General features: G+C 52.4%; 1 protein-coding gene, 7 long non-coding RNA genes and 1 pseudogene across 8 annotated transcripts; 5 read left to right on the top strand and 4 right to left on the bottom strand.

Annotated features, from left to right (window-relative positions):
* Positions 1-3,268: 3,268 nt before the first annotated feature.
* SNTG2 (syntrophin gamma 2) lies at positions 3,269-188,081 on the bottom strand. Its single transcript, XM_045447897.1, has 18 exons — positions 187,922-188,081; positions 137,167-137,304; positions 128,984-129,040; positions 128,838-128,895; positions 114,182-114,225; positions 114,036-114,077; positions 104,425-104,512; positions 97,502-97,593; positions 73,065-73,192; positions 58,836-58,965; positions 57,040-57,078; positions 51,505-51,621; positions 43,807-43,878; positions 33,131-33,331; positions 23,180-23,272; positions 21,020-21,130; positions 4,622-4,768; positions 3,269-4,382 (listed from the first exon to the last, which is right to left on the bottom strand). Exons 1-17 carry the CDS (start codon positions 187,991-187,993, stop codon positions 4,634-4,636), a joined length of 1,617 nt encoding a protein of 538 aa, XP_045303853.1. The 5' UTR covers positions 187,994-188,081; the 3' UTR covers positions 3,269-4,382; positions 4,622-4,633.
* Positions 13,085-30,765, top strand: LOC123581700. Its single transcript, XR_006703948.1, has 3 exons — positions 13,085-15,500; positions 29,540-29,545; positions 30,755-30,765. It is a non-coding gene; the product is annotated as an uncharacterized LOC123581700 (long non-coding RNA).
* Positions 15,399-17,246, bottom strand: LOC123581699 (annotated as a pseudogene).
* On the top strand, positions 186,414-195,537 carry LOC123581701. The gene is made up of 3 exons (XR_006703949.1): positions 186,414-187,303; positions 191,822-191,908; positions 195,001-195,537. It is a non-coding gene; the product is annotated as an uncharacterized LOC123581701 (long non-coding RNA).
* A 1,760-nt stretch (positions 195,538-197,297) lies between these two features.
* Positions 197,298-197,927, bottom strand: LOC123579804. The gene is made up of 2 exons (XR_006702968.1): positions 197,837-197,927; positions 197,298-197,464 (listed from the first exon to the last, which is right to left on the bottom strand). It is a non-coding gene; the product is annotated as an uncharacterized LOC123579804 (long non-coding RNA).
* Positions 197,928-213,847: 15,920 nt separating this feature from the next.
* On the top strand, positions 213,848-219,658 carry LOC123581704. Its single transcript, XR_006703951.1, has 3 exons — positions 213,848-213,884; positions 214,954-214,955; positions 219,546-219,658. It is a non-coding gene; the product is annotated as an uncharacterized LOC123581704 (long non-coding RNA).
* Positions 219,659-221,267: 1,609 nt separating this feature from the next.
* LOC123581703 lies at positions 221,268-223,640 on the top strand. The gene is made up of 2 exons (XR_006703950.1): positions 221,268-221,365; positions 223,204-223,640. It is a non-coding gene; the product is annotated as an uncharacterized LOC123581703 (long non-coding RNA).
* Positions 223,641-225,569: 1,929 nt separating this feature from the next.
* On the top strand, positions 225,570-235,827 carry LOC123579805. Its single transcript, XR_006702969.1, has 3 exons — positions 225,570-225,928; positions 226,909-226,986; positions 235,558-235,827. It is a non-coding gene; the product is annotated as an uncharacterized LOC123579805 (long non-coding RNA).
* A 34,613-nt stretch (positions 235,828-270,440) lies between these two features.
* On the bottom strand, positions 270,441-273,249 carry LOC123579806. Its single transcript, XR_006702970.1, has 2 exons — positions 271,827-273,249; positions 270,441-270,932 (listed from the first exon to the last, which is right to left on the bottom strand). It is a non-coding gene; the product is annotated as an uncharacterized LOC123579806 (long non-coding RNA).
* Positions 273,250-287,663: the final 14,414 nt, after the last annotated feature.

Raw genomic sequence — 287,663 nt, forward strand, 5'->3', positions numbered from 1 at the left:
CTTGGATCTCCTTGGATTTACAGGGTGGGCTCTTCCTCAGGACGTAAGTCGGCTAGGTAGTGTCTTCTGAACCGTACACTGTGTCCTTTTGCCCCCCGGCTGAGGCCTGCTGAGAGCTTTACAGAGTTTTTGCTGTGCATTTCACTATTTCTGCTTGCGACTTAGCCGTGCTCTTCCCGTGTGGCTGTGCGTCCGTGCCCGGCGGTCAACCCGCGGAGCTTGCTGCGGCCAGGACCCGCCGGACGCGCAGAACCTGCACCCGTGGCAGCCTCCACGTCCTTCCGGGGTTTTGACACACACGGAAAACGCTTTTCCTCGGCGACGCCGTGCTGGCTGTCCCTGACCACGGCCGTGTCTGCGTCACGTGTGTGCAGGTGCACACGCCCACCAGGCGCGCCGTTTCGCGGGTAGGGGCGGGCGGACAGCGGCGGGCAGCTGTGCAAATGCGCCCCCGCCTGGCGGGGTTACGGAGTCCTCCCTCCTCCCTGTAGGCTGGTACTCGGGCTGCGGGGTCAGGCTGCTCCCGTCCGCACGCGGGAGGACACGGCGGCAAATTCTCCACTCGGGACCAAGCCTTGCTTGTTGTGAAGGCAGGACGGGGCCGGGCTCTCCGTCCTGGACCAGGTGTTCCAAACCGCAAGGCCCCGCGGTGACCCCCGCAGGTGCCCCGCAGCATCCGAGAGGCGCCGTGGCGGGATTGTATTCGTGCTACGGGGACGCCCGCGTGTGCACCGCATAAGGGACAGACTCGTCCAATCATGTGATTACACCCGAAACTAGTGTAACATCGTGTGTCAGCTGCACCCCGCTTAAAAAGTAGATAATAGATACATAAATAATTAGCCTGTGAAACCATGAGGGTTAGTTGAATAAATCAGTTTTACTTCCAAACAAACCCAAAAAAGTCCTGTTGGAATTGGGGAGGGATGGGTTAGGAACTGTCTTTGCCTGTTCTGTTGCTCCAAACTCTGGAAAAAACAAGATGATAATAATTGGTATAATCTCCAGTCTTACCCCTCCCCTATTTTTGTGCCTCTGGACAGACGACATCAGATGGCCACAGTCACTGAGTGGGAGGGAAGGGATTTACCCATGGCAGTCACCACAGGCACCAGGAAACGAGAGGTTTTACCGTCAGCTCCCACAAATCGTCCACAGGGACAGAACAATACACCAGGACCTTGTTGAGTGTTTAGGGTTCCACAGACACTCCTGTGATATGCTGAGCATCCTGAAGGCAGAAAACAGTCATGAAAGCTCACCGGCAGGTGGAGAGTACAAGTATTAGGTCCTGGGGGGGGGGGTGCCAGGAAGTTGCTGGTTATGACAAGGCCTCTGCTGGTTGGACCCCCAGGTCCACACACACACACACACAGCTCAACGAATATGGGAAGAGGTTCTCCGGCACTTGCCTGTGTCTGGAGGGATCCAAATGCAGCTGGATCCTTTCCTTACGTGGAAATGTCGTTTGAGGTCATGAAAATACAGACCACGAGGTGAGAAAAATAAAGTTTGTGTGAACCATGTAAAATTGTTCCTGACGCTCAAACCTGCTCACGGTCCTTCCTAGGACACCCGCCTCGGCATCCAGCTCCCTGGTCCCCACCAAGCGCCGCTGGCTCCTGTCACTTCTCAGCTGTGCCCCCCCCCCTCCCACCTTCTCCACCACGTGCAGGTGTCTTTGCTTCTCCTCTGGTGTTAGCGGGTCACTTTTCCTGCCAGCTCAGAGCCCGCCGGGCCTGTGAGAGCAGTCTGGGCACGAGACCCGAACCCCAGTCACAGACCAACGCGGTGCGTCCTCTGAGACACCGGTGATGATGTATTTGTCATTTCATTTCCTTGCCTTCAGGATGACGGACATTTCCTCCTCCTCCTCCACCCAAGACTTAATAAACCTTCAAGATGAATGTTCAGCTAGCAGGGTCACTAACGGGATGCACCTACTCAACAGCGTCCTGCCAGATGCCCACGTGTGGATTGTAAATTAGGTCAGGATCCACGGCATGGATTGAGATACTTTCCAAGAGGACGTGTTTCCACTTTGACTACAGTACTTCGTCACCGGGCAAGTTTTCTGCTGTTACTGTTGAAATGGGATAGAAAAATGTACAAAAATGGAACAAAGGGAAAACAGGCCACATTTAGAAGATACCGGTTACTACTCTCCAGGGACAGGCAAAGACAAAGTACGACCATCCTCTTGGGGTTCCACAGGCCCTGGGCTGAAGCGTGTCTCACCAGTTCCACGGAATCCGTGCCGGGGGGCTCAGCCTGGGGATCCCAGGGCCTCGGCTCACCCAGCCCCACAAATAGCCCGGCCTTCGACCTGGGCTGAGGCCTGTTCCCTCACCTTCATGGTGAGAACGAAGTCAGACCTGTACCAGGTAGGGAGCGAGTTGAAAGGGGTCGTGTGTGTGCGGCCCTCAGCATGGTCTCCAGCACCAATGACTTTGCACATGAGATCAGCAGATGATTCCCACTGTTAATTAGGATGGTTACTGACAATTAGGAATTACTGATAATTCCTAATTAGAATGCAAAACTGATATTTTAAGGTTAGCTGCACATCCCAAATGAAAATAAAATAATTTCTGACCCAGCACCCTGACAGTCTGGCGTGAGGAGCAGGCCCCGCCTTTGACGAGTCCTGTTTCCAAACCAAAGCAATAATTGTCGTTCCACCCCCACCCCCACCCCCCACTGGTCCACAGGGGCCTGAGCAGCCTGACCCGTGTGGCCACGTGAGGGCGGGGACGACTCCCGTGGCCACTGGGCAGGTGCACAGAAATGCAAAGGGAAAGACAAGTGGGCACATGGCCACTGCTCATTTCAGAAAAAAAAAAGACTTGCTGTTTTTTAATTTTTAAAAAGTTGTGCATATTTTCAAAGAATTGTATATTTATACAAATATAAAAATAAACTTTAGCATCAAATCTTCTTGGGAAAATATTAATCGTTCATTGTTATCCAGTAAAGGTACATTTTTTAAATCTCTGGTTTTAATGAAAATAAACAAAAAAAAAATCCTCACAATTTCTTCACTCTGGTGAAGAATACCTTCTAGTTTTGAGTGAGCTTAGACTCTTTGGCTCCGGCGAGGAAATGGAGAACCCTTAAATGTGGAGGCTGGCATGCCCCCACGGAGGAGACGCCGCAGAGGGCTGTAACTTGGTCTTCAGGTGGAAATGTTACTCCTGCTGCCGCGAATGTGGACATTGATGGGAAGTGTGACGTAAAGCAAGGGAACAGACGTCTGCAGAGAAAATTGTTGCCTCGTGCTCTGTGAACACCATTCTCCGGAGTATTATTTAAAATTCACCTTAAACAGTCTGCTGCTATTAGTTTTCCACAGAGGCCCTTGCAATGTAAACGGGAATTCTAGATATAATACCTATGATACACATACTATGTACAGAGATCTTCTAGAAGGGAGATGCATTTCAAACACCTAAATATTAGTATGTGTTTAATATATGATTATAAATATTTGATGTATATTACAAACCAAAACGGTTCTTCTTCCAAAACACCGACCGACGGCAGGTGGGTGGGCTGCAGGGAACTGACGTAGCCGCTCAGGTCCACACCCGCGGGGCCATGGGGCTGTCAGCACTGCACACCTGCTTTCCTGCAGCGGCAGGAAACATCTACCTGTTTTCCCAGAACTGTTTTCCGGAACTTTACAGCCCGGTGGTTTATGTGCTTCCTGTCCTCACAGCCATGAGAAACGAGGCTGTGACCTGGACTTCGAGTACAGGCTGCCTCCCTAAAAGAAGATTCAAGGGTTCATGAAGTTGCTTTCAATGACAAAACTAGAAAGCGGACCTTCTTAGAAGTGGTAAGCAGTACCAAAACCAAGGAAACCATGATAAAGGCTATATTTCACAGGTTAGGAAGGTCGTTTAAATTAGCATTTAAGTGATGCATTATGTAATTACACAGTTTATGAAAAGGTAGTATTGAAATTAATTTCCTTTCTCGCATACTTCTCATTTCTCACATCACACCCTTACTCAGCCCTCTTTGACAAAAAGGGAAAACAAGACCCTTCCCTGTCTGAGGACCGTAAAGCAGGGGATTCTCAGGATTTTCTCACATTTTATGAAAATACAATCTAGAGGATAGTGATGTGGGAGGCAGAGGGCGCGGGGCAGAGCCCACCGTGGCCTGACTCAGAGACTGGCCCACGAGGTGCATCATCTCCCGGGACGCGGACGTGTGTGAACGCAGCTCCACCCAGCAGCGCCCTGGCCTCTCAGATCTAAGAAGTGTGATGCGTCTCTGGAAACTAGTGACACGTTTTATTGGTATCACAACTAGAGGCTCATTATAAAATCACACAGAGTTGTAATATTTGCAGGAAAGAGTCATTTCTTAAGAAAATAATTTAGGGGTGCCTGGGTGGCGCAGTCGGTTAGGCGTCCGACTTCAGCCAGGTCACGATCTCGCGGTCCGTGAGTTCGAGCCCCGCGTCGGGCTCTGGGCTGATGGCTCAGAGCCTGGAGCCTGTTTCCGATTCTGTGTCTCCCTCTCTCTCTGCCCCTCCCCCGTTCATGCTCTGTCTCTCTCTGTCCCCAAAAAAATGAATAAACGTTGAAAAAAAAATTTTTAAAAAAAGAAAATAATTTAATGCTCAGCGCTCAGCAGAAGCACTTTTCCTCGCGAAGCTCTGGCCGTCCATGAACGCGGGGTCCACTGAGGCCACCTTTGCTGCTAGGAAGGCGTGAACACAGTGCAGGACGGCTGTCAGGTCCGGGAATTCGAGTTCCTGGAAGAAGAATAAGAAGATAAAATGAAACGCTGTGAGTCTTAGAAAAGCACATTACAAAAACATGTAACAGATTCTACGCTTTTTGAGCTCCCAGAAAATCACTCAAGTACAAACACACATGGAATAAGGATGGACCGAGGTCACAGCAGACACCTGCAGTCTCACGGGACACAAACAGGAAGACACTAGTTTTGCAGGGACCCCTGACAGATCAGGCTGACGGCTTCATTTTCTTGCATCTCAAACAGGTGATGCCCCTTCTGGGTGCCGCCCGGACCCCGTCTGCATCAGGTCGTGGGCTCCTGACTGGGTGGAGCGACTTCACTCAGGCCCCACCAACGCCTGGCCCGGTTGGTGCTTAGGCAAAGTTGTGACGGGGTCTCAGCATAGCAGGGCTCCTGGTGCTCAGAATTCGGTAGGACTGACCACAGTGCGTGACCACCGTGGTGTGTGTGTGCATGCCTGTGCATGCATATGTTATGTGTGCACACATGTGTATGCCTGTGCGTGTGCAACCATTCGTGGAAGGAACCGCCAGCAGCGGGTGAGCAGAGCGCGTGGGGCTCCCGGGCACAGGCGGGACCGTGGCTCACCCTCAGGCTGTCACCAGCCCAACAGGAGAAAGAGGAAATGATGCCCAAGGGGCAGGTTTCCTACAGAGACAGAGGTGCCCATCAGGTAAGAAAATAAAAGTAAAAACACTCAAAATCCTGGGTCCCTCCGTCCCCATGCAGACGATCCCAGATGCACTTGAAACAAAAAGGAGTCACAGACGGCCTTCCCTGTTCCTGAAAGCCCCACCCAGGTGCCCATGACCCTCCAGTGCGCTCGTCAGCCACGGACCCGCACGAGTGAGCTGCCACGGGGTCATCAGTGTCCTAACATTGCTGATGGTGACATGTGTGTCCTCTCTGGCTGCCCTCCCCACTCCCATTCTACCCGTGGAGAGAAAGCTTTAAATGCATTATTCTGGGGCGCCTGGGTGGCTCAGTTGGTTAAGCGGCCGACTTCGGCTCAGGTCATGATCTCACGGTCCATGAGTTCGAGCCCCGCGTCGGGCTCTGTGCTGACAGCTCAGAGCCTGGAGCCTGTTTTCAGATTCTGTGTCTCCCTCTCTCTGACCCTCCCCCGTTCATGCTCTGTGTCTCTCTCTCTCAAAAATAAACGTTAAAAATTAAAAAAAAAAATAAAATAAATGCATTATTCTGACTTTTTTCTCTCCTACTTTGGCACAATAAAGTTCCAAAATAATTGAAAACATCAAAATCCCTTTTAAGATGCTTGCTACCCGATTGACAGCTTAACTAAGTCTTGTCTACACCCCCTGTGCTCTACACTGTGGACACGGCCTCAGGAGGAGCCATGTCACTGTCCAGGATGACAGGCTGGCTCGTCTATTCCACAGACCCACTCCTTTCCGCACCTCTGAAGACAGGATCTCTGAGATGCACGGAGGGCATCTGCAGGAAGGTGAATCCCGCCCAGAGGGGCACCTGCCCACAGATGGGCCGATGAGGTCCCTGTGCTCGGAGCCACCGATTCCGGGTACAGGAACCAGAAGGGCCCCTTTTCTCTGTTCCACTTTGGATTAAGTTCCTTCTTTACAGGCAAATGAATCTTTACCTTGACAGCCGCATGACTGATTACTGCTTACTTTCACCTTTTCTGAGTAATGACCAGCAAGGTGTCTTAGTGGTCGAGGTGCACCCTCCTGCGACAGCGTCCTAACACTTACGTGTTCCTGAGGAATCACCTCACTCCACAGCCCTCGCGTCACCACAGGATCTAGAAGCTGCCTGGACCTCATGGCAGACCTCACCCCAAGCCAGCCTGCCAGTGGTGCCCACACCTTGGGACTCAGTCATGGTGGTCTTCCCGGAGGAGAGGAACTAACGAGTCTCTCGCTAGAAGGAACACGAGGTTCTTGCAAATCTCACACAAACCTAATGCAATTTCTGCATTTACAAGTCATAATTACCGAGCTTCCTGAAGGGACATTTCAAAAGAAGAGCTGCCACGTCCACGCGATATGCCTCAAGGTCTTGGTTTAACATCTGCAAATTGGAAACTGCTTTTCAAGTTCCCAGAAGACTTGTCTGGAAGTGCACGGTGCCGAAACAAGGAGCCGGGCACCTCCAGCACGAAGGCCCGCTGAGGGCGACATCGATACTTTCTGGCCCCACGTGTCGAAGGCACACACAGAATCTCTGCTCACACCAGTAAATTCCACACAAAACCACAGTCGACAGGGTCGAAATCCAGGAGCCAATTTAAAGCCTCCACTCTAGGTTTTCCAGATACTGAGTAAGCAGGCGCCCCGTGAACCTGCAGCCAGAGACCCAGCTACCTCTGGCTGGTGTCCTATCCACGTGCCACCAGCAAGGCTGTCCGGTGACACTCATCGACCTGAGCAGTCGTGTGTGGAGTTCTGACCTCATGCCCGCCAGGCAGTGAAGGCCCAGCATGCACAGCCGCCACGGAAAGCCACCCACAGACAGCTGCCACAGAGAACCACCATGGAGAGCCCCCGACGGAGGAACCCCTCCCCCCCAGCCACCAGGGAGAACCCTCCACAGAGAATCCCACTCCCCCCCCCCCCCACGGACAGCTCCCCACGGAGAGCCGCCCACGGACAGCCGCCACAGAGAACCACCACGGAGAGCCCCCGGTGGAGGAACCCCTCCCCCCCAGCTGCCAGGGAGAACCCTCCACAGAGAACCCCCCCCCCCCCACGGAGAGCCGCCCACACTGGGGGAGAAGTGGAAGCGTGACAGTATGCACAGAGCAGCGCCTCCCCAAGCTGTGTGATGGTGACAGGTGCTAAGGAGGCGCGGGTCACTGGGGGGGTCGCTGTGCCCCCGAGTCCACCAGGTCATGTCCCTCGGAGTGCCATGCTGTGTGCTTTGTCTCTCGGATCTGCCTGACTTAGGATGGGGCATCGTGGAGGCCCCCTCAGCTGAGCAGATGAAGGAAATGGGGTCTGTCCCCAACGGAGCATGTGCAGCCTTAAAAGGAAGGAACTTCTCCCACCTGCTTCAACAGGGATTAAGGACATGAGGTTGAGAGGAACGAGCCGGTCACAGAGAACACACCCTGTGTGATTCCCCTACACGAGGCGCCTGAAGTCACTGACACGGAGGGCGGACTGAGTGCTCGGTGAGGGCGCAGAAGGAAGGCCCTCCCCAGCGGCTGCAGTGCCCGTGACACAGTCCCGGCCGTGCGGACCCTCAAGCCTGTCCTTCAGGCATGTTCTGTCCTCCTGCACCGTCAGTCACTCCCGCTCACGTCCTGCAGCACCGTCCGGTGCAAATCGTGTGCATCTTATGGACAAGATTGGTGAGGTCCCGAGAGCCAGGCCGCACGCGCCTGGGGATGGACCCGCCTGCACTCGGCCCGTCCGCCGGCCCCCAGCACCTCGCCCACGCCTCTTTCTTCGGTGGCATGTTTGTCCCAATGACCTAGATCTTTAGAAACCGTTGTTAAATATTTCACGGTGGCCGAAATAATGATTTGGACTACGACTCACAGCTTACATGATCATCAACTTTTGAGTGTTTTAATACCTAGAACTTCTCCTTAGTGAAGTAAAACTTCTTAGGGAGCCATGTGTGAATCCCAGGTGTGAATCATGAGGTCGCCCGGAGCTGAGACAACTCTTCTTCCTCAGTCCTTGCTCCGGGCCTGCGGCATCGATCGCAGAGTGACGCGTCCAATCGGTGTACAGATGTCAGAATCACCTGCGCGTAGCCAGTAAACCTCCTCCAGTAGAAATCATCACATCACTGTCCGTATTTCCATCTCGGTGCACAGATCAGTGGCATTTGTCAGAAAGCGTCTGAGGCGACGGACGTCCCTTCCAAAGCCCAGCGGCCAGCGTCAGGTGACCTCTTTCCCTAATAGCCATCGGAGACCCCGTGCAAGGGGACAGTTGACCGTCCACCACCATCTAAGAGGACGGTTTGCACTCGGCCACAGCGATCCACACGCAGGTGGCACTTCCACGGGAGCCTCAGCCTGTCCCTTCCCCACGAAGGCAACACAGAGGCTACGGGGCTAGTGAGCAAAGCCACACGGGAACGGATGCTGGCAGAACACAGGATGAACATCTGGGATAACAGACGCGCCGTGTAATCATCCTGAGACGCACACAGGTGGGACTGGAGACAAGACGGAGTCGTGAGGAACAGCCCGGCCCCGGAGCTGGGCAGGTGTGGAACCGCACACGGGGTGTGATGGGGAGACGTTGCACCACACCCTCGGGACAGAGATCACCACCTGTGGGAAGGACGGGGTGGGGCACGAGCCCTGCTCCCAGGGGAGGGGCGACAGGGTGACGGGCCCGCCCGGCAGACAGGGCAGACACCACAGAGTCCTAGGTGAGGGGTCACCCGGCAGAGCGTGGGAAAACCAAGATCCCAAACATCCGAGGGGGGCAGGTTAGGTCTGGAAAGAGGGAGTCGCACGGAGGCCGTGATTCCCTGGGATGGCAGAGGCCGGGGAGGGGACGGTCCAGCCCGTCCACTGTCGGGTCACGCGGAGACCTGTTCGAAGTGCCCCCCTGACACACGCACCCACCTTCCAACCCTGCTGGGAATCTCCCCGGGCCGACCGCTCCCGTTCTCTGTTGGGTCCCCCCCCTTCCTCGAGGAAAGCGCTCCCCGTGACCTTTGCTGCGTCCTCTGTGACTCCCCTCCTGACGCTGCCGCCTCACGCCGGGAAGCCTGATTCTCTGGCTCATATTTGAAGCCACTTTTTCCTCTTCGGCAAACAGCAGAATGATGACTTCCTAAGTTTTATTTATGTGAAAGCTCGGCACTGTTACCTTGCCAGGATGTTGAGAACGTCTGAGTCTCCCAACAGCTCTGAGTGTGTCTGTCCCCCAGGGACACGTACTGGAAGGCCGAGCGTCTGCTGCGGGAAGGCTGTTTGCACGAGTGTGGTCTCGAGCCTGCAGCAAGTCCGCAGGGGCTCACACGTGCCAAGGGGGGTTGCCAGGCTGTGAAGGGCACCTCCTTTTCTCTGCTGTTAGAAATGCTTTATTTGGAAATTCCCGTGTTCTGACAAGGACACATACCCTCTTAGGCATAAACAGAGTGAATTTCCCACAGAGCTGGTAAAGGTTTTCCCTGTGAAATTAATATAGAAAACTCAAATAGAAATAAGTGTATTAGATGGGGCGCCTGGGCGGCTCAGTGGGTTAAGCGTCTGACTTCGGCTCGGGTCATGATCTCACAGTTTGTGAGTCTGAGCCCCACGTCAGGCTCTGTGCTGACAGCTGGGAGCCTGGAGCCTGCTTTCATTCTGTGTGTGTCTCTCTCTCTGCCCCTCCCCTGCTCCCACTCTGTCTCTCGCTCGCTCACTCAAAAATAAACATTTAAAAAATTAAAAAAAAAATAAATAAATACAGAAACCAAGAGGCCTCATCCTGGGCAGCCAGTGAGTCTGACCTCTGTCCCTTAATGGACTGGGGACAGTTATGGAGGGGGACATGGGCCCAGGCTATGGGCTTGTGTCACTTGCCCACAGCAGTTGGTGGGCTGGCTGGTTCTTGGGTCCTATTCTGTCATTCACAGGCTGAGGCCGGTTCTTTCTTGAACTCAGGATGTGCAGGCTCTGTGTTTAGACCGCTGACCAGACACACGGGCAACTAGTGCTCACCGCTCCACACGGCCGGGTGTCCACACGGTGACGAACACGGAGGAGGCACCGTGGACGGAGGAGATGGTCTCTGAGGCGGGGCTGCCCGGGTCCTGGCTTTCATTCCACAACCAGTCGTCTGTGATCCTCAGCAAGTGCCCTGCCGGCGACCCCGGCACTGGCACCCGGGCCTCGGTGGGGATGCCCCTGTGCAGGTGCGCAGGTGAATAACGGCGCACGGCACCTGCTGTCATCGTGGACACACGAAGGTTCGCTAGCGAAGACCCAACGAGACAGCTCGGTGCACAGACGCTACGTGAAGTCTGTTTCTGTTCAACTACAACAAGCACCCATCCACCCATTAAATTCTTTTTTCACTTTTTGAGAGAGATCATGAGTAGGGGTGAGAGAAGAGGGAGACGGAGAGAGAGAGAGAATCCCAAGCAGGCTCCACACTCAGCACAGAGCCCCACATGGCGCTCGAACCCACGAAGTGTGAGATCATGACCTGAGCTGAAATCAACAGACGCTCAACCGACTGAGCCCCCAGGCGCCCTGGCACCTTTTAAAGAAAGCCTGTGCTCCTTCTGGGTGGGCACCGTCCGTAGCCCAGCCCCGTGAGGGCGGCCAGGGCACCAACGTCCACGTGAACAGGCGGTGAGGGCCGGACGGTGTCCTCTGGAGGCTCAGAAGAGGGACTTGCCAGCCCAGGCCTGGGCCAGGCTGAATGACACCGCACTGTTTGTGTTTCAGGCAGAACCGATGGGTGCAGCTCATCCTTAAAAACCACATTTGTCCCACTTAAGTTACATTCCTGCTACCTGAGCTGGTGGCCTTCAGCGCACTGGCTTCTGTGTTCCGTGTCCTCACGCCCAGGCCCGGGCGGCCACACCGACCTTTGCCCTCAAGCCCCATCCCTGGCCCCCTGCTCCTGCACACGCTCCCTCTCATTCCTTCCTTTCCTGTTTCCTGAAGGGTCCGCCACCTGCTGGCACAGCTCTGTGCTTGGGGACAGCGGCTATAGAACCCCTTTTTGCACCTTTACAGTTTCTGGTGGAGGTGATGCAGCCTCAGAAGTGAGTGAGCCTCCTATCACGACAGAAGCTCATCGACGCCTCGGCACAGACCCCTGGAGCAGGAAGGGGTGAACCCGATCCAGCTGGACGCTGTGTGGCCTTCAGCAGATCCCTGTCTGTGCAGAATTTCCTGACTTGCCCCACCTGCACACCGGGTCTGTCCTCCACCCACCCCCTGCCCTGCACATGGCAAACCCTGAGACAAGAGACCAATGGAGAAGGTCCCCACGCAAGGCACGGCATCTGCCCTCTGCAGCAACTTCCCGTCTTCCCCAGGAGCGGGCGGGCCGTCACCGGGAGACAGCGCTGTCCTCTGTTGAGCGGGGACAGGGACAGGAGGCTCCTGTTCTTGCAGGCGGTGGTGTGCTGATGCCCACCTTCCCGTGGGCCACAGTGCCCTGGCTCTCAGGGCCGCTTGGCGTGGGGTCCCCGCCACCGTCGTTGGCAGCAGCCGATGGCAGTGTGTCGTGGGAGCTGGGCTCCGGGGGCGCTGGCCTCTGCTCAGTGCCCGCACCACCTGTCACGGCCCAACCCTCTGGGTGTCACCAGCATGCTCCTGTGCAGAACCCGCTGGTGGGGAAGCAGGACCTGTGAGAAGCCCATCCTCCAGCCCCAGAAACTCAGGGCAGCTCGGGCAGATCAAATTCCTGTCCCCGGGGACTGGCTCCTTTCGTGTGAGATGAACACGGAAAGTCTGAGTTTGAAGGCAAGTTGATCTCTTTCACTTTATTTTTTACACCAAGGTCTTGCAAAGGAAGTGTCTGGAAATCCCAAAGGCAGCCGTGGGTTCCCATAAGGTGATGGGGCAGCCCTGTCAGCGGCTCACGGCACTGGTAACGCCACGGCTGTTAGAAATCCACTCAGACTCTTCCTTCGGGAGAGAGGAGCCACCAGGGGTCACTGAGCCCCTTCTAAGAAAGCCCGTGGGCTCCCGTGGTGTCGTCACTGTGGGTTGATGCAGCTCGCTGAGCAGGTGGGGTGCAGCTCTGTATTCGTGGCCTCCTCTTGTTCCCACCAGTTTAAAAATCAGAAACCAAAAATAACCTACTCCTCGCGATGTGCAGATTCTCTTACCTCTGGGACGTGAGCAGCCTGTGCTCGAGCGGAAGGCAGGCTGCCCGGAGGCCTCGAGCTGCCATGAGGACAGCACACAACCAGCTGTGAACCCCGGCACACGCTTGCAGGCTGAGTCAGGAACTGGAGCTGCCCAGGGAACCGCCACGCAGGAGCCTGCCCACGGGAGCCGTCCCACGGAGCCACTCCACGGGAGCCGCCCCATGAGAGCCTTCCCACGGGAGCCACCCCACGAGAACCTTCCCACGGGAGCCGCCCCACGGGAGCCACCCCACGGGAGCCACCCCACGAGAACCTTCCCACGGGAGCCACCCCACGAGAGCCGCCCCACGGGAGCCGTCCCACGGGAGCCGTCCCACGGAAGCCGCCCCATGGGAGCCGTCCCACGAGAACCTTCCCACGGGAGCCACCCCACGAGAGCCGCCCCACGGGAGCTGTCCCACGGGAGCCGTCCCACGGAAGCCGCCCCACGGGAGCCACCCCACGAGAGCCGCCCCACGGGAGCCGTCCCACGGGAGCCGTCCCACGGAGCCACTCCACGGGAGCCGCCCCACGAGAGCCTTCCCACGGGAGCTGCCACTCTGGAGCCACCATGAAGTGTGGACTTGGAAGCTTAACACTCGGTTGCTGGGCAACAAGAAAACGGACACACTGGATTCATCAAAATGGAAACCTTCTGGCATCAAAGGACATTTTCACGGGAGTACAAGGTGAAGACAGCCTACAGATGGGAGAGAACACCCGTAAGTCGTGTTTCTGATGCGGGGTTAACACCCAGCATGTGTGGAGACAGAACTCGCTCAGCGCAACCAGAGAGAGACACACGGCTCTCCCAAAAGATGGGAAAGGACTTGAACTGACGTCTCCCCAGAGAAGGTGCACGAGTGGCCAACAACCTCAGAAACGATGCTGGACTCCACTAGGCATCGGGGACATTCACATAAAAACCAGAGGAGACCCCGCCTCACACCCACGAGGGGGCTGTGATTTCACAAAACAGAAAATAACAGACGGGCGAGGGTGGGGAGGACACAGAGCTCTCGTGCGCTGGTGGGAAGTCAGCCCGGCGGCCCCCGGGACACGCCCAGCACCGCTGAGCACACGCTTGTGCCCCAGCGCTCGCAGCAGCTGGAAGGCGGAACCAGCCACGTGTCTGTGGACGGGGGCTGAACACAACCTGGTGTGTCCACACAACAGGACACTGCTCATCTGTCCCACGTGGATGGACCCTGCACACATGGCACTAAGGGAAGGAGGCCAGACACGAAGCCACTTCTGCGTGGTGCTCGGGACACATCCACGCAGACAGAAGGTAGACTCGGGGTGGGGGGTGAGGGATGGGACCCTCCCCTCCCGTGTTTACTGGAAACAGGGCTTCCGTGGGGCATCATGGGAAGTGCTGGGGACAGGCGGAGGGGACGGCCGTGCACACGTTTCATTCTATCGTGTAGAAGCTGAGTGACGTGAGCTTCGCATTAAGCACCCCGGGCCTCAGTTTCCCCATGTCCACAGCCACGATGACATCCTCCCTCCACAGAGAAAGTGGCAGAGAGAACGCCCACTCTCTCAAGTCTCCTTGAAAAGATCATGTACAAGGAGCGCCTGGCTGCCTCAGTCGGGGGGAGCATGTGACTTTGATCTTGCGGTTGTGAGTTGAAGCCCCACGTTGGGTATAGAGATTACTTTGAAAAAAAGGACATGCACATCAGCAAAGCTTCCAGAAACCGCTAACTGCAGGGAGCATTCGTTAATGGACAGCCAGATGCTTGTGTGGGTGACGACCCACAGATGGAACCAGGCTTCCCAATGCCAGGAACCCAGGTCCGGTGTTGTTATGGCCATTGGAATGGCACCTACAGTTACGTAACCTCTCTAAGGAAAGGGCCGTCACCATGGCGCAGCCATAATCAAGAAGAGGGAGTCTAATGGGACAGAAAGTTCTTAGGAAACAGTAACTCTGTGACGCTGGCACCCTCCGCCATGGGCTTGGGAGCACGAGCCGTGCAGCACTGTGTGTTACATAGTTGTCCGTCCCTAGTCCCGAATATCTCATTCACCCCAGGTCCCGACATTAGCGGAGATCTGTGCTCCAGCAAGAGGCCCGTGGACATGGCTGATGCTGGACCCAGGTCTTCCAAATGGAGTCGACAGGGAGGCTACCGCTTCCCTGGAGGAGGAGCTGACGACCACGGGGTCAGACTGAGGCCAGCGGACGAGAAGCCGGGGTGGCTTCATGGGGGTCAGGCTGGGACCGGTCTTAAGCCTGGAGACAGCGGGACCGTGGCTGGCACACCCTACTTGTCCCATGTGGGGGAGCGAGCGTTTCGCGGATCGTGGAGGTGCCCTGGTGGCTGTGGGCCAGCTGGCTGCGCTCCACGGGCAGGTTCGCCATAGCCTTTCTTCTGGAAATGGGAGTGCGATGATGTCCCAGCTGGAAGGATGGCAGGTGAGCTGGAGAGTCCCGTGCTCCTCACTGAGCTGCCGCAGCCACAGGCTGGGGCGCCAGGAGCCTTCCAGGAGCAGGTGTCCAACACTGTGCTGGGGGTCCTGCAATGACCCCAGACCTACCGACCTCACGGAGCCCCCCCACAGCTGGGCTCGCAGGGGCAGAGTGCCAGCGGCACATGACCGCCGTCTCTGCCCTGGTGACGTCCTCTCCACAGCACTGGGCCTGAGGGATGGGGCACGGCTCCCTGCACCGCTCAGAGATTCGGTTCAACTGCATCTTCCGTCAGTGTGAACACTAGCTCTGGACACGTGGCCCCCAACGGGCTCAAAACCAAGACAAGGACGTCACCTGGGCCCCTGAAGGCTACTTCATTTTTTTTTTTTTTTTGCTCTTTGAAATTTAAAGAAAAAATTTATTGAAGATCTGAAAAACAATTCCTAAAAGATTGCCTTTTCCAGAAAACTGTAGCTGCACAACGCATTGCGTCTATCATGTTAACACGTGCATTAGACACAAATACAAAACCATGAAACAGGCCACCATTCTTCAGCAATCGGAGCAAAGGGACGATGCCTAAGGAACAGCATGGACGGCCTGCAGGATGGGCTCTTTAAGCACCTAAAAACGGAGCACAGACAGATGAGCGTGTTCAGGTATATACACCGAATTGAACCTTTGGCACTAGGAGTCAGAGCAGTTTGTCGTACGGCATTAACACGTATTATAAAATTGCATGGTGTCAAAGGGATAGAACCAGCAGCATTCGAAAGCAGCTTTGTTGTCTAGGCAATGAAACACGACAGTATGTCTCTCATTGTCCATCACCGAATACGTTGGTAGTGACTTTGAAGTGAAAAAAAAAAAGGAAAAAAGGGGCTATAACCCCTTTTATTTTCTCTGTTTACGATCAAACAGAGAGCAAACACCAATTCTCTTGTACACTAACGTTTGCAAAGTACATCATTTGTATAAGAGGAGGACCGAACAAAAATGTGTTTACAGAAATCCAAACAGAGTGTCAGCGTCTCGCCTCACACAGCCTTCCGATGGTACTCGGGGTGGGGGGTGGGGGGCGACTTCACAATCGCTAGCACTAAACAAGGTTGCAGAATTCTTTGCCAGGTATTTTAGGAAATCATGAAGAGAATTCAGCAACAATGCGAGACTCTTGTCATCCAGAGGCGTAGAGGCCAACACGGCTGCAGTTCGTACAAACCACCTCGGTGGATGCGGTGCCCTGTGCACCTGGGACGTGGGCGCGTCCGCGTGGCCTGCGAGCATCTCCGCGTACTGCGGCCTCTCGAATTTGTAGAGCCGCTGAGTCCCCAGCATCACATTGAGGTACTCCTTTGTCCCGGCCACCACCTCGTTCACAGCGGACTCCTTATTACCTGTGTTTCCTCGAGGTTTCTTGTCATTTGCATAATCCTCTGGAATGGAATCCACGTTCTTCTTGGCAGGAAGATAAAAGCCCTTTTTGCCGGGGAATTAAGTCCCAACCGTCCACAAGCCGTGGTTTCAGTTCTTCGGGAATCTTTACTTTCACTTCAACTCTGTTCACTCTCGGTTGAGAACGAGGAAACCATTCTCTACCTACCAGTCTCTACCGAGTGGTAGGATCCACTCGGGCCCTTTTCTCGCGAGGAGGCTGAGGTGTCTCCATTTCCAGGTGTTCTCTGTTTCTCCTTTTTGGTTTTCGCTTCAACGCTTTTCTGCTGCAGGCCGGCCATCTTCTTCCCCGGGGCAGTGCCTCGTGTCCCCTCTGCACACCACTCCCGTTCTCGCGGTTTCTGCCGACTGGAGTCCACGTGTCTGGGTGCTCCGCTGTCTGGAACCCGCTCGTCCCAGTTTGTATTCCAACCATCGTAACGTATAAAGCATGTCGCTGGTCTGTCCTTTGTGGCGCCCTTCATGCACTTTGCCTCACGGAGAAGAGGCCCGTGAACACAGCACTCGCTCGCCCTCCTGGAACTTGGGCTCCTGTCTTGGCGCCGCTTGTAAGCGGTTCGCCCCCGCCTCCCCCTTCTCCCACCGCCTACTCTCTACCCCACCCAGCTCCGCGTCGGACGCACCGTCAGGCACCACCAGCTCCACATCCCGGGCCCGACCTGCCAGCGCCCGCTGACCTCACGCGCAGCCGAAGGCAACTTCAATTCTGGGATGAGCCACTCAGCAGGCTGATGGGGCAGCAAAGGGGTTGGGGGGGGGGAGAGATTGGGAGAGAGAGGGGGAGTAGGGAAGGGAGGAGACAGGGACTTAGGGGGAGAGAGGGTGCAGGGGAGACAGGGAGGGACAAAGGAAGAGAGGGGGAGGTTGGGAGAGCGAGGGGGCGTGGGGGGAAGAGACAGAGAGTAGGTGAGCCTGCTGTCGCTCGAGCGTCCCCGTCCCTGAGAACAGGTTGTGGAAGACAAGAGCACAGACGTTCTGGAAGGGGCTGCGGGCACAGGTACCTCGGCTTGGCTCGGGCGCCTCCCGCTCACGCCGTCACGTGGAACACCCCGTGGCCCGTCCACGTGCCTCCCTCCCTCCGTTGTCCACTCTCCACTCCACCGGGTCGGCTGTATGGACGACAAATGCCGTGGCACCAACACTCTTGGCCACGGAGCTCAGCAGCCACGCTTCAGTTTCAGAAACGCAACCTCCTTTACTCGCTCTCAGACGCCTCAAGTACACCTGCGTCCACGTCCGCCCTCGTCTTTCCTTCTGGGGCATGTTTGGCCCACACCCTGAGGCCGGGGAGGAGGCGTCACCACAGGGCTCCTCCCGAGGACGCACCTACCGTCCGTGGAGCCGTGCCCTGCCTTCGGCGGCCAGAGGCCCGGGTCCGTGTGTGTGGACAGGTGGCTCGGGCTCCTGAGTCTTTTACTTTAGGGATAATTCGAGCACCTTCCTCGTTGGAAACTGGTAACAGTTTCTGTGAGTGTCTCTGGAGGCTCCGTCAACACCGATTTGCTCCTTCTTCGTTAACTTACTAATTTAGAACACGATTAAATGCCGGTTAAAAAGCTCACGTCCAGCTGCTTCTGGCGGCTCAGCCGAGAAGCAGATGTGGAATCACAGAGACGCGCCAGGCGCACTGGCGGCCACCAGGGCGAGGTCGGGACGAAGGAACCAGGGTAGGGGGGCACTGTGTCCCCTGTGGCACGCTCCTGACTTGGGCCTAACCCGCAGCCCATTCGCGGAACGCGGCCTCGGAGCCGACAGGAGACGAGTTCCTTCACCTCGGCTTTTCCGGGAGAAGGAGGCAGGAAGAGGACAGGCAAACCTCGTCGTCAGAAAGCGGTGGGATGCCAGCTTTGGAGCCGCGGGAGCATCATGGAGTCCGGCACCTGCACGCAGGGGTGCAGAGTGCTCGCCGTGCCCGCAGCCCTGCGCCCCTCCGGTTCTCATGGCGTGCTGGCTGGGGGGTCCAGAGACATTTTCAATGACTAATAAGGGAAAATTCATTCCTCAGTTATCACTCCCTTAACCAGAAAATTCGGTTAAGACGAACATAATTTTCTGGGAGGCAATTACCCGTTCCTGACTTGGAAGAAAATGCACACAGTGTTCACACCCAGTATTTGCAAAAGCAAAAATAAATAAATTCCATTCAGAGGTTAGTCCCCAGGGCTCTTTGTTTAAACAGAGCCTCGACCCTGAGAACTCTCCTGAGATCCAGATTCCCCGTCCGGTCTTTCCAACCTTTTCTGTGCCTCATGGCCTATAATACATGTGGAGTGTCAGCTCAAAGGGGGTTTGTCGACAACCTCTGTGCCCCCGTCCTGCTACGGGAGGCCCTCTGCTCCGCTCCGCTCTCACTCAGTCGTCACCCGCACAGACCACACACGGCCCTGCCAGGGCCCCAAGCAACGTGCCCATGGGCTCCCTATGTCACCTGCCCTCGTCTCTGCCCTGCTGCCCCGGAGGGAGGCTCGGGGAGGCCGTCAGCAGCTTCGGAGTCTGCGAAGGGGCAGGTCAGGTGGAGATGTGCTCAGTTGGGTTTGCTGGGACTTTTCTATGTGTCTCCCTCTCATCTCTGAGTGCAGGTGGGTTTTCGGATTTCCAACTGTATTGTTATCATGAAGGCAGCCCTGCAAACCGTCCAAGCTCCCAGCCTTTCAGAGCGTGTGTCCGCCCCTGTGACCCACCACCTCCTAGGTCTCTCTGTCCCCGTGGGAGGAAAATGAAACGTGTCCAGCCTGTACACGTGCCGCCAAGATACTGGGATGAACGCTTGCCCCAAAGTCATGTGCCACATCTCACACTGTCTGGTTCAGATTTCCCAGCTCCTCCCATCATTAACACAGACGACCAAAAGTTCACTAAACGGTAACACATGAGAACAGATGCGTTTTGATCTGTCGAGAGCTGGCACCCGCCAAAAGCATACTCTGACATCACGTATGCGGTTGGGTGTTACGAAGGCACGAGCCCACGTCAGCAGGTACTCCAGCAGACGCTGCTAGAACACCCACCGTGTGAAATCTGCTGCAGACTGGCTTCCCGAGGCATCGCCCACACTCCCACGGAACGCACTGGGTTAGGAGGTTTGCGGGATTTAAGCAGGAAATGTTGCTCGTTCCTCCTCTGCCCCCCAAAGGCCAATATATCAATCATCCAGAGGAAGTGGTAACGTGACCCATGGTCAATATATCAGTGCAGATAAAATGCCAAACACAAACGTAAAATTATCTCAAGTCCCCCCGCTCTCGGGATCCCTTCTCTGCTGGTGGCCAGAGTACCCCGGATTCAGTACCCCTCCCTCGCAGCCACCTCCTGTGTCTGTCCTAGATCGGCCGTCCCCTCCACTGCCCTGTCACACACCTCATGACCCACGTGCCTAGACAGCATTTGCATTCAGGCTGTGATTTTATCACTCCCCAAAGATAAAAATGTCAACAGATTCTGACAATTTCAGTTTCACTTAAAAAGTAGACACAGATGGGGCGCCTGGGTGGCTCAGTCGGTTAAGCGGCCGACTTCGGCTCAGGTCATGATCTTGCGGTCCGTGAGTTTGAGCCCCGCGTCGGGCTCTGTGCTGACCGCTCAGAGCCTGGAGCCTGTTTCGGATTCTGTGTCTCCCTCTCTCTGACCCTCCCCTGTTCATGCTCTGTCTCTCCCTGTCTCAAAAATAAATAAAACGTTAAAAAAAAATTAAAAAAAAAATAAGTAGACACAGACCATTATTTCATTCAACTCAACAAAAAGATGTTAGAAACTGACTTTTGGATTTAGCTGTGTCCCGTGTGGTGCGTCCTAATTTCAGCAGAAAACAAGGCAAACTGTTGGATCTGTTTCCAAACAACATGTGCTCGTGGGTCCCATATTTTTGTCTTTTTCTTCCTTCTTCTATAGCGCATCAGACTGACACTTTGGTTTGTCTCTAGTTCCATTAAAACTGGGTGACAACACGTGTACATTAAACACGGAAAAACCCATCCTTTGTGGACAGTAAGCTGACCGCTCAGCGTGATGAGTCTGGAGGTTGTGTCCGAGCACCTGTTAATTGAGTGCAGTCTGGTCATCATCTGAATTGTGCGTAATGCTGTTTGTAAAGCTCTTCCTTCCAATTTGGCCGCTCCTATTTGTTTGTTTGTTTATTGTTAGTTGAGAGAGAGCACGAGCAGGGGAGAGGGGAGGAGGGAGAGAATGTTAAGCAGCTCTCCTGCTCAATGCAGAGCCTGAGTCGGGGCTCGATCCCACGACCCTGGGATCATGACTTGAGCAGAAATCAAGAGTCAGGTGCCCAACCGTCTAAGCCACCCAGGCGCCCCTCATGTATTTTTAAATATTGATTCCCTACTGACATTTATAAGGAACTTATAATTTTCAGTAGGATGAATTCACATGGTTCAGGGATCACAACCCCAAGACAGAAGTGTCTCTGAGAGACACAGACCACGGGCTGTAGTGATGTCCTGGCCACCTGGGCTTGGAGGCAGTGGCACATGGGACTGACGTGTTCATCCTCTGACCTCTGAGGTTTCACGTGGCACGTGGCCGGGTGGCAGCACAAACAAGGTTCCCTACCTTCACCTCTATTTGTTTGGTGTCTGGATGCTGGAACAGCAGCTTTACGCGAGCGTTTCCGTCATCCGAAGATCCCTTAAGCTGAGAAAATTTAAATCTCCAGAGCACATTCTGAAAAGGAATGAAATTCATCAGTTATTTAGAAACGGGAGCTCATTTATTTAATTCATATTTAGTCATACGTTAAATACTCTATGTATATAGATGCAGACATTCGCTTAATTTTCTTATCGGCCCTGAGCATGTGATAACTTACCAGAATCCTTCAGTCTGTGCACGGACCGCCTCTGTCCGTGCACTGGGCTCCAGGCGTCCACGGCCACACTCCCCACCCGCCACCCCGACTTTCTCCTTCCTGCACTCCGGCGGCCGGCATCTTATGGTCAATGCTCCTTTCTCTGCCTATAAGACTTAAAAATCCATTCAGAGGCCACTTGTTGCTGCACAGCATGAGACACGGTCAGGAGCACAGATGGTGAAAACCTTCGATCCCGTGGACATGTTCCCACCTGGGGCTATGTGCAAATCACTCCCCATTCGTTTCTCTGGAACCAACAAGAAGAAGGTGGATGGTCACCTGTTACGACTGTTTGCTAAGGTTCTCCAGACATGAGACGTGCTTTGTAAGTTCTTGTTGTTTAATAGAAGAAAAAGTCTGCAGCTAATAAAGACCCCGTGCCTGGCTCCTCTGACCGATGGACAGACAGACGGATGGCGAGCTCAAGGGCTCCTACTAGGGGGGGGCCGTCCCCCAAGATGACACACCCACACGCAGCCAGAGAGGGGTACGCGGGGCCTCGACGGGGCAGAGGGACGACTCGAAACTGCTCTTCAGGTGAGAGCTGCCAAGTCTCGGCTCTGATCTCCTGGAACCCAGGATTTCGTGGAGCATGAGGCCAGAAAGACGAGTTCACAGCGGGGCTGACGGCTCCTCCTTGCTGCAGGCCAGCTGCTAAGTGGCTCATAGCGAGGACACGAGCACGGAGGTCACGCAGACCTGGCTGAAGGCCGAGCAGCGGCACCTGTACCACGGAGCCTGTCCACAGAGCCTGTCCACGGAGGTGTGTCCACAGAGCTCTGTGCACAGAGCCTGTCCACGGAGATCTGTGCACAGAGCCTGTCCACGGAGATCTGTGCACAGAGCCTGTCCACGGAGGTCTGTGCACGGCCTCACTGTGGCCTTGACGGTGGATGGAGCACACAGAATCCTTTTTGCATTCAGTGTTCCTGCAAATGGAGACTGCTGCTGTTCTAAGCACCAGGACCCCTGTTGTCAAAGCTCCACCCAGCCTCCCGTGCTCCTGCGAGGAGGGCGACAGTGAGGTTCCGGCCGGGAGCCCCCCACTTAGATCACAGCTCCCGCTCTGCACCCCTGACTGTTGTCAGCCATCCTGGGCATCGCGGGCGTTTACAGCATCTGTGATCTCTGCCCACTAGAGGCTGGCAGAAACTCCCCTTCAAGTCATGACAACAAGAGACGCCCCCAGACATTTCCAGACGTCCTTGAGGACAAGCCCACCCCCGTGGGAGCTGCGAGGGGCTCCTGAAGGGGCTGCAGGGATTAATTCGTAGATGAGAGTATTCAAAGGTTTTAGAGCACAGGTCTGGAAACACACCCTTGAGAACGTTCTGGAGATGAGGTGTCCCTGGCTCAGGGCCGACCCACTGCAGGCCACGGGCCAGGCACAGACAGTGCTGGTCCAGCCGATGCTCTCCCAGCCCTGCGCTCTGAACGTGCAGCTTGGACTTTAAAATATTGTAAATGTTGTGTCCGGAAATAATTGGCTAAGGTGACGACTCAGGCCTGTCAGAGGTGCTGGTGGAAACAGCTGCTCAGGATGTGGGTTTACATCCAGGATGAGGGAAACCAGCCATAGCTGTGCATCTGGGGAACCAGCACCCGATGAGCCCAGCAGTAACAGGGGCCATACTCGCACCAGAATGTTCCGGTTTTACTCCAGGCGGTAGTTAGTGTTCCCTCAGTGCGGAGGAGGGGGGTCTTTCCCTGGAGCAGGACCCGGGAAACCCAGCCCCTGATGGTGCGGGTGCTGTTGCGGGCACCGTGTAGCCAGGGCTCCTGTGAGGGCACAACCCCGACGCCCGTGCCTCTGACCGTAACAGCGTCGCCCCGGCCCCCGGCAGCGCCTGCTGACCCCTTACCTTCGTCTTGCTGTCAGAGCAGGTGAATCCCAGCGCGAAATCCACCGTGAAACACAGCATTTCTCCTTGCCAGCTGCACGTGTATGTTTTGGACTAGAAAAGAGCATTAGTTTCAGGAAAACGGTCTTTAGCAATGGAGTTTAACATCAGTCAGCGAGCCGCAAAACCCCCACGATCAGAAACGACTGTTGTAAAAGTGCCGACGATCTGCACAGGCAGTGCTTTCTGTTCCTCGTCTACAGGCAAACATTTCCACGTGCGTGGGACTCCACGTCATACCTGCCTTCCCCAGAGGATTCTCAGGAGCGCTGTGCTCCGGGAAGCCCCGGATGCAGCTCAAGCCATGAACCCCCACGGCCATCGGCGCAGCCCACGCCGGCACCCGCCAAGTTACTCTGCCCGACAGGGAGGTGGCACTGGCCAGACGCTCTCGGCACCCACCGCCCCAGCAGGTGGCAGCAACCTGACCCTTGGTGAGGGACAGGCCCAGCTGGACGGAAAGTGCTCCCGGACACTAGACGTGGGCTCCACACACCCTTCCCGCCAGCCCAAGCGCACCCACCAGCAGCACGAAGTGGTCACTGGCACATTTCTGGGTTTGAACACACACGGACAACCATCACGTATGCAACGCTTACGTGACACAGCGGTAAGCCTGATTGAAATCACATGCTAGTATCAGGATAATGGTCACCAGACCTTCCTAGAAAGTTTGTAAATGTATCAAATGAGCTTAATTGTGAGGTCACTGGTGAATACGGTACAGAGACTATCCAACCAAACGAGTAACACTTCAAGAGGAAAGCTCGATTTTAGCATGAATTCAGAGGAGGCATGGTGTGGTCCCACCTGACTGCCCTGACGCTCTGTCTGGCGAGGGGAGCGAAGACGCCTGAGGAGAGGCCAGTCCCCTCCAGGTCACTTGTGGAAATGTTGAGCATTTAGGGAAAATCAACATAAGCTACACAACTGGGTTGACCGTTTCAACCTAAATCTGACCAAAACCATAGCAGGTAAACTGAAATTCCAATAAGCTTCCTGCGCACGACGAAAACAATCTGAAACTTAATTGTGCAATTAAACTGGTGCTTCTGGTAACGAACCAGTAACTACCTTTTGATGACCCCATAAATCTATCTCACCTAAGTGCTACTTAACATTCGCTCGGTTTTCTCTCGGGTCCTCTGGGCTTATTGTCTTCAGGAGACATAAGTCCTATCTGTCCTACTCCACGTGGTGTCACAAAACCCTCACTGATGTGTTTCATTTTGAATACCACAAGCTTGAGATTTCTTAAAAATGTATCTGGAAGATTGATTTAAGCATTTAAGGAAATTACGTGGTGCATATTTCAACGTCAAGTGCTTTACAAACATCAATTAATTACACGTCACAGCACCATTCCAAGACACGAAATAGCAATCATGTCAGAAAGAAGAAAATCAGTAAGAAAGTTAAGTGACTTACTCAAGGTTACTTCTCAGTCTCCTACAAATTCAAAAAGTATTAAAAGGGCAGCAAATCTCTCTCAGGTGCGTGCACACGCACACTGGCGAGGACTGGTGAAAACGCCTCTGTAACTTCACGCCACCTGTGATGCCCAGAAAACCTACGTCACAGCTGCCCGTCCAGCAAGAAGGGACGTTCGGGACTGGCCGGGCCCGGCCACCCCGTGGAGGAAGGCACCTTTCTGGGCCTCAGTTTCCCCGGATGAAAACATCTAAGGAAGTATGTGGCACGTGGGGGACGCCCCACCGGCAGAGTGAATACAAGAACACAGACGTGGTTGCAGGAAACCACAAGCCACACCCAGACACTTGGGAACAACCGAACAGCCCACACGAGACTTCCTGTGCCTCATTTATGTGAAGAGTCCTAAATCCCTCCCTGGACTCGTTTGCTCTTGCTTTGGACAAAACCCTCACGCGACCTGGACTTGTTCCGGGGCCACAGCGCGCTGGAAGAGGCAGCCGGCCCGCGGGTCCTATGCGCAGGTCTACGCGGACCAGACGCAGCAGCAACACGGAAGCCACGAAGCCCTGGGGACGGAGGGACCGACGGCCCTAATGCGAGCGGCTCAAGCAGGTGGGCCCTGTGGGCCGGGGACGATGTGCCTCGGGACGCACCCCAGGTGAGGCAGGCGGACGCCTGAGTATTGTGCCCGGCTGCCAGAAGCTGAGGTCATTTGAATGTTCTGATGAACTGGGCGGAGAGGACATTTCGGAATTTACCCGCCAAAAAGTAATTCCGGATTTGGCTGGAACTAAAGGGACATCTGAGTATCTAAAAAATGTGCTGGTTAATGACATTCGATAAGTGAAATCGTGATTTTGATAAAATCACCTGTAAATTAAATTCGTGTCGCCAAGTGTCAGAGGGTGTTACTAGTTGGAAACCACTTCACCCCCTTCCGAACGGGTCGGCCTGGAAGGGGCCCCTCGTGCGGCCAGTGCTGTCGGGCCCCACCTGCTCCCAGCTTGCCTGGGGCTGCGCCCGCTTCTCCGAGGACAGCTCCTACCCGGGCCCTCCCCACCGCGCGGCCCTGACCGCCACACAAACGCCCGCCATCGCGGAGCTGTCCACAGCCACCTTTCCTTCTTTTCCCGGAAAGGCTGGCTCGCCGTGGAGCCTGGAGTGTGAGGGGCTCGCAGACGGGGAGACCCACGTCCCATCCACGTGGCACAGGTGACAGTGTAAACGGGAAACCTAGAAAGCTTTTAGAGGAAGACACGGGACGGAACCGCCCTGACCTGGAACGAAACCCGGAGATCTTAGAAACGACACCAAGAACAAGCCAGGAAAGAAGAAATCTTGAATCGGACCTCATCAGAACGAGAACTCTGCCCTGCGACCCACACGAAACGTACTCTTCTCTCGTCAGGCGGAGTGCCTCCCACGTTGCTGGGTGTGCCCGACATTCGTGGACAGCCCTGACATCCCACGTATCTAACAGTCCCACGTTGATGCACAGGCGGGTTGTTTGAGGATTTGGACAGCAGCTGCCACCAAGGCTTCTGTGCACAACAAGGCAAGGAGTGGGATGTCTCCGTCTTAGGGTGGCTGTGCATTTAATGCAGGGACTGGCCAGACTGGTCACGTCGCTTTACATCACCGCCAGCCACGTGCCAGACTTTCCATCCCTCCACGTCCTCACCTACGTGTGGTATCCGTCCTTGGGCGTTTAAATTTCAGTCCTGCCAACAGGTGTGCAATTTGCACTCTCCTCCCAACGACTCTGAACGTATTCTCACGTGATGGTTTCCGGTCTGCACATCTTCTCTCATGGACTGTGTACTCAAATGTTTTGCCCAAATTTTGTTGGTTTGGTTGTTTTCCTCATTATTGAGCTTCGAGATCTCTTTATATATTATGGCTACAAGCCCTTTGTGAGATCTACGCCTTGCAAGTATTTCCTCCCACATTTTGGCATCTTTTTCACGTTTCCTGGCACTTGTCTTTCAAATAATACCGTTTTTTTATTTTGATGAAGTCCAAATTATCATTGTTTTCCTTTTATGTGGATTGTGGTTTTGGTTTTATTACTGAGAAACATTTGCATCACTAAGGGTCAGAAAGATTTTACCTACTATTTTCTTCTAGAAGTTTTAGTTTTGCATTTATACTTCTATGACCCATTTTTTTAAAATATGAAATTTATTGTCAAATTGGTTTCCATATAACACCCAATGCTCATCCCAACAGGTGCCCTCCTCGATGCCCACCCCCACCCTCTCCTCCTTCCCACCCCCCATCAACCCTCAGTTTATTCTCAGTTTTTAAGACTCTCTTATAGTTTGCCTCCCTCCCCAACTTTTTTTTCCCCTTCTCCTCCCCCATTGACCCATTTTTTAAAATGTTTATTTATTTTTGACAGAGAGAGACAGAGCCTGAGTAGGGGAGGGGCAGAGAGCGACACACACACAGAATCCAAAGCAGGCTCCAGGCTCCGAGCTGTCAGCACAGAGCCCGACGCGGGGCTCGAACTCATGGACCGCAGGATCATGACCTGAGCCGAAGTCGGACGCTCAACCGAGTGAGCCACCCAGGCGCCCCTGTCTATGACCCATTTTGAGTCTATGTTCATAGATGGTGTGGGGTACGGATTAAAGTCCATTTTTTTGCATAAATACCCAATTGTTCCAGCAGAACTTGTCCGAGACTTCCATCCTCCCCTGAAGGGCCGTTCCGTGCCAGAGGACACGGTCTATGTCTGTGTAGGTCTACCTCTGGATTCTGGATTCTGCCGGTCTTTGTGGCAACCGCATACGGTCGCGATGGCCCCAGCTTCTCCAGCTTTGGGATCAGGCAGTGTTGGTCCCTGGGTTTTGCCGTTCCTTTTCCAGTTACCTAAGACATCTTCTGTCCCTCCATTCCCAACATGAAGTTTAGAACCATCTTGTCAGAGTCCACATACGAGGCTGCTGGGACAGCACCTGGAGTCTCCTCGACGGATTGGCGGCAGGGTCACTGACCTTTTGGCATCATTGTGACTTCTGGGCCGTGCACGAGTCTAGGTCTCCACTTACGTGGGTTTCCTCTAACTTCTCTCTGAGCCACGCTTTGCAGTTTTGTTACAAGTCTTTTATGTGTTTCAGATTTGTCCACATTTCCTATTTTTGATGCTGTTACAAGTATTTTTTGTTGTCTGCTCCTTATATCAGGAAACGAAATGGATGTTTATATATTGACCTTGGATCTTGCAACTTTTTCTTGTAGCTGAACTCCCTTCTCTTGTAGATTCTACCTGAGTTTCTAGTAGGAATGTCATGAAATCTGTGGGTAAAGACAGTTTTACTCTTTCCCTTCCAACCTGGTGTCTCTTATTCCTCTTTCTGGCTGAGGCCCTGGCTACTGCCTTCGGTAAATATCAATACAAGTGATGACAGGGGACAGCTTTGCCTATGCTCAGTCTTCGGGGACACAGTCTCTGGCCACTAAGCAGGATGTCACCTGTGGGCACTTCTGTGCCTTCCTAGCAGGTTAAGGAAAGTTTCTTCCATTTCTAGTTTGCCGAGTTTGTTAGATCAGATACGAAGTTGGATTTTATCAAATATTTCCCTGGGTCTGTTGAAATGATGATAGGATTTTTCTCTTTTAAATTGTTAGCCTGATAGATTAATTTGATTGATTTTATTAAAAAAAATTTTTTTTAATGTTTATTTTTTAGACAGAGACAGAGCATGAACGGGGGAGGGTCAGAGAGAGAGGAAGACACAGAATCCGAAGCAGGCTCTAGGCTCTGAGCCGTCAGCACAGAGCCCGATGCGGGGCTCGAACTCACAGACCACGAGATCATGACCTGAGCTGAAGTCGGATACTTAACCCACTGAGCCACCTAGGTGCCCCTAATTTGATTGATTTTAGACATAAAACCAATGGTATTTTCCTAGGATAATTTTTTCTTAACTTGACGTATTATTCCTGTTATAGAAGAAGTTACTGGATTTTATTAGGTAAAACTGTGTTTAGAATATTTATCTACACTCGTAAAGGACAATGGTCCATAGCTGTGTTTACTTTGTACAACCTTGTTCAACACTGGCCGTGGGGTGATGCTGGGCTCATGGGAGCTTGAAAGCATTGCCTCCTACTTCCAATTTTCTGGGTTAGTTTGTGTGATTAGTTTTTCCTTTTTTTAATGTTTAGTACAACTCATCAACGACTCCATTTGGGACTGGAATTTCCTTTGTGGGGAAGGACTTAGCAAAAACTCCACTTTTAAACCACAAATGGTATCTTTTGGGTAACTCGTCTCCCCTTGAGGGAGGCTTGGTGGTTTGTGTCTTTACAAGGATTGTGTCCATTCTGAGTTGTCAGATTTGTGTTAATTTTTAGAAATTGTTTATGTAATGTTCCCTGACTGTGTCTTTAAATATCTGGGTAGTGACATTTTGTCCCTCATTCTTAATGCTTTTCCTTTTCATCAATCTGGCAAGACTTTCATTAATTTTTTGATCTTATAGAATCAAATTTTAGTTTCACTGATTTTCTGTTTTTCTTTGGTTTTCTGTCTAGTTCACTGATTTCTACTCCGACTTATATTTCTTTGCTTACTTTGGGTCAGACTGCCTGTTGTTTCTTTCCAGTTCCTTAGAAGAGGTTCGTTCTCTGGCTTCAGCGGCTGCTCGAGGCCACAGGACGTCGGACCGTAGCGTGACCCACGCTGCCCTGAGGTTGGCCCGGGCTCCGGCCACGTCTCCCGTCAAGGCAGACAGGAGAACAAGTGTGTGTGCACATGCGTGTGAGTGCAAGAATGCTGTCTGGAGATTCTTTTCCAGCAAAAAAGGACAAATCATCGGCCGAGTGACATTCAGCTAACAAGCGGCAAAAGTTAACTCAGTTGTTTTTTGTCTGGTAGAGTCGGAAGTCGCCAACGTCCGGCGGGATGAGCCACCCGAGGGCCGGTTTAGGAGGCTGCGATACCGCCCCCCCCGCCGAGCAGGTTTTCCATCTACCCAGCAGGGGCGTCTGGAAGCACCCGCATTACAGCGTCTGCGTTCGGTGGGTTTCCCGAGGGCTCTGTGGACTGTCCCAACAACCCCGACTTCCCTCGTTAATAAAGGAACTAAATGACATCTTTGGGCATGTGTTCACCTTACGTTTCCTTGAGAGTCATGACCTCAGCTTTACACGGTCTGCGTTTACTGGAGACGGACAGGCTGCAGGTGCGGAGGCTGGTGGGAGGGGCACCCGCTCTCGAGGGTTCGCAGAGTGTGGACGCCGGCCACACGCCCCGTCTGAGCATCGTCCTGGCCCAACAAGACAAGCAGCACAGTTACCTGTTGTGGAACCAAAATCTGTGAACGGAAAGCACACCCCGCTGCTCTGGCAGGTGTCCCACGACCAGCAGGGGAGACGGTCTAAGCAGACACGGGGACCTCAAAGCTCAGCCGGTGGGGCCGGCAAGCCCTGGTTTGTCTGTAGGACGGCGAGGGTCTCGGTGCCTCGTCCTGTGAGCTCAGAAGCAGCCCACCCGATGCAGATACTCAGACCGCAGGCTGCTGCGAGGACACAGATCCCGTTTCGTTTTTCTTAAACTCCAACAGGATGTGGCTGGTATAGTTAAAATTTAGGTACACTGATGTGGACAAAACGCACAGCACTTTGCACGTCACCCAGCACCACGCGCACCCGATGCTGAGATAGGAGCAAACGTTGTTTGAAGAGTGGACGGCGGGACCGTGGACCGCGGCGGGACCACGGCACGGGGACAGGACAGTGGGACAGTCGCGGCGGGACCCCGGCCTGCAGGCGACACGGCATGTACAGCCAGAGGACTTCCGTCTGGTGCCTGAGGGCACCTGTGGAGGTCTGTGACACAGGTGTCACTCGAAACGACTTTAGTTAAACGTGTTGAGCTGGAGACGGGCAGGGGTTGTAAACTCCCGCTGGCACACCCCCGATTTGGAGGATTTCTCTGTGGGGTGCTGACCCCGCCGAGGTGCCCTGAGACGCTGCTGTGAGGAAACGGGCCACCAGTTCAAGTCCAGAACTTTCTTCCTGACGTCCTTATGGGGAAGCAGGGATGCGGTGACAGCCGGGGGGATGAAGCTCGCAGCCTGCCGCACACGGGAGGAGAACACGTCACAAACGTGTAAACCTTCTCGAGGTTCGAAGGCGGGGCCTCGGGAGGGGCGGAGTCCAAGCCAGGAACAGGAGAGACGCTGAATCAGGCAGAAATGGACGGGGCTGCGGAGGGGCCACTGAGCCCTTCCGAACGTGAGTCTTCTCATCAGTGAGAGAAAGAACACAGAAAACAGGGTCGCGTCTCAGATTTACTTTAAAAGATTAACACAAGGTACAAACTGCACACGGCCTGGCACGGAGGCACGTTAAGATTAGTATAACTCCCAGGGGTGCCTGGGTGGCTCAGTTGGTTAAGTGTCTGACTTCAGCTCAGGTCATGATCTTGCGGTTTGTGGGTTCAAGCCCCCCGTCGGGCTCTGTGCTGACAGCTCGGAGCCTGGAGCTGCTTCGGATTCTGTGTCTCCCTCTCTCTCTGCTCCTCCCCCGCTCGTGCTCTGCCTCTCTCTCTCAAAAATAAATAAACATTAAAAAAACCTTAAAAACAAATTAGTGTAATTCCCAGAGTGGCTCTCGTGTGCACACTATAATCGTTAATTTGCAGAGGAAGTGAAGGAGTTTAGGGAAATATTTTGCCCAAGTTCACGGAGGAAGAAACTGGCCACACATTCCAGAGCACGTCTGCCGTCCTTCCCGCCTCCGAGTCCAGAAAACTGAGAAATCGGAACAGAGTCCCCGGCACTGGATGCCACACCAGGGGGCAGGAATCGCGCAGGATCCTGCTTCGGAAAGTGGGCGTTGACGATTCAGACTGGGCAGGTCTTGGGGGAACTTCCTGTCCTGTACACGGAGACCCCACCACACAAGCCGACCCCTCACACCAGACGGTCACCGTCGCGGCCACGCTCGTCCTCGCCTGCCCACGGAAGACCCTCGCCATCTCAATCCTGGATTGTGGAGAGGCTCCCCGGAACCCACCGGCACGCTGCCCTCCCGTCCTGATCCAGACCCGGCGTCCTCCCTTCTCCCCGCTGCCCCGCCAGCCCGTCTCTGGCTCTCCCCTCTCCCTACTTGCCCAAATACCGAGGACTCAGCAAGGGGAGCCGCCACCCCCTCCGGAGGGACTTCCCGACCATGCAAGCACGGGTGTCCCGTCCCCACTCTGGACCCAGGGGAGAAAGTCTGTTCTTTAAGGAGAGGCACCGTAATCCACCCAGGACGGTTTGGACCCTCGATCTGTTCCGACCGGCAGGGGCGAGACCGGCCTGCAGCCTCGCGGCCACGGGGCATCAGGGTGCGTCTCCTGGGGTGCCCGTCCGCAACGCCTCCTTCCCCCACACACTGGGATGTCCCCCTGCCTGCAGCACAGCTGGGGACACTGGAAACCAGCCGCCCGGCACACGCGGTGACGCAGAATGCCGTCTTCTTCCCACTTTCTGGGGCTGCAAGTGTGGTCACGAGGCGTGTCCCTCAAGCTCCCATTTCTCCGCTGTGTTCAGGGCTCAGGGCTGTGAACAGTTGCCGGATGGGCCAATGAGTCCCCGCGACAGGGGAGTCAGTGTTCAGTGCCTCAGGACCCTTGCATCACCTGCCTGCTGGGGTCATGGAGCCGGCGCCTCTGGCACGTGGCCGCTGGGCGCAACGGAACCACATCCGGGGGCTGCCCAGCCGGAGAGGGGGGTCCAGGGGAAGCCGTGACGTGTGTTTCTAGGAACATCTGAGTGTGACGTCGCCATGCAGACTGGCAGGTCGCAGTGACGCCCAGTCAGGGACCCCCAGGCCCGAGCAGCCGCTGGAGAGTCAAAGCCACGCGGGGCCTTCCATTGAGAACGCGCGCTCCCAGACGAGGCGTGATCTCCTCTGCACCAGGGCCGACGACACGGGGCTGGAGGTGGCCGCATGGTTGGCAGGAAGTCCCCTCCCTGACATCGCCGCGTGGACCTTCTGCCCGTGAGGGGTCCCACCGTTAACGACGCCGGGGGTCATGACCCCTGCCTGCTCACGCATTTGACAGACGCACGTTTCTGTACCCTGCCGACAAGGGCAGAAGCTCAGTCACGTGAACCACGTCATATTCTCCCTTGGGTCCTGACGGCAGGGGCAAGGCCACCGGGTGCCTCGTCCGTGACAAACGCCCGGGGGACTTCACCGCAAATGAGCCACCTGCGCCGTCTGCTGGGAGCAGCCTGTGGGCAGCGTGGCTCGTCAGGGGCGTGGACGTGGAAAGCCCGTGGCTCTCTGCAGACGTGAAATGCGCCCCCTCGCGCTCTCCCGTGGCGACCCGTCACCTGCCACGGACGCTGACCTGGTGGCTCAGGTCAGAACGCTCAGCTTTCAAAGATTCGTTTTCGTCTGGAACGGCGGCGCACCTGAGGGCAAGGTCGCGCCCCACCCGAGTTCTCCCGCGGGAGGGTGGGAGGTGCTTACCCTGCTTCTCTGAACTTCCTTGAAAGTGGCCCTCTGGAAAGACCTCTCCCAGGCGGCCAGCTCGCTCCCCAGGTCCACGCTGAAGACGCGACTCTGGCCGTGGCCGACCAGGACGCTGAAGCTGAACGGCCGCTGGGGCGCGAAGCCGGGAGGACCCAGGTGACAGTCTTCGTGGAGCCAGCCGTCGTCCGCCAGCCAGAGCTGGAAAACAGAACGCGTCAGGGCGTTAGTGCGGGAGGGGGTCCCGGCCGAGGGCAGAGGCCCCACGGCCACCAGATGGGGACACGGAGCCACTGCGGACCCGGCCACACGGGGAGCCCCCGTTCAGGGCAGGGCCGTCCTCCCACGTGGCAGCTGTCGAAATGAGCCCAAAACAGATTTAGGTAAATTCCACCCAAAGCGGCTTCCACTTAAAATAGCGGTAACCACAGCGTCTGCTTCAGCGTCTCACTGGAAGGTCAGGTCACGGGACCCGGGCGCCCCGGTCTGGCATGAACACGGCCCTAACCAGGCCCCTCGCCGCCGGGTTGCGGGGCATCACCAGCTCTTCTGTCCTGGGCAAAAGGACCCCTGCTCAGAACCCCCCCAAGGCACCGCAGGACCCCCAGCCGTCCAAGGCGTACTTGTATCATCCCAGGGTCCTGGCCACACCGAACCAATGTCCAGAAACATCCTGAGAGCAAAGGTTAAGGCAGAGGAGCCCTGCATGCCGTGGGCTCTGCACACAGACATCGGGTGTGTGCACTTCCTTCCCGAGTCGGTGGGGGACGCAGCCAAGGAGAGGGTGACTCTGGGCCTCACTGGTCTCGGGTCAGCACAGCCCAGGACTGGACGCTCAGGGGACGCAGCGCTGCACGCAGCAGGCAGCACCCGGCGAGTCTCCCCTCCCTCTGTGTGCTGGCCTGCACACACACCTCTTCTGCTCTCCACACGCTCACACGTACTCGCACACGCCCCTCTTCCCGCCCACACACACACGCACACATGTACGTAAGCATGCACCTTCCTCTACTCACAGCGTGCTCCGGCCTGCACCCGCCCCTCATCCCTCTCTCCACACGCACACATACCTGCACACACACGTGCACACATAAGGCACACCTGCATCTGCACACACACGCGCACCCGCACTGCCCAGGCACTGATCGTCCACGTGGACTGTGCCTGAACCACCTTGTCCAGCGAAGGGGACGGAGGGCAGACTCCTTGCCAAGGGACCCCGCTGTTCACCGTGGCTCAGGTGTGCAGGTAAGAGACTACGGATGTGTGCAGGCGGCTCGTGGGTTCTGGGGGCTCCTGATTCACCTCCGGCCTCGGGACGTCTCTGCAGGATTCGCCTGTGCGCCCTCTCCCTGCTGTTGGTCCTCAGCGGTGTTTGCACCTGCACATGGTCAGATTCCTCCTGCCTCACGGGCGGGTGCACATGTGTGTGCGTGCCTGTGCACGTGCGGGTGTGCTGTGTGTTCCTAGCCCTAAACGAACCCTGGGCACAGAGATGCGCCCTGATTTCGGACCCCCCCCCAGATCTTTCACTTCAGCCTGGGATACACAGAAACCGTTCAACAGATGAGACTGCCCGTCATAAACCACGAGTACGTCCTTGTCACCGACACAACGTCTCAGAAATCGGGTCTGCAAGTACTGAACTTAACTGTCTAGACCGCCGACCTAAGGAGACGGCTCGGGAAGCGTCTGTGTGGGCGATGCCGCCAGTGGGACGGCCAATCGCGCTCTCCTGTCCCTGGTTACACCGGGATCTCGTATTTCCGTAGGAGGAAAACAGGACTTTCTCTGCCAAGGGTTAGCTGTCCACCTCTGAGGCTGTTTTGGGCTTTAAGACGCAGGCACAGGAGGGGGTCAGACGCTTAGAGTGGCAGCACAGAGAAAGCACAGGCCACCAGCATCCCCGTGCCTGTTAGGTCCTCACGCGTTTGCACAAAAGCACGTTGTGATTGAGGCGCTGCTGAGCGGAGAGACGGGGTCTGAGCTAACACGCGGCTGGCGGGCTTCCGACAGTCGGGGCCAGTCCTGGAGCAGGAGCGGACCCCCTGCCGGCCCCGTAAGCATGCAGAACCCCGCACGTCCCCTTTTCTGACAACGAAACAAAAAGAGCACATTTAAAAATTACCTGGAGTTTTCCCACTCCTGTGTGTTTACTCTATGTACTTATTTGCACATTTATAATTATTGTATCAATGCAGAGAACGTGAAAGGCAAATAGTTCTGCTAGGGCTACTCTGTATGCCGCCTGTGGGTTTTATCCCCTCCAAATGCAGTGTCTGCACACGTACCTCTGCACGTAGTGGGGTTTTTAATAGACTACTTAAATAGACAGTTTTAAGAGACTACTTAAAATACATGATGTTAGGTTTCTAAGTATTGCTCAGTGATATTGTTATAATTCTCCAAATGGCCACTACCTTAAGGAGCAGAATTTAGATTTTCACCTACATGGTGATGTGACTCTTGAATTACTTATTTAGATCAGTTGTGAGGAGCAAGGTCACTTTTCAAGGAGTAGCGCGTTTGCCACTCAAACCAGTGAGCAGAGCCCTGCCCTCTACGGACAAATACGAGCAAATACAGATCGCTCTGGGAGCAGCCTGGGAAGTCCCAGGGAAGAACACGGAAGGATTTCAGGGATGACATTACTTCCTGAAGCACAGAAAACAACATTAATGTCAGTGACCTTAGTGGTCCGTATGGAGCTCATTTCCACAGACATTTCTTGTGGCTCCCGTGTGAGACGATAACTCAGTCAACAGGGCTCGGAAATGAGCCACCAGGGTGGGAGGTGAGTGGCTCCCCCCTCCCCGGCTGCACCCAACTTCTGGGCCTGGGCCTCCCCGCTGCGCAGCATCTGCATTAGAACACCTGGTTTTAAGCCCGTCGGAGCTGCAAATCCCGTTAAGGGTCAGCTCCCTGCCCCCTCCCCCCACCCCCCAGGACCTGGACGTGTCCCAAGGAACACAAACATCCAGGAACGCTGTGCCCCTGCAGGGTGTCAGGACTACTCCAAGTTGCAGAACTCGTCCTACCGTGAAGACAGACAGCTCACTTTGACTCTGGGTCACACAGTGGCCTAGGCTCCCGCTCCCGACCCCACCCCAGCCCTCAGAGACCCCCCCGGCCCTTTGCAGCAAAGCCCTGGAGCCAACCACCCCCCCGCCCCCCCCCCCCCCCCCCGTGCAGGGTCCTCCCTGATGCAGGTGCAAGTTCTCGGCTCAAGGGAGGGGCTTCCAGACATTCACAGAGGACAGGAGCCCCTTCCCTGGGGTCCTAGCTGCCTGGCGGGTCGCTGGAGAGCAGGCTGAAAATTCTTACTGCGGACTCTAGACAGATTCCAGGGACTCCAAGGGTCCCAAGGAGTGGAACAAAATAGGATTTAAGATGACCCTGGGCCGGGAACTTACTAGCCACCCTGTGCTTATGGGCTCTGAGCCCGAAGATAAGGAGGATTCGCTCCCCGTACGAGAGGATTAACTCCGATGTAAACGGGGGACTTAGCAAGGCCCCGGGTAAGCCGGGTAGATGCTGCTATCTAGATCCTCTGCCAAACGTGAGTTAACTTAAATTTTAACCGAAAAATTTCAGGTTGGGTATTCTTCCATTGGAGGACACATCCCCCTCCTCTCCCGCCAGACTCCCCAGAGTCGATTGGCGTTTCTGTTTGCCGCTGTCTCCGAGCCGCGTACAACCTACATGTGCAATCAAAGCCCATGGATGCAATTTTCTCATCTATTTCTGATGGGAGTTGAAATAGAGAATACGTAATTTAAGAATCGGAAAAAGTAGGGGCGCCTGGGGGCTCAGTCGGTTGAGCATCCAGCTGCGGCTCAGGTCACAATCTCATGGTCTGTGAGTTCGAGTCCCGCGTCGGGCTCTGTGCTGACAGCTCACAGCCTGGAGCTGCTTCGGATTCTGTGTCTCCCTCTCTCTCTGCCCCTCCCACACTCGTGTTATGTCTCTCTCTCTCTCTCAAAAATGAATAAACTTAAAAAAAAAAAGAACCGGAAAAAGTAATTTCTCAGAAGAAAGTCAGAGAAACAAACCTACAACAACAGGATTCATTCCTGGATGGAATACTAATGGCCGTACTTGGAAACGGTCGTTCTGACACAAATCATTAACAACTGTTGCTGATGGTGCCAGTTCTTCTGATATCGTACATTTATTTCAACCTTTGAAAAGCGAATTAAATGCTTATAAATAAGTTTAGATTTATATGTGCACAATGATCATCCACAACTAAAGGTGTGTACCAAAGGGGGTATCCTTTTGTAGAATCGCCATTTAGGACATCCAAATAAGACATTCGACTGACAGAATACGATCTCCTTTTTAAAGAAGTTCAATGCTACAAAGTTATCCTTATTATTATTATTTGCCCCATATGGGATTAATATATGTGCTGTGGCTGTTCTCGTGACTAATGTAATGGTTTGCTAATCATTTCACAACATGTTTACTGGTCTTCCTGGAAGAAATGCTGGATAAAAACAGAAACGGCTGCACAGTTATTAACGAAGCACGTCTGTACAAAATGACGGTCTTTGAAACACATCCCGACACCAAAGGAGCACCTCAGACGCGGGAAAGCCGTGTAAAAGCCAGAATGTGACAATGTGGAACTTTTGTAAAATAAAGGGAAAAGCCATAACATTTTCCTCTACAATTATCTTGTGGAGTATCGATGAATGAAAATCTACGCGTATAAATTGTCACGAGAATCACTTCAACATAATGGTTCCTTCTACCACTGTGATAATAGTATTATGGGGACGTATTTCCCTCGTAGGTGTTATTATTACGTGCAGCTTAAAATTCCAGATCTAAATTTAAAATTATTTTTGAGGACATTTTCCATTTAAGGAGGCATATCAAAATTTAAAACATTAAATTTTCTTTCAAAACTTCTAACTTTTGACTAATGACTCCTGGGGGTCAAATTCTCAGACAAAACACATGAAAAACGGCACTGCATATATTTTTAATTTCCGCTTTCGTACAGACTTCCTACTTTGCCGTGTGCACTCCTGCGTGAGAAAGACACAGGAGCGTCCCAGGCTGGGGCACAGCGCTCCCCTGTACCGGGACTCAGACACGGCTTCCTCCCCTTGTGGAGAGGCTCGGACGGACCTCAAGGCTGTGCCTCCTACCCCTGACCTGGGCCTCATCTGCCACGACGTCAAAGCTCTCCATCCATCTGGGCTGTTTTGCTGCTGGAAGAAATTAGTCCTTGACGGAAACGTCCCCAGAATGAAGGGAAGCCCCCAGCTGGTAGGACACGTCTCCCAGACTCGTGCCGCAGATGATGTGGTCAAGGCTTAGCTGTTGGCCTCTTTAGGGGACGTCTGGAGACAGCTTCCCTCCAAGTGTATGTAACTCACTTCTGATACCTCACTGAAGCCCAGGGTTGACCAGCCGCCCCCACCCCCAGCAACAAGCATGGTCTGGCCAAGTACAGTCTGCTCCCCGCCACGCTGTGGCCAGTACCGTAGTGTGGGCCTCACGTGGTCTCTTCCTACGTGTGTATACCTACATACCATATAGAGGATGTGTATCACACGTCATCTGTGTCATATGTGTTTAGTGACCCACTTCTCACCAACAGAATATGGTGGAAATGGCTGTCTCTGGTGGAGACGGCGGCCTCTGGCCAACTCAGCAAGGAGCCGAGCCCCCCCCCAGTCCAGCATCTTCCAGCAACCGAATTCCACTGACCTCCACTAGTGGGCCTGCAAGGAGACCTTCCGCAGAGTGCGGTTCAGCTGGGGCCATAGACCTTAGGCTGAAATCTGACTCCTCTCGTGACCAGCTGTGGGACGGATGACTCCTGAGACAATGTGTGTTGTTTTACACGCCCAGATCACACTCACAGGTCTCTGACTTCACATTTCAGTGCGTGACTTACTAATGGAGCAAATGAGTTTCAACTACTGTGGAGAGGAGAGTGGAAAGGAAGGAAGAAACGGGCACCTGAGCGGCTCAGGAGGCTGAGCGTCTGACTCCTGATTTTGGCTCAGGTCATGATCTCACAGGTCGTGGGATCGAGCCCCGCGTTGGGCTCTGTGCTGACAGTGCGGAGCCTGCTTGGGATTCTCTCTCTCCCTCTCTCTGCCTCTCCCCTCCTCGCTCTCTCTCTCTCTCTCTCTCAAAATAAATAAGTAAACATTAAAAAAAAAAAAAAGGTAGGGGCGCCTGGGTGGCGCAGTCGGTTAAGCGTCCGACTTCAGCCAGGTCACGATCTCGCGGTCCGTGAGTTCGAGCCCCGCATCGGGCTCTGGGCTGATGGCTCAGAGCCTGGAGCCTGTTTCCGATTCTGTGTCTCCCTCTCTCTCTGCCCCTCCCCCGTTCATGCTCTGTCTCTCTCTCCCAAAAATAAATAAACGTTAAAAAAAAAAAAAAAGGTATAATTAACGTACAATTACGATCCCTACTGGCATTATTAACAACAACTAATATTCTCATGGTTTTGTAAAGGTCGTTGATACAACCAGGCCTCTCATCACTAAGGTTCTATCCAATGACACAGAGGAATTCATTAGTGTTGTAAATGATACTTACTGACAAGGAGGTGTCAAAGCACAAATGCTGCACACACGACACGAGACTTAGCACCGCAGAATGTTAGCACCACATGTTAGCACCGCAGAAACTTCCAGAATGAACACAGGTGTCTGGGCCACATCTCAAATAAAATGAAACCATTCGCTCTGCTTTAAAGCTCCCTCCGGGTGATTTCCCCATAAGACAAGGCTGAGAATCACCGGCAGGTGCATCCCTGGCCCTGTGGTGTGGGAGAATCACGGCCCCCCGGGGATGCAGAGGGCAGGAGGGGACCTCAAACATGCCCTAAAAAGGCCGTGTTCGGTGAGCACTTCCTTATGGCCGGGGCGTTTGGTCATCACACAATTAACACAACCCTGCAGAGGGTCACAAAATATAGACAACAACAGGTTATTATCACCCCATTTTACAGATGAGGAAACTGAGGCATAAAGAAACAAAGTAAAATTTCAGGTGGTAGAGTCAGCCCCGTCTGCATCAAGAGCACGTGCTTCACACACAACAGCAGACCCTCTGTGGCACATTCACTGGGTGCATTTATTTCCTGCCTGTGCACTGTGGGTCAGCCAGACGTCAGCAGGTCCGGGACAGCTGGCCGAGGGCACCGCCTCCCGTGTCTCCTCCCCTGTGATGGGTGGTGACGGCCCTGGCTTCTCACCCAGCAGGGGCAGGAGGCCAGAGACAAGCCTCCCCCCCCAGCCTGGGCACAAGTCACAGCTGGGAGCACCCCTGGGCCCAAAGCAGGTGCCTCCGGGTCACCGGGATGGGGTGGGACTGACCTCTTCCCGCCTGGCGGAGTCCCCTGAGCCGCTCAGTGACCAGGTTTTGCATTTCAGGTTCCACTTCCCAACCTCTGTATCATTCAGTGTGACCTGAGGTCTGCTAAAAGCCCATCCGTGAGACACCCGTGTCTCCTGGCTGGTGTTGCCTGGTGCAATCCCCGCTCAAATCCCCGGTTGTCTTCTTCTCCGACATGTCAACGTGTGACAACTGCGAGCAAGCAGGAGTCGCACAGAGCGCTCCCGGGAAACCCCGACCTCATGAGTCCCAGATGAGGTGTCAGCCCAGGAGAAGCGGAAAACTTGTTTCGTGGCAATGGATTCGCTACTTTGGAACTGGGTGATTCTGAAAGCTTGGGATGGATGTTATTGGTAAAACTTTGCCCTTTCTTAGCCAGTGAATACTTTCCCTCTAATAGATGTGGGATATTTGATCAGTCATTCTGGCTTGGGCCAGACTTTGAAAAGAAAAGCTGGGAAGCTGGGGTTTGTATCTGACCTGTTAAAAACAATGGCAATGACAATAATATACCAAAGATCCTGGAACATATTACTGTAAGTGGCAGTGACTAAAACACTCTCTCCCCAGTATGTGTGCACATACACACTTGTGCACACTCTATCGATCCACCAGTCCACCCACCCATCCACCCACCCACCAATCCACCAATCCATCCAACCATGCATCCTTCCTTCCTTCCTTCCATCCATCCACCCACTCACCAACTCATCCATCCATCCATCCATCCATCCATCCACCAACTCATTCATCCATCCATCCATCCGTGCATCCATGAATCCATCCATCCTTCCTTCCTTCCTTCCTTCCTTCCTTCCTTCCTTCCTTCCTTCCTTCCTTCCTATCCATCCACCCACCCAACTCATCCATCCTTCCTTCCTTCCTTCCTTCCATCCATCCACCCACCAACTCATCCATCCATCCATGCATCCATTCCATGAATCCTTCCTTCCTTCCTTCCTTCCTTCCTTCCTTCCTTCCTATCCATCCATCCACCCACCCAACTCATCCTTCCTTCCTTCCTTCCTTCCATCCATCCACCCACCAACTCATCCATCCATCCATGCATCCATGAATCCTTCCTTCCTTCCTTCCTTCCTTCCTTCCTTCCTTCCTTCCTTCCTTCCTTCCTTCCTATCCATCCATCCACCCAACTCATCCATCCTTCCTTCCTTCCTTCCTTCCTTCCTTCCTTCCTTCCATCCATCCACCCACCAACTCATCCATCCATCCATGCATCCATGAATCCTTCCTTCCTTCCTTCCTTCCTTCCTTCCTATCCATCCATCCACCCACCAACTCATCCATCCATCCATGCATCCATTCCATGAATCCTTCCTTCCTTCCTTCCTTCCTTCCTTCCTATCCATCCATCCACCCACCAACTCATCCTTCCTTCCTTCCTTCCTTCCATCCATCCACCCACCAACTCATCCATCCATCCATGCATCAATGAATCCTTCCTTCCTTCCTTCCTTCCTTCCTTCCTATCCATCCATCCACCCACCCAACTCATCCATCCTTCCTTCCTTCCTTCCTTCCTTCCATCCATCCATCTACCCACCCACCAACTCATCCATCCATCCATCCATCCATCCATCCATCCACCAACTCATTCATCCATCCATCCATCCGTGCATCCATGCATCCATGAATCCTTCCTTCCTTCCTTCCATCCACCCACCAACTCATCCATCCATCCATGCGTCCATGAATCAATCCTTCCTTCCTTCCTTCCTTCCTTCCTTCCTTCCTTCCTTCCTTCCTTCCTATCCATCCATCCACCCACCCAACTCATCCATCCTTCCTTCCTTCCTTCCTTCCATCCATCCATCCACCCACCAACTCATCCATCCATCCATCCATCCATCCGTGCATCCATGAATCCTTCCTTCCTTCCTTCCTTCCTATCCATCCATCCACCCACCCAACTCATCCATCCTTCCTTCCTTCCTTCCTTCCATCCATCCATCCACCCACCAACTCATTCATCCATCCATCCATCCGTGCATCCATGAATCCATCCTTCCTTCCTTCCTTCCTTCCTTCCTTCCTTCCTTCCTTCCTTCCTTCCTTCCTTCCTATCCATCCACCCACCCAACTCATCCATCCTTCCTTCCTTCCTTCCTTCCATCCATCCACCCACCAACTCATCCATCCATCCATGCATCCATTCCATGAATCCTTCCTTCCTTCCTTCCTTCCTATCCATCCATCCATCCACCCACCCAACTCATCCATCCTTCCTTCCTTCCTTCCTTCCATCCATCCATCCACCCACCAACTCATCCATCCATCCATCCATCCATCCGTGCATCCATGAATCCTTCCTTCCTTCCTTCCTTCCTTCCTTCCTTCCTTCCTTCCTATCCATCCATCCACCCACCCAACTCATCCATCCTTCCTTCCTTCCTTCCTTCCATCCATCCATCCACCCACCAACTCATTCATCCATCCATCCATCCGTGCATCCATGAATCCATCCTTCCTTCCTTCCTTCCTTCCTTCCTTCCTTCCTTCCTTCCTTCCTATCCATCCACCCACCCAACTCATCCATCCTTCCTTCCTTCCTTCCTTCCATCCATCCACCCACCAACTCATCCATCCATCCATGCATCCATGAATCCTTCCTTCCTTCCTTCCTTCCTTCCTTCCTATCCATCCATCCACCCACCCAACTCATCCATCCTTCCTTCCTTCCTTCCTTCCATCCATCCATCTACCCACCCACCAACTCATCCATCCATCCACCCATCCATCCATCCACCAACTCATTCATCCATCCATCCATCCGTGCATCCATGCATCCATGAATCCTTCCTTCCTTCCTTCTATCCACCCACCAACTCATCCATCCATCCATGCGTCCATGAATCAATCCTTCCTTCCTTCCTTCCTTCCTTCCTTCCTTCCTTCCTTCCTTCCTTCCTATCCATCCATCCACCCACCCAACTCATCCATCCTTCCTTCCTTCCTTCCTTCCATCCATCCATCCACCCACCAACTCATCCATCCATCCATGCATCCATGAATCCTTCCTTCCTTCCTATCCATCCACCCACCCAACTCATCCATCCTTCCTTCCTTCGATCCATCCATCTACCCACCCACCAACTCATCCATCCATCCATCCATCCATCCATCCATCCATCCATTCATCTGCGTGAACAGCAGGATGGCAAGTTTCAGGATGGGGAAATGTTATGAATACAGAAGATTTTCAGGTTATCTTACTATCTCAATGGACTCTTAAACCCAAAGGCACATCTTACTTCCATGAGCGCATCTCACGTGCAAAGGATACCTACCTTGTGAAGTTTAAATAGTACCTCACAGAGGTTGTAGGTTTTTTCTGCCCGTACCCAGTCTAATGTGCTTACCTGCAAGACATATAAGATATACACATAAATCATAAGCATTCTCTTGTTTAAAAAAAGGCAACTATGTGAGGTAATGGATGTGCTCATTAGCTCAGCTGTGGGAATCATTCACATGTGCACATACATCAAACCATCATGTTGTTCACTTTAACTATTTACAATTTTATTTGGTAATTATACCTCATAAAGCTGGGAAGAAGTTTAAAGTAGACACAAAAACAAGCATGCTTGTTGGGTTACTTTCAGTTGGATAAATTTAAACATTTACAGCAATGGAGTCAACGTGTCTTTACCTTAATTAAATTCTACGCCATGAGTAGGGCAGTAGGACACCAAACCTCACCTGTGGCAGGGGATTTGACAGAGAACTTGTGCTCACAGCACAAGTTGGTAACGTAGGGGCTCATCTATTACACTCACTTGGGTACAGTTTTAGAATTCATTCTGGACGCCTCATACATTAAGTTATGGACCAATTTTCGGTCCCATCTAGGGAGCCTACGGAGAGGGTGGCTAGTTTGTGTGTGACAGTGTGCTGCATGTCCAGTCTTGAGACTTAGGATAAGCTCACTAGTCTGCTCCGTTCCAGAAATGGATACAAATTTATTGACTTACAATTTAATCGAACATGTTTTTGATTGGCCTGATTGCATTTCACAACCATTTTAGCAATAATAACGGAGACATCGTCCAACTTTTGAATGGTGTTCTATGGACTGCAATTCATGTTCACTTCCATGCTGTACGTGAAAATATTTCGTGTAGAAAAATCTGAAATACTCAACACTGTAACAAATTCTGACTGTGATTGCTTACCCGGTGGCTACCTTGCAGCCACCAAACACACAAATAAGAATGAAAATACTCAGAGGTTCACCATGTCTTTGAAATGAAAGTACATGATGTACGTAGTTGGTGACCTTCTTGAAATTGTTCCGCCAAATAAATACTGGGACGTAATCAGGCATTTCGAGCCCATCACCTGAGAATGTTTCACCGAATAGTTAATGATGTGAAATTACACTGGCATGTTGCCACTCCATACTAACTGATCCAGAGGTAAGTCAGTCATTGCTCCTGTGATTAACAAAACACGAAAATGGTAAAATATAAAGGTGGGAAGGTCAATCACAGTCATAATTGGAAGGTAATTTGGGGGCAAAGTAGAGCATTTAGGCTGCAGCAATGAAGGCAGACACAGTTTTTGATTTTTCCAGTTATAACAATGCTGCCTATTTTTGGAGAACTGTAAAAAAGAAAAAAATGACATTATTCAGAACGTCCTTCCTTAGTAGTTCCCTGTTGCTGTGAATAGGCATGGCTACGCACACTCGTTCAGCGCGCGTGTTGGCCGTTGTCAAGCTTTGCTACGTGAACCCTTCTCTGGCTCAGCCAAAGCACAAACACAAAGTACTCCTAAGCTTCCGCTTGACGTAAATTATCTCCAGAGTATTCGTGATGCCCGTCAGGGCTGCCTCCACCTTCTATTTTATTAGTCACGACTCTAGAAGCTTTCTGGGCTGCACCAACCCAACACTAAAGCCAACAAAGCTCCCAGGCAGGGGCCATCTAGGACGTGGCTGTCCCCAAGAAAACCAAGATGGGTGGCATCTACGTGTATTTGTATAATTAGAAGGGAAATAGAAAGTTCAGCCTTGGAGGTCTGTAGGACAGCGGTGAGTGATGGATGAAATCTCAGAAGTGGACATTCCTAGAGTTGTGAACTAACCCTGAATGCAGACAGGTGTCACCTTCGAAGCAGGTTCCTGGCCCCATGGGGGTGATTCAGACTTAGCCAGTGTGGGAAGGGGCTCAGAGATCCTGATTTTACATTTGAGTAAATTTACTACTGAGGCCATGTGAACCAGCAGCCTTGCCATCACCTGGGAACCTCAGGACCCACCACAGACTGGTCAGATCAGAAGCTTGTCTCAAAAATACGTCCAGGTGGGGCACCTGGGGGGGCTCGGCTGGTTGAGGGTCCAACTCGTGGTTTCAGCTCAGGCCATGATCCCAGGGTTGAGGGACCGAGCCCCACGTCCGGCTCCACGCCGAGCATGGAACGTTCTTGAGATTCTCTCTCTCCTGCTCTCTCTGCCCATCCGCACCGTTGGTGTGGGCTTGTTGTCTCTCAAAATAAATAAATAAACTTAAAAAAATATGTGCAGGAGATGACCCTGTTGTGATGATGTCTTAAGAAAATAATCCAAGGGTTACAAGCCTAACCCCTTTTAAAAGGAAAGGCAGACAGACAGGCGGTGGGGACCGGAGCAGACGCCTATTCAGTCAGAACCCCTTGCTTTGCGAACCAGATGCTCCACGACGTAACCTGCTGATTTCGGAGGCCCTCAGGTGGACGGACCCAGCTGAAGGATCTTCCCTGCCTCTCAGGAGGGGCAAGACCCTCTGATAGGAAAGGGAGGGATGTGGAGTGACACTCGGAGCCGTCACCGTGCCGGCCTGTCTCCGGAGAAATACTTCCCTGGACGGGAATGAGATGTGACCCCCTGATCCTGACGCTCCTTCCTGGCGACTCAGAAATCAAGAAAGGGAAAAATGATCCACGCTGAAATCTCAGCGTCTCCAGCCAGCAGGCAACAAAATGGAACTAACCAGCCTTTGAACGCGAAAGAAAAGCGTGAAGGTCCGTAACCCCAGGCCACTGACGCTTTTCCCGAGTCCTGAGAGTTGACAGTTTGTTTCCTCCGGCCACATCTGACTCGGAATGTAGCAGAAACTTTAGGCTGTAAATGCAATATCTTGGTGTCCTTTAATCTTGTTGGGGAACACCTACCGGGTAGCCCCAGAGGGGACACAGAATAATTCTGTATCAGACACATTCTTCAATCTACAAACCTTCAAATGAGTTCTTTCTTTCCAGGTAGAAATTTTTAAATGATAGAATACATTTGCCTAATTGACATTCTTAAACTTGCTTCTACTATTCCCTGCATATTCGTAAGGAACTGCCACATAATTTATACGTTACTGCTGTACGATGCTGTAAAACTGACTTCATGACTGTTATTAACACATTTTAATGATTTTTGAAAACACGTTGTTCACGTTTTCTCAGATGCCAATTTGCAAGTCAGAAATAACCCGCTGGCTGGAAGGAGAGCACAGTGATGAGAACAATCCCGGCTTTCGTCGGCCCGTGTGAACACCTAGGAGGGCCTGAGGCCGGGCCAGCCCCCACCCCTGGGCTCTGCCTCCTCCGGGCAGGACCTTGAGCCGGAAACCGCGGACGCCCCCTCCGCGCCTCTCTTCCACGTTCTGCCCTCCTTTTCCCTCCTCTGCTTCAACATCATCCCTTTGGCTCCACCTGACGGAGCTCAGAAGCCGTCCTTGAACACGGGACTTTCTCACGGGACAGCGACAGCGACTGGTGGGGGACACCTGCGAATTTACCTCCCCTGGACTCTGCTCTCCCAAGAGGGTCCTCGTTTACCGAGTCGGAGAGATCGTCTCTCTCCTGTGCCCCCGTCCCCCCTCTGCTCAGTGTCCGTGCGGAACACGGCGGTGCTCACTGCGCTGCCTGCGGGGCCGGGGCGGGAAACCGGCCCGGAGGCGTGTGGGGCGTGACCAGTGGTCGACTCGTGTCTTCTGTCACCAGAGCTGCAAACGTAACATGGGGGGGTGCTACAGACTTGGGCAAAGTAGACCCTGTGATCGGCTGCAGGGTACGAGCCCCGGCCGGACCGAAATACCTGCCAACAGCGAGGTCAGATTCCCTTGCCATTTTCTGGGTACTGCTCTTACAGCGAGACTCGCCGAGTACCAATACCAAAGTCCACCCGTTCACTTTAAATGCTCCGGCGTCTTCAAACACGTGTACGAACACGTAGGTGCGGTCTCTCGGGGCTCACAGTGACCCTGCGGGGGGGAGGGGGGCGGCGGCTGCCGTCTGCTGTCCCTGTCCCCAAAGCGAGCAGACTATCGAATGAAGGGGGAACAACACACCTCGTCCCACAGCCAGTGATTATAATGCACAACTTACTCTACCAAACCACTCTTTCCCCGGGGTTTTTCAGACTGAAACTTCTTCCTTGTCTTATAAAGTCTTCCGAGTCCCCATTTAAAAATGTGCTTTTGTTATTTTGGATAATGCATGAAAACGGTTTGTTTAAACAAGCATAATACCATTAAGTGATGGGAGAGTTTGATTTCTTTTCTATTTAAAAAGTAAACATGTTTCTGCTTGTGCACAAGGACCTTGGAAGTCCCTGCTCCGGTGTAACAAGTGAGAACCTCAACAGACTCTTCGCAGATCCGTGAGAGCCACAGGGGAGGACACAGGGCGCACCACGGCCCCGAGACAGGTCAGGAGGTGCGGAGTCCACGGCGGGCACCAGGGCGGGCGGGAAAATCTGGCCTGTCATTAGCGAGCTGCTGAGAGTTAAAAACTGCAGGGCAACCCAGTCACAGGGTGGGGGAGACCCCCAACAGTGTGAGATTTACCTGCAGGAGCTCGACCAGGTTCCCACAGAAAACACCGGGGAAAGTCCCTTCAGAGACGTTTGAAATGTCCCAGCGCCCAGCTCTGCACAGGCCTGCCCTCGGGGAGGCTGGTCAGTCAGACCGGAACCTGGTGGGGTTTCATCAGAGCCTCCCTGCCCAGGGGAAGGGACATCCCAAGTCCAGTCCCCCACCCACCCTGCCCCACAGAAGGGGGTAGATAAACCAGAGAACGTTGGGGAGGCTCAGAGTCCAGGGGCTCAGACTCACGAGGGACGGAGACATCATCACAGGACCTCATATCCCGGCCATTTTTACCCGGAACATCGTGTCTGTTAAGAAATTAACTTCCGTGAGAACTCCGCCTAGCCATTCCCAGGACGTTACTTTGTGGATGCAGACGTTCTAACCTTCAGATGCATATGGAGGCAAAGCATCCCGACAGGCAGCCTGATATTGAGGGAGAAAGGTTGGAAAACTGACACCAACCGACTTCAAGACTTACTACAAAGCTACAGCGTTCACCGCAGGTGGTTTAGAGCCACACAGATCAATGGATCAGACAGAGCTCCTAATCACATATAGTCACTGATGGTTCACAAGGGAGCAAAGAAAACAGAACAGAGCCTAGACCGTCTTTCATCAAGTGACTGGGGAACAAGGGGACATCCGTGTGCAAAATAATCAATCTCGACCCAGACCTTACATGCCTGACGAAAAGCTCAGAATCAGTCAGAATCAAAATGCAAAATGTAAGACTCCTAAAACATAACATCGGGGACACCGAGGTGACCTTGGGGGTGATGATGACCTTTTCGATCCAACACCACAGACGGGATCCATGAAGGGAACAACCAATGAGCTGGACTCCATTAAGGTTAAAAACACTGCTCTGAGAAAGACAAAGAGAGAGAGAGGGCGAGCCACAGACTGGGAGGAAATGTTTGCCAAAGACACATCCAAGAAAGGACTGTTACCCAAAAAATACAAAGAACTCTTAAAACTCAACAGTTAGCGAACCTGAGTAAAAAAATAGGCCGAAGACCTCAACAGATGCCTCCCCAGCGAAGAGACAAAGGCAGCAGATGCCTCACTCGTCGTCCGCGAAACGCAAGTTAAAACCACACGGGGCCCCACCGCACACCCGTGAGAATGGCCACAATCCGGAACCCCGACAACGGCAGGTGCTGGCGAGGACGTGGGGCAGGAACGCCCCCTCATGGCAGGTGGCAGGCGACGCAGAATGGTGCGGCCCCTTCGGAAGACAGCGTGGAGCCTCCTCACAAAACTAAACACCAGACGGTCCAGCGATCACACTCCTTGGAATTCCGTCAAAGGAGGTGAGGACTTGCGTCCACGTGGAAACCCGCACGTGGATGTTCACAGCAGCTTTATTCGCAACTGCTAAGCTCGGAAGTAACCAAGACGCCCTTCAGTAGGTGACGGATAAACAAACTGTGGTCCAGCCAGACAACGGAATCTCATTCTGCGCTAAAAATACATGAGCTACAAGCCACGAAAAGACAAGGAGGAATCTCAGATGTTACTGAGTGAGGGAAGCCAACGCGAAAAGGCCGCGCACTATGGTTCCAACTACAGGACAACCTGGATAAGGGGAACCCACGGAGACAGTAAATGATCGGTGGTTTTGGGCCACAGGACGGGTGGGGGTTGGGCACAGAGGATGTTCAGGACAGCGAAACCACTCTGTAGGATGCTGTAATGGTGGACGCGCATCACTGCACCCTTGTCCAAACCCAGAGAATGGATGTTTAGCAACAAATGTTAAAAAACATTAGCACATTTGTTCTGAGTAGAATTCTATGATTGTTTTTTTTTTTTTTTTAACTCAGAAAACCCTTCGGCCTCAGTAAATTCACAGCATTGTTGGTTTATCAAAACACGTGCAGCTACACCCAAGCCGGTGTCCTGGGGGGGGGTCCTGGGACAGGAAGAGCGTCAGTGGACAGGCTGGTGAGGACAGCAGTGTCTGGTTTAGTGACCAGGAGGGACCACTGTCCAGTTTCACTTTCAGCAAAGGGTCCACAGTCCCATTTGGTGCCAACCTTTGGGGAAACTGGGACCCACAACTCTCCATACCACATATGCGACTTTAGGTAAATCTAAAATTATTCCCAATTAAAAAGCTTACTAAAAAAACTATATTCATTAGTGCAAACTTGCATTATTGTCTCGATGCCTGGAGGTAAAATGTGATTCTGCCCTTTCATTATTCTTTATTTTTTTAAAACCACTTTCTTGGGATATGATCGCCATCCAACAAGAACACAAATTTAACGTGCGCGGCCCGATGCGTTTGGAGGTGGGGCTCCACCCATGACACTGTCTTCCCACCACGCACCCCGTCCCCCAGACAAACACTGGGTGCTGGCGGGAACGTGCAGAAAGGGAGCCGCGTGCACTGTCGGTGAATGTGAGCTGGCAGGGCCACCACTGACAACAGTGCGGAGGGTCCTCAAAGCGTCAAACCTGGAGGTACCACGTGATTCGGTATTTGTGCAAAGGAGATGAAATCCGGGCGTCCGCACACTCAAACTTCCATCCAGTGCTATTCGCAACAGCCGCATGTGGACACAATTCAAGGTCCGTCGCCCGGTGGGCAGAGAAAGAGTGCGGTGTGTGTGCACAATGGGACACGGCCCAGCCTTAAGAGGAAGGAAACCTGTTATTTACTTTCAACGGCAGAAAGTTCCATCGACACCGCACACAGCGCATCCCAAGTTCTGGACGCCTGAACCTCCCAGGTCCTGTGGTTCCTGGTCCTGATGCCCACAGAAGCTGCTTTGACTGATACCCGAGGCAGAGCACACGTTATGTACCTGGTTCGCTCAGGGAGAAAGGCGTCGTCGGTGCTAATTTGAAAACAAAATTGCAAACTATGGCATTTAGCGTCAGGTTTCTACGAGGGGCCCTGCTGAATCAGGCTGTTTGGTTATTTTCACAAAACCTGGGGGATGTGAAGGAAAGAGGAACTTTTAAAGTTTCATGACCTGTTCTGTTTCGTCTCTGGGTTCTCCGACCACGTAACGGACGGGCTCTGTGCCCCCACCCTCCGGGAGGGGCCGCCCTGGCCTCCCGCGAACACTGGATCCCATCGCTGCTTCTCATCAGCAACCCCTTGCCCGCGGAGTGTCAAGGCGTCCTTACCGGAGCGGTGCTGAAAACATACAGCAAAGAGCCTTTCAGGGCCAAGAACTTGGATCTGAAGGTCTCACGGGAGCTGGTGCCTTCGAGTCTCTCCCTGACCCAGCCCATGTGCACAACCTGCAAAAGAAAGCCCGTGTCATTAAAGCAAAGCCTTCGCAGCGGGCACGGTCGCAGGGCTGGAAGCGGCAGAGACGGGCACGCCCAGAACCAGCAGGTGTCCTAACCCTGACCAAGCAGACGGATGTGAAAGGGGGTGTCCCGGGACAGCCCGGGGCTCTGCACCTGCCGGGCTCCGTGTGCACGTCTGGGCACCACCGGGCCCCTCGCCTGTGGCAGAGTCGTGCCTTCCACGCATCCTGAAAAACACAGTATTACATCACATCCTCTCAGGGGCTAGGATTTCGGATTCGTCCATGAGTTTGCACAGAGCTGGCGCACGTGGGAAAGGTGACTGTTTCTTTAGGTTCCACTTCCTGACGAGAGTGAAGAGAAGACAACAATATTTGACTCCTACGACTGGCATTTTGTGTGCAAGCTGTAACAAATCAGAACAGGATCCAAAAAGCTTACGGAAGCAGCGATATAACCTAAGTGTTCAGTGCATGAACACAAACTGATGTTAAGCTGAAGTCCCTGCATCTTACCCCAAATTTTGATGTGACACATATTTTGTAGTCATTTCATTTTAATTTCCTCCTTTTGCCATGTTTCCAAAATAAGTGTTTAAAGCAGCTTCACGTGTAAGTAAAACGAAGAGTGAATTACCACAGACATGCCAGGAAACCTTACGAAATAAAACCGTCCTACGAGCCGCTTCAAGGCGGTGCCCTGGGGCTCACTGGGGCGCCCAGCCCGGGCTCAGGTAGGTCCTCTCCGCTTCTGCGGTTTCCGTGACAAATTCCTGACAGCTTTCACTCTTACGGCCGGTGAAAGACGTCCTAGGTCAAGATGCCAGATGAAGTTTTACAAAAAGAAATGTTTAAAAACTAGATCGTTAATCTGAGACATCTATAAATTGCATGTGAACTTAATAAAACTCTGTATGTAATTTAATTCCGCCTCGATTAATTAGCAAAGAAATAAGTTACAGCTTAGCTATTATTAGAAACGTCGCCTGTTTTATGAATCTTTTTTGGGTATCTGTAGTTCATAAATAATTTCAAGGGTAGCTAATATTATCTTTTACATTATGAATTTTCTAATGGCTTATTATGTGTTCCAAGAAACGTATATTATAATTTTAGGAACACCTACCTGATTATGTCACTGTAAATTACATTAAGAGGACATAACCGTTCATTATAATAAATGAGCACATTTTCATTTATCTCTTCTGATTCCATTTCTATAGGAAAGCCTTTTTTTTCACTTGACTGAGTCAAGATAATTAGGTACGTGTTCGTGAGACGATGCCGTAGGGTTGGCCCTTTACACAGAAAATGCCCACATTATCTGAGATACTTAGGTTTCTTTTGGGTTTGATGAGCCAGGCATCCACATTTCCCTTTACTTCAGGTTTTCTAGAAAAAATGTAGTTTGGAAATGTACAGAACTGCTTGTTGTTTTAGCAGGGAGCACGTGTTCGGGTTCGCCCGGGACCATTTTAAATGTACATGTGTTGTTTTCAGGCTGGCCGGCATCCCGGAAGGACCCGCCTCTGTTTGGAGGGCAAGATCTACAGCTATCTTACTCGCTGAACGTGAGTCTAGAATCATCTGTACTGGGTTTTCTGTATGATCTGCCAATTCTGTCTTGTAGTTGTTTTTGCAAATTGCAGCAATTCCCAAATACGTTTACTTTTAAAAGTATTTAATCAAATAGTATGTTTTTTCTACATACCAAAACCAGGAATTAACGGTTCAGAATGAAAAAAAGCATGCCTTCTCGTTCCTAAGGGCCCAACATCACAAATCTAAACTCCTATAATACATACAAAACGTTTAGTTTTTGGAGCACATGTGAGATAATCTGTACCCAAAGCACACTGAGACAAGGCAGGGGTAGCTCTTCAGAAAGTCCACACAGTAAAGCTCGTCTCTAATATTTCCTTCCAAATGAACTAATTTGAGCCCCCGAGGGGAAAAAGAGTTCAGAGGCGCCTGGATGGCAGGCCAAGGTCTCCCAGTTTGTGGGTTCAAGCCCCGCGTCGGGCTCTGTGCTGACAGCTCGGAGCCTGGAGCTGGCTTCAGGGTCTGTGTCTCCCTCTCTCTGCCCCTCCCCCACTCGTGCTCGCTCTCTCTCTCTCTCTCTCTCTCTCTCTCTCTCAAAAATAAACAAACATTAAAAAAAGTTCAAAGTAATAAGGAAATTTTGAGGTTGGAAAAAGTCTTTAGATTTCCCATTACCGCTTGCTTATCTTATGGGAGAGAAAACTGTGGCTGAGACATTAATTTGGCTGAATTATGTCACCAGTGAAGGGATTACTTGGGATTAGAACCCAGGTGTTAGGGACACTGGTATCACAGTGGCATGGCTTAGCGTGTGACAACATCCTGCTAAGACCAAGCAGAGCAAGATTACCCCACTGCCTCGAGGTCCCTGAGCCGTAACTACCTAGCGCTCTCAGCATCGGGAGTTCTGCTCCTCGGATGGCTTGAAGTTGCCCTGAACACTGGTTCCTGATTTTCTGCTGCGACTCCCGATTTTCAGAGCGAAACACAGCGTGTTCTGAATCCCAGACCCGAGCTCTTCCTCACGTGCCAGGAGACACAGGTACATCCTGAAAGGCCAGTGTGTTCCTCCAAGCGCGGTAAGTTCAAGCCCCGTCAAAGCCACACACCGCGCATGCCCACGTGTGCACAGCCCTGACTGCAGTGACCTGCCAGCAGGGTCCCGGGGAGGGTCCCCACCGAACGACTGAAAAGCTGAGTTCTGGGTCACCACCCGGACCATCCCTCTCCCCTGTGGTCTCGAGAGAGTCTCTGATTTACCATAAAAACAATTCCACAGACATTTTGCTAATTGTGAGATCCAATTTCCCAACGGTAAATTATTCCAGGAGAGAGCAGAACCGATTGGTCGGTTCCCCCTCCCCCCTCAGCCTGGAGAAGACACGCTTTACGTGTGGACTGTGGAGCTCTGCCCTCAGTGGAAGAGTCCACAAGAGCCGCCACGTTAGAAACACAGCGCAGACTGAGAAAACGGTATTTTCTGTACAGGACTACGAAATGAATCCTGTATGAGTTTGAAGGCATCTATGGAACTATCACCCATTAACAGCTCACCGCCCTCCTTCAGCTCCCTAAGGCAAAACAGATGGTCGTGTATTCAGAAAAATGTTACAAGAAAAAGAAGGTACATTTAGAGCAGCTTTCCTTAGAGTTTCGTTTCTTTCCTTCTTTCTTTCTTTCTTCCTTTCTTTCTTTCCTTTCTTTCTTTCTCTTCCTTCCTTCCTCTTTCTTTTTCTTTCTTTTTCTTTCTTTCTTTCTTTCTTTCTTTCTCTCTTTCTTTCTTTCTTTCTTTCTCTTCCTTCCTTCCTTCCTCTCTTTCTTTTTCTTTCTCTCTCTTTCTTTCTTCCTTTCCTTCTTTCTTTCTTTCTTTCTTTCTTTCTTTCCTTTTCTTTCTTTCTTTCTTTCTTCCTTTCTTTCTTTCCTTTCTTTCTTTCTTTCTTTCTTTCTTTCTTTCTTCCTTTCTTTCTTTCCTTTCTTTCTTTTTCTCTTCCTTCCTTCCTTCCTCTCTTTCTTTCTTTCTTCCTTTCTTTCTTTCTTTCTTTCTCTCTCTTTCTTTCTTTCCTTTCTTTCTTTCTTTCTCTTCCTTCCTTCCTCTCTTTCTTTTTCTTTCTCTCTCTTTCTTTCTTTCTTTCTTTCCTTCTTTCCTTTTCTTTCTTTCTTTCTTCCTTTCCTTCTTTCTTTCTTTCTTTCTTTCCTTTTCTTTCTTTCTTTCTTCCTTTCTTTCTTTCCTTTCTTTCTTTCTTTCTCTTCCTTCCTTCCTTCCTCTCTTTCTTTCTTTCTTCCTTTCTTTCTTTCTCTCTCTTTCTTTCTTTCCTTTCTTTCTTTCTTTCTCTTCCTTCCTTCCTCTCTTTCTTTTTCTTTCTCTCTCTTTCTTTCTTTCTTTCTTTCTTTCCTTCTTTCCTTTTCTTTCTTTCTTTCTTCCTTTCCTTCTTTCTTTCTTTCTTTCTTTCTTTCCTTTTCTTTCTTTCTTTCTTTCTTCCTTTCTTTCTTTCCTTTCTTTCTTTCTTTCTTCCTTTCTTTCTTTCTCTTCCTTCCTTCCTCTCTTTCTTTTTCTTTCTCTCTCTTTCTTTCTTTCTTTCCTTCTTTCTTTCTTTCTTTCCTTTTCTTTCTTTCTTTCTTCCTTTCTTTCCTTTCTTTCCTTTCTTTCTTTCTTTCTCTTCCTTCCTTCCTTCCTTCCTCTCTTTCTTTCTTTCTTTCTTTCTTCCTTTCTTTCTTTTCTTTCTTTCTTTCTTTCTTTCTTTCTTTCTTTCTTTCTTTCTTTCTTTCTTTCTCTTCCTTCCTTCCTTCCTTCCTCTCTTCCTTCCTCTCTTTCTTTCTCTCTCTCTCTCTCTCTCTCTCTCTTTCTTTCTTTCTTGTTTATTTTTGAGAGATAGACAGAGTGCGAGCAGGGGAGGGGCAGAGACAGGGAGACAGAATCGGAAGCAGGCTCCAGGCTCTGAGCTGTCAGCACAGCGCCCGACGCAGGACTCAAACCCATGAACTGCGAGGTCATGACCTGAGCCGAAGTCGGACGCTCAACCGACTGGGCCACCCAGGTGCCCCTAGAGTTTCTTTTCTAATTACAAAACGCGCACTCGTGGATTGACTCAGACCCAGGCCTAACTGTCCCTCTCGCGCAGCAAACGCGGACGAGTGCCCCCACCCTGCGCCCACGCCTGATCGCGAGCGCCATCTAGGGCGTGTGTGGGCGCTACTTAAAGCAAACTGAGCTCACTCTTCTCGGTTTTCTGCACCTCAAACCTGCGAGAGGCAAATCGGAAAACTGATGGGCAGTGAATAAAAAGTCTGCCCTTACACGACGGCTTCAACTGTGACGGCACCTGGCGCTCAAACCAGTTGAGCGTGATGGGTCACTCGCGGTGCTCGCAGACCGAGCGAGGGAGGGCCCTGAGTCGGGGGGCAGCACCCAGCCCTGGAAGGAAGGAGGTGTTGACTCCCCACGACGCGGCCCTGCGGGCGAGCCGGCGCCCCAGGAGCGCTGTTCCCACACACCTGCTGTAATTCCTGCTGGCCAGAGGCCGCCCCGGGCAAGGCCCTCCAAGTGAGGACGTTCTCTAGGAGAATCACACCGTGCTCAGATCACGCAGGGAAAACCCTCTCGGCTTGAATACTCACAGTGACACAGCTGTTTAATCGCACTTCCTCAGAGCACGTGCCGACAGCTCGGTTATAACGTGGCACCGGGGACCAGAAGCCCCTCCGAAGCTGTTTCCGCTAAAACTGAGCAGTTTGGTGGAGCTGATACTGGGGGGAGGACCCCTGACTTCGGTCTGCCCGTCCTCCCCAGATTTCCAAATCAAGCTCCAAATCCAGAAGCTACTGTAGAGACTTGTTATAGGATCAACATGAAAAACACAAGCCCTACCTGGTCACGAGGAGAACAGCCCTCATTCACCATTTTCATCTGTGAAGAGAGGGGAGTGAGAAGTCACTATGACAAGAAGATTAACGCCATCATTTCCTCACCTGTCGAACTGGCAACTGAAATTAACTAGCCGCGGGAAGGGTCCTTGGGAACAAGTTTCTTTTACGATGTATTTCTAACCTAAAAACCAGACTACGTACAAATGTGTAGCAGCAGTTCCCACAACGGAAAAAAAAAAAACAATATTAGCAAAAAACAATAGTAGCAAAAAACAAAACTAGCAAAAAACAAAACTAGCAAAAAACAAAACTCGCAAAAAACAAAACTCGCAAAAAACAATACTCGCAAAAAACAATACTCGCAAAAAACAAAACTCGCAAAAAACAATACTCGCAAAAAACAATACTCGCAAAAAACAAAACTCGCAAAAAACAAAACTCGCAAAAAACAAAACTCGCAAAAAACAGTATTAGCATACTAAAGCTGTTCTTTTCCAAATAGCAGCATCTTGTGTGAGTGAAGCTATGGGACCACAGATACTTGAATTTCAATACCTGAAAAAAGTGGGGAAGACACTTTCTGCTCTAACGATCGTAGGGTTTCACGTCACACACATTCTCCCCCACCCCCCCAGGAATCCCGCAAGGTGGTACTATCTCCAAACTTTACCGGTGAGGAAGTGGAGATCCCGGATAATAGCACACACGCTCGGAATGTGACTTCAGGTCCCCATTTCCGGCTTCCTCCCCTCTGCTCTGCCTACCGGCTGGGATGTGAAAAACTCACCCAGAACTGAGGGACACTCACGGTCACATGCACGCCTGCAAATACCAATCTACCACGAGCTGTCTGCTTTCTCCTTTCTTTTTATCCGTCCAGATACCTTTGGAATTCAAAATGTCAAGCCTGAAAACTAAGGGCTTACAGAGCCTCCTTATCTGACTGGAGAAAGAAGCCATGAGGTCTGCAGAATGGAAATCGAACACATCGCTCCTTCCCGAGTCTCCCAATGTGCTCGGTCAACCTGTCCAGTAGCTTCAGAACAAGGCAGTCTGTGTGGACGAAGAGGGGCGGCGGGGGCCGGGGGGGGGGGCGCTGTGCACGTGTTGCTGCAGTGTCAGCCCCAGCGCTGGCCCCACTGGCCCTCCACCTGCTCGCTCCAGCACAGAAGCTGGCCTCAGGATGCAAACGCAGCCACTGGGCAAGTCAAGGCCACGTCTGACCAGGAGTGAGTCCTTCCGTGAGTGTCCACAGCTCTGGCCACCAGCCCACTGCCAGCACACCGTGGTTCCCGGGGGAACTTACTACTTAGTTGGACTTAACTCCCAGCCCATTTTGTTTTACTTTTAATTTTTTAATTTCGCATTGACTTTGAACATCAAACAGATCGCTCGAGGAGACGGCACTGTCTCCTGGACACTTTCTCTGAATATTTGGGACCTAATCTTTCTGGCTGGATATGCCTCTTGTTTTCATAAAGTTAAAGTACACGTGAAATTATGTCACGTGAGTACATCTGTGTCTGTGCAGGAGAGGAGTTGAGAGAGGAAGGTCCTCTCAGGGAGGGAAACGGCCCCTGGGCATCCAAACGTCTGACCTGGTCCAGACTCTCCTGCCAGGAGGCATCTGGACAACTTAACACGACCTGGTTATGGTCAGAGATGTGGTATGTTGGAAAAAAGTACATTTCCTTGTTTAATCTTGTAACCCACTATTTTAGTGTTAATCATAAATTAAAAGATCTCTATTTCTGTGGATTAAACACAAAAGCACTAAGTCACGGGAGGTGTGCTCACGCTCTCCAGTGTCAGGTCACTGATGGTCGCGGACACCGCCCTCAGCCAGTCGGCGCTCTCCCGGGCCGTGTGGAACTGCAGGACTCCCGTGCGGATGCCATCCACAGCCAGCACCTGGAACGCGCCAGACCTGCAGGGAGGGGAGAGTCACGCCGTGCACACCAGGCAGACAGTGTCGCCCACGGCGCCTCCGGCCCGGCCGAGGGCCACACGCGGAGACACGTGACGGTGCCCTGACGTGACCAACCTGCTCCAGTTTGTAAGTTCACCAAAATTAAGTTCAGAACTTTGAGACCCATCACTAACAGACCATTTCTGCATCAATAGGAAACATGAGAGTCGTTCGTGGAGGACGCAACTCCTGCTCTTTTAGGAATTTGGGAGTTCTCGTTTTACAGAATCCTTAGTAAAGTTCGTCCAGAGACCATCCATTGTGGTATTTGAGGCTCAAGACACGATGATGGCGGTGCCATTGCTACTCGACGTGGACGGCCTCTTATGACACACATCGAGTGACGCTGTGAGGGCTGAGCCCCGATCCTGCAGGACTGGAGTCCTTATGGGAAGAGACGCCAGAGCCCCCTCCCCACCCTTGAGGACACAGCAAGAAGACGGCCGTCTAGAAGACAAGAAGAGGCTGTGATGCACCCGACGTGGACATCTGGCCTCCGGAACGTGAGGATGTGAATGTGTGTTGTCTACGCGGCCCAGTGAGTGCTTGGCTGTGCAGCTCCACTGGACTAATGGAACTCGTACGAAAGGTAATGTCATCGACACTTCTGATCACGTCTCCTTAAGAAAACCATGTATATCAGGGCACCTGGGGGGCTCAGTCGGTCGAGCGGCCGACTTCGGCTCAGGTCATGATCTCACGGTCCGTGGGTTCCAGCCCTGCATCGAGCTCTGTGCCTACAGCTTGGAGCCTGAAGCCTGCTTCCGATTCTGTGTCTCCTCCTCTCTCTGCCCCTCCCATGCCCATGCTCTGTCTCTGTCTCCCAAAAATTAACAAACGTTGAAAAAAATTAAAGAAACAGACATGCGATGACTGTAGCACATCACAGGAGAAAACCAACAAAGGGACAGACGCTGTGGAAGAGCCAGTGAATCTAGTGGAGTTAACGATATGAGAACTGATAGTGGACTTGAGCTGGGTGGGTGGGCAGAGTCCCCCCAACCCACAGACCAGGCGGAAGAAAGAAGGGAGAAACCTGCCAGGGGCTCTGAGAAGCAAGAGACGCTGGGGCGGGGGCACCAGCAGGAGGGAGACTGAGGGCAGAGAAAACGTTCCCAGGTTCTCTGGGGACGGCCCGTCAGCACCCCGGGGACCTGGGGACGGCCGGTCAGCACACCCGGGACCTGGGGACGGCCGGTCAGCACACCCGGGACCTGGGACGGCCCGTCAGCACACCCGCCAAGGCCCAGGGGTGCAATCTGGATGCAGACTCACACCCCCAGGGACGGACACCTTGGGTCAACGATGCGGGGAATCCCAGCCGAGGGGCACGTAGTAAAACAGCTCATTCCTCACAAGGAGGCCGCCAGCTATCAGCTGACCTGTTGCAGAGGTGGGGGCACAGGGGCACAGGGGCAGGAGGGCAGGGGGGCAGGGGGCAGGCACAGCGCATCCCCAGCGCTCAAAGCCAGAGTGTCGGCCGAGCACCGTGTTGCCAGCCCACAGCCACCTCTCCACGCGGACGGAATACGGGTGTTCCCGGTGAAGGAAGCAGAGAAGCTGCTCCTGAAACCCCTGGGAAGTGCTGACGAGACTGTTAGGCTGAGAGCAGGCAGTTCCTGCCCGTGACGTGGATCCACGGGAACACAGACCAGTGCGGTGTCGACAGAATCACAAGACAGGATACATCTTTTTTCCTCCTTTCTTTGCTTGTGTTTTTCTTTTTTTAAAGCAGGCTTCATACCCAACGTGGGGCTCGAACTCGCGACTGAGAGGCACGCGCTCCACGGACTGAGCCAGCCAGGCGCCCATTTCCTCCTTATTATAAACAGTGTAGAAGCCGTTGTAGAAAACGCCATGTCTCTGACATACTGCTGGCCCCACAACGGGGAAACGTACATACCACGGGCTCGTATCTGTAACACACGTGATCCGTGGGTCACGTACGTGCTCGCGACAGGGCAGAGGACGTGCAATGCGCTAAGGAGTTGGTAACAAGGGTGAATTAATTAGTCAGCAAATTAGTGTTTACATGTGACGTATGTACGAGATTACTCGTGGCTCTGGGGTTCAGCATATGCCCCTTTGCTAATCAGAATCCGGCCCTGCTGTGTCCTTTTAACCCCAGGGACACACGGACCGCACCTGCAGAGCTCTCTCTGCCCCTCCCCGCGTCCGGGACCAGGGGAGCGTCCTCAGTCTGACACAGCCCTCCACGGGTTAGGGTTAGGGCTAGGGTCAGGACCTCCAGCCTCCGACATCTGTCCCCCTTCCCCACGTGATGGGCTTCAAAACGCCGACCATGCGACAGAACACAAGCGTGGGAGAAGAAGCCGTAAGCAAGGTTATTGCAAACCCAGTTTCCCTGCAAAGAGCATCACTCAGAAACTCACCTTCAAAGAAAGCAACCCAGATTGAAGATTATACAGACGCCGACGTTAATGCCGATGACACATACACAGTAATAACGTTTGATCAGGACGTTCACACTGGCTAATCGTTAGGAAAGCAGTATGAATGACAGATTCCCACTCATTTCTTCCAGATGGACTCTGAGGGTTCACTGTGTCAGCATCTCGCGTGAACTGTGTTCGGGCTGGTGTACAAGGTCCCTCCCAGTGCACAGGAGGAGCCCGACCACGCAGCCCTGGAGTCAGAGCATCTGCTCACTCGGCCTTTTTGGGATTCTGTCCAATGGTCAAGGTCGTCGTCAGAGCTAAAGATCAGCGTACCCACCGCTCGGGGCCCAGCACACTCTGTGACAGCCCTGCGTCACGTTTTGAGAATCCGCAGAAAAGCTACACCTGAGCTCCCACAGGGGGAGCAAAGCCTCATCCAAACACCGTTTCAGCAGGCAGTCGAGGCCCGGCGATGCCCAGGCTTCCTGAAAGCCTCTCCTGCCCCTGGACAGGAGCCCCGGAGGAGAAGCGGGCTGCACACACACAGCTTGAGGCCCCCACGCTTTGGAGCTGAGGGACAGGGTGTGTGTTTATTCTGCTCGTGATGGGCATTCACCAAACAAAGCGAGAAGAAACTGTGCGTACGTCTGTTTGAAAAGTTTGCGCTCGCAAACAGCCTTTCGAGACTGTCTCTGTAGCCTGCACGTCCCTTTTTAGTGGAAGGCAGAGGAAGATTCTCTCCCTCCTCTCCCCATCGGGCAGCGGCATTCCTCAGTACCACGTTACGTGGGGGCCCGGGGCGCCAGTCTGAATCCAGGCACTGTTCTCCCCAGGGTGGTTATTCTAAGGCACCACTCCTACGAGAGGCAGGGACGACGAAAGCTGACAAAACCAGCTTCTCCCTTGTGGTGCTGAACAGAGCAAGCTGGCGTCCTCCTCTGTCACCTCCTGTCACCTTCCCGAGACCAGGCCTGTGTCCGCCCGGCCCCTGGCCCCGCGGCGGTGTGAGCGGCACGGTGCCCCACACGGGCTGAGCACCTGCACGGGGTCCCCCCTAAAGGAGGAGCAGAGATAGAACAGAACCACAAGGATCCTACGGTCGCTCACCACCGTCTCCTTGCTCGACTCTCGTGTCTGCTCGCTGCCTGCCTGTGCCTCCCACCAGACGCCGAGCTCCGTGAGCACTCACGCCGGGGTTCGTTTGTCTCCCACCTCCAGCACCTACGGGAGCACCTACAGTGTGATCGAGAACATCTGCTGCCTGAGCACATGCAGCCCGACGCGTGAGGCGAGCTGCGCCCAACCCCCTGCCCACTGCGTGGGTGCCAGAGGACCGATCCGATGGATCGTGGCGGCTTCCACACCCGCGACCCCAGCCCCCAGTCGGGTGGCGGCTTCCACACCCCCAAACAGGTGTGCTGATGGGCTGCGGGGCCGCTCTGTGTGGACCAGACTCGGCAGGTGCTAGCGTGGCCTGGCAGACGCAGGCACGTAATTACTACAGTTATCATTTCTTCTGGAAAATCCGCCAGGAGAGCCAGTGACACGGCACCGGGTGACTTGTGCTTCTTTTGCGCATCTGTTCCCTGGGACGTCACCCCCTTTGTAGGAGGACGACACTCCGGGGCGTGAACGGTTCACACTCAGCATTAGCCGGGGCAGTGAGGGGACCGGAAGGTGACCATTTCCTCAGGTCTGGCTTTGCGCCAGCACCGTGCGGCCCGACTCACGCTCTTCGTGTAACGCACGTCTCCTCTCAGCGACCTTGTAGAACAGGGTTACCGTTTCGGCTTCCCAGAGTGGCGTCGAGAGACCACGTCACCCGCCCAGCTCACAAGGTTGGAGACCGGATTTCAGCACCACCCGGCTCCCTCCAGGTCTGTGCTCCGCACAGGGAGCCACGCTCCCTCCGGGAACCAAGTTACCGTCCACGGTTTAGTCCACAAACACAAGGAGCTGCATCTTGGGTTTCTGTCCTGCTTCGCCATTACCCGTGCCTAAGGAAGCCCGCTGCTTCGTCTGGGCCACCCAAGTCGTCAGGAACAGTGGCCAACGGTCACCGAACCCGCCTGGCACCCACCTCGCTGCCACCCACCGTCCACCGAGCCCCGGCCCCCGCACGACCTCTCCTGTGTAAATGTCCCCTGCACCCTCCGGCCACCGCCCCCGAAGACGTGCAATCCGAGCGTCAGCTCGATTCGGCACACTGACCGCGACACCCCCCGGACCACGTGCACGTGGAACTCACGCGCCTTGTTTCCTCCTTCCGCTTCAGAAAGTAAACCCTCGTGACTCAAACTTACACCTGGGTCACAGAGCCTGGCACGCATCGGGCAGTGACGATTACCCAAAATATCCCACGGATCGTGGATAGAAAATCGCGTTTTCTGACTGTGGACAGAGAGGCCACAGGCGGTGGGCACCTCACACCAGGAGCTGAGGAATCTCCCGCCTCTTGTGTCCTCGGCCCTAACACAGGGCAGGACCGAGCTGTCACGTGACCAAACCTGTGCGTTTGTTCGATTAAAAACCGGGCAGAGGACCCGAACGGACATCTCGCCGATGACGACATCCAGACGCCAACGGACACATGAGATGCTCGCCATCGCGCATCATCAAACCACAAGGACACGTCACCTCACACCTGTCAGAGCGGCCAACGTGAACAACTCAGGAAACAACAGGTGTCGGTGAGGACGCGGAGAAAGGGGAGCCCTCGTGCACTGCTGGTGGGGGCGCCCCCGTGCAGCTGCTCTGGGAACGGTGTGGAGGCCCCTCGACAAGTTGCAAGTAGAACCACCCTCCGACCCCGGAGCCACGCGTGTCAGTATTTGTCAAAAGAAGGTGAAATCGCCGATCCCAAGACGTACACGCACCCTCACGTTCACAACAGCCAAGACGTAGAAACCACCTCAGTGTCCATCCACCGGTGAACGGATAAAGGAGACGTGGTGCATCGGGGGCGCCCAGGGGGCTCAGTCGGTTAAGTGTCTGACCCTCGATCTCGGCACAGGTCATGATCTCACACTCCGTGAGTTCGAGCCCCACGTCGGGCTCTGCGCTGACAGCGAGGGGCCTGCTTGGGATTCTCTCTCATCCTCTCTCTGCCACTTTCCTGCTTGCACTCTCTCTTTCAAAAAAGATAAGAAACATTTAGGGGTGCCTGGGTGGCGCAGTCGGTTAAGCGTCCGACTTCAGCCAGGTCACGATCTCGCGGTCCGTGAGTTCGAGCCCCGCGTCGGGCTCTGGGCTGATGGCTCGGAGCCTGGAGCCTGTTTCCGATTCTGTGTCTCCCTCTCTCTCTGCCCCTCCCCCGTTCATGCTCTGTCTCTCTCTGTCCCAAAAATAAATAAACGTTGAAAAAAAAAATTTTAAAGTTTTTAGAAAGGAAGCTGTGATACACGTATACAGTGGAACATTACTCAGTCGTAAAAAATAACGAGATCTTGCCATTTGCAGCAACATGGATGGACCTTGAGAGTACAACATTCGGTGAAATAAGTCGGACAGAGAAAGACAAGTGCCAGCTGATCCCTCTCATACGTGGAACCCGAAAAACGAAACAAGTGAAAAACCAAAACCAAATGGAAACAGACTCCTGGATACAGAAGACAATCTAGTGGTCACCTGAGTGAGGGTGGGGGATGGGCAAAGCAGGCGAGGGGGACGGGGGGGGGGTACGGACTTCCAGCTCTACGCAGTGAGTGACACAGAGGACAGCCACGCCCCAATGACACCGCATGGGGGCATGTGGTACCTGGACTTGTGGGGATCACTTGCAACCTACAAAGACATGAGATCCCTTCGATCCGGCCTGAAACGGAAAGGATATCGCGTGTCCCCTACCCTGCAGTGAAAATCATCTTACGGTTTACTGCCAAAAAGGAAGCAGGGAGGCCCCCAAGCAGCCCAGGTCCCGGAAAGGTCAGCTGGCAGCACAGAATGCAGCTGGTAGGTCTGTAGGGCGCCCGCGAGTGTGGGGGCGCCCGGGAGCACAGGGTTTCTCTGCACGCCCGGGGCGGCTCCGCCGAGCGCCATGAGCATCGATGCTGTGCCTGAAACCCTGGCCCCCACGTACTTATCTGCAACATGACCTCTGTCTCCACAGCAAGTCTAGGCCAGCGTACCGGAGTCACAGGCCGTGACAGCTCCCGGTCCCCCCCACACCTGCATTTTCTGAATTTCCCAGAGTCAGTATTTGTAGCTGTGCGTATCCACGGGGGTGTGTGCACACGCGTGCACAGGTGTGTGTGTCAGAGATGCCCCAGCGGCTCCGATCCTCACCCCCGGCACAGGCTCCGCGTCCTTGCTGGCGGCCCTCCGCCCTCCAAGTGCTCACGAACCCTCTCCCCTCCCTAGGAGGCGTCGCCATCCTTCCTAGGTTTCGGACGCAGGACCCTTAAAGTTCCAATCTGATGGTTGTCACACTGAATATACACACTTGCACACACACAGCAGGGTCCCCAGAGCAGCACGCGGCACCGAGTCGTGTCAAGACACGCTTCCCGGGCAAAACTCCGTCACGGAGATTCGACATCTCGGGTCCTCAGGGACGGGGCAGGAAGGGACTGGGGCCGCAGGCAGAGGGGCAGGACCCTCCCTGGGCCCCGAGAGCTCCTGGAGGCCGTCTGGAGTCTCAGCCAGCGACTCCTGATGCACGGCACACATGGGACGCAGAGGCGCTACTGTGGAAGTGAGCCCCGGGCATGAAGGACGGCCCGGGTCCGGGACAAGGGAACGCCGAGGCTGTTCCCCGAAAGTGACTCGGCAAACCCACACCAAGCGTGCGGGTGACGGGGAGGCTGGCCCGGAGGGACTCCACTGACCCTGAACGTGGCCTCCCTGCCCGTCGCGAGGTCTACAGCGAACGTTCCCCAGACGGGCTCATTTCTGGCGGTCGTCGACTTTCCGCTCTGTCTGGCGTTTGTCAGCGAAGTGTTCGCAGTAACTTCTTGGTCCACAAATTGTGTCCCCAAAGTGCCTTTTGTCAACGATTTCCGGCTGACAGCATGTTAGTTGATTTTATGGAAGTCACCAAAGTGCATTGAAAAGACTCTCAAGAGGGTGTAAAACATACAGCATCTCACGCTGTCTCCGCTTCTCAGACGGGCCAGGGACGCGTAATAAATCTTACGTTCTTTCAACGGGCGTATGGGTTATTTTCACAATCCCATGTAAGTCTTTCAAGTTAAATAAGTAACAAAGTTTAGAGGCCAAAGAGATACCTCGTGTGCTATATTGACACAACGAATGGTAAAGACAGCTCCCTAACACTGTTTCTGACCTTGCGATCAGCCCTGTGCACGACAGTTCGTAAACCGTAAACCGCTCTGGTTTAGACTCACTGTGACCCCACGCAGAGGGTCCCCTTGGTGTCACCACCTGGAGACGAGGAGACGGAGGCCTGTGTAGATCGATCAACGTACCCAAGGTCACGAGGCCAGAAACTGGAAAGGCACACACACGCACATGCACACGCGTGCACACGTACGCACAGAACCCAGTCTCTGCTTCTGCAACCTCGGCTCTTACGACAGCACGCTGCCTGGCGGGGATCACAAGGGCATCTCCCTTGCGTCAGAACCACGCAGACCGCCGTCGTCACCACTCGGCGCCCCTGCTTCCCGTGCCTGCCTGCATCTTGCGCGTGCACTTGTTTGGTACAACCGGATGTGCTGGACGGTCCAGACGGGCCGTGGCCACCCCGTGTGGCCACCCCGTGCGCTCTCTCCTGGGACGGGGACACTGCTGGAAGGCAGCGAGCATGCTGGGGCAGCCACAGAGCTTGAGGACCTGCAGTGGTTCTGTCACCTTCCGCGCAGGAACGCGTGGGCCCCGGGCAGGGGTCCGTGCGCCCTGCGAATGCCGCCTGAGGGCCCCTGTCACCTTCTCACAGACTGGCAGACATGTGGCATCAGAGAGCATTTTGGGACACCTTCGGTCTCGGGGAGAAAATGGCCTCTGGGTAAGAGCAGGGCGGGACTGGCGGAGACAGGAGGTGCCCGTGGTGCCGTGGTCCTGGGAGGCAGGGTCCGTGTGGCGCACCCAGGCTTGCCCGCGAGGCCGAGGCAGGAATGGAAACCCAGATAGACCTGATTCGCTGGGTTTGTCCTCAAAAGTGATTAGAAAGCTGTTCGGATAAGTCAAGAGCAGGGTCCCCTTTTGTTCCTGGGGTCAGGGCCCAACCGGTGAGTGAACGTGGGAGGCCTGCCCGGAGCCACGTGGGAGCCTGTGGACCCCCTGCCGAGGGCGATGCAGATCCTCTGGGCACCGGGAGAGCGTTAGGTTGTCCAGGGCACAGCGCCCCTCAGTGGTGTGGAGACCCTGTCACTCCAGTTCCTGTATTTCCCTGTAAGGACGGGACCTTGATAAGTGAGGGCACAGGCACGGGACTAAGCACCCCTGCTCTGCGTGCAGCACTGGGGCGGCCGGGTGGGGGGGGGGTTCTGTTCTGGCTGAGGGACCCGTGCAGTGGGTGGGAAGCAGGCACGTGTGTCTCCAGCCACCCTTTCTTCCCACTTTAAGACCCCTCCTGATTGTTTTCATGTCCAGCTCTGGGTGCCTGTTCACCTCCCCCCCCCAACCCGGGCGCATCCTGCTTGGAAGGACGACGACGTGCATGTGGGGACCCGCAGGCGGGGTGCTCGTGACCCTCAGAGTGCCGGGAGGTGCCACTCGGGGAAACCGCCACTGGATCCGCGAAGACAGACACGGGGCGCTTCCGCGTCGGCACATACCGCGGGGGAGCGGCCCCCCAGGATCACAGCCACGGAGCAAGTCCCGGCCACTGGCTCTGTTTACATTGGGTACGGCTCAGGGTTCGAATCTCCAGGAGGGCACGGCCCGCCGTCCCTGGCCGGGGAGGCTGTCCAGCTTCGCGCTACACGTTTGATCAACGGGCAGTGTCTGTTCTACGCCAACCCCAGCCCACGCCAGGAACGGCCACTGGTCAGGTTAGCAGGGTGGGTCACGAGGTGGGGGCGACTCTCCGTGGTTTCCACAGGCTTGTGCAGGCCACCCAGACCTGACCAGAGCTGACCACTGACGCAGGGGTCCCTGCTCCCCGAGGGACGGCCGAGACCCCGCCTTCCAGCCATGACGCGAAGCTCGTCCCAGGGCCAGCGTGGAGGGGGCAGCACGTCCACGCATGGTGAGGCCGCGGTCTGTGCTTTGGAAGAGCGCACACAGAAAGCACGGCAGGCTTGTGTGGGCGTTAAGGCCGGTAATCACGGACCAGGAACACAGAACGAAGAGCACGGAATTCGCCGCTCGTGCAGGGACCTCACTTCCCTCTTAGGCAGGCGTCGGCTCTGAGGCAGGCTCGTCACCCAGGCCGGGCCAGTGACACACGGAATCATCGGGCGGAAGCCCGGGCCGGCGCCGCATCAGGACCCCCGCTCTCCGGCGGCCGGGCTCGCCCGGCCGTCCCAGCAGGTCTGAGGCTCAGAAACACGGTTTGCCCTTGTGATCCCCGCCAGGCAGCGTGCTGTCGTAAGAGCCGAGGTTGCAGAAGCAGAGACTGGGTTCTGTGCGTACGTGTGCACGCGTGTGCATGTGCGTGTGTGTGTGTGTGTGTGTGCCTTTCCAGTTTCTGGCCTCGTGACCTTGGGTACGTTGATCGATCTACACAGGCCTCCGTCTCCTCGTCTCCAGGTGGTGACACCAAGGGGACCCTCTGCGTGGGGTCACAGTGAGTCTAAACCAGAGCGGTTTACAGTTTACGAACTGTCGTGCACAGGGCTGATCGCAAGGTCAGAAGCAGTGTTAGGGAGCTATCTTTACCATTCTGAGCAGGTCTGAGGCTCAGAAACACCGGCTCCCAGACCTCCGCATACCTGGACCAGCTCCAAGTCTGTAGGGACGCTTCCAGAATGGCATCGTTCTCTTTCGACAGATATGAGCACCCTAACTTTCTACCCCTAAAATGAAACTTCCAGAACCCTTACGGCCAGAGTGCTGGGATGGAGACCAGAGCCCTGGCTGTGAGCACTGCCAGCCGGCCTGCGGGGCACCGGGCTCCCTGTGGGCCCCACGGAGGCAGTCAGCACAAGGGTTCTTCACGATCCCCCCTGAGCAGAGACACGGACGCGCCGTCCAATGACGAACCTGACCGTGACGATGCCTCTCCCAGGACACGTCTGGCCCGCTCCTTCCCACTGTCCCCTGCCAACTTCCTAGATAAAAATTACGCCAAGTGATGAGCACAGGAGCCCGACGCAGATCAGACCCCGAGTTCCCGACCGTCCTCTGACCGCCGACTCCATCCACATCCTTTACAAGCTGCTCCCCTCACTGAGACGCCACGGCCCCCGGGACGCGGGACATGGTCTCCCAGCTCTGCTCGGCCACACCAGGCCCACAGGCGCCACGAGGCTGCACCCGCACGATTCCCAACCACAGAAAATCTGCTACAGAGGAGTCCATTCCTGGCACGAAACCAACCTTGCAATAGAAATCAGAGTATTCAGCGGGATAATCCTGACAGCCCCTGTCGCTTCTCAAAATGTTCCCGTCTGCAAACCATCTGGCTCCCGACGTGCTCTTTCTTCTTCCTTTTTAAAGGTTTATTCACTTATTTTCTGGGGGGAGGGAAGGGCAGAGAGAGGGAAAGAGTCCCCAGCAGGCTCCACACTGTCAGCACAGAGCCCGACCTGGACCTTGAACCCACAAACTCTGAGATCATGACCTGACTCAAGAGTCGGACGCTTAACCGACTGACCCCCCCCCCCCCGGGTGCCCTACTCTCGACGAAAGAACACACACCCTGCGCTCTGGCTTCTAACGTAAGGTTGTCTCCCAGAAGACAAATGCAATCGCTGCAGTGATAAGACACAATTCCACTCTTACTTTCAGAGACTCAACAGAAGTGAGGCAAAAGGGGCCAAAGTTACAGTTCCGCTCCTTCCTCCTCCTCCCTCCCCACCCCTCCTTCCTCGCTTCCAAGTTTCAGAAACAACTCTGTACTATCTTTTTCTTGGTCGTTTTTTAATGTTAATTTATCTTTGAGACAGAGACAGAGCATGAGCAGGGGAGGGGCAGAGAGAGAGGGAGACACAGAATCCGAAGCAGGCTCCAGGCTCCGAGCCGTCAGCGCAGCGCCTGACGCGGGGCTCGAACTCACGGACCGCGAGATCCTGACCTGAGCCGAAGTCAGACGCTCAACCGACTGAGCCACCCAGGCGCCCCGTCCATACTGTCTTCGAGGCCAGCATTAAACCAGAGGCATGGAGAGGCTAGTCTGAGCAGGACCACGGAGGTCTGTGCCCTGCAACCGAGTCCAGCTGTGCCCAGTGCCTGGGGACAGATTCAGACTGCCTGACGCTCTTGGTGACATCTCTCAAACCGTGATTTTCTTCCTTCAGGTCAGGCATTCCTCTTCTGCAGAACTTAGGAATTCTGTAATCTCACAAGCCTGCAGGATACTTGAGAGCTCCTTTAAACCTACAGCGTTAGTTTACGTTACCTGCGCGAGACCTCAGGAGGCAGTGAGGTATTAACATCTTTCCCCACCTACTTGTTTAAACGCACGCCTCGCTGGGTGAAGCCACGGGGCCCTGGAAAGGCAAAGGGACACCGGCAATATGTCGATTCCAGGACCCTTCCAGACCCAGGACTCTTCCCCACGCGCCATGCGCCTCCCCAGCGGTCTGGCGGCTTGTCCGAGGAGAGCAAGGCTTTCCAGGGCGTATCCAGGCCATCTCCGGAAGCCTCCTGGGATGAGCCTGGACACTCTGCATGCACAGTTCCCTTGGTCCTAAAGGCGTCCTCTCTGCCCTTACTTCCAAACCCTGGCACACACACCTCGACTCAAACCCGGGTCCTGGAATCCCAAACCGGCGTCCTTTTGAAGGGACCGGGTAAAGCACAACCAAGCATGGACTGAGCCAATCGTGGGTTTAGAGGACGCGCCCCTGAGACGTCTCCGGACACGCACGTGCTGCCCGGGTGACATGGGGCCTTCAACCGACACGTTTTTGTCTCCGGAAGAGTTGAGGGCTGTCCGTGGGCTGGCGGCTCTGCGGCCTTTCCCCCGGGACAGGAGACAGGGCGGCACCGAGGCGGCAGCGGGAGCCCTCCCGAACCGCGTGTCGTCCATAGGCACAACGTGCTCATCCCAGCGGGCGCCTGCCGGAGGCCCGATGGGTTCGGCTCTCCCGTCGCCAGGAGCACCCGCTTGAACACCCCAGGCAGCAGAGCGGCTGGCAGAACCCAGTCAGGCGGTAGCGTTTTGTCACGCACCCCGCGGACGACACAGGGCACGGCCGCGGCCTGTGGGAAACGAGAGTGCTGGCCTTCCAACCAGAGGCTGGTCCGGGCCGCCCCTTCGTCCCGCGAGACAGCAGGTGCCTGAAGACGTCCGGTGGCCCTGGTTTTCCCAGAGCCTCTTATTCAAACAGGGGGATGGGCAGAGACATACACACACACACACACACACACACACACACACACACACACACTTTAAGAGGGATCTGTGGCCACGACTGCTGTTAGGCCTACACATGGCTGTTTACCGAGGGGCCTACCTCGGCCTGCCTGCCTACCCACCTACTCCTCTCTCTCTCTCCCTCTACCTACCTACCTTCCCACCTTACTGTCCGCCTACCTACCTACCTACCTACCCACATATCCACCCATGTCTTCCCACCTCCCTAACTTCTCAGGTCTACTGACCTTTTCCAAACGGCCACACATGTAAAACTTAGACTCAGAGCTGGCGTGCACGCGATGGTGTCAAAAGTGCCCTCTCACGGACGTGCACATTGACTGTGAGAGGCCACGCAAGTAATGTCACTTGATACCGAAAATGAAACGGTAGCCGTTCGTCAAAAGCGTCATCAGACAGACTCCCTCCTTCACCGAGGGGCCAGAGAAGAGAACCTTGGACTCCTCTCTCCCCCACCCACACACGAGCACGCACGAGGGCACACACTCACAGGCAGGTGCGGACACGCACGTGGGCCCGCACGTTTTGTCAAAGATAGTGCTCAGTTTGCAAACAGCAAACTCCTCCCTGGCTGACAGGCCACGGCTCACACAGGTGTCTGCACACCCGTCGTACAACCGAGAGGCAATTCACCACCACCGTGCCGTCCCTGCCACGGTGGTTAGCCACAGAGGACACGCTATGCCTGGGAAGAGAGCAAAACGCGGAGTCCGCAGAAACAGTTACGGAGCCACAACCTTCACACGTAAATCTTTGAAATGGATTAATTAACCGAGCTCGGAGACAAGGAGTCTTACTGGACACGGATGCAGGTGTAACCCCTCATTTTATGAACAGCGACAACGAGGCCCACAGACTTTAAATGACTTCTCTGGAATCGTCTGCAACTTGGACACGAATGCACTCTTACTTCCTGTCTAATTCTACCGACACTTACACACGAACGTACGGTTTTTCCAGTGATCAACGATTCAGAAGAACTAACACGAATCACCTCACCACGGGAGGCCTGTTGCCAACAACAAATCCATTACTGCTCTGATTACGGTTTCTTTTCAGTGCCTACCTTTCCTCTGACTTGTTACTTATTTATTTCGCAAATGCTCGCTCTACCAGAAGACATCACACACGCTTGCCTCATGACACAGACGCTCTGGGGCAGGCGGTGGCTGGGGGGTGTGCCAGCGTCCCGCTTTCCGACGGCGGTCACACACCTGCATTTTCCTGTTCCAGCCTTGCACCTGGAGATTCGGGCCATGGACAGAGGAACGGACAGCGTGTCCAGCCAGCGCTTCTCATACTGTGGCGCGTCAGCTGCGGGCGAGGAAGGCGATGGTGAATCCTGTGCACGATAAGCAAGAAGCAACAGTCACAGAGTCAGTCAGCACCGAATGCAGGGACAGCCACCAGCATCCTGTCCCCTAAAATTCAAAGGAAATACATTTCAACTGTTTAAAAAGCATGGGACAATTTTCCGAAAGATCTGGAAAGAAGTAAGTGCCCTCCCATGTGAATTTAAACTAATTCTCTCTTTTGTCAACAAAACGCTGCACAGAAGAAAGGTCAAAGGGGAAGCTTCGGGGAGAGAGACTGCCGTGGGAAGGGGCGAGTCCAGGAGGCCGAGGGGCTGCGGCCACGCCCACGTCAAACGTCGCAGTGGGGCGCCTCCGGGTCCGGAGGCAGAAGGTACACACGCACAGAGGCCGGGTCAGGGGCCACGCTGACTGTCCGGTGGGCGCGAGCAGTCCCTCCTCCGTGGAGCCTGCAGACCACAGGCAGGTGCGTGGGAAACGCGGAACCCACGCAAACGGGCTCATGACCCGACCCCGCGCTGCCGGGTCCGCAGGCGGCAGGATCGGAAGTGGGCTCCAGGCAAGAGGACCCCCAAGTTCCCGTCTGGGTTCTGAGGGAGGGGCCGGTAGCAGCCTGACCCATCCTCCCGTGGAGCCCGCGGCCCGGCATGGAGACGGCAGCCCCGGGCAGGGGTGAGGGCATCCGGCCAGCACGCAGGCTCCCGAGCGCACAGCAGCCCCTGACTCAGCACCACCGGCTCAAAGGGCAAAGAGCCAATTCCCCGAGTTCCCTGCTGTCCAGGTTCCTGTAAGAAATGACAGCTGCGTGGGGGTACCTGGGGGGCTCAGTCGGTGGAGCATCCGACTTCGGCTCAGGTCATGATCTCATGCTCTGTGGGTTCGAGCCCCACGTCGGGCTCTGTGCTGACAGCTTGGAGCCTGGAGCTTCGGATTCTGTGTCTCCCTCTCTCTCTGCCCCTCCCCCGCCCACTCTCTGTCTCTCTCTCTCAAAACCGAATAAACGTTAAAGAGAAAAAAGAAAAAGAAAGCAAGCAGAGCTGCTCAATCCTTCTAGCTTGCAGGAGCAAGGGGCCGCGTTCCCACGGCGGACCCGAGACGCCGCGGGCTGCGCCAGTCAGCGCCTCACAACCCGCACAGGTAAGGCAGGAGTCACGCGCCCACTGCAGGCGACACAAAACATGCCCTCCCCCGCTTGCTCTGTGACGCGGCCCAAAGCTGCCGAAGAGCTAAAGCGGAAAAGGCCGTCGTGAAACACCGACGTGCAACTGACTGAGTCCCGGGACCTTTCCTGTCCGCTGCCGCAGCGACCGCGAGACGGATTCTGAACGGGTGGGAACCTCGGGAGCTGCTGGGGGCGGCTGGAGGCGCAGCGTCGGGCAGGTGCGTCAGGGGCGGGCGGCGGGCGGCCCCTCTGCGGGGGCCCCCGTGGGGAGGCCCTCACGGACCCTCCCCAGGGCAATCTCTTCCCTCTGGTTCCCCGACGTGCCACACGATGGAGACGTCTCAGAAACGCCAGGAAAACCAAGTACTTGTGATACAAGACACGGAAACCGTTTGGAAATGAGTGAGAGAAGATGAAGTAACACGCGTCCCGGTGTCTTGCCACGCACGGGCACGGAGAGCCACACGTGGCACACGGCATACCAGCGTGCTGGCTCTCTTCAGGCGTGCACGCACACGTGTCCACACGGAAGCACGAAAACACCACCTTCACGGTGGAGACACGACCACACCCTACACAACTGGGAAATTCAAAGCTGTAAAAAGAGGGAAAAAATTCGGTCCAAACCTCATCACACACTTGGTACATTTCCTGAGGACCTTCTTCCTATTCTCTTTCTGAAACTTAGTTAGAGCCATACTGCCAATAATCGCGATCGAGGGCACGGAAGAGAACGTTTATGGGTCACAGTTGACACAAAGCGGGACTCACCCACAGACCTCGCGCTCGGAGGCAGAGCACCTTCTGGTTAATAGGAACCCGGGTCCTTGAGGGTGGTTATGCTTTGTTCTATTTATCCCTTGTGTAGGGAGAGCTTCTCTTGCTCTAACTCCCTTGGAATGAAGTCTGTATCTAAATATAATTTAGCAGTTATCAGCTCTTGCTCGAGGGGAACACGGCGTTCGCACGCTTTACAGGATTACCTAAGATGCCTGAGGCCTTGTCTGAAGAGCGGCCTACAGGCTGGCCCGAGACCCTGATGGCCTAGCGGGAACAGGCAACGGCCGTGAGGGGTAAGGACGATTCTGCAGGAACGAGTGTCAGCAGGGGCGGCCCTGAGCGGCGACCCTAGTTCGCCGAGCGCGTGAGCAGGAGCCGAGAGCGAGGGGGAGCAGACCCCCGTTCTCTGCTGCGCCGACCCCACTAATGGGGGTCTCCATCTCTGCTGTATGCCGAAATACGTCTTTAAGGCATTTTTTAACTTTATTAATTTATTTTGAGGGGCGGGGGGGAGAGAATCCCGAGCAGGCTCTGTGCTGTCAGGGCAGAGCTCGATGCGGGGCTCGAACTCATGAACCATGAGATCACAACCTGGGCCGAAATCACGAGTCCAACACTTAACCAACTGAGACACCCAGGTGCCCCTAAGTCATTTTTTTAAAAGAAAAAAAAATATTAGTCATCGTAATACTTTGAATAAGAGATTTGAAAGCAACTTTTCAGGTATTGCTGTCTTCTTCCTACTTTGGATAATTGTGGACTTTGCAACTCCTTTTATTTTTACTGAGCAATCTTGAGGCATGAACCACCTACAACATGTACTCATGTAGGAGCACAGTTTGATGAGCTTTGACAAACAGATACACCCCGTGCCAGAACCTGAATCACGACACAGGCTAATTCTGCCCCATCCACACCCACACAAACCTTGTCCCCACAGAGTTCCCTGTGGCAGTCTGTAGGCAATTCCTGCCCTCCAGCCATGTCAGTCTGACAGAAGTCAGATCAGCTAGATTAGTTTTGACTCTTAGAACTTCTACAAAGAGGACCACACAGGAAGTATATGCACAAGGCTCCATTCAGCAGGAAGTCTGTGAGATGTATCGGCAGAGGATTCGTTTTCATCAGTGAGTAGTATTCTACTGTTTGCGTATACCTGCATTTCTCACCCACTCACCTGCTAAAGGAGATCTGGGCTCCTTCCCGTTGGAGGATATTATCAACACATTTGCTGGTTATCAGTTAAGTCTGCACTTTGGATGTTGTGCCCGCTTGCGCTGCTGGGGCAAACATCACTTGCTCATGATGTGGTACCCTTTGGGTTTTTTCACAGGTTGTTGACCATTTTTGCACCAGCATTCGTGAGGGTTGTTGTCTGCAACGTTCGTTACTTATAATGCCATCGAAAGGTTCCGGTACCCGTATTATCCTGGCCTCACACAATTAGTGGGATACATTCCATCTTCCTCTATTTCCTGAAAAACTGTGGAGGTCACATGTTATTTCTTTGACAGAATTCACCAATTACAGAATAGTTGAGTTTACAGTCCTAAATAGCCTATCACAGCCCTGCATGTGATCTTGGTGAACGTTCCATATTCACCCTGTAAGCTTGGGGTGTGGTTCCCTATAAAAGGCAGTTAGGTTCCAGTTGGTTCATAAGGTTGATTGTGTCCTTTATGTCCTTACTGATGTTCTGTCTACACGTCATATCAACTTCTGCATAAAGAGTATTAAAATCTCCATAGATGATGAGAGGCTTGTCTAATTCTCATTTCTGCCAGGTTTTGGTGTATGTATTCGGAAGCTCTATTACTGGGTGTGTGCCATACTTAAGACCAGAATGTCTTCCTGATGAAATGATTCTTTAATCGTAACGAAACACTTCTCTTTGTTTTTTGGACACTCCTTATCTCGAAGACTACTTTGTTAGACGTTAACAAAGCCACCTTTTTTGGTTACTGTTTATAAGATACATATTCTCTACTCTTTTAATCTCTACCCATCTGCATCTTTACATTTAAACAATACTTCCCATGGTAAGCAGACTTGGGTCTAATTCAGTCTGATAATTTCTGTTTCAAATGGAACGTTTAGTTCGTTTACATTTAATATAATTCTCGTGTCACGGGGTTTAGTTATACATTGCTAATTTGTTATTTGTTCCTCTTGGGTTTTCTCCCAGTTCATTGAACATACTCTTTTAGGGGTTAATTTTTTTCATTATTCTTTTTTATCTCCTCATTGGCTATAGGGATCATAATACACACTCTTAATTTATCAGTGTTTACTCTGAGTCAGTGCCGCATCACTTCAAACCTTGTATCTGACACACCCTCCTTCCCATGCCTTCCTTTCACCAGTGCCAGGATCTCACAGCAGAGCATCTCAATGTGCTTGGCCCCCACCCTTGGTGCTATTTTTGCTGTCTCTTACGTCCACATACATCACCACCTCCACTTTACTGTGCTATCATTCTGTCCTCTGAACTATCTAACTTCAAAGGAACTTCAGACAAGGAAGCACAGCCATCTTCACACGCACACTCCTCCTGTGGTGCTCCCCGTATATGCACGTCTCCCACTGGCATCCTGTCCTTTCATCTGGAAGACCACCTCTTAGGATTTCCTGTAGTGCAGCCCCCCTGGTGGCATTTTCTTAGTTTAGATTTACTTTAAAAAGTCTGTAAGTGCTGATGCGTAGGGGCGCTTGTACCCCAATGTTTATAGCAGCACTTTCAACAATAGCCAAATTATGGAAAGCACCTAAATGTCCATCAGCTGACGAATGGATAAAGAAACTGTGGTTTATATACACGATGGAATACTACGTGGCAATGAGAAAGAATGAAATGTGGCCTTTTGTAGCAACGTGGATGGAACTGGAGAGTGTGATGCTAAGTGAAATAAGTCATACAGAGGACAGACTCCATATGTTTTCACTCCTATGTGGATCCTGAGAAACTTAACAGAAGACCATGGGGGAGGGGAAGAAAAAAAAAAGAGGTTAGAGAGGGAGGGAGCCAAAACATAAGAGACTCTTATTAAAAACTGAGAACAAACTGAGGGTTGATGGGGGGCGGGAGGGAGGGGAGGGTGGGTGAGGGGCATTGAGGAGGCACCTTTTGGGATGAGCACTGGGTGTTGTATGGAAACCAGTTTGACAATAAATTTCATATTTAAAAAAATAAAAAATAAAAAAATTTTAAAAAGTCTGTATCCCTTCATTTTTAAAGAATATTATCCCATGCATGTAAAATTCTTAATAAACACTCATTTACATCATTGTACCCGGGTAAGTTATGTCTTTTTAAAATATGGCTGCTGCCTGAATTTCCTCTTTCGGTTTTCGACAGTTTGATTGGAATAGTTTTCTTTGTGTGCGTCGGGCTTACGATCATCCCCATCCTCATTCTGGGACTCGTCCACCTGATGTGTCCCACACATCACTGGGGCTCATTTGTCAGTCTGTCTCTGTTCTTGAGATGGGCAATTTTCCATTTGTCTCCTGGTCTCTCGAGCGGTCCTACTGCCATCTTCTATCCATGGGAAGACGAACTAGTAGGCATTGGATTCTAATTATTATGCTTCCAGTTCTACGGTTACCATTTGTTCATTTTCTGAAGTTTCAGATTCTTCACTGAGAGTCCCCATCTGTTCAGTCATTACGACCGTATTTTCCTCTAAGGCCTTAAACATATTTGAAAGTGCTGCGTTAAGATCTTTGTCTGCTAAATTCCGTATTTTCACACGGGGTCTATTTCTACTGCTTGCGTGTTTTCTTAGCTTCATGTCACTCGTTATTGTTTGCGTCACTAGTAGTTTCTGGCTGCAGACCAGACGTTATCAACGACACAAGGTAGTGACTGGACTATGTTTTCTTCCAGGGCATTTCTGTTCAGCAGGCAGATCACTTACCGTAATCACCTTAAACGTAGGGAGTTTTAAACTATGTTGGGGTGGGTTTGCAGAAGCCAAAGTGTTTACTAAACCCCTGTAACTTGAAGGGATTCAGCCTCCAGTGCTGTCCCGTCCACACTTGTTTCCAAGGGTTGGTTTTAGAGACTCTGTTATGGCAGCTTTATGGTTGCCTCTGTGCCTGAGGCGCAGCCCTTCTGAATTCGCAGCTGCACATCCAGTTCAGTTTCTCCGGTTCGGCCGGGATGGAGCCGCAGTGTTACCAGCACGGCTAGACCTCTGGCATCTTTGCTTGTTGTGCCCTCAGCGCCTTGACTGGGGGGCACGGGGTAGTCTTTCCCTGCGCACTGGTATCCTGGCATTCGGCCAAGGACTTGTGCAAAACCTACGCAGACGCGCTTCCAGCTCCCAACGCCACCTCCTTCCGGGGACCCTGCTGCCCCGCCCCACGGCTTCTAGCTGATCCAGAAGCCCTGCGTCCTTGTCCTTGTCTCCTCGGTGCGCCAGGACCACATGCTGTGTGTGAGTTGCACTGTCACCTTGTGGTGTCCCCTCCGTCACGGCTCGCGGTCTTATATGGCCGGCTGCCCAGCACCTGAAAACAAGCACCTTGCATCTACTATTTAGGGCAGAGGTTAGCACTGCGGGAGACGTGCTGTGCGGGCTTCTTCAAGTGCACTTGGTTCTTCCTGTGCTCACGGATCTTCTCAGAGCCCGTGCTGGACGGGAGGTCTGTGCCAACAGCTGCTTTGTCTTGTTTCACACATCCGCTGTCTCGTGCAAGGACTTGAAAACGTCACTGTGCATACAAATCATAAAGGGAGTTTGTAAGAGATAAATTCTCAGGCCCCCTTCTTTGAGATTCGTGTCGTACAGGTGCTTAGATATGGCTTTGGAATCTCCGTTACTTTGACACTGCACACGCTTTGACACGTGTCACGAAACACCACTCGCGTGTATCAGGACCAGGCCACGCAAGATGTTGTAGTACCCAAGCACTGTGTCTGTTTCTAGGGAGAAGTGTGTTTAAAAACGTCCATGTTTGTAGGCTGATTAAGCATCATTCAGTGCATAACCTAAATGTAATTTTTAAAACAGAAATATTAACTGTAATTTTAAAATGATTTCAATCTGGGGCGCCTGGGTGGCTCAGTCAGATGAGCGTCTGACTTCGGCTCAGGTCACGATCTCACAGCTCATGTGTTCGAGTTCCGTGTCGGGCTCTGTGCTGACAGCTCAGAGCCTGGAGCCTGCTTCGGATTCTGTGTCCCTCTCTCTCTCTCTGCCCCTCCCCTGCTCACACTCTGTCACTCTCTCTCCCTCCCTCAAAAATAAACGTTTTAAAAAAAATAAATAAGTAAAATGATTTCAATTAAATAATTAAAATGATTGTCGATATTTTCGTACCAGAGCAGAGTGCTGTATAATTCATGCCTGCTCATGGGCTATCTGATGCAGCTCAGAGCCCCCACCGGGGGCTCACAGGTTAGAGTCCATAGCAACCAGGTTCTTTCCACGTGTATTTCCATGAAATTAACTAGTAAGTCACTAGAATGGACGACAAGTGTTTGGTGGCTTTATTGAAGTTCTGGATTTTGGATATTCTGACCTAACATGGAGCTGATGACTATGAGGCAGCCGTTCACTGGAGGTTCCTGAGAAGGCGGTATACTAAATTTGTTATGCAGACCACAGACCAAAGACTCCAAATCCAAACCTTTATTTTACGTGGCTCTTTAGAATATGCTTCTCTGTGGCGGACTGCAATGCCTCGGTGTTATCCTTAGAGAAGCTCCAAGATGGGACTTGGATTTCTTTCTAGTTTTGATGAATAAAGTAAAGGTAATTTTTAAACCTAGGAAAGACTCAAATGCTAGCAAGCAGCTGAATATTCACCACTTAGTGTTCAATTAATGGCAAGTGCGCTGCACAGCAGACAAAGATGCCTGTGGGTCACAAGTTCATAATTTCGACCTTGAGACATCCTGCTGGAGGTACGGGCCCGTTTTTAAATCTAATTTCAGACTGCGACACAACACAACCGTACTTTGGTATTGCACACAGTAACAGGAAGACCAACAGGAACACCAACACCGTGTGGTGCCTTGGGGGAGAGGTGGCCGAAGCTGGACGCCCCGTCGCCATGACTTGGTCTGGGAACCCTGCGGGACCTTCACAACCTAGAGGCAATTTAAGAAGATGGGTTTCTGTGAGAAGTCCCAGTTACCCCTACACTTAAAATCTGTGAAATGGACGTGACATTCACGGCCTCATGTGGTCACTGGGTGAAGCCCCTCGGGGTTGCCAAGGGTATCTGAGCCACATCCAGAAAGCCAAGGGCAGGTGGGGTGCACCTGGAGGGGACAGTCCCCTCCCTCGGCCTCCTGCCCTCCCCGTACCTCCCTGAAGAGACAGACTTTGAAAATACTCCTTGCCTTAGTAAAATACTATGACCTTGTGTCATAAAATTAGTGCTTTTAGAAGTGAAATCAATTAGAACAAAATGTACGTAAGACTTTTACAAACACTTCTTTTCTTGCAGAAAACAAGACACATGTCACCTATATACCCCTAAATAACGAAAAAAAAAAAAAAAACAAAACCCAGAAACCTCACATCCTCCGAACACACTGTGTTTCCCCTACGAGGAAGACCCCACGGCGGGTATGAAGCCCGGATACCAGCGCGGAATTTAAATCTGAACACTTAACAGTTAAGAACCTTGAGACACCACTTTCTCAGCATCAGAGATTCAGCGAGGGGAGGCGAGCCGAGTGGCGGAAAAGCCAGACTGAACTGTCACCTCTGAGTTCCCGGCAGGGCTCTGAGGGAGGTTCTTAAAGGAAAGAATGTTTCCATAATCGCGTAATTAACTCTGCTGTCAGCATGTAATTTAAGGTGAGTACGCGACGTGTCTGATGACGAACTATTTTGACTGCAGCGTCACGGGCCCTTCTCAACGCTGTTCACGCCCGATGCTCTCGTCTTTCTTACTTTAAAAACCCGTAATCACGTTGGCACAGGGCGGGCCTGACACTCATCTCAGGGACAGGCTTGGTGACTCTGCTCTGTCTCTAGAGTCATGTTTCCTTCAGCTTTCGTGTGGTGACTTTGCTTCCAGAACTCTTCTCTTTGCGGGCTGGCCTCCGTAGTGTGCTACCTCCCAGGCCACCCTCGTGCACTCGCATGCACACGCGCACCCACATACACCCACACCCACGCCTCCCCACACACGCACCCCGGCATGCACACCCACGCTTGCACGCCTGCCTGTACACGCCCACACGCACGCACACATGCACCCACGTACACCCACATGCACGTCCACACACACCCAGACCCACCCGTGCACACCGCACACGGGCTTGGGGGTTGGTTCAGGGCGCAGTGACACCGTCAGCACCACCCCAGGGCACATGGCCAGGCAGCGGCTCAGCGTGGGGTGGGGGCGGGGTGGCCCAAGAAGCGACACCAGGATGGCCGCCAGGCCAGGACGGACCCCTCCACGTCCCCACGGGCAGCCGGTGGGGGGGCGGCACGGCTCCTGGGGAGGGCACGTCCCAGCACTGACCTGAGGGCTCCGGGCCCTGACCACCCAGCACCCAGCTGCCCCTGCGGGAGACACCCCCGACCAGCCGCCTCGCCCCCCGGGGCCGGAGCAGGTCCACCTGGCGCCTGCCTTTGGGCACCAAATGTGGCCGCACCCTCCGAATCACAAAACGAACAAGATGAACACGTATTTACTGTAACACATTTTAAAACAGCAGGAAAAGTATCTTTTGCTCTTTTCACACGGAAGAATCCAGAGCTGAAGCAGGCTGTGCGAAGGGACCTGGGCCCATGCAAGGTCCACTCCATCCAGAACCACCCATTTACTACGTTACAGAAATTATGGGTCAGCGCCCCTGTGGGCATTTATGGGCATACCTGTCGGGCCAGCGCCCCTACGCGCGTTTATGGTCATACCTGTCGGGTCAGTGCCCCTGTGCGTGTTCACGGCCACATCCGTCGGGTCAGAGCCCATGCGGGCGTTAATGGCCACATCTGTCTGGTCAGCGTTCCTACGGGCGTTTATGGCCACATCCATCTCTAAAAATCAAGTATTTCCTAATTTTTCATCTGCACGTCATTGAATGTCCTCGGAATGGCACAGAATGTTAACGTCTGTGGAGCGAAGGGAATGTGTTTTGTGCAGGATATTCTTCCTTTGGGGCCCTCTGTCCTGCGGTTTGCCCTGAGCTAGTCCGGAACTGCAGCCAGGATGGCGTGGACACGGCCGCCACGGCCAGAGAAGCTGTCGCCGAGGTGCCCGTGGTGAGGAGGAAATGCACCTGTTAGAGGCCCGATGGCCTCTGTCATTTACTCGTCCCCCAAACCGACATTTTACTAGAAACTGTGGATCCTGCCTTTTCTACACAAGACACACCTTGCTGAGTCATTTTGCGCTTTTGACCTAAGAGCAAACGCAGTGCGTGAGACTGGAAACAGAAATACTGAACATGAATCAGTTAACGTAAGAGCGGTAATTCACCATTCCACATTTTCACTACAGAAGACTAGTTTTTAGCTATTGCTTATACAAAACTATAAAATTAAAATAGCCTAACATTATTAAATGTAATTTTAGTAGAAATCTATCCAGACACAAGATTTCACAGAAACATCAGGTGCGGGAGGGCCCCAGGAAGCACTGGCCGCAGGGTTAGGGTGAGATATGTCCACGCCCGGTCTGTGGGTCTCTCGTGCCTTCCCAGAGGCCACAGGGACCACCCACGGAGGCCTGGACCCCCTGCCACCTTCACCAGGGAGCAGCCGCTGGCGCCCTCGACCTGACGGCCACCTTGCCCCCTCGGCAGACCCCTCACGTCCTCACCCCAGTGACGCCAGGGGGTCCCGGACATCCACAAGATGTGCAGCAGGTGTCACAGGGTGGAAGGACACGGGCTCCAGCTTCCCCGTGACAGGTGCCTACTCCTCCCATGGCCACCGTGACCCCTCTGGTCTCTTCCTCTCCTCTCTAGGTCCCTGGGCACCAAAGCATGGGGGGATGCAGACCACAGCCGTGGCTGTTTTGCGTACAGCCGCCCCAGGGCCAGCCCGTGAGATGTCACCAGATACAGGCCGGGGGCTCAGAGACGGTGTGCTGCAGGCAAAGCCAGGTTTCTGGCGGTCAGGTCGCACCACTTCCCGAACCCAAGCTCAGACCCACCCTGGCACCCATCACCACACACGCCCAAGTCCCAGCTTGGGAGGAAGAACTCGTCAGTTAGAAGTTCCTAGTAGACGCTTCCAGTGTCTGAATTTAAGTCAGTACATTTGCCAACAAATCTGTCACATTTGCACACTCAATGAAAGTCTGGAAGAGATCCACGTGGCATAACGCTGCATGTTCTGATGTCCGTCCACGGTCTCAGGTCCTGTGTCTGAACACAACTGCCTGCAAAGCCAGAACGTGGCGACGGGCCAATCCAGACCAGAACGATGCTTTAACGCAGAACCAGGAGGCCCGGATCTCCAGCACCTGTGCTTCTGAACGTCACCGTCCCCTCTCAGCCGGGCACCCGACGCTGGCTGCCTCACGCCATCCTGGGCTCGTCCGGCCACCAGTTCTGCTCTCTGGCTCAGCTCAGCCTTTCATTTAAGTAGTTGCATGCATTGTATAAACGTATACACTTGGCGTGTACAACACATTACGAACAAAGAGTAACAAATCTTGTGTTACCGTAAGTATGGCGATCACATACACATGCGTATCTTACACAAATATACCCCCTTAATGAGAAACGCCGTCTAACCCAAACACAGACTGGCTCCAACCCTGCTATTTATTTTTGCTACTCAGCGATGGCAGCCTTGGGGGACCAGAAGGGTGACGTGGACACCACAGCACTGACCCGGAAACACAGGGGCCACGCTCAGTTAGTGCTGAATACAACGAGACGACGAGGCCTGTTTTCCCATAAAATCCGGGTCGACGCCCACTTCAGCCTCTGCTTACCGTGAATTTTCTCAGTGGCTGACTTTCCGTGGATGTGGAACTGTGGCCTCAGCCGAGCTCATCTCTGTAACATTCCGCATGCCAGTTTGGGGGGGTGCACCCTCATCAGTCCTTTCAAGTTTTTGTTTAACACCCAGAAGCTTGGAAAGGAGACTTCGTTCTTGCACAGCGCGATCAGTGAGTCGGTTAACAGCCTTGCTCGAATCCCCGCGAAGCACACGCACGGTGCGGTCAGGTTTCCACTGACGTCCCCTCAGAACAGTGAGTCTTCTCTCCGGGGCGAAAGAGAAGGGCCGTGGGCCCTGGGCAGCAGGGGCCTCTCAAAGCATTTTGTTTCCTAATTTTCTTTAAATCGACCCGGGGGCATCTGGGGGGCTCGGTCAGTTCAGCATTGGACTCTTGACTTCGGTTCTGGTCATGATCTCACGGTTCCTGGGATCGAGCCCCACGTCAGGTTCTCTGCTGACAACATGGAACCTCCTTGGGATTCTCTCTCCCTCTCTCTCTGCCGCTCCCCCACTCACGCGCACATGCTCTCTCTCTCAATCTCTCTCTCAAAATAAACAAACTGTAAAAAATAACAAATAGACAAGAATTAAGACAGTTTCTTAACAGCGTCAGCTTTTACTGACTTCCTGTTTTCATTTCCTCTGGGAACACGGTGTGTCAAGATGACCGGAGCCCGAGGCTGCACACACCGGGCCGGCCACCTGCACCTGCCCCCCGCCCCCTGCCCCCTGTCCCTCTGCCACGCCCCTGTACACTGAGCGAAACTGCAGCGAATGGAGCAAGGAACTCACTGTGGCTGGTTGGCGAGGCGGCCAAGTAGACGAGGCCACCGAGGCCTCTCCAGAACCAGCCGCACGCGAGCCTCAGGAAACTGTCTCAGCAAATACAGCCCCACACAAGCTGTTTCTGCAGCTTCCGCAGGGTGCATCCTGCTGAAACAGGAGTTCTCCGTGTTGTCTACAAGGAGCGAGTCTTACAGGCTAACTAGACATCCAATATTAACTATTATTGACGGGAAAGTCTTCTAATGTCTTTGTCCACAGCTGGATTTAGACATACGTCTCAGGAATGAACAGCATGGTCTCAGCGTTTCATACGAGAAATGTAAATAATTTTCTATTTAAATTTGATGTATTTTGAGTGGAAATGTTTAGTCTATTATTTTCAAATATTTTGTGTAGGCTATCTACAGTACTTATGGTGCATAAATTTTTTGATGTTACGACAATACAATTATTAAAAGCAAATGAACTTTTGTGACAACAGATTATTGTCATATTTTTCAAATTGAAATCACTATTATCACAATAAGATTAAAAATCTCTTAAGAAACGTGAATAATGGAGACAAAATAGGACATGACTGTTCTTAGACTCTTCACAGGCAGTTGTAAATCAGGCCCGTTCAGAAGCCAGTGGGGTTACCTAGAGATTTCATGTCTGTGGTGATGACTCTGGTCCTTTGTGGTCTTTGCCACGTTCCACTCATAGAGTCCCCCTTAGGACCTCCTGCAGGGCCGGATTAGTGGTCACAAACACCTTCAGTTTTGTTTGGGAAAGTCTTTATCTTTCCTTCTACTCTGAATGACGGCCTTGCTGAACAAAGGATTCTTGGCTGCATATTTTTCCTGTTCAGCACATTGACTATTTTCTGCCAATCCCTTCCGGCCTGCCAAGGTTCAGTGGACAGGTCTGCTCCTACCCTTATGTGTCTACCCTTATAGGTTAAGGCATGTTTGCCCCTTGCTGATTTCAGAACTGTCCTTTTATCTTTGAATTCTGTCAGTTTTACTATGATATGTCATGGTGTTGACCTGTTTTTATTGATTTTAAACAGAGTTCTCTGTGCCTCTTGGACTTGGATGCCTGTTTCTTTCCCCAGATTAAGGATCACTCTGAATATAAATGGACTAAATGCTCCAATCAAAAGACACAGGGTATCAGAATGGATAAAAAAAACAGGATCCATCTATACACTGTCTACAAGAGACTCACTCTAGACCTGCAGATTGAAAGTGAGGGGATAGAGAACCATCTATCATGCTCCTGGAAGTCAAAAGAAAGCCGGAGTAGCCATACTTCTATCAGACACACTAGATGTAAAACAAAGACTGTAACAAGAGATGAAGAAGGGCATTATATCATAATTAAGGGGTCCATGCAAATGTGGAGGCACCCAAATAGAAATTAAGTTAATCACAAACATAAGCAAACTTTTAGATAATACTGTAATTGTAGGAGACTTTAATACCCCACTTACAACAATGGACAGATCATCTAGGCAGAAAATCAATAAGGAAACCACGGCTCTGAATAAGACATTGGACCAGATGGACCTAACATATATTCAGAACATTTCATCTTAAAGCAGCAGAATACACATTCTTCTCCAGTGCACATGGAGCATTCTCCACAATAGATCACATACTGGGTCACAAAACAGCCCACAACAAGCACAAAAAGATCGAGATCATACCATGAATATTTTCAGACCACAACACAATGAAACTTGAAATTAACCACTAGAAAAAACGTGGAGAGCCCCCAAATACACGGAGGTTAAAGAACATCCTACTGAAGAATGAATGGGTTAGCCATGAAATTGAAGAAGAAATTTAAAAATACGTGGAAGCAAATCAAAATGCAAACATGACAGTCAGTCCCTCTGGGATGCAGCAAAGGCAGTCCTAAGAGGAAAATACATTGCAATCCAGGCCCATCTCAAGAAACAAGAATGGTCCCAAACACACAACCTAACCTTACACCTAAAGGAGCAGCAAATAAAGCCAAAGGTCAGAAGAAGGGAAATAATAAAGGTTAGAGCAGAAATCAATGATATAGAATAAAAAAAATAGAACAGATCAATGAAACTGAGCGCTGGTTTTTTTTGAAAGAATAAACAAAATTGATAAACCCCAAGCCAGACTTCTCAAAAAGCAAACAGATAAAATCACAAATGAAAGAGATCACAAATACAATTAGAAGACAATGCTTTGAAAAAACTATATGCCAACAAACTGGACGATCCAGACAAAATGGACAAATTCCTAGACACCCACACACTACCAAAACTCAAATAGGAAGAAACAGAAAATCTGAACAGATGCATAGCCAGCAAGGAAATTGAATTGCTTATCAAAAATCTCCCAACAAACAAGAGTCGTGGGCCAGAGGGCTTCCTAGGGGAATTCTACCAAACGTCTAAACGAGAGTTAATACCTATTGTTCTCAAGGTATTCCAAAAAACAGAAATGGAAGGAAAGCTTCCAAACTCATTGTATGAGGCCAGCATTACTTTGATTCCAAAACCAGACAAAGACCCCACCTAAAAAGGAGAACTGCAGGTCAATATCCCTGATAAACATGGATGCAAAAATTGTCAACAAGACACTAACAAATCAAATTCAACAGTACATCTAAAGAATTATTCACCATGGCCAAGTGGGATTCATTCCTGGGCTGCAGCGCTGGTTCAATATTTGCAAGTCAATCAACATGATACGCTACATTAGAAGAAAGTATAAGAACCACATGACCCTGTCAATAGATGCAGAAAAAGCATTCGACAAAACACAGCATCCTTTCCCAATAAAACTGTTAAGAAAGTAGGGATAGAAAGAGCATACATTAACATCATAAAAGCCATATATGAAATGCCCACAGCTCATATCATCCTCAATGGGGAAAAGCCAAGAGTTTTCCCCCTCACATCAGGAACACAACAGGATGTCCATTCTCCCTACTGTTGTTCAACATAGTGATGGAAGTCCTAGCCTCAGCAATCAGACAACACAAAGAAGTAAAAGGCATCCCAACTGGCAAAGAAGAAGTCACCCTTTCACTCTTCACAGATGACATATACTCCACATGGAAAACCCAAACCAAAAAACTGCTAGAGCTGATCCATGAAGTCAGCAAGGCTGCAGGATATAAAATCAATGTACAGAAATCGGTTGTATTCCTATACACCAACAATGAAGCAACAGAGATATCGAGGAATTGATCCCATTTACAATTGCACCCAAAACTGTAAAATACCTAGGAATAAACCTAACCAAAGACGTAAAAGATCTGTATGCTGAAAACTATGGAAAACTTCAGAAAGAAATTGAAGAAGACATAAAGAAATGGAAAAACACTCCATGCTCATGGATTCTAAGAACGAATATTGTTACAATGTCGATACTACCCAAAGCAATCTACATATTCAATTCAATCCCTATAAAATAACACCAGCATTCTTCACAGAGCTAGAACAAATGATCCTAAAATTTGTATGGAACCAGAAAAGACCCCGAATAGCCAAAGCGATCTTGAAAAAGAAAACCAAAGCAGGAGGCATCACAATCCCAGACCTCAAGCTATACTACAAAGCTGTCATCATCAAGACAGTATGGGACTGGCACAAGAACAGACACTCAGATCAAGGGAACAGAATAGAGAACCCAGAAATGGACCCACAAACGTATGGCCAACTAACCTTCGACAAAGCAGGAAAGAATATCCAGTGGAATAAAGACAGTCTCTTCAGCAAGTGGTGCTGGGAAAACTGGACAGCGACATGCAGAAGAATGAACCTGGACCGCTTTCTTACACCAGACACAAAAATAATGGATGAAAGACCTCCATGTAAGACAGGAAGCCATCAAAATCAAGGAGAAAGCCGGCAAAAACCTCACTGACAGAGAAACACAGGGAAACGGCTGTGTAAATTGGGGCTTTCACCGCTGTTATCACACTCCCAGCAGACAGGTCTATGCACACAAGGAAACCGCAGTCCTGAACATTCTCACCTCCGCAGGTAATCACTGTTACACACGGCAGAGCTCATTTGCGTCTCTGTGTCCTTGTAAATGACCGTGTTCCTACGGCACTCACACTTCTGAAAATTAACATTGCGTAAGTATCTTCCAGCCATTAAAAGCTCTTGGTAAGGGGCGCCTGGGTGGCGCAGTCGGTTGGGCATCCGACTTCAGCCAGGTCACGATCTCGCGGTCCGTGAGTTCGAGCCCCGCGTCGGGCTCTGGGCTGATGGCTCAGAGCCTGGAGCCTGTTTCCGATTCTGTGTCTCCCTCTCTCTCTGCCCCTCCCCCGTTCATGCTCTGTCTCTCTCTGTCCCAAAAATAAATAAACGTTGAAAAAAAAAAATTAAAAAAAAAAAAAAAAGCTCTTGGTAAAATTCATTTTAAAACACTGAAAACTCTCCTCACATGAATGCATCAGCATATACATAACTATCTCTCTATTCTTGAGACGTTAGATCAAAATGGGTTTTTCTTAAGCACTTACTACGTGCACTATGAACACGGCTTGCCGTCAGTCCCGGGCTTGGGACTGCTGTGTGGACGGCGTGACGGTCCACGGAGGCGCTGCCCTTACCGCCAGACAGCACTCCAGAAACACCCCCGCAAGGCGCTCAGCCGGACTGGTCAGGATCGCCTCCGTGGAATCTGCCGCCACACCACAGCCTTTGGTAAAACCCCATTTCCAACGCCCTCTGCGGAGCCCCCAGATCAGACTCACTGAGCCCTCACTGGGACTGGTGTGTGTGAGCCTGAATACACAGCCTACCAGTCGTGGCTTCAGTGCCACGTCCTGGGGACACGGGCCCCGAGCCCTGAGCCCCGCTGTGGTTTATAACAGACTGGCTGTTTGTGTGAAACTGTTTATCGATTCACACATCACACGACTGACGCCCTGCAGCCATCTGGGTCGTCCCTTTCACCCCGTGGCTACCGTCAGCCACTCTCCCCGCCACAACCAGCGTCCTGCGCTCTGCCGTGCGTGTGGCTTCCGCGAGCACAAGCACGGTACAGTCGGGGGGCCACAAAGCTGAGGCACCCACGAGAGCGGTCCACGTGCACGAACACCTACCACTGACCATCCCCAGCAGGACTTGCCTTGGGGACGCAGCGCGACAGGCACGGTCCCCCACCCAACGTGGCCAGAAGGACGACGGAGGGGATGGGACAGCAAGACCGGCTGAGGACGTCGCCAGGGTTCCTCGCTGGCTCCACGTGACGGGCGGACCTGGCCGTGTCCGGTGCCTCCACTCTTCTCTTCAGCCACCTCACCCAGTGCCCCCCAGCCGACCTCTGACAACCACCAATCTGTGCACGGTGTCTGCGAGGGTTTCCTCCACTCGTTTTTATTTTTCAGGTTCCGCACGTAAGCGAAATCATACAGTATCTGTCTTTCTTTCTGTGCTTCCTCTCACTTAGCACGATGCCACCAAGGTCCATCCGTGTTGTCACAAGTGGCAGGACTTCCTTCTTCCCAAGGCCGTGTAATATGCCACTGCAGACAGAGACGTAGGGCTTCCGTGTCTTCGTGAGCCCTGCACCCATCAACGACACTCAGGTTGATTCCTATCTTGGCTGCTGCCAATAACGAGCAATGAACGAGGGAATGCAGGTGTCTCTTCGAGACCGTGGTTTCGTGTCCTTTGGAAGCATTCCCAGAAGTGGGATTGCTGGTCATCCGGTACTTCCATTTCTCACGTTTTGAGGAACCTCCACGCTGCCCTCCAGCGCGGCTGCACCAGTCAGCATTCCCACCGACAGTGCTTGAGGGTTCCCTTTTCTCCGCGTCCTCGCCAACACCTGCTGTTTCTTGTGTTGTTGACTTTAGCCGTTCAGACAGCTGTGAGGTCACATCATGGTCTTGATTTGCTTTTCTTTTTTTTTTTTTTTTAATTTTTAAAAGTCTTTATTATTTACTTTTGAGAGAGAGAGGGAGAGAGAAAGAAAGAGAGAATGAGCCAGGGAGGGTACAGAGAGAGGGAGACACAGAATCCGAAGCAGGCTCCAGGCTCCAGAGCCCGACGCGGGGCCCGAACCCACGGACCGCGAGATCGTGCCCTGAGCCGAAGTCGGACGCTCAGCTCACCGAGCCACCCAGGCGCCCCGCTGATTTGCACTTTCTTGAGGATGTCTGACGCTGACCATCTTCTCGTGTGTGCTAGTCACCTGTATGGCTTCTGCAGAAAAATATCTATTCAGTTCGTCTACCCAATTCTTTTAGGTTTACTTACTTATTCTGAGAGTGAGAGAATCCCCAGCAGGCTCCACACTGTCAGTGCAGAGCCCGATGCGGGGCTCGAACTCACGAACCGTGAGACCGTCACCTGACATGAGATCAAGAGTTGACGCTTAACCGACTGGGCCCGCCAGGCGCCCCGAGTCCTCTCCACCCAAATCTTCATTGAAGTGTAAGGTTTCTTCTCTTGAGCTGTAGGTGTTCCTTATAAATTTTGAATAATAGCCCCTTACAAGTCAAGTATCTTCGCCAGTTTTGATGCCTTCATTTGCTGTGCAGAAGCTTTCCGTGTGACACAGCCCGCTTGTTTATTTTCGCTTTTGTTGCCTTTGCGTTCGGGGTCAATTTTTAAAAATCAGCACCAAGACCAGAATCAAGGCACTTACACCCTATGATTTCTTCCAGGAGGTTTACGGTTAAGGGTCTTACGTTCAGTCTTTCGTCTACTTTGACTTAATTCTTCTGTGTAAGAAATCGGTTCACCTTCATTTCATCCTTCTGCACGTTGCTGTCCAGCTTTCCCAACACCATTTGCTGAAGAGACTGTCTTTTCCCCGCTGTATATTCTCAGCTCTTCTGTAATAAAGTAATTGACCATATAATTGTGGATTTATTTCTGGGTTTTCTATTCTGTCCCATCGGTCTATGTGTCTGTTTTTATACCAGGGCCATACTGTTTTGATGATCACAGCTTTGTAAAAAAAAACTTAAGTCAGGGAACATGATGCCTCCAGCTTTGTTCTTTTTCAAGATTTATCTGGTGTTTCTTAGTCTTTCTTGGCCTCATACAAATTTTAGGATCGTTTGTTCTACTTCTGTGAAAACTGCTATTGGAATTTTGATAGGGACTGCACTGGATCTGTACATTGCTTTGGATAGTATGGGCATTTTATTTAAAAGATTTTTTTAATAAATGTGTTATTTATTTTTGAGAGAGAGACAGCACGAGTAGGGAAGGGGAGAGAGAGAGGGACAGAGGATCCAAAGCAGCTCCAGCTCTGTGCTGACAGCAGAGAGCCCAGCGTGGGGCTCGAACCCACGAACCATGCGATCATGACCAGAGCTAAAGCCAAGAGTCAGATGCTTAACCGACTGAGCCCCCCAGGCACCCCTGATTCCAGTCCTCTTAGAGACTGAAATAATCGATGGCTCCTAAACTGTAAATTCAGCCTAATTAAACGTATTTTATTACTACTCTATTTGTATCCATATTTACCTTCTTACTTTGGCTCCTCCATTGTCTTCTTTTCCTTTTTTCTTGGTGCGTTTTTAATTATCGTTTGCAATTTGCTTTATTTTTCTTTTGGTCTTTAATTTTACTGGTGTTTTACTAATTTATGAAGTATTGTAACAAGAGAGGGACCTCAACACGCTCACTGTCCAGTCCTACCTGAGCTCCGACTAACCTACGACAGCAGACACTGACATCGGTGGTGTTACCACCTCAAGACAAACAACATTGGTCTATACTCACCCGAGAGCCCAAGAACACCCAGGGAGCACGCCGGCTCTCGCTCAGGACAAAGGAGACCTTTCTGGACACGAAACCCTCTCGGAGCAGCCTGCTCCGAGGACAAGCATCAACACTAACCGGGTAAGGAGGGGCCAGCGGGTCTGCAGACGAGTGGGAGGTCCAGGGGGACAGAAGGAGGAATGAATTCTGCAATTTTCAGCCTAATAGACGGTGTCAGTGAGAATGAGACCTTCTCTGTTATAAATATTCGGTAAGGATTTCTGGCAGAGAAGCAGCGTAAAGATGAAGTCAGTTCTAAACTATGTGGGGCAGCCCCAGCTTCTGGATGAGAGCGTGGGAGCTAGAAGGAAAAGCCGGGAGCCGACCCCGTCTCACGGGGGAAGAGAGGTCACGTCGGGAAGGAGTAGTTACCAATTCAGTTCGGAATAAACGCACAGAAAGGCTGCGACCTAGACAAGGTAGCACGGGCGTCCCTCCGGCAGTGTGGACCGGAGGACGTGCAGCCTCCCCGCCTCCACAAGGAGAGGCGCAGACGCACCGGGTCGGAGGCACGAGCGGTGAGAGCCGGGGACCAGTCCGCGGGTCCCCCTTCCCCGTTACAAGGCTGCTCTGAGCAAAGTCCACTTCCTGCTCGGTCGGGTCGGGTTCGGTCCCGGAGGACGGAAGCCATCCAACCATTCCGAGAGCGTCGCCACCAGAAACGGTCCATGTCCCGCAAGTCTGAGGATGTTTCCGACCCGCTTCTGTTGATAAAGCGAAGTGCAGGGCAGAGTCTACTTTACCCTCCGATCCACAGGTCCTGTCAGTTCCAGCACCATCGTGAGGCTGTACTGGACACAGTCCAGGGGACACAGTCCCCTGTCGAGCGCAGAGAACGATCTCAGTGCCAAACAGGCTTCGGGAGAGAGAGCCCAGCCGCTAAGGGCGTGGAACCAGCTGGCCGCTGGATTATTGACGTGATTATTACTGTTTCCATCTGGAATACCAAGCAGGTGGCCTTTAAAATTTTTTACAGGATTTTGAGTCTTAATACCTTTTAAAAAATAACATATTAAAACTCTTTTTTGACTCTGGGATTCAGATTCTCTGAAATGCGTTGTTCTTGAAGGTGACCTAACCAAATGATTACAGAGCATTCCTACGCTCTGCCTTTCTCTTTCTCCCCTTCGTGATGAGGGTGACGACGAAGGCTGAGGGTACGCGTTCACAGGAGCGGGCTGGTCGCTGGCCCCACGCCGAGCCTGAGAGCACGGAGGCCCGAGGCCGTGGGAGGAGGTGCCGGGGGACCTCGGGTGGGGCCTCCCACCCCCCCGTCGGTTCCGTTCTCCAGTGGGCACCACGTCTCCGGCAGACTGGGTCACCTTTCCTGAGGGGACTGCTGGGGGTGCATCCTGCTCTGCGCACACCCTCTCATTCAAGAAGAATCGCATTAACGTGATCCGGGATGATGTTTTCTTAAAAAAAAAAAACAACACTCAGCAGACGATTCAACTAGGATACTGTACAGAGCTGAGACAAATGACGAAATAAAAATCTTAAGAGATCTCCTAGAAGACAGTCCGATGAGTAGCCCAAGGGAAGGCAAGAAGTGACAAGAAGTAAGGCCTGTAAGGGACAGGAGGTGACGCTGGGGCACAAAGGCAATCTGAGCTCGGGGTGGGGGCCGGAGGGGCGGGGAGGTGCCGTGTGTGTAGATGAAGGCTGGTGTCAAAGACCATGGAGAGGGCTGTGTCAGTGACCACACCGGAGGCTGCCCAGGAACACAGCCGGACCCGCAGCCACGTGGAGAGAAAACTTCCCCGTGTCCGCAGTAGAGACCAGAGACGCTGGAAGTACATTCAAGTGTAGACAAAATAACCCGTTTTAAAATAACCTGAAATAGATTTTGGTACCAACAGGCCTTAAGCTCTAGTGAGAGTCCTTGAGCAGAGAGGAGATCCATCCTGCAAGGAGGCCGGATGCAGAAGTCGTGGCGAGAACAAGAGGCTGTAAACATTTCAGAGTGCAGGAGCCCCAAAAGTTGTGACTTTTCGCGCAGTTAAAAGCGGCTTCTAAACACAAAGCCACAGCAGGTGGTAAATCAGGAAACAACTCGGGCTCAGGGTTCACAAGGTCCTAGCACCTTCCAGCAGGACCTAAACATGCTGTCTTTCTATCGTGTAAGCAAAGTATACATTTGGCAAAATTTCAAGGGCCACCTCCAAATAAATGTAAACGGAGTACACACATTTGAGACATGCAGAGGAGAATTTTAGAAGAAAGACACGTGAAAATTTTAATCAGAATAATTTAAATATCAAGAAGAAAAGGGGCACAGTAAAGGGGGGGACCAATAAAAATTCAAAGTCCTCGATCAAAACCAAACTCGAGCACACATCGGTCATCACCACACACTCCAACGGGGGCGCAGCCTGTCAGGCTCGGTGGCAAGAAAGAAGGAAGCACAAAAATGCAAACGAAATCAAAGGGACAAGGTAACAAAAATGAGTAGGAACCAGCAGCGTGCGGATCTGTGAGCCAAAGTCGTTCTTTGCTAAGAGCAGTAAAATGAAGAATCCTCTGCTGAATCGATCAAAAAAGAAAAAAAATTAACCCTATTGAAAAATATTGAAGATCTGAGATCCTTTCACCAGCAGGAAAAATGACTTCCCCTGTAGTCACACACTTTCACACACTTTCAGTAAAAACCCCAAGACTTCTGCAGAATCTGATCAGAGACTTTTAAAATTCTCATGAAAAAACAAAGGGAAAGAGAAGACGGAAAAAATAAAGTGAACCAGGAGGTGAGGAGACCTGGGCCCGCGGTGGCAAACGTGTTCCGTAAGTCCACAGCGGTTAAGTGTGATTACAGCCTTGACACCGTTGGAGAGCACACGTAAACCACGGCAGGACACGCGGTCAAGGGCCCAGGTGGCACACAATCCCCGAGGAACCGGTCACGACACGTGCTTGCCCAGGACAATAAATCTGATCCCTACTTTCACATGTTTTACAGAAATAAGTGTCACATGCCTGGGAGACCTAACACAGAGAGCAAACGAACACTGAGAAGGAAACACAAGCAGACATATTTATGAGCATGGGGTAAGGAGGGTTCTCCTGAACCAGATGCTAAATCCACACAGGAAAGCACGGACGAGGGGCGCTTGGGTGGCTCAGTCGGTTAAGCACCTGACTTCGGCCAGGTCATGATCTCACGGTTCGTGGGTTCCAGCCCCTCGTCGGGCTCCGTGCTGACAGTGTGGAGCCTGCTTGGGATCCTCTCTCTCCCTCTCTCTCTGCCCCTCACCCACTCTCTCTCTCTCTCTCAAAATAAATAAACATTTTTTTAACGTTAAAATGAAAAACGGTATTTCAAGAACGTTACTGTCTGAACCTGGACTTTTCCCTCAGGCTGTCCCTGCACGTCCCGCAGCTGGTCCTTTCATGAGCGAGAGAGGGTCTGATTTCCAGTAACAGGGTTTCAGACTGCTTACGGGATTCCGATCCCCATCTGCTAACGCCGGTGGAGAGGAGCCCACACGCTGGAAGGGGGCCGAGGCAGGCCCGCTGCACAGGCTCTGGGTCTCTGCGGGAGGGGTTTCGGGGGCCAGGTGCCCCCCCTGCTCTGGCTCAGCTGGGGTTTTCGGGGGGGCAGGCATCTGGGCGGGAGGAAAATGTCCCGCTGGCACACGGCACACGGGAGCCCGGCAGAGGTGGTGGGAGCAGGGCTGAATCCCACCTCGGAGCCGAATGCACCCGCCCGCTCGCTGGGCCGTGGGGGCCACGGCCACCACGGCCACCACGTCCTACATCGTGGCGCCCAGCCATCCCCTGTGGGACCAGACGCCAACCAACGGTGTCCTCCATCGTGCCCCACTTCCTCCTAGCTGAACCTGCCACCTCGAGTGACGTTTTAATTCTGGGGCGCGTGTGGGGACATACATCCCCGCTCGGTTAAAGTATGAGAAGCCGTGCTTACTGTGCTGCTGGGGTTGCTGTTCAGATGCAGTCCACTGTCAAACAGAGGGGACGAGGCCCCACTGCTGTGGTCGCCGGCTGGCCCTGGGGACCCTGCAGGCAAGCAGAGACGGTCACTCAGACGTGGCGTGGGCAGCGGTCCCCAGGTAGAGAGCCTCCCTTCTCCCGAGGCACCGGGAAGTCCCCCAGGACACCGGCCATCACGCAGAGCCACCACGTCCGCCCTCCGTCCCCTGCTGTCCTGGGGCCACCTCACACCCGTCTGGCCTCAACCAGAAATGGGGCAGACGGCGGGAAGATGGCCCACCTCACGGGAAAAGGTGCCACTGGGGTCCAGAATCCGCACCCACACGGCACCGGGGGACTGTCATCCTGGTCCCTGGGGAAGTCCCACACCTGCACTTTCTACCACCAGAATCACATCAGAATCTTCTACACGCTACTCCTGCCTTTCTGTTCTAAATTTTCAAGCTGCTTATTTGTTTGACGTTTTCTGATTTCCTTGGCATTGCCAACTGCATTAGTGGACAACATAAAGATAAATCAGATAAGTTTGTGGACAGTGGGTCTGAAAACAAAAAGCCTGTGTCTGGGTAGGAAGCAGAGGTCTGGGGCCAGGAGCCATTCTGAGCTACAGTTTCCTCTCCCGAAAGCAGAGACGGGGCTGAGTGACCTCCATCCCTGCCCTTCTGAAAGGAGGTGCCCTGGGCACCCCCAGCCGCTGATTGTTGGGCAGTAAATCACATTAGGGAGAGACACCAAACTGCAAGGTAAAGTTGAAGCTGACCTACAGATCGGTTTTGCTTGAGAAAAACCAAGACATCACATTAAATCTCAGAATTCATAAGGGCGCCTGGGTGGCTCAGTCGGTTAAGCGTCCGACTTCAGCTGAGGTCACGATCTCGCGGTTTGTGAGTTCGGGCCCCACATCGGGCTCTGTGCTGACGGCTCAGAGCCTGGAGCCTGCTTCGGATTCTGTGTCTCCCTCTCTCTCTCTGCCCCTCCCCTGGTCACACTCTGTCTCTCTCTCTCAAAAATAAATAAACATTAAAGAAAAATTAAAAACAAAACAGATTTCTGACTTCCCTGGAAAAGAGAGACATCTGAGGCTCCCGACCATAAATCGCTGTCCCCTAGCCTCCTCGCCACGCGGGGCCCAAACCGGCCAGCCACCGGCATCAGGGCCCCCGCCCTGTGGGTCAGTCGCGTGAGGTGGCCACGCAGGGACAGAGATGAGCCTGTGTTGGTCGCCCCGTCATCAACATCCTTATGATTTCTCGGGAACTGAACCAAATGCCTCGTAAATGTGGTTTCACTCGCGGCTTCAGAACACGTGCCTCTGCTGGGCGAGTTTACTACAAGCGTCATTTCGCAGAGGAAGAAAGCGGAGGGGTTCTGTCCGTCACCCACTGACCGCAGTCCTCTCGGGACCGAGGGCTCACACCCGGAGCACCTGGTTCCGGTAAAGGGGAACACGCCCCACCTCCAGGCCTCCGGCCACACGACCAGAGCTTGTGATCAGCTCCACAGAATTCACGCCGACGGTGAATTTTCAAGGGGAAGGACAGAGCTTTCCTGCTGTTTCCGAGGTCTGAGAATAGCTTCGCAGAGAAAGCTAGAGAAAGCTAGATTCCCCGACAACCAGATCCCAAATATTTTTGGCCACAATACGAGCATGAGCAGCTCCCGTGTGACTCACAGGTTCAGTCTGTTAATTTTTGTGGTAGAGCCACACGGAGACGGACACCTGCCCATGTAAGTCCACCGGCCACGAGAACCGGGCATCTAGGCTTTACCCTGAGGAGTCCCCTACGGACCCCTGAGCCGATCCGGGGTCCTGGCGTGTGACCGTCTGGGTGTTGAGGACGGTGCGGCCGATCTGCCACAGACACCGGCCGCCAGCCATCACTGTGTGATGTGGCGTGCCCCCTCCCCCACCCGCTGCAGGAAAGGAGCCGGAACCCCCAAACACTGGAGACGCCTGGTGCTCGGCTGACTTCCTAAGATTAAACTGAAGGTCAGGTGACGTCACGTACGCAGTCATTCCGAAGTCACCAGCCCTCTCACTGTGGACGGGCTCGCGGGGCTCTGCAGCCGACTATCGCCACCCCTGCCTGCCGCTGCGGGACTCATGGGCCACCAGCCACCACGCCCCCACCCCCCGCACCCTTCCCCCATCTCTACAGAACCGACGAGGATCTGGATTCCCCACTGAACACCACGTTCCCGCGCGCGCCGTGCGCAGCCCCAAGGACTCGGGAAATGCGCGCTGCTCTGGGCCCCAAAGACGGCGCTCCAGCGCACCCCTCCTTCCCTGGACCAGCCCCCGCGAACCCGCTGCCCTGGGGCCGTCTCCGCCTGGGCGCTCCGCTAGGCCACGGTGACACCACGCCGCCCTTGCTCCCTGCACCTCCAAGCTCCCCGCGCCCCAGGACAGCGCTGCGGCCAGAGGACACGCGACTGCCGGTCCCAGAGGGCGAAATAAAGGACGCGGAGCGAACGGGAACGTGAGGAGGTCACCCTGCCAGTCATCCTACTGACTTCGGATACACGGGTATGTTTTCGTCTACAGCATCCCAGAAGGGAAATCCGAACTGTTGTGATACAGTTTTGGTTACCACCAGTAAAGCCCATTATTTACAGGACGATCAGTTGTTGTCAATAATTGCTAATGATAAAAATAAACTTGGTGTCACAATTCAACATTAGAAAATATACAACAGGAGCACCTGGGGGCTCAGTCGGTGGGGCATCTGACCTCGGCTCAGGTCACGATCTCACCATTCGTGGGCTCAAGCCCCGCATCAGGCTCTGTGCCGACAGCTTGGAGCCTGGAGCCTGCTTGGGATTCTGTGTCTCCCTCCCTCTCTGCCCCTCCCCCTGCTCGTGCTCTGTCTCTCTCAAAAATAAATATAAAGAAAATTTTAAAAAAGAAAATATACAACAAAAAGCTTACAAGAAATATTTATAGAAACTTCTAGCCTACAAAACGAGCTCTCACCTAGGAAATTACACTGGCCTCCCTCATGCAGGGTGGGTGGGGTTTAATGAGGGGGTGGCTGCCGAGAAGGTCCCCCGGGGTCATGCACGGAGAGACCGAAGGACACAGCAATCCCATGCAGCTAACACCCCAGAGAAGGAACACATGTCCACACAAAATCCATGTATGAAGGCTCATGTCCGTATTATTCACAGCGGCTCCAAGGTGGGAAATAAACCACCCGCCGCTCCCCCCACCCCCCCACCCCCGTCCGCTGATGAAGCAGGGATCACAATGTGGGACCTCACAGAACAGAACAGAACAGAACAGAACAGGGGGGCTGACACCTGCTACAGCCTCTGCCAGCCTGGAAAACAGGAGCTCAAGTGAGGGACGCAGACGCAGAGGCCACACCGTGTGCGGATTCACCTTCACAGGGAGTGTGGAGCAGGAGAGCCCAGACACAGGAGGGGGGCCCGTGGGGCCGGGCCAGGGGCCGTGGCCTCTCTGGGGTGATGGGAGGGCTCTGGGACTGGACACTGAGGGCTGCGCGGCACGCGGAAAACACTACAAACCACTCAAGTGAACGAGCACTTGAAATAGTGGGTCTTGGGGGCACGTGGGGGGCTCAGTCCACTGAGCATCTGACTTCAGCTCAGGTCATGATCTCTTGGTTCCTGAGTTCAAGCCCCACATCGGGCTCAGGGCTACAGCACAGAACCCTCTCCAGATCCTCTGTCCCTCTCTCTCTGCCCCTCTCCTGCTTGCGTTCTCTTGAAAATAAAACGTTAAAAAAATAAAAAAATAAAAAAATAAATAGTGGAAGTTGTGTTATGTGACTTATATCTTAAAAAAACACTAAGAGTCTGAATTAATGCGAAAAAAAAAAAAAAAAAGAGAGAGAAAGACTGCTGACTCCTGTCACCAGCCGTTCATCTTCTCTCCAGTGTGGCGGTCAGGTGTCGACAGCAGGCGCTGTCCTCATGGGCCTGGTGTCCTTGCACCGCCAGTCGCTGCCGTAGTGCACGGCGGGCTTCCACCGATGACCCAGTGCAGGGGTGAGGGTGGTGCAGGCAAGAGCGAGTTGCCGTCCTGCTGCGGCCTCACCAGAGGAACCTGCCTGAATTTACGGAGGGATTATGGTGTTTTGGAACAGGAAGGTTTTAACTTTTGAAGATTATACAAAACCAAATAAAGAATAGACGTTTATTGACTCAAGAGAGGATTCAACATCCTTGCCACGTGGGAAGGCTGGCAGGCAGACTGCATGGGGCTTGTTGCCAGGCCACGGCTGGCTGGCCCCCCACACTGGGCCGTGAGCACCCTTACGAGGGTGCTGACGTGCATGCTGAGCCCACCACGAGGGCCAGCGGGACTCAGGCAGGCTGTGCCAGGACATCGGCAGCAAAGCCGGGCAAGCGATGAGGCTGCTGGCTACGCGCAGCTCTGTCGCATCTCTCAACAAAACGTCTCCAGCGCCCCGGCTGATGGTCAGAGCTCCCCGTCGGTGCCTCGGCCAGGGGATGTGGCCACCCCAGGCCTGTGGTGGCTCTGGGGACAGGCTCCCTGTTGACTCCCCTGGGCACTCCCTCCCCCCACCCCGGCTTCAAGATGCTGCTGGGGTTGCCTGGATTCTGCTGCTTCCGTAGCGTTATCGAAAGCGGTCTGGAGACCCCGGCCGCCCCCTCTGCCGGGAGGTCACCTCACCTGGAAGAAGGCAGACGGAGCCCTAACACGAACGTCCTCGGTGTCTACGTGCCAGATCCTGCCCGCCACCCCGTTCCTCCGGTTGCAACGTTACAGGATCAGCTCTCTAGCCACACGGGGAGACGCCTACAGGACAGATGACGCAGGCCAACCGACAGGGTGGACACACGGCCCGCCTGGTGGCACAGTGCTGTCAATCGACCACCTTCCACGAACACGATGCCACGTACGTGACACCCAAGTGCACGTCCAACACTTGCTAGCCTTTACGTTCTGCTGGAAAGAACCCCCGTGAAACCCTGGTACAATGTGTTCACAGTCTGAAACGGAAGCCCAGAGTGGCCAGAAGCGACTGAGCTCTTGGCACGAGAGCCGCTCACTCTGTGTGCGATTCGGAAGAAACACGACGGACCCTTCTCCAGCCCCCCTGCTGTAGGGGGAGGGACACGAAGTCCACAGGCCACCCCAGCCTCTCCATTTCCACCTGCCACCCTAAATCCCCTATCTCACCCGAACCTCACGTCTGTTATGAACTGAACGTTTGTGTCCTCCAAATTCCTCTGCTGAATTTGGAATTCAACCGAGCCCCTGACGGGAAGTTGTTGGGGCACCTGAGGCAGGTGATGGGTGACCTTCCAGAAGGCCCCAGGGTCTCCCTGGCTCCCGCCACACGCGAGGACACAGCGAGGAGAGGCGTCTCTGAACCAGGTCCTCCCAAGACGTCCCGCCTCCAGAAACCAGTACAAGAAGCCTGTGCTGTCCCGGCCGCCACTGCGCTTTGTTACCGTGGCCGAGTGGACCAGCCCCCCCCGCCCCCAGCCTGTCTTCTCCTCCAAACTGCTGGAGGTGCCCACGGATGCACCCCTGAGCCCAAAGACCCAGAGCAGCTGGCCGCGGGCAGGAGGTAGTGGCGTCCCCTCTTCGGGCCAGAGGCGCCTGCCTCCCCCACGGACAGCGCCCCCTGGGACCAGCGTCCCCCTCCTTCCCCGCAACGGACGGTCTGTCCCGCGAGTAGCGCCCCGCTGGCTCCGGGACCTGCACACGGGCTGCCCCGAGCCGCTCCCCTCACAGGTGCACGTGCACGTCTGCCCAGACCCCACGGGACACGACGCAGCGCTGTGCGTGGCGCTTACTTTTCCAAAGACTGGTCTGATGGTCACCATTCCCACTTCCTGCTGCTCGGGGCGCGCTCCTTTCCGTCCACAGCCCTGCGGCCTCTCCTCTTGACCCTGGAGCCCTCTGCGAACTGCGAGGAGCTGGGCTCCTAAGAACGTAGACCCCGAGGGATCTTACTGACGGAGGAATATCAATTTTCCCGAGGAAGGCGAATAGTGGCCTGGTTACCCCGGTGCGGTCTGACGGGAAAATGGTTTCTGAAACTGATTTGCTCAGGTTCTCAGGGAGAGAAAGTGAGAAGCCGACTGAGTTCAATGACTTTCTGTCAAACGTGGGCCCTCCTGCAAGACGGGTTTCCACCACAGATGCGCCCAGAGGACTGCGCCGGCCCCCCAACCACAGGCTTCTGCGGTTGGGGGGAGAAGAGGGAGAGAAAACGCGGAGAACGTGGCCAGCCCAGGGCGGGCGCTGGTCCTCCACAGGACGACACGGAGGGTGGAACCCACCCCCGTCCTCGGGACACCCGCCCTGCCAGAGCTGGACCTCGAGGGGCCACCAGCAGAGTCGCAGCCCCCGCGGGCACGATGGTACCCAACGCCCCCTCTGGCTGAGAGGACCGCACCCCCGCCCCCACTAAACCACTCTGCACCTGTTGTAAAAACGTGGTGGCGGCAGAGTCCGTAAGGGGCATGGTGACAACTCTGACGAAAACGTCTGTATGGACGGGCGACCCATCGCTTCCAAACTGGGTCACAGCCGTGTACGGGAGACGAACACGGGGCAGGCACTTCACAGTAGGCACTTACTACCGTCTTCTCTCTCGCGGGGGATCCCCCAAGTCTACACAGGTACTTCAGGTACAACCTTAGTTCCCGTACACATGCTGGTGCGCACGCAGGAAGCGTGATCAGCGAGCCCACCCGCAGAAGTCAACTGATCCGCACGCAGTAGTCGGACGCCTCCGCTAAGATGCTGCGGACGTGGAAACGCAGGGCGTCTATCGGCGCCCCTGCTGCCCCCGAACCCGCGCTGGGGGCCTGGCGTATGCCTGTCAGTGCCGTGTCCCGTGTAGACACGGCGAGGCGCGGGAGGACAGTGCCCCGACGGTCTGCCGCCCTTACCTGATGGGAGCTTCAGAAATGCCGGCGCCTCCCTGAGATAGTCAACAGTGATGGCCACCTCGTCGCCAGCGTTTCTCAAAAGATGCACCTGTCAACACGACAAAAAATAACTACTTTACCACCAGGAGAGGATCAAACACAGAATTAAAACAAGAGTCCTATGCACCTGGCCTGCTTCCCGAGAATTCCACGCTGGTGATTTCCTGAGACACTAAGGGCCTGTGGGCCCCTGGAGGTCTGAGCTCAGGTCTACATGGAAGCTGTGCACACCAGCAGGGACGAGCCGTCTACACGGGTGCGTGTGCACACCGTCAGGGGCAAGCCGTCTACACAGATGCTCGTGCATGCTTCGTGCATTCCGTCTACACGGACGCTCGTGCACACCAACAGGGGCAAGCTGTCTACACGGACGCTCGTGCACGCCACCAGGGGCGAGCCTGCATTCAACCAGACCGGGCTCCCCGCCCACCACACGGGCCATCTCCCCGAAGGTCAAGTCAGGTGAGGACTCAATGTATTGGCACAAAGACCCAAGCGTCAGACACCGGTAAAACACGCACTGCCACGCAGCTGAGACACGGCTGACCACCAGCCCCGCTCCGGGTCTGAAGCACAATTCTGGAGGGAGGAGCGGGCGCCCCTCCCTGTGCCAATGCGTTCCTACCACGGGGCTCTGCTTCTGCCCACGTCCGGTCAGCTTCCCATGCTCAGCGCACTCACTGGTGTTCAGGCAGACGTGACGTGGCTGCTCCGGAGCCTGGGATCACGCAGGTACACGGCTGGGGCACTCCAGGTCAGGCCCAATCAGGGCCGGTGGTCAGCCGTCTGGCTGGCACGGGGACCCTACAGGCTCGCACTCGGCTCTGTCACCCCCAAGTCCGGATCTCTCAGACACCTGCTGTCGTCCCCTGCACGGCCCTGAGAGCCACACAAAAGCCCTTGTCCGCCATGACAACGACCACCGGGCACCAGCACCTCCACCCCAGTGGACCTGGGACCACGCCTGCTGGTGGCCTGCGCCACCTCGACCTTGACCTCACACCCAGGCCCTGAATTCCCCCTAAATACTCCGGGCTGCAGACTCACCTCTGCGGCGTCCCTCCCACACCTTCCATGTCCTCCCTCATTCCCCGTGGCCATGCATTGATGGCCTCCCGCCTCACGCGGGCCACACCGACCCTGTAAGGATTAAACCACGTGGTCCTGTGGCTCTGCCTCTGCTCACACTTGGTCAAGGCGGGTGGACACCTAGCCATCCCTTCCATAGCCACCTCGTCAGACCTGCTGTCCGGACAGGTGCACACGGGACACGTCCACTGCCAGGGACAAGGTCCAAACCCGCCTCCAAACACAGCGTAGGACCAAGTCACTTGGGAGCTCATGGTAGGGGTCAGAGCCCCCAGACCGGCAGGGGGGCCTGGGAGCACCTAACACCGGCCTCTGCTCGCGGACAGGCCTCGGCAGGCCCTGACGCATCTGTGGGAACCTCGCCACTACGTTCTCTCCGTCTGACCGAGAGACCACCACCGGCCACCTGGCCCTAAGCAGCAGCTCCTCCCCGGACGCAGGTGGGGTCGCAGACACTCCACCACATCCGAGGAAGAGCACCGAGGCCCCCGAGACGTCCTGAGCTCGTGTGCCTTGAAACTTCAAAGAGCGAGCGTCCCCTGGACGGAACAGCCCCAGATCTGTGCACGCAGGTGGCCACCTTCAGCAGCCTCTCCAGACTCTTCTTGAAGGAGACGCACCACACACGAGGCTTTCTGGACATGACACGCGTCGAAGCGTTAACGTCTCCTACCTGTTTAGCGGAGGCTGATTAACCCCAAAGAACCCGCTGCACCTTCTCGTGAGTCTGCCCTTGTGTGTGGTTCACGAGGCCCCTCAAGAGACACCACTTCGGACAAGTTAATGTTGTCTGCGGGACAGTGAGGCGTGCGGCCAGCGGCCTGAAGGAATTCGGTACTTTTAGTGGCACACGGGCCCCCTCCCCCCCCCCCCCCCCCCCGCCCACCGCGATGCTCTGGACGCCCACGTGGGGGCCACGAAGGCTCCGCTTCATTGTGCGTCCTCCCCAATTTGGTGCAAGGTTTGTGTGCGTGTTCAGAAATGTCTGCGAACGGGGGCGTCTGGGGAGCTCAGTCGGTTAACTTCGGTTCAGATCGTGATCTCGCGGTTCGTGAGTTCGAGCCCCACATCCGGCTCCCTGCTGTCAGCCTGTCAACCCCAAGCCTGCTTCAAGTTCTCTGTTCCCCCCTCTCTGCCCCTCCCCTGCTTGCGCTCGTCCAACAATAAAAAAACTGTCTGGGACACTCGTCATTAATGCCTCCACACTCACCAAAGGGCTCCAAGACCATCTCTCCCCTCAAGACATCACCGGAAGACTGACAGGTGCAGGGGCAGACACCTGACTGCAGCCTCGAGGTCGGACGGCTCCTTGCCACCCAGAGCGACACACAACTGCCTTGTGCATCTAACCAGAGTCCCCTCTCCTCCTGCGTCACTGACCCTGGGGCACATCGGTCCCACCCCCACAGGGCAGCTGGGGGCTGCAGACTCCAGCTTCTGATTCCCACCTGTGCCCTCAGCTTCCTGCAGCCACGTCAGGGACCTTTCCTTTTAAGGAAAGATTCAACTTCCGCGTGAATTTTCCCAAGCTTTTTAATTTTTTAACTTTTTATGTTTTGAGGGCTAGAACATGTGAGCAGGAGAGGGGCAGAGAGAGAGAGAGAAAAAATATCCCGAACAGGCTCCAGGCTCCGTGGTGTCCGCACGGAGCCTGACCCGGGGCTCCGACCCACAAACCATGAGATCATGACCTGAGCCTAAGTTAAGATTGGGATGCTCAACCGACTGGTCCCCCCTGGCACCCCGAATTTTCCCGAGCGTTTAACAAAAGCCACTCAAGCCATTCAAACCCCCCGGGGTCTTAGCGCGTTGGTGGGGAGCTTCTACAACAGAAGTTTATCTGCCAGGGTCAGAGGCCAGAGCCCAAGGTCAGGGGCCAGCGGGGCTGGACACCCGTGAGGCTCCTCCCCAGCCACGGACGGTGTGAACGGTGGGCGGCGTGAGCTCGAGCGTCTCTCCTGGCAGGGACACTGATCCCACCCCGGGACCCGCCCATGACCCGAATGAACCCTCATCACCTCCACGGGCCCTCCTGCTAAGGGCACCCAGGGGCCAGAGGCACCGCATGGGAACGTGGTCACAAACCCTCCCTCCGTCCACACCAGGGGCTGGAAAGTGGCGCAGGGCAGGTGAGCTGAGACATCAGCGCGAATTATCCCCCGCGTCTCGCACACTCGCCTCCATGCACGAGGCCCGTAGCACAGAGAAAACCAGTCCCTGTGCGGGCGGGGCTGGGGCGCGCGCGCATGCTCACAGGCTCCAGCCCAGCCTGGCCCTCCCCGGGCCTCCTCTGCTCCCTGAGGTCGGGTCGCCTGGCCGGCCGCGCTCACAGGGTCCTATGCCTGACCTTGCCGAGCTCCCGGGGTGTCTGCACCCCACGTGTCCTCCACGGTACCTGCCGCTCCGGGTGGCCCCCATGTGACGCCTCACACCCTCTTCGCGCAGCTCCGATTCCCGGACCCGTCACTGCACCCCTTGACCCCTCACCCTCTGGCATCACGGCCACCGCTGACCATCGGTCCCGTGGCACAGGCGGCACCGCATGGCCGGAGGGACACAAGTGGCCGATCGGCCTCGTGCCATCCTTGTGGCCTCATTCTGGGGGGGGGGGGGTCTGAGCGCGTGAGGCTGCGTCGTCATCCCCGCTCCCTGAGGGGACCTTCCTCCTCGTCTCCTCTCGGCTGAACCCCGAGGTCACCTCCTCTCCCTGAGGTCAGTCAGCTGCAGGTCACCACCCCCCCCCCCGCTCTGGGCGTGCATCAGCCCAGGGATCCCCCACCCCGGAGGCTGCACCTGCGCCTGGTGAGCGGCCCTGGAGCAGGAACAGCCCACGGCGCCTCCCCCCTCCCCCCCTTAGCGCCTCGTCCCGCTGCCCTTGGCAGAAAACGCTGGCAAACACTGTCGGCCCCCAGGCAGGCTACCCTCGCTGACTCCCCTGAGGCGGCCTCTGCCCGCCAAGCTCTACCGCCGTCCTCCTCTGTGCCTCCAGGGACGTCTCAGATGCCCGGCCCAGGCGATGACGTCGCACTGTCCACTCGCCTCCGGGATCCCACGCCATCCCCCCCACGCCCCCGCCGGGATTTCTTTCCTGAATTCCAAATGTGGGAGATTTAAGGGGCTGCCCCTGGGCCCTCCCTCCGCATGTGTAACTGTCACTCTGAGCCATGAGATAACTATTCGTGTGTATTCCATAATTATATCCCTAATATTTTCCTTACAACTCAAAGTAACAGACTCTGCTAATGTATCATTCAAACAGAGATAATCCATTTTTTACTAAATTTTTTTTAACGTTTATTTTTGAGAGACAGAGCACGGGCGGGGGAGGGGCAGAGAGAGCGCGAGACACAGAATCCGAAGCAGGCTCCGGGCTCCGAGCTGTCAGCACAGAGCCCCACGCGGGGCTCAAACTCATGGAGTGTGAGATCGTGACCGGAGTTGAAGTCGGACGCTCAACCGAGTGAGCCACCCAGGCATCCCTCCTTTACATATATTTTTGACGATAATCGCATAGCAATATGTCACAGTTTAATAGCTTTATATGTCCACTTGGGTAGGCTACAGGACCCAGCTACCTAGGTGTTGTTGCTGTAAAGGTATTTCGTGGATGTGACTGATGTCTGCAGTCAGGGACTTTGAGTAGAGCTGGTCACCCTCCATACTGCAGGTGGGCCTCATCTAATTAGTTGAAGGCTCCAAGATAAAATTTGAGGATTCTCTGAGGAAGAAAACATTTCTATTAGCGGAAGCCACAAATTCTGCCTGAGAGCTTCAAGCCTCAAGCTCTGACCTCCAGAGTTCCCTCCTTCTCTGTCTCTCCCCGTCTCTGTCTCTGTCTGTGTGTCAGTCCGTCTGTCTCTCTCTCTCTCTCTCTCTCTCTCACACACACACACACAGAAATCCAGTATCTCCCTCGATGGCTCTGTTTCTCTACTAGAACCCCAAAACATCACCCATCGTTAAAACAATCCTTGAAATAATAGTCAGTGGTACATAATTTGGCAAGAACAAAGCGTGGCTTGAGGTAATCGATTGCGGGCCTGATTGGTTTGTGTGTAAGATCAGGGAGGTTTGAGAAAAACCTTTCCTTCCTTCTGAGTTAGAACATGATAGACCATGTTCTGAGATGACAGCAGAAAGTATCTGTCATCCTCTGTCACTCTGGAAGACGCCAGCCTCTGACAGGACACGTGGGGATTCCCTCCACCACTTTCACACCCCAGAAAACCAGCCACGCTGGCAAACACACCGAACCCCAGTTGCAATCCCCACTGCCGTCCAGGTGTGCTCTGCTCCGTGGCAAGTGACGCCCTCCACCAGCACAGCCACCCTCCCTCGTCTGTAGGTTCCAGCTGTTGGCAGAAACAGCCTGCTTTCGGAGGGCAGCACTGGGGCCGTGCCAGCGACCCGTCAGCCTCTGCTCCACAGGACCCGGGCCTCTCAGGGGGCATCATGGTTTGCTACGTGGGGACACCATGCTTATCCAACTTGGGGGAAACGACGCAGCACCCTGGAGGACCTGGTGATGTGAGGGAGAGAGAAACGACCCCACAAACACGTGCAAGCCTGGGACCCCCGTGAGCTTTGCTGGTGGCCTGGGGCAGGTCAGACACTCCGGCCGAAGGACAAACTGCTGCAGGTTGCACCCCTACGGCGAGGGAGCCAACCAAACCCCCAGAGGTCTCTGTGGATCCTGATGGGACATCAGCCCCATCTGCGCTTTCCAGACGGCCGATCGTGACAAGGCTCAGCACCGCAGTCACACGGCCGCCACGTAAGGGCTCAGCAACCCAGACGGCACGGCCCAAGACCCGAAGGGGCCGGGGGGTCCATGCAGACAGGCCCTGTAGGCGGCTCCTGGGGGAGGCCAACAGGACAATCACACGCACACCCTCGGGTGTGGGACTAAAGCCACGTCAGGAAAACCGTATCTGCTAATACGTACGCTCTCGTCTTGAAAAGGCTCCTTGGGAGAGCAGGCTGGTCCCCGGGCTCTGGCAGGGTCTCGGTGATCGACCTCGGGCCAACGAGCCACAACACACAGTAACTGTCCACCAAGGCTGGCCTGTCACCTGCCCCACTACCCCTGGGGACCGGGCTGGACCGGGTCTTGGTGGAAGAGGTGAGCCCGTGAACAGGACTCTCGACTACCACGGCTCCTTCCACAGCCACGTGACACCCCGCTCGTAAACCACAACCACGACGCCATCACAAGTTTTATTTCCCACTCCTTGATTTTGAACTCTATTGATTAAGAGGTCTGGACGTTCCGGAGGAATCATGCTGACCCTAAGGCATCTAGTGAAATCTCTGTGTGGTGCTGGCTGATTCCAGTGTGCCGTGGGGTTGAGAACCACCTCCCCCCGCAACTTTCCAACTCAGGAGTGAGAGAGCATTGTCATTAAGTTATCTCTACCTGTCTGTCAACCTACCCATCGCCCATCTCTATCACCTACCTATCTACTTCTATCATGGAATCTTCCACCAATCATCTACCATCTATCTACCTATCATCTGTTATCTATCTACAATCTATCATCTAGTCTAATCGCGTCCGTCCATCCATCCACCCATCCATGCACCCATCCATCCGTGTGTCTGTCTGTCGTCCATCCGTGCATTTTAGCCTGTCTCTCCATCCAGCTCTAACGCTCCTTCCCACAAGACGGGAAGGCTGCTGGAATCTTCTGTCAGTTCACGGCAACAGAGCTTCTGGGCAGGTCCTCATGGGAGCAGGACAGAGGGCACTGTAACCCCCGACCCCTGAAGAGAATATGTGGGGGGTCGCGCGAGGAGGCAGAGGGCGACGCCCCTGGGACGGGGTGACAGGCATCTCAGGGGCTCAGCGTCTCTCCCAGGAGCTGAGAGCAGACGCAGGATCGGGTGGCTCGCCGCCAGCAGGGGTGCAGCTTTCGCTCCCCCGTCAGACCACACTCAACCCTGAGGGTGGAGGCCTCGTTCCGCATGATCTGATGCCATAGTATCAGGCGTGAGAGACGTCCCACGCGTATTTGTCGTGGGTGACCTGGGGGAAGCGAGGGTCCGCTCTCAGGGAAACCCTTCTGTCCCGGCTCATCCCTGGGGCAGACTGTGGTGGCACAGCCGGGACAAGGGACCCGCCACCCCGTTTTCTTTGTTTTGTCCTCAACATGTAGTTGACTTTATTTCTGTGGGTTACGTTCAAACCCACCTGAACTTAGAAACTGTCCCGAGGCCTCCGTGAGAACAAAAGTCCTACCGATGACTGAAATATGTACAAAAAGGACTAATTTCAACTTAAATAGGAGGCTCTGGAAGTAAGTTAGTGAATTTTTACTGATTACGGCAATTTTCATCCATGTGTTTGCAGCACCTGAGAACTCAGTCTGCTACGTGAGACCACAAGTAACATCCTATCACAAATCGGAGGTCTTTTACGGTTTCTGACCCCGTGGCGGAAAAATGAAACCCGTCACGCGGTCCGGACAGCACAGACCCTGCTCCAGCCCTCGACTGCCATGAGCTCTGCCTGCACACCCACCACGGCTCCCGCTCCTCGCTGACCCGCGTGGCCGGGGACCCGCTGTGTGAGCAGTCACCTCCTCTCCAGGCACCTCCTAGCTCCGGAGGCAGGTGTCAGGCTCTGACTTTCCATTTTCTCGGGTGACGGGTCTCAGAATGCGCCCAACGCACACACATGCCCAAGGACACTTACTCCCTGCCGTGGCAGTTCTGATGACAGACGTCGACGTGGAAAAAAATACACAGTGTATTAAAAAGAGGGAAAGTTGCATGTTTATTCCCACAGATGCATTACATGGAAATAAACAGACTTCTGTCCCCATCACGTATCAGAACTCTTCCAAAGCTTGGGCAGAACGCGGGTGATTACGATTCATTTTGTGGATCCTTTGTGTTGAGCAAAACCGACATTTGTCCTTTTAGAATTAACTGAAGCTAGAATTCACTCTTAAAGGCGAGCGTGTGAGACTATGATTTCTGAGGTCTTCACAAATTTAATATTTTTATGAACTTTATGAACCTGAACAATGGAATCTGTCTCATTAGCAGTGTTGCAATCATGTGTTTTCTGTCACCTAAGAATGTAGACGTGGGGGTCCTGGGGGTGCTCAGGCAGTTGAGCGTCTGACTCCTGGTTTTGGCTCAGGTCATGATCTCAGGGTTGGTGGGTTCAAGCCCCACATTGGGCTCTGCGCTGATGGTGTGGAGCCTGCTTGGGATTCTCCTGCCCTCTCCCTCAGTCCCTCTCCCTGACATACTCTCTCTAAAATAAAAAAGGAGGTAGACGTATAATTTGATAGTGTGATTTTAAAAGTAGATTTGTGTCAAATATTAGAATATCTCTGTTTACAAGGTATGCACCTCGTTTACTCAAGAATTGGTATCTTGGATGAATGCTGGGCCGAGGAGGGGTCACCGTGGTGCACGAGGCCCCCCCGAGTCATGGGCTTCTTCACCCAAACAAAACAAACTTTTGCAGAGAACGTCCCTTGAGACCAAGAAACACATTTATCCCCAGCGTGAGCGCCTTCCCCACACCTGGCACAGGTCCAGGGCCCCGAGCGAGGAGGGGGGACGGCGAACAACTCTTCCCGGGTTGAGATTACTGGGGACTCGGTGCCAGTGTCGTGGAAGTTCAGGGGGACCGCATCAGCGGACTTTCTGCCCTACGTGAGCCAGGAGGTGGCTTCTTGGAAAGATAAACACTGACGGATGGACGCACGCCGACCCTTCCCAGGGACAGTAATAAATTATGCTTGGTTCCCTGTAACGTGCAGAGTAAAGTCCCTGTGGGGGACGCTGACACCTCTGGGGGAGGCGTTCCTTCCCGCCTCGCCCCCCGTGACCGCCCTGGCTCTGCACTTGACCGCACCACCCACCCGTCCCCCACCTTCTCGGTTTCAAGAGCCAGCTTAAACGCCTCCCCACCTTGGTGCCGTCCTGGCCGCAGCCACACGTGAGCACACAGGGCTTCTCCGTACCCAACTTCATGTGGATGTTCATTTCACCCCTGCTGTCATCCTGCACCTGACCTGACCTGGACAAAGTCCTCTCCCACAGAAGGAAGGCTGGGGTACGTGCGTGTTGACAAGCCCTTGTCCCAGACGGTCACCAGGTGCGTGTGTCACGGGACATCCTGCCCGGTCTGCCCACGTTACACACCAGCATGCTCCAGCAAGCCAGCGGTCCTCACTGCCCCGGGGGCTGAGTCCACACTCCCCGAACTCAGTCCCCCAGTTGGAATAGGAGCAGTTCCTTCCACCCTGTTCAGCCCGTGAGGACCCGTCACACAGCGTACGGGACGTGCCTCGCTGCCACGCTGGGCTTTTCACGCAGGTCCTCTGGGAGCACCCTCACTAAGTTTTCTAAGCTTTCCTTCCAATTCTGGAGCTCTGTGTCTAGGAACCCACTCAGTGAAATACAACTTAGAGAGAAAAATCGTTACGACAGAAGAACACAAATAAGAAACGAGGCACACTCACCACTTCCTCATGGGTCGCGTGTTCTACGTTAATGCCGTTAACCTGAGTAGACAACAAATTGAGAGCTGAAAATTGTGAGGATGATCACTGATTACTGTCACTTTAAAATAAACAACAGGGCGGAGGCTCAAGTTTAAAATACTGACCTGCAGGACGGCGTCTCCGACGAACAACATCCCTGTCTGGTCAGCTGCAGGGTTGCAAAAGTGGCAACAGTGTTAAGAAAAATTGAGGTCATCGCTCTTTTTAGGGCCCCATTTAAGCTCAGTGTCCACAGCAACTGGAATGGCTTATGTGTGTGCACATGTGTGTGCGTGTGTGCACACATACATGTGGGTGAACATAGGTACATGTGTGCACACGTGTGGGCTGTGAGTGAGCATGTGTGTGGGATGTATGTGCACATGTGTGGGGTGAACACACGTAGGAATGTGTGCAGGGGGCACATACGTGTGTGTTGTGTGTGCGACATGCAGGGGTGTGCAGTGTGAGTGTGCGTGGGTGTGCGCGGGCCTGTGGTGTGCAGTATGTGTGTGAGCGTGGGTGCCTGTGCAGGTGTGCAGGGGTGTGTGGGTGCGCGTGCGAGGGCCCGTGCAGGTGTGGCAAGTGCCAGCACAAGGGGGTAGGCAGGTCACGCCCATCAAGCTGAGCACGTTAAGGGAGTTCCTCCCCAGACACACAAGAGCCCTTTAATATGGAAAGAAGTTCATCACGTTCATGGAAAGTCGGCTTCCCGGTTTTCATCAAGTTGGCACAGGCCATGAAGCAGGAAACCCAGAAACTCTTTAGCATTTCCACTCTTTCTTGGGGACAAATTTACACAGATGGTTTTAATTAAAGAGACCGTGCGGAGACCGGAGCCTCGAGGTGCCGTCCGCATTACCGCTCCGGTCCCCAGACGCAGAGACGGCTTCCAGGAAGACTGACGCGCCTGCCCCAAATAGAAGGTGCTGCGTTTTCCTGCCTTCATGCGGATCGGTTTTAATTTTTAAGTCTTTGGTTAAATACTGGAAGCCAGAGAGTACGCTATTCTTTAAACATTGCAATTCTCTTCACGCTCCCTGTATGTATTTAAGGTGAGTTGTTAATATTACTTCTGGTCATTGTAACGATATTAAACTTTGTTGAAAATGAAATACAGCCCACATCACTAAACGTAATGGTACTGATCTCGGCTAGCTACCAGGGTTCTCACTCCCACGGCAGCTTTGCCCAGAAAAGCCGCGTGACCCACTGGTGGGACCAGTGTCCCTGTCTCTGTCTCCCGGTCTCTCTCCCGCTCTCCTTCTTCCTTCCTGCACCCCCTCCAGCTCTGAGCTGGGGGCAAGAGAACAGGACAATGCTGGCTTCAGGGGCTCAAAGTCTAGCAGGTGAAAACCCACACAGGGCGACAGAAGGATTCCTGACTACTGGCTACACAGATTCTTTGTAAAATGTGCAGAGTAGAGTCCCCACCTAAACACAGCCCTGACCCAGCACGAGAGGTGTGCATGGCATTTGAAAAACCCCAGGTGCAGGACACTTAACTTTGTGGGTGCAGTGGGGGCCTCGGAAAACCTAGAACACAGACACCAGAGTTCCCCTTGCAGCCAAACGGTAAAAGGGAGAGCATGTGAGCGAGGGGTCCCTCCAGGCTCGGTCGGGTGGAACGGGGTGAGGCAAGCTGGACCGAGGAGGGGGCTGCGGGGGCCAGCGGCCACGGTGTGTGAGGCCCTGAACACCATGTTGCAGGTGGGACAGAACTTCAGGATGCCGCATCCTTCAGAGCAGGGCTAAGCCTCTCAACACCTCCCTCCGTGATTCGCACATACTTGTCCTCCACTGAATTTCAGTGAATGATACTCTCATCCCGAGTCGCTCTGGAAAAATGGCATCTATATGAAAGGTGAACTCAGGTAGTAAGGAATTCAACCTTATCTGAATTTTTCTTTCTTGGTTCCAGACATTCAGGTGTGAAGTCTTAAAAGTTTGAACAGTGAAGTCTTTATTTGCGAAATTATACAAATCTATTCAATAGATGTTAACATATATTTACATACGGAGATATAATCGTTTCATGTGCGTGTATGATCTCTGTCTTTGCTGTGTCTGTGCCTAAAACCCACTGACTCCCAGCCCCACCTGGCCCGTCTGAACTCCTGGTTCTCAGCCCTCAGAACAGATGCCTGAACCCTCCACCTCCTTGCTCCCACCACCCCCTTTCCATTCCTGGGACCAGCCCCTCTGCAGCTGTGGGACCTCTCTCTCCAGCTGTGGGACCAGCCGTACAACTGAGCCATCCCCTTGACTCTACTGGGGCCAGGCTGTCTCTCACGATCAGAACGACTTCCTCCCCGTGCACCTGTCACTGTACTCTCACATGAAGCCTTCTACCGCCTCTCAGCTCTCTCTCTCCACACGGACCAACAAAGGGCCTCTGGTGGTGGCTCAGTCTGTGGTCAGGCCTCCCCGAAGATGCTGTCTAGCTCCTGCTCCCTCAACACGGTGTGTGTCCCCATCCCTGCTCGGGCACCGACCGTCTGTTCCTAAGCCCACATTGCCACCAAGTCACTGCTCCTTTGTGGAGAGAAACTATGGCCTTTGATGCTGACTTCTGCTCGATTACCTGCTGTTAAAACTTAACTATTCTTGTCTTCACTTTTATGAGAAAGAAAAAGGACAATAATAAGAGCTATTTGTTAAAATTGAACAACCAATAACAAAAAAGTGACAGTGTCAGCAGTTGTTAAAAGTAACCTTGATACCTTGGATTGCTGTATAACCCACGCTGATGTCTCAGAAATACCGCCCCCATCCCCCCCCCCTCACACACACACACACACACACACACACACACACACACACACGGGCTCTGCAGAATCCCCAAGTGACTGTAGAATCGCAGGGAAGACTGATCACCTTCAGTAATTTGGATCTAATTTTCTGAAAATAAACCCCTGTCCAGAACACCCCCCATTCCTGGCAATTCTGCAGGAAGCGCAGGGTGCAACAGGGTCCCACAAGGTGCATGTGACACAGTCCCACAAGGTGTGACACGGTCCCCCACGGTGCGACAGAGCCCTCAGGGTGCGACAGGGTCCCACGGGGTGCGACAGGGCCCCGCAGGGTGCAACAGGGTCCCGCAGGGTGTGACAAGGCCCCCGCAGGGTGCGACAAGGCCCCCGCAGGGTGCGACAAGGTCCCGCAGGGTGCGACAGGGTCCCCCAGGGTGCGACAGGGCCCCCTCAGGGTGCGACAGGGTCCCCCAGGGTGCGACAGGGCCCTCAGGGTGCAACAGGGTCCCCCGCGGTGCGACAGGGCCCTCAGGGTGCGACAGGGTCCCCCAGGGTGCGACAGGGTCCCCCGGGGTGCGACAGGGCCCTCAGGGTGCGACAGGGTCCCCCGGGGTGCGACAGGGTCCCACGGGGTGCGACAGGGCCCCCGCAGGGTGCAACAAGGCCCCTGCAGGGTGCGACAGGGCCCCCGCAGGGTGCAACAGGGTCCCCCAGGGTGTGACAAGGCCCCCACAGGGTGCGACAAGGTCCCGCAGGGTGCGACAAGGCCCCCACAGGGTGTGACAAGGTCCCGCAGGGTGCGACAAGGCCCCCACAGGGTGTGACAAGGTCCCGCAGGGTGCGACAAGGTCCCGCGGGGTGCGACAGGGTCCCACGGGGTGCGACAGGGCCCCCAGAGTTTGACAGGGCCCCGCAGGGTGCAACAGGGTCCCGCAGGGTGCGACAAGGCCCCCGCAGGGTGCGACAAGGTCCTGCAGGGTGCGACAGGGTCCCCCGGGGTGCGACAGGGTCCCCCGGGGTGCGACAGGGCCCTCAGGGTGCGACAGGGTCCCCCGGGGTGCGACAGGGCCCCCGCAGGGTGCAACAGGGTCCCCCAGGGTGCGACAAGGCCCCCGCAGGGTGCGACAGGGCCCCCACAGGGTGCGACAAGGCCCCCGCAGGGTGCGACAAGGTCCCGCAGGGTGCGACAGGGTCCCGCAGGGTGCGACAGGGCCCTCAGGGTGCGACAAGGCCCCCGCAGGGTGTGACAAGGCCCCCGCAGGGTGCGACAGGGTCCCACGGGGTGCGACAGGGCCCCCAGAGTTTGACAGGGCCCCGCAGGGTGCAACAGGGTCCCGCAGGGTGCGACAAGGCCCCCGCAGGGTGCGACAGGGTCCCCCAGGGTGCGACAGGGCCCTCAGGGTGCGACAGGGTCCCCCGGGGTGCGACAGGGCCCTCAGGGTGTGACAAGGCCCCCGCAGGGTGCGACAGGGTCCCCCGGGGTGCGACAGGGCCCTCAGGGTGTGACAAGGCCCCCGCAGGGTGCGACAGGGTCCCCCAGGGTGCGACAGGGCCCTCAGGGTGTGACAAGGCCCCCGCAGGGTGCGACAGGGTCCCCCGGGGTGCGACAGGGCCCTCAGGGTGCGACAGGGTCCCCCGGGGTGCGACAGGGTCCCCCGGGGTGCGACAGGGCCCCCGCAGGGTGCAACAGGGTCCCCCAGGGTGCGACAAGGCCCCCGCAGGGTGCGACAGGGCCCCCACAGGGTGCGACAAGGCCCCCGCAGGGTGCGACAGGGTCCCCCAGGGTGCGACAGGGCCCTCAGGGTGCGACAGGGTCCCCCGGGGTGCGACAGGGCCCTCAGGGTGCGACAGGGTCCCCCGGGGTGCGACAGGGCCCTCAGGGTGCGACAGGGTCCCCCGGGGTGCGACAGGGTCCCCCAGGGTGCGACAAGGCCCCCGCAGGGTGCGACAGGGCCCCCACAGGGTGCGACAAGGCCCCCGCAGGGTGCGACAGGGTCCCCCAGGGTGCGACAGGGCCCTCAGGGTGCGACAGGGTCCCACGGGGTGCGACAGGGCCCCCGCAGGGTGCGACAGGGTCCCGCAGAGCTTCAGCATTTCTCACCCAGAGGATGAGTCCACTTATATTATCTGTTTCAAGATCTGTTTATTTCAACAGCTTGAAAATCATGCCATTCATCGGTTTCCAGTAAACAAGAAGAGGCATGGAAACGCTCTTCATCCGACTCCCTCCACCCCTAACTCGGTCCAGGATTGGCCCCGGGGCCTCCTCCCCCATAGGGCCAGCTCTCTGGACACGGGAAGTAGACTGGGGTCTGGTGAAAGAACAGGGGGGAGGCGAGTGTGGCGAGAAATTCTGCTCCCACTCTGCACTCAGCCGCCCCGAGCCGGAGGGGCGTCTCAGGTTGTGAGCGCACAACTGCGGTCGGGTGCAGCCTAACCCATCTCAGAGCGGGGTCTACCGAGATCCACGGACCCCCAGAAGGGGTCAGGGGCTGACCTGCTATCACCGTGGGCACGCGGGCCTGCGTGTCTGGACCTCGTTCTACATGCTGAAGGCGGGCTCCCCCACGGAACCGACAAGAAGGTGGGGGCCCCGCGGGCACCTCTGCTGGTTCAGGGGCAGTGAGACGGGAGCCCAGCACACGGGCCCTGGGTCTGAGCGGCGTCACTGCAAGGCCGCGGCACCCTGAATCAGTCACGTCTACAAGAATGGAGCTCAGACTCTTCCCTCTGCTTCCTGAGGCGGCTGGCGCTCGGCTCCCCGGGCACCTGTCGCACATTCCCTGGGCGTGAAGACGGCAGGGGTCTCGAAGGGCTCAGCATCGGCTACAGATTCAGGAGTCAGCGTCGACCGGAAGCAGGGAGGGGGGAGGGGGAAGCTTTAACATGCAATCAGCGAAACTGATGAAATATCCCGGATGTCAAAATAAATCAATCGCAAATCTATGCGGTGATGACATACTCATGGCAGTGAGACGCCAGATGCAAGTGAAAATTCTAGAGAAGGCTGGAAATCAGGGGCCCAGGGGACCCACAGCTGCACCCACGCAGCTCAGACACCCTGAGGTCTAAGGACGCCAAGGCCGCAGCTTCAGAAGCTCGGCCCCTGCAGGCTGGAGAGCTGGGCAGGCAGCGGCCCCGCCTCACCTCTGCTTCCCCTCAGAGAAATCCCCACACGTGGCTGCAGAAATGCCGTCCTGTGTCACGTGCGAACATCTGCACGAATAGCACGGCGTGTCTGCTCCCAGTCTGACACTCAGCGGGGCCTTATGAGAACCCACATTTCGCCCAGGATGCTTACTCGCTTTTAACAACGGAAGTTTCGCGTGAAAGACCCTGGCTCTCATCCCTTTCGCCCTTCCTAACGCACGAGCTCCTCTCTTTCCCTCCCTCTTGTTGAAATTTTCTGGGTAGTTTCGAGAGGGCCCACGTGTCTCCTGAACACCGGCCTCAAACCAGCCACCGGCCGGGCCTGCCCACACGCCCACCGCAACGTCGCCGTGATACCCGGACTTGCACCGCGGCCGGGAACGGACCGGGTCTCCGAGCGCGTCCGGCGGCGGCGGAAGAACCAGATGTGGGACAGCCCAGGTTTGCGACGGGGCCGCCCCCGCCCCCGGGCGCGGCCTCGGTGGACAGGCCCGGCGAGCGGGGCGGGGGCGGGGGCGGCGGCGCCGCAGCAGCGGGAGGAGCCCGTCGGGGTGACAGCTGCCAGCCGTCCAGCGCCTCCCTGTGCTCACTCTCTGCACGCGGCACGAAGCTCCGCGCTTCATTTCCGCCACATCGAGAGGCTCCTTGTGAACGTCGTTCTCGGCGGAGACGCTCTTCTCCCCCTTAATCCGGCACAGGACGAACCGGGGAGCCACGCTGCTTTCGCTTTTCCAAAAGCGTAAATGTTCTCAGGGCCTGTGACTCCACACACGCACAACCACGGTGGCGCTGGCGCGTCTGCGACAGAGCGTCTGAGGCGCCGGCAGGCGAGGGGGTGGGGTCTGCACCCCAAGAAGGGTGGGGGAAGCCCGGAGCTGCCGTGGCAACGAGGCTGAGGCACGATGCACGGGGTCAGTGGGTGACCAAGGCCAGCAACACGCAAAGGGCTGAATTTCTGCCCGGCGTTGACGGCTCTGTGACCGGACAGGGTCACTGGATACTCCTGGGCAAGGACACAGAAGCGCCACACAGAGAATTAAGCATCAAGTTCAAAGGATGCAGCCACACTCACCACACCTGCATGCTCAGCGTGAACACCCCACCCACGCAGAACTCCTTGCTGGCTCTGTGACATCTCTCTGCGTCCTGCCGCCTACGGCTGGTTCAGGTTTTTTATTTTTATTTATTTATTTATTTTTTTATTTATTTGAGAGACAGAGCATGAGTGGGGGAGGGGCAGACACAGAACCCAAAGCAGGCTCCAGGCTCCAAGCTGTCAGCACAGAGCCCGACGCGGGGCTCGAACTCACAGACTGTGAGATCATGACCTGAGCCGAAGTCGGAAGCTCAACCGACTGAGCCACCCAGGTGCCCCACTGGTTCAGGTTTTTAAGTGGAATTCTGGGTGATGACATCACTCAGCCACCCTGAGGGGCCCACACTTCTGCATCCTGGGCAGGTGTGAGCAGGTGTGGACAGGTGGGCCTGGGGAGGTGCACTCAACACCGCCAGGGAGTAGACACACAGGAGCGCACCCCTGAGACTGATCTCAGGCAGAACTGCGTCCCCGCACAACAGGCTAGCTCAGCTCAGAGCACACACACGACACAACACAACTCCACATGACACACCTCCTCTATGCTGCTAGAGGAAAACCAAACATCCCCCCCCACCCCCCAGCCCCAGTTCTGAGCAATTTCTGTGCGGCGTCTTTTACCTACCAGGTGTGGGCGCAAACTAGGAAGATACCCTCGCCTACTAAATACCTCTCTCCTCACTGGCGGGATCAACGGGGCAGCTTGGGCTGCACGAGACTGCGATGCCCTCTCTGCAGCCCTGGACTCGAGAACCCAGGGTCGGGCCCATCAGCACCGCACGCGGCAGAGGCCGCTGGTCAGCCTGCGGCTCCCACGGGATGTGCTGCTCTCCTCAAGAAAAGAGTGAACGTCCCTCACCGCACCCACTGGCAGAGGGTCTGTGGTGCCCCTGGTGGCCTCTGGGGTAACCCGGGGACCCGGCTGGTCCAGCTTCCCCGCCTGTCCTGTGAAATCTTAGCGCACCTGCTGCGGAGGCCCGACTTCTGGTGCCGGGCCAGAACTCCACGTTGATCACTTCACGGCAAGGAGAGCAAAGCCCAACCAGGACGAATGACCTCCTCAGGTTACGCTTCGAGTCTCCGGGGCCAGCTCTCCTCAAAGGTCACCCTACGCCCACCACCCACGGAGCCCCAGAGTCGTGCAGTTTGCTCACATCCTCCAGACGGGCCGAGCACAGCTGACCCTGAGTGTTAACTGGCAACCGCGGATCTGCTCTAAGCCACACCTTCCGAGGTGGTTAGTTCCCTTCAGCTTATGAAGCTTGATCTCTTGTTGGTTATGTCCGCGTTCTGTGTATGCGCACGTGCACGTATCTGTAACTCTACACAGAACAGGCTCACACATATGCATACACGTGTACGCACACAAACAGTGCAACTCCCATGTATGTACTCAAGTACCGATCTAGTTTTCCTCCAGGCTGAGGTCCTGTGTTCCACACCTCCATGTCTCAGGGTCTGGAAAGGAACCAGCACCCAGGATGCATTTAGGAAATACAGAAAGTTGTAAGGAAAGGGCAGGAGGACCGGACAGAGGGGAGGGGCATACGCGGATCTGCAGAAGGGTGGCACTGGACCCTAGTGTCCTGGGTCTAGGGTTCTTCACTATTTCCACTGACCCCTGTATTCCTTTGTGTGATCATTAAATAATAAGTAAATAAAAGGCCACAAGTGTATGGGCGCTTTCTGTTTAAGTTTGAGACGTTTCTTCAACATCAGTTTCAGACACTGAAATCACAAGAGACTTAAGGAACACGTACTCACTAGTTAGTCATCACTAACCAGAAGTTTAACTGCTATGAGATGCTGGCGTTTTGTCACTTAAGGAAGGAAAACTCTACTACGTTATTTCTAAGATTTTTTTTTCCAGTTGGTAACCACTTGTGGCTTGTTAATTATTAACAAATGGAGTCATAAGTCACAGTTGTAGTTAAAACCACGTATTTTAGGAAATTTGTGCGTGAAATGTAATACAGTAAATTAGGGAACATTTCCGTGCGAATCCGGAGCCTCTAGAAGGAAGTGTCTTCTAGCTCACCTGTAAGAGGCCCGACAGCTGCCCTACCTGCTCTCCTTGTCTCCACTTCCTTGAACATCCCTGCCCCCAGACCTCATGTGCCAGCAGGAAAGGGCTCTTCGGCAGCTACGGATTCCACTCTTGGCGCAGACGCAAACACACAGGCTGGAAGCCAGCTACGAGCTTCATCAGCAGAAGAACACAAGAAAAGCAGCACGAGAAAGTGGGATATAGCTGGAAAGGGTCCAAGGAAAAGAGCCCAACGGTGTGGCCCAAAAGAAGGATTCATCAAGGTTTGAAAGAGCAGAGCTAATGTACATACGAGGCCCTTTGTGTCCAGGGAAAGGAAGCTGCTGAAGCACCGTTGTTGACAAAATGCAAGCGCCCCCCCCCCCATACTTGCCCAGCCCCGAGTCACCTCCCCCACGACAGGAGCACGTGCTCACACTGCTTCCGAGAGCCCGGTGTCTCCTTCTGGTGAGAGGAGGCCCTGCGCTCCCCTGAACTCGGGCTGAAGAGAGCTGGCCAAAAGACATGCCTTAAGCTCATTCCCTCGGCCTTTCCGAGGGGGACTTGGGTGCAGTCCCAGTTAGTGGGTGGGGACGATGCCAGAAAGCATTCTTCTTGCAGGAAAAGACGGCCCTTCCTGGAGGTGGCCTTCTCCAACTCTCTTCTGCCCCACCTGGAAAGAGGGTTACTGCCTTGAAAGGCAGCCCTTCTGTCAACGTGGAACAGGTAATGAGGCGAAGCCCAAGTTGGTAGGGACGGCTCCGTGGAAGGACGGGGAGATGCCGGGGCCTGGACCGCTGGCTTCTTGTTGAGTCAGAAAAGCAGACCCTATCCCTTCAGGCCACTGGACATTTAGGCTATTTCACAGCCAAAGACATCCCTACCTGGATGTGAATCCACGGATTTTCAGGGCAATTTCTCACGACGACCTCAGAGACTCACCACGTGGGCCACACCCTGGCTTTTCCGTTTGCCAGCCGTGTGTCTCTGGACAATCTTTTTTTTTTTTAATTTTTTTTTTCAACGTTTATTTATTTTTGGGACAGATAGAGAGACAGAGCATGAACGGGGGAGGGGCAGAGAGAGAGGGAGACACAGAATCGGAAACAGGCAACAGGCTCTGAGCCATCAGCCCAGAGCCTGACGCGGGGCTCGAACTCACGGACCGCGAGATCGTGACCTGGCTGAAGTCGGACGCCTAACCGACTGCGCCACCCAGGCGCCCCCTCTGGACAATCTTTTTAGTGTACTTGTGCCTCAGCGTTCTCACTGCACCACGAGGGTGGTCACGAGAGTCCCTCTGACAGGGTGCTGAATGCCCAGACACAGAAAGCATTAAGTAAAATTCATATTTTTCTTTGCAGTACGATCCGCTCCTGCCATTATTTATGTGTGTCCCTGTGGGTGACCTGGCTTCCCCAGCATGAGGCACACTCCAGGAGGGCAGGAAGCAGGTGTGTCTTCACTGCCCCCTGAAGCGAGGGGGAGCTCAATGTAGCAGCAGGTCCCCGAGAGTGAGCGAGAGCCTGTGATCCTACAAGCCAAGTGAGCTGCCCCTGTTCACGAGGTCTGAAGTTACCAAACAGAAATTTCTAATAATAACTTGAAGGGCTTCGGGAATTGAAGGAATGTTAAATGTCCAAGGAAAGACATTTTTAAGACTTTACTTACTAGGTATATAGTATTAACAAATATCCCCAAGCAAAATAAACACTTGGACCTTTTCCTCATGATGTGAGCAGACATCATGGGCTCACCGGGCCTCTGAGCTCAGAGCCTCAGCCTGGCTGGAGGCCGCGGGGCACCGCGGTCTGCCGGGGTCCCTCCCAGGAGGCCTGGGCACCGAGGTGTGCGGGGAGAGCCTCTGGGTGCGTCCTGAGCCCCAGAGGGACTTCATGCGCTCGCAGGAGGTGGGAAAGCTCTTCCCGAAGAAATAAAGGAGCCAGCCGCTCCTCCCCATGGAGGTTAAGTTCTTAGAAAATCACCCTAATTCAAATGCTTCTTTTGTTCTAATTCCCCGACCCGTTCCGAGCACCCTTAAGCATGCACCTGCCACGGGGCGTGGATCCCCACCCCCACCGACATTTCCAGCATCTGCTGATCCCCGTGTCTGCTGTATCATGTTACCAAATGCCGTCAGATGCTGCTGAAGCTAAAGATACAGAGACTCCAGCAGGAGTCCCCGTGGTGTCTCTGTAAAATCGCGCCTGGGCTCCCCTTCAAAGCACCTGAGAGGCTGGCGGCCGCCCCCACGTTCACCAAGACGTCCGAGAGCGCGGTCCCTCCTGCTCACTTCCTGCAGCAGCCGGGTGGTGGGTCTTTAACGTGAACAGACGTTATAATGCTGCGTTTGGAAAGTCCGCAAACCACCTTCTCGCTGGTAAATACAACCCAAGCTCCTTCCTTGGACTTCAGACCCCAAACACCCGGCCACCTGCCTCTTCCGGCGTGTCTGTCTCTGCCTCTTCCAGCAAAACGACGCCTCTGTCTCCACCTCTTCCGGCCTGACGACCACTGTCTCCGCCTCTTCCGGCCTGACGACCACCATGTCTCCTCCTCTCCACGTGCACCACGCTCCCACCGAGGCGACCCGGGCTACACTCTTCCGTTTCTCGCCAATATCTGCTGAACATCACCCGCGGGAGGACTTTCTCAGACCACGTCGCACAAAACCCTCCCTCACGTCCGTCATCACACGGCCTCGTTTCCTACACAGCGGAACCTATGGCCGCGGCCTGAACATACCTTATTCATCTTGTTGCCTGACGATTTTGATGTGATGGCGGGCTCATCACCGCTGAACGCCCAGAACAGAGACTCTTCCGAAGACATGATTTGTTGAACGTGGCTGCACAAATGCACAGATGAACGACAGCCTGAGCTGACATTCCCCTTTGACCTTACAGCTTATAGCCGCCTCGCTCCTGAACGTGAAGCCAGGTGCACATCACGTTCCCAGTGGGACTGAGGCTGCAGACGATCCCTCAACATCTAGGCCTTCCTTGTGGGCAAGTGACACCTGCCACATCAGGGAGGTACCCAGGCCATGTGGGGGTGCGGCCGTCTCACCAGGGCCAGTCAGTGTCCCCTTTCCCACCACTCACCTGGAGTCTCCCGTCTCCAGGAGCCAATCCTGACTTGACTGCCGGACTGGGAACCAGTTCAGGGGTGTGCTGGCTGCCATGTGCGTCTCCAGGTCGCCTGGACCCGGGGCTCCAGCACACGGGGCCCCACACTTTCACCCGACACCAGAGGCACACGGCAGCTGGGCGCAGATTTCCAGCAGCCAAGGGCGTCCCTGCCCGTAAAACAATAGTCCTGTGCCATACTCTATGAGGTGAGTGGCGTGACACCGAGCCTGGGTCTCTAAAAGCTCACAGTCGGTTGAGCACTTATGCAGACTTTACAAAGAGCTCAGGGTGTGGGATATGCACTCGGTGAAAAGGGAAGCAACAGGTCTGGAACGCAGGCCGACAGCAGTAGGGTGGGGGCGACCGTCTTCGTGTCTGAGAAGAGGCCTGAGCTACTGAGGCCGACTGAGGCAGGACCACACTGATGGAGTGCAGGGACAGGTGACCCAATGGATGGGGACAGGGCCCTGGCTCTCAGCTCACCGGCCACCGATGCCAGGATGGAGGCAGCCTGAGAAGACAGGAAGCTTCTTTGACCCCTGCAGGGACTCTGCTCAGGAGGCACCCGCACATTCTGGCTGCAGGACCAGTAGGAAGTGGGGGAATCTACTGGCTCAGCTGCCTCGGGGGCCCCGGCTCAGAGATGGGAGGACTGGGGTGACCGCCACCTTTCTCAAAACTGCAGCCTCGATTCACGGTGGCGCTCTCTGCACATGGCCTTCACCTGTTTGTCCCTCCACAGAGAATGGAGGTTTTCCCTCTAATTTAAGCATAAAAGGTTTTTCTGATTTTTATCTGCTGGTTAATCCTACTTCCTCTCCTCTGACACACTCATATCCACAAATGAAAACCTACACTAGTAGAAAAGACGGGGTGTTTGCAACATCACAGAAACACATCGAGCTGTCCTCCTTCCATCACCAATCAGCCCACCCCGTGTGCCACATGGCACAGAAGGAACCAGACAGATGGCCCAGTCCAGGTAGGGACAGTCCCTTGCACAGATGCACTAGGTTCTGGAAGCATCTGGGCTCCACAGTATCACCAGAAGTACAACAGGAACGCTCCAGTCTGGAGGGACGACGGTTTTGAAATCTTTGAAAACGTCAACAAGAGTGACCCATGTGATGCAGAGACCAGTGCAGCTCTCCTGCTACCTACAGATTTCATCAAAACCACACTTCCTGGGGCGCCTGGGTGGCGCAGTCAGTTAAGCGTCCGACTTCAGCCAGGTCACGATCTCGCGGTCCGTGAGTTCGAGCCCCGCGTCAGGCTCCGGGCTGATGGCTCAGAGCCTGGAGCCTGCTTCCGATTCTGTGTCTCCCTCTCTCTCTGCCCCTCCCCCGTTCATGCTCTGTCTCTCTCTGTCCCAAAAATAAATAAACGTTGAAAAAAAAATAAGCTTTAAAAAACCACACTTCCTACAGGACCGAAATCCTCATGTTAGGAAGGTGTATGCAGGAGAGCCACGCACTGGCCACAATTCACAAGCTGGTCTCCTCGAATGCCCTGAGTCTCAGCCTCGGTCCTGATGAAACACTACCCACCTGTTGTAACCTTGCTCAACAAGGGGAGAAATGTAACACTGTTGTTGAGCCGATGACTCAATGTCCTTTGGGTGGAAATGGTCTTTTTGCAGATGCAAATGTGTGGTTAAAATCTCTCTTCTCTGCATGAATGAGTCAAGGTTGTTGTGGGGAATTCACATTCCGTGTGGACATGGACTCCAGCCACAGGTCCACGCCACAGCCCCCGCGCACACGCACCTGCGGAGCACGCGGTGGTGGGGTCCCAGGCCGAGGCCGCCTCTCCCACCACCACTGGGCCGCCACGTGCTCTGACACGGGGCTGGGCTGCAGCTGGGGAGAAGGAGGGAACACGTTTCCACTGTTCAAGAGCCCAGTCTGCGTGGGCGACTCACCCCTGCTCTGGCTTCACCGCCTCGGACCCCTTCCCCCACGTGGGTCGCTGCCTCCCCTCCTCCTCCAGCAGGGGGACAAACAGCCCCTGAGCCTCAGGGGGACCGGCACCCACAGGCAGAGTGGAGGCAGCTGGGACGCCGGACTAGTCCCTGCCATCTAACTACGTGACTCTACTACAACCATCTCCCACCGTTCAGCGCTGGACGGCGAGGCCGCAAACCGCACATCCACTCCCACTCCCGCGCCCGGTGACCTGAGTCAGCGGCAGCTGCGGGGCGACCATCCCCCTCCAAGCCTGACACCGTCCAACCGCGTCCCCGACGGCCATCCCGGCCTCCCCACCAAGCTGCTCCCAGAGGGCGGGACGCGATTTTTGTCACAGACCTCCACGAGCATCATGACTGCCGACGCCAGGACCGTGTGTCCTCGGGCATCACACTGCTGAGAAGACCCTGTGGTCTGGCCCTGAACGTGTCTCCAGAGGCTGCCCTGATGGCCACAGGGGAATCAGTGTCTCTCTTAAGGGCTTGCGGCCTCGGAGGACATGAAAAAGGCAGAGCCGTGTCAGGGGTAACGTAGGGGCAACAACAAAACAAAACGGCCGCTAAACAACCCAGCACACAAACAGGTGCTTATTTTTATCGTTTCCAATAACACATTATCTCACAAACTGCCGTGGGCATACATGTCCTGGCCGCGTTACCTGCGTGGCCTCTGAATATCTTTGATATGACGACAGGGACCCTGTGCTCGGCGCCTCCCTGGAAGACAGGCAGAGAGAAGGTTCCGTCACAATCAGCAAAGACGCGCGCTCAGAAAGAAGGTCGCGAGGGAGGAATGCGTTCCTACCTTTACGCTCAGGCCCAAGCCGCCAACGGGCTGTCTGCGCAGCGTCACGGTTCTGTGCTTTAAAAGATTTTAGAAAACAAAGCAAGTTTAGGTTGAAATGCATGATCAGAGAGTGAATGCAAAATGCAGACATATGTTCATTTAAATTTAAGTAACTCTTTAAAATACACCTGCAGAGTGACACACGTTCACTTCCTGTCTGTAGTGTTACCTTGAGGAGCAGAGACCTGGATTAAAAACAGACACACAAGATCCAGGCCCTATTACGGCCGTTATTTAAACCCAAGGTGAATTCCTGCAAGCTGGCCGATCTTCCAGATCTTTCTCAAGGATCACAGGCCCCAGGAAATGGCCGTGCTCTCCCGATCTCAACCTATCTTCGAATCCGTTCTTCCCACCAGTCCCCAGCCTGGCTCCCTCCCCTGCTGCCTCTCCACCTGGCACAACCACCTTCAGGCCCAGGCCCGTTCTCAGGTAGTCAGAGCTGACCCCTGAATGATCGATCACCATCTCCCGGTCCTTGGCCCACGGGGCCCAACCACGCGTGAAGGCGCCAGGGGTGGCAACGAGCTGGAAGTGCAGCGGTGCCCGGAACCAGCAAGGCCTCCAAACCGCATACACGTTCAATCCCCAGCTCCTGTTCTGCTTGGTCTAAACTGACCAATCGTTTAACCAACTGCACCAGATCTGAGGGTGGAAGACAGGGGCCTGGGGTGGGAGGAAGGGGTGGGCCAGGCGCATCTGTGGCTCAGAAAGATCCCGTGGGAACAACGGCAACGACCCACGTTCTCTGCTCTGGAAGCAGAAGCATAGATGCTTTCACACCAAACGCAGAGCACCGTGAGCAGGGACAGGCGATCAGGAGTGTGCTCGCGGAGTGCCATGATAAGGGACAGGCCGTCAGGGGGCCGTGGAGAGCCGTGAGCAGGGACAGGCCATCAGGAGTGTGCTCGCGGAGCGCCATGATCAGGGACAGGCCGTCAGGGGGCCGTGGAGAGCCGTGAGCAGGGACAGGCCATCAGGAGTGTGCTCGCGGAGCGCCATGATCAGGGACAGGCCGTCAGGGGGCCGTGGAGAGCCGTGAGCAGGGACAGGCCATCAGGCGTGTGCTCGCGGAGTGCCATGAGCAGGGACAAGCCGTCAGGGGGCCGTGGAGAGCCGTGAGCAGGGACAGGCCATCAGGGGGGCCATGTGGGCTCCTGCCCAAGCCCAGGGCATGCCAGCCGCCAGCAATGGGCCACAGGGACTGCAGGGCCGAGGGGGAAGCCAGTGTTTACAATGTGTCTCTTGCACAACGTGTAAAATCCAAGAGTGACTCCATTCTCAGGAGTGAATTCATCATAAGAAACCAGAGCCAACGTACCTCCTTTAGCGCACGCGTGGGAATCCGTTACCCGTGTGGATATTAACGGCAACACTGTGTTCTGAGTGTCCTGTGGCTGCAGCATCTTCAGCTGGTGGCCGTTTGTATCATCACACGCGGAGAGAGAGCCGCGGGTCGGGGACGCTGGCTTCAGGGTAATGGATCGCACTGTCTCCGTGTCCCGCACTGCCCGCGAGGGGGTGACGGTAAAGAGCAGGCCCAGCTCACGCCCGTTGACAGACTCGCGGGGGCTCCTTCCAGGCCTTTCCAAGTACTTAGCTGAACGCTGGGAGCATGTCTCATCCCTGCGAAGGGCAGACACACTCGGGACGTAAATCCCACGGTGCGTGGGGGTCTTCCGTGTGCAAAGTCTGGAGTCAGCCAGCGACTCAGCGGGAAAGGCGGAGGGGACAGTTACCGGCTGCCTCATCATTCAGCCTGAGTCCCTGCCGCATGTGTGACGACACCCAGCGTGCCTCTGAGGGGAATATTCTAACCAAAGCCCAGAAAATAGGGTCATGTGATTCCACACCAGCCAGCATCTCCACCGCACGGAATTTGTCAAACATTCAATCGTGTTTTCCAACTTTCGCCATTAATGCGAGCATTTGAACCTCACGGAGAGCAAGCGGATATATTTTAGAGAAAATATGTTTGGAAAAGTGCCAAGGGTGTTTCTGTTGCGACAGACTTTGCCAAATGGCACTGTAAATCAGTCATTTTATTCACACATCGATCTCAGGAGGAAACTTCGAATAAAACTTCAGAAAATGATCACCTGAGGCAAAACGGGTTAATGCACACCAAAAATCTGGACTAATAGTCCCAACAGGTGGAAGCAGAAAAAATTTATGCAATGAGCCTCTTTACCGTTTGTTCAGGAGAACTTGAAGAGACTGTTATCTGTTATTAATCCAGAACACTATTTATTCAAGTATTTGCTCTACGCAATCTGCTAAAATTTCCTTTTGGAGCAAATGCGCCCTGGTCACTTAACCCTCTGAGAAATTGAGTTTCTGTGTCTGGAAAGCGAGGATGATACTGTGTGTCCCACACAGAAAGTTGCTGTGGGCTGAACTGTTCCCCTCAAGTCCCTACGTGGAAGTCCCATCCCTGTGTGACTACATTTGGAGGTAGAGTGAGGTTGGAGGGGTCACAGGCTGGGCCCCAGACCATGGGACTGCTGTCCCCACAGGAGCAGGAAGAGGGGGGACCCCAGAGCCCTCTCTGCATGTGCTCAGAGGAAAGCCTGTGGAGGGCGCGGTGGGAAGAGGGCACCGGACCATCTGCATGGTTCTGCGTGGGCAGCCTGGGCCTGCGAAGACAGCCAGTGGAGAGAATTACGGGAAACCAGCAAGTGCCACAGAAACATCAGGATGTCAAGTCTCGTCATGAAAAACCTCTTCTTGGGGCGCCTGGGTGGCGCAGTCGGTTAAGCGTCCGACTTCAGCCAGGTCACGATCTCGCGGTCCGGGAGTTCGAGCCCCGCGTCAGGCTCTGGGCTGATGGCTCAGAGCCTGGAGCCTGTTTCCGATTCTGTGTCTCCCTCTCTCTCTGCCCCTCCCCCGTTCATGCTCTGTCTCTCTCTGTCCCAAAAATAAATAAACGTTGAAAAAAAAAATTAAAAAAAAAAAAAAAAGAAAAACCTCTTCTTTCTGCTCTTCTAAACTCCCTTGCTGGAGCTTGTAAGAATCTCGCATTCAAAGCCGGGAGAAGGTTCAGCCAACCTGTGTTCTCACAATTGAAGATCACGTAACTACCTAGGTTCTAACACGAATGTAGCATTGTCGTATTTAACAATTTTGTTTTTCAAAACAAGATTTGTAAAAGTTAGTGGATAGTTAAAACGAATAGAAAATACAACTTGCACAGCTTTTAGCTGAAAACGTCCACACAGCAACCCAGCTAAGGCCCCTCCTGTGTCCTGATGCTTCACGAACTCACAGCCAGGCCACAGACACAAGTTTCGAAAGCCCTTCTCTCAGCAGATGTGTAGACGGAAACTAGTGCTCTCAAAAGGCACTTTCTAATTCAACCAAAGCAGTCCTCTCTGATGAGCTCGCTCAGTGCACAACCGTGGGGCCAGTACCTCATCCATCGAGCCACGTTCTCCCCTTAACCATGTTTCTCTTCAGGGTTGGGGTGTGCTCACTTCCCAGAGCAATGAATTACGAATTCATTCAGATGTGAAGAGACTTGGGAGGACCAAGTTTGGAATCTAAGGTAACGCTTCAATAAACTCTTTTCCAACCGGAGCCAGCTGCACTTTTCACAAACATAAGAGATAAGGACCTTCAGAAAATATTCTGCTTTATCATTAATTCCAAACTATGTTTTGACATTTACCTACTGCAGATTTATGGACCCAGAGAATTGAAAGCAAAAGGGAACCACAGAAAGGATATAAATGTAGGTGGATAAAAGCAGTAATAATGCATTTATTTTATCACAAACGAGCAATGATAGAATTGTGGGCATTGAGTAAAGAATTTATCAGACATAGCCAGGACTTTGGCAGGCGTCATGATAACAAATTCATCCATCTTGGGGAGTTTAATACAAGTTTAATTCTTTATTCCAAACTAAAATATCAGTTTGTTGATATTCCTCACAGCACTTGTTACATGAGAAATAAACTTAATTTTTGAAAATGACTTTAACAAGTTCACTACCCACCCCCTCGCCCCCAGCTCCCCCCACTCCCGTGACGTCTTTCGGTCTCATAGCCTGGGTTTTGTGTCTAATAACGTTGTTTAGCTGGTGCACGGAGATTCCAATGCCGGGTGTGTTTTCATCTTTATCTCAAGACAGCCCCTCTACTCAGGTCTGCTGGGTCACTTTTCGTGCCTTGTCCTGTCCCACCTCCGTAGCCTCCTGTGCCGGAGGCATGCTACAAACTCGGTCGTTGCCGAGCCTGAGGTCCCCAAAGGTCAACGTCTGTTTTATTTCTGCCATCTGTTGCTTACAGTGGTTTCAAGTTCATTCATGAAGGACATGACTTTATGGTGGTTTCAAGTTCACTCATGAAGGACGTGACTTTCCAGCACTCCTGCTCCAAGCAGGGGAGAAAGTCAGCTGTCCTCTGACCTCTGGGCCCCGGGACTGCCTCCTGAGGTCTCACGCAGATGCAGCCAGGTCGTGGCAGGTGGGCCGACGCCAGCCCCAGGGGCCGGGAGCCTCCCCTCACGCCAGCTTGGCAGCACCCCCAGAACCGGGGATCCGTGTGTCCGAGAGCGTCCCCGGGTCACACCCTCACAGAGGAGCAGCTGAGACACTGCCCCGACCCCGTGACTACCTCCAGGAGCTTAGCTCAGTCGCTCTGAATCTTAAAGTCCCAAATAGTAACACGAGGACACAGAATCCACTGAAGTACGTGCCAGCCGCAAATTTGCCGGGACTCGAGGTAGCGAATACGATATAAATTTATTAAAATGTTCTCTTCATGCGGACCTTCCCAACCACGTTAATTTAAGCCACAAGCATAAACTTACAATTAGAGAAATGCAACGTGTCACGTGTACAGGGATGACGGTAAAATAAAACGATGTACACAAAACCCTGAAACACGAGAAAAAGCTAGGTCTCTCAGGCTACAAGCACTCCCTCTCTTTAGGAGATAATGGGAAAATCCCAGGATTAGAAATATGCAAAACGCCATGTTGATCTCAACGGGAAGAAATACGAATGGAATAAGAATTTTCTGGTTTTAAACTCCGGTGATGAACCGGCAGATTTAAAAAACCCTCCGGTTTTATGGAAGAGTCAATGCAGTCCAGTCCTCCATCTTTTGTGATAAAAATAACACCCATCGTGAACTGACATTGCGGCGATTGCTTCGGCAGGGTCACGTCCACCCGTTGCCGTGTCTCGGACACGCGCAATCCAGAAAGTGCGGGGCCGGCGGCGGGGAGCCCCCGCGGAGTCCGCCTGCGGGGTCGGGGGAGCCGGTTCCCGCCACCGCGCGGCTGGATCACCAAGCACGCGGCACGCGCACTTCGCCCCAAGGTCAGAGCGCGAAAGGCGGCCACGGTCACCAGCACCATTTCCTGGGAAGAAAACGGACGTCGAGGACGAGAACTCCATGGGCCTGCTGCACGTGTGGCTGCAGAACGACCCTGACGTCAGGTGCTCAGGGCGGTCCCGGCCCCCGGGGGCAGAGTCACCCACGGCAGGTACGTGACCTCAGGTACGTGACGTGTCCAGGGCAGTCCCGGCCCCCGGGGGCGGAGTCACACACGACAGCAATGATGTTTAATGGTAGTTTTAAGTCTTGTGGTCCTGCTGATAAGCTAGCTTCTGCTGGAATTTAGTATCTATACTGTGTGCCCGGTAAATAGGCGTCGCACCGAATCTGACACGTAAGTGTCACGTCCTGGCCACAGAGGCTCGGGGTTCAGCGACGTGTAAAACCCCAACTTGTTTCTTCTGTTGACCCACCGTGGACCGACTAGACCTTCCACTCCTGCCCTTCGGAGTAAGCTTCAAGGGAATAGTCGTCCTCGGCCAGGTGCGGCCTCCTTGGAAACGTCCAGTTCCACAGGCGCGGTGAGAGCTCCCCAGAGGTGTTCTGGATCCCATTCCAAAATCAGCTGTGACCTTTGTTAAAAATAGTCTTCTCGCTCTCCAGACACATGACGTATTCTCAGGCAAGATAGCTGTTATTTTTATAACCAACTGAAGAATGCAGTGCTTCAGCCCTCCCGCAAACTAATGGGGCTGCACCCAATCTGCTCTGTGGCTGGGATACGGGAGTCTGATCTCAGGTTGCTGACTGTTTCCCCCGGAACCGCCCCCCAAACCATCCAGCACAGGGACACGTGTTTCTTCACCAGAACGTCCACAATTTTGTAGGAGGAGAAGCAGGGAACCCGCAGACAACACCGGAAGTGGGGCCGGCAGACACAGTGGTCACAGACCCAAGCCCCGTGTGCTCCCCACCCACTCTCCAGAGCGGGCGAGTTAAGGTCAGTCCTGTGGCTGTTCACAGCCCTCAGTGAATCACTGGAAATTATAAACATAAACTGACAGGTCCAAACACACACTCATTTATCCTAGGAAGGAACTGATCACTTTCATCAAGGACTTAACCTTAGGCCAAGAATCTGACATTATGAATAAAGAATGTAATTTATTTTTCCTGGACAACTGAGCACAGAAACACTGAATGTTTTTATTATAAGTTGTCAGGGATTCTCTACAGATTATAAAGTCACTCTGAAGAAGGATAATTTTTTAAACAGTTCCAAACTCTTTGCTAACCCTCTGCTCCCCAGTCCCATGCCACCAAGTCCTCAGAACAGGTAGGGGACAGAAGGGGACAGTAGGTTGAATGAGGGGTTAGTGCCTGGGCTGCAGGAAGGTGGACCCCAACCTCCAACCCGACCCTCGATTCAAGGGAGGAACAGCGGAAGGAACTGTCCTCCACCCCCATCACAGTCGCCTCACCTGTCCTGGATGGCAGGGAGCATCCAGAACAGGGGCAGTGACCTGAGCAAGGTGGGGCACAGAGGGACACTTCCAGTGGAAGCCACAAGCACTTCCGTTCTCAGGGCCACGTGTGTGTATGACTCACACAGGAGCCCGGCATCGCTTCTGGGTGGGGACACGTCGGGCTCTCCCAGGGAAGACATCACACTGGCAGCATCTGCATCTCCTGGGAAACGCCGATTCGAGAGAAGTGGCCAGTTTGCTTCATTTCCGATCAAAGGTCATGAGGACCCAGGCAATTGTGAACGTAAGAGCCCGCACTCTCCCAACAGCCCTCCCTGGACTGGGGAAAAGGAATGACCTGGGGTATTATCAAATGCACAGAAAAAACTTATTTTCAGCTACATGATTCCTTGAGTCTCTCTCTGTTTTTGTAGCTCCTGGGTGGGTGCATTCAAAGGACAGAGTAGTGAGATGTAGATTGTATATGCATAGATTTATATATTTCCAATTAGCCCACCAGAAGGAAAACAGGAAATTGGCTACAGTTTTAATATAGCACACCAAATACAGTATACTGTATATTAAATATATCGTGTGCAGTATACTACATATTAAATATATCATGTGAAGCATACTATATATTAAATATATCATGTACAGTATACTGTATGTTAAACATATTGCATACAGTATGCTATATATTAAAATATCATTTACAGCATACTGTGTATTAAATATACCATATACAGTATGCTGTGTATTAAATGTATCACGCACAGTATAGCACATATTAAAATACATCATGTACAGTATACTGTATATTAAATATACCACATAGGGTAGCCCTGTTTGAGTTAAACTGAAACAAAAGCAGCCAAAATTATTCTTCCTCGTCTTTATTCGACATTTTATTGCCTCTAATCAGTAAGCTTCTTGCCTTAAGAAAAGTTCATTTGTAAAAGACTGAAGCCAAAAATGGCAGGAGCGCCTGTTTATGTCCCCAAACGCCAGGGACAGAGCTGACACCAGGCACCAGAAAATGGCCGCTGCACGTGGTTCTAGACAGAGCCCTCCCGGCTGAGGTTTCCGCCAGCAGACGACCTCTCACACTATGTCCTTCCATTTCCAATGAGGTTGTGTCACGTTCCATCCCGTGGTGCGTGGGGCCATTTTCACATAAAGGTCCTTAAGGGAAACCCATCAGCAAAGAAATGGCGGAAGTCAGGGAGACAGTAAAGGGTTCCACCTGGAACCTGATGTCTGGGGACAGTTAATGGGGGAGGGGCTCTTCCTCAGCAAACAGCCCGAAGGAAATAGGAAAGCGGCCTCACCCAGTTAGGCCTTCCCAGCGCGTCCACACGACGCCCCGGTGGCGGCGCAGGGCACTTACATGTGCGCCGTGGCTGCTCCCGCGGACACAGACCACGTCCTGTTTCTGAATCGTGAGGACCTCTCTCGTCAGCTTCAGGCGGACGTCGCAGGGGCTTCCAGACCCTTCGTGGTGCAGCAGGGCGAGGCCGGTTCTGGTCTGAGGGGGCAAAGCGGAAAGAGGCCAAGGGCGTGAGCGCAGGGACGTGGGCGCCACAACAGGGCCATGGCCCCTCGCCCACCAGCCCTTGGGACACGCCTGCACTGACCACACAGGGCAGCACATCTGCCTCCCATCTGACCAGGGCTCCGGTGACGGGCCTAACACACGGGAAGTCTAAGTTTTGAATAACCGTTGCTGAACAGTTTTTACAGGATTTAAGTAAATATGTTTTTAAAAGAAAATTGGCCAGGATTTTCTTCAAAATATTGAAGTATTATTAGTATTTTATTTAAAGCAATTTTTTCTGCCTTTAGAAAGGCTTTTCTACTTTAACCAAAGCTATTTAAGTGAAAACCATAACTTTAGAAAGGTTCAGATAATACTTGGATGAAGATTTGTTGTTGTAGGAAATGTTGAAAATAATCATTAAATGGACACCGGCTTCATCGGAAGCACCAGGCAGGGCCCGTGCGCGAGGCTCCTCCAGGGCGGCCTCTGCTTCCGCGGGAGCCTGGGGACGAGGGGGGGCTTCCTTCTGACACCAGACAAAGCAGTCAGAAAACGGAAGCAGCGGTCAGGAGGGAATTTAAGTAAAGAAGATGGCCTGCCAGGCCTTGTCCGCAGAGGAGAAGGGGTAAGTCGGGAAGACGTCTCTGGATAAATGAGAGGGGGCCTCCTGGTGCGTGAAAATCGCGGTCGACCGGGTGCCCCCAGCCGGGCCCCGGCGGTCGGGTCTCAGGTGCGGAGCAGGCTGGCATTTCCGTCCTGTCGAGCGGCAGGGGCCGCGTGCAGGGCGCTGCCCGCACAGCCCTAGGCGGTCACCCCGCACGCCAGGAAGGAGGGCGGGGGAGGCAGGAGGATGACTGGCGAGGTGGCAGGCGCTGCACCCTCAGGCCAGGGCCACGTGGATGGGCCCGCGAGAGGGAGGCCCAGCGAGGTGTGAAGGATGACGCCCTGGTGCCGGGGCAGCTCAAGGCCACTAAACGTGGCTGCTCGGGAATGACCGGGCGTCCACAGAGCACCAGTGCCCGCACCGGTCTCCCCTGAGACCACGCCTGAATCTGTGTGGGGTGCGGTCTGAGCCTCAGGGTTCTAGAAGCTTGCCAGATGCTTCTATTAACGGGAGAGTCAGGGGAGGAAGGGCTCAGAGCAAGGGGGACGGCGTCCAGAACACTCCCCCCTTGGCCCACAGACCCTCCCACCCAAACAGAACCTGCGGTCCCCCCACCGCAGGTGACGCCGGCGCGGAGGAAGCCGCGTCCTGCCGGGCTAGACTGCGCGACAGTACGGCCCACCCGTACTCCCGGCACAGCCGTGCTCACCACGACCACGCCGACGCACTCGCGCAAGGCTGCCGTCCACACAAACAGCTGCGCATTGACGCTGAATCCACAGACAGCCCGTTCAAAACTCTGCTTGATTTAGAAAGTACACAAATAGCAGCCGTAGGGGCGTCTGCAAACCCGTCGGGCGTCTGGACGCACTCGGCCTACACGCACCCCGTCTGCCAGCTGCCGGGGCCGGAGCCGGAGCCGACGTGGCTCCGTCACACGTGGCCGCCGGGGCCGAGCGCTGCACGGAGGTGTCGGCACAGGGCTGGCCCCCACACCCACGCTCCGGAACCCGGGAACCCGGGAACCCAGCCGTGGTTCTCTTCCTCTCCTGGCCTCACCAGGTGGCTGAGAAGCAGGCACCAGAGTCGCCAAGCCTTTGCGGGTGAGCAGGACAACCCCGACCGTCACCAGTCCCACCGGACAGGGAAAGCGCCCACTGACCCACTCTCCCTCCGACCTCCTGGCTCCCCGCCTGGCGGGCGGGCACACGGGCTCCTCAGAACCCTTCACTAGAGACGTGCCCACAGCCAGGAGCGTCCCCTGGCCAGCTGTGGGTGCCACGTGGCATCAGGACCGTCTGCTCTCACTCTGCGGCCGGAGCAGCAGGGGCTCGAGGCACGTGTGTAACTTAAACACGTCCCTGTAGAAAGACACCTGTGTGACCTGCTGTCGGTCATGTGACTTTGGGTGCGTTACTGCACTTCTACGCAAGACTAGGTCTTCGTGGCCGCTGCATGTGTTAATAATGACGACAACTTTGCTCACTCTGACGGAGAATGACACTGTCCACTCTCAGACCAACACGGAAGCGCGGAGATGACACGCACACGAGATGACTCAAGCACGGCAAAGCGCCACCTGATGTAGCAGGACCCGCTCTGAAGTCTCTCTTGCCGGAACGTTCTTGCTGGACCTAACTGATTGTTCCTTCACTTACTCTTGGGAAGGTGCTGCCCGAGAGTGACCACGTCTGTGAAACCGTCAGGGGCCTGTGGACGTCGGACGAAGCCGCTTCCCACGTGCCTGGGCGGCTCCTGTGTTAACTCCGCTAATTACAACAGCCCCGTCCTGCCTTCCATGCAGGCAAGATGCCCACTCTCAGCAGCACTGAGCTCAAACCTCTCGAGGCGCAGGGGGTTCCCCCACACTGTAAATCCCACAGCTTGTTCTCCTGGTATGAAGGTTCTAAAAATGCCGCTCAAATCTCTCACCCGACCACTGTTCCTTCTTCATTCACATTTCCCAGAAGCGTGTTCTTCTATGGGACTTCACTTCGTACATTTAAGCCAAAAACGTCAGGGGGGAGAGCCATCACCGAAGCTCACAGGGTCACCGTGCGTCAGAGGCTGGGAAGTGCGATCTCACCCGGGGCAACTTCTCTGGTTCCCTCCTAAGTGGCAGATGTGACGTCCACCTAAGGGAGCCCCGATCTGTCTGCATCGCTCCTGCGACAGTGTGACTGGACGTGACCGTACACGGCGGCCCCTCCCTCCTTCCCCCAGACACGTGGACGGAGAGCTGGGAAGGCGTCAGCGCCTTCCTGGAGGTCCCCTCCCCTCCACCTGCCACAGGCCCTTGGCTTCTCCTCTGCTCTCCTGCTGGCTCGTCGACGTTCTCCCACTCTCCACCCACAGTCGCCCAAGGGCCTCTATGCGGACACCCTGCCAGTCCCCTCACGCCCACCTGGCCAATGCCTAACCCCCAATTCCTCCCTTGTCCACAGCCCTCCGAGAGGCGTCCTACCCGACGGCCTGACCGCGGGGCCGATGGCCTGCCCCCCGCTACCTGGTGGGCCAGATGCCGGAGGAACGCAGACCTCCCAGCGAAGCCTCCTGACGCGGAGGGATCGATAAACCACTTTCTGGCCTTGGTGATGGACCTTACTTTGTCTTCATCGTGACCAGCGCCTGCTGATTTAGGGCAGGATTTCAGTGAGAACACAGGTCAGTCTCACCGACGGGCCAGGCGAGTTGCAGGAAGCAGACGGGAAGACAGGGCGATGGCTTCCCACTTGCACGGGAGACGCTCAGGCTGTTTTAACGTCCTTCTCGCACATCTTGGCGTGCGTGTGTGCTCAGCTTGCAATAAAGTCACGCAGTCTTCATGCAGGGATGGGCCTTTACGGTATCGCTTTTTCATTAACATTTCATAATGTTCATAAACCCTACACGCACGTTTGGTAAACTGGCCAAGTATGACTCAAAGAAGTCCTTCTTCAGGTTAATTGTAAAACGTGCATGCTTCTGTTCTGTTTAAGTACGTCTGTTACTAGGAACACCTCATGAGGGGAAGGCATCGGCAAGGGCACTGACGTCACTATGTATCATTATGTGTTCTCCAAACCGATGGTGAAGCCCCACGGGGGGAGGGTTAGTAGATTGTCGTGTTGTGTTCCACTCGCTGCCCTCAGAACCACCAGCAGCACATACAGAGAAGAAGCTTCCCGTTCAAGGGAAAAAAGAAGTGGGACCAGCTGCAGATCAGAGGCAGGACACAGTATTTCAGGACCCTGTGAAATGCAGCAAAACGAGGAAAGATTCTGACCACCGATGCAGAACTCCTCACACTTGCGGGAAGACACATGTTTCTCCAAATGCGCGTGCACATTCCTGAAGGGTAATTTAATGATGCTCTATTTAGAATGACAGACCTGAGGATCGTAGGCCAAAAACAACGCAGATTCAATACCGTCAAGATACGCTGCTGTTGCTGTGGGGTTTCAGAGAAAGCGGATGGCCATAACCTGGACGGCAGGAGAGAGCCAGCCAGCCCGGCTCGGAAGGGGATGCGTGTTGAGGAGGAAAGCGACATGAGCGTAATTAGAATAAAGTCCATGACGAAATGTGTTAAAGTCAACTGACGCAGTGAGGGAGTCCACCGAATCCCACAGACGTGTGCGGGCAGGCAGGGGACGAAAACCACACGAGAGCTCACCAGCACGTAACTGATGTCTGCGGAGCGGAGAATGGACCAAAGGAGCGGGAGTGACAGTCCTCCTAGTCACAGAGAAGTGTCCGGAAAACTCAAATCCACCCACCAGGAGGACATAGCTGGACCTGTGGGGACTCACTTGCCTTGGTCAACAATCAACCCCAAAGCACGAAAGGAAGCCATACAATTAGGGTTTTTGTCTTCTTATAATTTAGGGGAACTGGTATGTCTGCTAAAGAATCTTCACCTTGGCTAAAAACCCTGAAATGCCGAGTAGCTTTTTGTCTGTACTGTAATGGGTATGTTTTATTTTCTCCATTAGGCTTTTCATGCTCAAACTGTGTCATTTTTGACAAGGAATAGGTTTAAAGTACAGGTTTCATGCCACTGCACACCCCCAGGCTGGCTGTCATCAGAACGTGGAAAGGAACGGTGTTGGTGAGGCTCAGCACATGAGGACCCCTACGCGCCTTCGGAAGAGCCTGGTGCTTCCTCCTGGTGATTAAACACGGAGTGCCCACACCAGCCGCCAAATCCACTCCCACGTACAGACCCAGAGAGTCAGACACGTATCCGCACAAAAACGTGTCCCCAAGTGTCCACAGCAGTGTCCCTCAGAACAGGCAAAAACAACCCAAATGCCCACCAGGTGATGTGCGGCTACATACACGTGTCCTATCCCGAAGGTGGCATCACATTAACGACAGAAATGGAGTTCCGGCACACGGAGCGCCATGGCCGAACCCTGACTGCTTCGTGCGAGAGAGCAATCAGCCACGGGTAACACCACGACCCCGTGTCCACAGAAGGCCCAGGGAAGATCCACAGAGCACAGACTAGCGGATGCAAGGGTGGGGGCCGGGGGCGTGTGCAAGGACCAGTCGGGACACGGTGTTTCCTTCCAGGGGATAAAAACGTCTGGCACGGCTCCGCAAGAAGTGAACCACCGACCTGTATGCTTTGAGTGCAGGCCTTGCGGTCCGTGAACATCTCAACCAGCCCTTGTACACAAAATGTATTTCAGGTTTTCTGAGTAAGATGGCAAGTTTGATCTCAGCTCCGACCCACTGAGTTGACAGAAAAGTTATTGGTGACATAACCCTACCAATGATTAAGAGAATGCACGGGGCGCCTGGGGACTCAGCTGGTTAAGCTCCCGACTCTTGATTTCGGCTCAGCTCATGGTCTCACGGGTCATGGGATGGAGTCTCGAGCTGGGCTCTGGGCTGACGGCTCAGAGCCTCTTTGGGGTTCTCTCTCTCCCTCTCTCTCTGCTCCTCGCCCATGCTCGCTCTCTCGCTCTCGCTCCCTCTCTCTCTCAAAACCAAAAGCAGAAACCAAAAAACCTGAAGAAGAGAGAATGGAGGCGCTCGCACACCATAAACCACGTGAAACAGCTTCTACACGACAACGCCGAAAAATCACGTGGGTTCTGTGCAGCCATCGTCATGCTGTCTGGGAATGAAGGGGAGACCCTTAAAGGCAGCAGCTGTATATACAGGTATTTTTGCACATTCTCTATTTACCCGAAGTGTGGGCCGAGGCAGACACGACCAGAAGCCACGTGCCACGAGTCAGGGATGAGACGATGCGTGGCAGGCGCCCTGCGGTAACGCGCCAGGGTCCCACGTGTGGACAGGGTGCCGCCGGGCGGCTCCGGCTCAGGACGCCCTAGGTCGTGGCCCCAGGCACGTGGGCTCCCTGCCTCGAGGAGCAGCGTGCAGGGGTGTGCAGAACCCAAGGGCGAATGGCAGCATGACCCGGGTGGCGAGAGAAAGCTGTGCCCACCCGGCCACCAGCCGCTCCGACCTGGCCGGTTCTCGCTCGCCCGTGCCCACAGACCGGGAACGGCAGGCTTACCTGGCAGGCAGGCGGGCGACACCAGACAGCCGCACCCACACAGGGGTGTCTGGGACTCACGATAGCCTTTCCTGTACTGGTTCGCTGGTCTGCAGCGCGTCAAAGCGAACCACCGTCCGTGTTTGCCCACCGCTGAGAAGTGGGAAACTCGGTGGGAAGAGCAGGGCTGAGTCAGTGTGTGTTTTAAGAATATACAGTTGCTAACAATATAGGGATCAGCTGGAAAAATCAGAGGAAAGTTACGCCAAATAAAATTACTGCAGGAAACAAGAGACAGTTTATTAAATTTTCAGTTCGATGTCTGCAGTGCCGCTTGAGGAGACAATAGCGTCTATAAGCCAAAGTAGAGAAGACTGAGTGAAATAACCCGATGGAGAAATAATGCCAAGTTGGAGCCACAGTGGGCAGCGGCCTGAATCTGCACCGTAGGTGACAATTTTCGGTAAAAATTAAATCGTCAAAACTCAAGCAGACTTGGAGACAATGAACAGACTCACATTTTGTCAACACCATCTTTATAAATGATCCAAAGCTCAGATGGTTATGAGCACATCCTTTTAAACTTTCAAGGAAAGAAATCCTATGCTATGTGAAGTATTCCCAAGTATAGGAAAGAGGGAATTACTCCCACCACATCCGACAGAAAAATTAAAAAACCTGACAAAGAAAAAGAACAAAAATAAATGAAGAACAAAGTCTCACTTTGGAATAAAAATGGACCGTCTTCGGCACTCTGATAATAGAATTCAAGAACAGAACAAAAGAAAAATATTGCAACTACACAGAAATAGTTACATGTCCACAAAATAATATCCTAATGATCGTAAGTAACAAATCACCTAAGTAAACCAGAAGGAAAAATCTTATGATCTTGTTAACAGATATCAGAAAGTTATTATAAAACACTTCAATTATCATCACTACCATCTAACGTTCTGAAAAAACAGAGCTAAATTAGTAAGGCAGTAAATAGAAATATGGTGTTTAATGACTGGAAAAGGAGAAGAAAAAATTATCATTATTGTCAGACAATGCAATTGTTTATCTTGCAAAAAAACAGATCTCCCACACACAGAAGGGAAATAGTTGTTTCAAGTTTAAAAGCTCTTCATGTGAAATCTGCAGACAATAAAATAAAGACAAGAAATAAACTGAAGACACACAAAAATATACAAAAAAAGTTGAAAAGGACAGTGATGTATAAACTAGGGAAATCTGAACTCCTCAAAGGGGATCAATCCAATTTAAACCAATTTATGAAAAAAAAAAAACCCAGATTTTCCAGCAACAATAAAAACATGACAACAAAACACTGATAAAAGGAACAATAAATCAAGAAGATACAACAACCAAGACCACACACATACGCGGCAAATATTTAAGATTAAAAAAAAACACCAATAACCAAATATTGCAGATAAAATTAAAGCGGCAGTTGGAGATTTGGGTACACCTGTCTGCCCATCTGCCGTTAGAATAAAAGGAAAATAGGCAAAGGTACAGAAGATGTGAAACATGATTATGAATCTGAAAGAAACAGCCATGAATTTAAAAAGTTCTTGTTTTAGGGGCGCCTGGGTGGCCCAGTCAGTTGAGCATACAACTTCAGCTCAGGTCATGATCTCACGGTTTGTGAGTTCGAGCCCTGTGAGTTCGCCCCCGTGAGTTCGAGCCCCGAGTTCGTGCTGACAGCTCAGAGCCTGGAGCCTGCTTTGGATTCTGTGTCTCCCTCTCTCTCTGCCCCATCCCCACTCATACTGTGTCTCTCTCTGTCTTAAAAATAAATAAAACATTAAAATAATAGTAATAATAATAATAAATAATAATAATAAAAAGTTCTCGTTTTAGGAGCTCCTGGCCGGCTCCGTCAGTGGAGCATGTGACTCGATCTTGGGGCCATGAGTTCGAGTCCCACACTGGGTGTAGAGTTTACTTTAAAAAATAAAACAAAACCAAACAAAACTCACTTCAGAGTCCCCCATGGAGCACAGCCCCAAAGAAACCACAGAGCATCACGGTCAGTCAGAATGTAGTCTCTGATCATAACACCAACTTACAGACAGACATCAGGACACAACACCAACTGACAGAGAAAAGAACACAGCAGGTTATGAACTGAATGAAAATAAAGATATTACTGCAAAACTTCCGTGAATTTGCTTAATATACCCAACAGATAGGTGAAAACAATAAAACCAGAAGTTTAGGTGAGGATATGAAGAAACTAGAGACACTCTTGTACACGCAGGGCGCCCAGACTGGAGCGCACCCCTGCCACGGGCTCCTGAGTTACGCAGTAAAGACGCATGGACGAATCCCACCCCAGCAACCCTGCCCTGGAGCACATGACCAGAGACGCTCCTTGCAGGCCCACAGATAAAGTATAACAGGACTCAGTCCCAAAGAAACGTTTCTGGAACGGCCAACTAAGAACATCTGAAAATCCACACCTCCAAAAAGGCCGGACGATATTGGCAAATATCACCCGGTACAACCATTCACAATGAACAAAATTAACCAAAGGTCAAGGGGATTAGGAAGGTCAAGGGCAGAAGAGGGTCAAGGATAAAAGTCAAGGGCAGAAGGGGGTCGAGGATAAAAGGTCAAGAGCAGAGGGTGAGTCAAGGGAAGGAGGAGGTCAGGGAAGAAGGGGGTCAAGGATAAAAAGTCAAGGGCAGAAGGAGGGTCAAGAGAAGGAGGTCAAGGGAAGGAGAGGTCAGGGCAGAAGGGGGTCAAGGATAAAAAGCCAAGGGCAGAAGGAGGGTCAAGAGAAGGAGGTCAAGGGAAGGAGAGGTCAGGGCAGAAGGGGGTTAAGGACAAAAAGGTCAAGGCAGAGAAGGCTGCTGCATTCCCCGGGTGAGGAAGGATGGGGAGATGTGGGTGGAATCCAGACGCCCCCAAAGGCAGAGTCGGCAGGCCGTCCTGACGGCTGGGTGTTGGTGGAGGGGGGGCGCTCAGGGGCCAGGACTCCAGGGGGAGGAAGTGAGAGGACACACGAAGGGCCAACAATGACTATTCTCTCAGAAACACAGAGTTTCTCTCGCTCATTTTCCTGGAAGCTTCATTTATCTGTACTTTTGGATGTTGGCAAACGCCCGTCTACAATTTGCTAAACCTGCTTCCAGGGGACGTCCGTGTGCTGTGACCCCGTGACCCCTAGTGACGTGTCTGCGCATCACACAGCCGGTGCGGAACCAACACCGAGGACACCGAGGGCACCTAAAATCGGGAGGAGGAGGAGGACTAGTTTCCTGCCCTGCAATTTATTCGGAATCCAGGGTTAGTGCTTGGAGAGTACCACCACCAGAGAGTCTGATTAATAACCCGGCAATTCCATACAACAACGCTAGAGCGGTTTCCAATTAAAAGCCGTGTGTCCGCATCTGGTGCTGAACACTGCAAAGGGCTTTCAAAAATTAACTGTCCAGTCATGACTGATAGCTGTTTGCTTTTCCAGACATTGATTAACAATTCATATTCAAATGATGTATTGCTTTTGGGCTGGTTTTAAAGGATGTATCCTAAATTCTGTAAATATGCAGCAAAAGGAAGTCAAGTGACACATCTATCTGTCGTGCTGACTTGGAAGCAGAACTTCTGGCTTTGTGACCTAGTCCAGCAAATCGATGCTCTCGTGGGACCCAAACGTTCGAATCTCTCCAACGCAGTCTGTCCCGGGGTCTCACGTGAATGAACGATGCTGCCCATGGTGTCACAGGCAGACCCGTCCTCGGAGCTCTGGGAAAACCCCACGGCACAGGGCCCTCCCAGGGCGCCCGCCCAGCACAGCCCTGCCCGCACCTGACCTGCGGCCCGCCTCGTGGTCAGCTCTCAGTCTCCAGGCACCACAAGTCCCCATGGTTACTCGGAGCCGGGACGACCACTGTCCTGCCCGGACCCCGTCCCAGTACCAGTAGGTCCCCACTGCCCCGAAGTGAAAACCCGAGTCGACCCCCTGTGATCTCCTCCCAGTTTATTAAACAGACTCCACGAGATTCCCGTCAATGATGCGACAGACGTGTAGTCTGACACTGGGTGAGATGAGGGGGGGTGTTTTATAGTCTGAGTCTTCATACTAATTATTTAATCCATTTGGAATGCATGTAGCGGGTCATAAATATTTTTTCAGAATAACTAACAGATGACATCAATGCCGTCTACTTCACACTCCCACAGTCTTGCTGTCAGCGCTGGACTCTGTTCAGACCGGCTGCCCCGCGTGGATCCGCGTCATTGGTCTCGCGCCCACGCCATGCCGTTCCGACGACCACGGCGCTGACGGTACACTGACACTTGGAGGGAGGGTCAGCGTCCTTTCCCTGTTCTGGTTTTCCCTTCATTCCCACCTGCTCGTTTTTGCAGCTGAACTTCAGAATCCGTTTATTTTATTTAAAAATACTCTAGGCGTTTTGATTGGCGTTATACTGAAACCACGAATTCATTTGTAGAGAAAATACAAATTTACTCTCCCGTATCACTTCCTGGTGTAACCTTATTCAGTCAAGTCACGTATTTATTTATTTATTTATTTATTTTTAATGTTTATTTATTTTTGACAGAGAGGGACAGAGCATGAGCGGGGGAGGGTCAGAGAGAGAGGGAGATACAGAATTCGAAACAGGCTCCAGGCTCTGAGCCGTCAGCACAGGGCCCGACGTGGGGCTCGAACCCACAGACCATGAGATCATGACCTGAGCCGAAGTCGGACACTTAGCCTACTGAGCCACCCAGGCACCCCAGTCACATATTTATCTAACAAAGAATCTTTTGGTTTTCTTCACACTGATCACCACTTCACTTGGAATTTTCCAAATAGATGTTCTCTTCGACTTTACTTTCTAAGTAAATCTGGGATCATCAAACTGGCCCACAGATCAGATGTGGCCTGGCCCACGCACGCCCACGCCTTTGCTTCCCTGACAAGGGCAGACGCGGTCGCCAAGACAGAGCCCACACAGGGGCCTCTACTGAAATAGGTTTTGCGGGTGTGACATGTATACTGCTTTGCCCACATCTCCAGCTATTCTAGTAAGTTCCCTCATACGTACCAGCCTAGACTTTCGAGTGCGTTTTCTCCCCTGTGGTCACAGGGCAAGAGGCCACGGAGCCCGGCGCAGCCACACTTCCGCACACAGATGTGAGCGAGGACTAGCTCTCCTTGCAAACTGCTAAGGGCGGAACGCACTCGTCCGACAACACGGTCTACCTAAAGCTGACGGAATACCCACAGGGTGGCGGTCCTGGCAGATGGGGTCGTCGCTGGGGCCACAGCCAGTCAACCTGTTCTTCCAGACTGACCCTCTGCTCCAAGGGGGTCAGGAGGGCAGAGAATTGAGGCAAGCCAGTGCAGGAACATTCAGACTTCTGCTGTCAACACTCAACACGGCAATCTGCCACCTCCTCATGAATTAGGTTACGTCCTCATCTTTTAATAAGACGCTGCATTTGACAGAAAGATTAAAGCCTTTTTATCTCTGCCATTCAAAACAAAGACTCAACACCATCTATTTGCACATTCTGAGCACAGAGAATTGTTTTAAAAACAGGTTTCCCAACACCCCAGACTCCAATACAGCGTGCCTGAACGGTTCAACCCAATTTTATGGACAGTAACCTCCCGCTGCGTCGGAGGAGGAAAACACCCAGGACCTTATCCATCCACTCCCACCGGGGGTTACTTTCCACACGAGGAAAGTAAGCATCCAGGCCAGGCTCTGAGGCTGTAACTCACTCCCCTCCAATTCCACCAGGATAAATCCTGTGGATCCAGCCCAATTCCCAGCTGAACAAAGTCCAGGGGCCACCACTAAACAAAACCTATTTGAGTTGTTACTGAGAGCAGCCTCAAGATGAAGTCAAAAAGGATTCACTTCAACCCATAACCAGAGGCTACGGAATCCTCTTTCTTCAGTGCCCTCCCAGGTGCTCGTGAGCTTGAACCTGCCGATGACTCACCTGTGGCCCCACGCGCTCCTGACCGCCGGCTGCATCCGGGATCCCAGATCTGGCCCCTCCGCTCCTCCTCCTTCTCCGGTCTCTTCTCTTCCTGAAGTAAATCTTAACTCGTCATGTTCCTTCCCTCAAGGTCTCCAGATGTATCTCCACCGTCAAGACGGCGCTCTCACCTCTAACCCCAGAGACCCAGCCAGCCGAAGAGGTCCTCCCAGGTGGAGCTGCACCATTCTCTTCCTTGGACGGGGGCGTGCGGAAGCCTTACGTGGTCCTCGCACACCGGGAATATGGCCTGTCACACAGGCACGCATCACGTGTTTACAAACATGCTCGAGTGTGTCGCGTGCACAGGCCCATGACGGCTTCCCAGGCCGAGGACAGCCTGTTCCTCTGAAGCCTTCCCTCCAGAGCCCACAGCCTGCGGGCACACATGCTTCTGCCCTTCAGGCAGGTCGCCGGTAGCTCAGTTTGACCCCCACTTCTGGAAGAACGAGCCATCATGATTAAATGAGACCATCCGGAGGTAAGTCCCCATTGTCCCTGTCTGAGGGCTTGGTGACGTGTGTATTTCCCCGAGTCAGTGGGTACCTGGGATTCATCGGACACCAGAACTGCTGCTGGAAAAACACCACCAACTGCCTACTTGGTCCGGCTCCACAGTGTTTCTCTGACATCCCCACCAAACTGACTTGTTGCTCTGGCACTCATTCTGTTCACTTGAAACATCAGAACCAAGAAAGAAAATCAAATGTGTGTTCCTCACTTTAAGTAAAGCAATAACATTTCCCGAATTAAAGTCATCACAATTCCTGATTTGAAAGGCAGATAATGTAAGTTAACACGACATCATGAAAAACAGCCGTCCTTCTTCTAAAGACAATGTTATATTTAAGAGCCTTTTCTGTATTTAGAAGCAAGCACTTGACAGTGAATTTCTATACAGTTTTCTTAATATCTTTGGGTAAATTTATATGAAACAATTCAGCTAATCTTCAAGCCTACACTCATCCCGCCTCTCCTGGCACTGAACTTGAGAAATGCAGGTCAATTTCTCCCTTAACTCTCCATGAAGTTTTCAAATAGCTCAGTATCCCCATTTCGGTGTCTATCATGGGTATGTCATCCTGTTCATTCACTTTTCAAAATAAAACCCAATACCCCAGTGTATTAACTACAACACTCAGCCTTGGACTTTTCCTTCATATAAAATCATGTTTCTTACTAGAGAACTCTTTAACAAAAAATATGGACGGCAATTAGATGTAAAACAAGAAATGAACACAGGTTTTATTCTGCAAAGGATGATTCAAGACCTCAGTGCAAATGCAGCATTCATGCCAAAATCATTCCACTGTGGTTCCCAATTCCCTAGGCTAAAATCATCATTATATAAATGCAGAAGAAAGGCACACAGATGTGCCCGAACTCCCCATGTTCTAGAAATGACTGTCCCAACCACTCCCAACACCCTGAAAGGCTGTTTTGTGTGATATGAATAAAACTCCTATGCAGGCAATACACAATGAAAAAAATCCTATGGTCAGAAATCAAAGAAATTTACTAGTTAAGTATGACTATGTGTCAGCAAATCATAATTTTGAATTACAGAAATGGTCTTTGTTTAATTTATTATCATTTAGTATTAAAGCCAGTGATTTAGTAGAATTTGGAAGAGAAGCTTTTGGATACTTTTAAGTTGGACAAATTGCTACCTAAAGCAAATCAAAGTTCTAACGGAAAGTTCTGCAATCACTTCCCTCCACTTGAGTATCCTTAATGGTTATAATGTTATGTTAATAAACAGTTGTTTAATCAATCTTCTGGAGGTAATACTATAATGAAATATCCTATTTCTTAATTGTACACTAAATATAATAATCAATTCTGAAATATGTACGTTGATTTGGTGGCCTACAGCAGACTTTTCACATGTGAGAGAACACAGTCAAAGAACAAAATGACAGCTTCCTTGGGGATGTCATTTTAGAGACGCCCTGGAAAGCAGACTGACTCCCACCACCTCTGTGGTCCACGCTCCCACACACCGGCCTCGCATAGTAGTTGATCCCTGGTATCTAAGTGAGCTGAAGTGAATTGGCCATCAGACTCCTCAGTTGGTACTTTGCATAAGGACATTCATAATCAGAGCCCTATTTGGTCAACATACAGTTAAATAAGAATATCACAGCAATACTACTATAAAGGGAAAATAATTTGCACAATTAAGTTGGAGAAATAATTTCAGGTTCCCACTGGAAAACTGTAGCTTTTTAAATTTAAACTGCTAGACATATTTCAAAACACCTTGGAGACCACAGGAAAGCAGGTAAAATTACCACAGCTCATGTCTGAGGTGTGAGGAGGAGACAGATAACACCAAACTTGTATTTGCATGGAAATGTGAAAGCACACATTTTTAAACAGAAGCACAGGCCCTCAGTCCTCATCAGTGACCTCAGGCACAAATAAACACGTGACAACACCCCACTGTTTGCATCTGAAGGAAACTAAGAGTCTAAACAGCTGCCCGGCTAAGTGCAAAACAGCCCTACCCCAGGGGCAGAAATGTGAGCCGCTTAGTTAAGTCATGCATCTACCACGTGGCCTGTAAGTCCTCCTCTGGATTCCAACTGCAAGGTACCTTCACAGACAAGCGAAGGGATATTAGTTGCAACACTGTATTTGCAAAAGCCCTAGAAGCATAGAGTATCTCTGAACGGGGACTGGCTGAACATGTGAGGTGGGACATTCACATGGCAACCCCAAGAATAGTGAGGGAGACGCCAACTAGTAACATCGTAACACAGAGTCAACTTCAAGATACGGGACGTTGTGTACAGTATGATAATCCTGCATCAGAAGAACATATTATGAGAGAGAAGCACAGAAGAGAAAAAATATACGTTTAGCTTTTTCCCCCCCAAATAAAAATCTAAATATAAATGAGAAAGTAACCGAAGTGACCACAGGAGGCAGGAAGCGTCAGGACCCAGGTAGATAATAGGGGCAAAGCAAGGATTCTCTGAGTTCATTTTATCTGCGTTTAATTGCACACATTGTAAGTTTTTACATATTCAAAAATTGAATTAAGTCAAAAGAAAAATATGAAAACCCCAAAATTAGAAACTAATGTAAATATTCAAGCTAATTGTATGTTAAATTGATAACATGCCCACAAACAGAAAATAACCATTTCAAAAGGACTGTGCACATGGCACGGGTGTGTTCATTCCTCACTGACGATGTCCTAGACGACGTCCTAAAGAGGAGTCATAAATAAGCCTTCAGTCAATCATTCTGGTGCTGAGAGTTTGATATGACCAGGTGGAGAGTGTTCAATGTACACACAGGACTAGTAAACAAGCAAGGATGATAAGATTAGTAGGAGCCGAGATTTTCATTGAAGAAGTAAGAAAAGAAAAATCAAATCTAGGTGAAAATCTTACACTGTGAAATTTGAAAGTCTCGACAATTTAAAAATACTTTTTCTTGCTCTGTCCAGCAAACAGTCCTGGAAGCTTTGGTTTCTAAATATTCAATTAAACTCAACAAAAAGAGCGGCCCCCACTGCTTGGGAGGCAGGAGACCACATTACTGGGTTCAGCAGCGGTTACACGGTGAGCAGAGATCATTTAACGTCAGAACAGGACGCGAAGACGGGACAAACACCAAGGAGACAGGCAGGCGGCCCGCTCCGGGCACATGGCGTCTCACACCCAAGGTCGGGTGACCCTAACCGATGGCTCACACTGGGTAAATACGCGGCCTGGGAATATAATGCCGCTCGGCCAAGTAAGGAGAAAGACTCTGAAAGGCAGCAGGCAAAGCCGTCCTGACGGGGCCCCAGCTCCAGCGCAGAAGGCCCAGGGCGCTGGACACTGGGAGGCACTGACCTTGTGTTTCTGAGAGCACTGCAGCACGTCTCAGCGGACGAGGGAAGGCTGTCTTCACACAAGGCCACTAAGAAATGCATCAGCGAGTCGCCACTTGGCCAGACTTCTAGGTTGATGGACTCAGAAGGGTCACCACCGAGTGCTAACGCCATCAGGCTAAAAAACTGCTGCTGAACAGCATATTTATGGTGCCAGCCGCTTACCATTAGTAAAAGAGAGAGAGAGAGATCTGAGTTACTCCCTTGACCAAGTGAGAAACTCACATCATGATAACAGACAGACTGACGTGAGGGACAGGCTGACATGTCTGGGGCTGAAATCCTGACCTGCAATGCACCTGCACGTAGATGAGGAGAACGTAAAACATCAGTCATGGGGCGCGGGGGCGGCGCAGTCGGTTGAGTGTCCGGCTGCTGATTTCAGCCCAGGTCATGATCCCAAGGTCGTGGGACCCAGCCCCGTGTCGGGCTCTGTGCTAGGTGTGGAGCCTGCTGAGGTCTCTCTCTCTCCCCCTCCCTCCCTCCCTCTCTCTCTCTCCTGCTGCCCTCCTCCCCTTCTTGCGCCCTCTCTAAAAAAATAAGAAACACAAACAAAAAAGCCCAAAAAACATTGTTATGGAATCTGGGTGATGGGTACATAAGCATCTACTGGGGTAGTTTTCCAAATCTCCCATGTTTTGGAAGACATTCACTAACACAACTTTGGAGGAACCCCGCAGTAATCATTACACAAACTCAGCGCGCTCAGACCCCACGTGGACGGAGGGGCGATGAACTTTGTGGAGAGCACTCTTCTCGTAAAGATGAGCCACGCTGGCAGCTCGCCCCCCGAGACGTGATCTGAGGTTCTGCTACTGTCTGCTGGCTTCAGTTTCCTCTCAGTCACCGTCTGGCGATGAGGCTCCAGGGGCAGCGCCGGGGACGGCCAGCCCCAAAGCTCAGATCTGCCGGTTGGTGACTGTGCCTCAGACGCTGGCCCTGCCATCGCCGATCAGGCCCCCGTGAGACAGCGGGGCGTCACCCTGCGGCCCCCTCACCACACGTCTCTCCCTGGCTCCCCACCCTCCCACTCTCTGCATCTCACGGCCAGCTTCCTAATTCAAAGCAGCCCCTCTCACCTGCATTGCTCTGGGAAGATTTAATCCACCTCTCGGGCTCCAGTGCTGGAGTAGCTAAAACACTGTCTGTCACGTGACCAAACCAGGTACTTGAAAAATGCACTTAACAGACATTACGACAACCAACAGGGGCGCCTGGGTGGCTCAGTCGGTTGGGCGTCCGACTTCAGCTCAGGTCGTGATCTCGCGGTCCGTGAGTTCGAGCCCCGCGTCGGGCTCTGTGCTGACGGCTCGGAGCCTGGAGCTGCTTCTGATTCTGTGTCTCCCCCTCTCCCTGCCCCTCCCCTGCTAATGCTCTGTATCTCTCTCTCTCTCTAATAAATAAACGTTAAAAATTTCTTTTAAAAACAATCAATCATCCCACGTTGCATAAACAGCTCCCCTGCGCTGAGCAGAGTCTGAGTTTCCTACAAAAGCTGCATCTCTGGCCCCCGGTCACAGGTCACCTCGTGGCCGCTGTACAAACCCACACACTCAACCACCACCGGGTCCTCCACATGCTGCTGAGCTCGTGCACACGCGGTTCCGTCTCCTCGAGGACGCCTTCCTTCCTCGCCTTTCCGATTCCGTCTCAGCTCTCGAGTCCCCACCCGCAGGGAGCCTTCGCTGACCTCCTAGGCGCTCTGGGACACCGTACCCTCCCGTGAGAGTGTAGATCACCGAGTGAACTTGGATCACATCTCTGTTCCCAGAGACCAACTCACGTACTTCATTCGCCCCCCGTGGGGGTTAATTCTGTGCGTCAACTTGACCGGGCCACGGCGCCCAGATGTTCGGTCAAACGTTATTTGGGATGTTTCCGTGAAAGCATTTTTGAATGAGAACGACATTTAAATCAGCGGACTGTGAGTAAAGCAGACTGCTCTCTGTGATGTGGGTGGGCCTCACCTCGTCAGCTGAAGGAAGGCCTGCTAGAACAAAAAAGTGGATGCTCTCTAAAACGAGAGAATTCCCCTGCCAGACGGTCTTCAAACTGAAACATCAGTTCTTTCTGCCTTTAGACCTGAACCACATCACTGGGCCTCCGGGTCCTCAGGCCTTCTGACTCGGAGACCACGGGCTCCCCTGCAGCACGGCCGTGAGCAGACACCCCGTTAACTGAGGTAAAGCTGGGGCGGTCTGGACCACCTGCCACCGAGCCAGGGGTCCCTCCCCTCCACTCCCTTCTCCGGGCCGCGACGCAAGCTCCCGAGTGTGGCGGGCGCCTCACCCCAGCCCTCCCGGCCTGTCAGTCCCCCGGGGACCATGCCTCCGACACCTTCTATAACTTGACAACCCGTGCCTCTTCCCACAACACCCCCTTCGGTTCACAAGTGGGGTACGCTTCTTAACAGCTCTGGACTGCCTCCTCCCCACTCACCCCTGCACGCCCCCATCACGGTAAAAGCAGCAGGAGGGTTTTAAACTCTCCAGCCGGACCGCTCCTCACAGCCGTTGTGGAGACTTACAAAGTCGCATGTGAGTTTCTCACAATCCACTAAGGAGGCGTCACTTGGGATTAACATGTTTTTTATTCTTCGACCTCGTAGCTGTGAAGTCATTTATCCTGAACGAGAACTTCCATTTCCCTGATCACTGGTGAGCCGCCCGAGCCTCATTTATGTTTACTGCCCCTAGAGATTTCCATGTGTTGGATTTCCTGTTTATACCACGGGGGCCTTTTGGTATTTCTTCGTTAATTTTTAATTATTTACACAATATGGAAATCAATCCTCGGTATACAAATGGAAAACGTGCTTTTGCAGCCTATGCTCTGTCAGTTAATCTGAGTTATGCTGTCTTTGGGGCGGGGGGGTGGGGGGGACAAAACCACGTCCACATACGTGTACATGTCTTCACTGCAATGCAGGCAAATTTTCAATCTGACTCGTTACAGTCTGTTTTGTGATCTGCTCTAAAAGTCTGTTCTACTGACCCTTTACGTAATGCTTCTAAGTTTCGTCCTGAACATTTCTTGGAAGTTTGTGTGCAGGCCAGATGTCATGTCTCCAAGTGTGCACAGAAGTCACACGGGGGATGGCCCGCCACACGGCACGTGTGCACGGCCAAGGCCCACGGAGGCCACGTGCTGTTTCGAGTGTTTCCCCTCTGCCCCCCATCCCCCCATCACCACCACAGCCCGGCCAGCACCTGTGCCTGCAAACAGATCTCCCAAAGCCTGGGGGCCCTTCCCTCCCAGCAGCTCCAGAGTGGGCCCTCCATTCCCGGTGCCCACGCCGCCCCCCACCCCATTCCCAGTCCCCACGCCCCCCATTCCCGGTGTCCACACCACCCCCCCCCCCCGTTCCGGGTGCCCGCAACGCCCCCACCCCCATTCCTGGTGCCCGCAATGCCCCCCTGCCCCCCCATTCCAAGTGCCCACAACCCCCCCACCCCCGTTCTCGGTGCCCACACTGCCCTCCCCACCCCCGTTCCCAGTGCCCATGCCCCCCCATTCCCAGTGCCCACAACACCCCCTCCCCCCGTTCCCAGTGCCCGCAACCGCCCCCACCCCCGTTCCAAGTGCCCACAACCCCCCCACCCCCATTCCCGGTGCCCACACTGCACCCCCACCCCCGTTCCCGGTGCCAGCAATGCCCCACCCCATCCCCAGTGCCCATGCCGTGCCCCCCCCACCCCGTTCCCAGTGCCCACGCCGCCCCCACCCCATTCCCAGTCCCCACGCCCCCCCCCATTCCCGGTGCCTACAACACCCCCCCCCCCCGTTCCTGGTGCCCACAACTGCCCCACCCCCGTTCTTGGTGCCCACACTGCCCCATTCCTGGTGCCCACAACACCCACCCCGTTCCTGGTGCCTGTAATGCACCCCCGGCCCCCCCGCCCAGTTCCTGGTGCCCACAACCACCCCCGCCCCGTTCCCAGTGCCCACGCCGCACCCTCCCCCCCACCCCGTTCTGGGTGCTCACGCTGCCCCACCCTCCCTACCCCCACCCCCACCCCCCCCCGTTCCTGGTGCCCACAACCGCCCCACCCCCGTTCTTGGTGCCCACACTGCCCCATTCCCGGTGCCCACAACACCCACCCCGTTCCTGGTGCCTGTAATGCACCCCTGGCCCCCCCGCCCAGTTCCCGGTGCCCACAACCACCCCCGCCCCGTTCCCAGTGCCCACGCCGCACCCCCCCCCCCCACCCCGTTCCGGGTGCTCACGCTGCCCCACCCTCCCTACCCCCACCCCCACCCCCACCCCCACCCCCGGGCCCTGCAGCCAGCCGACTCCTCTTCCATCTCCTCCACAGGCGCCCCGATTCCAGAGCACAAGTAGGATCCTGTCCCGGCTCGCCCTGCCCCGCACGCCTCTCACCTCTTCCCGGCGCCAGACCTCGTGGCCACACACAGCCCCCACTGGCGCGCCTCACCTGCTTTCTCCACCGCCTGTCCCAGCGCCCTGCCGTCCCTCATGCGCCCCTGCCTCTCCTCCCTGAGCCTCCGTTCACGTTCACGTCCCTCTCCGGAGAGCAGGGGAGGGAGAACAGGCAGCACACAGAGCGTTTTCAGGGCAGTGACACGACTCCGTGTGGTACAACAATGAGCACATTTCCTCACCCATCTGCCCAAACTCAGAGTTGACATCGCCACAAGTGGACCCTCAGGTGAGCTACAGACTGTGGGCCATGATGCCGCGTCCACGGGCATGTTATACCAAACGTCCCCTCTGCTGGGGGTGCTGATAACCAGGGAGGCCGTGCGTGTGTGAGGGGCGGAGGGCATATGGGACAGCTGTGCCTTCCCCTCAACTTTGCTGAGTCTTAAACTTCTGTAAAAAACAAAAAAAAAGTCTTACTAATCAAAAAAGAACTAATACTCAACTATACTAAAAATTAAGAAGACTCTATTTGCAAAATACATTATCTTATGTACAGAAAATCTTAAGGAATCCGCCCAAAGATCAGTTGAACCAATAACTGAGTTTAGAAAGGTGGCAGGATACAAGATCAACACATAGGCAGCTGTACCCCTGTACACTTGCAGCGAATAATCTAAAAATGAAAATAAGAAAACTCCATTTATAAGAGCAAAAAAGGAATGACATATCTGGGAACAACTTTACGAAAACAGATGGAAACTCGGAAGCTGTGTATCCTCGCGGAAGGAAGCTGAGGCGCTAACTCAATGGGAAGACCCCGTGTTCGCGGGTCAGAAGACTCCAGAAGACTCTGAATGATGATGCCAGTGATCCACTCCCTGATCCACAGACTCAGTGCAATCTCGGTCAAGAGGCCAGGTGGCTTCCTTGCAAAAATTGACAACCTGATCCTAAAAGTATATGGAAATTCAAGGGATCCAACACGGTCAAAACAGTCCTGACAAAGAACAAAACTGGAGAACTCACATTTCCCAGTTTCAAAACTTACAAGGTACAGGAATCGAGACAGTGTGGTGCTAGCAAGGAGGGTGAGGATATATATAAAAGTCTGCAAGGGCAGACACATAGATCAATGGAATCAAACCGAGAATCCCCTCACTTATATGATCAATTAATTTTCAGCAACACTGACAGGGCAAGTCAATGGGGCAAAGAATACACTTTTTGACCAACGCTGGGACACCTGGATATTCACATTTTAAAAAATGAATTTTGGGGCGCCTGGGTGACTCCGTCGTTTAAGCATCTGACTTCGGCTCAGGTCATGATCTCACCGTTCGTGAGTTCAAGTCCTGTGCTGGGCTCTGTGCTTGACAACTCGGAGCCTGGAGCCCGCTTTGGATTATGTGTCTCCCTCTCTCTCTGCCCCTCCCCTGCTTGCATTCTGTCTCTCTCTCAAAAATAAAAACATTAAAAATAAAAATAAATAAAAATTAAAAAATGAATTTGTATTCCTTCCTCACACCATACACAAAAGTTAACTCAAAATGGATCCTTTCCTAAAAACAAACTAAAATTATGGAAGTCCTGGAAGAAAATAGGAGTAAATCTAAAGGAACTTGGTAAGGCACTATTTTGTCAGATAAAACACCAAAAAATATATGACCAAAGAAAAAGCAGACCAAAATAAAAACTCTGTGATACCATGAAGAAAATAAAAAGACAACCCACAGAATGGCAGAATATAGTTGCAAATCGTATATCTGTTTTTATAAGGGATTTGTATGCAAAATACTTTTTTTTTTTTTTTTAATTTTTTTTTTCAACGTTTATTTATTTTTGGGACAGAGAGAGACAGAGCATGAACGGGGGAGGGGCAGAGAGAGAGGGAGACACAGAATCAGAAACAGGCTCCAGGCTCTGAGCCACCAGCCCAGAGCCTGACGCGGGGCTCGAACTCACGGACCGCGAGATCGTGACCTGGCTGAAGTCGGAGGCTCAACCGACTGCGCCACCCAGGCGCCCCTCAAAATACTTTTTAAAAACCCTATAGTTGAATAAAAGCAAAGAATCCAATTAAAATATGGGTGAACAATTTGAATACACAACTGTCCTAAGAAGACACACAAATGGCCATTAAATACATGGGAAGATATTTAACACCTTTAAGAACTGAGGAAATGCACATCAAAACCACGTAGATACTCCGTCCCATCCACTGCTGTGACCGTAACTCTCCAGCGGGAACACCAGCGAGTTTCCGCAAGGACGCCCAGAGGCGGGCGCGCTCTCGTGCTGCTGGTGGGGGCAGAAAAAGGCACGACCTTCACGACACACTCGCCGTCACTCAGAGATACCGTCCTGACATCTGGGGTTTCGAAAGCAGTGAACCCGAGCTGGAAATCTGTGGCGAACGGCCAAGCCGTCCGTCCCACTGGCCAAAGCAGAGTCTCCACGACACCCAGTGTCTCCATGACACTCCACTCCGAGGCACAGACCGCCAACGGGACTGAGCCTGCAGGTCCCACCCCAAACCTACACACGCGTGTTCGCCGCAGCACCGCTCAGGTAGCTCCGGAGCCACCCGATCGTCCGTAAACAGATGTGATACACAGAACGTATTTTGCAGCAACAAAAAATACAGTCTGAAACTTGCTAGAATGTTGGCGAACCTCGAAGTCATGACAAGGGTAAGACGCGAGTCACCAAGACCACCGTGAGACCCTCTTACTGTAAAGCGTCTGCAACGGGCAGATCCATACGGAAAGCAGACGGGCACCCTGGCGGGAGGGACAACGGGCATGGAGTGCTCGGCGGGTACAAAGTTCTTTCGCTGGGTGTGAAACGTCCTTGAAGTGGATTGTGGCGATGACAGCACAGCTCGAGGACACGACAGACCGCTAAACCACTCACTTTGGGTGAAGAGGGCGGTGTGTGAATTACGTATCTGCCGTAAAGAAAATACAGAGCAGCAGGAACCAAGGCCTGGCCCGGCTGTGCCCAGGGAGCCACAGTGAGCGCCTGGCCGCGTCTCCAAGCCCCGACACGTGAAACACGGTGTGCCTGCTGGAGAATTCTTTCCCAGCAACTGGGAAGCCGTTCCAAAGCGTCGATCGGTGCCCCCGAGGTGAAGTGTAAGAGAAGGGGAATTACGTTCAGTTAATGACCATCATCTTTTTATTTCACTTTGTGGATTTACTTACTTTGCCCTGCAGGAATCCCTCAGTGTTCATTCTCCTTCACTCGTGAATTTCCTAAGGTCAACAGTGTATTTCTGAGGACGCCAGAAATAAATTCTGGACCAAGAAAGTTTCGAAGGGCGCCTGGGTGGCTCAGTCAGTTGAACCTCTGACTTCCGACTTCAGCTCAGGTCGTGATCTCACAGCTCACGTCGTGATCTCACAGCTCACGAGTTCAAGCCCTGTTGTCAAGCTCGCTGCGGCCAGCACAGAGCCCACCTGGGAGTCTCCGTCTCCCCGTCTCTCTCCTCCTCCCCCACTCTCTCTCTCAAAAATGAATAAATGTTTAAAAAAGAGAGAGAAAGTTTTGTAATTGTACTTTGATTACTGTGTCTCTTCCGTGTCTTCTTTGGAATTTCTGTGATTTGCTCTGTCTTCCTTACCTTTTATCCTCTTTATCATATTTTTGTCTTTCTTTGCTCTGTATTCTTAGAAATCCCAATTTTCTCAATATCATGAATTCAATTTCTACATCTGTTTTCTGCTTATTTCTGCTAAAGCGTTTTTCCATTTTTTTTGTTCTATAAAACAGTCAAATGTTTGCTTTTCAGTGTGGCACATGGTGCTGGTAATGTATACAAAAATATGTCGTATTCTACAGGAAGTCCTAACGAACGTTCTTGCCTTCATCCGTGCGGTGCGGCTCACAACACAGACGCTCAGCCCCTGAGGAAAGATACTCCCGTTTCGGTTCCCGCCTTGAGCAGCAGGTGACCTCTCCGTGGTCTCTCTCAGCGCCCAGTTCATCCCCTGCCCGGATTTAAGCTCCAGGGCAACGTGGCGTGTCCAGTCTTCCAGGAAGCTTCTCATCATTCATTTATTAATGCTTACAGTGAACTGTGGGGGGTTCATCCTACCACTGCTGCCACGTCTCATATCCGCTCCTGGAAGGGCAGCTGTGTCCTCTCTGCCGAAGGCGTGCGCGTCCTACGAGCGGCCCTGGGGCCCCACCCAGTGGAGTTGGCTGGTTTTGAATTACATACGGCGGATGCTTTTTCTCAGCTACCCAAATACCTCCTACGATCAGTTCACGTTACTACTGGGCATTATTTTGGGGCAAAAAATTGCCACACGTCTCAACATGTGATTATGAAGTCAAAAGCTTTAAGAGGAGTATGGAAAATAAAATAAACGTAAAGAACTCCAGTGAGTTACTGAATATAAGCATCCTAACACAAGAAGGCACTTACTTTTGGGAAGCAAAATTACAGTGTGCGTTGTTAATTTTGGAATTGGGGCGCCTGGGTGGCTCAGTCGGTTGAGCATCCGACTTTGGCTCAGGTCATGATCTCACAGCCTGTGAGTTCGAGCCCTGCGTCAGGCTCTGTGCTGACAGCTGGGAGCCTGGAGCCTGCTTCAGACTCTGTGCCTCCCTCTGCCCCAACCCACTCGCATTCTATCTCTGTCTCAAAAATAAATAAACATTAAAAAAAATTAATTTTGGAATTAAAGTCATGGTTTTGTTCTTTCAAATACTATAGAACTTATATCTTCCCCTCCATCCCCACTGCCCTCAGAACTTCAATTCACATACTGACTGTATTTAATAGTCACACGACTTAGAAAATTAAACCATTTGTTTGAGGGATTGGCATTCATCCTGGAAATTCATTAGATATTAATACTTGCAACAGACTTTCAGGAGACTCAGCTATAATCCCTAAAGTTACAGAACAATAAAGTTGCCATCTGGTTTTCTCTGTCTTCAGTATGAAATTATCTGATTACCAGCAGAAACATGCAGGTTAATAGCAAGTTTTCTATATACTTTTGAATGACATAGGGCTGGGGCACTGATCTCTGCACAGTCAAAAATCCACACATAACTTCTGACTCCCCCAAAACTTAACTACTATCAGCCTACTGTTGACCAAAGCCATATCAACAACATAAACAGTAGATTAACACATATTTTATATATGTATTATACATTGTGCTCTTACAATAAAGCAAGCTAGAGAAAAAAAATGTTACTAGGACAATCACAGGAAAGACAAAATACATTACAGCACCGTGCTGTATTTATTGAAAAAACAATTCACGTACGTATAAGGGGACCGGTGCAGTTCAAACCCGTGTTGTTCAGGGATCGACTGTAGGGTGGTGAGAGACACGGGTGATTTCTAGGCTTTCTGTAAAGCTACAACCATCAATAGGCATAAGAAGAGGTGTGTGTGAGTGTCCAGAAATACATCCACAGAGATGTAGCTGATAGGTTTTTAATTAAAAGGGCCAAAGAAAAGGGGTGCTTGGGTGGCTCAGTCAGTTAAGTGTCTGACTCTTGGTTTTGGCTCAGGTCATGATCTTGTAGTTCGTGGGATCAAGTCCTACATTGGGCTCTGTGCTGACAGCATGGAGCCTGCTTCGGATGCTCTCCTTCTCTCAGAATAAATAAATAAATTTTAAAAAAGGCTAACAAGGTTTAATAAGGAAAGAGTAGTCTTTTTTACAAAATACCACTTGAACAGTCAGAGCGCCATCTATGAATAAATGAACCCCAGTCTGTACTTCACTACTTACACAGAAAGCACTCACGATAGATCCCAGACTTACGTGTAAGAATAAAAATCTATAAAACTTCAAGAACGAAGCAGAAAGTTATGGCAGCAGGTTTAGCACAAGAAAGAGGAGCGAGATCAGTAAAAGCAAACAAAAAAACTAAAGTGAAAGGAAGCAAACTGGGTAACCACAGTTCACTGAAATTAAAAATGTGTGCTTTATGAAATGCACAGTTAAAGAAATAAAAAGACAAAAAAGTCTGGAAAAAATTGGTGCAAAATATGTGTGTTAGGTCTGATAATGGGGTTGCCTCCAGAGGAGACAGTTTCAATTTAATTTAAAGCTACTAATGAGAGAAAAACTATTACATTTTAAGCACATTCTGTAAAATTAGCCCCTGAGACAGGCATCCTAAAAATGCTAGGAGTTTACTGGTTTTTCTAACATGTTTTATCTTTCCAGAATGTGGGGGGCATTCTCCTTAACACGATCTGTGCTTTAATGAGAACAGGACTACGTTTTGTCTTCTGCACTAAAAGAACAAGTCCTCTACGTAAGGAAGGAGACAGCGCCCCGCACGCTGACAGAGCAACTCTTGCACAGAACCCCGGAGACTGCACGGTGGGCCTTTGGAAAAGAGGTCAGCGAGCCGGTGCATCCCTGCAGGGCGCCTCCTTCCTGCCTCGCCCGGAGCCGTCAGATCCCTCTCTGCATTTCATCTCGTGTCCTACCTTTTCGCTAAGCATGGCCATCTGAGTCACAGCATTTGCTAAACGCAGCTTCTCCAGAGACAGCACAATTTCATTACGTTTACGCTGCGTCTCGTTGAGCGTAGGTCACCTTACGTGAAGGAGGTCTTTACCAACGTTCACCATGAGAACAGAAAGGGGGCAGTTACTTCCCGCTCCGTCCGAAACGGCCCCAGCAGAGGCGGGGGAGGGGATGCCCAGAGGCGCCCACGCGCACCTGTACCAGTGGCCGTCCCCCCCCCTCCCCCCGCCCCATCCCCTCTCCTCCACCCAAAGCCAGAGGAAAAGGGACATCTGGTAAATACAGCCTGTCTCACCTCAGTCTCTCCACACGCACACACAGGGGGATGGTGTGTATGTTTTATTGTTACTCGCAGGGAATACATGTGACCCGGTGATGCACACACACCCCAGAAATAGTAAGAACAAACAAAAGGACTTCTCCTCTTCTCCCTTCTGAGCTTTGATTCCCAGAAAAAGAACAAACGCATTGGCTCTCTGAACACAACAACGTCCTCTGCTTCCTTATCTATGACACTGACGATGCTCGCCTACCTTAGCCCTGACAACTCCTGCGAGAGGATTAGGACGGGTAATTCCGACGATTCATGATAGGGCAGCAACGCTTATGACGATTCAAGGACCGCCTGGGTGCTCCCGGCAGCCCTGCACACAGGGGGTCACCCCACCTGCGGGGAGCACACGGGGGGGGTCACCCCACCTGCGGGGAGCACACAGGGGGTCACCCCACCTACAGGGAGCACACGGGGGGGGGTCACCCCACCTGCGGGGAGCACACGGGGGGGGGGTCACCCCACCTACAGGGAGCACACGGGGGGGGGGGGTCACCCCACCTGCGGGGAGCACACAGGGGGTCACCCCACCTACAGGGAGCACACGGGGGGGGGTCACCCCACCTGCGGGGAGCACACAGGGGGTCACCCCACCTACAGGGAGCACACGGGGGGGGGTCACCCAATTTGTGGGGAGCACACAGGGGGTCACCCCACCTGCGGGGAGCACACGGGGGGGGTCACCCAATTTGTGGGGAGCACACAGGGGGTCACCCCACCTGCGGGGAGCACACGGGGGGGGTCACCCCACCTGCGGGGAGCACACAGGGGGTCACCCCACCTACAGGGAGCACACGGGGGGGGGTCACCCAATTTGTGGGGAGCACACAGGGGTCACCCCACCTGTGGGGAGCACACAGGGGGTCACCCCACCTGCGGGGAGCAAGTGTTCCCACAAAGTCAGCCGGAGAAAAAGCCGAATTTGTGACCACAGTTCCAAGAGACCAATTTATCACAAGTCAGTTTCTCTCTCAAAATAAAATTATTCTATAGAAATCCTCTGACATTAAAAACCAACGTGTCCTTGGTTGGTACATTTGAATCCTTTCGGCTGTCTCTTCGTGGACCAGCGCTGTGCCAGGGCGGGGTGGGGGTGGGGGGAGCCTCCCAACACAGGTGCATAATGTTATTATCACCAGTACTGGCCCCAAATTCAAGCCAGGAAGCTGGGTTTTCCACTTCTTAGAAAAGAAAAGGCCAACTGGGAGAGAAGGAAAGCGGGATTTGTCACCCAACAAACCCTTCTATTCTGGAGAAAGGAAATCTCTTAATGACAGAAGTTGTTCTGGCATAAAATGCATTCTAACCAGTTTCTACATTTGCCAAACAGAAAAAAATACCACCTAGTCTTTACGTTTAATGGAAGCAGGCACATATGTCTTGGTAGATTTTTCTGGAACCCTATGCACATTAACTGAGGAAAAGGCAGTTACTCAAGGGGAGCCCGACTCATGTTCGTCAGGGGATACATTTTCCCCTTCAGAAACCAGATTGTGTCTAAGAATGAATGTGATTTATATAGATTTGGTTTTCTGGCAACTCTCGATGATTGGATTTTGTATCTTCACAAATTGAGGTGACTGCTTTCCAAAAAAAAAAATGAAAAGTTTCCCGGGAAGAAAAATGACATATAACGTGCTTCTGCCCAGAAATCTGTGCCGGCAAACTGTGCGGCCTGTGCTGTCTCTTTTCTAGTGTGACTGAAGAAAACTCCTTACAAGGAGCAGGTATTCACATCAACCCTCGTTACATTCTGATAACAAAACCTCCGCTCTGCCACAAGACAATCAGCACCGGAGTGCGGACGTCAGGTGCAGCTGTAAGAGCTACAAACTGGACGTTCCTCTGCGGTCAAGCAAGTAGTGTCTCTGGGTGACGTCACCATAACCTCAACTCTGGCAACGGGGTCTGTCTGCTGCCCCCTCCTTGCCTTGCTCAGAATACACATACATGTTCAGCACTGTCTCTTGTCCCAGGGATAAGGCAATGCCGTCCCACACTGCACACTACTGCTGGACGCCCACAAGGAAGAGACACTTCCAAGAGGACGACGTGTGTGTATGCACAAGTGTGTGTACATGTATGTGTGTACGTGGACACCTGCACGTGTGTGCAGGCACAAGTGTGTGTGTACACGTACAAGTATGTGTGTGTAGGTGTGTATGTGCACAGGAATGTGTGTCGGTGCATGTGTGTATGTGTACGCATGGGTGTACATGCACAAATGTATATGTGCACGTAGACAAGTGCACGTGTGTATATGTGCATGTGGATATATGCACAAGAGTATATGGGTATGCATGTGTGTATGTGGACAAGCATATCGTTTGATGCGTGTACATAAGCACACAAATGTACATGTGTGTGCATGTGTGTATGTGCACAAGTGTATATGTACACCCATGTGCAAACGTGCACAAGCGTGTGCAGGTGCGCTCATGTAGGCATACAAGTGCACATGTATATGCACGTGTGAATGTATACACGTGTGCGGGTGTGTGCAGATGTGTATGTGTGCACGTGTGCATATCGGTGTGTACGTGCAGGCATATATGTGCACATGCGTATATGTGTGCAGGTGTGTGTATGTGCAGATATATATGTGCACATGTGCAGATAGATGTGTATATGTGTGCACAGGTGTGTGTGCATGTGTGTATGCCTGTGTACCTGCATGTGTGTGCACGTGTGTTCCTTTCAAGGAAAACTAAGAGTATTTTCTTTTGGTGATGTCAAATATTAAAACAAGGTTTACTACACCATTTATTTTTTATTCATTAAAATGGAAATAACACTAGATCTGTGTATTTAATTACACTTTTATTGAGTAGCTCATGGAGCTAAAATATTTCAGGTAAACATCTAGAATATACAAGCTTTGTAGAAACCACTGTATTCTTGACAAAATAGATGATAAACTGACATTCCACTTTCTGACATTTGCTTCAAATATAAAACAGGATGGGAATGTCCATATTATTATCCAGAATTCTTTTCTCTCTTCTGGCAGCGACCCCGTGACTCAGGACTACCACATATCCTAATGGTACTAAATCTACTGGAAACAAAAATTTTTCCATGAATTATTAATCACGGGATGTTTCCAGGTCTACTATGAAAATCACCTCTCACTTGTTCACCTATAAAGAAGAATCACAAGGCTGAGCTGCAACTTGAAAACTTGATCTGACGCATTTAACACAGGAACACTTGGTCAGCCTGGTGTGTGTGCATGGTTAAGAATTAACTATTGATCTGATGATTCTGGATTTGAGATTGGTTTTATTTCAAACATACCAGTCAGCAGAAGTCTCAGATGCTCAACAGAAAGCATAAAATTATAAAATAACCTAACCTGTGAAAATTTATTCCATTAGAAATGTTGAATGGTGATTAATAGCCACTTCGTAACAAAAAAGTGGCATGATTCTCTCTCATGTTATTTATCTAATACAATTGAAATCAAATTACCTTGTCTTTCTGTAAATTTCAGCACTAACTTTGTTCAAAGAAGAAACTCTGCGCGGTAAACATCGTGTTAAGAGTGGAAAATCGCCTCGTCGCCTGTTGAAAGAAACCCACACATCTGCCTTACTGGTGGGAGTGATCTGTTCCTGGTCCTGCAGCTTTGAGAAAGGCAGGTATCTTCAAAAAGGAGAACAGAGGGGCGCCTGGGTGGCGCAGTCGGTTAAGCGTCCGACTTCAGCCAGGTCACCATCTCGCGGTCCGTGAGTTCAAGCCCCGCGTCGGGCTCTGGGCTGATGGCTCAGAGCCTGGAGCCTGTTTCCGATTCTGTGTCTCCCTCTCTCTCTGCCCCTCCCCCGTTCATGCTCTGTCTCTCTCTGTCCCAAAAATAAAATAAAAACGTTGAAAAAAAAAATTTACAAAAAGGAGAACAGAAAAAGACGACAGACAATGGGAGGTTTTCCTAAAACCATTTTCTGAAGAAGGTAATTTCTTAGCAGCAAAGCTGCTGGGTGTGTTTAAAGACGCCCTCTGGTTTCCCAAAAGGCATCTTGGCAGATCATGGAGATGTGACACTTAACCCACGATCCCAAAGAGGCAACGGTCACAAAGAGGCTAACGGAATCCAGGCTCTCCTCGAGACGGGGCGGGTGGGTTCCTGTCCGTCCTTCCGGGCCAGGCAGATGCACGGCAGCCCTGCTTCCCCAGGGGCCACCGGCATCCGCACTGAGCCACCGGGAGTTTGCACCTGCTCCGCTAGATTCGCTCACGGAAGCCGTCCCTGTGCCAGCACAGGACAGCGGACTGCTGAATAGTCGGATGTCACAAGCTGTAATGAAACCACTGGCAGCCTGAAATGAGCCGCGACGGTATTTACACCAGGGCAGTCCCCTCACGAGCAAAGTCAGGCCTCTTCTCCCCCCGGCCTCCCCCAGAGAGACCGTGCGCGGCCGACCGTCCAGTTTATGGTAACATTTTAACTCCATTTCAATTCTTCCCGTGAAACTGAGTTAAGGAGAGAGGGGCCCCTGCCTTACTCATTTTTGAGTCCTCGATGCCTAGTCCTGAGCCTGCAGCACACCAAGAGCTCAGTTTTCTTTTCTTTTCTTTTCTTTTTTTTTCCAACGTTTATTTATTTTTGGGACAGAGAGAGAGAGAGCGTGAACGGGGGAGGGGCAGAGAGAGAGGGAGACACAGAATCGGAAACAGGCTCCAGGCTCCGAGCCATCAGCCCAGAGCCCGACGCGGGGCTCGAACTCCCGGACCGCGAGATCGTGACCTGGCTGAAGTCGGACGCTTAACCGACTGGGCCACCCAGGCGCCCCTTGTTTTCAAAAATGAGTACAGAACGCTGAAGGATCAAACCACGTCATCAAGCGTCTCCTTATAAATGATTCTGTAGACGAGGAAACTCCACCCTGAACGAGATAAGGGGCCGACCCACGCCTGCACGGCTCACTGGTGAGAGCGAGCCGGAAAGACCTAGGGCTCTCACCCAGCCCCACAGTAACAGCACTGTGATGCCTCGTGCGTTCAGAATTTCGGGCTAATTTCACTGGTATGTGTTACTGGCAGTGCACGATAAGAATATCTAAGGTTCAAAGCTGTTTTCCAAGGACCTTCAGCTCCGGCCCGCAGACTGAGCATGCGGTTCCGCCTGTGTCTGGAAGGAGGCTTGCTGGCTCATTCTGTGCAGCTGGGAGGACGCGGACCTCCCACCAGCAACAAAGGGAGGAGGAGGAATCGAATAAAACCTCGAAAAGCGATGAAAAGTAAAACCAGAACCCCACCACTCTTTCCAGGAAAAGGGGGCAGGGAAATAAGACGTTTCGTACTAAAGACACCTTTATCACAGGAACCCCTGAGGATGGTCTAGAGGAAGAGTGAGCCCAGGAGGAGGTGCAGATAGAGAAGCAGGGAAGGTGTGGGGAGGGCTGGGGGAGGGAGAAAGGGTGTGGGGGAGGAGCGAGGGGAGGGATGGGTGAGGGGCAAGGGGAGCCACGACTGACCCCAGGACGCCTCACTTCTCACTTGGAAGTTAAATTCTCCAGATGGCGTTGAAATCCCACCTATATACAGCTTGCGGTTCACGCCCCAGCAGGTGCCAGGCAGGTCCTGTCTGAGGGCAGATGGGGCCAAAATCCACCTGGAGAGGTTTCTCTTGTTCCTGTGGCCCCGATGAACTTCCGCAGATACAGACTCGGGGGATGACAAGGATGGCTGTCAAGGATGCGGCACCAGGATCGGAACAACCCACCGCAAACCCACCGCAAACCCGCCTGAAGGATCGAACTTGCAGGTGCAATTCTGACACATGGACACGATGGGACTGTGCCGGAGAACCGCGGGGAAATCGGCATTTGGTCCCTATGGGATTATGACCCATGGACAAGTGACTGCTACCAAGAGCTCCCAGGGGAGGGGCGTGGACTGGCTGGTTCCGGTCCCCACACGGACAAACGGCGTCACCCTTACAACCCCCTCTTACGGGAGTAACCGTGCAAAGCCGCATCTGATACGACACAGGTGGCTGAGATTGGACCACCAAGCGGTAGTCTTTAATAAACTGAAAACTACTACTTTCTGATGAAGCATTTTAAAAAGATAAACGTCGTAGGTAACAGGAGTTCAGGACCGGGAATCCTGGCCAGTGCAGACAAGGCACAAGGAGACAGGCAACGTTAGCCTGTCCACCAGCAGGCCACAGGGAGGCAGGGGACGTTAGCCTGTCCACCAGCAGGCCACAGGGAGGCAGGGGACGTTAGCCTGTCCACCAGCAGGCCACAGGGAGGCAGGGGACGTTAGCCTGTCCACCAGCAGGCCACAGGGAGGCAGGGGACGTTAGCCTGTCCACCAGCAGGCCACAGGGACCCTTGTCAGGGCTGTGCACACTGTCTATGCTGGGGAAGGGCTGGGGATGGGCTCCGGTGGGGCCCGGTGGCCCTGCTCCTGTGGTCCAGGGCTGTCCCGTGTCTCCCGGGTGCTCTATGCCTCCTTGAACCCCACACCGGCTCAGCAGGAACAGCGTGAAACTCGTAGGGCCCCATGGGCCACACCGCCCGCCCACCGAGCCACGCTCCTGGTGCGCCCGGCACATCCCAGTACCCACCTCTGGGACGCAGGACGGGCTGTGCAGACTCCTCCTGCCCCCCCCCCCCCCGCCCCATCCCACCTACGAAAACGGAAATCACAAAGCTAAGAGTATTTGATTCCACCCTGATGAAAACGAATCTGTGGGCTGCAATGGAATCTGATCAAGTGAAGATCAGGAAATAAATCCGATGCCTGAAGCACTCAATTTGCAAGGACGTGGGCTGGTCCTCACCTGAGTCAGAGGAGGAAGAGTAGAGAGACCTGTGCACCCTGAGCTTACAAGGTGGGTGACTCCTGCGGCCCAGGCGACACTCACTTTTCTGGGGTTTGTGTCCTGCCCGGGTGGGAAGCTCCTCAGCTCACCTGCTCTTTCCTAGCTCCTAACTTTGTCCCCTTGGTTCTGCTCCGGGTTCTGTTAACCCAGCAGACTGTGTTCGATGTTTTCACGTCAAGCCAGTTTTAAATTCCAATATTATCCAACTTAAAAACTAATTTTTAAAAGTGTAATTAAATCAGGGGTGCCTGGATGGCTGTCAGTTAACTGTCCGACTTCGGATCAGGTCAGGATCTCGTGGGATGTGGGTTCGAGCCCCGCTTCGGGCTCTGTGCTGACAGCTCGGAGCCTGGAGCCTGCTTCAGATTCTGTGTCTCCCTCTCTCTCTGCCGCCCCCCCGCCCCCCCCCACCGTTCATGCCCTCTCTCTCTCTCTCTCTCTCTGTCAAAAACAAATAAAGATTAAATTTTATAATATAATTACATCTGATCCATTAAGCTTTGTACGTCCCACTTTGCACCATTTCGTTTCAGATGCCAGAATGAAGGTATTGCCTATACAAAGAGGTGACCTTACACGTGTGTTGTTTCTCTTTTATTGTTTGTTATTAGCACTTCAGAGCTGGACTCCAATTTCTTAAATCTTAGAGAAACACAATGGTCTTAGGTGAATATTATTCCAATATCCTAAACGTCAAATAAGGATGTTTAACGTTGTCACCATATTAACATCAGAATATAAAATACGTATCTATTACTTGTATTATATCCAGAGAGTTAAAATAGGAAAAGAATTTTTTAAGTAACTCTCTGGATTAAAAAAAATTTTTTTCAACGTTTATTTATTTTTGGGACAGAGAGAGACAGAGCATGAACGGGGGAGGGGCAGAGAGAGAGGGAGACACAGAATCGGAAACAGGCTCCAGGCTCTGAGCCATCAGCCCAGAGCCCGACGCGGGGCTCGAACTCACGGACCGCGAGATCGTGACCTGGCTGAAGTCGGACGCTTAACCGACCGCGCCACCCAGGCGCCCCAACTCTCTGGATTTTAAATGAACAAATTTCTTTTTTAAATGCCATTTATTTATTTTTCTTAATGTTTATTTATTTGGGGGAGGGAGGTAGAGAGCATGAGAACAAGGAGGGGCAGAGAGAGAGAGGGAGACACAGAATCCGAAGCAGGCTCCAGGCTCCGAGCTGTCAGCACAGAGCCCAACATGGGGCTCGAACTCATGGACCTCAAGATCATCACCTGAGTTGAAGTCGGATGCTCAACAGACTGAACCACCCAGGCGCCCCTAAAATGCCATTTATTTTGATTTCAACAGATTTTAGCTGTAAACCCTGGTTTCCATTGCATTTCAAATCCTATCAATGTAGATAATGATGACTTTAGAGATTTTTCTAGAAAAACTGTTAAGATGTTCACAAAACTTCAGTTGTTCAACCTCACTGAAATGTCGTATCTTTGCTGAATTAATAAATATGCCACGTTCATCTCCAAATCCTGTATTCCATATTTACCAGTCACCACTATGACAGAATACAGGATAAAAGTTAAAATACTTGATTGACAAATAGATATTTACAAGGAAAATGAAGGAACCTAAGAAATGAAAGATGATATTTTTCCAAATTTGTTCAACCACCTATTTTATCATTTTAAACTGAAAACTGAAAATGCTTAAATATTTAATACTGAAAATAGGTCCTCAGAATATAGTTCCAAGCAAACTCAAGGGAAAATATTCTTTAAAAGCTTTAGTCCTCAAGAATTAATTGAAAATCATTTTTTTTTTTATTTAAAAAAAATTTTTTTTTTCAACGTTTATTTATTTTTGGGACAGAGAGAGACAGAGCATGAACGGGGGAGGGGCAGAGAGAGAGGGAGACACAGAATCGGAAACAGGCTCCAGGCTCTGAGCCATCAGCCCAGAGCCTGACGCGGGGCTCGAACTCACGGACCGCGAGATCGTGACCTGGCTGAAGTCGGACGCTTAACCGACTGCGCCACCCAGGCGCCCCGAAAATCATTTTTTAAAGATATGGGTATCTTCCCCAATTTTAAACTCAACTTACACATTTAATTTTTTTTTTAAGCAAAGCCCAGCTTCAGGTGCAAACTTTGGAAACTGAACACTTGGCTGCATCCTCTCGGCATCGCGAGCGTGCGTGTGTGCGCACGCACCCAGATACTGCTGCCTTCTGTCTGACCTGTGAACTAGTCTCGGTTTGTAGTGGAGCCTCCGGTTTATTTTTAAGTTTATTCATTTATTTGGAGAGAGAGAGTGAGCACAAGAGAGAGCACATGTGAGGGGGGAGGGGCAGAGAGAGAATCCCAAGCAGGCTCCGCGCTGTCAGCACAGAGCCCAACTCGGGCTTGATCTCACCAACTGTGAGGTCACACCCTGAGCCAATCAAGAGTCGGACGCTTAACTGATGAAGCCACCCTGGTGCCCCCAGACCCAAGTGTAAAACAGGTGATTTAAAGGTAACAAATACTTGGAGACTAAAGAACATCCCACTAAAGAATGAATGGGCTAACCAAGCAGTTAAAGAGGAAATTAAAAAGTATATGGAAGCCAATGAAAATGATAACACCACAACCCAAAACTTCTGAGACCCAGCAAAGGCGGTCATAAGAGGGAAGTATATAGCAATCCAGGCCTTCCTAAGGAAGGAAGAAAGATCTCAGATACACAACTTAACCTTACGCCTTAAGGAGCTGGGAAAAGAACAGCAAATAAAACCCCAAACCAGCAGAAGACAGGAAATAACAAAGACAAGAACAGATATTATTGCTATTGAAACCAAAAAACAGTAGAAGAGATCAATGAAACCAGAAGCTGGTTCTTTGAAAGAATTAACAAAATTGATAAACCACTAGCCAGTCTGATCAAAAAGAAAAAGGAAAGGACCAAATAAATAAAATCAAGAATGAAAGAAGAGAGATCACAACCAACACAGCAAAAATAAAAACAATAATAACAGAATATTATGAGCAATTATATGCCAATAAAATGGGCAGTATGGAAGAAACGGACAAATTCCTAGAAACATACACACTACCAAACCTGAAACAGGAAGAAATAGAAAATTTGAACAGACCCATAACCAGTAAGGAAATCGAATTAGTAATCTAAAATCTGCCAAAAAACAAGAGTCCAGGGCCAGGTGGCTTTCCAGGGGAATTCTACCAAACATTTAAGGAAGAGTTAACACCTATTCTCTTGAAGCTGTTCCAAAAAATAGAAATGGAAGGAAAACTTCCAAACTCTTTCTTTGAAGCCAGCATTACCTTGATTCCAAAACCAGACAGAGACCCCACTAAAAAGGAGAACTACAGACCAATTTCCCTGATGAACATGGATGCAAAAATCCTCAAGAAGATATTAGCCAGCCAGATCCAACAATACATTAAAAAAATTATTCACCATGACCAAGTGGGATTTATACGTGGGATGCAGGGCTGGTTCAATATCTGCAAAACAATTAACGTGATTCATCACATCAATAAAAGAAAGGACAAGAACCATATGATCCTCTCAATAGATGCAGAGAAAGCATTTGACAAAATACAGCATCCTTTCTTGATAAAAACCCTCAAGAAAGTAGGGGTAGAAGGAGCATACCTCGAGATCATAAAAGCCATATATGAACGACCCAACGCTAACATCATCCTCAATGGGGAAAAACTGACAGCTTTCCCCCTAAGGTCAGGAACAATACAGGGATGTCCACTCTCACCACTGTTATTCAACCTAGTATTGGAAGCCTTAGCCTCTGCAATCAGACAACACAAAGAAACAAAAGGCATCCAAATCGGCCAGGAGGAGGTCAAACTTTCACTCTTCGCAGATGACATGATACTCTATATGGAAAACCCAAAATATTCCACCAAAAAACTGCTAGAATTGATTCATGAATTCAGCAAAGTTGCAGGATATAAAATCAACACACAGAAATCAGTTGCATTCCTATACACCAACAATGAAGTGACAGAGAAATCAAGGAATTGATCCCATTTACAGTTGTGCCAAAAAACATAAAATACCTAGGAATAAAACTAACCAAAGAGGTGAAAAATCCATACACTGAAAACCATAGAAAGCTTATGAAAGAAATTGAAGACACAAAAAAATGGAAAAAGATTCCATGCTCCTGGATAGGAAGAACAAATATTGCTAAAATGCCGATACTGCCCAACGCAATCTACGTGTTCCATGCAACCCCTATCAAAGTAACACCAGCATTCTTCACAGAGCTAGAACAAATAATCCTAAAATTTGTATGGAACCAGAAAAAACCCTGAATAGCCAAACCAATCTTGAAAAAGAAAACCAAAGCAGGAGGCATCACAATCCCAGACTTCAAGCTATACTACAAAACTGTAATCATGAAGGCAGTATGGTACTGGCACAAGAACAGACACTCAGGGGCGCCTGGGTGGTGCAGTCGGTTAAGCGTCCGACTTCAGCCAGGTCACGATCTCGCGGTCCATGAGTTCGAGCCCCATGTCAGGCTCTGGGCTGATGGCTCAGAGCCTGGAGCCTGTTTCCGATTCTGTGTCTCCCTCTCTCTCTGCCCCTCCCCCATTCATGCTCTGTCTCTCTCTGTCCCAAAAATAAATAAACGTTGAAAAAAAAAATTAAAAAAAAAAAAAAAGAACAGACACTCAGATCAATGGAACAGAATAGAGAACCCAGAAATGGACCCACAAGCGTATGGCCAACTAATCTTTGAGAAAGCAGGAAAGAATATCCCGTGGAATAAAGACAGTCTCTTCAGCAAGTGGTACTGGGAAAACTGGACAGCGACATGCAGAAGAACGAATCGGACCGCTTTCTTACACCATCCACAAAAATAAACTCAAAATGGATGAAAGACCTCCATGTAAGACAGGAAGCCATCAAAATCCTCAAGGAGAAAGCAGGCAAAAACCTCTTTGATCTTGGCCGCAGCAACTTCTTATTCAAATCATCTCCAAAGGCAAGAGAAACAAAAGCAAAAATGAACTACCGGGACCTCATCAAAATAAAAAGCTTCTGCACAGCGAAGGAAACAATCAGCAAAACTAAAAGGCAACCGACAGATTGGGAGAAGATATTTGCAAATGTATCAGATAAAGGGTTAGTATCCAAAATGCATAAAGAACTTACCAAACTCAACACCCAAAAAACAAAGAATCCAGTGAAGAAATGGGCAAAAGACATGGATAGACACTTCTCCAAGGAAGACATCCAGATGGCCAACTGACACATGAAAAAATGCTCAATATCACTCATCATCAGGGAAACACACATCAAAACCACAATGAGATACCACCTTACACCTGTCAGAATGGCTAACATTAACAACTCAGGCAACAACAAACGTTGGCAAGGATGCGGAGAAAGAGGATGTCTTTTGCAGTGTTGGCGGGAACGCAGGCTGGTGCAGCCACTCAAAAAACTAAAAATAGAACTACCCTACGACCCAGCAATTGCACTACTAGGCATTTATCCATGGGATACAAGTGTGCTGTTTCGAAGGGGCACATGCACCCCCCCATGTTTATAGCAGCACTATCAACAATAGCCAAAGTATGGAAAGAGCCCAAATGTCCACTGATGGATGAACAGATAAAGAAGATGTGGTCTATAGATACAATAGAGTATTGCTCGGCAATCAAAAAGAATGGAATCTTGCCATCTGCAACTACGTGGATGGACCTGGAGGGTATTATGCTAAGTGAAATTAGTCAGAGAAAGACAAAAATCATATGACTTCACTCATACGAGGACTTTAAGACACAGAACAGATGAACACAAGGGAAGGGAAACAAAAACAATATAAAAACAGGGAGGGGGACAAAACAGAAGAGACTCATAAATACAGAGAACAAACTGAGGGTTGCTGGAGGGGTGGTGGGAGGGGGGATGGGCTAAATGGGAGAGGGGCACTAAAGAATCTACTCCTGAAATCATTGTTGCACGATATGCTAACTAATTTGGATGTAAATTTTTAAAAATTAAAAATAAAATTAAAAATAAGATAAGATAAAATAAAATAAAATAAAATAAAATAAAATAAAATAAAATAAATCGGGTGATTTCAGGAGATATCCACATATCCCCTCCCAATTTCTGATGTTCCGATTCCTGTTGTTTTGTTTTCCTTTCACGTGACATGACCAAAGGTCCATTTCTGCAGGGTGCACACAGGAGGGAGGCCGCTGCTGTGGGCACCCAGAGTGTGGGTCCACAACAGATGCCCAGGGCTGCAGCCAGCAGCTGGGTGGTGTGGACACGACCTCCCCAGGGTTGGGGGCCCTGGAGGAGCTCCCCCAGAGCATCAGCAAATGTAACAACTACGGACCTACTTCTTTTTTTTTTTTTTTTTTTTTAATTTTTTTTTTCGACGTTTATTTATTTTTGGGACAGAGAGAGACAGAGCATAAACGGGGGAGGGGCAGAGAGAGAGGGAGACACAGAATCGGAAACAGGCTCTGGGCTCCAAGCCATCAGCCCAGAGCCCGACGCGGGGCTCGAACTCCCGGACTGCGAGATCGTGACCTGGCTGAAGTCGGATGCTTAACCGACTGTGCCACCCAGGCGCCCCACTACGGACCTACTTCTGAAGCTGCAGGTCTGTGCTCAGATTCCCTTGCAAACTGTATTCTTTTTTTTTAATTTTTTTTTTTTTTTTTTTTTTTTTACTTATTTTTGAGACAGAGAGAGACAGAGCATGAGCAGGAGAGGGGCAGAGAGAGAGAGAGAGGGAGACACAGAATCTGAAGCAGGCTCCAGGCTCCAAGCTCTCAGCACAGAGCCTGACACGGGGCTCGAACTCACAAACCATGAGATCATGACCTGAGCCGAAGCTGGAAGCCCAACCAACTGAGCCACCCAGGCGCCCCACAAACTATTCTTTACTGAAGGTGCGTCAGTGTCCCAGCTTGCTGTAACAAAATTGTCACAAACTTGGTGGTGCAAAACAAGAAGGCCATCTTCCCAGTCTTTGAGGGCCTCAGTACAAAATGAAATCAGAGGCTCGCCTCTCTCCCAGCTCCCAGGCTCGTGGCCGCATCCGGGTGTCTGTCTCCCCATTCACCTCCCCTCTGCTCCGTGCATCTGTCCCCCTGCCCACCCCCCCCCGCCCCGAACACAGGTACTCACACTTAAGTGTCCGCTCAAATATTTCAGGACAAGCGTCTCCTTTCAAGACCCTTCTCTGAATCCCACCTTTGGCCATATGACTTTCCAGGGATTCTTAGGGCATAGGCGTATCTTCTTGGGAACCACCATCCAATCCACTACAGAAGACACATTGGGCGATTGGAAAATCACAGGCAAAACCCTAAATATGCTGAGTAACGTCCTAAACAAACCTTCTGACCGAGAAAAGCCCATTACGATTAGTCCTAACACACAAACTCCTGGGGCAGCATTCCAGCGGAAACAGCGACTGTCGGGAGTGTGTAGTTACAGAGCCATCTGGCACCGCGTTGTTTTTCTAGCGAGGAAAGAAGGATTGTGCTGTGCCTCTGACGGTAGATGATGCTGTGTGTAAATTCCACGTTACAACATACTACACAGTTATGTGGTCTCATTAAGGCAAAACCTGCAAACCACACAAGATCAAAGTTTGGGCCCTATGTTCTCAGGATAGTGACACAGTAAAAATTAGGAATACAAACCGCCTAAGACATCATAGTCGTACTATGATAATGACTCACCTTTAATGAAGCCTGCCTAATAATAATAGTAAAAACGAGTGAAGTTGTTACTAGTACCCCCATTACACATTTCCCAACACAGTCGTTTACGAACGGGGCCATCGTAGAACCCTGTAATATGGGCACTGCGATTCTCCCCACCTTACTGGTGAGCCACAGAGAAGTTCAGTAACCCACCCCAGTCACACAGAAATCGGCCCCTGAGCTTTGCGCTCTCAGTCCTTCTGGTATGCTAGTCGAGAACGCAGAATCAGCCAGAAGAGTGGACCAGGAGAGGTGCCCAAAGGACAAGCATACAAAGAATAGGTAGCAAACTAAAACAACTTGAGCTAGACTAGGTTAACACAAAACAAACTGTGGCCCCAGGGTCAAGGACTCCGACGTGTGAGCCTATGAATGATGCACAGCTCACACTCCACAGAGAGCAGAGATTGCACATTTAGGGAAAAGTTCTTACTTAAGTTCAGACCACTTGGACCTTGGGTCTCACTCTGCTCACGAGAAAGAAGCAGGCGTTTGCTGAGACACCAGAGCCCCTCACGGGCCTCCACTCACAGCTCTGCCTTTTCTGCCTCGATGTGGAGGGATTCTGCTTAACCCCTGAGAACCTACTGCCCCAGCGGGTAACGCCTCTGCTCCGTGACCCGAAAACACTGGGCCTGGGGAGGAAGCCTGCTCTGTGCGTGAAAACCTTCAGACCCTGGGTCTGAACTTTTCCCTCCACGCCGGCTGGGGGGTAAAACAGAAATGTGGGCTCTAAGAGACTCCCCCTAAAGAGCTCTGCGGGCTCTGGGCTGACGGCTCAGAGCCTGGAGCCTGTTTCCGATTCTGTGTCTCCCTCTCTCTCTGCCCCTCCCCCGTTCATGCTCTGTCTCTCTCTGTCCCAAAAATAAATAAACGTTGAAAAAAAAAATTTAAAAAAAAAAAAAATAAAGAGCTCTGAAACCTGGTGTATGTGGGAAGAATGCATGTGCACGTGTGTGTATGTGCATGGGGGGTGTGCATTGCATGTGCAAGGTGTATGTGTCTGGTGTGTGTACGTGTGTGTGTGCCGTGTTTGCTGTGTGTGTGCACATGTGTGCATTTTCTGTGGTGTGTGACATCTGTGTGCACGTGTGTGATGCATATGCACGTGTGATGTGCATGTGTGATGTGTGCACATGTGATGCGTGCAGTATGTGTGGTGCGTGTGCACAAGTATGTGATGTGTGCACGCACATCTGTGGTGTGTGTACTCTGTGCATGTGTGATGCATATGCACACCGTGGTGTGCACACGTGTGTCACATGTGTGTGCACCTACACGCGGCACCCGCACTCCTGCCCCTCCCCCAGAGTCCCCGCAGGCACCACGTCCGGCGCGCCTGCCCCGAATCCGAGCCACTCCCGGCTGCACCTGTGCTGACCGTCCCCGCAGCTCCCACGTACCGTCCCCCCAGGGCTTCTGTGCATCCGCCTCAAGTGTCTGGGCCACAGCTCCGGGACTGTCCTGCACGCATAACGACCACACCGGGTAACACAGGGGTTCCTCTGTGCCGGCACATGCCTCTTCGCCTTACAATGCCCATGAAGACTGGCCACCACGTGTCACGTGTTCACTCCGCAAACCCTGACCTCCACCTCTCCAGAAGGCCCCTGAGCACACTGCCCCCCACAGCCCAGGGAGGAGCCCCAGGAGGACGCGGGGACTCCCTCCCGCTGTGGTGCTGGCTCGACCCAGCGCCTCTGCCTGGACCTCTCTGTTTCTGCCTCCGATTCCAGCACAGACACTGTCCTGTAAGTGGTGTGTGTGTGTGCGCACCGGTGTAACATTTACACCCACAGAGCCCTTCTCCAGAGGACGCGCAATTCTCCTGCCGCCCAGTGCCCATTCCCCAGGAAATCCTTGAGCCTGGGAGAACCCACGTGGTGCCAGCTTCCCGGGCCACCCTCCGTCTGCTCCCTCCTCTGCAGGAAGCCTGGCGTCTCTGGCATTTCTCGTGACACACGGGGAGAAGTGGGTATTTCTCTACCTTGCTACGCAAACCATGAAACTTTTAGGAATAAGACCAGACTTGGATTTCTTTCATCAAGATAACACGGGCCCGTGATGATGCATCGACACCGCACGCCTTTCTAGAAGGACTGCTTCTAACTCATCGGGTTCTGAATGTCCTGGGGTTTACGGCATGAGAGGTAATTTTATATTTCTCAGTCTGTGACACTTAGGGAAAATGGGTGACGGGCACTGAGGAGGGCACTTGTTGGGATGAGCACCGGGTGTCGTGTGTAAGCGATGAACCACGGGAACGTACTCTCAAAGCCAAGAGCACACTGCATACAGTATGTTGGCCAACTTGACAATAAGTTATCAAAAATAAACAAATAAACATTTGAAAAGATAATTACAACGAGCCATTTGGTAAAGTACACCTATCTGAAGAGAAATCATTAAGGGTAATATTCAGCAGGATAGAAACGAGAAACAGAATAAACTATATTTTACCATTAAGAGTTCTACTCATTTGTCAAAGCGATGTTAGAATGTTGCTATCACAAAAATAAAAGGTGCGATTTTATTCAAACCCAAAACAGCTAATGATAAATGTAAAATAAATTCTCAGCATAAAGGCCAGAATCAGAACTTCTCCCTCCCACTCACAGAATCACACCCGGACGCAGGTATGTACATGATCGGGAGGGTGTGTGCTTGTCAGCGGCTACGCTCCGCGTATACGAGTAGCCAAGTCTTCTGGCTCTCTCTATAAGAAAGGGAAATACTCGCATTCACTCCTAAACAGCATCATTGGCCAAGCTGCAGACATGCCTTTCTAAAGGCAATCATGACTTAGGTTGGTTCAAATCGTAACCTGGCCGTTGTAAGAAGGCCCATGCGGCCTAGGAGCACCGACCGTGTGGATGGGAACGAGGCCCACAAGGCCTGGGAGCATCGAACGCCTGGACGGAGCCGGGGCTTTGGCCGCAGGAGAGGAGGGAGCGGCCATCAGGGAGCAGCAGGGCTGCCGCAGCCACTGGGAATTAGCAGAGCTAACGGGAGGCTGGGACTGAGGTGAGGGTTGGGATGCAGCATGAGCAAAGGGCCTGAGGCAGCCAGAAGGAACACAGGTGCCTCCGAAGCTTCAGAGGGCAGGGTCTGGACACTGCCATGGGCTCTGTGGGTGGTGCTATATGACTCTCTGACACGAAAACACAGAAAGGCAACCGGGTTTCGGGATTGAGATTATGAGACTGGTTTGGGGGATGGTAACTGAAGAGCCAGGCCACAGACACAGAGGTCTGAGCTGAGTGGCTGAGGACACAGCCTGGGGGTGCCAGTGGTGTCCAGTGGCCGGGTGGTGGGTACCCTAAACAGGGGGAGGTTACCCCGGAAGGCTAATGGAGGGCTGGTCACCCAAAGACCCCAAGGAGGAAGGGGTGAAGCAGAGGCTGTGATGCGGGACAGGGGTGTGTCCGGAGGGAGCTGGAAGCCACTGCTGCTTCCCACAGGCCGAGGTCTGGGGACCCACAGGGCCCTCGTGTCTCAGGGATGGAGGCTGGGCACAGAGGCAGCTGTGGGCAGTGCTCAGACTGCGGGAAAGACGGCATAGGGCTCAGGCCCCCCTCATCTCGTAGTTCTGTTTTAGAAAGGGAAGCCGGTTTCCCCATTAGAGAACATTCCAGAGCCCTTGCGTTCAGTTTCCGGAAGCTCGTCCTCCAAGGTTTGCTGTGAACACCGCTAACCATAAAGTACTTATGTTCCGTGGAAGGGGTTATAATTTTTGAGAGGAATAACTGAGAGTTATGTCACACTTTATAAATACGGATTATTTTTCTAAACGCTAACTCAAAGAATAAAGACATTCTCATATGGAATTTGGGTGCATTTCTGTGGTTACATTTTTACCAACAATAATTCATAAAAGAGACAATAAAATATCTGCCTGTCAGGAACATTCATTCTAGATGGGATTTAGTTCTAACTGCAGTGTGTCATTTAAACCATTTTTGATTAAAACACAAATAATCACAGTTAATTCCTCATTAGTTAACTCCTCAATGCAATTAGTAACCCGCTGGGTACCCGAGGGATGTCTGTCCTCCCGAGCTGGAGTCTCACAAAGATGCGTGAAAAATAAAGAGTGGATGTTAACGAGCATGACGGTATTTACGATGCTGAACTTGCGCATTTTGTGTGACTGCTTCCATAATAGTGCAATTCGGTGCTGTAACAAAACGGGATCTGTCCGAATTTCAAAAGAGTTCAAAATAACTATCAAAACTAAGGAGAGTCGATGTCAAATGTCAACGGTACGGTCCGTTCCCATTAGTTATTCGTTCCCAACAACTAACAGGCGCGGCACCAGGCTCCTTAGAACCCAGCCCCGTCAGCCCGGCATTCCTTTAAGTGGAGACGGGTTTATTTCCCTAAATCTTCATTCTTTGCTTAATTAAGCATAGCTAATTAACAACATTTACAGGCTCTAAAACAGCAGACACTGTAGAAAACACAACTATTTTACCCAATAACTTTAGTTGAAAAATCACAAAATCATAACTGTCCGGCATCAAAGCAGATGTGGGATCAGCACGGTCCGGAAGGGCGGGCTTCAGGGGCGAGGGGTCAGGCCTCACGGCTCTGGGTCCCCAAGAGCAGGGAGGTTTAGTCTTTGACACAGCAGGAGAGGTCGAGCCGCTTCAGTGTGGGCACAGACTGGGGGGACAAGTGACATCTACTGTCCACTGGAAAGAATCTGAAGCCTTTCATCCAAAACCACCGCCTGGACGACAGGACGAGGTGACCAGCCTGAGGGTAACCGCAAGTACCGGCCCCTTTAAAATGCAAATACGTTTCTTCTGGACCTTCTCAGGCATTTTTCCTCCAGAGGCATTTTTTACCCTTCCTTATCTCAGTAAAATACCTGTCGGTTCTATTTAAATAGCAGGTGCTGCATCAGAGATTCAAAACCACCCTGGGCACCCAAACAGCACATTCTTGGGGTGAGACACCAGAGGGAGGGAACACCACCGGCTGTACGGCTGTACTCACTACGGGGGCGGGGGGGGGGGGAGGGCCTGCCCCCTGCCAACAGGACACAGACAGCCATGGAGGGCCCCTCCCCTTCCGGAACTGTCCTTTCTGGGCCTGAGGTCACCAGGTGCTGCCCCCAGGGACAGGTAAGCTCTAGGGTCTGGGCAAAACGGCCACCTAACTTAATTCCTCCTCAGCCAACAGCACAGACTCTCCTCCCTCCTTCCCGTCAGAAAGGAGCCAGGAACCCGAGTAAGTGAGTCCTTCCCTGGATGGAATACAGTCAGCCTCTCCCAACGCAGGTGTCAGGGGCATCCTGGGAAGTGGAGCTACTTAAAGTTGGGAGTTTTAAAACCCAGGTCTCTGTTCTGGTATCAGACGGACCTGCTGCTGTAAAAGGCTGTCGTCCCGCGTACGTATGTCTGGGAAACAAGGCGATTCCAACCTCTGGGGTTTTCGATAAATAAGCATGGCTCTAACTCGGATCTTGTTGAAATGTTCACTGGCAATTACATCTCCTGATAAAATCTGATTCCTCATTTTAAATGACGTGAATCTTGCTTTTATGATGTCACAGACCTCACGAGAAATTCCACAGTTGAAACCAAAGATGAGTCAAGCAAGGAGAAGAAACAGGTAACAAAAGCATAAAAGGAAGGGACCGCCTTGCCGGGAGGTCGCACGCGTACATGACCTCCCACAGTAATTCACATCTCAAATTACCAACCGCACGTTTAAGCGACCTGTTCTCACCTTTCCAGGGGCAAGCTCATCGCACACAACAGCAGGCGCGCTGCTGGCCCAGAAGCAGAGCACACTCTTCCACTGCACTGCTGCTTCTCGAGCAATGCACTTCAGCAGGGGTGGGGCGTGGGGGAGCCCGGGTCCAGCAATGCACTTTAGCAGGGGTGGGGGGTGGGGGAGCCCGGGTCCAGCAATGCACTTTAGCAGGGGTGGGGGGTGGGGGACCCTGGGTCCAGCAATGCACTTCAGCAGGGGTGGGGGGTGGGGGAGCCGGGGTCCAGCAATGCACTTCAGCAGGGGTGGGGGGTGGGGGAGCCGGGGTCCAGCAATGCACTTCAGCAGGGGTGGGGAGGTGGGGAGCCCGGGTCCAGCAATGCACTTCAGCAGGGGTGGGGGGTGGGGGAGCCGGGGTCCAGCAATGCACTTCAGCAGGGGTGGGGAGGTGGGGAGCCCGGGTCCAGCAATGCACTTCAGCAGGGGTGGGGGGTGGGGGAGCCGGGGTCCAGCAATGCACTTTAGCAGGGGTGGGGAGGTGGGGAGCCAGGGGCCCCCCTGGCAGAACCCAGAGGGAGCAGACCATGGAACAGCTATGGAAAAGGGACTGCAAAGGAAGAGACATTCACGTTTGGCCAGGTTCCCACGATTCAAGCAACCAGTCCTTGCAAAGACTGCTGCATTTGTGACTTCCGAAAAAATATCTGCCACTAGAAATATAATGGGCTTAAAACAAGTTTCTTTTTTGTCATCAATCTTTCTCATCAGAAGCACGGAGTTCCTTCCTTAACAGAAAGGATGGAATAGCTATGCAAATTCAATGACATTACGTAAAGTTACTGACACAAAAATTCGTAATTCTGCGTGGTTGTCTGGACCCCAATCATCCCAGTAAAAATTAATGACCATCCAACACGTATAGTGCCGTTTCCCATACCTAAGCCATGATCACATGCTCTGGATGCTCATGTTTTTAAAGACAACATGTAAACGGGATGCTTAGATGGGTTTAAACAGAGAGGAATCTGAAGCTTCTCCTACACTGCAGCCCAGTGGAGCACTGAGAACAGCTTGCTGTTTATGTACCCAAAGTTATTATTCTCGCCCTCACCACGCTGTCCATCATGATTCTAATATTTGGCCTCCAATCCTAACAAGAGCTTACTTGCAAGTATAATTCACATAGGTTGTATCATATAATCAAGGCTCTTCTTACAAAGAAAGCACTAATCACATCTTACGCAAACTGGTGAATAGACTCCATCTCGACTAGCACAGCCCAAATTTAGCACCTCAGAGGAATCAACACTTGGCACAGTGGAGACTACTCATCGGGCGACTTGCAGTTGATACAGTTTTTAAAAGCCAAAGTCACTGCCAATAATTCATCAACTGGGTCAATGATGATAAATCCACTCGATTCTTCCACTACAAGAGCAACGGTTATAAACAGGACTTGTTGGAAAAATACCTCAAGGAAAACGTACAATTCTAACCATGGGGGGAATCGCTTTAAAATTCGAAGCAGCACTAAAACGAAAGCCTCTGGCACTTACTACAAGCACATCTTGTCGGGTTTAATCGCCACCCACAGTGGCTGGAGAGCGGTTCATGTCACAAAGTACTTTAAAAATACACACAGAACTTTACCTGGGATGGAGTTTTAAGATTTTGTAACAATATCCCAGAAATGCATAACGTGATGGAAAAGGCATCTATTCACAGATTGAGAAAAAACAATCATAGTTACTACTCCTGCCCTAGTTCAGAAGCATCAGGACCCGTGACCATCTCTGAAAACACTTGTCAGGTACCCCGAAAAGTACAGCCAGTGTATCCTGGGTTCTCACCGGCGTCCGCGGGGTGAGGGGACGTGGGGGCAGCCCCACAGGGGTGCTGCTGTGACACCTGCATGAACCACTTCAGTGTCTCCAGAAAGCCTCCTGTGGCTCCTGATAATCCGCTGCTTTCCTAAACTGTTTCCAGGAAGCTCGGTTATGCTGTGGGTGGCAACTTGAAGGCTTCCAAGAACTTTCCGTTTTTGTTTGTGCCAACATTTGTTTTCTGTCAACAGTTCAGCTATTCAAAAATACGAAGCTGGCAGGGGGGCTGTTTGAACCAGGGACTGGAATAGGGGGTCCCAACAGCGTCCATGTTCCGAATCCGAATACGGCGCACGGGGCTGTGGGTGTCCCCGGCCCCGGAGAGACAGAGGGGTACGGGGGGGGGGCAAACTGGGACCGACCCCCACCCGGCCGCAACCGGGACGGGGGCCCCCGGGCCCCAAACCCCCGGACCCGGAGTCGCTCGCACGAAGGAACCAGCCAACCCCAAACGCCGGATTCTGGAAAACCCCCGTTCCCATGGCCCAGGGCGCCCCCGCGCTTCCAGCCAGCCCTTAGGGACGTCAGACAGCAAATCCAGTTTCCAGCCGGGGTATTGGGGTGCGGACAGAGAGAGGCGGCCAGGAGGTGAGCGCCCACTGTGGCCGAGGTCCCCGAGCCCGCCCACCGGCACCGGCTGCTCCAGATGACAGAGAAGGAAGGGGGAGGGTGTGGGAGGGGGCGCGGGGGGCGGAAGGAGACTCGCGGAGGGGAAGGGGTAAGAAAAGGAGTGCGGGAAGGGGTGCGCGGAGAGGGCGGGGCGCTGAAAGGCTAGGTGGGTGCGGGGAGGGGAAGGGGCGCGGGGAGGGGAAGGGGCGCGGGGGGCGGAGGGGGACTCGTGGAGCGCAAAGGCTAAGAGAAGGGGTGCGGGAAGGGGAGCCGAGGGTAAGGGGGCGGGAAGGGGAAAGGACGTGGGGAGAGGAGGGAAAGGGGTGAGCGGAGAGGACGGGACACTGGAAGGCGAGGCGGGAAGGGGAAGGCGAGGCGGGGAGGGGAAGGGGCGCGGGAAGGGGTGCGCGGGGAGGGGAGGGGAACTCGCGGAGCGGAAGGGCTAAGAGAAGGGGTGCGGGAAGGGGTGCTCGGAGAGGACGGGGCGCGGGTAGGCGAAGGGGCACGGGAAGCCGAGGTGGACGCCGGCGGGCGAGGGGCTCGGAGTGGGGGACGGGGAGCCGGGGGGCGGAGGGGGCGCCGAGGGGCCGCACTCACCCGCGCGGGCTCCAGCAGGTGGTCGGGGCGGCCGCTGGGGGCGGCGGGGGGCGGCGGGCCGTGCGCGCTCATGGCCGCCCAGCGCCGGGGCCCCGCGCCAGCGTCCGAGGGTCCCGCGGGCGGCTGGTCCGCGCCCCTCCCGGGCCCGGCGGCAGGGGGAGGGGCGTTCCTCGCTCCGCCCACATGGGCCCGCCCCCGGGGGGAGGGGCGCGCTGCGTTCCGGGTGGGCGGGGCCGGCGCACGGGCGGGGCCGGGGCACGTGGCGCTCCCGCGGGGGTGGGGGGGCAGGGGTCCGAGGCGGAGCGGGCGTACGGGCCCTGGGCCGGGCCGGGGGAGCGCATCCGGCTGGGGTCGGCAGGGGGCACTAGGGCCGCACGGGGGGTGGGGGGGGGGGGAAGGGTGGGAGAGCTTGGATGCTCCGCTCCCTCGGGCTCGAGGCGAGCGCCCCCACCCCGGGCTGGGCGCCCCCTCCGCGTCCTTCTCCAGGGTGTCTGATTGGGGGGCTCCCCTCTGCCCTCCCCGCCCTCGCTCGGTACAGCCCCGCTGCTTTTCGGGTCCCTGGGGACCCACCGCCCCACCGCACCCCGTGCCGTCGCCGGTCTCACCGCAGGTGACGTGGGACCCCGGGGACCGTCCCGCGAAGGAAAGCGCGCGGAAGCCTCGGCTCTTCCCCAAGCACTCGTCCAGCCCGAACCCGGGGGTCACCGCTCCGTGGCGCCCCGGCCTCCCCGCCCTGGGCCCAGTCGGGAGTCCGGTCCCAGCCCCCAGCCCGGGGCTCCGCAGAAACGGCTCTCGGGCCGGTAACACTGGCGGTGTAGACCCAAATACTCCTCGTTTAAATGCAAATGTGGATTTGAGACACATTTGGGGAAGAAACGCAAAAACACAAGGCCCCCAAGCTGTAAAGAAGCAACCAAGTGTCTTCCTCCCTTTCTGAGCCCCACGTGCCGGGCCGCGCGGGCCCTGCTGGGCGGAGCCTGCATATGAGGGGCTCTTCCTGCCCGGGATCCCCCTTCCTCTCGCTGCCCAGGCCCGGAAGAGGCCCCAAGCTAAGTCCCTAGACCGCCTGACGGAGGAGGGCGGGGGGTATATACTGAACAAACATCAGATTCCAACCTGGGTTTTTTTTCCAGCTTTACTGAGATGTACTTGACGTAACCCTGTGTACGTTTAAGGTGTATGTGGTGTTGATCTGATGCACTTCTATACTGCAGTGTGATCACCACCCTAGCATTAGCTAAACCCTCCAGGTCACACTATTGCCACTTCTTTCTGGTGGTGAGAACACTTAAATCTCTACTCTCTCACCAACGTTCAAGTGTGGAGTACAGTATTAACACCTGTAGTCACCATGCTGTTCATTAGACTCCCTACAACTCACTGCTCTCGTGACCAGCGTGTCCCCATTTCCCACCCCCACCCCAGCCCCCTCTTTGCTTCTTTTTAGATTCCACGGTGTGAGGTTAGACAGTATTTCTCTTTCTATGTCTCACTTACTTCACTGCACATAATTCCTCCAGGTCCATCCATGTTGCTGGAACTGGCGAGATTTCCTTCTTTCTCATGGCTGAATGATATTTCATCATATACATATGTATATGCATATATACATATGTATACATACAAACATACATGTTCATATATGCCTATGCACAAATATGTGTCGACAGCATATATATCATAGGTATGACATCTGATACGTACACGCACACACCTACATCTTCTCTGTCCGTATATACAACCACCGCTGGACACAGGATCTCTCGGTATTCTGGCTGTTGTGAGTAACATTGCAGTACACGTGTGAGTGCAGAGATCTCTTCCATGCCCTGTCTTCACCTCCTTTGGTAGAGGGGTTGCCGGATCCTATGGTAATTCTATTTCTAATCTTGTGAGGAACCGAGGCACTGGTTTTCATAGCGGCCGCACCAGTTTACAACCTGTTTTGACTGCTGAGCAGGTCTGGGCTTCTAACCCAGATGCACAAAAAGAGCGAGACTTTCCAGGATGCTCTCTCCTTTGCATCCCATCTATCCTGTACAGAATATTGGAGCTTCTAACACTTCTGACACTCAGTGGCTTACTAGAACATAAGCTCTTGAAACACAGAAATCTGGTCTTCTTTCTATCCCTGGCACGGTAGGCCCCAAGCAAAATAAGTGTCTTGGATGGACTGGCAAGGAACATTGTAGTACTTTTTGTCCACAGCAAAATCTAGAATAAGGACGAGGAAGTATGAGAGAGCATTATTTGAAGTTGCACGTAAGAAAGCGTTTGCAAAGAGTGCAGAGTTTTCCCGGCTGCCGCCTTTGGAGCTCTGTCCCCCTTTTCCATCAGGGGCAGATCCTCAGTTGCATTTACAATTTACACAGTCCCCCGGTGTCTAACCAAGCTCTCAGAAGGTGTCTCTTCCACTGCACATCAGCTCGGTGGCCCCAAACACACAGGCCCCTGTCAGCCCCGCCTCGCCTCACACGGCCTGTGCCAACCTTGTCCTGGTCCTTGGCCTCTGCGTGTGGCCCCTATTCCTCCAGCAGCTCCGAGGACCGGGTGCAAAGCCACACAGGACACCACAGCTCCACCTCTGCTGTGGTTTCTTTTCTCGTGGCCTCAGTCCCTCAAGTCCTGGTCATTTTGGTAGCATGGAGCTGAGGTTTCTATGTCCCCAGAGCTGTGGGAAGGCAGTTTCTATGTCCCCAGAGCCCTTGGACCGCAGCAGGCACTGAGCCTCCGTGAGCTCTGACACAGGAACCTCAGAAGCTCCCCTTCTCTCCCGCGTCTCCAGCCAGCCCGTCCTGGTCCTGCCGCTTCTTCTCCTCAGTCACAACTTACGTCGTATTTTATTCAGCTTTTATATTTGCTCGATTTCAGAGGGATGATCAAATACAGGTTTCCCCAGCGTAGCTGCAAGCAGCAGACTCTTGTGTGGGTTTAAAACCATATTTGCTACAGAAGAAATATGTTTGTATACGACATAATTTCTTGGTGTTGTTTAAACTGTGAAAATTTACTGGAGAGTAAAGAAAGTTTATTAGTTATTTAAGAAAAGAACATCATTTATGATCGAGTAAGCCTTTCAAAACTGATACGTTTATGAATCATGTCTGAAACTCACACGCTGTTATGGAAATGTGTTGATATTTATATGCTAAGGAGTTGAAGTGAATACTCTTTTTGAGGCTGTTTCGGAAAGACAGTAGTGTTACATTATAAAGACAGGTGTGAGATCATCCATGCTCAGAGCTACTCAGAGAAAGGAAAAAGGAAACAAGAGAAAGGAAAGGCTTCCACAGCAGGGGACCTGGATTATCATATGGAAATTTCTCCCAGGGCCTCTGGGGGCATGGGGGGGGGGGCTCACCTCTCAGAGGACTTAGTCCCTGTGATAGCACCCGTGTCCACGGGCCCAAGTGAATGCCTAAAACTGTGAATCTTTGTATCTTTTGCCGCTTGTAGTTTGCGGTATTTTTTCAGTCACCAGGCTCAGCCGCTATTGACCGAGTGCTGCTCAGCGCACAGGTGCTTCCGCAGATGCTGGGGTACGACTGACCTAAGAGCGGTGGGTCCTCACGGGCGTCCAGCGGATCGCTGACACAAGAGTACCTCCCTCCCTAGGGGCACTGCTGACGTTTTCTTACCCAGGTCATACAAATGTCCACAAGTGAGTTTCTTCACATGCACGTGTTAAGTATTTTTGAGAATGAATAAATGAGCGCACGATGCATTAAGTCACCATATCCTTACCTGAGTAAGATATTTGGAGAAGATATTAAAGAATATCTAGTAGGCACTGGAATATTCAAATATGCACTTCAATTTTTAGAATGGTCTCCAAATAGAAATAAAGCGTGAATATATTTAGGCTTGACTCATAACCAAGTACTCAACCCTTATTTTCAGTTATGTAAGTGTGCAGAGGCTCTGAGGAGAGAATCAGTTTCTGAACACAGAGATACTTAGATTTTCACAGGCTTAAGTAAGATGAATGTAAGTATTTGAACAACTTTATATGGTTCTCAACTTTGGCCGTGATAAAGATAATTATAAGGTTATCTTCTCAATGCTTTCATTCTCTTAATGAGTACTTTAGAGATGTATAAAGTATATGAATTTTGAGAAGTCGGAACTTACAACTTATTCACTTGTTCCTACAGAACATTACTTGTGGTCCATAGATCGTTCTTCATAAGAAAGTGCTCTCATCAAACACCTAGCCGTAACCGAGGCATATGGGGTTCCTTCGCTTCGTGACCTGATGAAGTGGTCATTTATCTCATTCGTTCATTATTTATTCCACACTAGGGACAGAACTTGTGTGATACACTGTGCTCCATGGAGGACAGGACGGGAAGGGCAGGTCCCGCCTCCGTCAGATGCACAGCACAGGGAGCAGCAGACAGGGGAATCGGGAGGGCTTGGCATTAACCAGGGAACCGTGTCAAGGATCAGTACCCTGCCCACCGCCCCCAGCCCCCAGCCCCACCAGGGTCCTCACCTGGGCCACTGCTCCACCCACCACGTGACGTGGTACCTGCCCCCCCCCCCCACAGCAGCCCTCCCCTTCCAGACCCTGGGCCTTCCCTCCAGCTCACTGACCTGTCAGTCCCAGGTGTCTCACTCCCAGGTCCCGTCAAGGACTGGAACCTGTCCTCACCGCCAGCCACTGACCCCCCCTCAACAAGCGTCCACTTCTCCCCTGTTCTGCTTGACCAATGAGATCCACAACTACCAGCCCCTTACAGCCCATTCTTACCCTCGCCCCGTTCAACCCTGCCCCTTCTTACCTGCCTGGAGAAGCCACAACCCGTTAGCCCAGCTGTCCCCGCATTCCTTACCTGTCCCCACACACCTGAGCGTGCAGGAAACCACAAAGCTGTGCAGAATGCTCTCCACCCCCCCACCCCCGGCCCTGGATCCCCAGCCTTCCCTCCCCCTCCCCTGCCCTCCCTGCCCTGTTCTCTCCCTACCTTTCCCTCCCCCTCCCTGGCCCCCCTCCAGTCCCTCCCCTCACTGCTCCCTTCCTCCCTGTCCCTCTCCTTCCCCTCTCCTGCCTCCCTTTTCTGCTCTCTCTTTACCTTTCCCTACCCCTCCCTTGCTCCTTCTCTCCCCTTCCCCCTCCCCTGCACTACCCTCCCCATTCTCTCCCTACCTTCCCCCCTGCTCCCATTCTCTCTGCTGCTGCCATCTTGCTTCCTGACCCCACAGAGAGAAACCAGAAAAGAGCTGGAGCCCCCCCCCACTCGCCCATCACCCTGCAATCACATCTACCCCCTTTCTGCTTTTCTGCGGACTCTCTGCTTCCACTTTCTCCGGAGGACTTCCTGATGTCCACTCAGAGGGGAGAGAAGCCCCAGTTGCACTATGGAAGCTGTCGCTTTGCTTTTCTTGCAATTATGTATTCTGTCTCCTTCTCTTGGTGCTCTGCTAGAATATTCTCACCCATTTGGAACGTGTCCTGCGCTGAGAAGAGTAAACTGTTCCCTCTCCTGGTCCTTGGAGACTGGTACCCCTCGCTCAGCCCTCCTGCCCTCTGGCTTCTGCAGGGGCGACCACAGCCTTCCCTCCATCTCACTCCCAGTGCTCTGCCAGGGCCTTGCCCCGCCCACCCTCAGCCCTGTCCAGGCTCCCGTGATGACGCCCCTATTCCCACACAGTCAGGTCACCGTGTATCAGGTGCACCTTCAGTGATTATCAACGTGAGTACTTGATTTATGAAAGAGGAGGAGGTCTTTTGTAATTACCTGGAGGCCCCATTGCAAGTGGAGACTTGGAAAATTAAAACGTTGATCACCTTCCCTGGAAGATGTAAGAAGCCACCCAATGGTCATTCAGGAGTAATCTAGGCAAAGCTAAAAATATATTTTCAGTTCTTTGGACCCTAAGCCATATCTGAACGGGATCTCCTTGTTCCTCTTTGAAGAGAAAAGCAGGGTCTTTGAGTCTTTGGAAAGCAGAGTCAAGAAAGGGAGACGTACAGAAGACAGTTTTGGAAGGCAGTGGTTCCCCATGTGAGGTGCTGAAGAGGTTAATCTGTAAGCTTTTGACTCAGCCATGCTGTACCTAAGAATTTGTCACAGTTCGTGATTAAAACACTCGTGGGCACACATCTGTTAAGCTTCATTAATAAAAGAAGGTACCACCTTTGTGCATAAAGAGAGGTGAAATAAATGCAGCCCGTGCATACCGCTTATGCGGCTGTTACTCTGAGGTCGGTCTCCGCTCATGTGCATTAGACAGGTCTGCAGTACGTTAAGAGAACAAAATAAAGTCATAAAATGTGAACAGTGCATAATGCACTTTACGAAAAGCAGAAATTAAGACGATTTATGTAAAAATGTATGTGTCTAGGGGCGCCTGGGTGGCTCAGTCGGTTGAGCGTCCGACCTCAGCTCAGGTCATGATCTCACGGTCCGTGAATTCGAGCCCCGCGTCGGGCTCTGGGCTGACGGCTCGGATCCTGGAGCCTGCTTCCGGTTCTGTGTCTCCCTCTCTCTTCCCCTCCCATGCTCATGCTCTGTCTCTCTCTGCCTCTCAAAATGAATAAATGTTAAAAAAAATTTTTTTAAGAGCGATTTTGGAGGCGCCTGGGTGGCTCAGTTGGTTAAGCATCCGACTTCGGCTCAGGTCATGATCTCACGGTTCATGGATTCGAACCCCAGGTCAGGCTCTGTGCTGACAGCTCAGAGCCTGGAGCCTGCTTCAGATTCTGTGTCTCTCCCTCTCTCTGCCCCTTCCCAGCTCATGCTCTCTCTCAAAAAAACAAATAAAAAACATTAAAATTTTCAAAATAAATTTAAAAATAAACATTTAAAAATTAAAAAAAAAAAAACGACTTCGTGTTAGCGTAAACTGAAGGCATTCACACGCAGGCACACGCAGGCGCACACCCACAAGCACACATCTTTGCCTTCCCATCAGGACTTCAAACTCGGGGAACACAAGTGCTCTGTCCTGGGTGGTCCTGGTACTGGGGGGCCCTCACTCCTGAGCACTCCAGGGATGCTGAACTAGTCAGCTGGCACTGAGACCAGCCAGGCCGTTGACAATCACTGAGCCATGGAAACCAACTTCTTTTCCAGGGTCCTCCAGGAGCCGGAAGCTCTGTGCTGCACCCTGAGACAGACTGGCCCTCCTATTGGCCCAAAGGACAGGTCCTCCCAAAGGACTGTTAGCCCAAAGGACCCATCTTCCCGAAGGCCTATTAGCCCAGGGACAGTCCTCTGGAGGCTCTACCCAGCTGAGACTGGGTGGGTAAGCTGAAACTTCTTGGATGAGCCACGAGTCAGTGGCAGCAAATGTCTCTGGAGGACCTGGTCTCACTCCTGGTGAAGTTGTAACACTGATCACTGATCACCAATCACGTTGGCATCCATTGGGGTTGTCTACATTACAGCCACTTTCTTCTTTGTAAATAATGTATTGTGGGAAGATACTTTTAGGTGTGTAAAATTGTTATTTATCCAATTTAAACTCCATAATTTTAAGTTTCATGAAGACTGATGATAACATTTAAATGAATAATTTTGTGTAAATCTCTGCCTTAATTTTGAACTTTACATCAATATTTCCGAAAATGAATCTGGGTAAGAGCACTTTCAAGGCTCGATGTGAAAATGAGGGGCGCCTGGGCGCCTCAGTCGGTTGAGTGTCCAACTTCAGCTCAGGTCATGGTCTCACGGTTTGTGAGTTCGAGTCCCGCGTCGGGCTCTGTGCTGACAGCTGGGAGCCTGGAGCTGCTTCAGATTCTGCGTCTCCCTCTCTCTCTGCCCCTCCCCACTCACACTCTGTCTCTCTCAAAAATAAACATTAAAAAAAATTTAAGACTCTATGTGAAAATTAAGTCACATTTCAGAAAGGTTTTCATGATGTTTTCATGTTGTCTGAGTTGTAGTCAAGAGAATCAAGAGACACGCTGTCCCTTCGTGTGCATTTGCTGCAACTGTGTTTGCCCATATCACGGCCTCTCTGCGCCCCACTGCGCGCCCCCAGCTCCCCACTCCCGTCCAACACATGCTCCCTGATTCTGGGTAAGCTCCACTTGTGTGCTTCCGGCTCAGCCCTAAATACCGCCGATTTGAGGGCTTAAACAATAGAATATCCTCTCCCCATTCTGGGGCCAGAAGTCTGAGATCCAGGAGCCGGCCCGGCTGGGCCCTTAGATGTGAGGGAGACTGTCCCCCACCTCTGGCAGCTGGCGGGCAGTCCTTGCTGCCTCGGCCTGGAGAAGCACCCCCAGACTTCTGCCTAATTCCAGATGGTGCTGTCCTGCTCGGTCTGCAAATTTCCCCTTTTTCTAAAGACAAGGATTGTATTGGATTAGGGCCCGTCCTAATGGCCTCAGGTTAACTTAACTAATTACATTTGCAACAACCCTCTGTCCAGATAAGGTCACATCTTGAGGGTTTGGGGCTAGAAGGTCACCATTCGGATTGTGAGGGACACAGCTGCACCTGTGATGTGTGACCGGCTCTTGCCAGCTGGACGGCACGATCGTGGAGGGAGCGAGGTTGGGAGGGGACGGCCCACATCTGGAGGTGGTTACACAGCAGGAGAAAGGGACACACTTTCTTCAGAGCCCTTTCTGCTCTGACTTCTGCCCGTATAGCGACACCTCCAGGGAAAGTGCTGAAATGAACATAAACGTAGGAGGAGGGCATTTTCTTGGGAAATTCATGGCAGCTTGCTTCACCCTCGTCTGGGCTCTGTGTCCCTTGGGGTCAAGGCCCCAAACATGGAAAAAGCACTGTGGCTGCAGGTGTTGGGCAAGTGAGGGGGTGGAGGGGGGCCTGGTGCCCCTGGGGTTCTGCAGGGAGGCTGGCAGGCCTTAGGGCAGCAGGCCGAAAGAAAGACTCGCTCAGGGTCAGGAGCCTTCGAAGAAATGAAAGGCCCATGCTTGGTTGCTTTCATGAGGAAAGGCCGTGGGGTGGCCTTGCACAGTAGTGGGTTCAGGCTGGAGCCCCAGACGTGGCACGGTCTCAGGGATGCCAACTCGGCTGTCTCTCCCTGCTTCCTGTGCACGTCCCCAGTGGGGGGCCAGCCCCCATCGCTGGCGTCCATCTCAACACCCTCCTGGCCTACAGACCAGATCAATGTGATAAGGACAAGGGTTATGTCTTCCCTGCACCATCCAGATAGGATAGGAGAAAACTGCCCTGAGCTTCCTTTATTTTTATTTCTTTTAATTGATTTATTTATTTTGAGAGACACAGAGACAGAGCACGAGCTGGGGAGGGGCAGAGAGAGAGAGAGAGAGAGACACACAGAATCTGAAGCAGGTTCCAGGCTCCGCGCTGTCAGCACAGAGACTGGGCTCGTGAGATCTTGACCTGAGATTGGTTGCTTAACCGGCTGAGCCCTCAGGCGCCCCACTCCTTTGTTTTTCATATGTGAATACGGAAAACGTAGTGGGAATGGCTTTCTTCCGTAGCAGCTTCATGGAAGGAGCTAATTCTCCGTGATATAATTCACAGTCCCTCCGCTGAGCCACTGCTGACAAGGTCATGTCCCCGCTTTGACAGGAGGGACTGGGCAGGGGTGTCCTTCCTTGAACAGAGATCGCAAATGTAAGAAATGAAGAAGTGACCCCTGGAGACACGGTCTACACTAGAAATAAAAACTAGAAGCTGTCTACTAGAAATTTTCCTTGAGAATGAGCCCAGCATCAAATCAAAGGTGTTTGCAGCTTAACTTTGTTTTTTCTTTAATGTTTATTTATTTTTGAGACAATGCAAGAGACAGAGTGCAAGCAGCGGGAGGGGCAGACAGAGGGAGAACAGAATCCGAAGCGGGCTCCAGGCTCTGAGCTGTCAGCACAGAGCCTGACATGGGGCTCAAACTCACAAACAGTGAGATCGTGACCTGAGCTGAGGTCAGATGCTTAACTGACTGAGCCGCGCTGGCACCCCTGTAGGTTACCTTTTAAGGAAAGCAGAAAACATTCGAACTCTGGGAAGTCAAGCGTTGATTAAAAGGTACCTGATGTTACTGGTTTCTTTCAGGGGTATCTGTTAATTTCCTGCCCTCGCCGTCAGAACACTGAGTGGCTTAAAACAATGAACCTTTATTGCCTCACAGCTCAGACCAGAAGGGTCTGACCAGAAACTCGCAGTGTTGGGGGGCTCCCCCAGGGCCACGGGGGTACAGCCTTGCCACTCGTGAGCTGACCAGCTGTGGTCTCCTGGGCTGTGGACACATCACCCCTGTCTTGTCTCTGTCCTCACGGCCTCCGTATGAGGACCCAGGAGTGTTGGATTCAGGCTCTCATTACCCTGGGATGACCTCATCTCTACCTGTTTTATTTTCATTGCCCCGATTTCCAAATAAGGTCACCTGCATAGGCACTAGGGGTCAGGACTTCAGCGCGTCTTTTATGTTGAACACAACCCGTCACATGCCTCATGGTGGTGATTTCCACAGCCCAAGTTAACACCGTATTAAGCATATTTGTGGTGAGGAATGCGTCCCGGAGAACCTCATCCTGCGGCTTGTAGACACCGGCACACGTTGGCAGAACACTGGTCCCACGCTGGTCCCCGCTTTTAACCTGTTCTTCCGTGACTCGTTGATCAGCAGCGAGCAGAGTCCTGGCCACCACCCGTGTGACAGAATACTCTGGAAGCCGCGGACAGCTGTAGATACAGAAATGGCAAGATCGGCAAATGATGGTAACGAGCATGGACAATTCTCATAAATTTGAGTGTTTTTTAAAGGAGCACATGCCATAGACTTCGACTGATGCCTTCACAAGGTAATAAGCAGGAAGATGAGGCTGGTTCATCGTGAGAACAAGGTACCTACGTCGGCTCACGTAAAGAATGCTGGCTTCGCGTTGCAAACACAACCTCCAACAGAGTGATGTCGTACAGACTGGAGGGGCTGTGACCTCCAAGGTCTCCTGTGCCTGCAGAGGTGACTGACCGGTCACTGGACAAATATACCTCCTTTGCTATGGGACGGGGGTCTCCGCACCCTCATTTTTCTGTAAGTTAATGTGTGTCCATATAGGGTTCTAAGACACCTGAGAACGCTAATATGTGGAAAGTCAGGGAACGGGCCCATCCCTGAAACACCAACCAGGTAACCCTGGGAGTCTGCCCGGCGACACCCAGCGTGACACTGGAGACAGACAGTAACCCTCTGACCTCCTGGTCGGCGTCCAGTGCTCCTCTTGCCACGCTGGGTACCCTCCCCAGACTGTGCGCGACCCCAGGGACCCTGGTTTCCTTGTGTTTGGGTGTGGTTTGTTTACACTGGTCCACAAGAAACGTGAACGAGCCAGGATAAGTCCGCGAGCTCGTTCATCACCACCACTAAGTCGCTACCCAGTGTTTGCGCCAGAGGCTAAACTTCTTTTGTTTGTGAGGGATGTAGGATTGTGTTTTCAACACCCTCCAGGATTTCAGAGACTGTTTTGCTGTTTTTCTTTGTCTTTTATTCTAAGGGTAGGAAACCAAATTCAAGAAAACCATCTCTCTCAGTTTTGCCTGCTTCCTAGAAATTTAGGTGCGTCTCTCCCCGAGGTTGTTCAACCTGACAGAGTTCCTGATTTGCCTGGGAGACACATTCCTTACGCTCTTAGAGCCAGGACCCCAAACCACGGGATCACACAAGGTCAGCTCCTAGAAAGGCTTTGTAGGCACTGGTCCCACTGACAAAGGACATCCTTGCTTCTTAATGATGGACTTTCCAAACTTGGTCAAATGAGATTTAGTCTCCAAAACAATACTCCATTATGACGTGATTTGCACAACTGATTGGGGCAAAAAAAAAAAAAAAAAAGTGTATCATTTATTTTTGAACCCATGAAAGTGATTACTTTGCCATTGAAAGTAAAACTATTCAGTAAAAATATTTGCTCTTGAATATTTTATTTCCATGGTAAGTGCTTGGTTACTAAGTTAGACAGTAACCCTCTGTTCTGGGCAGGAACAAAGGAACAGAGAGAGAGCTTCAGGGTTTCCATACAAACCTGTCTGGAAATAGAGAGGAAAGCTACACAGACCTTGTTCTACGACAAAACACATGGCCGTAATCAGTGAGACATAATTAATTCTCACTGTGCTGGCTCTCGGGTCACCTGTCTCTATGGAGCCGCTTGTTGCCAAACCAAAGGCAGTTCTGGGAACAGGGTACTGCCCGGCAGTTGTCTGATCGGCCCTCCAGCCCGTCCTTGAGGGTCCGTGGCGGGTCAGAGCTCGCGTCAGCCTCTCCCTTGGAGTACACAAGGCTGCCTTCTTAACAGAAACCTAACTTCTAGCTTTTGGGGAGAGCAGAGCAAACGCAAACCCAGCTGTTGATGATGATGGGACACGCAGTTAATATATTGCGATGTCTCCCACACTGGGACAGAAGAAAGTCACACCCTCTTTTCCCATTAAACACACAGTCGTTTCATTAGGTCTGGACGCTCGGTTCCCCTCTGAGGTGAGGACACCCTGCACGTGGCAAGGACACTGGAAATGGCCAGCGTCTTCCCCAACAGCTCATCTCTGAGACCTGCCTGCACCCACTTACCGGACAGAAGTCACCTGGTGGTCGGGCTTCTCCGGACGGACGCCTCTCCCCACAGGCTCACACCTGTGGTCCGCGAGCAGCGTGTGCGGCATCCCAGGGAAACAGGGCGGCCTCGCGGTCATCTCTTTGTAAGGTGAGGCTCATCTCAGAGGCACTTCCTTGGCCACGGGGGACATCGCAGAGGAAGTCTGAGCATAAAAGTCACCCTGAACATTTCTTCTGGTGTGTGTGTGGGGGGGTGAGATTGGGTTTGTAATGTTGAATATCAACGTTTATTTATTTTTGGGACAGAGAGAGACAGAGCATGAACGGGGGAGGGGCAGAGAGAGAGGGAGACACAGAATCGGAAACAGGCTCCAGGCTCTGAGCCATCAGCCCAGAGCCCGACGCGGGGCTCGAACTCACGCACCGCGAGATCGTGACCTGGCTGAAGTCGGACGCCTAACCGACTGCGCCACCCAGGCGCCCCGTGTAATGTTGAATATCAAAAAAATAATAAGAAATATGATGAAGATACGATCCTCGGTGTCTTTGGACAGTGAATGGCCTGTTAATCGGTGACGATACAGACTCAAACAGAACACAGAAGCCATGACATTTTGAAAAACATTGGCCCCCTCACAAGTGAGAAACCATTTCCAAATTTTTTAATAATGAAAGAAATGAGAGAGTGAACACACGGAACAGAACGTTATTGTGGCAACGAACAGAATATCTGCCATCGTGGATTACACGGAAGGCAAGCCGTCACCCGTTACTACTTGCTATTAAAACAGGCTGAAAATTCTAAGGCTAGATTGTCATTCTTACAGCGGTAAAGTCAGTTTTGCATTAAGGTAGCAGTTGGCTGTAATGGATTCCCAAGATCCGTTTTAAAACTCTGATGAATGAATCCATCAAAACGGAGCCAAACTTGCCAAGATATTAACACGTTGTGCTACTTCCTTAGAGATTCATTATTTGCAGACATGGAACCCAAAGCAAATAAAATGTCCATTCACAAGCTCTCTTCATTCACATACAGGATTAACCAGCAGCCTTAAGGAAAATGTTTCTCTTTTTTCCCTTCATTAAATGGACATTTCATCCGTATACCCATCACCATTGCTGCTGGGATGGTCTCAACCACCCATAACCATGGAAACTTCTAACCAGGTAAGTTAATTTCTACTTCACAGAGGAAAGCAAGAGATAGGAACTGAGAACCTCACCTTGCAGAAGCATTTTGCAGATGAGCAAAGCTACGTAATCTGACTCTTTTTGGGGAAGCACATTTTAAAATTCCTACATAATGTATAAAAGTGGATGCATTCATTAACATGGCCCAAAGATATAGCCACTTTAAAAACAGGAGAAAGCTAAGTTCTATTATTCCAAGGTCTTAGTTTAAAGATCTTAGCAACTGTTTGTAAGGTCGCACACGATACGTAACTACTGTCGCGGTGAAGAGGTTCCTCAGTCAGAACCACAACTACATTTAGTTGAAGGTATAATTATACATACTTTACAATCTTAAACATGATACAAACACGTCGTTAGTTTATCCAAACAGTAAGTAGTAGAGGAAATTTAGGAAGTTGAAATTAACTAGACTTGTCATGACAAAACAGAGACCTTATAAAACTTAAATGAAAAACTGTATCAGACATTGAGTTTGTAAATCAGAATTATCCAACGAGATTGTTTTGTCAAAGGATTATCTGTGGTTTCTTTGAATTTGCTTTCTTATGGGGAACAAAAATGTTTTTGTGCTAGCGGTTTCTCTAGAAAAGTTGTTCTTTCTTTCTTTTTTTTCATAAAATTCTAGTGTACTTCCAATGTTAGGTGGTAGTTCTCTTCAGTTTTCTTGGAATTCAAGAAATATTAGTTTTCTATAAACACCTATTAGACTACCCACCAGCCAGAGAAGAGTTCCTTGGTTACAAGGGCCCCATAATCTAATTTATTAGTACACTCCGGGGCAGGAATATATTTACCGTCCCACAGTGACAGGTAAGGCGTTTTTCCAACTACTGTGCGCACAGACTCACAGAGAACTTGTAGCTTTAGTTGCTCGAGTGCAGAGCAAAGTCACACAGAACCATGACAGACAGGTCCTCATGCCAGAGGGCTGCTCCTTCCGAGCAGAGATGACACATAGTCACGTGCAGTCAGACACGGGAAAAGATGAACTGACCCAGTTCTCTGTCCTCTCTGCGGGACAGGTGCCGTCGTGGGTCAAGTCCCCACTCTCTGCGAGGACTTGGCCACACTGGACGGCAGCACACCTGGCTGACAGCCGGGAACGGGGCTGTGACGGTCAGCTCCAGGGTCCCCTCGGCTGTCCAGGCGCACCCGGAGTGTCACCGTGTATGTCTCCTGTAGGTGTGGTCGGCAGCCTCGGAGTACATCGGCGTTCCCTCCACGCTGCGGGGGGCCTCGGCCGATTAGCGGAGGACTCCAGAGCAAAACCGGGGTTCTCGAAGAAGAGATTCTGCCTGATGAGGGAGGTGCTGGCCCGCCCTGCAGATTCCAGCCTTGCAGCCCTTGGTCCGTCTCCCTCTGTCTCAGCGCGTGGAGGGACGCCTGGGGATGCTATCACATTGTGGGGAGACACAGACCCCATTGACTTGAGGTCTCCAGGGAACCTGGGCTAACATGGATCCCCTCGGGCCCGTGCGGAAGCTGTGATGTCCGTGCTCTCGACGGCTGTAATAGTTCCAGCTTTGTGTTTCCCTCATCCGTTCCCTCATCTGTACAGTTACGAAGGTTACACTAAATGACAAGACATGAACGTAAGGTGAGCAGATATTAATACACAAAAAACTGGGTGATATGGAGAAATCCCTGAACGGTGCGTCTTTCTAAGCGGGGTAGGTATGGAGCATGGATGTTCCGGAACTGCTAAGCCCGCCGAATCTTGTAAGTGAATGCTTCCCGCGAAGAGCATTCTAAACCCAAAGAAGTTTAGCACTGAATCTTGCAAAAATTCAACCAGAAAATAGAAAAGGAGGGAACACTCCCCCACCCATTTTTTATCGGAAGACGGACCCCAGCCAGAAGCCGGAGGCAGTGGCAGCAGATTCTGGCAGGGTGCTGCAGAGCTCCGGTTTCCCGAGACGGACCAGGACGCTCGCGTCAGATTGGCTCTTATGCAGGAGCACCTCTGGCGAGGACTGGAGGACAGAGACATCCTAGCTGTGCCTGCTGCCAGCTCTGCACAGCCCTGCCTTCGGGAAGAGGCCGGTGTCCCTTCCAGCCGGTCAGCCTTCCGGGGCGGAGGCGCTCTCCGGGGAGGTCTCTGCGGCTGGAGGAAATCCGGAGGTGACATTTTATTCAGCCCTGTGTTGCCAAAGGCCGGTATGGAGCGGATGACCACGGCTTAGGCAGTGGGGCACCCGCACCCGTGCTGTGGACGAGGGCGGGTCGGGCCCTCCAGCCTCTTTCGTGCAGGAGAGCTGCTTCGGGCCCCCACGCAGACCTGTGCACAGGTCCACAGCCACACGTCCACGGGAGACCAAAGGTGGGAACAGCCGGCGTGTCCATACAATCACCTGTACGACGAAATATTGTCAGACACAAAAGGAGTGAGGCCCTCATACTTGCTACAATGTGGATGGACCTTGAAACCAGCCAGAAAAGGACAAAAATGGTGGGATTTCACTTATTTGAGGTGTCTAGAACAGGCAAACCCACCAGGGGCTCGTGTGTGAAGATACTGGCATCCTTGCAGGGGATGGAATTGTTGTAGGGTCACACTGTGGTTATTGTTCCATAGCTGTGGATGTTCCAGAAACCCCACTCAACCATGCACTGGAAATGGGCGAGTTTTACGGTAAGTGAATTATCTCGGCAAAGCCGGTAAACATATGAGCAACCATAATCAGTGATACATATCAAACACGGAGTATTATAACCAAGCAAAGTTTGTTTCAGGAACAAAGAGTTGGTTTAACATTAAAAAACTAGTCAAATTTGCCACATTAACAAATTAAAAGAAATAATCAAATGATCACCTTATTCGATTAAAAAAAGCCTTGGATATAGCAAATGTCCGTTCACGATAAAAATTCTCAGCAAACGAAGAATAGAAAGGTTCTACCTTAACTATAGGAAGGGATCCACCCAAACCTGCCTTACTGCAAACATTGACTTAATAGCAAAGGCGGGACGTGTTCTCCTTGAGTGTGGGGTGTGGCGTGAACGTGGCTGTGAGCCACGGCGTGGGCAAGGAAGGCGTGACGCCCCGAGAGCCGCAGGTCAGCCACATGTGCCCCATCCACGTGGCCGACCTGTCCCCGGGCACGTCCATCGTCCACCCTCGAAGCCTGCATGCCCAGAGCCTGCGGCCTCCTGCTCTGCGCTGCCGGAAGCAAACCCCCAGGTATTAGGCCTGCCCGCCCCCCACCCCCCTCCGTAGGCACGAGGCAGAAGAGCCACCTGCCAAGTCCCCAAGAAGGCCCTTCACCTCACGCGCAGCCGAACAGTCCTGCGACTCCACTGGAGAGAGATCCGGACGCAGCTGTTGGTGGAGCTGAGCCTCCCACCTCTTGATGACCACACCCCCTCAGGGCCCCTGCTTCATGCTCTGAGAACAGGTGGCAGCCTTCCCAGGGGTTCGTGAGGGGTGTTCTGTCCTTGTGCGTGTGTGCATGTGCGTGCACGTAGGAACGTGTGTGCACACACGCATACATGTGTGAGGGCGTGTGCATCATGTGCACATGTGTGTGCACATGTGAGGGCGTGTGCACACGTGTGCATGCATGTGCGTGACATGCATGCACATACAGGCACGTGTGCGTTGCGTGCACAGGTGAGGGTATGTGTGCACGTGTGTGCACTTATGTGTACATATGAGCACGTGTGCATTGTGTGCACATGTGAGGGGTGTGTGCGCATGTGTGTAGGTATGCGTACACATATACACGCGTGTGCAGGTATGTGCATGTGTGCGTGCATGTATGTGCGTGTTCCAGATGCTTCACATTTAGTCCATCTCACCACAGATGAAGAAACGCGGGTGGAGAGTCAGGATAGGGGTCCAGGCGCTGGGACCCTCTGAACCAGATGCTCCCCACCCCCCTGTGCCCTGCAGCCACGTGCTGCCACAGCTGCTCCGTGGACTTCCAGAGGGCCATAACCGTGGGTCCCGCTGGGATGCGCAGGTGCCCGCCCCCACCCCTACCTCTGAAGGACCCGCAGTCTTCAGGGAGGCAGCCGTGTAGGCGCTAGATCAGGGCTCAGCAGGGACCCGCGTGGGGCCTGAAGGATGTCGCCTGCCACGTGGGTCCTGCTTCCCCACAAGTAACATGAGGGCGGTTTTCTTTGCCTCCTAAGGCCATTTTGACAATCAGTGAGATAACGTGAAAACTGTTTCATTCTCCCTGGGCTCAGAGCGAGTGCCCCATAAACATCAGCTGGGGTGTTGAATAGAGTCGTAGTCAGGTGCCGTGCACGGGGAGATGGGCGCGTACTCAGTTCAGTACCTCGAGGGAGCACAAGGAAGAGAAGTATTAAATTTGGTGGATGTAGTTCCCAAATACTAACTTTATGATCTTGTATCTTAAAGGGTGTCCAAAAATGTTAAACAGGACAACTTAATTGTCTTAAATTGTACAATCTATCAGGGAGAGAGATTAAAAATAATTTAGACACTAACGATGAAAATACAGTTTATTAATCTTTCCGCCTTTTATTTATTTATTTAAAAATTTTTTTTAACATTTATTTTTGAAAGAGAGAGAGAGATAGACATGGGCAGGGGAGGGGCAGAGAGGGAGACACAGAATCTGAAGCAGGCTCCAGGCTTGAGCTGTCAGCACAGAACCCGACGCGGGGCTCGAACCCACAAACCGCGAGATCATGACCCCAGCTGAAGTCAGACTCTCGACCGACTGAGCCCCCCACGCGCCCCTTTCTTTCCCTCTTTTAATTTAAAATTATTTTATTCCCAGAAAATACTTTTATGTGGTCATGGAATTTCAACATCCTCAGTTTAGGGGGTTAAGGACTAGTTGGATGTGCATTCACTATCAAAAATCTTTTATTCCTATTTTGTAAACATTTATGAAAAAAGAATTTTGTAAGAAATTCCATTTCAAACCAACGTGTTCTCAATAATTGATCGGTGGACACCGTGGCTTTCGGCCACAGTCCTGCCCCTAAGCCTCTCATCCTGGGCCCACCAGTGCATCGTGAAGACGCGTGGGCTCACGCTCACTCCCTGGCTCACCAGCCCGCGTGACGCATCCCACCCCCCAGGCGTGGGCTGCAGGTGCGTCCGGAGCAGGAGCCGCCATCTTTCCTCGGGCAAAGGTACGACGATAAATCTGCAGATCATAACCTGGAAGTCTGAAGACAACATGCGCACAGGGCGGGCAGCGTGTGCAGACGGGGCGGAGGGCAGGGGCGCGCCCTCCGTGCACACGTGCCTGTAAATTCCGGGGTCTGCCCCCCACAGACCGACGTCTCCCTCTCTCCTGCTCTAGAACACTCTGTCGTCGCTTGGCTACTCTCCAAGAATCGTCATAGTCCGGAGTAGTATTCCTGTGAACCCAGAATCGTCACTTTTGATCCTCAAACCTGGTTTCGTGATACTCATACCCTTTTACATGCACACTAGGTACACGTTTATTAAAATTCATATCTCTTGAAAAAACTTTGATGAGGTAAATGTCCTATGTCACATTCTTAAGCCTCACTCTAGGGAATCTGATGGATTTGTTACTTTTTATTCCCCCAATTTTTGTGCCTCTTCTCACCATGCATTTTATGATGAAATTCTGATTTATTCACACAGAAATTCTTTGCCAATGAGATGGCCGGAAACTGGTGCTCTCTTGCTGGGCAAGGGTCTTGGGAAGGAGGTCTAATTTCTTTTTGCCTGTTTTATCATTGGGTAGAAAAATCTTAACCATTTCTTGGTAGAGTTTGGTCTGGTTTCCGTCCGTGTGGCTCCCAGTCTCAGAGGCAGGGGCAGGGAGACAAGCCCCACTGACCCGGGAATGGGGCTCGATGCTTTGGACAGAGGAAGCCGGAGTTTAGGAGCAAAAGAAAGAGCTCCTCTGACTTTGCAAGCGTCACCCTGTTTTGAGGATTGTCCTGACTTACTTGATCTCATGAAGCCCCTGTTGGTTAGAGGTGGACCCCAGGAGTCCCTGGAGCACCCGCAGCCTGCTGGTGACGACGCGTCAGCCTCTCTCCCGCCGTGGGCACCGTGTCGTCCTACCACATCCTCACGAGGAGCATGGGGGACCGTCGTGAACAAACATCCAGGTGACGCCTGGCGTTAGGGCTCCATGCCCAATTAGCTATCCCCTCACGGTGCCACAGACACCCATCTGCCGGTCACCAGAGCAGAAGCTAACCTTGGGAATAGGGGACCCGCAGGGCACAAGTGGGGGCGCTAGACCTGGTCTACTCTGCAGTGTCAATGACCTTCTTGATTAGAACACAGGTGGGCAGAATTTTCCATCGCTGGGACAGGTTTTCCAGTCTGATGGTTGGTTACAGTTTTCCAGATGATTGACTTTGGAGTTGAATATCCAGAACCGCCACAATATTCAGACTTTTTGGTAACAGTTGACCTTCCCAATTTGGGAATCGATTTCATTTATTTATCATTTATTTATTTATTTAGGAAAGGATTACTGAATGTTGATTTAGTTTATTTCATTTAGTAGCAATAGAAAAAGCTGAAATCCTATGCTTGTTTAACTATTGTTCCTCAGATTAGCATTTTAGATGTGAGAAATAGGTTTTTTTGTCATTTGTAGGAAGTTTACATTATGTGTCCTTTGCTAACCATGCGCCAAGTTAAGGAAATGTCTCCATTTTACACTTAATATCTTCAAGTGTACTTCAGTGAGGCTGATTAATTCTACAGAGTAGGAAGTTTTCTTAACACTTTGTTCATTTGCCTTATGTTCTAATGTTATTTTTTACTGATGTGAACATGAGCATGTTGACCTTTCTCGTTTAACAAGAATGGTCTTTATGTTTTAATTGTAATATTTCAACATCAGATGTTTCATTTCAACAGAATATTTTCTGAGCGGTATCAGTTGTTACAATGAGTTTCTTAAACTTCCCTTTTTATGGAAGTAAGTAAACTGTTTCAAAGAGATTGGGTTGTTAATATTTTGCTGTTATAGAACATAGAGCCAATTACGACATTACCAATGCCGAAAAGAGCCTTGCAAATTTTAGCCAACTGACGTGGAATTTACCTGGCTTTATTGAAATGTCAACCTAACTTCATGGAAACAGAAGTTATAATTGTACTACAAATGCTTTATATGACTTTATTTGAAAATTATCAACACTTACACAGAGGGCTCAGTGTGAATTTTTCACTTTAATGCAAATGTCAAAAAAACACATCAAATCTGTACTTTTGGAAAACATCCAACTTATGAATACACACACAAAAAACCATTTTGTATATATTATCTCATTACATATTTCCAGTAGCTTTCAGACACAGGTAGAAAGGCAAACAGAAACCAGAGAAAGTATGGTAACAACATGAGGCCTCAGGGGTGGGAGATCAGAGCAATTCACCAGCAAACACTGAGTTATAAATCTCTCCTGTTTATTGAGATCTCAGGTTTAACTCAGATAGGGCCACCGATTCCCTATCTTCCTATCCAGTGTTTTCCTGGGAGCCGGTGGCGGGGAAGGTGCCAGAGGGACAGGGTACCTGGATGTGGCGGCTGAGGGTTAATCCGCTGTTGTCCTGGGCAGTGGGGTAGGACCGCCACATGTGACAGGTGCGTGTCAGGTGGGAGAGATCAAGATGTCATCAGACATCCTCTGGGGTCGAGCCGCACCTGTTATAACTCATCACAGAACTCTCCCTCAGGTCCCCGGGGCACGTGCGGAAAGCCAAGGACGCAGTTGCGGAGATCCGAGTGACAGCTTTTGGTGTGCTGTGATAGCTCATTTATGTGTTGCTTTCCACAGGAAACGAGGCCTTTGGGATCTTGTACCCCATAAATGCAACTCTCTGGACTTCTTAATTAGCACAGAAAAAAATCACGGTATTTGTTAAATAAGTAAACAGATGGGGTTTCTTTCTCTGTAGTACTATTATAAGGGAAGTTGTTACGTCTTATTTGTGAGAATTGAAATGAACGTCATACAATGTTTTTAAAAGTGCAGAACTAACAAAGAATTGTACTATTCCATCACCTACTTTTAAGCGATCACTGTGTGCTGGGAACTGTTTCAGGTGGTGTGGCTCCAGTGGAAGCAAGATTGATTTCACTGGCAGGATGTAGCCACAGTGCTGTTTTATTAGGATGATTTATCTTTACCAGATGGAGTTGAGGGCAGCGTCACAGAAGTGAGCAATGGATTATTTGCAGTGTTTTAGTGCCTTGAAGAAGATTCTCTGCCCTTGCAAACTCACACTAGGGTATCTTTTCAAAACATTTGGATGCTCAGTAGGTGTTTGGAATACACTTCCTCCGACATAAGCCCTTAATACAGGAAGGCTTACTAGGGCTGCATATGGAGCTAAACACAGGAGAAGCGATGATGAAGGCAGTTTGGTAGAAAGGTTCCTCGGGACACAGTTAACCTCCTGTTGTCCTGGCTCTTTGCTCTTTCCAGCTTTGCTTAGAGGTCACCAGCAAGTTAGCACTCCTGGAAACCTCACCTGTCCTCTGTTGTCACCAACCCTGGGTGCCACGTGGATCGCTCTGAAAGCTGCCGGCCCCTGCCTCCACTAAGCAGAATTAATCACGGTTCAGGAGGGTCTTCATCAGTCACTTTCAGAAGACTGCTTTGAATTCACTTCTAACTTATTCTAGTCATTATAAAAAATCTTTCCATTATGGGCAATGATAAACTCACCCCTTACTTTGAGTTTATAAATAAGTCAAGGTATTGGAAAAAAAAAAAAAAAGAAAATCTAGATATTCAGAACTATAGAAAAATGTTAACCAAAATTCCATTACGGTGCTCTAACCATTGGTGCAAATCTTCTCACATATTACCCCTCCTGCATGTGTGAAGATACCTTACCTTAAATGTAATATATATTTTATCTTGCCAGTGTGCTATTGGGCATTGAAGCATGCTGTCACGCTTTCCCATCTCAGATATATTTAAACATTGGTCTGTGTAATTATAAGGTGAAATCCCTTGTTACACAACATTTCCATTTTGGGATGTGTCATGAGATTTTACCTCATTTTATGGTGTTGAACACTGTGATGGCTAATTTTATGTATCGACTTGATGGGGACCCCCATCACAAGGCACACCGGGATGAGGTGCCCAGATATTTGGTCCAGCATTATCCTGGATATTTTTGAGCACGTTTTTGGATGAGATTAACATTTACATCAGTTAACTGAGTGAAGCAGACCGTCCTCCCCAGTGTGGGTGGGCCTCATCCAACCCCTTGAAGGTCTGAGTAGAACAAAAAGGCTGAAGCTCCCCCAGGTAAGAGGGAACTCGCTGTGCCTGAGTCATGCTGAGATGTGGGATTTTTCCTTCCTTCACGCCCAAAACCTTGGTCCTTCCTGGGGCTCCAGCCTGCAGAATTTGGGGCTTGTCAGTCTCTCGATCCCATGGTCACATTCCCTAGAGTAGAGTTTATGGATTGTATCTCTCATACCATATCATGTCAATGTTATTGTGTTATAATGCTGTATCATATTTTATTATAATATTATCCAGATATCTAAAGCAGTATGTTTCTCTGGAGAACCCTAATACAGCTACTTTTGATGTTCCTGCCCCCTTAGCGATTTTAAAGAGTATTATACAAAGACCCCCCACTCCCGAGACGCCCCTTTGAACATTTACTTCTGCCCAGAAAGTAGTTGTAGGTGAAATTCAGTTCATACTTTCAATTCCTCGTTTGGGGCATTGTATCCAGAAAGAGATTTTTTATCTGCCTTCTTTTTAGTGGATCCCACCTCCTCTGAATCTATTTATCCTTTTGTACCTGGTTTGATTGTTACTCACACACACACGACCTATTCTACACAGAACCTGAAGGAAAAACGTCTGTGCTTTCATTATCAGTAGCGTGAATACTCACGGAGAGCGCACAGTAGGTGCCCTGCGAGTATCTGCTGGGTGGATGCCTGGAGCAAACTCCGACGTTCCAGGAAGGTGACTTTGCTTACTCAAGTCCGGAGAAATCAGAAAGTGACTTATTTTTGGGGAGCTGTCTCTAGAGGTCTGACTACATTTTCAAGTGGATTTGCTTAAGTCACTTTGAACAAGTTCGCCCTCGACAGAACTGCAGTTTCTTTGCCACCACATCTTACGAAACTTGCGAGCCAAAAATACAGCTCCCCAGGGGGTTATACACCAACTATCAAATGTAGGCACCAGGAGGAACTTTCAGTAAGTCTTTTCTGGTGTGACTTCTCCATTGTGTGTAATAGAGCTAAAATAGATCAGTTTTATTTATCGTGGAGAATTTCTTTCGTTTCCGTCGTTTTGTTGTTTTCCCCCCAGAAAATAGCTGCTCTGACACTCGGAGTGCATCGGTTCCTCAGACCTGTGCCGTCTGTATCAGCACCTCCCCGTGGAGGCTGCCTTCCTCCCTGGGGCTCCCAGACCGAAGCCCCCGGGGGCCGCACAGCCCAGGGATTTTCAAAACAACCATCCTGGCAGCCGGAACTGTGTGGACACCTCCAGGACGGAACACGCCGTGATAGGAGACCCTCGTGACAATTTCCTTCCCACGTGGCTCCAGGGAGATTCTCCCGAAGGGTCCTGAGGTCTTGGAGAAAAGTCATCTAACATGGGACATTTTGCTGCTGTTTCTTCTTGTTCCCACGTGTTCCCTTCATGAGGTCACTTCTAATTCTGAGTTTTGGTTTTCTTGGCCCCCAGTACTTTGCCAGCTTCGAGAAAGTTTCTACCGATAATCCCTTTGCTTATCGACCTCAGGGTTTACGCCTGAGTCTTGCTGCAGACCCAAGAGCCACAAAGTTGTTGTGGGAAGGTAACGAGGTTGTCACGGGCAGAGGAAACAGGACATTTTTGGAGGCGGGAGGGTAGGGAAAGGTTGTCCCAGAGTTTCTGAGTTCTCTGGGCAGATGCGGTGCAGGCACAGGACGTGGTCAACGATTCTGGTTTCCCCGCGAAGGGCTCGGGCCAGGGCTGGGGACGCAGGGGAAGATCAGGGCGAGGTTGGAGACAAAACAGATGACGACGCGTTGGGGCACCATTGTCCAGTCACATTGCATGCGGTTGGCTCTGTGTACTTGCACGCACACCACATGCACATGCTCTCACACGTGCCTGCACACATGTGCACACACACGTGCACACACACATACAGGACCACTCTCGCAAGTCTCACACATACCTGCACACACACAGTCACACACCCCCCTGCACATTCACACATACATACACACACACATACACGCACACTCACATGTGCATATCACACTCACATGGAGGACCACACTCACAGTCTCACACATGTGAGTCACAGATGTGCAAACACACACAATTCACACAAATGCCTACACACTCACATGTGCACACTCACATGAACACACCCATTCAGTCTCACACACTCTTGCACACACCATCACATGTGCACACACTCATATACATCCATTCACACATAGCCTCACACTTAACCTGCGCACACACCTTCACACACATGCCTACACACATGCACACTCACACATACACACACTCACACGCACACATACACACACACGTGCACACACTCATGTGAGTACTTAGTCTCACACACGCCTGCACACACCATCACATGTGCACACACTCATATACACCCATTCACACATAGCCTCACACTTAACCTGCACACACACCTTCACACACATGCCTACACACATGCATACTCACACATACACACACTCACATGCACACATACACACGCACATGCACACACTCATGTGAGTGACTACTTAGTCTCACACACGCCTGCACACACCATCACATGTGCACACTCATGTGCATACACACATGTGCAACACTCTCACACACTTACACATGTGCACATGCATGCACACATACTCACATTCTCTGCTGATGTGAGTTGTAGACACAGCAATAAACAATAAGGACACAATTCTTACTCATTGTTAGTGTATTCAGCACAGGAAGGGACAGGGAAAAGTAAGGACACGTTTCACAACCATTAGAGGCTGTGGGAAGAACTTGTCACTCGGGCTTTGGGGACTGGGGGGAAGTTTCCAGAAGGAAAATCTCAACAACTTGAAATTCAATCTTGAGTTGGCTGTCGAGGGCAAAGGCGACCAGTGAACCAGCAACAGAAGTTTGGCAGGGGGCGCCTGAGTGGCTCAGTTGGTTGGGCATCCGACTTCGGCTCAGGTCATGATCTCACGGTTTCGGGTTTGAGCCCCGCATCAGACTCTGTTCTGACAGCTCAGAGCCTGGAGCCTGTTTCAGATTCTGTGTCTCCCTCTCTCTGCCCCTACCCTGTTCACGCTCTGTCTCTGTCCCAAAAATAAATAAGCATTAAAAAAATTAAAAAAAAAAAAAAAGTTCAGCAGGTGGAGAGCCTATGGGTCGGGACAAGGGAAGGTTGGCAGGGGGAGAGCCTCAGGTGACAAAGGAAAGGGAAAGTGAATGTCATCACAAAGTACCGGGATCATATGTCTTTTTTCCTTCAGCTTTGGCTTCACACACAGGTGTTGTGTATGTTAACACAGTCTGACGATATGGACAACACAACACAAAGAACAAAGCTTCTGACTTTCTGTCTTCTCTTCCTCTTCCTCATAACTGACGTGGGGACACCAGGTCACGTTCACTACACTGCGTTTGCACACCCAGCATAGCCCATGAAGTCTGGGGTGTACCAATAGTTTCTGTAAAATGCCAAATACTAATATTGTGGGCTTTATGGGCCATATATGAAGTATCTGTCACATTATCCTTTTCGATTGAATTAAAAATGTTTACCACCTTTGAAAGAGTAAGGAGGTGCGTCCGGGAAACTATAAAGTGCCCGTGATGGTCCTGCCTCCCGTGTTGATGTCCTTGGAGGAACCCCATGCCCCATCGTGGGTGGGACTTGTGGCTTGCTTCCAACCTGGAGGATATGGCCGAGGTGACAAGCCATCGATCTCTCCAATGACTACTCCGTGTTACAGGACATCTCCGCAGGGTCTCTCGCTCTTGCCTTGGCCATGAAGAAATACCCATGATATGACCTGCCTGTGGAGGTCTCGGTGGGGAACTGCAGGCAGCCCTGTGTTCAGGACGCAGACGGCCAGAGACCGAGGGCCCGTGGTTCCCAGCAGCAAGACTGGATTCCACCTACACCTGCGTCACTTGGAGATGGTCCCCCCGGCGAGCCCGCGGATGAGGATCCAGCCCGGCCGACCCCCTGGGAGAAGCCTGCGAGATCCCGAGCACCTGATCCCGGGCTCCAGCAGAAACCGGGACCATAAATGGGGGCGTCTGTGTGTGGGGTCGGCGGTGAGGCGTCAGAAGGCGATGAGGATGAATCATTCGCAACTTGAAGGCCGTGCGACACGGCCACCGCTGGAACTGGCCGGGAGCTGTTGTTTGCAGACAACACGGTGCCGAGTCAGGACCTGACACCAAGCATCCTAAATATCGTACAACGTACGTTCGCTAGTGTACATAAAGCACAGTGTGAACGGTTACTACAAAGTCATACAAGCGTCTCAAGTAAGCTTACGATAAACACCAAGAGACAGAGATATAAAGGGAACTAAAAAACATGGAAAGTTTGGAAGAAAACCTTTAGAACATCTCATAAAGACGGAGATGGAGAAGGCCTCCTCCGGAGAGGAGTTTCCGAGCCGGGTACAAAACGCGTCCCGCTTTGGGAAGCCGGCGCCCGAAGTTGCTGTTTCCTTAACGTGACCGCGTGCACGTCCTCTGCCATGGTCCTCTGTCTAAACCGACAAAAGACAAATATGGTAGCAAGTCCTTTAAAGTAGATACATTATTTAATTAATCTGAAAAGGAGAAAATCTGTTTGAAAATCTTCTCAGCGACAAGCGTTGCAAGTTTCGCAGCGGCTCTGATTCCCACACCGAAACACTGGCGGTGTGTTACCCTCATTGTTGGCTTTCGTGCCACACACATCCTGAGACCCCACGTAGACAGTGCACATCGGTGGGTTTCAGTGCTTGCCGAAGAGTCTTCTCTGCTGGCGATTAAAGTCAGTTGTGTAAGAGAAACCGGACGAAAGGCGTGCGTTGTGGGGCGTTGCTAGGGCTCCCGCAGGGCACCGTGCCTGTGCATGGACAAGGTGCCGGGGCTGTGTGGCCCCAGGGAACATCCCATGGAAGCCACAGAACTTTGCATGGAAGCTTTGGGGACCCGGAGCACGGGAGGGCAGTGCCGGAGGGGCTGAGGCAGGGCTACAGAATCCAAAGGGACGGCGGGATGTCGGCATCTGCAGGAGATGTGCAGAGTGGGGGCTGTGGCTGTGTCTCCATGTTGTGAATGGCCGGGGACCAGGCGCCGTCCTGCCTCATCAGAGGGATCATGGACCCCTCGGTCCCTGAGAAGTCCCGCCATGGGTCACTCGGTGGAGCCCTTGTGGGGAGGGAAGACCGGGTCACTGGGCAGCTGACACTGTGTCTGTAGGGGTGCATCTGACTCACATGTGGCTGTAGGTATTCTGGTCCTGGCTTCTCAGGGGACCTCCGAACACACGAGCGACTTTCATTTCTGTTTCCTCCTTTCTCTTAAGGAAAGCAGCACTTCACCGCATAGACCTTGTCTGTCTTATCCTCGGTCGGCACTGCCTGCTCTCTGTCCCCAAGGGCCTGTGGGCCGTGAGGCAGGGCACAGGGGTGTCATCGTCCAGTGAGCACTGGCTGGCACATGCCAGATCATAATGATGGGTCTGTGACGCTGCAGGAGAGTGCAGGAGGGTACAAGAAATCTTTGTCTGGGTGATGGTGTTGAAGACACAGCCTTACCAAGTGGCACACTTGAGACGAAGGGAAGTCTGGGCGCTCCTGGGCCTTTGGGGGACAGGTGACATAAGCGGTGAGTCCACACGTGGTCAGCCCACGCAAATCTCCACCTGCAGGCACGTTTTCATCTACTGAGATGCAAACCAAGGTGCTTTTGGTCAGTTTTTCTGCCAGTAGCTTAATGAAGACACGGCGTCATCCTTGAAAACGACCTAAAGAACATTAACGTGTGCAGGACAGGAAACTAGTTTTCTCCTGCTTCTTTATAATGCAGTAGGAACGGAAACACATTCTCGGGTCTGCAAGCAGAATTGGAGGGAATGAGGCCGCCAGTCCGTGATTGAGCCAGTCCTCATTCGTGGCTTCTTGATGTTTCCAATGGTTTCTGGTGACCGAGACTGGGGATCACAGTCTGAGAAGATAATCACAGGAGGTCTGGAGACAGCCCCCAAGCCAGCAGCAGCGTCAGAGGGGCGGTCCTAGCGCCGGCCCCCCAGCGTCCCAGGCGATGCTTATGGTCTTCCCTGGGGCGACCAGTCCCCTGGGAGCCAGGACGTACCCCACAGTCTGCTGAAGAACTTTCAGACTTCGGTTGTTAAAGCACCTGCTAGAGGCCGCGGTTACTCCAGTGTTTCAAGAGTAACCCCTTCTAAGGATCAGAAATCCAAAACAGGTTTTCTGAGTGCACAGACTCCGTTCGTTGCACTGAAAGATTCTGACACATTGTGAAAGCCACCTTTCCTCCTCAAGTATAAAAATCGTGGTGTGTTTCCTGCAGCCCTTCACACCAAGACGCTACGTGGGGGGAAATTACCAGAGTTAAATCAGGCTCTCTGGACCGCAGACCTCCTCCTCCCACAGGTTAGATTAATACGCATGGGTGTGCAGACATACATCCACTCCGAACTTGTAGGTGACGCCAGATACTAGCTTTGTGGGTCCATTCGTTTTACTGAATGAGATTTGAGGATCTTGATTAAGATTCACTTAAATCAACTGACCAGAAGCAGAAGACACTGGCATGCTTACGACTTAAGAGCTTATCAGGCAAATCTTTTAACGGAAGCAATCTACTAAGCAGAACCCACACACAGATGGATGCTTACACACTCGAGAACACCGGACATTTTCACGTGGTAGGCACTGACCATCCTCCAAGAAAAGGCTCTAAAGAAAAACATTTGGAACATCAGAGACAAAGGGATGATGCAGTTGTGTTTGCTTTCTCAAAGAAAATAGCGCTGGAGTTGCTCGCCCTGGCCATAGAAGCTACAGAAGAAATACATCTTCAGACATAACACAACTGAAACACATCAAGACTTACTAAACATGATCTAAAAAGATGATTTGAGCCAAATATTTATAAATTTGCCACTTCCAAGCATTTATACCTCTGGGTCCTGATGGAACTTATGGAGGACCATTGCCTGGCTCCTGGTCCAACTGTTTTGTCTCCCTTTTTACAGGCAGCTAGCTCTCAAAGCTCTGAATGTTGTCCCAAAGTACAAAGTTACTAAAATACATACAAGGTTATTGAATCAAATAATCACTGAATCTCTTTTACAAGAAGCCCTAAAAGTTGTAGGATTTCTTCCCTAACTTCTCTTCCGGCTGTTGGTTCAGCCAGGAATGTGAGCCTCCAGGTGTGTGGGACCCAACAGCCTCCTGCTCCTGGCGGAGACGGTTTTCCTTGCCCCATGACACCACTTGTAACCGCCATCTGTAAGCCCATCCCGCCTTGGGGAGCGGCCAGTCATCAATGAAAACCTAGTTCATCTGATCGCTTCACGTTATTTCGAGACACACAGCATTTCCACCTCCCATGATAAAGTATTCAGAACAAGGATGTGAAATATCAAAAATGCTATAATTTCTAGCTGATGCCTGAGATGGTTGCCCAATGCTCTGTGCTGAGTGCTCTTCAGAGTGTTTTTATCTGTGTCTCTATTTAGCTATTTTGGTGAAAGCTTCACTGATCAGTGTTGGGTGCCAGGATCTCCCGACTTTTCCATTTCCACATGTGAGTCGATGGAGGGGTCCTGGTACTATCCATTTCTGGCCACAGTGTCACTTATCGTATTGATCCCAATTAAAATCCCATAAATCCTTTAGCTGAAATATGATCTAACCCACTCTTCCTCACTCTGTACGTGTGTTTCTTTTTTTTTTTTTTTTTTTAATTTTTTTTTCAACGTTTATTCATTTTTGGGACAGAGAGAGACAGAGCATGAACGGGGGAGGGGCAGAGAGAGAGAGGGAGACACAGAATCAGAAACAGGCTCCAGGCTCTGAGCCATCAGCCCAGAGCCTGACGCGGGGCTCGAACTCATGGACCGCGAGATCGTGACCTGGCTGAAGCCGGACGCTTAACCGACTGTGCCACCCAGGCGCCCCTGTACGTGTGTTTCTAATGCAAATGTAGGTTTGACATTTCTGTTATTTCATTTCATCCGTTTTGCCCCCTTGATCTCATCTCTGCGGTGGTCATGAGCCAGGACTATCACTTGACATAGACTAGGCTTCCTGGCTTTGTGTTTCGCGAAAATTGGAGAAACGTACTGTTCATGTCCTAACATAAAACTGTTCACAAAAGTGAGTGAACAGGATTAGCAAGGCTCTCCAAGGAAAACCCTAATTCTGCACCGGGGTCTCTGGGGACAGTCGTCCAAGCTGCATGAGGATGTCCGGGGACAGCTGTCCAAGCACACGAAAATCGGCCAAACTACATTACCATTTGGCCCAGATGGAAAAAAAGTAGACCTGTCAGGAGGGAGATGTATCAAAAAGGTACACCAATTCTTGGAGGTCTGTGATTTGGAGTGCTTTAACTACACCCATCTCTGGCTGTGAAAAACCAGACGGGTTATACAGGGAAACACATGGCCCAGCAACACACAAGTGGATGTGTCACAACAGTAAACCCGGTGAGGTTTATGCTAACGTGGTCCAAGTCAAGAGTCTTCAAATAATATGGAAATGTCACGTGGAAGCACAGGAGTTGACACCAGCTGCATGTGTAACATCTGGGAGAACCACCTGGGGACCAGCTGAATGTCACACAGAGTGACCAACGACCCTGGAGGCAAACAGGAGGACTGGGGTGTCCCTAGGAAAATGTGCCAGGCCCAGGTGCACTGAAAAAAACTGTTCTTGTATCTTATATGCAGAAAGCTTGTAGGGTTCCCCATTTTTAGCTTCATTTAGTTGAATGCTTCATTCCACAAATAAACTGAGTCCTGAGAAACTTCATTTCCAGAACCAAGGATCCACAGGAGAACCACATCGTTCTCTGAGGCTCCTTCACTGAGTCCAAAGGTTGGAGTCCCTACTGCCAGCGCCCGGGACCAGTTACCAGGGGAAGTGATGTCCACAGGTGATCTGTTGGAAAAGTGAGACACGGTAACTCTTGAACGCGGGGTTTATGTTACGATGAGACTTCCCTCAACAACTATAATAACTATGTAACTCAATGAATATATAATAATTATAATTATAATAATTACAAATACTCATTTACCAGAGTGTGATAAATATTGTAAACGTTACAGAAAATAAAAGAAAATAAAAGATGCGTTAAAGCTTGGGGTTTGAGCCTGGGGTTGGGAGAGGTCTTGAAGTGAAGCCAGGACCAGACCCACAGAGAGGAGGGGGAGGGCCGGTGGCACCCGGGAGCCTGAGCCAGTGCCCTGCTCCTCTGGGACCGAGGGACCGAGGGGAAAGTGTGTGCAGTCAGACGACTTAGAATCTAGACGTTATTTTTCTTTTTTTTTTTTCTTTTTTTTAAATTTTTTTTAAAATTTTTTTTTCAACGTTTTTTTTATTTTTTGGGACAGAGAGAGAGACAGAGCAAGAACGGGGGAGGGGCAGAGAGAGAGGGAGACACAGAATCGGAAACAGGCTCCAGGCTCTGAGCCATCAGCCCAGAGCCCGACGCGGGGCTCGAACTCACGGACCGCGAGATCGTGACCTGGCTGAAGTCGGACGCTTAACCGACTGCGCCACCCAGGCGCCCCTAGACGTTATTTTTCTTGACAGAAGGGAGGAACAGCTAAAGATTTGGGCTTTGTGCCTTGCATAGGAAGAGGACTGGAATCCCCTGGGTGGGGGATGGTGAGGCCACAGCGAGGACACCTCCTTTGTGGCCAAGCCACACCCACACGGATGTTAAAGATCACAGATATACCTGAACGTGACCAATAACCTAACCTGCAGGAGGTACTTCTGAGAGGCCCGTACGTTTTCCACTTCTGAAAGTAGGGGGAAGTGCCGAGTTCATCCTCATCAAAATCCAGCCATCCTGGATTCGCAGAGGCACGTGTGTTCCAGGTGGCATGTGCGGGTGGCTCAGGCGAGTCTCCTTGCAAGAGGTGGCCCTTCTGCCCCGGCAGACCCGGGGCCCGGCCGTCCGCTCCGAGCTGGGAGGCTGCGCCCAGGGAAACGTGCAGCGAGGGCAGCGTCTGGAGCCAGGCTCTGGTGGGCCCTGCCCTCGGCTCCCGGAGGCCTCTCTGTCCCGGCCGGGCCGGCCCTGGCCCCAGGCGCGCGGAGCTGGACCCGGTCCCTCCCGGGGCGGTTGCCGGCTCGTCTCCGCAATGACGGCGGGTCCCTGCTCCTCCGCCTGCCTCCGGGGGCCCCCGGCATCCTCCCCAGAGGCCGGGCGGCCTCACGCCACCACCCCCCTTACGTCCTCCGCGGCCCCGACCCGGACGCAGCTTCCGTGAGGCCAGGCCTCTCCCGGCCCCTCTGCCGCGGGCGTGTGGCGGGCACACACTGACCGTTCTTGGGGACATTCCGTGAAACTACCTCCTGCTCTTTCTGAAAGCCCACATGGGTCCCCTCCAAGGCCTCCTTCCGTCAGATCTCAACACACGGCCGGCCCTCGTGGTGCCGAGTGTCTCCCGGATTCTTGTGTGGAAGTCCTAACACCTGTTCCCCAGGCGTCGGGTCTGCCAGAGCTAATTAAGATCGTGGCGTCAGGAGGTGGGCCCTGCGTGACCTCGCATTTGCTCCATTCCGGGTAATTTGCAAAAGGAACGCTTCTCTGCCACGTGACTGTGGGGTCGGGACCGCTCTCACTGCGGGCTGCGGGTGTGCTCAGCCGACCAACGGAGGAGGAGGAGGAGGAGGAGGAGGAGGAGGAGGAGGAGGAGGAGCAGGAGCAGGAGGAGGAGGAGGAGCAGGAGGAGGAGGAAGGGGAGGAGGAGGGGGAGGAGGGGGCGGGGCGAGGGAGGATGTGCTCATTGGGGACTCAACGTAGGAGGAGGCGGGCCGAGGAAGTTTGTGCTCAGCGGAAGCGGAAGCAGCTCCTGGAGGCCCCGCCCTGCCGCGTGCCCGCCCAGGCCTGGCTCCAGCCTCTCCGAAAGCCCAAGCGGGAGTCTTGCTCCCAGTTCGCTGGCCCCGCGAACCCCGAGCAGCCTCAGTCCCAGTCCAAGAAGTGTCGCTGAGAGGTAGCGAAGAAGCGGGTTCCATGCCTGGTGTCGGGCCCTCGTGGACGTTTCGTCCGGGGGGTGCCCGAAGGCGACATGAATCTTGCGCTGGAAAAACCGCCAACGCCTCTCCGGGTGTGGACCGGCCTGGTTGCAGAGGCGCAGGGCTGACGGCTTCGTTTGCGCTCGGCTGACCGTCTCGGGGGGATCAATGCCCCAGCACAGGCCCTGCTCGCGGTGTTGCGGGAGCACGTTATCCTTCTGAGTCCGCGTGGGGCTTTCTTCAAGGGCACTTACACAGGGAGCACCTTAACTTCAGCCAGCACAGGAGGAGGACGCACTGATCCCATACACCGACTTCTGGCTCCAAACACCGCACACTTGTCTGTGGGTCGCCTGTGAAACCGAGGCTGCGTGTCTGAGCTGGACTCTGTAGCCGTCCGGGGCTGCGGAGGTGAAGTCATAGGGGGCGAAAATGAGGCTTCGAGGCAGAGGAACAGTTGTGCCTCCGCTGCTCCCTGTCCCCGGTGCCACCCACAGGGCAGACACGCCACCTGGACCGGATGTGGCACGGCCCAGAAGGGGGCCTGGGGTCTGACGCTGGAGCCCGGACTTGGAAAACAGAGAGCCCAGGGCCGACCGCGTTGGGCGTGCAAGGATGTGGTTGTGTCCTCAGATTCCTCTGCATGGATCTCCTGGCGAAGTGACGTCAGCGTTGAAAATCAGGGGTGCAGGGGGAGGAGGCAGGAGGGAGGGAAAAGGAGGAGGGGAAGGAGGAGGTGTAGGAGGAGCAAAGTTAGGAGCGAGGGAGCCCGAATCTGAGGGGAAGTGGGGGCTGCAAGGGTGTGGGGAGGAGGGGGAGTGGGAGGGAGGAAGACCCTGCCGCTCCCCTAGTCGCAGAGCTTGCCCAGCAGGAGTGAGACTGGCAATGGGATTCCAAGTTGGGAGGCCTGGGCTTAAATCCCAGTTACTATGCCCGTCAGTTGCGAGGCGGCAAAAGACACAGAACTGGTCGAACTTCCTGCCAGGTGCCTGTAGTAGTGTCTCAGTGTCCACGTCTGTCTGCATCCATCCAGCCACCTAGTCATCCCTCAGTCATCTGTTATCTATCCTCTATCTGTCATCTCATCTGTCAATCATCTGTCATCTGTCATGTCTCGTCTAGCTATCCTCTGTTGATCATCTGTCTGTCATCTCTCAATCATCTGTCAGGGACTTCGGGTTGTCTCTGTAGGAGTCACAATTTCTCCACGGTCAGTAAAAATGTCAGGGAAACATACGTGACTCCACTTCGCAGGGCTGAGCAGAACCACCGCCTTTATTATATATCCTGTCCTGTGATACTTTGCGCGCGAACATTTTGTTTCCCCATAAGGACTGTGAGTCTTGAGGTGCGAATCGGGCTTTCTTTGCCTCATTTCTCTGACAGGCACCAGCGTGCATATGTGGCTTTGGGTTGAAGGGTCTTTTAAAATATATCTGAGGTTCATTTGCAGGAAAAGTATCTGCAAGCACCAAGCCCCAGAAGATCCCTCACCCCCACAAAGACTAGTTTTGAATGTCAGAAGATATTTTCCTTCGCGGATAACAAAACCATTGCCATGTATTTTCACAACAAAACCATTGCCATGTTAGGTGTAAGTAACCTCAACACCCTCATCCCCAATGCCAAGAAGGACACTTACCACTTGCTGTTTCGATGAAAGCGGAACAAGTCGATAACTACATATATGCCAAGGACCTCGTGCGGCACCGCGCGACAAGAATGCTGGTTCCGGCTCCTGTCACGGACCGCGATGACTCAGCTCTCTCCACAGTTCCAGTTAATGACCCGCTAATAAAATGGCTGCAGTCTTGCCTGAGAAATATGTTGCCAGCTGATGCATGTTTTTATACCTACAAAGATAAATGTCATGCTGTACTAATGGAAAGAGAGATTACTCATATTTATGAGTTTTTTTTTCCAGGAAAAAAGAACTTTTCAAAATGCTTTCAAGAACCATATTGAATTCACTATATTTTTTCATAAGTAGAAATCATGGCCCAAAGTAGACATCCACTGATTGCATCGCATATTTTCCATGAAATACTGCTAGTTTCACAGGACAAAAGAAGGTCCAGAGCCTGTTTTGAAATATGCATCCTCCATAGTTAGAGATAAATTGAAAGGTTAATCATACTGGTTTTTCATGAAGAATTGTTACAATAATGTTCTGGGTGGCTTCAGGGAAAATAATTCCACGATTGTTGAAATCTATGCACTTCAGCATTGTATGAGTATTTCTTAGAACAAGTTAAAACAAACTCTAAGCTCTGAGAAAAACTGAGGAATTTTATGCCCAAACTCCTGAAATCCATACTCATATGGCACACTTCAGTGAGGACTTCTAACGTTTTATGAAGATACTAACAGAATAAATGTTCACCGTATTTTCATTGTAAGTTGTAAAAGACATTTTTACCAAATCATATTCCTTACAAAATTAAAAAAAACCCTCTCATCATTAGGTTTAAAAGAAAGCCACTTGGCAGTGTCTACTGAGTAATCCTTCATTTCTTTCACATTTTCCCTTGTGCAAAGATGCCGCAGAATCCTGTTATGGGACAACTTGGAAGGTATTTTCAGAGGACCGAATATTTCATGTTCCTCCAGAGGAGGTAGAACAGTGTTATTACCCCCCGTCCAGACAACACTTTGAAAGGCTTACTACCCTGCAAACAAGGACGACAGAAGAGGACGTCACCCAGCAGGGGTTTTCAGGAACACGGGACAGGCCATCGACACAGAGCAAGCCAGCGAGCTAATGGAGAAGGGGTGCAAGCAGGTTAGAATTTCGTCAAGAAATACGATCCTTGCAATTAGTGAGCGCTTGTCCTGTGCTAGAGCTCCGTGCACGGCAGCTCGTGTGTTAGGTACCTGAGAGAATATACCCAAACCGTGCTGCACGCACAAGGGGTGGGGGGGCGGCAGAAAGCTTGTGGTCAGCCGGGTGGGTGGTGCTACAGCGTCGGGAAGATGACGTCAGCGGTCAGTGGGTGGGTGGCGCCGTGGCCTCAGGAAGGTGACCTCAGCGGTCAGCGGGTAGGCAGCGCTACAGGGTCGGGAAGGTGACTTCAGCTGTCAGCGGGTGGGCAGCGCTGTGGCCTCGGGAAGGTAACGTCATTGGTCAGCGGGTGGGTGGCGCCCTGGCCCCGGGAAGGTGACGTCAGCGGTCAGCGGGGAGGCGGTGCTACAGCGTCGGGAAGGTGACGTCAGCGGTCAGCCGGATGGGTGGGCGGTGCTACAGCACCGGGGAGGGGACGTCAGTGGTCAGCGGGTAGACGGCACTGCAGCGTCGGGAAGGTGACGTCAGCGGTCAGCGGGGAGGCGGTGCTACAGCGTCGGGAAGGTGACGTCAGCGGTCAGCGGGGAGGCGGTGCTACAGCGTCGGGAAGGTGACGTCAGCGGTCAGTGGGTGGGTGGCGCCGTGGCCTCAGGAAGGTGACTTCAGCTGTCAGCGGGTGGGCAGCGCTGTGGCCTCGGGAAGGTAACGTCATTGGTCAGCGGGTGGGTGGCGCCCTGGCCCCTGGAAGGTGACGTCAGCGGTCAGCGGGGAGGCGGTGCTACAGCGTCGGGAAGGTGACGTCAGCGGTCAGCCGGATGGGTGGGCGGTGCTACAGCACCGGGGAGGGGACGTCAGTGGTCAGCGGGTAGACGGCACTGCAGCGTCGGGAAGGTGCCGTCTGCGGTCAGCGGGTGGGCGGTGCCACGGCATGAGGAAGTGACGTCAGCTGCTGTAAGGGCAAGCCCGCCCCGCGTGGTGGCCTCCGGCCGCAGAAGCCACGTCACCCTCTGTGCGCCGCATGGCTGGCCTGCTGGGTGGCCTGGCCACTCCGCGCACGGGGAGAGGTGACATGGATTTACTGACTCGGTGGCCTCACCGCCGCCCACCAGAAGCGCACCAGTGTCCTTTTCTCCCTCTCCCCACAGAGGGAAACCTGGTCTGCTCTTGTCTAAGGCATTCGCCCTCAGCCCAGCTGCGGCACCCCGCCCATCCCGGGGTCATGCGCCACCACGTGCCACCCGGTCAGCGGCCCGGGATGAGGCCCCCTGCTCGCCGGCCTCTGACTCCAAAAGCAAGTTTCTGCCCCTTGGCAGGCAGAGGAAGGGCTGGGTAAGTGATAAAAGCTCCCAGAACACAGAACAGGCACAGAGGTCCTGCGGGGCGGGGGCGGGGGCGGGGAGGCGCTGCCGGCACCGCGGACACGCACGTTCACACTGGGCCCCGACTGGGCCACGGAGACCTAAGCAGCGAGGAAGGACCCCCAACGCTTCCCCTGCCCAGAGCCTCAGCAGATGACCATCGGACGCCGTCCGACGTCCTGGCAAGAAAGCGTTTTTGGGGGGGGGGGGCGAGCCAGGCAAGTTCCGCCCTAAGTCTCGACAGCAGACCCAGAGCTCCTCTTCTGTTTTCGCGTGAAATTCACCGGGAAGAAGAGTTCTGCCTCCGGTTGGCAGAGCTGCAGTGATTTCTGCGGTGAAACCCCCTCCCTTCTGCAGCCTCGCGGCCCCCGGGCTCCTGTCCTCGTCCTCGTGCAGGGTAGACACGCGTCAGTCACACACTGACTACACCATCCGCGTCCGTGAATGACAAGACTTCATTCTTGAGCCCGTGGTAGCGTCTGAGGGGGACGTCACCTTACCAAAACTCAACTTTGATGATTACTGTCTTACTTTTTCCTAAAGTTTTCTTAATCCAACATCCTACCCCGAGGATTTGCTCCCACAGCCACCGCAGGGGCCCAGAGTGACATCATTCCTTCTCTCTGTCTGGGGCCAGGCCTCTGCTGCCTGACTTCTGGCACCCGAGGACACCGATTTCAAATATTCCGTCCCATTTTCTGGATGTTTATGTCCCAAGATGAAGCTTGGCCCAGTCACCCCATGTAGCTGGTAGCAGAGGTCTGTGTCTGCTACTTTCCAAATGAGAAAACAAGCCCTGATGTTTTAGTTTCTTTTCATAAAGACGTTTTTAGACAAAGCTTTTAAATGGAATGAATAAAGCAACGAGCAATCTGGTCTTTCCATTTATAAAAATACATACATTATAGATCCTAAGATTTTCATTTGTCACCTATTTTCCTCTAAACACAGATGGTTCTTGGAGATAAAGCCACATGCCTGCCCGAATGGAATGCCCCATCCTGGCGTGTTCATCAGGGATGAAACGTAGTAAGTTTTTCTCTATTTTTTTTGAGGAAGGGGAGGGAGAAACAATAATGCAGGTGATTTCTTATCTAAGTTTTAAGGAAACCTACAGCACAGCCTTGGCCTCAATAAAATCTGTGGGCACACGTGTGCATGTATGTACACATTGTGTGCACAGGTGTGAGTGTACATACGTGTGCTTTGTGGGCACGTGTGTGCATGTGCATGCGTGTGCACGTGTATGTGTGCTGAATGCACATATATGGCTGCACGTGTGTGCACGTGTGTGTGCATGTGTGTGCGTGGGTGTTGGGAGGGTTTTCATTTGTTTGCTGCGTTTTTCTCCACTATCGAAGTTTGTCGTTGAAACGTGTTACGGTCTGAATGTTCGCATCCCCCAAATCCGTATGTTGAAATCCTAGTGCCCTGGGTGCTGGTGGTTGGAGGTGGGGCCATGGGATCAGGTCAGGAGGCTCCACCCTCCCGGGGGCCTTCTCACCGCCCCTCCCATGCAGACATGGTGAGGACTCTGGGGAAGGATCCTCACCCAGCAGGGGTGTTCCAACCCGGGCCCCCCAGCCTCCAGCACTGAGACGTGAATGTCTAGTCTGTATCTGACCGGGGGTGTGGTAGTTTGTCTTGCACCTGAGTGGGCTAAGACAAAACACAGTGTGTGGTTGCAGCCTTAAAACTCCAGATATTTCTACGAGGAGGATTGAAGTTTCTAAAAATGGCGCATGTATAACAGGGGGCAGCTCCCCGTTGTGTTTTTCTCTCCTCACATAAATTTCTCAGGCTGCCTTCCAGAACTCCCTGCAGCCAGTGGGTAACTCACGTCATACAGCGTTGGGTGTGTACAGGATGTCAGGGTTCCTCCGAGCCTTCAGTGTATATTGTCCTCACTGGATTCAGTGCAGCAACAGACTGCCCATCTGCCGTTTGTAATGACTTCTTTCACTGGCTCATGACCTTAAAGATCAAGAAGAGAAGACGACACAGTTATTGATGTGTGTGTAATATACAGTTTATGCTCTAAATGAGGTGTGTAGGCTACATATGTGAATAGAGGAGTGGGAAAATAAATGTTCTATTTTGACTTGGATTTTCTTTTTTTTTTTTTTTAATTTTTTTTTCAACGTTTATTTTTTTTGGGACAGAGAGAGACAGAGCACGAACGGGGGAGGGGCAGAGAGAGAGGGAGACACAGAATCGGAAACAGGCTCCAGGCTCTGAGCCATCAGCCCAGAGCCCGACGCGGGGCTCGAACTCACGGACCGCGAGATCGTGACCTGGCTGAAGTCGGACGCTCAACCGACTGTGCCACCCAGGCGCCCCTTTGACTTGGATTTTCTTAAAAAAGAAAATTCAGTATTAAAAATATTTTTACAATGGATCCTAGAAATATTTGTTGCATAAGTAACAAATTTGTATCTAAATATGGTTTCATTGGAAAAACAATGTGAAATATTTTTGGCTTACATTTTCGCTTAAGGTTTTAATAAGAACACGTACTATCATTATCACTTCAAACGTTTTATGTGAAGATTCTGAAGATGACAGGTGGATTTCAGAGGAAGGTATTTTTAGACAAGCGAACAAAGTCCAGCTGAAAGTGTAATGCAGAAACAGAATTATTAGAGTCATTCTGCAGTTAATGCAAGTGTGTTTTAGAAGCACTTTGTCACATTAAACACAGCCTTTAGAGTCGTGTTTGAGTCTGTTGGAAGTTGTTCCTTTAGGTGTTCCAGGCGCCAATGTCACGGGCACCTCGAACGATGCGCTCTGTGCACTGGAGTCATTCCTACTGCTCTGTCACGAAAGCCAGCACTGCACGCCTGCTTTAAGAAGCACACCGTTGCTTTCCCTGTTTCGCCTCTCACTGGAATTCTTGGGTCACCTCGCCCCACACCTCCAGCCTCGGCTGACGAGTAGATGTTTTCCTGCTCATCCTGTCCAGCGTGTGGGACCCCAGGTTCCCAGTCCCGCGGTGGGCACTGAGGTTACGGGGTTAAGACGTTATGGCCCGTGATCGCCAGGTGTGTGCTCACGTGCCATGATGGGCCAGGTATGTGAGGAGCTGAGCCCTGAGCACATCGGCCTGGGAGGGGGTGTGGTGAACACTCATGGGGGTGCTTCTTGGGCTCACTCATGGCTGGTCCTCCTCTCCTTGTGGGTGCGGGAAGGACAGCACCTCAGTCTGTCTGGGGAGTGGCAGACTAGAATTTCTGAATATTTACCTTGGCCAGACGGTAAGTTTTACGTGGGTGGGGAAGTGCTTATTGTTCCCAACCGCTGTGTACCTGGCACGAGTCCCCGCGCCCACAGTGGGCACTGAAGGTGTCGTCGTGTTTGCTCTACTGATGGGCATTTGTGTGGACTCCAGTGTTTCTCCATCACAAATGGTATGGCGTCCTGCCTCAGTAGTGTCTACGTGTGACGATCTCTGCGGGGATCGCACACGTGGGTTCGTGGAGTCGGCGCCTCTGCAAGGTTCTTCCCACACATTGACCAAACCACGTCGACCCATTTGTGCACATCTTTACACCTGTTCATGGGGCAAATCCTAGGCCCGTGAAATAACATCACATGCTTCTTTTGAGTTCTGTTTTATGCAAAATGTTAGCGAGGCCGACCGCCTTTCCAGAGGATTAACTGTGCGTTTCCTTACTACAAATTACCGCGTTCTGTGCGTTGTCCATGTTTGGATTAGTCGACTCTTTCTTGTTGCTATTATTATGAGCTGAACTTTGTCCCCGTGAAAATCACATGTAGAAGTGGGCCCCCCAGTACCTCAGAATGGAGACAGGGTCTTCAAAGAGGCAAGTGAGTTAAATCAGGCTGTTTGGGGGCCCAATCAACATGACTGGGGTCACTATAAGGAAAGGAGACCGGGGCACAGACAGACATGTCTCCATGTGAATGAAGACAGTCGTCCACAAGCCAAAGAAGGAGGCCTCAGAAAGCACCAGTCCTACCTGGATCTTGGAGTTTCAGCCTCCAAACTGTGAGAAAATAAATTCTGTTTTTTATGCCCCTGGTCTGTGGTGCTTTGTTGTAAGACCCCTGCCCGGCCGACGAACATGCTGTGCAGTGGGGTTTCAGCACAAGCTGGTGATACTTTGATGTACATTGTAAGTATTCTCTCTTAATGTCTACTTTGGTGGTATCTTCTTTTTTATGGAATTTATTTTTAAATAGCTCATTTTTTAAGGTATTTATTTTGAGAGAGGGGGGAGGGACAGAGAGAGAGAGAGAGAGAGAGAGAGAGAGAGAATCCCAAGCAGGCTCTGCGCCGTCAGCACAGAGCCCAACATGTGGCTTGAACCCACGACTGTGAGATCATGACCTGAGCTGAAATCAAGAGTCCAACGCTTAACTGACTGAGCCGCCAGGCCCCCCCTAAATAGCTCATTTTATCCCCTTGTTCTGTGTGACAACTCCATCATACATCCATACACTATTGTTACATCTGTCTAGGTCATCTGTGTCCTTTTGCTGACCACCTGTTCCTTTTCTTATCCATGACATATTGTGTAAGTTGATGGGCCACTTATAATTCCTGCTGTTTGTTGGGAATCTTCTGTCTGACTCTTGGTCTCCCGAAGCTTTGGCCTCCAGCCACCATACCTCCATACAGATATTAAATTCAGTTGAAGGATTCTTTCAGCATCTTGTTGGAATTTTGATGGAAAACGCATCATATCATTAGATTAATTTAGGGACCATTGATATATGGACTGTGTTATGTCTTCTCATCTATACCCTTTGTGTACCTCCCCATATATTCAGGGTTTTTGTCTTTGAGAACTTTAAGCTCTTTTCTCTCTAAAGTTTTTGTTCATCTTATATTAATATCATCATTTGATAACTGAGTATTTTATTCTAGGATAAGTGGAATCTTTTTTCCGTGAATGTTCTTTTATTATTATTATTATTATTATTATTTTTTTTAATGTTTATTTATTTCTGAGACAGAGAGAGACAGAGCATGAGTGGGGGAGGGGCAGAGAGAGAGGGGGGACACAGAGTCTGAAGCAGGCTCCGGGCTCCTAGCTGTCAGCACAGAGCCTGATGTAGGGCTCGAACTCACAGACTGCGAGATCATGACCTGAGCCGAAGTCGGACGCTCAACCGACTGACCCACCCAGGCGCCCCTCCATGAATATTCTAATTGTTACTGTTGAAAATAAATACAGTGGTTTTTTTTAAAGTGTATCTAGTTTGAAAGAGACAGAGACTGCATAAGTGGGGGAGGGGCAGAGGGAGAGGGAGGGAGAGAAAATCCCAAGCAGGCTCCTCCCTCTCAGCACAGAGCCCTACACGGGGCTCAAACTCATGACCATGAGATTATCACCTGAGCTGAAATCAAGAGTCTGATGCTTCCACGACTGAGCCACCCAGGCACCCCCTTCCTAACGAATGGGTAAGTATCCAGTACGTTCTCTCTAACGAGTGTTTATGTATACAGTAAGTACTCACTAATGACTGCTTAGGTATCCAGCGGGTAGTCACTGCAGGCACACCATCGCACAGCACACCTCTAGAACTTCCGAATCTTGCAGAACTGAAGGTTCACGCCCTCCGAACCACATCTCCCCCGCCCTCCCCACTTGCTGGCGCCCACCATTCCGCTCCCTGCTTCTGCGGGTCTGAGGACTCCAGGGACCCCTGTAAGTGTGTCCTTCTCGGCCCATTTCACCAGCATGACACCCTCCAGCTTCATCCGTGCTGTTGCCCATAGCAGGGTTCCTTCACCGTACAGGAGAAGTCACACCCGTGTGTGCACACACCACGTGCTCTTTATCCGTCCCCCGCTTGGTGGACATTATGTGGCTTCCGTGGTTTCAGTTCTTGTGGACAGGCATTGTCCAGGCATGGCCTTTTTAGGCTAAAGTAGCCTTGTGTTGTCTTATGAATGGCTGCTCATATGCTATTTGTTATAAACCTTCTTTCATTTTAAAATCTTTCTTTAAAAACTGGTTATAATGATAATCAAAAGTGGTATCATTTGAAGGGTTTTAGTCTAACGGTACTTTCAGTCTTCAATACTGATTTTGCTTTCGGCTGTATGCCTCCTGCTCATCACTTGTTTTTACCCATTTTACTTCTGCAATTCCACTGTTGTCTCTTCAAGCCAGCTTTCTCTGTTGCTGTGCAATCCATGGTGTTGTCATTTTGTATTTTATCTGTCCTCCGAAACATCGCCTTGTATTTAATGTTGTTGAGAATGCAGGAGGCACTGTTGGCTGGAATTCATTACTATCTCTACAGTACAAATCTGGGCATTTGTAAAACGATAAGTTGTAGCTCCCTGAAAGTCAAGCCATGTGAGTTTTTTCAAATTTAAATCCTGATAATGGTGTTTCATTCTGTGTGGTTGGGAGTTGGATAAATGGTCTATGAATTTACTCGCAGCCACAAACAATTCTTCCCTGACCTTCCTTCCTGTGTCACGTTCTTCTTTTTTTTAATATGAGATTTATTGTCAAATTGGTTTCCATACAACCCCCAGTGCTCATCCCAACAGGTGCCCTCTGCAGTACCCACGTTCTTTGTGCTAACTTCACCATGACTAAGAACATGCTGATGGAGCGGCTAAAGTACTTTTGTTTTCATTTATTCCCTGTAATTGTGGCTAACATTTTTGAGTGATCGCTTTGTGCTAGACAAGACTCTGAGCGTTTTGTAGCTTGATGAGGAGATGTGAGAGCAAACCCAGAAAGACCAGGTGCTTTGCCCAAACCAACTCAGTAACTTCAGGAGGTGGGATTGAACCCAGGCATTTAGAGCAAAGCCCACAAGTTAGCCAATACATCTTAAGATTCCTTTGCTTATGAGATGTGGCTAGAAAATTAAAGAGAACGTGAGGATAACTAATCATGGCAAAAATGGAAATAAAAACCAGTGATAATAACATTATCACTTAGAAGTATTTTTGGAAGCGCTGCTTTGATTTGGTAGAGAAGTGGAATCTCGATATTCAGTGTGTAATGAGAACTCACTATTCAGCCCACACGGATGTACAGCCGTCTCATTAATCTGCAGGCCTGTATGGCGTTAGAATTCTTTCAAATGAAAATGAAGTGTTAACTGAGAATGAAAAGAAATCAGTGTCTTTCTCTGAAAGCAGGGACTGCTCAAACCTTTAAAAAATACGGTCTTGTATGTTTTCTGATACAAACTGCCATTTTCAGGAACTCGGTGCCGATGCAACATTTGACCAAACAATCTCACAAATGACTATTCAGAGCTCACTGTGCGCTAAGCCTTTTATGTGGACTTTACATCTGTTTTCAATGAAAAAGTCAAGGCTCAGAAAGTTCAAATCTAAATGCCAAGGTCACGCAGCCAGTGGATGATGATTCTCAAACCCAGCCTGAATCTCATGCTCACATCCTTGCACACCGCCCAGCTTTTCACGGATTGGAAGTTCCAGAATTCGCTCCCGCTCTACTTCCTAGAGCTGTCGGTGATGTGGCTGCTTTGGTGACCTGAGATGATTCCTATGGGTTCCTGAGGCTGACCACAGACCCTGACTCGGGGCTCCCGGGCCCATCCGGCGTCTCCTGAAGGGACAGTGATGCTCGTGTGCTACCAGCATCGAGGGGGTGGAGGTGCTCCCACGCCCTGGGCATCGGTGGACACAGCACTTCCCGAGAGCGAGGCAGGAAGGACCAAGTGTCAGCCACTCTTCACTGTGGTGGGAAGCACACTGGCCGCAGAGTCGGAGAAGGGCCGGATCCAAAGCAGCCGCTGCCAGCAAAGCGGGCTCAGTGTGAGAGCCCCCGCCGTGCGTGTACCCGGAGCACGGTTGCACCCACTGTGCTGAGCGTGCCGTGTGGGGACCCACCTGGGCTGAGCCTCCGGGTCGTGGGAACAGGAGTTTCTGTGTGTAACAGCTAGGGGTCAGCTGGGGCTGCAAGCTAGCCTCAAGGGAGGTGTCATATGTTTTCAGTAAAAGGTGTGTGTGTGTGGGGGTGTGTGTGGGTGTGGGTGGGTGTGTGTGTGTAATAAACTCTTGGAAGCTGAGAACCACCTTATGCTCTCGTATTCAGTACTTTGCCTTGTTGTTTTGTTGATTGTTTCCTTCTCTGTGCGGAAGATTTTTCTTTGGATGACATCCCAGTAGTTTAATTTTGCTTTTGTTTCCCTTGCCTCCGGGGCCAGATCCAAAACACCCTATGATGTCACTCATAGGTGGAATTTAAGAAACAAAAGCAAATGAACAACAAAAAGAGAGAGAAACCAAAAAATAGATTCTTCACTATAGAGAACAAAGTGATGGTTACCAGTGGGGAGGGGTTTGGGAGGTGGGGGGAATAAGGATGATGAGCCCCGAGTCACATGTTGAACTGTTGGGTCAGCGTATTGTGCGTCCAAAACCAATTCGACACTGCGTGTTAGCTATGCCGGGGTTAAAAATTTTTTTCAATGGTTATTCATGTTTTGAGAGAGAGAGAGAGAGACAAAGCATGAGCAGGGGAGGGGCAGAGAGAGAGGGAGACACAGAATCCAATGCAGGCTCCAGGGTCTGAGCTGTCAGCACAGAGCCAGATGCGGGGCTCGAACCCATGAACTGTGAGGTCATGACCTGAACCGAAGTCAGATGCTTAACCAACCGAGCCCCCAGGTGCCTATGCTGGAATTTTTAAAAACTTGAAGAAAAAAGAGTCACATCACGAAAGCAGAACAGTTCTCGTCTGAAACATTCAGCATGAAGGCAGCTTCTAAAATCAAAGGAAAGCTTCAGCTGTGGGTTTCCCGTAGGACCAGGCAGCATGGTCCCATATCTTCCACTTTCTAATTAGCTGCAGAACACCCAAGTTCACCCATAGAAATAGTCTCCTAAAGTAGAGATATTTTTCTAGTAAGTTGAGACACAAGATGTTAAAGCCACATTAAAATCTATAATTAATAAAGGTACCGTGAGCTGAATTTCAATAAAGGCATTGACTCCACTTCTGAGTTATAAATTAGGAGGTCAAAAGCTTTTCATGAATTAAACTCCAAGAGAGGAAAGTGACATTGGGAGTACATACTTCAGAATCGTTTATGTCGCCTAACCATTGACCATTTCTATTTGCTACAGAAAAATTAGTGTGTCAGGTATGATTACTGAGGAAGCAGAAGCCAATGTCATTTCCTCCCGGCCAGCGGGGGCCGAGCGTCCCGCAAGCCGGGGGTCTGTTTCAGTCACGAAGTCTCTAATATACATCTCCTCAAACATTGCTTGTCCTTTAAACAGTGGGGTTGTTCTTTGAACTGAAATAATTAGCATATAAAGGGCAAGTCTTCTGTTTAAAGGAACTTAACACATTTCAGACGACATCCCCTAGAAATGACCTTGGTTCCACGATGCCTTCAAATCAGGGTGTCTCTGCCAGGATGCGCTTTGCTCTTGAGATAAAGGCAAGGCGTTGCTCAGATGTGGAGGAAACCTTCGCGACGCTCCCGGCCTAAAGACTCACGAGTGTGTTTTTAATCAAGATCACAAGGAACGCTGTTACTGTTTTATTGTACTGATCTGCAGAACTCTAATAATCACCTAAATTAATTTTGTCAAACTTTTGATTCTCCGTTTTCCATTTATTTCAGTGTTTCAGAATGCTCTTTTGCCTTCCCGCACAAGGGGAGAGCACAGCCTTGACGGCCGTCGGGGCCTGTGGCTCTCCTCATCAGCATCAGTCCGTGTCGGCCCAGGCGCCGCGCACCTGCCTGTGACCTTGGGCACCTGGCTTCCTGCCCCCAGCCTTCAGCATCAAGCAGATGTAAAATTCATGTCCACGAAGATGATGATGTTTTTGAGGTTTAAATGAGTGAATGATTGCTACAAATAAAGAGAACTAATAAAAATAATAACAGGCAGATTCTAATCCTTTCCTGTGCCTTTGTCGTCAGGTCTTGGAGCCTAGGATATCAGGCAAGCTATGTTCATCTTCCGTGAACTCCACAGATTGGCCCCTGCACAGAAGCTTGGCTTTCCAGATGCGGGAGGATGAGGGGCGTGGGCCCGTGATGCTGGGGGGACAGAGCGCCGGGATACGGGACGATGAGGGTCGTGGGCCCGTGATGCTGGGGGGACAGAGCGCTGGGATACGGGACGATGAGGGTCGTGGGCCCGTGATGCTGGGGGGACAGAGCGCCGGGATACGGGACGATGAGGGTCGTGGGCCCGTGATGCTGGGGGGACAGAGCGCCGGGATACGGGACGATGAGGGTCGTGGGCCCGTGATGCTGGGGGGACAGAGCGCCGGGATACGGGACGATGAGGGTCGTGGGCCCGTGATGCTGGGGGGACAGAGCGCCGGGATACGGGACGATGAGGGTCGTGGGCCCGTGATGCTGGGGGGACAGAGCGCCGGGATACGGGACGATGAGGGGCGTGGGCCCGTGATGCTGGGGGGACAGAGCGCCGGGATACGGGACGATGAGGGTCGTGGGCCCGTGATGCTGGGGGGACAGAGCGCCGGGATACGGGACGATGAGGGTCGTGGGCCCGTGATGCTGGGGGGACAGAGCGCTGGGATACGGGACGATGAGGGTCGTGGGCCCGTGATGCTGGGGGGACAGAGCGCCGGGATACGGGACGATGAGGGTCGTGGGCCCGTGATGCTGGGGGGACAGAGCGCCGGGATACGGGACGATGAGGGTCGTGGGCCCGTGATGCTGGGGGGACAGAGCGCCGGGATACGGGACGATGAGGGGCGTGGGCCCGTGATGCTGGGGGGACAGAGCGCCGGGATACGGGACGATGAGGGTCGTGGGCCCGTGATGCTGGGGGGACAGAGCGCTGGGATACGGGACGATGAGGGTCGTGGGCCCGTGATGCTGGGGGGACAGAGCGCCGGGATACGGGACGATGAGGGGCGTGGGCCCGTGATGCTGGGGGGACAGAGCGCCGGGATACGGGACGATGAGGGTCGTGGGCCCGTGATGCTGGGGGGACAGAGCGCCGGGATACGGGACAATGAGGGTCGTGGGCCCGTGATGCTGGGGGGACAGAGCGCCGGGATACGGGACGATGAGGGTCGTGGGCCCGTGATGCTGGGGGGACAGAGCGCCGGGATACGGGACGATGAGGGTCGTGGGCCCGTGATGCTGGGGGGACAGAGCGCCGGGATACGGGACGATGAGGGTCGTGGGCCCGTGATGCTGGGGGGACAGAGCGCCGGGATACGGGACGATGAGGGTCGTGGGCCCGTGATGCTGGGGGGACAGAGCGCCGGGATACGGGACGATGAGGGTCGTGGGCCCGTGATGCTGGGGGGACAGAGCGCCGGGATACGGGACGATGAGGGTCGTGGGCCCGTGATGCTGGGGGGACAGAGCGCCGGGATACGGGACGATGAGGGGCGTGGGCCCGTGATGCTGGGGGGACCGGGCGCGGGGATGTGGTGGTGTTTGTTCTCTGCACTTCCCGTGTCTCGTCGGGTCGTTTGCTGTCTTACTTCAGAGATTCATTTTGCCCCATTCTTTCCTCCTGCTCCAACCGCACGCGTGTCCCTGGGTGTCTGGGCCTCTGTCCTCTTCATTCTTTTGCATCTGGAAAGTTCCTATTGACCTCCCTTCGGGCTCCCCGATTCTTTCCTGGGATGTGTCAAGTCAGCTCCTGAGGGCACCGAAGGTACTTCTTTTGTGTCACCGTGTTTTGAGCCCTGGTGTCCCTCCCTCTCCCCCCTGCCCCCGTGTGTATACACATGACACTCATCTGCCTGATGACGACCCCCTTGGCATCGCAGTCTGTCCCTTTTCCCCACCAGAGACCCTCACGCGTGCGTCACACTTGCACCCCGTGCCTCGTACGGTCACTCCGACTGTGTCCTCTGGCTCTGGTTCTCATGATCGCTCTGTGTCTTCGGAGTGTGGCTTCTCCTGCCCTTCGGCTCGCCTGATTCGTTCTTGTTGGACATCACATGCGTGGAGCAGGGCCGTGGGCTCAGGGCGTTGTGCTGTGTGGCTGGAGCTCTGTCATCTCAGCCCCGGGGCCTGTGCTTTGCTCCCCACACTCTGCGTCCTGCCACCTCCGACTGACCCTCTGTCCCCGCGCTGAGGGGCTGGCCTGTAACCTTCTGACTGACCCTGCCTTCCCGTGGGCTGCGTGTTGGGGGGTGTTTCTGTGCCCCTCCAGGAGACCCCAGCCCCCATTCCCCCGCCAGCCACAGCGTCCCCCTTCTATTCCTGTCCCCCATGGACATTTTACCCCTTTTACTTCTCCCCAGGGAGGGAGAGGTTTCTGTGTCTCCTCGGGTAAGCTCTGTCCCCTGGGATGCTGCAGACACGGTCTGGGGGGCCGCTCCATGCCCTGTCCCCCTGTCCCAACCCTTTTGGAGCCACAAGGCCACGAGAGCTTGGCCCAGTGCGGTGGCCCATCCGCATCACTGGTACTGTTCCTACCCCTCGTGGTTTCTGCGGCCGGTGAGTAGCCCTCAGCTGCTGTCCCCCTCTGATCTCAGGGTGTGCTTGCCCCGTGGCCCTGGTTCTCTGACGGTTGACACTTGTCCCCCAGAACCGGGATGTGGGGGCTGCACTGATGGACTAGATGTGCAGAGTCCCCATTTTCACGGGGCCTGACAGCGGAGAGCTAAGAGGGAAGAAAAGTCAGCGAGTGGCTCACGATGAGTTAAGGCTGTGATAGGACGTGCTACCCGTGGGAAACGGTGGAAATTGCAGATCCCCAGGCAGCGTCTGCTGTAGGCAGGTTCTGGGGGAGGCTAAGCTGAGCCGTGAGGGACAGACAGACCTGGTGCAGCGAGGGGGCTGCAGGGGGAGAGAGGGAGCTGTTCTGCTGCACAGCCGCTGGCGGCTGGAGGCGGATTCTCGCGGAAAGTCCTCGCGCAGGGACTCGTCTGATGACCCTGTTATGGGCCGAATGGTGTCCTCTAACTTCGGTTTCTGAAGTCCCCAGCACCTCAGAATATGGCTGCGTTTGGAGATGGGGCCTTTAAAGAGGTGACTGAGGTTAAGCGAGGTCATCAGGCTGGACCCTGGTCCCCTCTGACTGGTGTCCTCAGGGGAGACATCTGGACACAGGCAAGGGGTCTGTCGCCAGGCAAGGGTGAGGGCGGTTGCCCACAAGCCAAGTGGAGAGGCTTCGGGGGAGACAGCCCCGCGGCCTCCAGAACCAGGAGAGCCGCTGGATGAGCCACTGGACGTGGGCACGGTGGACGTGGCGCTTGGGAAGTCCCGTCGTCCGGCCAGGACTCCCGAGCCGGCTGGAGTGTGGCCTCTGGCGTTGCCTGAGCCTCTGGTGCTGACCCTGGCTGGTTCGGGAGCCCGGCGGGGGCACCGTCAACTGTGCGGAGACCCTCTCGCCCAGGTGTGTGGGGTGTGGACGGCAGGGAGTGGGGGGAGGCGGAGGCCCGAGCCCGGGAAGCCTCCCCCCCGAGCCGCTGAGATTAGTCAGGAGGTGTGGATGGTCCTGCCCGCGCTCCTGCTGGCCCCTGAGCGTCGGGTTTGTGGGTCTTCATTTTACTGTGAAATGTGACTGTGTTTGGTAAAACGTACACTTTATGCTGCTCTCAGAGTTATTTGCTTCCAGGAAGAGGCAGCAAGGTCCTGCAGCAGGACTGTATCCAAGGGGTCTGATAGGAGGCCTGGGAAGGTCACTCCTTCCGTCAGCCCGGTGGGCTTCCCTGGGGCCAGGTGAGCCCTAGGTGGGAGGGGTGCGGCGGGGGCACTCGGGGGGGCGTCGGCGCGAAATCTTTTCAGACCAGCGGGTGTGACAACCACTCCTCAGTAGGAGAGTCCTATGCCCCTCACCCTGGGTGAGGAGTGCGCCGGTCTCAGGGGAATCCAAAATTCAGCAGAGATGAGTCCTTCCGACAGAAACCAGGCGTGAGGGCACCGCGCTCACAGGGGTGAGGAGTGACATGAGCTGCACTCACAGGGGTGAGGGGTGATGGGCGCTGCACTCAGAGGGGTGAAGGGCACCACACTCACAGGGGAGGAGTGATGGACACTGCACTCAGAGGGGTGAGGCGTGACATGCGCTGCGCTCGCAGGGGTGAGGGATGAAGGGCGCTGCACTCGCAGGGGTGAGGCCTGACAGGCTCTCTGCTCACAGGGGTGAGGAGTGATGGGCTCTGGGCTCACAGGGGTGAGGGGTGACAGGTGCTGTACTCACATGGGTGAGGAGTGAAGGGTGCTGCACTCGCAGGGGTGAGGCGTGATGGGCTCTGTACTCACAGGGGTGAGTTGTGACAGGCACTGGGCTCACAGGGATGAGGGGTGACGGGTGCTTTATTCACGTGGGTGAGGAGTGACGGGCGCTGCACTCGCAGGGGTGAGGGGTGAAGGGCCCTGCTCCCAGGGGTGAGGGTGAAGGGTGCTGCACTTGTAGGGGTGAGGAATGACGGGCTCTGTGCTTGCAGGGGTGAGGGGCAAAGCGCTCCCCACTTGCAGGGGTGAGGGGTGAGGGGCGCCCCACTCCCAGGGGTGAGGGTGAAGGGTGCTGCACTTGTAGGGGTGAGGAATGACGGGCTCTGTGCTTACACGGGTGAGGGGAGAAGGGGTCCCCACTTGCAGGGTGAGGAGTGACAGGCACCACACTCGCAGGGGTGAGGGGTGATGGGCGCTGCGCTCGCAGGGGTGAGGAGTGAAGGGTTGGGGTGACGGGTGCCCTGGCGTCCCTCTGGCTCCTGCCGTGGGACCCAGAACGCTGCCTCTCGGAGGCGCCGGGCCACGCAGGGCTCCCCGGGACCGGGGCTCCCGCCTGCAGGCACCGCGGGGGTGCTGAGTGCTCGGTTCCTCTGTCCCTCCCAAAGGTGTACGAACTGTAACAGCTGGCACAGAATGTGGCTCGTGAACCCAAGACCATCACTGGGCTGGACGTGAAAACGTGTGAAGTTCCCGCAGTGCCCCCGGCACCCCTGCAAGCCTCCCCCTGCGCCCTCTTGCTGCGCGGTCTCCAGAAGGCGGAGGGCGTCTCAGGTCCGGGTCACCGTGAGGGAACACCGCGTGCTTCCTGTGGGACGACCGTGGGGTTACACAAGGCAGCGTGTGCGCCCTCCGGACTCCGCGTGGCTGCTGACGCTTCCTTCTCCACGCGTTTCAATCTCACCCAAGCGTCTGCACTCTGCTGCCCGCGGTCTGTCCTGGCACCTGCTCCCCCAGATTTCCCTCTGCCTTGGAAGGCTGATCCCAGCCTCACCTTCGTTACGAGGAGTCGCAGTGTTTGCTGTCCCGCTGGGTGCGACTCAGCGCCTGAGCTACAGGACAGCGTTACCGCTGGGGACTCAGCTAGTGAAAGCTCCCATTTTGCAGATGAGGAGCCTGAGGCTGGCGAAGGACAGGGACACCCAAGGTCACAGGGCTATAACGCCTTGTGTGCACACGTGGGCTCGGCGGCCCTCTGTGCCTCGCCCCTGCACCAGGGCTGAGCCCAGGGGGACCCTGCTCGCCGGGTCGGCCTGAAATCTGCACAGCACGGGTTCCCCGGGGGTGTCGGGCTGGAGTCCCTGGGGAGACACGTACCCCACCTACGTCTGGGAGCTCGTGTCCTCAAGGGGCAATTCGCAGGGTGGAGTCTGATCCACACACAGAGGAAATTCAAGTCAGTAAACACGGCCCGAAACCTCCTCACTGGATGGAGCTCCTCCAGAGGCATCTCAGAGACTAGCCGGTGACACCCGCCTTGGGACAGTCAGGCAGCCGTCACAGAGAGGCCGGTGACACCCGCCGTGGGGTGACACCCACCTGGGGTGGTCCCTGGGTGGGGCTGGGGTGGGGCCCTGGGTGGGGGACCTGGGGTGGGACCAGCTTCACTGCCCTTCAGCTGTGCTGGGAGGGAGATGTCAACATCCCAGCCTGAGTCAGCCGCGACCTTCCAAGGGCTGACCTGAAGGTGGCCGTATTTCAGTCGTTGGCATGTTTCTGTCTCCGTGAGAAGCGGCCCGCCCCTCTGCCCAGGGTTGGGGGCAGGGGTGGGGCGTCTTTGCCAGTTTCAGGGCACAGTGTGTGCATCGGCCCCAGGTCAGGGAGGAGGGCGGGACTGGGCCAGGCTGGGCCATGACCACTAGATGCTCGGTGGAAGTTGAAAAAAGCCACTCACTGTTGCTTGAGCTCCTACTGTATCCCAGGCCATGTATACAGTGGCCAGCAGCACAGATGCCTCTCTTGGGGAGCTGCGTGGTGAATGAAGGGCGGTTAAATAAAACCAGCTGTTGATAAAGAGACTAGACCAGGTAGGGTCTCCCAGGTGTGGCCTCTGCCATCGGAGGCCATGGGTCGGCTGTTCAGGGACGAGGAGAGGGGACCCGGGCCAGTGAGTGGGTCCCGAGTGCCCGCCGACGGCAGCAAACTCAGTTTGCAACCAAGGAGCGACCCCAGGACCCAGCACAACCCAGCGGTCAGGCCGGCTCTCCTGATGGACACGCTCCGGGTACAAACCTGTGCCCACCCAGGTTTAGAAGTTCATGTGCATAGAACGGAGACTCCCCAGTATCTCTGTCGTCATCGGGGAAGTAACACTTAGAAGGCTCATGACAACGAAAATTTGTACCTGTTGGTGTTGAAATCATCATGAGGTACAAGCTAAAACATTAATGGAAAATCAACACCAAAATTAAGTCCTTCAAACCCCAATGCATAGGGGCATCTCATTACACGGAAATCTGTGTCTGAAAAGCATACAGAATCCTGGGGCGCGTGAGCTTAGAAATTGGGAGCATATTTGTAGATGAGAAATAGAAACGATGATTTCTTTAAAAATTACTAAAATTTAAAATATCAACACAGAGATTTTATCTAAGAAATTTTCAGACATTTAAGCTGTTTGTGGTTTTTGTATGAGTAAAGAATTCTTTTGACTAATTCTCAGTGCTCATATTTCCAGCAATATGCTTACACATTTTGCTAATGAAAGTCAAACTGCATTTATGAATATGAATTATTAACATTGATACATAGTAGCTAATTTTCAAGCTACTGTGGGAAAACACCATAAAGTTGTATTAAATATTCATATAATCGTTGTGATAATTAATCCATAAAGCAATTATAATTAAGATGGAAGTATCTTGTCTTATAAATAACCAAATAAAATATAACTTTATTTTTTTTAACATTTGTATTTATTTTTGAGAGACAGAAAGAGACAGAGTGTGAGCAGGGGAGAGGCAGAGAGGGAGACACAGAATCCGAAGCAGTCAGCACAGAGCCCGACGCGAGGCTTGAACTCACGGACCTCGAGATCGTGACCTGAGCTGAAGTCAGACGCTCAACCGACTGAGCCCCCCCGGTGCCCCTAAGTACAACTTTAAAAGGCAGAAGGCATCACTTGGGTATTCGAGCTACAAAGTCAAAATCTCAGTCACCCCCACGGGCCAAGATACCAAGAGTAAAAGAACCGTCTCCCGCATCCAGAGTCTCCTGCTCGGGAACGACACAGGGAGTGGCCGTTTCTGCAGGGGGATGACTGTACTGGCAGCCAGTGCTGCACGTGGTCACACCCTGTGCCCTGCTCCGTTTTGGAGCCTGGTCGTACTTGTCACCGTCCGAGTGAGGAAGCCAGGCGGTCAGGGTCGGCTCAGCACAGCATCCACAGGACGTGGCGCCAGCAGAGACGCAATGAGGGCCGTTGCCGGCTGTTCAGACGGGCCCAGGCTTGAGGAAGCCCCGGGGGCTCTGCCCTCGGCCTGGCAGGTCCTTCTCTGGAAAGTAGGAGGAGTTGACGGGGAGCGAAGGGCGGAGGGTAAACTGAGGGTGCGCGTGAGTCGGAGATGCCCCCGGCGTCGGTCCAGCGGCCGCGCAAAGGCACCTGCCCACCTTCCAGAGCTGCATCCGGTGCGGCCTGCAGGGGGCGAGGGCAGGGCGCAGAAGACCGCGGCCTGTGCCCTCTGCCCGCCTGCTCGTCCCCCGGATCCGCCGACACCGAGAGCACGGCCACCGGAGCACAGACAAGCTGGCTGTTTGTTGTGGCCTTTTCCCCTCCTCCTCTTTCCCGTTCAGAATTCCCAGGGATCTGGGATTAAAACGCTGGGATTGGGATTCTGGTGAAGGAGGAAAGCCGTTACGACATCGGCACAGGGAACCGTGTTTTGTGGCTAAGTGAACATGTTGTCCTACTTCGCGGATGAGCTCAGCCTCACAGAGACCGATGGCCACGCGGGTGGTGTGGCCGCCTTAGTGCTTCCTGTCACCCAGCAGAACGGTGGGAGTGTGTCAGTGACAGGCAGAGTGTGGAAACAGAAGTAGCAGGTATCCGCGGGCAACAGAAGCCACTCCGGTCACTTTAAACGGAAGGGCTGTGCTTCCAAGGATGAGATGGTTTCCCCGATGGCCGCGTCGGAGGCGACGGCTGGAGCGGATGAGCCTCGCGCCCCCGGCTCAGCCCCAGGATGCTCGGGGTGGTCCGGAGCTCGTGGCTGCCCACACGTCCCCCCGCAGCACCCGGAGGCACGTGCACAGTGCCGGCTCGGCAAGTGGGAGCGGGGCCGACGGGGCCGAGGGGCAGCTCGTGATGGTGAGTGAGGCCTGGCTTGCGCCCGGCATCGCTCAGTCCGCGTGGTTTTCAGAAGACGGTCGTGTGTTATGATCAATACAGACTTGGAAAACTTCAGACGTGGTCCTCAGTGGAATCCGACCGGCTGGCCATTAACTAGCTCGTTTGGGCCATTTTCAGAACAAACTGCTTTCTAGACATTCCACATTTGAACTTGGGTTTCTCATGTACCCTTTGCTCTTTTCCCCAGTGCATTAGCTCTCACCGTGGCCGCCCCCCAGGCTCCCAGCCGAGCTCCGTCCCTGAGCGCCTGTGAGCAAGGAACTGTCGGTTCAGCCGGGAAAGCAGATTGCCGCGAACAGATAAAGCACTTAGCGGGGTGCTGACCCCAGGATGTTGAGCTGGCTTCCTTCTAACACGGAGAAGTGAAAGAAGGTTCTAGCTAATTAGCACCAGTGACCACCGAGGCTCCTTCTGGAGCTACGGGGGCTTCTCCACAATTAAGCAGCTGAAAACGGTCCCCGTCCGGCAGCCTGGACTTGTGTTTCTGTCGACCTCTACACACGTGTGACTGTGAATCCGAGGTGAAGCAGAGACTGTGAAGAAATACCTGAAACGTTGAATCTGGTGAGTCAATAGATCATAGGAGACATGTGCTCAGGTTAAGTTATATGTATCTTCTCTTTGATTGTGAGGGTACCGGGGCCCTTAGTCAGGATTAGCTTGGGAACCACTTTACACAAAAATACTTTGTGCTTGAAAAAAAAAATTCTACCTTTTAGAATGCAATTGGGAAAAATCAGTTTACGTGCCCACATAAAGAAGGACGTTTGTGAGCCATTTACCTGGTTATGGAGGGGTTTTCTTAAAAGCTGGTTTATAGCCATATTTGTAACTATTTTTTCTTTGATGAAATGTTTTTCTGTAATGTCATTTGGGAGTGTCCGTGAAGGCTGGCCGTATTGATGAAAGACCCCGCACACAAACAAGGAAATCCCTGTGGTTGTAACTCTGGCACAGATGGAAAGAAATACCCTTCCTTCCTCCACTGCCGGAACTGAAATGCCTTTGTGAGAAGTCTCCAAGGTCCAAGGGTGACGTAGTTAACCCTTAACGGAGGCAGCATCTGGAACGGATGCTCTCGGTGTTCAGGTATGTTCCTGCGGACGAAGAGCGTCCCAGGTGGGACCTGACTGAGTTGAAGGAGGGCGTTTTAAGGGTGAGGGAGGTTCTGTATGGGTGCATCGAGGGACGGATGAGGAAGCTGCTAAGGGCTTGAGGCCCAGGGATTAAGGGCCAGCGATCCCACCCCACTGCTCCCCTGGCCGCTTCCCGCCTGGGTCTGGCAGGCCTGGAATGATCCCCACACCAGTAACCACAGTATCAGGGCCCCTTTCCGTGCCTCCAGCCTGGCCCCATCCTTCTTCTCATTCTGCAGTTAGTACTGTCCCCTCCGGGACACCTTCCCAACTTCCTGACTCCTTCTCCCCCGTCCCTGTGCCACCTGCAAGACAGGGCACCTGGCTGCCACAGTACTCACCAGCTCAGGCCGTGAGGACCTTCCAGGGTCAGGCACGTAGGTCCTGGGAACCTGAGGGTGAGAACCTGAGATTGTGTCGAGATCGGAGACACTCAGCCAAATGGTTAGTGGCTAACAGGCCTGTAACGCATGTGAGCAAAGTCAGGGATGTTTCTGGAAGGACAGAGAACAGTGCAGATGTGGGTCATCTACTCCAAATCGCCACAGTAAAGTCTCCTTGCCTCTAACAGTGTGTTTTTCAAGTTCTTTCACCAGAATCACTCGTACATTTTATTGACATGTCTGTTTGCTGAGCATTGACACATGAAATAAAAAACGTTGTAGGTGATTGGATAGAAACACAGGCTATTGACGTCCTTGTACGTTCGGGGTCGGCAGGGTCCCTGGACCCTGTCATGGGGAACTTCTCACAGCAAGTTTGGTGTCATAACACATCCTGCGGGCATCCGGCAAGGTCAGGTGTCCGGGTGGGCATCCGGCAAGGTCAGGTGTCCGGGTGGGCATCCGGCAAAGGTCAGCTGTCCGGGTGGGCATCCGGCAAAGGTCAGCTGTCCGGGTGGGCATCCGGCAAGGTCAGCTGTCCGGGTGGGCATCCGGCAAAGGTCAGCTGTCCGGGTGGGCATCCGGCAAAGGTCAGCTGTCCGGGTGGGCATCCGGCAAAGGTCAGCTGTCCGGGTGGGCATCCGGCAAGGTCAGGTGTCCGGGTGGGCATCCGGCAAGGTCAGCTGTCCGGGTGGGCATCCGGCAAAGGTCAGCTGTCCGGGTGGGCATCCGGCAAGGTCAGCTGTCCGGGTGGGCATCCGGCAAAGGTCAGGTGTCCGGGTGGGCATCCGGCAAAGGTCAGCTGTCCGGGTGGGCATCCGGCAAGGTCAGGTGTCCGGGTGGGCATCCGGCAAAGGTCAGCTGTCCGGGTGGGCATCCGGCAAGGTCAGCTGTCCGGGTGGGCATTTGGCAAGGTCAGCTGTCCGGGTGGGCATCCGGCAAGGTCAGGTGTCCGGGTGGGCATCCGGCAAGGTCAGCTGTCCGGGTGGGCATCCGGCAAGGTCAGGTGTCCGGGTGGGCATCCGGCAAAGGTCAGCTGTTCGGGTGGGCATCCGGCAAGGTCAGGTGTCCGGGTGGGCATCCGGCAAGGTCAGCTGTCCGGTGGGTGATACACCAAGTTGTTAGTATGGAAGCAGGTCTAACTGGTGGCGAGATTCACATGCATTTGTGGGGCGTTTTCACCTCAGCACCATAACTGCTCTGCGTTTTGTCGATCTCGTTTATTGGCACTTCTTCCATAGCGTCTTTTTCCCGTTTGGACGAGCAAGAGGTTGGTTGCTGTTAAAATGGAGTCAAAAGCATCTTTCCTAAGGTTTTCATTAAACTCGCAACACACGGTATGAAGTGTCTACAAGTTAAAATTACACAAAACCAGTTTCCTTCGTTGCTGGTTTTACTTTGAGAAGAGAGCTCACCCCCATTTTACCTTCGTGGGGGTGACCCCTCGTGGGGTTGTGAGCGAGGTACCCCAGTAACCAGCTGTGAGGAGCATAGAGCGGTTAGCCCTCCGTCCACGCGGCCTCTCAAATCACATGCCAGTCACGGTACATAAAATACCTTGGAGGGGCGCCTGGGTGGCTCAGTCGGTTAAGCGTCCGACTTCGGCTCAGGTCATGATCTCACGGTCCGTGAGTTCGAGTCCCGTGTCGGGCTCTGTGCTGAGATCCCGGAGCCTGTTTCAGATTCTGTGTCTCCCTCTCTCTCTGACCCTCCCCCATTCATGCTCTGTCTCTCTCTGTCTCAAAAATAAATAAACTTAAAAAAAAAAAATACCTTGGAGCCAAACTCTGCCTCTAAATAAAAACGGAAATTTCACAGCTGTGGCAAAATTTCGGCAACGTACGTTCTTGTAGGTTAGGAACCGATCGATTTTCCTTGATTAAAATGGTGACGTCTCCAAAATGTATCTGGGGGCCCCGGTCCAGACCCCGCAGCGGGAGCCCGGACCGAGGCATCGCCAGCAGCACGTACACGCGTGACAGGGGGTCGGGTGTCCCCTTAGCCCTCGCTCCCTGTGGAGAAAACAAAATAGCAACACAAGTCTCCTGGGCCCCCGGGAGACCCCGTAGTCAGCGCACATCAGGTGCTCAAGCAATGAGGGCGACGGCTCCCTCGTCCGGGCTCCCCTTCCCACGTTCGGCAGCCACCAGGGGCTCTCTGTCTCTGTGCCTCGTCTTTGTCACTCTGTCTCCATGTCTCTCTCCGTCTCTGTCTCTCTCTGTCTCTCCCTGTCTCTGTCTCTCTTCCCTCCTGCCATCGTCTCTCCCACAAGAAGGTGCCCAGCAGCCCGTCAGGTAATAAAGTCTCTGTCCCTGGCGTTGAACGTCTGAACCCTCTCCTCTGGATCAGAAATCAAGAGTGCTGCCCTCTGGGACAGGCGGACAGAGCAGGCGGTAACACGGGGGCGCAGCTGACCCCTGGACTCCTGCGTGGGTTGTAGGAACAGGGACAGCCCACACCCCGCAAGCGTTCCACGGAAGAGGCCAGATTTTCTCCCTTTTGTTTTCCAAGGTAAGTAAAACGTGCATATTTGTATGACAGTTCCATCGGGGAAGGGGAGACCTGGGTGTGGGGGGGCCCGGGTGGAGGTGCCGGGAGACCCGGGTGCGGGCAGCCTCCCTGCCGCGGGCCTCCAGCCGGCACCTGGGCTCTGAGGACCTCAGAAACGGAGGGTCAGGTGCGGTTAGAACCAAACACCCACCGTCCTTTGGTTTCCCTGCGTTGTTTTTCCCGGCCGGTTCCAAAGCCCGAGCTCAGGCTTGGGGGGCTGCGGTCAGGCTCGTGTCAGGGCCAGAGCTCCCGCGGTCACTGCTGTCCCAGACCTGCCACACGGTTGTTCCTGAGCCTCGCCCTGCCCTGTCCTCCAGCGTGCACCTGCGCTGTCCGCTTGCCCCGTTCCAGGCCCTGGCAGGTGGGCGGAAGGAGGGGCCCCGCTGTCCCCACGGCTGCCGAGAGGCTCCAGTCCCGCCGCCTGGGCCCCACGGAGGACATTTAGAGGGAATCACATATGTGTCTGTCAGGTGTCCCTTCAGGTGTGCCTCAGCCTGTAGACTTTGTGGCTCCATCGGGCGTTCACCTGAGTTTTCCTGGATGTTTGTCTTTTTTTTGACAAAGCCAGGATTGTGCAGTGATGCCTCTCACAGCTTTTCTTTACTTCGATTCTTAAATTCCCTGAAATTCCCTGAAGGTCGGTGTTGCTCTGGGGCGGTGGCAGGGGGGGGTGGGGGTGGTCACTAACGCTGGCCCTGATTCTCCTCCCACCGGCCCAGCTTCAATCAGAGCTTCTCTGATTTTATCAGTTTTATTCATGAGGCCACTGAGTAAGAATTCGTTACAAATTAATGAAGCTTTGCTGAAGACAGTTAATCAAAACTTAGAAATCATCAACGAAGGTAAGAGAGCTGCCTGGCAGGGGTGTATGTGACCTGCATCGTCTCTGGGGTTCTGGCAGCGGCTGGGAGAGGAGAGCAGCAGCAGGGGTCTGACCCAAGGACACCTGCCAGAGAAGGTGTGACGTCACCGTGACCGGCCGGGGAAGGAGCAGGTGCCCCTGCGGTTCCCGCCTGTGTGACCCAGAAGCACGAGGCCGTGGGCTGAGGTCGAGCGGAGGAGACCGGGGGCGGGAGAGGGTCTGCAGGGGCTCTGACTTTCTCTCGTGTGCGGACGTTAGCGGCCGCTCGTGAAACCCTGCTCGTCTCTCGGCCGAGCGAACCCATCCTGTGCTTGTGTTGATCCCGTGACTGAACAGAAACCCGAGGACGTAAGCCCAGCACACACGGGCACGTGTGTAATGTAAGACGGCGATGTGAGGGTCTGGAATTAGTTGGGGGAGGATTTGAGTCTCGAATGCATTTTACCTCACCCCACGTAACCAGCTACGACTGTGAACCTGAGCTTACGAAAGGGTTTGCAATCACGGAACGTTATCACTCCTGATTAAGGCGATTAAACTGTGTAGCTGATGTGAGTCTTGGAATCCCAGGGTCACATCATTGTGCCCCTTCTGTGGGATTTAATTAAAGGGGGGGTCCTCACAACTAGTGAGGTTGGTGTATCTCCTGGAACAGACGGGGAAACACAGACGTTCGGCAGTGGAAACCACTAACCGTGGATGTGGCGCTGTGTCCCAGGCGGGCCAGCTCACCAGACCGTCCTGTCCTGGGAGACCTGCGGCGGGTCGGCGGGCAGGGGTGACGCTGTCACAGTGTGTGGGGGGGAGACGCTTGGGGGTCCATCCCCGGGCCGAGCAGAGCAGTCAGGCCGCCTGGAGAATCCGGGACACGTCAGCGCTGCCGGAAGGTACGACGTGAGGCCAGGGGCTCGGTGTCGGGGGGGCCCGGCCGCGGCTCCCCCGTCACGGGGAAACCACTGACTTCTGTCGTGTTCTCAGCGAGAGTCGGCCCCAGCGTGAGACCCGGGACGCGGCTGTGGTCCGGGTTTACTGCGGATGGGCAAGCTCGTGAGGAAGTGTGAGCCGGGCCGACGCCGGCCAAGTCCCTCCACCCCTGGGCGGCCGTGCGCTTACGAAGCCGAAGCCACACACACGGAGAAGCTAGAGGCTGACGCTCAGGGCTGGATGGAGGGGAGAACCAGGCCCCAGGACGAGCGGAGCAGCCGTCAGAGTGCCGTCTGGGCTCCAGCGGCGCGGACGGTGCGGGTCCCCGGCAGGAGCGTCTGTAAGAATGAAGTGCCCCCAGTAAGGACGCTGTGGGTTCACAGAGAAGGGCTTTCGTTTGGTTACAGCTTCTCCCAAGAGGACCCGACTTGTGTGCATTTTTCACGAGATGTGAGCATCGCCCCGGGGCGTTGCCAGAAACGAAGGAGAAGGTCTCTTGGAAGGATCCTTGCAGGTTCCAATTTGGGGAGAACTATACTTTGCACGTAAGATACCTGTATTCAGAAGGCTATTGTGATGAGGCACTTTCAGAAAATGTGTTCTTGGCGTTATTTTGAGAGTCAGAGTGTTATGGTCTGAACTGCGTCCCCTCACGATGTACACGCCAAGTCCTGACCCCAGGAAGCATTGGGGGCCTTTACAGAGACGATTCTGTTAGAACGGGGCTGCTGGGGTGGCCTCTTCTCCAGTAGGACCATGTCCTTACGAGGCCACACGCACACAGGGACGTGGTTTGTCACTTGTCAAGGTTGTTGACCAAACTCACCAGAGCAGACTCCTGACACTCCTTCTAAACCGAGGGAGCTGCTGGAGGCAGAAGCTTCTAGAAAGCAGAAGCATCCTGTGCAATGGGCACCTGCAGGTGTAAACACAGGTGCACCCCAGTATGTTCCACTTAGACTTTCTGGAAAATTCCTTCTCTTTGTTGACCTATTAGCTTGCTCCTATGAGACAGAAATTATTTTAAATCATGAAATCTAATAAATGTTGACCCAGTGATAAAATAAAAGGGCAAGGATCACAGAAAATCGTAACCCCACCATCTGACGAGTCCACGGCAGGGCTGAGAGATGGGGGTGGAGGGCGCGTCGTGGAGGGAAAGAATGTTACCCGAACGGGCCAGTTCCACAAAGATTTGATGGTTATCTGCTGTGAAGATTGGAAGCTATGGGTCCATTATAAAATGTATATACTTGACTCAGAAAAAAAGCAACAGCTTTATTGTGTAACACTTAGCTAGTAATTTAAATTGCTTAAATGCATTGCTCGTGCATTAGTGATAAAGTTAGGCTAAACTACAATCTTCAATTTTTTGCTGATGTTTTCATTGCTTGATGATATATGGAAAATTACAGATCTACCAAAGTTTTAATTCATCTTTGTTTTTTCTTGTCAGCCTCTGGAGACAGGAAAGAACGGTAAAATGAAATTCAACCAGTACATTAAAAAGACAGACTTTAAGAAAGCTGACCACTAATTCAATTGCAATTTTGTAGAAAAAAACAAACAGTAAAAGATTACAAAGTCCATATTGATTCATAATAGGCTGTATGGTACTTTATATTCGTAAAGTCTTTTATCTATTATAAAGTACTTTTGAACATTAAAAAAAAATAAAAACGGGGGTGCCTGGGTGGCTCAGTCAGTCGAGCGTCCAACTTCGGCTCAGGTCATGATCTCACTGTTTGTGGGTTCGAGCCCCCGTCAGGCTCTGTACTAACAGCTCAGAGCCTGGAGCCTGCTTCCGATTCTGTGTCTCCCTCCCTCTCTGCCCCTAACCCACTCACATTCTGTCTCTGTCTCTCTCAAAAATAAATAAACATTAAAAAAAATATATAAAGTACTTTTGAAGATAAACTTTTTGAAATTTTAGAATAGTTTTACATTTACAGAAAAATTTCAGACAGTCTAGTGAGTTCTGTGTATCCGACACCCAGATCCGACAGCATCTTACATTAGTGTTGTGCATACATGACAATTCATGAACCAGTATTGGTGATAATTATGGGCTAAAACCCATATTTTATTCGGATTTCTTTAGTTGTTACCTGAAGTCCTGTTTGGTTGAGAATACCGCCTTGCACCTGCTTGTGGTGTCTCCTGGGATGTTCTGGGTGTGACAGCCTCTCAGACCTCTTCCTTTTCCTCACCTTGACATTTCCTTTTTTTTTTTTTTTTTTTAACGTTTGTTTATTTTTTGAGACAGAGACAGAGCATGTACAGGGGAGGGTCAGAGAGAGAGAGGGAGACACAGAATCGGAAACAGGCTCCAGGTTCTGAGCTGTCAGCACAGAGCCCGACGCAGGGCTTGAACTCACGAACCGTGAGATCGTGACCTGAGCCGAAGTCGGACACTCAACCGACTGAGCCACCCAGATGCCCCAGGGCTCACCATCATTTTTAAAAAAATCTTTTTTTGATGTCTATTTATTTATTTTGAGAGAGTGAGTGTGTGAGCGGAGGAGGGACAGAGAGAAAGACACAGACTCTGAAACAGGCTCTATCTAGGCTCTGAGCTCTCAGCACAGAGCCTAATGCGGGGCTGAAACCCACGAACCGTGAGATCATGACCTGAGCCGAAGTCGGACACTCAGCCGACTGAGCCACCCAGGTGCCCCTAGCTCTGGCGCATTTCTAATTGTGCAAATATACGTTGAGATAACAGTGTATGCTGTTCATCTATAATAAATGATAAGTATACAGATTTTATATCTCTTTCTTTAGTTATGATTGCCCCGATAATTTGGTTTTCCTTCACATTTTCTTACTTGCAGAATCTGCTTGTAAAATTCCTACAGTTACTGTTTGTGTCCATTGCATTGGAACAGCTGCTACAGGGGTCACCGGCAGCATTTTTTGTTGTCTGTCCCCCGAACGTCACTTCTGAGAAGACATGCCGAGCCGGCAGCCCTAACGACTCTGAGAACAGCCTGCCAAGTCCATGTGGGAACGCAAGCCCGTCTTCCAGGGCTCTTTCTGTTTCCAGAATTATGTCCCCACTGTGACCGGTGACTTACAAAAACGTTGTCCCCTGCAGACGAGGGAGCCGCCATCGAGCTGGGACCCCTCCTTGTCCAACAGCGCACCTGTCGATTCCACCGAGGCCCGCCCAGGGAGCACCCGCTGACACGTGTAAAGGAGCCGAAGTCGTCCCGGGAGGAGCTGCCTCTGAAAGACCGCGTGGCCAGCGCCGTAGAAAGTTCCCGCTTGAAGGCGGACGTTCTTTTCCCGCTCGCCGGTCACGGCACATTTCAGACGTCCTCGATCGCGTGGAGTGCCTTTCCACCGGCTCTTCTCCAACGAGGGGCTTTCGGCGGCGGGGCCTCGCGACACTTGTCTCTGTCCGCCTTGCACAGTCCCGTTGCTAAAGCGGTCACAGGAAGTGTGAGCAAAGTGAGTCTGTTTCACTCACAGGGTTATTTAAAAAGCCAACCAGAATTTCTGGAGCCGAATCCTCACAATTATAGTTTCGTGGCCTCAAGTGAGCCGAGGACGCCCACAGCGCAGGGGAGCTGAAGGACTCCGAGTCCCAGCCGGCTACCACACCACTCAGTGATTTGCCCGTCTCCCCAGCGGATGTGCTGAGAGAACCGGGTCCAGGCCGTTACGGGCGAGTCCACGGCGAGGCCTCCAGGTGCTGACTGAGCCTCGGGGCAGGAACCAGCCTCCGGGCTCTGCTTCCCTTTTGAGAAACTGGTTTGCACCTTCACGACAGCACCTGCGACATTTCCGGCGAAAACGATGCATCTCTTCTCGTTAACTCCTAACTCATCAACGAGACTCTTCGGGAAAAATCTGCTATTGTTTCTGAAGGCTCATCTGCCTTCTAAACAAGCCGTTTTCACGGGAAAAACATGGCACAAAGGAAAAGGCTCTGCGTCTCGTGCCTTTGGAGGCAGAACTGACAGGTGGCAGTGGGTTCAGTCGTTTGAGCTGGAAGACGTGTGATCGCAGTCTGGAAGGGCGCTGAAACGCCCTGCAGCTGTTCTGCATCTTTGCTCGAATTCCTCATAATCGGTCATTTGATCGCTTTCTCTGATGCTAGTGGAGCAAACCATGCTTCTCTTACGCTTAGCTGCTGGTACGCGTGGCTTGTACGTAACTTTGCCCAACTTCCTTGGTGTTGAACAAACTGCTTACTGTAAAACTCTCCAAGACCCGTTCTTCCTTAACAAACTCCCTTTGTTCATGAAAGTCACTGTGGCACGTATACCCGTGTGTTTGCATCTTGGGGGTTCAAATGCACACGGCTAAAAATACATACCACCACCACCAGGAGGACTGAAGAACCTCACTGTGACATCACAGGTCAGAAGGGCAGAGCGTCCTGCCAGGAAGGGGAAGCTGGTGGGACCTGGGGGCGTTCAGAGGACCGGTGATGGGTGTGTGGTCCCCGGAGTAGGGTGGACTCAGAAGGGCTACTGCTGATTGGCTGTGTCTACAGCACGGGCTGTCCCTGATTGGCTGTGTCTACAGCACGGGCTGTCCCTGATTGGCTGTGTCTACAGCACGGGCTGTCCCTGATTGGCTGTGTCTACAGCACGGGCTGTCCCTGATTGGCTGTGTCTACAGCACGGGCTGTCCCTGATTGGCTGTGTCTACAGCACGGGCTGTCCCTGATTGGCTGTGTCTACAGCACGGGCTGTCCCTGATAGACTGGAATTTTATGAACATAGCTGGAATTTTCCTAAAATACGCAAGTCAAACCCACCAGAAAAGATAAATAGGTAAATGAAATGTCTGTTCTCGGGATACAAAATTCCAAGGACACGAAGGGCCTTTCACCTCTGAAAAGTCAATCAGACACGATCACTGTATTGACATAATGACATATCATCATCTCAAAATGCAAAGCAGGCTTTGAGCACTCATGATGGAAGCTGCGAATGATGGGGGAATAAAGCAGAAGTTTCTTAATCAGGGAAAGAGGACTTACACTATTACTTACAGAAAACTCTGTATTATGGAGGGGGTGTCCATGCAAATCACCTACTTGTGTCTTTCATAGCAAACGTTTCACTGGACACTGCATATAAAAGGGCATTTGAGACAAACACGGTCCAGGTGGGTGCTTACTGCATAGTGGGTCAACTTACAAAGGCATTTTTTTTATGTTTATTTATTTTTGAGACAGAGACAGAACATGAACAGGGGAGGGGCAGAGAGAGAGGGAGACACACAATCGGAAGCAGGCTCCGGGCTCTGAGCTGTCAGCACAGAGCCCGACGCGGGACTCAAACCCACAACCACCAGATCATGACCTGAGCCGAAGTCAGACGCTCAGCCGACTGAGCCACCCAGGCGCCCCTTTAATAACTTGATTTTAATAACGTGTGGTAAATAAAAGCTTGACGATCTGGTTTAGGAGTGAGTGATCTTTCCAGTAAAAAGCTAACTATTCTCCCTTTGTGGTGACGTCAGGAAAGGGATTTGGAGATTATGTTGCCGTAAAACCAGTGTTTTGTAACCTTGGGTGTGTGAAGCACAGGGAAATGGCTACACAGAGCAAAACTGTGTCTATAATTGATTTAACAAGACAAGGGAGATAAAAATGGAAATGAAGCGAATAGCCCTTCCGTTCACCAAGTAGTTTAGACAGGAAAACCGAGTGATTCCTGATTTTTACTTTGCCCCTAAATCTCAAATCCAGATTCAGCAATGCCCTGGTGGCCCCTGCCGTCAGGCTGGCTCTCAGCTCTGTGGGCTCAGCTCTGGCTGGGAGGGGGGTTGGGGCACCACACGAGGCCCCGGCCCCTGCTCCAATCGCTTTTCTCCCCTCCAGTTCACTTCCACGTGGCCGAAAATTCAAATTCCCGAGAACCTATGTATGGTCCACAAACCTCCACTCCCTCCCTCCACGATTCCCGGGTAACGGAGAGTGAGCACCTCTGTGCCCAGCTGCGGGCGAGTGGAAGCCCGTCCGCCCCCGAGCCGTGGTGACGCCCCTGGTCTGAAGCCCCCCACCCCCTCCACCTGGACCAGCGCCCACCCCCTCCCACACCTGTGCCCCTGCTTTCCGAGCACCTGGGGCAGACCGGGAATCTCCATGGCTTCTGGAGACCAAAAAGGAATCACACCGAATTTCTAGGAGGGAAAAATAAGTAACTGATGTGAAAACCTCACTGGTGGGAAGTAAAGCAGACTGAGCATGGGAAGGAAGAATTAGGAAAAATCACAGCATGTGAGTTCACATCATTCAAACGGAAAGAAAAAAAAAAAAAGGAGCAAGGCCTAGATCCCTTGTGGAAGGAACAGTGTAAAAAACTCAAACGTATGGGCAAATTTGGAAGGAAACCGTATTTTAAAAAGGACAGAGATATATTTGAAAAAATATAGATATATTGGATCATTGGCAGAAAATGGCCCAAATTTATCTGAAACAGCAATCCACAGAGCCAGAAAGCACGGCAGACTGCAGGATAATCACAAAGAAAGTGCCCCCGCCCCCCCTCGGAGTGACAATGCTGACAACCAAAGATTAAAAAAGCAGCCGGAGGAAGAAACGGACCCTTCCGTACAGGGGACGGTGACATCACGGGGTCACAGCGTCCCGAAGAAAATGTCACTGGGAAAAAAAGACTGCCGAATTAAAAATATGTCTAGCAAAATTATCGTTTGAAGATGAAGGGTAAGTTAGGACATGGTATCACGAGTTCAAGCTGAACAGAGTCGCCCCTGGCGGGTCCTGCGTCAGAAGCGCTGAGGAAGGGCTGCGGGCTGAACAGGGGATCCAGCAGAAGGAAACCAGAAGGGTACAGAAGTGACGACGAACACGGCCGACAGCAAATGTGGGAGAATAAGTGAAAACACTGATTTTCCTTTCTGTTCTTAGATTCTTCGAACCTTAATTGACTCTTCAAGACAAAAATGACAACAAAATATGGTGAGTTTGTTTCATAACAAACTTGAAATTGAGGCCGGTGGCCAGCGGGGAAGGAGAGGATGCACGTGATGTGCCGCATCGTGAGGCCACCTCACAGGGAAGTGGGGGTCACGCCAGGCTCGCCCCGAGACACGCAGGCGGTTGTTGGGATTCTCAGGGGAACCGGCCAGCAGCCCAGCAGCCCACAGACATTACGGATGATCAACGTTTTCTCACTTAAGTTGAAAAACAGGAAAAGAAATGGAAGGAACGAGAAGAGAGGACAGGTCACAAAGGGCCCCGTGTTCAGGGCGAGTGGGCTAAATGTCCTAACCGTGAAGCAGGCGCCGTCAGACTGGGGGCCAGCGGTCACAGCTGCGTGGGGACAAGTGCCAGCTGTCCGTCGAGACTCCAGGAATAGGAAACCCGGGGTGGCTGCCCGACGGTCAATCAGAAGTGAAGACCGCGCATCCCAGACGGGAGCCGCGCGTGCTGGTCACACAGCGTGTTCACCACGACCGCAACAGCCTCAGGGGCACATGATTTAATTTTTTTTAAATGTTTTTATTTATATTTGAGACGGAGACAGAGCATGAGCAGGGGAGAGGCAGAGAGAGAGAGGGAGACACAGAATCCGAAGCAGGCTCCAGGCCCCGAGCTGTCAGCACAGAGCCCGACATGGGGCTCGAACCCACAAACCGCGAGATCACGACCTGAGCCGAAGTCGGACGCTTAACCGACTGAGCCACCCAGGTGCCCCAGGGGCACATGATTTAAATCACAGAGCTCCACAGTGTACAGAGTCAACGTTGCTGGGCCAACGGAAGGAAGAGACAGCACTGTGGTAACCCTGGCGATTTTAACACACAGACCAAGCTTAATAGAGATTGAAGTGATCTGAACAGTCAGCTTGTTCTAGGTGACATTGTACAAACTGTGCCCCAAACTTTAGAGACAGATGCTTTCATGTCAAGGGGAACCTTCACTGGGCCAGGTCATTAGCTGAGTTGTTTTTTAAAAGTCTCAGTAAATTTCAGCGTTGAAATCATGCAGAGTGACCAAAACAGAACTAATAGACTAAAAACAAAAAGTCATCTATAAATTTCCAAGTGTTTGGAAATTGACAGGTTACTAAGCAACCCATTGGTTAAAAGAAATCATAAGAGAAGTTAGACGATTATGAGTCGTAATGAAAACAGAAAATTACCAGATTCGAGGGGAGACCATTGGAACTGTACTTAGAGGAAACTGTCACTTCGAATGCCAGTTTTAGACAGGAATAGAAGTAGGAAGTCAGTGACCCAGTGATCTAGGAAGAAGATAAATAAAATCAGTGCACACGTCGGAAAATAATCAAGATAGCAACAGTAGTAAGTGGAATGGGAAACTGAGGCACAGGGATGAGCCATCGCGTGTGCTGGAAGGATCAGTAAATCAAGGAGCCTCGAGGTCAATTGATTAAGAGACCCGGATTGCCGAAGCCAGCCGTCACGCAGGAGCATGCAGAGGTCCCGGAGACACTGAAGTTACAACACGGGAGCATGGTAACAGCCATCTAGTGAGATAAACTCGTTAAAAACCACGTTTACCCGACTGATGGACAACAGAGTAAAATCGGCGTAGCCTGAAAATCGAATCTGTAACGAAAGCCTTCCCACAAGGAGAGCCCCGCGTGTGGGCTGCAATGGAATGTCTGGTGCCGAGGCCTCGTGGGGGCACCCAGCCGGACACCTGCTTGACATCGTCAATCTGGGCAGGAGGTGGTCACCCCTGGCGGGGGCGGGGTTTTCATTATGACCAATTGAATCTTTATCACATGTGTGCTTTTGCCCTTTCGTCTTGATTCCATTGGGATAATTTTATTTTTAACCCTTCAGTTTGTCAAGGCAATGAATTACGTAATAGGTTGTTCGTTTCTTGCATACGTTCTGCATTCGTGGGATAAATGTTACTTATTCAAGATGGATTTATGTCTCTTTGTAGAGACTTGTATGTATGATTTGCCAATATTTTATTTAATATATATGTATACAATTATTCTTTTATTCCACCTTTTAAAAACAAACTTATTATGGTTTTTAACAAAAGCCTAATGAAACTCAGCAACATCTTACTTTGTTGTTAACCTTGTTAACCTCTCTACTCACTTAGGTGGTGGTGTCAGATTTCTTTCAAGTTGAAATGGTCTTTTGGAATTTTTTTTTTAGATGTGGGTTTAAAGCTCATAATCCTCCGTTGTCTGTAAACAATATTTTGTTTTATCCTTACATTTTAATGTAACTTATTGTTATGGAAATGATAGATACATATGTGGAGGAGGCTATGTGGGAACGTAATGAACTCTAAGTCTTAGGTCACCTGGCTACCGTGTGTCAGCTCCCGGCACAGATGACCTTCCCCAGCTCCCTCTCTGCACGAATGAATTGTCCATTTCTTACCATTTGAGTATTTTGATTGTTCTTTTCACTGTAACCAATGAGGCTGCAATGAAATCTTTGTACTCTTTCCTTATGCAATTGTGCTAACGTTGCTAAGGGGTATTTCTGTACACAGCTCTAAATATTTCCATGTTTCTCTGGAAGACTTGTGAATGTTTTCAGAACATGCCGACAACATGAAACTTGAAATTAATCAACAATAATGTCTCAATACCCCCATTCTTCACAATTCTATCGTCGCTCTAACACATTTAAAATACATTTTAAGGCACTTTGTATATTTGAAATAGAATCCAAACAAATTCCACAAATTATTATCGGCTAATATATCTCTTAAGACTCTACTAGTCTAAATATTCCTCCTTCATTTCTTTTTTTCTTTATAATTTATTTGTTCAAGAAACTGGGTCATTTGTTTTATAGATGTCCTATCAGCTGGCATTGATTGCATTCCTAACGTTTACATTTTAAGTATTTTCATCTGTTCCTGTAAATTGACGGGTTAAGATGCTGGACCAAATCCACGCTGCATGTTTTTGGCAAGACCACCGCCAAGAAATACATAGGTACTTGTACGTATCACTTGTACCTCTCTCCCCGTGAACCAGGGTTGATAATCACTACCTAGGTCCAGTAATTCGTTATGGGTAGCAAATTTGTGATATTTTGATATTACCATTGTTTTCTTACTAATTAGGGAAAACATTTCCACGAAGATAAACCTCCCTTTATCAACTATCTGGTTGCTCTGAACCACACAATTTATATAAAAGGCAGTATGAGAGATTTACTCTTTCCCTTTCCTTCCATTTCCAAAGTTATGGTTTGTTTCTCCAGTATTTCTCAAAAGTGATCACGGATTCCTTTGATTTTGCTTGTTCAGAATCATTAATAATTCATGGAACGTTATATAATAGATGTGTTCCAGCCCCTTGATGTTGTTATCACTCTTGATGCTAAAACTGTCCCGTTCTTTCCCAGGGGAAGCCTATTTATGTTGTATCCTGAGTACTTTTCAAGAAACTTCTAATAAGTGCAAAAAAACTTACAGAAGGGTGTATGTGTTGTAAGTTTCTGTCTTACTGAGATTTTACAAATTGAGGAGGCTCTTGGGTCAGCAATGAGATCCAGGGAGATTCACCTCCCTCCTTCCCTCTCCCGACAAATACTGAGCCCAGCAGTGGTCGTCCAGCATGGAACAGCAGAGGACAGTGGGCACTACATCTGTGCTGTCCCCATCCACGCGACCGTCGCACGTCCACGTGCCGTGTCCTCATCCACGCGACCGTCGCACGTCCACGCACCATGTCCTCATCCACGCGACCATCACATGTCCACGCGCCATTTCCGTTCTTCCACTGGACCCATCCTGATCCATCGTGAGAATAAATGGCCATTTATCCATTTTACTCTTAAGGGGATGTTGTGTAGTTTCCTATTTCTGGTCATAACAGACAGCGCTGCTAGGAATCTTCTGGAACACATGCTCAGTACTTTTGAAATACAAGTGCTGGTCCTTGTGGGCTTTCTTCTGGTGAAACAAGATTCCCCAGGGTCCATCCTCCCCTTTCCTTCCCAGAAAGTGAATCAGCATTTCCTCGAGGAACAGAGACTCTTCCCGCAGGAAATCCTATCTAGAGACCACAACACTTTTGATTTTCATTTTTATTTTTTGACTAAAATTTAAAAACAATTCCACCCATCCAAATAATTTATAAGAATCAATAAATAGCAAAATAAATTGGTTTCACTTTAGGCGTGCTTCCCTTGACTTCATGCTTTGAGTATGTGAATAACAAAAAATTATCAACAGGAGGGAGAGGAAGAGGGGCCGTGGTCCCGAGCGGGTCCCAAGGGACGGCACCAGATGATAAAAACTCTATAAACTGTAGTAAAACACGAGGTTGTACTCATAAAAAAATAAGTATAGTCACCATCTCACAATTTATACCACGATAAATTCTTTTTAGATCAAAGATTTAAGTGTAAAAACAAAGCCCACATAAGCACCAGAAAAAAGCCTGGGAACATTGTCCTGTGATATTGGAATGGGAAATGGCTCTAGATGTGACTGAAAAGGGGAGAATTAAAAATTCATGATTTGATTAGTGTCCTAAGTGTCCCATGCCTCAAGGAAAATGGACAAACCAGGAAATACACAATTCGATAATGAAAAGACCAATGATCCAGATGAAAAATGGCCAAAAGACATGCAGGATCAATTCTCTGAAAACTGAAACGCACATGCCCCAAAGAATGCTTGACTTCGTTATAAACATGAAAACAAGGCCTGAAATTATGAACTGGAATCTCTCCTCGTAGTTGGTGAATTACTGGTTAAACAGAATGCGGGGAACATGTTCTGTCCCCTCTCATCTTGGTGGAATCGTTAACTGGCTTAGCTTCAGGAAAGGGAACTGAGGAACCTACACTAACTGTGAAACGTTCATCGTCTCTGGGCCTGAAGAGTCAGCCGCGAGCCGCCCTGGCCAAGAGAGAGAAAACCAGCGGCCAGCTGCGGAGCCCCGTCCCCTCAGACACACTCTCCAGTTCAGACATAATCCTGTTTCAGTCAACTTCCCCACGGTTCCAGAAACATAAACGAGTGTTGACTCACCATTAAATTAAGTATTTACATAGCAGACCCACGATTTTCATGGATGTTTTGTTTTCAGTCTGAGTCCGTTAAATAGTCAATCAAACGGATTCACTTCAAAGGCGAATGATTGGGTAACTCGTACCCCACGAAGCCCAGGTGCTGACGTCCACGTCGGAGGGTCTCTGGGCGGCAGTATTTACAGAGCCCGGGCTCACCTGCAGGGAAGGCACGTCTGCCTCTCGGGGCTGGACGGTGATCCCACTAGCTGGCCCGGAGTTCACAGGGCTTCAGCCAACTGAGTGTCCCGGGCGAGAGTCACGCTCGCTGGTGAGTCAGACCCGGGCTTGTCGCTCGCCTCAGGAACGATGCCAAACGGGGGCAGGTGCTCTGTGCGGAGAACCCTCCCCGGGACCGACACTGTGTATTCAGTGCTCATCACTCGCCCGTCATTTACACAAACAGGCGTGTTTGGGCGTCTCTGGTGTACAACGGTCCTTCATGAATCCGGGAGGAGAGACAAGCGGGAGAGACGAGGGGGAGGGACGAGGAGGAGGGACGAGGAGGAGGGACGAGGAGGAGGCTCGAGCACTTGGAAGGGAAGTTGTGCCCACGTCCTGGTGGTGCCTTGGGGGAAGCCCCGCCAGCCCTGTGGGGCCAGTCGTGTGGGTCGAGGGGCTGGCAGGGCCGGCGAGGGGCTGAGACAGGTGCAGCCGGAGGGGCAGCTGCGGGCGGCTCTGGGCCAGAAGCGGCCGGCCACACCAGAGGACTTCGCTCTAAGCAAATGACAGCGGAAGGTTTTAGTTTGAGGGGGAGACGTGCTCAGACCCACTAAACGGACCCGATCTCAAGTTGTAAGTTTGCAGGCGAGGCTTTTCTTCGAACACAGAAATATCCTCCAGAGATAGCTGCGAAGGCCGTTCGGTTCCCAGGCCCCACCTCGGAGAGGATCGTCCAGATCGCAGCAGCCAATCCTGCGCCTCTGTTTCCCTCCCTCTGCACACACTCACCCGTGATGCATGTGTCTCAGGTACTAGTGGAAAATACCAGATAAAAACATCCTTCAGCTCAGAATGTAGGGAAAGCAATAAAACCCAATAAAACTAACAGGTTATACGGAAAGTGTGTGTGTCACGTAGGGTAATCTGCGTCAGTCCGGAGCTATGGACGATAATTACAAAAGGAAGGATGTGTTACCAGAGCAGACCTCCGGGGCCCCCACCTCACCTGGCAGCTCGTGGCTTGGATTTCCCCGCCAGACACGCGAGGCCTCACATCTCCAGGCCACCGTCCCCTCACCTATCAGTCACCGGCCACCATGCATCTACCCGACAGACACACGCTTCCTTCCAGAATGTGGGCTCCAGAAGGCAGGGTGCCTTTTTCCTTTTGTTTTTTCTGGGCACGAGGGACGCTGGAAAGGCTCCTGGTAGAGTCTCAGGAAATAACTGTGCGAAGATGGCATAGATAATCATCGTGTCTGCCCGGGTTTGAACAGATAACGTACCACAGAGAGAGGCGAAGTGCCCTTGATACACCAAGAGATGGCTGGGTCTTTCCACGGAAAGTCCGTTTCTCTCACCCGCTGGGAGAGAAGGGATTTCCACCCGGGGCGGCAGGATGACTGACCACAGGTCCCTAACCCTGAACGTGTAGGGTCCACTGGACAGGTCGTGTTTACTCTCATCCCGGCAGGAGCCACAGGGCCCCGGGTGGTGGGGAGCAGAGCAGGGCTGGGGGAGGCGGGCTGTGTGGCAACAAGGGGCTGGGGGCTCTGGTCATGCAGGAGGACGTGGTTGGCTGGTCTGAATAATTCAGGGGCTGGCAGGGAGCTGAGGCTGGGACTTGGGGAAGCAGGCACTGTGCCTGGACCTGTGACGGGGAGGCTGCTGTCCAGGGACCCTTCCTAGTGGGGGGTGAGTGGGATGCCTCCTCCTGATCTCCCCACACACCAGGCTCACGTGGCAGCAGCACTTAATTTCAGGTCACGCCCCCGAAGCAGGAGTAGCGTGTTCCTGCCGCAGGTTGTGACTCCGTAGCCTTCCTCCCGAGGCTTGCTCCCGGACACGCCCACCTGGTGTTTTCGGAGCCCTTCCGACCCGGCTGGAGCACCAGAGCTTTGTGGGCAGGAGGCTGCCATCGCGGATGGACAAGGCTGCTCAGAGAAGGTCTCCTGGAGGCCACGACCTCTTGCTGTCTGGTGGGGACATGAAGGGACGTCTGCCTGTAGGCCGGGGAAGAGGGCGAGCAGGTGCAAAGGCCCCGAGGTGGAAATGCACCCCAGTGCTTGGGGGACAGAAGGAGGCAGCCAGGGTGACGCGGGAGTGAGGAGCAGAGGCTGTCGGCCATGGAAGGGGAGGAGGGGAGGAAAGGCAGGCTGAACACCTGTTTTCCTTACTTTACTCACCCTGAAAACACTTTCTCCCTATTTCTTTGCCTTTGAAAAGTTCTTTTTTCTTCAAAGCCAAGCCAAAACATCCAATCACTGAAAAAAAAAACCCTTGCAATCAGAGGCGAGCATTCATATAACAAAAATAAAACGTTCACAGCATCTAAATGCTCATGTCCCCTGTCTCCTGGCTGTGTCATCCCCCCGGGGGGTGGGGGCTAAGGACACAGCTTCCTTCCCCAATGATCCGGAGGCCTCTGCCTGCTGGATGACTTCCGTGATGCCATCAGCGTGATGACGAAGCAGGAGTCCTGACGGCCGTCTCTGCCCCACATGCAAGGCCCCTGTCCCTGGTCCCGTGGCGGGGGGGGGGGGGGCGCCTCCCACCTGGTCCCGGGGGGGGGGCCTCCCGGTCCCGGGGAGGGCCTCCCGCCTGGTCCCGTGGGGGGGGGGGGCTCCTGCCTGGTCCCGTGGCGGGGGGGTTGCAGGATGCTCATGGTCTCAGCCTCTGCACCCAATTGCCCGTGGCCCCACAACACGTCTGTGGGAGGTGGGGACCCATTCAAATATTGGCTTCTGCGATGAGGCAGGTTAGAAGCTGGCTGATTATCAGAGCGCTGTAATAATCAAAAAGCAATTATGAAGAAGCCAATACAGTTTGTATCCTTGGATGAACGTTCAAAATATTCTGATAGAAATGTGTCACTCAGACCCTGAGGTCCTGAAATCAGGCCCCGCGGGGTTACTCAGCCTTGATCGTCACAGGGAGTCAGCCCAGTGACTGTAAATTTTAATTACTGCTCCGTTGCAACCTGAATAATCAGCCACAGTATAATCGGAGATTTTACACCATGGACTCACAGTTACTAACCTCCGGTACGACTTTGGAGTTGACTCTAATTTAGAAAAAAATGTACCGAACGTTGAGAAGCAGAGTGCTCTTTGATCCTGGACACATGGCTGTGGGCAGGGCCAGGCAGGGGCTGTAAGGTCTGCGGCTGACACCTCCCTCCCACAGGCGCCTTTGACTGGCCAGCATCACCCGCTGGCCGATGTGTCCTTGCTGGGGCAATGGCCGCCAGCGCCCGGACCGTGGGCCTCACTGTACCCACCAAGGCCACCAAGGCCACGAAGGTCGCGTGTTTGGTGTCCTGTGACCCCTGCCGGAGCACTGATGTCTCCTCTCTGGCATCGTGTGTGTGTCGGGGCGGGGGGTGGCTGGAGCCACGCCTGGGGCCCTGCCACAGGCCACACCCCCACTACCATGGTCTTGCCAGGGACCCGCTGCCCGTGGGCCTTTTCCCCGCCTCCACTGGCTCTGCGAGCCGCAATGAGCCATGTTGTACTTGGTAATCAAAGTAATTACTTTACCGTAATTACAGCTCCAAGCTGACAGGTGCGGGCGCAACACCGTTCGGCCGGCCTCCGGGAGCCCCCGCCACCCCGGGCCACACGTGGCACATCCCCAGCTCTGGTCCAGCGACACGCGAGCAAGGGCAGGGCCGTCCGGTCCCCGCCACAGCACGCGCCCACGTCTCCGCTGCCACAGCCCTCACGAGACCAGACGGTGACAGGAGGAGCCAGCGGAACCCTAAACGTGGCAGCAGGACAGCGTTCCAGAAGCGGAAACGCCTTTCATTAGGAACACGTTTGTGCCCGCTTTTGCGCTGGGAAAAGAGCCAGAACGCTCCACACTACATGTAAACTATGATCGTATCTGGCTGTCATTCGTTGTTTTTTTATTCACTATGTTTGTACCTTGTTTCTATAAGGGAGCGGTATTTTATCTATAAATTGATTCAGTTTAGTATATTAAAGTGTGTTTTTTTAAGTTCCACCCCCAACACCATTTTACAAGGGAGTTTTGAGACCCTTGTGTCGTGGACACCCGCTCACAGGGGCCGACAGTAAACGCCCAGGTTTCCTGCTAGCTGCTTGTTAAATGCAGATATTTAAGAAATTAAATTATAGAACTTACACTGAAAGCAAAGATAGTAAATATCCTCTCCCAAATCCTCCCTTCCTCATTCGTCACTACACCTGCCTAGTACCCATATTCTGAGGTCGTCCACGGCGGGCACCTGTGCGGGGACCAGCATTCGGCGAGGCGGCCACACATCTCCTCCTGCTGAGACATCGGCGTCTACACCAGCAGACCCGGGGGGTGGAAATCAGCTCCTGCTGTAACTCAGGGCCTGACTAATTGCCTTGTTGACCGTCCTGGCCCCCTGAAGTTGTGGGGGAAAGTCTCAATAATGCACATCAGTCTTACAAGTGAGTCATAACTTTAGCTGTGACTTTGAAATATCATGAAAAATTGAGGAAATAACGTCCACTTTTTGAAATCTCTCCTCCTATCGGCAAAGACCAGTCGGTAAAGTCCCGGTACATCTGGTGCCAGAGTTAAAAGAGGCTTCGGTTTCGTGAATGTGGTTTGTATGAGAATGAGAAATGGTTTTCCAGTAGGTCACACGTCAGATTTAAATATGATTTATCAGGGATGCCTGGGGGGCTCAGTCGGTTGAGCGTCCGACTTCGGCTCAGGTCACAATCTCATAGTTCATGAGTTCCAGTCCCGCGTCGGGCTCTGTGCTGACGGTCGGAGCCTGGAGCTGCTTCGGATTCTGTGTCTCCTCTCTCTCTGCCCCTCCCCCACTCATGCTCTGTCTCTCAAGAGTAAATAAACAAAAAAAATTAAATATAGTTTATTGGGCAAAGAATTAGTGGATTGAGTTCAATCTCATTTGTCAAGTCATGGTTAATCTAAACCCTAGGCAGGTAAGGACAAGAGGGCTCAACAAAAATCAAGCAAAGCTTTCTGTGGGGCCCAGTGAGCCCTCAGCATCTGCAGTGGTTGCTTACAGCTGACAATTCCTCATTTTTCACTTGTGTGTGACATACACGTCACATTATGTGCACACACACACACACACACACACACACACAAGTGGTCTCTGAACAAAACTGCAACTGTATTTTGAACGTCTGACAGCAATCCTCGGCCCGGCTCTGCCCAGACTCTGCAGGTGGCGGCCGAAGTGACACGTGGGGTCACAGGGGGTGTGGGGGCCACGGGGCACTGGCCTGGCGAGGGCAGGACCCCGGATCTCAGGCTGGGAATAGACCACATGGGTCTCCAGTTAAACCAGAGCTAACGTTGCAAGACCTGTGCCCCCGAATCTGGGGAGCTGTGGTCTCTGTTGGTGCTTTTATCTTGCTCCTCAAAGGCAGGAATAGGGGACGAGGGCTTTGTCACTCCTACCCCTGCTGTGCTCCACCTGCCGTCACGAGACCTCCGCAACCCTTATTTCAGGAACTAACTCGCCTTTTAAAACTCAGACCAGGGGCGCCTGGGTGGCGCAGTCGGTTAAGCGTCCGACTTCAGCCAGGTCACGATCTCGCGGTCCGTGAGTTCGAGCCCCGCGTCGGGCTCTGGGCTGATGGCTCAGAGCCTGGAGCCTGTTTCCGATTCTGTGTCTCCCTCTCTCTCTGCCCCTCCCCCGTTCATGCTGTGTCTCTCTCTGTCCCAAAAATAAATAAACGTTGAAAAAAAAAAAAAAAAAAAAAAAAACTCAGACCAATCCGTTTCTGAGGTGCAGGATAGTCCTAGTCTCGTCCCTCAACGGCCCTGCCACTGACGCGTTTACATCATGGGCTCTGGATCCTGGCTTTAGTTTTTTGTTTTGTTTTTTCCCTTTGTAACTCAGACCGTGTGGTGTGGTTTCTTCCCCGAAAGCCCAGACTCCCCACCACGGCTTCACCTGCCCGTCCCCCTGGTGGTGACTCTCCTGCACTTTCTCAGCCCGGCCCGTGTCCCCAAGAGCGGGGGGCCGTGGTCCTGGGGGACAATGGGCTGCCTGAGCCTCGACTCCTCCCCCAGAAAGACAACGCTGACAAAACCACCTGTCCTGCCCTTGTTCACTTTGTGGGTGAGAGAAGATGTGTGTCTGGTAAACAGCAGGTTCACGTGAGCCCGTGGCCAACGCCCGTGGCCAACAAAGCGCCGACCCGCGCCTGCTGCCTCCCTCCAGTTCTCATCGAGGCTTCCGTGTGCCTCTCCGCCCCTCCCCCAGGCAGACCGACCCCCGAGGTCTGACGCCCTCCCCCTGCTCTGGGACCTGACCCCCCGTGGTCCCTCCCCAGGCCTGACCCCCTGGGGTACACCCACGGGACGCCGCGGGCCGGCTGCCGTCTCCACCGCGCGCCCAGGTGTCTGTCTGTCCACGTCCGAGCAGCACCGGGGTGAACGCACTTCCGTACTCAGTGTAGGCCGGGCACCCCACCAAGGCTGCGCGAGGTCGTTTCCCTCACTTTTTATAGCAACTTGCTCCTGACGTGCTTTTCGTCGGCTCATGGCCGTGCCGACGGGCTATGAAATTGTAGTAACTTGGCCGAGTCACGCGCGGAAGGAAAGCCGGCCTGGGGACTCGGTCAGCTGGGTGGTGAGGACCCACGATCTCACTCTCTACGCTGAAGTGCTTCCTGTCGTGGTTCTTACTGCCGTGGGCTGATTAGTGGCAGCGACGGGCCCATGTAAGGAAACGGGTAGATGTGGCGCTCGGACACAGGTCACCACTTGGGGTTTTACCAGTCTGTGAGCGACTCCTCCTGCCTCGCCCCCTCGTGCAACGAGAGGTAACAAGTGCTGCCTTAAGTTCTTCCCTGGAAAACAGCGAGAAACCAAATAGAATGACGTGTGTGAAGCTCCCGCAGGTTACAGTTTGTGAGGCAGACGCAAGCAGCCCATCCCGTCGCGTGAGTGTCGCTGGGAACCAGAGCCCGTGCGGCTGCTGCGCAGGGGACTGGAGGACGAGGCCCGAGGTGTGGAGTCCGCAGTCTCCTACTCCACCTTCTCCTTTGGCATGTCAGAGGCAGAAGGAGTTACGCGCCCGCTAATGTTTTCCTTCTCAAAATCCCTGTCTTCAGGTTGAACACATTATTTGTATTTGCTCATTGATTTTGAGACGCCTGGTTTTAGCCACTGGACGTGGACAGACAGAATAAGGTGCATTTTATTAGCCATGGCCGTGCCGAGTGAAGGCTCTTTCCTAAGGCTATGCTGGCATTTGGGGAGCCTGCTAAAAGTCATTCTGGAATGGTTAAGGGCTGCAACCTTACTGCTGATTTCATTCCCTTAATTATTTTAAGAACATGGCTTTTTAAATCTTTTTATTTATTTTTGAGACAGAGAGAGACAGAGCATGAGCAGGAGGGGCGGAGAGAGGGAGACACAGAATCCAAAGCAAGCTCCAGGCTCTGAGCTGTCAGCACAGAGCCCAACACGGGGCTCGAACTCACGGACCGTGAGATCACGACCTGAGCGGAAGTCGGAGGCTTAACCGACTGAGCCACCCAGGTGCCCGTCACCTTCTTTTTAAGTTGTTTTTTTTTTTTAATATTTGTTTATTTTGGGGAGAGACAGAAAGAGAGCACAAGCAGGGGAGGGGCAGAGAGAGAGGGAGACACAGAATCCGAAGCAGGCCCCAGGCTCTGAGCTGTCAGCACAGAGCCCGACACGGGGCTCGAACTCACGGACCGTGAGATCACGACCTGAGCGGAAGTCGGAGGCTTAACCGACTGAGCCACCCAGGCGCCCCAGAACACGGCTTTAAGATGCCTTTGTACACACTCATCTACCGTCTGGGAACAGAGAGCCACTCTGGTAACTCTTGGATGACCCCCCAGGCACACCTGCTGAGTTGCAAAAAATCAGTCTTCATCAGGAGGCAGATACAGACCGACCTGGTTCAACGCAGAAGTGACAATTTTCGGACAAATGACCACAAATGAATACAATTTCAGATAGTGGGGGTTTTTTTCTAAGTCACTTATGTAAAAGATCGTATCGACATGACGGTCAGAGTGAGCTGGATATTAAGAACGGCAGATGCGCTTTAAGACTTAATTCTTCTCATGCCTCTGGCGCCGTGTAGACAGTTCCTGAGGCGCCCGCCTGGACAGCTGGTGGCAGTGGGAAACCACACTGGACGTTTGGTCAGAGGCGGTGACCGGCCCCTTGCGAGGAGAGTCACTGCCCGGCGTCCTCCTCCCAGCTTCCCTCCTCCCACTTCTGTAACGTTCCCGCGTCTTTTCGTGGCTCGTGGTTCTTTGTTTCAGTGCAGAACGAGACCCCGTCGTCTGCACGGACCCGGGTCATCCACCACCACCTGCTGAAGGGCGTCCTGGTCGGTAACAAGTTTTGTCGATGATGGAAGAGGTGCCGTGAGCGTCTGTGTGCAGGTTTCTGTGGGGACGTGGTTTTAAACTCTGGGAAAATACGAAGATTTACTAAATCATATTTTCCAAGCAGGAACCTTGATCTCTGCATCTTCACATTCCGTGCAAATTCTGTGTAGGAAGAACGCTGAGAAGTTAGTCCCGTCAAAAAGAAAGGCCTGCTGAAGGACTGCATTATCCTCGTGACAATTTACCGTCGCTTTGCAACCCCCCGTCAGTTGTAACCCACGAAGTCCTAGCGGGTGATTTGGAAACGACCACACGGACCTGAGGTGTGACGGGAGCCGTGGCGCTCAATCACCCTGATGGGGTCAGCACACCGGCAGGCGTACCTGAAGGACGGCGTGGGAGGCAGGGACACGGGAAGAGAATATAAATCACACTGGTGACCGCAGCAATTCTCTGGGAAGCTCACGCCGTCCCAGAGTCCACCCCCCGAGCACTGCTTTCCTCCCCTCTCGAGAACATGCCCCTCCAATTATGCCTTGTTTCTGAAATCACCACTCACTCCCGTCCCGTGACCCACCCCCCACTGCCCGTGAGACCAGACCACGTTTTGCTCGACGGTGACGCCTTCCGAGGCACCTTTCCCCGTTAGCTTGTGCTCTCTGGGCGCCACTAACCCGGAACACTCGGCTCTCTGCTTTGCTTTCGAGCTCTAACTTTCTTCCCCTTCTTCCTTGCCCCGCATTGAACTTTGACGCGTTAAAAAGTTGTTCTCTTAAAGGCCAAGGACACAGGAAAGACACTGCTGGTGCCCCTGTGCCCAAGGCTCTGAGGGCAGCTGGCCCTCCAGGCACAACATGACACGGTGTGGCCTCCCGGGTGCCTGCAGGAGCTCCCCCTCCCTCCCGCTCTGCGCTCCACCACAGATCCCGTTCTAGAAAGGTGCTCGTGTGCTGGAGGATGAAGACAGGCACCCACCTGTTCAGACGCAGCCGACCCTGCACGATGGGGAAGGTGGCAGGCGAGTGGACACGAGGTGGCCAGGGCTCGTAGCTGAGTCCACGACGCTGGAGCCTCACAGCACCTCCGTTCGGCTGGTGGGATGAAAACATGGCCGTGCGGCCCACCCTCACTAGTGTACCGAACCGGGAGGGGTCCCAGTGCGAAGGGCCGAGAAAGGCGGGGTCAGTGCTGACGTCCTTGCCTCTCAGTCCAGTGGGTGGGCGATTCGGATGTTATGTTATCGGCCCCTGCAGGACCACTGCCCGTCTGGGGACGCAGGGTCGCCTTGTGGCCCGAGAGCCCTGGCGTAAGAGCCGTTGTCTCTGTAGGGGACAACGTCGTCCCTGAGTGCAGGGGCCTCTGACCGGGCTCTGCAGCCTCGCACCCACACTGCCCTGCACATTCCCTCCCAGATTCATCACCATGGAGACAGGGGGCGTGTCTGACTCCCGTGACTCTGGAACATTCCCTGCTCGGCTCCCTTCTCAGTCTTCGTTCTTGTAACATCACTACTGTTAATCAGAACTGAGTCCCATTGTGAGTGCGGCCGAACGTGGCAATCCGGGCACCACCAGAAGTGACCCACAGGGTCGGGAAGTTGTTCATCTGAAATCAGAGGGGCCACGTGGCCAAACTTGTCCAGTCCAGTTCTTAAGTGGGGAGAATTTATATTGAGGGCATATAATCTATTTGGACACTCGGTTGCAAGTTAAAAAAAACAACAGCTCAAGTTGAATTAAGGGAAAAAGGCAGTTTTTGCACATCTCTCATTGGAGGTTTGTCTCAGACTTAGTCAATCCTCAGGCAAAAATGGTATTCCGAGGACACTGTCTCTTTCCATGGTTTTAAAAGTCTGTTCTCTTCCGAGGCGACTTCGCGTTCAAGCCCGTCTGTGCGAAGATCACTTCCAACAGCTCCCCGTCCAATCCTTAATGCCAGCGAAGGACGCAGACACCCGCTCACGCTCAGAGCCCGAGCCCGTACCTGGGCCATGTCAGAGGGTCACGTCACCACGGTCAAACTGTCCACGGTCCCGGTGTCTGCACCCGAGTCTGGTCTCCCGAGCAGCCAGGATGCAGCTGGTTCTGTGACACCAGGTATGTGTGCTGGTGGCACCGGGGCATCGGGGTCTCAGCTCGGAGACGTTTCAGGAGGCTTGGGAGGTGTCGGACAGTAAACAGACCGACAAAACAAAGCCAGCACACGCAGGTGTACCCACAGCACACGGTCGTTTCACAACGTGGCAGAAATTCCCTCCACTGATTGCAGATGGTGATAGTCTTTACAATTCAGCCTTCTCTCATATTCCTTGTCTTCTAGGATGTTACCATTTCCTCCGGTACAAAGGGAAGGAATCCCAGAATTTGAATCAAATGGCAAAACTGCCGTAAGTTTGCTTTCCTGCAGCAACAAATTAACTTTAAATGGTCTTATCTAATCAGGGCACAGATTACTCATTTTTATCAAGTTTATTGGTTAAGTTTGGTCAAGTAACTCATTTGGTGACTTATTTTTAATTGTACTTATTTTAAAATAATTACAGTTCCTGGTTTGTGTAAGAACAAAGCAGAATCAGCTACTCTACTCCCCATGTTTACCTTATACAATTATTTGGGTAAAGCCTTTTGCTATTTTCCAACAATAGGAGAATCACTAAATTATAATAAGTTTATTTGATGGAGCATCTTATTTGAGATCGTCGGTCACAGGAGAAAGTATTCAAGCTATAATGCTTTGTGGAAAGTATATAAAACAGAAGCCACAGTACTATGACCCTAAGCACACACGCTTGTGCACACATCCACACATGTGCACACGCATATGAGGACAAAGCTTAATTGTTGTTCTATCTAGATGGTGCTATTGAAGGTGATTGATGTCTTATAGTTTCCTACATTTTCTAAACATTGTATAATACAATAAGCATGTATGACTTTTTATCAGAAAAAAATAAACGTCAGGGCTCCTGGGTGGCATCTGACTCTTGATGTGGGCTCCTGGGGCTGTGGGATCGAGCCCCACGTCAGGCTCTGCGCTGACAGTATGGAGCCTGCTTGAGATTCTTTCTCTCTCTCTCTCTCTCTCTCTGTCCCTCTCCCATGCTCTCTGTCTCTAAAATGAAAGAATTAAAACATTTTTTAAAAAAGAAAAAATATACATGAAGAATATGTTTTGCTTTAAATGTCTTCCAATATACAGCCGTGTCCTGACGAACGGGGGCTCTGTCCCCCCCAGCCCGTGCCTCTCAGATGCCTGTCCCCTCGTAACCCCGCCTCGCATCCCTCTGAGGCCGAATCTGCTCCTCCCGCTCCCACGTGGGCCGCTCACACTGCGTCCTGCACCTGGGGACTCAGAGCCTCCTCCTCCCTTAAGTGGGCCCTCGGCCACCCACCGTGTACATACTTGCCCCTGGCTTCTCCCGGAGTCACAGGGGCCGTGAGGTCCCTTCAGATTTGGGCCAGACCATTCGCCTTCTGTCACACACCGTTTTGTAGTTTCCGATGGGATCTTAATGCTCATTGGCGAGTCTGCAGGATCGTGCGTGACGAGGCAACGTTTGCTTGCAGGACGTGGACGGGTGAGGAAGGAAGGGCCCAGGGCCTCGGGGGTGGGACGATCACCCGAAAGCAGCAGGTGTCGGGTGCATCATCGGGTCACACGGCCACGTCGTGCTGAGGGTATTTGCTGACACTGGAGCTGGGAGTCGGTTAGTAATAAAACCAACACATAATTAACTTAAATCTTAGAGTCAGGTGGGTTTTCCCTATGTCTCTTAGTTTGGTTTTCTCCACCCTTAGTTGCTGACTTATCTAAAGGACCCAGGAAACCCCAGGGAGGCGGCACAGCCCTGAGTGAATGGAAAGGCCATCAGAAGTGTGTCATTTCCTATTCCCTCAGACACACTAAGGGTTTCCACCGCAACTGTGGACCAACGAACCATACCAGCACCATAATCCCCAAACTAGCTTATTTAAAACTGTGAGTTTAAAATAAACCATACATGTAGCAACGCAAACAAAATATCTCAGTTCTTTTTTTTAACGTGTATTTATTTTTGAGAGGGGGGGAGGGGCAGAGAGAGAGGGAGACACAGAATCCGAAGCAGGATCCAGACTCTGAGCTGTCAGCACAGAGCCCCAAACGGGGCTTGAATCCACAAGCTGGGAGATCATGACCCGAGTTGAGGTCAGACACTTAACCGACTGAGCCACCCAGGAGCCTCCAAAATATCTCAGTTCTCAATGTTAAAAACAGAAGATTTTAAAAGCACACATAAAATATTTATCTATTCCTTCAAACTGAATACTTTTTGAAGAGAAATATGATAGAAGGAAAAAAGATTCTGTAACCTTTTCAAGAAAATTGCTTCCTTAAGACGCCCAGAAAAATGACTGGTCCATACTTTTAAAAACAAAATTATGAAAATCATCTCTATTTCTGAGACAGCCTAAAATTAAGAAGGCTTTGAAGCCCCTTCAAACAGTTTTTAAAAGTTCTTTTATGAGAAAGCCCTAATTATTATTTAAAATAAAACATTATTCAACATTCTCATAATCATGGAAGCTGCTTAAAAATTAACCCTAAATCAAGTTGAAGAAACATGTCTCCTTACTGCATAAATCTTGACACCAAAGCTGGTTGAAAGTGCCCAAAAGCACGTGCTGTGCACAACGCAGATGAAGCTGCTTTTCGCCCCAAACCTCCTTTGATGGTGGTTGAGTGGAGTTGAGGTAAGGAAGGAGGATGGGCTGGTCTCAGCTTGGGTGTGAGGACAGCTGGGTTTCCGTCACCTCCTCCTTACGGCTTCCACCAAAAGTCACACGTGAGGACCTGTGTGATTGCATATGATGAAGTCAATGCATCTAGTGACTTGCGTGGGGCATGTGCCCGAGGCCTCTCCACCCAGGAAGGTCCAGCCTCCTCCGGGGAAGGCGACTGAACAACACAGCAGGTCACACAAACTCTTAACGGCTCGTTGCAATGCTGAGAAGAAACCAGTGGGCCCTGATGGGAGCCAGCTGTCCCTCGGACCGACTCTGGCTCAGTCGGGCAGTGCAAGGAAAGTAGCTGGAGAGGAGGAGAGAGAAAGAGTGGAAACAGTCGCAGGGACTGACGAGGGATCTGCCCCCCAAAACCACTGAAGGGGAGGGAGGAGGGGGTTTCCATGCCACCAGGATTCTGTAAACAGTGGAGCGCAGAGTCTGACGTTCCAGAGCTCGGTGCCTGGCGGGGCTCCGGCGAGGAAGTAGGGCCAATCCCCAGGAGCAGGCTGCGGGGTCGCAGGGCTCCGTGTGCCACGTGGGGAGAAAGCGGTTCCCCCGCTTGGAGGGCGTTTGGTAGAGGCCATGCGGCCTCCCCTCGGGCAAAGGTCCCAGCGGATCCTGGAGAGCAGCCCCGTTTGCTGGTTTGGGGACAAAGACGCCAGAGTGTGGTGGCACCGGCGGTGTTGTGGTTTGCCATAATCTCTGAACCTCTGCCCTCGTGCGGTTACACGAACGTTTTCTGGGGCAACGTGGGACCACCGCTCAGCAACGTCCTCCCCGGAGAGTCGGCTGGAGTCCGCGCCACGGGGCCTCTGAAGTGTGGGCTTTTGAAACACAGCGCATCTGAGATAAAACCCCGAGGGAGGTGCGGCCCGGCAGGCAGCCGGCTGGGACACGGACAGGGGAGAGGCGGGGAGTGGACGGAGGCCTGAGACAAACGAGGGGTGCTTGATCGCGGGTCTGTGAGCGCACAGAGCTCCCGGGGGGTCGGAGATGAGGTCGCTGGGCGAAGCCACGCCCACTCTCCCACGCGCACCTGCACTCGCACTGATCCGCCCCAGTCCGCTAAGCAGCGCCACCTACTGGAGAACGGAGCCGTCACACCAAGCCCCGCCCAACAAATCGTTGCTGCGCGAAGAAAACAACGAATTTGGGGGTTGCCAGTTTATTATCACAGAAATCAAGCAATGAGTTTCTGTGTTTGCCCTGACTGATAAGTCGTGAACGGAAATGATTTGCAATGACGCACCACTCCTGGAGGAAAATGGTTGAGGCGAGGATTGATTGTCAAATGAGCACAGAGCCCCTGCTTTGCCCATTGTTACCATCCAGTGTCTACACCTGGGGACTCCGGTTTTTACCTCAGACAGCAGAACTCACCTACATCTGACTCCTAAGATCTGGAGGGATCCAGAGAACAATCATTTTAGCTTTCAGCTGAGCTCATGCTGAGAAACATTCTTGACCTAAGAATGTAAAACTAAAATGCCTTTGGGCCAAAAGCTGAACCCTGCCTTGCCACGTGGAAACAGACCTCACGGGCTCCCAGTTCACAGTCTTTGAGAATCTGAGTAGCCTGCAGGGAGGTCAAAGTTTCTCTACCTTGAGAATTACACCATCAGCACTTGCTCATCAAGGATGTGTGTGTGGAAATGATGAGCCTTCAGTAATATCCCACAATTTCCAAGAAGTAGTAATTAGTAAACGGTGTTCAAATAAGGGAGGAAATATCTGAGGGCACAACTATACAATTTAAAAGCTTGGGATGTTCTCACCCCTAAGTGACAAATGAAAGTTAAAACCCATCATGTTACGGATGGCTTTTCTTTACTATTTCCCGGTGGCAACGGATGTGCCAAGAATTTATCCAAGAGTATGTGATCTCTGACCACTGCTGGCAAGAAAACGAAACTAAAAGAAATACATGCAACCAGCAGATTGGAACCTATTGAGGGGAAGGAATGAACACAAAAGAAAAACCAAGGCCATGTTTCCAAAAATTCAAATATTAGAAGAAAATGTTCAGCCCACTGGCAATAATAGACATTAAAATGAAAAGCTGACAATTTTACAACAAATGGGCGAATGTGGGACGTTCACACACATAATCTCACACACGCACACACGCGCACAGGCCACCCCAAGGGTTGGCCCAGATGAGGGAAACGAGATCTTCTGGACGTGTTTACTTGGGAGCGGAGAGCAGCCCAGTGTGTTTTCCCTCAAGCACGTACACGTTCCGCCCCCAGGAAATGATCCTCAGTAGGGAGTTATTTACACACACATACGACATTAGTGTCTCTACATCCTGTTGTTAGCATCACAGCCACACTGCAGGGAGGCTGTACCAGTTATGTGTGTGTCATGCAGTTATTAAAACTTCTCCTTCCAAGTGTCTACCAGAAGTGATAAGTTAGAGGTTAATAAATAGAGCTGGTAGCCTATTACATGGAGTGGAATCCCATTTCACCTAACTCGGCAAATATGTGTGTCTACACAAGCAAAATTGTGCATAGTGCTAGGCAAATTTTGAACACGACTACCACTGGCTAATTGATTACCTTCTATATCATAGCATTTCAGAATGAGAATGTATGCTTCTTTCTACATGAAATAAAATCTACACGATACATGCATGTGTATACAAGCACGAGGAAGAACATTTTTACTTCATAAGTGTTTTTTTTTTTTTTTTTTTTTTGCTTGTAAGATAATCCAGAACATTATTGCTGGGGTTGGTGGACAGTAAGGTTTGGCTAAAAGGGGGCTGATGTGGGACACTTCGATGGCGGAGCTATTCCGTGTGGTAGGAGGGTGGTGAGGGCATGACGATGTGACATGAATACTTGTCCCGCTCATGGAGCAGCTCTCTCCTCCCCCGAGCCCTCTGCTTCCTTCCTTTCCTCCCCAGTTCTCCCGTGCTGGAGAACACTTCCGTTTTAAATTCTCTCTGTTCAAATAACTTGCCCGGCTCCTATCCAAGTAGACTTTCACTGGCAGGTGTTCCTTATGAAGTTCAAAGCCAGGCAGAACTAAGCGGAGGTGACCAGACATCAGAACAGCTGCTTTCTCTGGATGGCAGAGGGCGGGCAGGTGGTCGGGGAGTCCGGGGGGAGCCGCCGAAGGTGCCCTCATCCTGGGGCAAATACTCTACTTCAAATAAAAGTTATTTCTAGCACAGGCACCGAGCCACGAACGCACCGGGAGAACTCCAACTTCCAGTCCCCCTAAAATACCCGGTTAAGTCTCACAAAGGGGACAATTCAACCCAGCGCTAAGCTGCATGTGGACTGCTGTAATAACGCTGCAGTGTGGGTGCAAAAACACTCACGTCTCATTTTTGTTTGAAAGAGCTAAAATAAGAGAAGATAAACCCCAGGAAGCTTTGATGTGTCACGTTTCTCAGTTGATAATATTGTTAAATTTCCAAAGTGGGCGGTTAGGTGATATCTGTTTGTTCTGCTGTGGGCAAAGAACACGCTTTAAATCGTTTCTATCTTTTACAAAATTGTTAATGTCGATTCCAGAGCCTACAACACTATGTGCATTTCTGTGCGCGTTCCGTGTCCACTGGACAAGGGGTTGGGTTCTGCTACGGACGGTGGTGTTCCTGTGGCGTCAGGGGGCTGACCGGTTGGTGGTGTTCTCAGGACTCATGGGTCCTTGCTGATTTCCAGTTACTGACAGTGGGGTCTTGAAGTCTCCATGAATAACTGTAAATGTGTTTATTTCTCCTCTGTGTTCTGCTAGGTTTTGTTTAAATAAGGAAATTCTTTTACTAGGTGCATAAACATTTGGGGTTTTTATGTCTTCTTGGTGAAATTAAACTTTTTAAAATCATTATGTGACATCCTCCTTTATGCAGGAACTGATACCACCTGATTTCAGGACGTAATAGAAAGCCGTAGCAATCACAACCATGTGACATTGGTCAAAGAACAGACAGCTAGATCTGTAGAGTGAATGGAGATCCCATAAGTATAGTCACTGATCGTTGACAATGAAGCAAAGACGTCTTCGTAAAATGCAAAATGTAAAACTTCTGGAAGGTGATATCGGGGAACACCCAGGTGGCCTTGGGGATGGTGTCGACCTTTAGATCCAACACCAAAGACGGGATCCGTGAAAGGAAGGACCGATAAGCTGGACTGCATTAAAATAAAAAATTTCTTCTCTCAGAAAGACAATGTCAGAGAGAGAGAGAGAGAGAGGACAAGCCACAGACCGGGAGAAGATATTTGCAAAAGACACATCTGAGAAAGGACTGTTATTCAAAACTCAAAATATACGAAGAACCTGGGGCGCCTGGGTGTCTCAGTCTGTTAAGCATCTGACTCTTCATTTTGGCTCAGATCATGATCTTAAGGTTTGTGAGGCCGAGCTCCATGTCGGGCTCTGAGCTGGCAGCACGGAGACTGAGGGGGAATCTCTCCCTCTGTCGCCCGTCCCCAACTCATGATCTCACTCGCTCTCTGTCTCTCTCAATAAAGAAATAAACTTATATACACATATGTAAAGAACTCTTAAAGCTCCATACTAAGGAAACAAACAGCCCAATTAAAAAATGGGCCAAACCCTAACAGACACCTCCCCAGAGAGGTTATCCAGAGGGAAGTTAGCAGGTGAAATGGCGCACCATATACCACCAGGGACACACAAATCGAAACAACTGTGAGACAGCACCGGGCACCGACCGGAATGGCCAAATCGGAACTCTGACAGCATGCAACGCCGGCCAAGATGCAGAGCAGCAGGAAGTCAAGGTCACTGCCGGTGGGAATGCACAGTGGAGGCCGCTGCAGGGGCCGCTGCGGGGGCCACTGCGGGGGCCACTGCGGGGGCCACTGCGGAGGCCACTGCGGGGGCCACTGCGGGGGTCACTGCGGGGGCCACTGCGGGGGCCACTGTGGGGGCCACTGCGGGGGCCACTGTGAAGGCCATTGTGAGGGCCACTGTGGGGACCACTGCGGGGGCCACTGTGGGGGTCACTGTGGAGGTCACTGCGGGGGCCACTGTGGGGGCCACTGCGGGGGCCACTGTGGGGGCCACTGTGGGGGCCACTGTGGAGGCCACTGTGGAGGTCGCTGTGGGGGTCACCGTGAGGGGTCTCTTACGAAGCGAAGCACACTCTTAACAAGTAGTCCTTGGTATTCACAAAAGGAATTGAAACATGGCCATACAACCCGCCCCCTCCCCCCTGCCCAGGTTTATAGTGGTGTTGTTCCCAAATGCCCAAACACGGATGCCCTTCAGTAGGTGAATAAATGAATAAGCTGTGGTCCACGCGGACAGTGGAGGGTTACTCTGCGCTACAAGGAGATGAGCCATCAAGCCGTGAAAAGATGCGGATGAAACTTCCATGCAGATGATTAAGTGAAGGAAGCGGGTCTGAAGGTCTACACACTGTGTGAGTCCAACCACAGGACGTTCTGGAAAAGACAGAACTACGGGGATGGTGCCAAGACTGGTGGTTGCCTGGCGTCGGGGGAGGGATGACGGTCGGAGCACAGGGCTCTTCGGGCAGTGAAACTGCTCTGTCAGGGACCATGTGGGGGATTCGTGTCCTTATACGTTTGTCCCAAACCATAGAACGTGTGCCCCCAAGACTGACCCCGATGTGAACCGGGGCCTTGGATGCTCGTCTGTGGGCTCATCGGGTGTAACAAAGGCACCGTCCGGGGAGGGGAGGGTGTCTGTGGTGGGGGAGGGTTGTGCGGGAGGAGGCGGGAGGTGTAGGGGGAGGGTGTGCGTCATAGGAGGGGGACTGGGGGGCTGGGATATGTGGGAAATTTCCCTGCATCCCCCTCAAGTTTGCTGTGAACCTAAACCCTTAAAAAGTCTGAATAAAAAGTACTCTATTCTGTACATAGAATAACAAGCCAGTTCCAGTCACTTGTGAAGAGTAATCACCATTATGTGCACAGAGCACTAGTTTGGGGTCTACCTTTACATGTTACGCATGAAAGAGGCAAATGGAGGGGCATATTTGTAGTTTTTGGCATGAACACTTGTCCTTTCCAGCAGGTTACAGGCCTCACGGCTAACACATCGGCTGTGCAAGCCGAGGAACCTGGGGATCCCCCCTGGACGGCGCCGAAGTCCCGCCTGCAGGGGTTGCTGGACTAATGATCTGTCACTTTCTGTAAACACTCATCTCAGACCCACGGACCCACAGGTATTGCATGAAAATTACATTAAGGAAGCAACGCATTTAATGGTGTTGACAGAGTATCTAAAAATATCAAGGGTCAGTGGGAGAAACGTCTCATCACCGCAGTGTCTGGCCTCCACTGACAGAATGTATTTCCTATTAAATCCCTGTCAAATTACATGAGACCAGAAAATTAGCAGGATGGGAGCACAGGCTGCGAGCTGCACACGCGGGCCTGTCCGCCGACCTCCGGCGGGCGGGGTGGTCCTCGGGGGGCAGGGCTCGGTTCCAGGTTTCAGATTCCCACCTGAGACCCTCTTCCGCTCAGGGAGGGAGCAGGTGGGCCGCGGGGCCACTGGGAGCCTCGAGCTGGATCCCGAAGGACTGGATCCCGAGTGAACGTGCAAGTTCTCCCGCTCGGCAGAAACCCACTCGTGCTCGGGCCACCCAAACAATCGCCAACGGAAAGTAAACCACGGTTCGCAGCCTCGAAATCCGGAGTGCTCTGATTCAGGGCGTAGGTTCTGGTGAGGCAGGTGAGGGGGGCCGGTCACACCTGGCTGGGCCCCGAGAGCCATCCTGCCTCACTGGGCCCTGTGGCAGGGGCTGAAAATCCCCCAGGAGGTGGACACCTGTGTTGGCCAAATGTTTCCTCCTTCCCCTGGTCCCTGCTTCTGGGACTCGGATCACATCATGGCTCACTGGCACTGCCTTCTTTCAATTCATTTTAATTTTTTCAGTAGTTTCTTCTCTGTGTTTTCCTTCGTCTAGGTTCATTCGCTGAACCTTTAAGCTTCTGGACCCTTTCTTCTGCGATGTCCAATCCATTAACTCACACGTCAGAGATTTTAGTTTCCATCTCTAGAAATTCGATTTGGTTTAAAAAATACAGTCCACTTCTCTTCCTGACACGCTCCTACTTTCTTTTGCCTTAGTAAACAAAGTCTCGTAACTGGTTTTCAACCCACCTACTAATTCTGTAATAGGTGATGTTCCCGCATCTGTTTCTATTCGTTGGTTTCGTCGTCACACACACTGGATTCTTCCACCTCTTTGCACGCCTGGCGATTGTTACTGATGCCAGAACTGTAAATGTTACCCTTGCCGGGTCCTGAATAGTTTTGACTCCTGAAACGTTCCGCAACTTTGTTCGGAGAGGCGGAGTTACTTGGCCGCGTTCTGTTCTTCTGATGCTTCTAGAGAAGGATCAGAGAAGCTCGTGCCGTGTTCTGGAAGCAATGCTTTCTGACCATTTCTCCCAAATTCCTGTGAGCTACAAGGGTTCCCCCCCACCCGCCCCTGCCCTTAGAAAACACTCCCTCCCCAGGGGACCCACACTTCTCTTTAAAGCTTACGCTGCACAGCAGTGAGGCCTTGGAAGTGGAGGGTTTGGGTACAATCCGTGTCTGTCGTAAGAGGGAAAAGGGCAGGTGGGCTGAACCGAGGAGCTCAGAGAGCAGGCAGGATGCGATGTCAGGGGCTCGGAGGAGATTCGTCCCGGGCCCCCCACCTGAACTCGAGGCAGAGGCAGATTACGGCCTCTCGCACGGGCAAAGTCCAGTAAAGAATTCACGAAAGGTTTGAAGCTGAAGTGAGGTCATCTGAACATACACCCAGTGAGTGCCATTGGCTTAGGATGCGGCACATTCTGAGAAAGACCTCCCAGGAACAAAGTGAACAGGAAGGTAAGGCCACAAAACTTGTCTGGACTGGAATATGTTGTTACATTTCTTATGCTCAGTGCGTTTGCTTGGAACTCAGCAGCAACATGAGGAAATATTTATGAAGCACAACGTTCCAGGAGAGGGAAGAAGCGTGCGGGGGACAGACAGACACACGGTTCGGAGCAGCATAATTCACACTGTTCCGGGTGTTGCTGGAAAAGCACAGCACCCCACAGGCGTCATAAAAATAAAATATTTCTCAAAGAGTACTCACAAGAAGTATGTGTTTTTAAATTACCAAAATGTGTGTCCTTTATTTTTCTATATGTTTATTTATTTATATTGAGAGAGAGACAGAGAGGGAGAGCATGTGTGGGTAGGAGAGGGGCAGAGAGAGGCAGACAGAATCCCAAGCAGGCTCCGTGCTGCGAGCGCAGAGCCCAACACGGGGCTCGATCTCACGAACCGTGAGGACATGACTTGAGCCGAAATCAAGAGTCAGCTACCTAACTGAGCCACCCAAACGCCCCTAGATGGATGTCCTTTAGAGTGAAGAATGTTTCTTTTATTTCTTAAATGAAAACTAGCAGCTTTCACTGAGATTTCTTTTTCCTTATCTTGGTTGATTAAAAGTCACAGAATACAATATTCGTTAGATGAACAACTCTAACATCAGCCGATGCATAATTAATGCGACGATTACATAACATCTCAGATGTACTAAATTGCTTGAGCTCACTATCCCTGAAAAGTTAGTACAGAATTATATAATTATCTCTCTTCCCAGAACAAAAAGTGTAACACGTTAATCATTTCAATATTTATCATCGCCTACTTTCCCTTGAAAGGTAAACAGTTTTTCAGAGGAAAAAACGCCAGCCCGGTGCAGCTGTCCAGCTGGCGCGTCACGCTCGGCTCCTGGCGGTTAACGAGAACGAGGCCAGCGGCCCGGAGGGGCAGGTGCCTCGGCGCCCGGACACACGTGGCTTCCGGGAACTCGTTCCGAGGAGGCAGACCCTTCCCACGCCTTTTCTCGCCTCACCGGGAACTCCCGAGAACGTCCACGGAAGCAGCGCCGCGTGTGCAAATACGTGCATGGTTAACGCGGAATCGCGTCACGCGTCTCTTTGGCCTGTGGCTTCTGCGCGTTTCCTCGCTTTCCTTCTACCGCACGGGAGCCGTGTCGGGCGGCCCGAGCGCTCGCTGCACCGCCAGACCGCCGTGTCCCTCGTTGACCGTTGCCCGACGGTCGAGGCAGGGCTCACGCTGGTTGCCTCCCCAGAACGCGCTCCCGACGATCCCTAACGAGACACGTCCGTGTGCCGGTCTGTGCGCGGAAGGCCCGGCGGGGGGAACGGCCGCGGGGACCTCGCCCATTGCAGTGCCCGAGCTTCTGACGCCTTCCAGCTGGTCGAAGCCGAGTACTAGCACAATTCTGCCTCTCTCTAACTGGCGTGGAGAAAAGAGTAGCTCACAGCGGTTTGACCTGGGCCTGCAGACGTCCTGGCAAAACTGAGTGACTTTCGCAGAAGTTTCTTTTTGTTTCTTCTGTGAATTCTTATACTTTTCGGCGTGTGTTGGAAAGTTCGTTGCCTGTTGTTGCCAAACAGTGACCAGACTGCCCTGTCTCACCCAGCGAAGTGATGTCCCCGCGGCTCTCCAGGCCAGAAGCTGAGCTGCCCCGCGGGGGCTCCGGGAACCACACGGGGTGTGGGCAGAGCGCGGGTGTCTGTGGTGGCAGAGAGGACGCCCATCTCCTATCACGGGCTTAGGTGAGGGCTCACCCAGCTTCTGGAGGCTGCCTGCATTCCTCGGCGGTGGCCCTGTCTTCACCGCCTCCCTCCCCCTCTGTCACCGTGTGTCCTCGGAGCCGGTGAGGACTCGGGTGCTCGCGCTGGGTCCCCCGGCACCCTGGGTGCTCTCCCATCTCAGGGCCATGTCTGTAACCCCTCCCGTCACGTGAGCCAGCATCCTCACGGTGTCTGAGATTGGGGGAGACGCATCTCTGGGGGGCATGATTTCACCTGCCACACTGCTTACGCTGGTTTTTCATTCATTTGTTTGTGAGCATTACCAACAAAAATCCATCATTTTCCCATCATATGTTTTAAGAATATTTTCTTCTTAAAAAATGTTTTTAAATGTCTTCTATTTATTTTTGAGAGAGAGAGAGAGAGAGAGAGATTGAGAATGAGTGGGGGAGGGGCAGACAGCAAGAATCCCAAGCGGATTTCACGCTGTCCGCATAGGGTCCTGCTCCGGGCTTCGGGTCACAGACTGTGAGATCATGACATGAGCCGAAATCAAAAGTCAGGCGCTTAACCAAGGAGCCTCCCAGGCGCCCCAAGAATATTTTCTATTAGACTATCAATATGTCTTCACTTTTGCCTTTATCACAAGGATTTTTAATGTTTTTAGGTGATGTGTTATAGTTATTAATGACTTACTGGGCTTTATTTCATATTCAGGGAAGTCATAAGACTTAAAACATTTTTAAATGTTCTTCTATTTTTGATAGAATTTTAACAGTTATATTTTGTTTTTACACGTAGAGGTTTAGTCATTTTCAGACTGACTTGTGAAAGATTTAAAGTAGGGGTGCCACTTTCTTCCTCCCCAGTTTTGCAGGCCTGGGCTCCTCCTGCCCTGCGCATTCCCAGGACAGGCCTGTGTTCAGGACCAGCCCTTAGCGGGCTCTGGGGAGCTAGGTGCCAGGCCCCTGGGGCGTCCTGTCTGCTGTGAGCGCGTCTGTAGCCCGGGGCCCTGGGACGACACTCTGTCCTTTTTGTTAACAGCTGATTTATGAGGAATGAGCTTTTGCTGGGGGGTGGGGGGCTCTGAGTGGCTGAGTTTAGTCAGCTGGGTGCTGCATCCCAGGCATCCGGCCCCCTAACAGGCCCCCTTAATCGTGGGGGGAGAACGCAACATGACCCCGAGGCCCCACTGGCCAAGGTCACAGGAAAGCTCCCACCTGGTGTCACCCGTTCCCTTCGTGGATTTTCACCTTGGCCTTTTCACTTGATAAACCTTGACTGTGACTGTGGCAGCAGCCCGGTCCCGTGGTCCTTCCAGTGTCACCATGGCCGTGTCCTGTGGTCCTCCCAGCAGGTCCTTCGGAGGGTGTCATTGTTCCATTCACACTCACGGAATATTCACCGACGTTCCTCGACTGCTCAGCTACAACGGCCCAGCTGCCCAGAACACCCACAAAACGCCCAGCGTCGGGCGCAGGGCCGCGAGCCCGCAGGGAACTTGGGAGACGCTCCGGTGTCGGCTACGAGTCTCTGACTCCTTGCTCGGTCCGCAGTAATTTGCAGTTCTCGGGGTCGGAGACTTCCGTCTCTTATTTGCGCTCATTTCCAGTTATCTGAGGCTTTTGTGATGTCGCAAGTAGTATTTTCCAAACGTTATCTTCTCAGTGTTTCTGTTGCCCGTGTGGGAACACGAGTGGGTCCGGTCACAGGGCGGGACTCACGGGCCAGCTCTGATCCTCCGGAATCCCGCGCGATGCCGGCAGCATTCCCTCTCTAAGCGTGAAATTACTTGTCCGCGAAGTCATCGGGGGCGGAGCCGTTGCGTGCGTATTCAGATGACGTTAGATTCCCGTGGCACGCGCTGTCTTACGCACGGATTGGTTTCGTTGTTTCGGTTTCTGTCGTTGTCAGTGGATTTACGTCTACATGTTCAGAGTCATCACCACTTTCTCGTAAGATCCTCTCATTGTTTTAAGTGTCTGTGGAATCTGCAACGGTGTCACTGATCTCATTGTTCTTACGAACTTTTGTCTTCTCTGTTCCCATGTTTTAAGTTTAACGTTGCGGAGGATTCACTGCTTTAGGTTACAATAGTTGGATATTGTTTTGTTTTGCTATTTTTGATGTTATAGATTTCTTCCAATCCCAACAATTCGTGGTATTATATAGCCTTAATATAGCAAAATAAGTTTGTAGTAAAATAAAATTTAATTAAAATTACAAGGGTGCCTGTGTGGTTCAGTCGGTTAAGCATCTGACTTTGGCTCCGGTCATGATCTCATGGTTCGTGGGTTTGAGCCCTACGTTAGGCTCTGTGCTGACAGCTCAGAGCCCGGAGCCTGCTTCCGATTCTGTGTCTCCCTCTCTCTCTGCCCCTCCCCTGCTCACTCTGTGTCTCCCTCTGTCTCTCAAAAATGAATAAATGGTAAAGAAAATTATAAAAAATACTTCTTCCATAATTATTAATGAGATACACGATC

Source organism: Leopardus geoffroyi, chromosome A3 (genome assembly GCF_018350155.1).
Source record: "Leopardus geoffroyi isolate Oge1 chromosome A3, O.geoffroyi_Oge1_pat1.0, whole genome shotgun sequence".
Lineage (NCBI taxonomy): Eukaryota > Metazoa > Chordata > Mammalia > Carnivora > Felidae > Leopardus > Leopardus geoffroyi.

Excerpts from the sequence above, each read along its gene's own strand:
- SNTG2 (XM_045447897.1), bottom strand. The coding sequence starts at position 187,993 with ATGAGCGCGCACGGCCCGCCGCCCCCCGCCGCCCCCAGCGGCCGCCCC. Across the intron at positions 137,305-187,921 it reads ACCTGCTGGAGCCCGCGCGG|ACCAGAACCGGCCTCGCCCT; the intron begins GTGAGTGCGGCC and ends TTGCCCCCTCAG. Across the intron at positions 114,226-128,837 it reads GATATTCAGAGGCCACGCAG|CTGACCAGACAGGGATGTTG; the intron begins GTAACGCGGCCA and ends GCAACCCTGCAG.